The sequence below is a fragment of the Lissotriton vulgaris genome, chromosome 4_1 (assembly GCF_964263255.1).
Source record: "Lissotriton vulgaris chromosome 4_1, aLisVul1.2, whole genome shotgun sequence".
NCBI classification, from domain to species: domain Eukaryota; kingdom Metazoa; phylum Chordata; class Amphibia; order Caudata; family Salamandridae; genus Lissotriton; species Lissotriton vulgaris.
The window spans coordinates 846471551-846759908 of NC_141691.1; the positions used below are offsets into that span (position 1 = coordinate 846471551).

Genomic DNA, 288358 nt, shown 5'->3' on the forward strand with positions numbered 1-288358 from the left:
AGGGGTCCAAACAAACAGGTAAATTCAGCTTTCTGTTTAATTGAAGGTTTGCCAAACACATTCAAAGGCAGCTGCCTACTTAATCTTCCATACGTCCGACGCGTTTCATGCTAGGCATTTCTTCAGGGACTTCTGGTGAGTGATCTGCATTGCGGCAAACTCGTTTTCAAACACCTTTATTTCAATCAAGTTCCCGCCTTCTTGGGCGTCGCCACTCCCGTGGCATTCTGGAGCTTGTAGTGTTTCCTTCTTACCCCAGTGGGTTGTGAGCCGCCTGCAGTCCATATTCTAAAATTATTACCCCCGTGGGTTGAGGCATACAGTCTCTTGTCAGCGATGGCATCTCGTAACTTTCAATACAGCTCCTGCTCCAAAATCGCCACACCCGATGGTGTAGCAGCTGGTCTGCACTTGCAGCGGGACTCTCTCCGCGGCCCAGGCAAGGCCGCTAAACATCAATTCGAAAAAGCGCCCGCTAAGGAGGGGTCCAAACAAACAGGTAAATTCAGCTTTCTGTTTAATTGAAGGTTTGCCAAACACATTCAAAGGCAGCTGCCTACTTAATCTTCCATACGTCCGACGCGTTTCATGCTAGGCATTTCTTCAGGAACTTCTGGTGAGTGATCTGCATTGCGGCAAACTCGTTTTCAAACACCTTTATTTCAATCAAGTTCCCGCCTTCTTGGGCGTCGCCACTCCCGTGGCATTCTGGAGCTTGTAGTGTTTCCTTCTTACCCCAGTGGGTTGTGAGCCGCCTGCAGTCCATATTCTAAATTTATTACCCCCGTGGGTTGAGGCATACAGTCTCTTGTCAGCGATGGCATCTCGTAACTTTCAATACAGCTCCTGCTCCAAAATCGCCACACCCGATGGTGTAGCAGCTGGTCTGCACTTGCAGCGGGACTCTCTCCGCGGCCCAGAATGCCACGGGAGTGGCGACGCCCAAGAAGGCGGGAACTTGATTGAAATAAAGGTGTTTGAAAACGAGTTTGCCGCAATGCAGATCACTCACCAGAAGTCCCTGAAGAAATGCCTAGCATGAAACGCGTCGGACGTATGGAAGATTAAGTAGGCAGCTGCCTTTGAATGTGTTTGGCAAACCTTCAATTAAACAGAAAGCTGAATTTACCTGTTTGTTTGGACCCCTCCTTAGCGGGCGCTTTTTCGAATTGATCTATATATATATATATATATATATATATATATATATATATATATATATATATATATATATATATATATATATATATATATATATATATATATATATATATATATATATATATATATATATATGTATGTATGTATGTATATATATATATATATATATATATATATATATATAAATATATATATATATATATATATATATATATATATATAACAAACAACGGCCAGAAATGCATCCGCCACTTCTCTCATTAAAAGGCCTCCAACTGTTCCCCTTGGGTCTCTGCTCTTCTTTGTCGGGGAGGAGTTCTTGTGACAATTACTTGTGCGCTAGCCAGAAACGCACTTCAGAGATCCCTGCTTCGTTTGGGCTAAGACTTCACTGGCACGGACTGCGCAAGCTTTCTGCTGTTATTTCCTCAAAGTTATTTGAATGGTCTACGTCCGCCTTGGAGCCGGGGGAGATAAGTTTGCGGTAGAGAGGTCATCCAGACCCCGCGCTGGGCTACCTGCACTGTCAGTGTAGCCCCCGCCATATGGACCCCGCAGCATCTGAGGCTGAGGCAGTACAGGGGAGCTGAGGAGGTCGTTTTTTTGAATTGCAAAGCTGGAGAATTTAAAACATTTCATTTTGTTTTTCTTTCGTTTTGGGCACACTTTTGCTGACGATCCTGCCATATGCACATTGGAGTGTGTTTTCATTCCTTCCCCCAAGCAACACCATCCCGAGGACCTACCACATGGGATTCTGGGACATGTAGTCTCCCTTCAAGCACGGGATGCTGCACAGGTGTGCTGGAACTTCAGAGGGCGGTGCGGACTCACAACAGCGAGTTCTTAAAAGGCAGAACTTACCAGCTAAGTGTATCTCATTTGTGGAGGCTTTGGGCGCTGACGACGGCAAACAACGGCCAGAAATGCATCCGCCACTTCTCTCATTAAAAGGCCTCCAACTGTTCCCCTTGGGTCTCTGCTCTTCTTTGTCGGGGAGGAGTTCTTGTGATATATATATATATATATATATATATATATATATATATATATATATATATATATATATATTACCTACTGGCGGTCGCCAGTAGGTAGTTATAGTTAGGATTTTTTTCAATGTTAAATCTCAAAATTCTATTTGGAATTACTTTGGCACCGGTTGACGAATCTGCCTGAAAATTTCCTGAAAATGGCCTCGTCGAGCTCCGGTCCTTCCTTGAAAGTTTGGGGGGGATACGTCAAGCGGGGGCCGAGATAAAAGGGGGGTCCCAAAACACGTTTTCCCCATGTTAATTTCCATAGGGCGGTCGATTTCACTTTTAGCCCGAACGGCTGAATGGATTTCCAGCAAACTTGGCAAAATTGAAGGGACTGGTAGCCCGATGTGCCTTTGCTATGTCTCAAGATGTGTGCTGCAGTGGATTTTGAGTAATTTACGTTCAAAAAAATATATATATCTATAGGCGCTCTCCGGTGCGCGCACCGGAGTGCGCTCCTGGCGCGACACGCGACTTGTGCGCAGAAAGCTGATTGGCTCTTGGGTGTCTGTAAACATTCTAAACAGTCTGGAGCGGCCGCCATCTTGTGTCGCGGTAAAATCGAGACACAAGGGGTTTGAAAAAAAAAGGGGCAAATGACCATAAGGGGGAAGAGTAGACCCCCTCTGACCCCCTAGGTTTGATGTGGGGGCTAAAATAGGGTCCTGCGGGGCATTACATTTTTTTTTTTTTTTTTCGTTTTGCGCGGGGGAAGCGCATGGTACGCGCACCGGGAAGCGAAGCACGGGGAAAATCCAGGACCATATTTATGAAGGCCTTGCGCTGCCAGTTTTGCGCCGCCTGTGCGTCAATTTTTGTGACGCACCAGCGGTGTAAAAAAATGCGCATTGTTACGCAATATTTAAAAAGTGACGCACCTATCTAGATGCGTCACTTTTTAAATATAGTGCAACGAGGCAAATTTTTTTACACTGCTGGTGCAAGATTTTGACGCAACAGCATCCTAAAAGTGACGCAGAGAAATCTCATAGATTTCAGTACGTCGTTATTACCAAGCTTTTTGCGGGGGAATGCCCCCTCTGCATACATTATACCTGACGCAGATATAATGTGGCGCAGAGTTTTAAAAAGTGACCCATGTACCTAGATGCGTCACTTTTTAAAAATAGCGTCAGGTATAATGCATGCAGAGGGGGTGTTCTCCCGCAAAAAGCTTTGTAATAGCGACGCAGTGAAATCTTTGAGATTTCACTGCGTCACTTTTAGGATGCTGTTGCGTCAAAATCTTGCGCCTGCTTTACAGCAGGTGTTAGACTGACGCAAGACCTTTCACATGGTGCTTTTTCCATGTGAAAGGACACATTACTGGAGTTGCGTCACTTTTGTGACGCACTCCAGCAATGCGTTACTTGGAATGTCATAAGGAGTGCGCACAGAAAAGTGACGCATCGCACCAGTGGTGTAAAATAATGCGCCACGTTGCGTTATATTTAAAAAGTGACGTATCTAGGTAGATGGGTCACTTTTTAAAATCAAGCGCCACATTATATCTGCGTGAGGTATAATGCATGCAGAGGGGGTGTTCCCCCGCAAAAAGCTTTGTAATAGCGACGCAGTGAAATCTTTGAGATTTCACTGCGTCACTTTTAGGATGCTGTTGCGTCCTTTAAATATAGTGCAACGAGGCACATTTTTTTAACACTGTTGGTGCGATGCGTCACTTTTCTGTGCGCACTCCTTATGACATTCCAGATGTGTCATATTTAATGTATGACGAATCATGTTGCAAGGAGTTACAGATACGTCAGTATTTCTGACATATCTGTAAACATGAAAGTGACGCGAGGCAGGCGCAAGATTTTGACGCAACAGCATCCTAAAAGTGACGCAGAGAAATCTCATAGATTTCAGTACGTCGTTATTACCAAGCTTTTTGCGGGGGATTGCCCCCTCTGCATACATTATACCTGACGCAGATATAATGTGGCGCAGAGTTTTAAAAAGTGACCCATGTACCTAGATGCGTCACTTTTTAAAAATAGCGTCAGGTATAATGCATGCAGAGGGGGTTTTCCCCCGCAAAAAGCTTGGTAATAACGACGCAGTGCGTCACTTTTAGGATGCTGTTGCGTCAAAATCTTGCGCCTGCTTCACAGCAGACCTTTCACATGGTGCTTTTTCCATGTGAAAGGACACATTACTGGAGTTGCGTCACTTTTGTGACGCACTCCAGCAATGCGTTACTTGGAATGTCATAAGGAGTGCGCACAGAAAAGTGACGCATCGCACCAGTGGTGTAAAAAAATGCGCCTCATTGCGCTATATTTAAAAAGTGACGTATCTAGGTAGATGGGTCACTTTTTAAAATCAAGCGCCACATTATATCTGAGTGAGGTATAATGCATGCAGAGGGGGTGTTCCCCCGCAAAAAGCTTTGTAATAGCGACGCAGTGAAATCTTTGAGATTTCACTGCGTCACTTTTAGGATGCTGTTGCGTCCTTTAAATATAGTGCAACGAGGCACATTTTTTTAACACTGTTGGTGCGATGCGTCACTTTTCTGTGCGCACTCCTTATGACATTCCAGATGTGTCATATTTAATGTATGACGAATCATGTTGCAAGGAGTTACAGATACGTCAGTATTTCTGACATATCTGTAAACATGAAAGTGACGCGAGGCAGGCGCAAGATTTTGACGCAACAGCATCCTAAAAGTGACGCAGAGAAATCTCATAGATTTCAGTACGTCGTTATTACCAAGCTTTTTGCGAGGGATTGCCCCCTCTGCATACATTATACCTGATGCAGATATAATGTGGCGCAGACTTTTAAAAAGTGACCCATGTACCTAGATGCGTCACTTTTTAAAAATAGCGTCAGGTATAATGCATGCAGAGGGGGTGTTCCCCCGCAAAAAGCTTGGTAATAACGACGCAGTGCGTCACTTTTAGGATGCTGTTGCGTCAAAATCTTGCGCCTGCTTCACAGCAGACCTTTCACATGGTGCTTTTTCCATGTGAAAGGACACATTACTGGAGTTGCGTTACTTTTGTGACGCACTCCAGCAATGCGTTACTTTTGTGTTTACAGATACGTCAGAAATACTGACATATCTGTAACTCCTTGCGAATTGATTAGTCATATATTAAATATGACATATCTGGAATGTCATAAGGAGTGCGTGCAGAAAAGTGACGCATCGCTGTTTTCACGTAGCGATGCGTCACTTTTCAGAAATGAGGCCTCCAGTTTATTCACTGTGTCATAACTTTCTTTTCTAACACTCACCTTCTTTCATTCCTCCTACTTCACTTCCTTTCACCTCTCATACCTTTCTGTTCTTTCTTACTCATTCTCCTTTCAATTATCAATGCACTATATTTCACTTACTCTTCATTTTTTTAAGAATATAGCTCTTTGATGAGAATTGGAGGTAGTTCTGAAAAGAACTTTTGGTTTTCTTCTTTTAACTGAACAGGAACAAAAACAGGGAATGGAAACTGCTCAACAGGAGCAAAAAGAAAACAAAAAAATTAGGGGTGGGAAGGGCAGCGATGGTTCTCCAATGCTCGAACCATGAGCTGGACACTTTGCTCCCCATAGGTGAGGAGTTGATTGCAGTATCTGCATCTGACGACCCCATGGTTAAATGCAGGTTGTATGTTTGGCACCTGCTCCTGCGATTGCTCTCTCCCAGAAGAAGTTGCTCCTCCGGTTGATGTAGAGGCCCCATCTCTGGGAACCTCTTGTGCCAGAGCCCTGACACTTTCCCGGGCAAAATTCTGGGGGTCCACATGTCGGATCATCGTAAAGTTCCCAAAAGAGTACTTTTTTGGGGGGGTTACCCCGTGACAGGACCTGTTTGCAGATCCTGCACTCCACTTTTGGTGCATTCACCTTCTTCTGGTCTGCTGGAAACTTAAAAAATTTCCATATGAAATGTTCCTTCACCTTTGGGGTAGGAGGCTCTTCATTGATGAACTCAGGTTCATCCTCACTGCTGGATTCTCTGGCAGCCATGGTAATTCACAAAAGATCCAGGTGCAAAAAACAGGTCTTTCAGTCACAAAAGTGAAAGAAGAAGTGAAGGAAATGGGTGGGGATTTCATTCATTGTAAAAAAAACTGTTAGCAACCAATGAAAAGTGTTTTTTTAGGGTCACATGACCCGACGCGTTTACGCTGCGCGCTCCGGAGCACTTCCGGGTGCGTTTACGCAGCGCGATCGTAGGCGCTTCCGGGGCGCAAACGTGGCACGATCGTAGGCGCTTTTGCGTGCGTTTACGCGGCGCGAACGTAGGCGCTTCCACTCACTATAACTTGCCCGTGTAATGCACTGCTGATGACATCACATATTACATCACTCATGACATGGTCAGTGACATCACTCATGACATCACTGATGACAGAGAGACTGACCTACTTTCACTCGCTAATATATGTATTCACTAAGATACACTTAATAAGGCAGATATCCAATTATTTTTTTTTAAAAAACATCCATTAAGACAATAATTTAAACAAATATTCTTCCATCGACCTTAACATACATATATAAAACATATTTATTTATCTGAAAGACACACATTCACTGGATGGTGTCATCAGTGCATTACACGTGCAAGTTATAGTGAGTCCAACTAACTATAACGTGGGAATTTCAATGGTTTTATATCAGTAAAATTTCCAGCTAACTATAGCTGGTGTTAAACCTATGGTTTTTTCAGTGAATTTGATAGGTCTTTTAAATGCTAATTCCTAACTATAACTGGTGTGAAACCTATGGTTTTTTCAGTGAATATATATATATATATGTACTAGCGCTCCCGCAGCGCACCGCACAAGTCAGCACTCCCCAGGAGAAATATATATATATATATATATATATATATATATATATATATATATATATATATATATATATATATATATATATATATATATATATATATATATATATATATATATATATATATATATATATATATATATATATATAGACGACCAGAGTTTCCTGCGCGGTGCGGCTCTCCCTCAGGATGCGCAGGAATACAATGCACGGACCAAATTTGCGGTGATAACTTCTTTTATTCGCTTGTCGGCTTCGTATATATATATATATATATATGAACAGTAAAGTCAACACCTTGAGGAGTTGGAAGGACGACAGCGGGCCCAAATTATGAAGGTGCAAATATTTTATTCGTGCAAATAACCCTGCACCTTAGCCATGACACGTTTCGGGCCCCCTTGGCCCTTGATCACATGACACGCTATGGAGTGATGTACATGAATTTAAAGTGACAATGCAGGTTGCAATCGACAACGTCATCATCAACATAGACAAAGTATAATGTTAAGCAGCTCGTCATTTGCTTTAGAAACCAATAAATATTGTTTTAAAAATACAACAACCTATTTATACAAATCAATGGTAAAATCAGGAAAGATAAAAAGTCAACATGGTAACTGCTAAAATAGCAATTTAAAACCATATTTGACACTATCTCATGTGTAAATGACATGCCTTTTGTGTTTGTTTCTGGGAATAATTGTAAAATACAATAGCTGCAGAAGTGTAATATGTTGGAAATTCCTCAAAAACATAGACACTGCTATATACTAAAATTGATAAAATGTAAGATGACGTATCATAGTATATGATAAGTAATGTTTATCAAAGGCAACGTGCCAAAATGTGCAAAAAAATAGTGCAAAGATCCTGTGCAAACCACAATGTGCTAAAATATGTAAGCCATTATTTAAAAACCTATAAATAGTATAATGCTTATATAAAACAATTCAGTGCTGAGTAAAATTGATTATAACTATAAAATCAATTTATCAAAAAGTTGAAAAACTAGAACATTCATTACATATTTCCTAATTTGATAGACAAATACCAAAAACGTAGCTTGCAATTAATTTAAGACAGAGCGATAACAAGGAGACAAGTTTAACATTGGTCTATAAACATGTGTGTAGATCCTCCCATGCATTCAAACCATTAGGATATTTACTATCAAGGTTAAGAATGTAATGGGTTTCTAATTTACGGAGGATACCTTCCCTGTCGCCACCCCTTCTCAGGGGCATGGCTGCATCTACCACATAATATTGTAGTGATTGTAGGTCTCTATTGTGGCAGTCATTGAAGTGTCTTGCGACAGGATAAGCTTTATCACAGTGCGTGATGGCCCTCATGTGCTGTAGTACCCTCTTGTGTACAGGAAGTTTGGTACTTACAATGTACCTAAGTCCACATGGGCACTCCAAAACGTAAATTGCAAATTCAGTCTTGCAAGTTAAATATTTTGAAATGGGAATCTGTCTATCTGAAAAAGGGTAAGTATAAAAAATTTTGTTTACCCCATGTTTACAGGCTTCGCACGTCATGCATTTAAAGAAGCCTGTGCGGCTACTTAGACAGTCGGTCTTGACCAAGACCTCAGGGCTGCTACTAACCAAGCTATTATGCATTGATCCTGCCTTTCTGTAAGTGATGGATTTACAAAAGGGGGGTGGTGATGAACAGAGTGTCTGAATTGAGCAGACCACTCTTACCCAGTCCAAAGATCAGGGCTTGATCCATCACCGTTATTTATCTCACTGCCCCATCCCAGCTCAGAACCTGGCTATATGCAAATCAGTCTGTCCCTGGCCCAGTGCATCATGGGAACAGGGCAGACTGAACTACCAAGCCAATTCTTTACCAGAAAGGAGACAAGCTACCAGGGACCGGTTTCTGGCATTTCAGCCTCTTCGGCCCGGCTTGCTTGAATCCTGATGGAGCAGTGAGAAAGGGACTCATGTCTGAGTATACCCTGCCACACCTATAGTGGCCAAAATCGATTTACAAAAGGGGGGTGGTGATGAACAGAGTGTCTGAATTGAGCAGACCACTCTTACCCAGTCCAAAGATCAGGGCTTGATCCATCACCGTTATTTATCTCACTGCCCCATCCCAGCTCAGAACCTGGCTATATGCAAATCAGTCTGTCCCTGGCCCAGTGCATCATGGGAACAGGGCAGACTGAACTACCAAGCCAATTCTTTACCAGAAAGGAGACAAGCTACCAGGGACCGGTTTCTGGCATTTCAGCCTCTTCGGCCCGGCTTGCTTGAATCCTGATGGAGCAGTGAGAAAGGGACTCATGTCTGAGTATACCCTGCCACACCTATAGTGGCCAAAATCGATTTACAAAAGGGGGGTGGTGATGAACAGAGTGTCTGAATTGAGCAGACCACTCTTACCCAGTCCAAAGATCAGGGCTTGATCCATCACCGTTATTTATCTCACTGCCCCATCCCAGCTCAGAACCTGGCTATATGCAAATCAGTCTGTCCCTGGCCCAGTGCATCATGGGAACAGGGCAGACTGAACTACCAAGCCAATTCTTTACCAGAAAGGAGACAAGCTACCAGGGACCGGTTTCTGGCATTTCAGCCTCTTCGGCCCGGCTTGCTTGAATCCTGATGGAGCAGTGAGAAAGGGACTCATGTCTGAGTATACCCTGCCACACCTATAGTGGCCAAAATCGATTTACAAAAGGGGGGTGGTGATGAACAGAGTGTCTGAATTGAGCAGACCACTCTTACCCAGTCCAAAGATCAGGGCTTGATCCATCACCGTTATTTATCTCACTGCCCCATCCCAGCTCAGAACCTGGCTATATGCAAATCAGTCTGTCCCTGGCCCAGTGCATCATGGGAACAGGGCAGACTGAACTACCAAGCCAATTCTTTACCAGAAAGGAGACAAGCTACCAGGGACCGGTTTCTGGCATTTCAGCCTCTTCGGCCCGGCTTGCTTGAATCCTGATGGAGCAGTGAGAAAGGGACTCATGTCTGAGTATACCCTGCCACACCTATAGTGGCCAAAATCGATTTACAAAAGGGGGGTGGTGATGAACAGAGTGTCTGAATTGAGCAGACCACTCTTACCCAGTCCAAAGATCAGGGCTTGATCCATCACCGTTATTTATCTCACTGCCCCACCCCAGCTCAGAACCTGGCTATATGCAAATCAGTCTGTCCCTGGCCCAGTGCATCATGGGAACAGGGCAGACTGAACTACCAAGCCAATTCTTTACCAGAAAGGAGACAAGCTACCAGGGACCGGTTTCTGGCATTTCAGCCTCTTCGGCCCGGCTTGCTTGAATCCTGATGGAGCAGTGAGAAAGGGACTCATGTCTGAGTATACCCTGCCACACCTATAGTGGCCAAAATCGATTTACAAAAGGGGGGTGGTGATGAACAGAGTGTCTGAATTGAGCAGACCACTCTTACCCAGTCCAAAGATCAGGGCTTGATCCATCACCGTTATTTATCTCACTGCCCCATCCCAGCTCAGAACCTGGCTATATGCAAATCAGTCTGTCCCTGGCCCAGTGCATCATGGGAACAGGGCAGACTGAACTACCAAGCCAATTCTTTACCAGAAAGGAGACAAGCTACCAGGGACCGGTTTCTGGCATTTCAGCCTCTTCGGCCCGGCTTGCTTGAATCCTGATGGAGCAGTGAGAAAGGGACTCATGTCTGAGTATACCCTGCCACACCTATAGTGGCCAAAATCGATTTACAAAAGGGGGGTGAGTCCCTTGCTCATTGCACCATCAGGATTCAAGCAAGCCGGGCCGAAGAGGCTGAAATGCCAGAAACCGGTCCCCGGTAGCTTGTTTCCTTCCCAGTGTAAGAATTGGCTTTTGTAGTTTGGTTTGCCCTGTTCCCATCATGCACTGGGACAGGAACAGACTAATTTGCATACAGCCAGGTTCTGAAACTGGGATGGTGCAGTGAGCTAAAAAACGGTGTTGGATCTAGCCCTGATCTCTTGACTGGGTGAGAGTATTCTGTTTAATTCAGAGACTCTGTCCCTCACCACCCCTTGTTTCAAATATTTCTGTAAGTGATGGTCGGTGACTTAAAGGACCCCATCTTTAATACTGGATCATTCTGAATGAGTGCCCAATGTTTACCCATGATATTCCTAATCGCCTGATGTTGTTTGCTATAGGTAACTATTAGACGAATAGTATTGTCTTCGGACACTGGCTGATTTCTTTGTTTCATGGCTTTTGTAATCAAGGCTTCATTTCTGGGTAGGGCCCGTGTGCGCTTGATAGTCTTGTCACTCTAACCCCTCGCTAGAAAGTGCAATCGGCAAGCTGATTGTGCTTCCACCACATCTTGTAATCGGCTGCAAATGCGTTTGATAAGCAGCATCTCCCTGTAGGGGATGCTGTGGATCAAATGGCGAGGTGGTGGCTGGTCGCATGCAGCAGTGTGTTGCCTGCCGTGGCCTTGCGATGCAATCTAGTTTGTATTGTTTGTTGGTCAATAAAAACTTCAATATCCTGAAAGTTCACTGTGGACATACTAACATTGGAGGTACATTTAAGATTTAAAGAGTTGACATTCAAATTATCAATAAATACATTGGCCAAACTCTCCTCCCCTCTCCAAATCAAAAACAGGTTGTCTATGTATCTGTATATGCATACAACGTTGTTGTGCATAGTTTCAGCAAACTGGACTCCGAGAACCTGCTTCTCCCACAGCCCCATATGCAAACAAGCATAGCTGGGGGAGAAGCAGGAACCCATCACCACCCCTCTAGTCTGCTGAAAGCACATTTGCTGAAACATAAAGAAACTGTTATACAGACACATTTCAATCATGTTTACAATCATATTGCTGTGGGCATGGCAATGTAATGGCCGATTGTCCAAGAAGTGTTTTTCAGCTTTGAGGCCATCAACATGATTGATGCTAGTATATAGCGCAGTCACTTCTAACGTGATGAGTAAGTAGTCCTTCTGCCATGTTAAGTCTTTTAATTTCCTAAGGAAATCTCAAGTGTCTTGAATAAAAGTGGATAAACTGTTCATGTGTTCCTGAAGGAAAAAGTCAATATACTTGGAAGTATTCGCTAGAAGGCTCCCGCAGGCAGAAATGATAGGCCTGCCCGGAGGGTTTGATGGATGTTTGTGTATTTTGGGTATGAAATATATACAAGGTATAACTGGGTAATCGTTCTTCAAAAACTTAAACTCATCAGAGCACAGCAATCCCAAACCTTTCCAGGCCACTAGTTTCATATAAAAACTGTTCCAAAATACCTTAATTGTGGCTACATCCACCCTTTTGTAGCAGTCTTTGTCATTAAGGTGACGCCATGCCTCCTCCATGTATTTCTCTCTCGGCCAGATGATCACATTAACGCCTTTATCCGCCTGGCGAAAAATCACAGATTTGTTTGCTTGTAATTTCTTGACAAGGTCATGGTATTGTTGGTCACATTTAGAATGTTTAAATGTGCTTCCTGCCACCTTGTGCTGTAGCTTTTTAATGTCTGTAGTCACCAAATCATGATAATAGTCTATGTTATCCTTGACCATTACCGGACAAAAAGTAGAATATGCCTTAAAATCCGTTAAATCGGCCCCCCTTGAGGCCTGGTTCATGTCACTTGCTGACAATTGAGTACTCTCACCCTGTAAACGGACCAGGTCAATTCTAAGACTCATGTCCCCTGCTGTTAAGGCCGCCAGGGTATCGACTGCTGCCGCAGTTGCACCCGGTATTCTTTCCCTTGTTGGTTTTGAAGTAAAGAGCTTTCATCTTACGCACAAACCGAAACAGATCAACCCTGGTTGGTGCGTACCTGAAGTTGCTTACAGGGCTATACGACAGACCTAGAGATAAAATGTGTGTCTCTGTCATGCTCAGTTCAATGTCAGACAAGTTTACTACAGACATCGCATCAGTTGCTGACATTATATCAGTGTTTGCTTGCGCTTCCAATAATTGTTGGTTCTTTTGTTTCTTCCCCCCGCATTTGAGCTTCCTACGTTGGTGGCGTTTGTAGTTTTGGAATTTTAGGGCTTTGTTACCCTGGGCCTTAGAGTATCGAGGCGGTCCTGCCTCATACAATCTATCTCTTGGGCCAAGGTAAGTCAACGAAACCCCAACTCTCCACTAGGGCCTGCTTGTACATTTTCGGACCTGCTTTCTCCCACAGAGCTATAGTCCGAGAGCGATGTTGTCAATTCCGCCCTGCTGGTTAGAATTCCCTGTTGCTGTGGAGGTACTGAGACTGACGGAGGCTTTTTAGGAATGTATATATATTGTACTCCCTCCTGGCTTGCTATCTCCGGACCCCCGGCGCTCTCTGTTCGGTGCAGGTTTCAAGGTAGAGCCTCGCCGTATTATATTTCTCCAAATTAATGTTTCTAGATTACAGAAACCGCACTCACAGGGTATCTTTTCCTCCAGTTAGTTGTATGTATATATATTCACTGAAAACCATAGGTTTCAGGAATGTTATGGTTGGTTGGACTCCTACAAAACCATTGAAATGCTGCTGTTATAGTTAGTTGAGCTAACTATAACTCGCGCTTCGCAATGCACTGCTGATGACGTCGCATATTACATCACTCATGACATGGTCAGTGACATCACTGATGACATCTCAAATTACATCACTGATGACATCACTGATGACAAATCAATAGCAGTTACTATATAGTTTGCTCAACTAAATATCACAGCGGAATTTCAATGGTTTTGTATGAGTGAAATGTCCAACTAACTATAACGTCCCTGAAACCTATGGTTTTTTCAGGGATTTTCAAAGTTTTTTTTAAATGCTAATTTGTAACTATACCGTCCCTGAAACCTATGGTTTTTTCAGTGGATATCAATGTTTTTTTAAATGCTAACTTCTAATTATTATCTTCTTTAAACCTATAGTTTTTCAGTTAATTATCACTCCATTCTCAACCTAGTGAAAACAGCTGATATCCCCAGTTTTCCAAAAATAACACAAAAACACCACTTCCCTATATTTTCAATGACCAGCCAAATCTGATGTGCGATCCAAAAACAGGCAATAAACCGCGTTAGCAGTAGGAATCTAGCATTTGCCTTTTACTGGTGTAAACCAGGACGACTACTGGAGCCCAGCCATAATCACATCTGAAAACCAATATATGTCATAGAGTTACTGAGCATGCAGCTCAGACACCCATGAAGGCCACAACACCCACTGCCACCAGCCTCAGGACGTCCCCGGACCACCCCCTCCCTACTAACACGGAGGCAGCTCAGAACAGGACAGCGGACCTACCAAAAACAGCATGGTCCCTCAGCCACACAATACTTGAATGTTGGCAGATATGGCAACCAATTATGTGTGAAGGACGCAATTCACCCATCAATAATAATAATGCACACAATACCAAGTGTAGCAGTGATGTGATGGACAGACCTCACTATGCAGAGCACAGATCTCTCCATGTGTACATACACTGTGTGTGCTTGTAGTGTTGTGGACAATAGACGCAACCATGTTACCTCAGGCAGTGGGGAAGATCTCGATCATGTCGCTCTGTTGTCTTCCACTGAAACGGGAAGCGCAGTGGGCTGGTCCAACATACACCACTCCAGCGTAGGAGTATGAATAAATAGGCCCGGGCTCTGGGCGTGGTTCACTTGTGTGAAGGCCAACGAGTCTGCCAGAGTGGCAGGCCTCACCCTGCCATGTGGCTGCTGCCATGACCACGGGTCTCCTCGACATAGGCCCCCTGCAAACCCAGCCGCACAGCTCCACAGACTTATGTCTGTACAGACTACTGCCTTCGATGAACACATTCGGACAGCAGGGCTCACAATTCAAATGCAGTGGCAATTGCAAATGACGCAGTCCAGTACGCAAGACACATTGCTCCAAGTTTGGCCCCCCGGGGCCGCATCATCGCAGGGTGCACACACGTTGAGTGCTTCAGGTGCCACTAACTCCCTGCACCATAAGTCATCACCACGTGGCCTTATTAAGGCAGAATTTAATAGACAAAAGACATTGCTCAGAGTGCGACCCCCCAGACCACGCATCATCGCAGGGTACGTACACGCTGAAAATGCGAAAGTTAGTTAGAAGATTATACTACGTGAAAACTCCTGCATTATGTCTAAATGAAATTACCACAGCTCTTTTGCATGGTTCAGTGCTGGATGTAAAACAAGTTTCTGATGATATAAAGTTACGTTTCTTTGCTAGTCAAGAGGAGTGAAGAGGAAATAAGAGTTTGATAAGTGTACGTGTTGAAGAAGAGATGTAGGATAGTATTGATGTGAAGTTTGAAAAAAGAAATAACAAAGTTTAAAGTATTTTCTGGTGAAAATCCCAACTATGTTTGCATTTGTTCTCGACATACTCATTATAAAATTCAAACCATGAATGTAGATGTTTTTAAAAAGTGAAAAGGATAACAATGATAAATAGAAAGAATTTGTTGCTCATCTTTTTGTGGAAGATCGGGGAGACTGTCACACGAAGCCCTGACTTTTGCTGCTTGCCCCTGGTGAATCTGCACATCGCACTTTATTGTGAGTCCCTGGAGGGGCTTCTAAAGCTTTGCGGCTGCTCCGCAGCGTGGGAGACCATCACACAAAGCCCTACCCTTTGCTGCTGGCCCTTGGCTGAATCTGCACTTCGCACTTTGTTGTGAGTTCCTGGAGGGGCTTCTAAAGCTTTACTGTGGTCCCACAGCATGGGAGACCGCCACACAAAGCCCTACCCTTTGCTGCTAGCCCTTGGCTGAATCTGCACTTCGCACTGTGTTGTGAGTTCCTGGAGGGGCTTCTAAAGCTTTACTGTGGTCCCAGAGCATGGGAGACCGCCACACAAAGCCCTTACCTTTGCTGCTGGCCCCTGGCTGAATTTGCACATCGCACTTGGTTGTGAGTCCCTGGAGGGGCTTCTAAAGCTTCACGGTGGTCCTGCAGCATGGGAGACCGTCACACGAAGCCCTGACCTTTGCTGCTGGCCCCTGGCTGAATCTGCAAGTCGCACTTTGTTGTGAGTCCCTGGAGGGGCTTCTAAAGCTTTGCTGTGGTCCCACAGCACGGAAGACCATCACACAAAGCCCTGACCTTTGCTGCTGGCCCCTGGCTGAATCTGCACATTGCACTTTGTTGTGAGTCCCTGGAGGGGCTTCTAAAGCTTTGCGGCGGTCCTGCAGCACAGGAGGCTGTCACACAAAGCCCTGACCTTTGCTGCTGGCCACTCGCTGAATCTGCACATCACACTTTGTTGTGAGTCCCTGGAGGGGCCTCTAACGCTTTGTGGCAGTCCCTTCAGCGCAGGATGTGCGCGGGGCGTGCGCGGGGCGTGCCCGGGCTCAGATCGGGCAAAGACAGGCCCGTCTTAGCCCGTCATGAACCGTCAGAGGCTAGGCTGCGCCAACCCTCCAAGGTGAGTCGGACAGTTTTATTTCTTCATTAGTCTGTGCTTGGGTTCCCTGATTCTCTTTTTGACTGTTAAGTTACTGCAAATGTATGGGAAAAAGGAAGTCGGGACACACAGCTACTTCAGTCCCAAAAAAGGATGGACAAAAGTCACTAATGACCTATCAGACTGGGGCTATGGGGGCCATTGAGGAGCAAATTAATACTGTAGAATAGACTCTTACTCAAGGGAGTAGGGGCCCGTTAACAGGAGGTAATGCAGGTGCTAGCTCGCCTAGCAAATCTGTCACTACAGTATGTGAGGGGCAAATTGCTCAGGGTGCTCACAATGGATGTATTAAGGAGACATCAGATCTCTTACATGTAAGTGACCCAGAGGACAATCCTCAGCCACCCTCGAAACATTGCAAGAATCTGGATGCCACGGTGGGCACACAAGCAGTAAATCTTGTTGGGAAGAGCACGGTGAGTGCAAGTAAAAAGATGTTAACTAAGAAAAGGATCAATGTGGGTAAACAATTAAAAACAGCTGTATGTAGAAGCTCTGTTAGTGCAGCGAGACCCACTGTGAACATGCAAATTGAGGGCCAAACTCTTGTCATAGAAAATATTTTGAGGAAAATTGATGACTTGTATAGCTATGTGGCTGAAGCTTTAGGGAAATATATAGATAGAGTGGCAAATATAGAGGGGTGTCTAAGAGGAGATAACAGAGTGATTGTAGTGGGGTGAATACACTATGTAGTGACAACCTCCCTCGTAGTTCACTCTCAATCCCACTCTCAATCCCACAGGTAGGGACACATTCCACAAGGACCAGGCCCGCAGAAACTTTAAGCTCAGACATCTGGTATGATGCAACCTAATTGCCTACTCAAAGATCTAGTCCCCCGGCAAAAAATTGCAATGTCCATAATAAGCCTTTAATTGAGAAGAAAGGTTATACTATTAGACCAGCACGACACCGAACTGTGACAAGGGTACCCCTAGAGGACCTAGAAAATAACCGTCTTGATTTAATGCCAGCTGCCACACCATAAATTATAATTCTAGCCAATGTCCTCTCATTGCTTATATCAGTGATTGAAACATGGCAGGGTCTTCGCAATAAATCTCTTTATTGGTTAGGAAAAAAAACGGTCTTACTGATGCACTATTCAAACATTTTTAAATGATCCGACGGGTTACTTGGCTGAGAAAGGGCCAGAAAATCCTACAGGGAGATTGTATTGTTTTGACTTTTAGCGGCCCTACGTTAGTCCATGCAGTTCTCACACGGGCAGGGAATGCACTTTTTAATTATACTGAAATTAACGTCTTACCTTCAGGTACTTTTTATCCACCTTCCAGCCGCGGCCGGCACTGGGAGTACCTGCAGGGCGGTGATGTGGGGAGGGGGAGGGGCAGGGTGGGGGGTAGTAATGTATGGATTACGGAGCTTCCCAGGTAAGTAAACATTGAAATAAATAAAACAAATTTCATTGAGTGCACTGCATCCCTAAATGTGATGCAGTGCGCGCAACAAAATTCATTTTATTTATTTAAATGTTTACTTACCTGTAAAACTCTGTAATCCATACATAGAATACTACCCCCCACCCTGCCCCTCCCCCTCCCCACGTCACCACCCTGCAGGTACTCCTACTGCCGGCCGTGGCTTCCACCCTCAGATGTGAATTCTGTTAAAAGCCAAGAAAGGGACCTCAATGCGGACTCAATGAGACCAGGTTATGTCCTGCTTTACAATTGTTTTGATCTGTTAACTACTTTGGAAGGCACGGATTGACCAAGAACACAGCATTTGAGGGGAGATGGTCATAGGAGGCTGGAATATTTACCGCTTCAGGGTGATACCTCACACAAGCAGGAGCATCGTCAAGATATTTTGTGAGAGAATGGGGTAGACTGTAATTTCCATTTAGATAACATACGCGACGGTATGGTCATGGATGTAAACTTTATTAATTCTCAAGGCAATCCTAAAATAAGTTCTATCAATGTAGTAATACCAACTATGGATGGGGACAATCCCTTTGGAGATGTGATTACTAACTTATCAGGAGGGGGACAGGTAAAGGAAGACACAGTGAAGGTAAAATACTCTTTTGGAATATTGCGAGTTTAACTGCTAAAGTAAGAGACCCACAATGGGCAACCTTTGTAGAAGAATATTTCATAATCTATCTACAAGAAACATAGGAAGCTCACGAAAAACACATAAATGGTTTTCCAACTTTTTATACACCGGCAATCATCAGTGAGCAGGGGCGTAACAAAGGGGGACTATGTATTCATGTCTCTAATACGGCAGCGTTGTTTGATATGAAACTCTCAATTGAGACTGATTATTACCAGATCATACTAGTGAATATGGAAGGAGGAAATGGTACAGCGTAAATCAACTTTTATAATAATATCCCCAAAGAGCAGACTACGAGTGTGTTAACAAATTTATGCCAAACTTTGAGTAATCTGAAAGACAAAATGTCCGGTGATATGTGTATTATTTAGGGTGGTGATTTTAATTGCTTCTTGTGCCAACATAGTCATCGGGTATCTGTGGCCTAGGTAAAGATAAGGAAGATATGCAGGCCCTTTTTTCACACTTAACACCGGGGGACTTGTTAAATGAAATTCTTTTTCAGTTTGCTCTGGGATATGCCAACAAACTGTGTACTCCCCTAGTACCTTTTGAGCCTACCTTTAATTGGAGGGGTTGCAATTCAATTAATGACTATGTCTTAGTGTCAAATAGGTACTCACGCAATGTACACAATTTTGAAACTCACAGTATTATAATGAGCGATCATTATCCAATCAACATGGTCTTCACTGTAGAGAGGTCGGATAGAATTAAAAATAAGGATGTACACTATACTTTTACCATTAATCTTACTAGCATAAACGGGTATTCCCTAAACTGGGCAAAAGGGGATCCCTTGGCTTTTATTAAGCAAGTAGTAAATATGTCCAGTGGCGATTTTGAAGCCTGTCTTTCCGATGAAAGGGTTGATGAAGAAGTTCTAATTGCCTTCCTCAATATAATAGGAGAGATTCCGAAATTATTAACAAGGGAGTAGAAACAGGGAATGCATGGGTCACAGGGCTGGTTTGACAGAGAATACAGTAAGGCCCATACCCACCCGAAGAAAGCACTGCACAGCAAAACTATATCCAGGGAGGATATTAGTCAGGCTGTAAAAAAGAGCAAGGCTCAATTTAGACTAGAGGTGTGGCAAACGTTACACCAGGCATGCCTAATGAAGGCTAATAATGGAATCTGGAAAGTGGTTAATGCTCCTTTTTTTGCTAATAGGGATACTGATATTATAGATATTGCCATTACTGATGACAAGTGGGTCGAATTCTTTTCGGGTCACTACAATGATGAGAGCACTGGTCATAACGAGGCATCCTCAGTAGTTAAGGGGACTGATGATACTGCACAGACTATAGCACTCCCTATAGATATTGTTTTTTCTCTTGAGGAAGTTAGCAGGGCCATAACTGAGAGTGCATCTGGTAAAGCACCAGGGGCGGACGGCATCCCTGTGGACATATATAAAAGTAATATTGAGTTGTGTGCCCCACTAATTTCTTAATTAGCTGCAGCCAACATGGTTTTATCCCTACATGGTCGGGCACAATAGTGATCCCCATTTTTAAAAAGGGGAATAGAAATGAACCAAGGTGCTATTGTCCAATCTCCCTGTTAGATTCTCTCTTGAAAGTAGTAGGGAGGATAATTTTAAACAAATAACAAACATGGGCTGCAGAGACTGTTGTGAATAATTGAATGAAATTGAAATGAGCCTAGGCTACTGGATTGGCAATGATTAATTTTATATCTCATTTTATATATTGTTGTGATGTGATTGTATTGTACTTTTATGGTTACCTATGAATCATAACCGAATAAAGTTATTGATTGATTGATTGATTGACTGGTGTGTTATTCAACCTGCAATATGGGTTTCAACCAGGGCTTGGTACGATCGAGCAAGGACTTAAGTTAATGTTGATTATAAGCAAATATACGTTAGCAAAGGAGGGTAAACTGTTTTTTTTACATTTGTTGACCTCAGTTCAGCGTTTGACTGTGTTAAACATGAAGAGCTGTGGAGTGTCCTCAAAGATTTGGAAGTTGATCCACCCTTGCTTTTATTTATTAAGGAATTGTATAGGGAGGCAGCGGCAAGGGTTCGTTATGGGAGACAGGGGGAGTATTCAGCTAAGTTTCATATAAAAAAGGGAGTGAGGCAAGGCTGCATACTTGACCCTTTCCTCTTTTCTCTGTATATTAACAGCCTTGGTCAATACTTGATTGAACACGGCCAGGACTATCCGATCATCAGAAAATACTCCTGTCCCGATCCTACTTAATGCTGATGATGCGGTGATCATGGCATGGACGCAAATTGGGCTATGAAGAACTGTCACTAATTTTGTCAATTATATGCAAGATAGGGGACTACAAGTAAATATCAGCAAGACATGCACAATGAGCTGCGGAAAAAAATGAGGAAAAAGTGTGACATTTATAATAACAATAACAAAATCAAAAATACTGATAAGTTTTCCTATCTGGGGATTAATTTTGATCGGATGAGGTCTTGGAATCCGGCTATGCAGGCTGAAAAGCTTATGTTTTCAAGAGCAATAGACATAGTTATCAACTTCTCAAGGAAACTATGCTGTAGGACTGTCTCTGAGTTATTATCTATTTATAAATCTAAATGCATTCCAACAGCAACATACGGGGGAGGTATTTTGTGATTTGCAGATGTTCAACAGATTCAACGCTGTGAAAATGTTTTTACCTGACATCTGTTGGCAGTGCCTAGCTCCACTGCCACTTTAAATTGCCACATGGAACTTGGTCTCCCATTTATTGCTGATATTTGTTAGAATTATTCCTATCTTACTGTGGCATAAGGTCTGGGCATCAACGGAGACTGGTTTTATCCGTGATGTAATTATGGATTGTCTAAAACTGGATAGAGTGGCTATTATACCATGGCTCAGTTATATTAAAAAAATGGCAAATTAATTAGGCCACCCTGAATATTTTGATACTCCGGAGATTATGGAAATAATCTCATGAAAAATCTAAAAAACAGATTGCCTGACCCATCTTGAGAAAAAGCGATGGCTCTTTGAGAGAGACAAGAAAACCGTCATGGATAACCACTTGATGACAATAGGCCCAGGTATACAACCTTATTTGGTACAGGTCGAGGGAGGATTTGGTCGCATGCTTTTAACCCGTTTTCATTTTGGGTCTTTCCACAGAATAATTACCTTCCCAGGAGTTAATGACTGGTCGAGAAAGTTACTCCCTTGCCTGTGTGATGATATTTCACCCCAAACCACGTTGCACTGTATATTATTCTGTAAATGTTTTGTTTTACCTAGAAAAGGGTTTTAAGTACCCATTTGGAGGAGATTGGGCCTAAAATAATGCAGAATAGCTCTTCTGAGGTTACAATTGTTAGAAAATCAACTGACCATTATGGCTATCTCCTTATTTTTAAAGTGTGTTATTAGATTCATGAACACAATGTGACAATTGGAAGCTATGACACTCCTGCTTCTCTGGATATATATTGATTGTTTTTTACTGTGCTAAATATTGTGAAATATTTCTTTTTAACTGTGCTTTTATGATTGTTCTTGTATGAAAAATCTAATAAAGCTGAATTTCAATTTGAATTTGGAAGGTAGTTTTGAGTTACATACTGTACAATGTATTTGTAAATATTGTTACAATAAGTTAGAAGAAAACAAAATTCCAGATAGAGCTGTCCATTATGACTTAGAATTAGTTGCTATACCTCCCAAACTTACAGATTTAAATACATATGAGACCATCCTTATACAATCTGTACACCCTTTTCAGGCTATAATTAGTAGGCAGCCTAACACAGGTTAGCTGCCTCCAACAGATCTACAAAGAGGTTTAAAAGGAAGAGTTGTGTATTTCTTTAGATTTAAAGAAAAATTTTGAAACTGTTGGTGTAGAACGAGAGGATACTGAACCTGTAGTCATTCTTGTTAATGGTGTACCCACAAAGAGTCGGAATATATGGCAAGAGTTAGTACATGTCACGAAGGATCCAAAAGGCTACATTATATCTGGTGCAAAACAATATTTACTATAAAATTGTAAATGTAGAAGAAAAAGAAATGACTTTAGAAAAGGAAACATATATTTTATGTGGACAAATAGAAAAAGTGGACAATTCAAGAAAAGATTAAATTTGTGATATTATACTATACATCATCTACATTCAAAATAACTAATAGGAGATACCATTGAATTGTTCCAGATGAAAAATGCAAAAGGAAATCCAATGAGTGTGTGGGAAACAAGTTTGGAAGCTCGTTGTTTTCCACAGCTAACGGTGGCCGATATGATGAACGACCAGTTCAGATTCAACTTCAGAATACCGTACTTTACAACTGTACTCAGAAGAACCAAGATTTCCTTAGTGTATTCCATAAATGTTTCATCTTTTGTTCCATACACCTACACTGCTGTCAGCAGAGCTCACAAATTTAAATTGAGACATCATGTATTTATTACAGAGAGAATTGTACTCTAAGTCCTCAAACTTTGTCAAGAGGAACTGACTAAAAACATTCCTCAATGCCTGTGCTTACTACTGCCTTTGATGTACAATGTGAATAGCAAAGCTCACAATTTACATCGAGTCGCGAATGCAGATAACGCAGTCTAGTAGGCAAAATGGCATTCCTTCTAGTGTGGCTCGCCCACACCACGCATCATCGCTGGTCGCGCAGATGTAAATGCTTCTGATGCCCCTATCTCAGTGCAGCACAACTCATGGACCCTTTATGATACAATACTTTGTGTATAATTTCACATCTGCTGTCCTACCTTAGTGAACCACCAGTCATGAACCCTTTACAATAGAATCTTTTCTGTATTTTTTCACATCTGGCACAAATCATTGACCCTTTATGATTGAATCTCTGTGTCTGATGTTGTAGTTGTTACCAGCACCAACCATTGCCAGAGGAACGGCTTACAATCACCCTACACACACACAGCACAGACGTCACTGGACATGTGATCCTGATAATAAAAAGGAGTCAAGCGCACGTGCCGGTACCCAGTTTCACTATATATCTGTGTCCGTGTGTTCATTATGTATGCAACATGCTTCCCCTGGGCCCTATCACAGTACATAGTGCTCTGGACAGCGTATGCAACCATATTACCTTTGACAGTGGGGGAAAACTTTAGTTATGTAACTTTGTCTTGGTCATTGTACAAGTACGTACGTAGAGACTGGATCATAAGAGTACTGTAAGGAGAGTGTATAGTGAATTTATAAGTGCGTGGGGATTGATGGAGTGATTGTATAAATACATATGTTGGCGTAGCTTAACTCCGACAATGAGCTTGTCTCTAATTGGCTGCCCTCCATGTGCCAAAAACGGAAACTTCAACTTTCCATATCTCAATATTGCTTCAGCTGCAACACTCCACTGAATGTGCAATAAACATTCAACTCCACACAGATGTCTCATGTCCACCATCTTTCTTGTGTGGAAGTATGGATGAATGTAGGGTCAGTGATTCCCCGCACCTTCCATGTTAGCCATGTTGTGAGACTTGGCTCACAGAGGGACACTTTGACATTTGCAACCCAGGTGATGTCACTACTCCAACAGGAACAACCGCATCCAGTGTTGTCAGATTTTTTAAGCTTTCTATAGTCCAAATCTAACCAAAAAGTAGCCCAAAGTAGCAGAATATTGCTACTTTAAGGAAGGAGGGGCAGGGACAGCATCAAGCAGGCTGCAAATGCATTGGAATTGATGTTGCAGAAGTAAATATTTGTCTAATAAAGCGCGTTAACATACTACTTTGCTGGAGCGCTGTATATATATATATAATCATAATCTTGCAACTAGCACAAACCAAAATTTTACCTCACAACTGGAAAAAATATAGCCCAATTGTGTGTGAGGTAGCCCAATCTGGAAACACTGATGCCACAGCCACTCCCTCACAGTTGGTTTACATCCACACCACACCCATCCAGCACAGGCATCACAGGACACATGATCCTACTAATAAAAAAGGCTGGGCGCACTTGCTCTATGCCATTTTAGAGCTGCTCCCACTGGGGCCAGCACAGTTACACCACCACAGTGATGGCCCGTCCCGGTGGTATGGACACCTCATCATTTGTGTGCTCTGCTACACCGCAGTGCAGGCCTGAGCCCAACAGCGAGGGCCTACTGACACATGCTTGGCCTCACATGTCACTGAGTTAGTAGCACCGCAAGCACTGAGCGGGTATACAACCTGCGATGATGATAGGTGCACTAGTATGTCCTCTGACATGGCGATATCAAGACTCAGTACCAAATGTGAGACCTGTTACCTTGCAGAGCGGAGCTGCATGATGTCGAGGGTACCCTATCAGTGAAAAGGTGAGGAGTGAGGCCTGGCTGCACAGATACCTCTGGCTGGCGGAAGTGGATGGGGTATAGCAGCCTGGATGCCGAAAGACAGCTCAGCGATGTAGGCGTACGCAGTCGTATTTACTCTCCCATTACTAATTCTGTCCTATGTTTTAGATGTGGGAGATTGAGGTCTCCACTAGGTCCCGACACATGGTTGGAGACACAGTGGTGGCGTAAAGGTGAGCTGTGATGGTTTTGTCCACAGTGTGGGCACTCAGTGTCCCTCCTCATCTCTTCCTTTCTCTCCCTCACACTCTTTCTCATTCCCTCTTCCTCTTACACTGTTTGTCTCTTCCTCTCTCTCTTCCTCTCTCTCTCTTTCTCTTTCTCTCTCACTCTTCCTCTGTTTCTCTGTTCCTCTTTCTCACACTCTTTTCCTCTTTCTCTCTCTTCCTCTCTCTCACTGTTTCTCTCTCTCTTCCTCTTCCTCACTCCTTCTCTCTGTCTTCCTCTCACTTTCTTTCCTTTTCTCTATCTCTTCCTCTCACTCTCCCTGTTTCTCTCTGTCTTCTGCTCTCTCTTTCTTTCTCTCTCCCTTCCTCTCTCCTTTGATGGACACATGACTCACAATCTTATCTGCTTTTTATATAACAGGCTGTGATTCTCAAATCAATGTTCCCCTCCCAACACCACCAGAGCTGAACGCACTTACAATCTGCTATGATGCGTGGCCATCCTCAATGCCTCTGGGCAGTGGGAGTGGACAGTGTGCACCAGCCTGGGCGCACAAGAGCGCATAGACACCTGTGAGCAGTGGGAGTGGTTGGGTGCAGCAGCCTGATTTCGCTTTGGCGAAAAAGAAAATGACTAATTCTATAATATCTTTCAGATCCCTAAACTTGAGTTTCACAAGGTCCCAGCACGTGATTGGAGACACACCGGTGACACAAAGGTGAGCTGGGAAGATTTTCTCCAGGGTCAAAACTCCCTCTCCATCTTTTCCTTTTTCTCTCTCTCACTTTCTCTCTTTGTCTGTCTCTTCCTCTCTCTCATTCTTTCTTTCTCTCTTCTTCTATCTCACTCTTTCTCTTTCTTTCTCTCCTCTCTCACACTTTCTCTCGCTCTCTTCCTCTCTCTCACACTGTTTTCCACTTTCTCTCTTCCTTGTATCTTACTCTTTCTCTCTTTCTCTCTTACTCGTTCTCTCTGTCTTCCTTTTTCTCTCACTCTTTCTCTGTCTCTCTCACTCTTTCTCTCTCTTTCCTCCTCTCTCTCACAATGTTTCTGTCTTTCTCTCTTCCTTGTATCTCTCTCTTTCTCTGTCTTCCTCTCTCTCTCACTCTCTCTTTCTTTCTCCCTCTCTGTCACTCTTTATTTTTTCCTCTTTCTCCTTTGCTGGACGCATAACGCACCATCTTATCTTTCTTTTTGTCTTGCAGGCTGTGATTCACAAATGCTCCAGCGATTACATGGCTGTAAGTAGTTGTATTTGTTGTTGTTTTGTTTTAATAAAATGTTTTATATGTAAATCCATACATGACTAAGACTGTGTCCAACCTCAAAAGCATCTTCTTATTAATGGTTCGCAGAGGGACCTTGCGGGCCAAAGAAGGTTGTTGGGGGTACGCTGGTGATGTGGGAAGAGGGTGCGTTACCTGCTAATGTGGGGAGATGCATCCTGAAAGGGGTATCTTCACAGATAGACCTCCGGTAGGTTTTCAGAAATGCCTCGGACAGATGCCAGCAGACGGACTGAATCACAAAATGGCTTTTCAATGCTTATATAGTGTGACTTATAAATAGTTTGCACTCAAGCTCACAGAGGCACAACTGCGGCGTGTCCGCTAGACTCACAGTAGCAGAACTACAGGCCATCCGCTCCCAAAGGTACAGCAGTGTAGTAGCTCACAGAGGTAGAGGCACAGCAGCATACTAGCTCGCAAAGGTAGAGAGCTGCGTACCGACAGACTGGCTTCTAAAGGCATTGCTGCAAAGTAGTGATGTTGGGCAGAGGGAGCCTGAAAGGGTTATCTTCCTACTGTTGTCCTGGAGGGGAAGTAGTGCTGCCTGGCGCAAATCTGTTTCTCCTTTATTGTTAATAGATCTTAAACCTTCACTGCATCTATATCATCATTACACAGAGCTCCGGTACAGTAAATTGCCCCCGGGACCTTTCTTTCATATTTTCACTGGATGCAAGGCAAAAAATGGCTGCTAACAGTTCCTCATTTGAAGTGTTAGCAGCTAATCAGAGGAGACTTCCAGCTTTGAAGTGTTAGTAGCCAATCAGAGGCAAGCTTGTGCTCGGGAGTTAGGCACCAACCAGATATATATATATATATATATATATATATATATATATATATATATATATATATATATATATATATATATATATATATATATATATATATATATATATATATATATATATATATATATATATATATATTCACTGAAAAAACCATAGGTTATAGACCATATATAGTTAGGAATTAGCATTTACAAAACCTTATTTTACTCACACAAAACCATTGAAATTCGCATATATAGTTAGTTGCACTAACTATATATCGCGCGCCCGCAATCCACTGCTGATCATGTCACATATTACATCATTCATGACATGGTCAGTGACATCACTGATGACATCACTGATGACATCTCAAATGACATCACTGATGACATCACTGATGATATCTCAAATGACATCACTGATTACATCACTGATGACATCTCATTTGACATTACTGATCACATCACTGATGACATCATTCATGTGATAATACGATGAACCTCTTCAGACTCTAATATAACCTTAGATACACTCAGTGTAAACAGACACTCACAGACTGTCACTCATCCATGGAGTTACTCACACACCTAGTCAGTCATGCAAAGAATCAATCACACCTCCATTTCCTCAACTATACTGTTATACACACCTTACTTATTTAAACATATACTAACACATATTTACTCTCTTATACAATCCCTGATACAAGTTCACAATGATCCATACAGCCACTCACACATTCACTGGCTCTTATGCACAGTTATTTATATATGTCAACTCTCACATGTACTGTGTTTTACATATGTACTTACTTTGACATGTAGCACTGAGAAATCCATTCACTCACCAATACACTCATGCACACAGTTAACCGCCCATACAGCTGTTTCCACATGCACTTTAAACCCATACATCTAGTGAATCAACTGCTCACACATCTATGCACAGAGTCATACACCTCCCAGCCACCCACACACACACTCAGTCTCCCATACAAATACTTGGGCAACCAATCAATAACCCATATAGTTACTCATATAGCTACTGATCAACACATGCAGCAGTTTACACAACAACAGACATAATGATGCACAAATTTAGACAGTTTAGTCACTAACCCATGCACTCAGTGAGACACATTTAATCACTCACTCATACAGTCAGTCATGCACCTACTAAATCCTTCATCCAGACACTTATACATCCACTCATTCTTCAATATGTAAGACATATTTTAACTTTACAGAAACATACAGTCACTGGATGTTGTCATCAGTGATGTCATCAGTGATGTCATTTGAGATGTCATCAGTGATGTCATCAGTGATGTCACTGACCATGTCATGAATGATGTAATATGTGACATGATCAGCAGTGGATTGCGGGTGCGCGATATATAGTTAGTGCGAGTAAAATAAGGTTTTGTAAATGCTAATACCTAACTATATATGGTCTATAACCTATGGTTTTTTCAGTGAATTTTCAAGGTTTTGTAAATGCTAATTCCTAACTATATATGGTCTATAACCTATGGTTTTTTCAGTGAATTTCAATGGTTTTTTAATAGCAAATATCAAAAGCTGTAAAATGTATTCTTCTTTTAAAGGAAAAATATATTTTATATGTATTTAATATAATTTTTTTATGTATATACATTTTTGAGGGAACAAATTTATCAACTATCATGCTGAAGAAGAGTGTGGGGAAAAAAAAACAAAGAGGAGGACTAAGAGGAAAGAACAATCAGTTCAAAAATACAATTGCTTTAAAGCATGAAGTGCTTTTCCACACATTTACATTTAAATAACCCATATTAGAACATACAAAATATCTACAGAGGAGACGGTGTACATTGAATTTTAGACTCTTCATTGGTACCTACAAGTTGGTACTTACATCACCCACACAACACAACAGCTCTATTCAGAGCTACCCTACCTCAAAGCACTCTAAAATATTATTTTACTATTTCCCTTGGTTTTCCCCTTGTTACGCTTTCCGGAACGCTACCTGGTGCGCGGACCGGCACTAACCGTGCAAAAATTTGAAAAAAAAAAGGTGTTTTTTTTACATATGTGGGCCTCCTCAGCCACCCTCAGAAAACCTAGGGGGTCAGGATTTGTCTCCCGTGCCCCCTTATGCCCATTCCCAACATTGTTTATCCTCCATCTTGTGACTAAATTCGTCCGAAACACAAGATGGCGGACTCCCGTTAGGCTACCGGTGAGCTACCCGGTTCGCGTACCGGGTAGCGCTTCCACCGCGGAAAATCGAAAATAAATGCCCTTTAATAGCCCCACATCAATCCTAGGGGGTCAGGAGGGGTCTACCTTGCCCCTTTCATTCATTTCCCCCTTCGTTTATTTCCACCTCTTGTCTCTCGATCCTACTGAGAGACAAGATGGCGGCCGCTCCGGACTGTTTAGAATGTTGAGAGTCACCGGAGAGCCAATCCGCTTCTCCTCGCGAAGTTCCGTTACGCGTCTGGTACGCGAACCGGGGCGCTAACCAGGACGCTGTCACAGATATATATATTTTTTTGAAAGTTAATTTCTCAAAATCCACTGGAGCACACATCTTGAGACATAGCAAAGGCACATCGGGCAAACAGTCTCTACAATGTTGCCAAGTTTCATAGAAATCCATTCAGCCGTTCAAGCTAAAAGTGAGTCCAACCGCCCTATGGAAAACTCAATGTTAAAAACACGTTTTGGGACCCCCTTTTTTCTCAGCCCCCGCTTGACGAAACCACCCCAAACTTTCAGGGGACGCTCAGAAACAAAATGTGCCATTTTCCTGGAAATTTCAGCCAATTCCGTCCATCAACGCCAAAGTTATTCAACATAGAATTTTCAGAAATCCCTATTAAAAAAAATCCTAACTATATATACCTACTGGCGACCGCCAGTAGGTAATATATATATATATATATATATATATATATATATATATATATATATATATATATATATATATATATATATATATATATATATATAACATTTCTATGGCAAAATGAAACCCTTCATTTTGTTCCTTTGCAAATTAAATGTTTTAAGTGTTAAAACTTTATTCCAATCAAGATGACTTTAGGTGTGCCATACTTTTGTCATAAGTAAGACTGTTAGCGCTCTAGTTGTTCTTTAGAACACTCTGGGACATTCTGTCACTGGGCTATAGTTGGGCTACATCTGGCTGATATTTGGGCTACATTTGTTTTTTTTTGTCTCTGGTGGCCATCTTTGGGTTACATTGGGCAACATTGGGCTACATTGGGCTACATTGGGCTACATTTGGGCTCTAACATAAATATAGCCCAATGTAGCCCAATATATATTTTTCAAAGTTAATTTTCGTAAAAACCACTGGAGCATATATCTTGAGACATAGCAAAGGCACATCGGGCTACCAGTCCCTACAATTTTGCCAAGTTTTGTGGAAATCCATTCAGCCGTTCGAGCTAAAAATGAGTCCAACCGCCCTATGGAAAACTCAATGTTAAAAACACGTTTTGGGACCCCCCTTTTTTCTCGGCCCCCGCTTGACGAACCCCCCCCCAAACTTTAAGGGGACGCTCAGAAACAAAATGTGCCTTTTGCCTGAAAATTTCAGCCAATTCCGTCCATCAACGCCAAAGTTATTCAACATAGAATTTTCAGAAATCCCACTTCAAAAAAATCCTAACTATATATACATACTGGCGACTGCCAGTAGGTAATATATATATAAATAAATAAATATATATATAAATCTTAAATACAAACAAAGAGAAGCCATTAAATCATTAATGGAAGATGAAGCTATCGTCATCCGCCCTGCTGATAAGGGAGGGAATATTGTTGTCCTCGACAGGGAAATGTACTTGGAGGAAGCAAACAGACAATTATCTGATAGGAAGTTCTATGAATGTATTGAAATGGAAATTTATGAAAAAAGTATTTGTGTTTTGTGGGACCTCTTGTTTGAATGGAAAGAGAGGGGTATTTTGACATGGGAGGAATATGAATATTTGAAATGTGATTTTCCTGTTTTGCCGGTACTGTATCTGCTACCCAAAGTACACAAAAATGCCACTTTGCCACCAGGGAGGCCCATTGTGTCTTCGCGTGGCAGTGTGTCTGAAAGAATCTCTAAGTATATAGATCCTTTTCTGAGAGACCATGTCATGGAACTAGAGAGCTATGTTCGTGACACTAAAGATTTTCTGAATAAGATTGAGAAATTCAACTGGGAGGCAGGCTCTGTACTCATAACACTTGATGTACAGAGTCTATACACCATTATTGATCACGAGCAAGGTGTGGAAGCCTGTGAAGAATTTCTTAAAAGCAGGCATATTAAATTCAGAGAACACACCCGTATGTTACTCAACATGGTGAGATACTGTCTGGAGAATAACATCTTCCTATTTAACGGAGAACTGTTTAGACAGGTCAGTGGTTCAGCCATGGGCTCGTGTTTTTCGCCCAGCTTTGCCAACTTGTTTATGGGTAAATGGGAAATTGATATCCGATCTGACCCCATCCTACAACAGGATTTCAAAAAGGTATCGATGTGGCTGAGGTACATCGATGACCTTTTTATTGTTTGGAAAGGCACCATGGAGGAAGCAGATAATTTCATTACGAAATTAAACTGCAATTCCCGGAACATTGTTCTCAGTGGCTGTAAAAGTCATACAGACATTGAATATCTTGATGTCAAAATCAAGATTGTGAACAGTGAAATCCACACTTCACTCTTTCGCAAGGCGACTGCTGGCAACAGTGTGCTTCATGCCCTCAGCAGTCATCCAGACAATCTAAAATGGAGTATTCCTTTTGGAGAACTGCTGAGGGCCAAACGCAACTGTAACACTGAGACAGCATACTTGGAGGAAAGTGCTATCATTCTTGACAGATTCAGGGAGCGTGGTTATCCTAATTGGGTCCTCAAAAGAGCCAAGGATAGAGCCAACAACATCAAAAGACCTGATACCCTCTTAGAGAACACTGAGCATGAGGAGGAAGGGGGTGATATTAGCAGACTGATCCTCACCTATAGCACTGACTCCCAAGACATCAAGAGAATTGTAACTAAGAACTGGGACATTCTCAAAGCAGACAGTGTTATAGGGAAAGAACTACCTCCCAGACCTAGCATAACGTACAGAAGGGGTAGGAGTATCCGGGATATGCTAGTTCACAGTGATATCACAGTGTACCCACCCAGCACCATACAGGGCTTAGATGGTTTCTTTCCATGTGGGCACTGTAAAGCCTGTGCCAACAGCAAATCTGTGAAAGAAGTGATTTACAATGGTGTCCAGAAAAAGATCACACCTTTCCTGACATGCAGCTCGACTTTTGTGATATATGCCATTACTTGCACATGCAACAAATGGTATATAGGGAGTACGACATGTATGGCCAAAAAAAGAATATTGGAACATACTAGAGCTATCAGCAACTTTGACCCCAAATACCCTGTGGCGAGACATTTTAGAGAAAAGCATTTCTCTAATGTCAAAGATCTGAGCTTTTTCATCCTGGAACAGATAGCAAAAAATCCCAGAGGGGGTAACAGGGTCCTCAAGTTACGTCAAAGGGAGTCCAAACTTATCATAGACTTCCAAACCAAGTCCCCGGGGGGTCTTAACCAGGATGAGGAGTTAGCCGTACACCTGAAGGAATAATGTTCTTCGTTTTTACCATGTTTGACTGTCTTAAGATTATATTTTTTAGCTTCATGTAACTTTTCAATTTGATGAAACTGATTTTAATTGTCTTTTGTTATTTGTTTTGTTGTAGGACCGGGATATGGGGCCCTATTCACCGGCACTTCACCTCACGGGACCTCTCCCCTTATCCGGTTCTTGTCACATGAGCACCTTTGCGTTATGGATCTGCCATCACTAAGAATTGGATTTTGACTGGACTGACCTTCCTGTGAGAGTAATTTTCAGGCACTTGCCATTAAGATCACCCGTCACCTGTTTCCATGCACAGTCTGAGACTCTCATGCACTAGTGTTATTGTTCTTGTGCGTGGATCTAATTTTTGGAGAGTATGTCTTTGGGCACTTGCCACTTAGGTCTCTCCCCCTGCTCCTCCCACGTGGTATTATTGGTTTTCTTTAGCATTGTCACTAGTACCTTTATTTGTTCTTGTGCGCAGGCGCGTAATACCATTACCGCTTGTGTATTTGAGTGACCCCCTTGCCTCACACGATTCGGTTGTGCAGGCAGAGCGAAACGTTTAGATACCCAGTGGCTCCATTTGCCTTTCTTTTGTTGCACTGCGTAACTTGCCAAGTCTTGGCTGCATTACTTTTTTATGTATCATTTTTTTACATATGTGCGCAATGATTTTGCAATATTTCTAGGATGTAAAAGGTGATTATTGAACATTTTTCATCTTTAGCTTTTGTGAGCATATTTATCAATTGTGTGCAGGGAGTTTGTCAACAGAAAACTTTACTCTGACAATGAATTGCTGATACAGTCCTCTGTTCATTTCCACTGTTTTGTGTTATATGGCACTGATACGGTAACGCTAATTCACGTGATCAAGCCGTTTGTCGGCGAAACGCGTTGTGAATTAAAACAGCACTGGCTTCAATCTGGTGTCTCCGCGTTGTTTCCTGAGAGCGTGGGATATGGACTTTGTTTACTGAGAGCATACTTCTGTCGGTTTCACTCCGCCGACGTCCACGCCACCTTTCATGGGTCAAGGGACCCGGAAGGAGTTCTGTTGAGAAACGAATATATATATATATATATATATATATATATATATATATATATTCACAGAAAAAACCATAGGTTATAGACCATATATAGTTAGGAATTTGCATTTACAAAACCTTGAAAATTCACTGAAAAAACCATAGGTTATAGACCATATATAGTTAGGGATTAGCATTTAAAAAACCTTATTTTATTTGCACAAAACCATTGAAATTCCATATATAGTTAGTTGCACTAACTATATATCGCGGACCCGCAATCCACTGCTAATGATGTCACATATTACATCATTCATGACATGGTCAGTGACATCACTGATGACATCACTGATGACATCTCAAATGACATCACTGATGACATCACTGATGACATCTCAAATGACATCACTGATGACATCACTGACATCTCATTTGACATTACTGATTACATCACTGATGATATCATTTATGTGATAATACATCTTCAGACTCTAATATAACCTTTGATACACTCAGTGTAAACAGGCACTCACAGACTGTCACACATCCATGGAGTTACTCACACACCTATTCAGTCATGCAAAGAGTCAATCACATCTCCATTTCCTTAACTATACAGTTATACACACCTTACTTATTCAAACATATACTAACACATATTTACTCTCTTATACAATCCTTGATACAACTTCACAATGATTCATACAGCCACTCTCACATTCACTGACTCTTATGTTCAGTTATTTATATATGTCAACTCTCACATGGAGTGTGTTTTACATATGTACTTACTTTGACATGTAGAACTGAGATATCCATTCACTCACCAATATACTCATGCACACAGTCAACTGTCCATACAGCTGTTTCTACATGCACTTTGAACCCATACACCTAGGGAATCAACCGCTCACACATCTATGCACAGAGTTATACACCTCCCAGCCACCCACACACACACTCAGTCTCCCATACAAATACTTGGGCAACCATTCAATAACCCATATAGTTACTGATATAGCTACTGATTTAAACATGCAGCAGTTTACAGAAGAACATAAATATTGATTGCCAAATTAAGACACTTTAATCACTAACCCATGCACTCAGTGAGACACATTTAATCATTCTCTCATACAGTCATTCATGCACCTACTAAATCCTTCATCCAGACACTTATACATCCACTCATTCTTCAATATGTAAGACATATTTTAACTTTACAGAAACATACAGTCACTGGGTGTTGTCATCAGTGATGTCATCAGTGATGTCATTTGAGATGTCATCAGTGATGTCATCAGTGATGTCACTGACCATGTCATGAATGATGTAATATGTGACATCATTAGCAGTGGATTGCGGGTCCGCGATATATAGTTAGTGCAACTAACTATATATGGAATTTCAATGGTTTTGTGCAAATAAAATAAGGTTTTTTAAATGCTAATCCCTAACTATATATGGTCTATAACCTATGGTTTTTTCAGTGAATTTTCAAGGTTTTGTAAATGCAAATTCCTAACTATATATGGTCTATAACCTATGGTTTTTTCTGTGAATTTCATTGGTTTTTTAAAAGCTAATATCTATAGCTGTAAAATATATTCTTTATTAAGTGACGTATCACGTAGCCCGTGAGACGCCTCATGATGCATCGCATAACCGTGACGTATCGTCTCTGCAGCGCAAACCAAACCCAAAACGTAAGCGCGCCAGAACACGCTTAAAGATATATATATATTTTTTTAACCTTAATTAGACAAAATCCACACGTGCACATATCACAAACGTTCAAAAAACACAATATGTCGCACTACCGTTACGCTGCCGGTTAGCTGCCCGGTTAACGTACCAGGAAGCACCTTTACCGCGAAAATCGCAATTTTTTTTTTTTCACCCCCCAGGGAACTTTAATAGCCCCCTCATCAATCCTAGGGGTTCAGGAGGGGTCTGCCTTACCCCTTTCATTCATTTACACCTTTTTTTTTTCCACCTCTTGTCTCTCGATCCCACAGAGAGACAAGATGGCGGCCGCTCCAGACTGTTTACAATGATAACAGCCAATCAGCTTCTCCTCAGACTCCCGTTACACTGCCGATTAGCTTCCCGGTAGCTGCCCGGTTAGCTGCCCAGTTCGCGTACCAAGACGCGTCTCTACGGCGTTTGTTTTTTTTTGGCCCCACGTGGCTTTATAATATCCCCCTCATAAATCCTAGGGGGTCAGAAGGGGTCTACCTTGCCCTGTTTCCTTCATTTCCCCCTTTGTTTTGGCCTCCTCTTGTCTCTCGATCCTACCGAGAGACAAGATGGCGGCCGCTCCGGACTGTTTACAATATTGACAGCCAATCAGCTACTCCTCAGACTCCCGTTACACTGCCGGTTAGCTTCCCGGTTAGCTGCCCGGTTAGCTGCCCGGTTCGCGTACCAAGACGCGTCTCTACGGCGAAAAAATCTGATTTTTTTTTTTTTTTTTGGTTACACTGCCGGTTAGCTTCCCGGTTAGCTGCCCGGTTAGCTGCCCGGTTCGCGAACCAAGACGCGTCTCTACGGCGAAAAAATCGGATTTTTTTTTTTTTTTTTTTGGGCCCGGCGTGGCTCTATAATATCCCCCTCATCAATCCTAGGGGGTCAGGAGGGGTCTACCTTGCCCCCTTTCCTTCATTTCCCCCTTTGTTTTGGCCTCCTCTTGTCTCTCGATCCTACCGAGAGACAAGATGGCGGCCGCACCGGACTGTTTAGAATGTTGACAGACACCGGAGAGCCAATCAGCTTCGCTTTGCAAAGTTCCGATACGCGAAAAGTTCGCGAACCGGTTAGCTGCCCGGAGCGCTGTTACAGATATATATCTTGATTTAAACGTTAATTTCTCAAAATCCACTGAAGCACATATATTGAGACCTAGCAAAGGCACATCGGGGTACCAGTCCCTACAATTTTGCCAAGTTTCGTGGAAATCCATTCAGCCGTTCGGGCTAAAAGTGAGTCCAACCGCCCTATGGAAATTAACATGGGAAAAACGCGTTTTGGGACCCCCCTTTTTTCTCGGCCCCCCCTTGACGAACCCCCCCCAAATTTTCAGGAGCTGCTCAGAAACAAAATGTGCCATTTTCCTGAAAATTTCAGCCGATTCCGTCCACAAACGCCAAAGTTATTAGACATAGAATTTTCAAAAGTCCCATAGGAAAAAAATCCTAACTATATATACCTACTGGCTATCGCCAGTAGGTAATATATACATATATATATATATATATATATATATATATATATATATATATATATATATATATATATATATATATATTTATATATATATTACCTACTGGCGTTCGCCAGTAGGTAGTTATAGTTAGGATTGGCTACCATAGGAAATCCGCAACATTCTATTGGGGATAACTCTGGCGCCGGTTGAGGAATTTGTGTGTAATTTTCCAAATTTTTGGCCAGCTCCGCTGCGCTCCTTCCCTGAAAGTTTCGGCGGGATTTGTGAAGTGGGGGCTGAGAAAAAAGGGTGGGTCCCAAAACGTGTTTTCTCCATGTTAATTTCCATAGGACGGTCTGACAGGTCTACAGCCCGAACCGCTGAACGGAATTACGCCAAACTTGGCAAAATTGTAGGGACTGGTACGCAGATGTGCCTTTGCTATGTTTGGTGAAAATTGCTTCAGTAGTTTTTAAGAAAATTAACTTCAAAAACACATATATATCTATATGCGCGCTCCGAGCACTCACAGGTGCGCGTACCGGGGAGCGCACCGGGCGCGCTACGGGAGTGCGCGAGCAGAAAGCTGATTGGCTGTCGGGTGTCTGTCAACATTCTAAACAGTCCGGAGAGTCCTCCATCTTGTGTCTCGGTAGAATCGAGACACAAGTGGTGAAAAAGAAAGGGGGAAATGATTAGAAGGGGGCAGAGTGGACACCCCCTGACCCCCTAGGTTTTCTGAGGGGGGCCTAGAAGGACCTTGAAGGGCAAAAAAACTCTTTTTTTTTTTTTTAAATTTTCGCGGGGTAAGGGCTGGTTGCGCTCCCCGGTACGCGCACCACGGGGAAAAACAGTGTAAAAAAATAGAGTAAAAAAATAATGTAAAGTGTTCAGAGGTAAGTTAGCTCTGAAAAGAGCTGTTGTGTTAAGTGGGTGTTTTTGTACCTACAAGTAGGTACCAATGCAGAGTCTTATATTCAAGAGGAAAACTCTATTCCCCTCATCTGTAAAATGCACACCATCTCTCCTATAGATGTCTTGCATGTTGTAACGCAATTTGTTGTGGAAAATGGAACCCATACCTTAGTCTCTGAGGTAAGCAGAAACAGATTTATTTACATGTTTCCTTGCTTTCTCAATCTGTGGACAAAATTTGTTGGACCAGTTCTATTTTTGCCTTTGGCATATATGAGAAAATACCAAGGCAGTTTTTGGAAAAAGTGACATCAATTGTCCAAAGATGTCCTTTAAAAGCATTTCCACACCTACCCCAGTCAAAGTGCCCAAGTCATTTCCACCACAGTGCACAATTATAAGGTCAGGGTGTGGTAAATGCATAAAGGATTTTACCAATGGTATCAATTGGTGACTCCTCAATCCTCTCTGTCCAATCCATACAATGTCCACTTTTGGTAAATCAAGATTGTAAATACCTCTGTTAGCTGCGTAATTTTGACTCCAGTGGACATAGCCTTGACCCACAAACCAGTCTTTTTTCATTTTGAAGGTGGATGTGCTTCTAGTCAGATGAGTTGTGGAAATGAAATGGCAGTTTGGTTATGAAAAAAAGTGCTTGTGAATCAGTGCAGTTGAATAACCAGAAATGATTGGTGCTTTGTTAAAAATCTCCACTTAAAATTAGGGTGCATGCTTTTTTTTTGTAAGAAGTCATTTCAATGGTTGAGAAAAAGTCATTTAAAGAAACATTGCATTTCATTAGCTAGTAGATTGAGAGGTCAAAGACCCTTGAAGGATTGTTTTGCAACTTAGTACGCTGAACTTGTGAACTGTGTGCTGGTTTAAGAGGGAGTTACCATGGTTACTTGGTGAATGAGTACTGGGGGGATGGGTGAATGTTATGTGAGCTTCAAAGTCTTGAAATGTACAACCAATTAAAAAGTGCAGTTTGGTTTTGAATTTGTGTGGGAACAATTTTTATTGGCTATGTACAAGAATATGGCTCTGGAATGAGAAAGAATCTGTGCCATAATTGAAAGGCTCAAGTGAAGGAAGCATTGTTCAGAGATTCTTGTTAAGAATATATGTTGACTGTGACTGACACTGTTTGACATCTTCCAAAGCATTTTTAAAGGTGAGTAATGATTCTTTAAAAAAAGATAGAGAGCTTAAAGATATTTGACTAGTATCATAGTGAGTGTCTGTGTGAATTAAGGAATTATATTTTTGCCTTTTTCCATAATGTTAGCTGTGTGTTTATAAGGTAGACTTCTTTATAAATTGTTTTTATGCTTGGATTCAATGCTGGTTTCGAAATTGTGTAATGGTTTCATTGGACTTATAAATATGCTCCTTTTTTTGAAGCGATTTGTGCAAACTTTAGCATGGGTGGAAGCAGTCAATGTATGGAGAGGGATAGGAATAGCAGATAGAAAACCATATGAAATGGTGTGGGAGATGCATAAAGTATTTCAGGAATGGTTTCATTGGCATACTTACAAGCCGCGTGTGCAATGCTTGACATTAAAGCTGATACAGAGATTGTGTATTGGTTTCATTGGCATATTTACAAGCTGCGTGTGCAATGTTTGACATTAAAGCTGATACATCCACATCCATTTGAAATCACGCTTCACTCACGGTGTGATCTTAGGCACATGTCAACAATATTACATGTAATCTACCATCTCTGTCTCTGCAAGCAGTATGTGTGTCTCTGTACAAATTATTTCTCTGTATCTACAGGCCCAAAACAGGCCACCTATACATAAACAAGATATAACATTAATTAGTAAATTATATCTAACATTGCGGAAGCGGCTTGTAAGAATGCCAAAGAAACCTTTACACTATCTCTGGACCAGCATTAATGTCAATCATTCAGAATTTATGGGAAATGTGTGACACATCTGAATGCCTTCTTGATGGAACCAAAGTAAACAAGCATTGAAAATGCAATAGATCTTGCCCTTGGTGTCAGACATACTGTTGGCAGTGACAGACATGGTACATTATATCTAAAATCCAAATAATCTGCCTAAGATTACACTGTGACTGAAGCTTGAAGTAATGAGCAACTAGAGTGCTAACATTAAATATGCACCCAGACAAGAATATGAAATGCTGTGAGAGATGTTTAAAGCTTTTTTTTATGGCATAAATTGAGATAGAATGTAGAAAAAAGAGAAGCATATTTACAAGCTGTGTGCGCAATCTTTGACATAGCTGTGTGTTTATAAGGTAGACTTCTTTATAAATAGTTTTTTACGCTTGGATTCAATGCTGGTTTCAAAATTGTGTAATGGTTTCATTGGACTTGTAAATATGCTCCTTTTTTTGAAGCGCCTTGTGCAACCTTTAGCATGGGTGGAAGCAGTCAATGTATGGAGAGGGATAGGAATAGCAGATAGAAAACCATATGAAATGGTGTGGGAGATGCATAAAGTATTTCAGGAATAGTATCAATTGAGATGGAATATAAGATAAAGAGGGACATATTTACAAGACTTTTGTGCACTGTTTGACATTAAAGCTGATACAGAGATAGTGCATTGGTTTCATTGGCATATTTACAAGCCGCGTGTGCAATGTTTGACATTAAAGCTGATACAGAGATTGTGTATTGGTTTCATTGGCATATTTAGAAGCTGCGTGCACAATGTTTGACATTAAAGCTGATACATCCACATCCATTTAAAATCAAGCTTCACTCACAGTGTGATCTTAGGCACATGTCCACGATATTACATTTAATCTACCATCTCTGTCTCTGCAAGCAGTATGTGTGTCTCTGCACAAATTATTTCTCTGTATCTACAGGCCAAAAACAGGCCACCTATATATAAACAAGATATAACATTAATTATTAAATTTATCTAACATTGCGGAAGCGGCTTGTAAGTATGCCAATGAAACCTTTACACTATCTCTGGACCAGCATTAATGTCAATCATTCAGTATTTATGGGAAATGTGTGACACATCTGAATGCCTTCTTGATGGAACCAAAGTAAACAAGCATTGAAAATGCAAAAGATCTTGCCCTTGGTGTCAGACATACTGTTGGCAGTGACAGACATGGTACATTATATCTAAAATCCAATTAATCTGCCTAAGATTACACTGTGAGTGAAAGTTGAAATAATGAGCAACTAGAGTGCTAACATTAAATATGCACGCAGACAATAATATGAAATGCCGTGAGAGATGTTTAAAGCTTTTTTTAAATGGCATAAATTGAGATCGAATGTACAAAAAAAGAGAAGCATATTTACAAGCTGTGTGCACAATCTTTGACATAGCTGTGAGTTTATAAGGTAGACTTCTTTATAAATTGTTTTTTATGCTTGGATTCAATGCTGGTTTCGAAATTGTGTAATGGTTTCATTGGACTTGTAAATATGCTCCTTTTTTGAAGCGCCTTGTGCAACCTTTAGCATGGGTGGAAGCAGTCAATGTATGGAGAGGGATAGGACTAGCAGATAGAAAACCATATAAAATGGTGTGGGAGATGCATAAAGTATTTCAGGAATGGTATCAATTGAGATGGAATATAAGATAAAGAGGGACATATTTACAAGACTTTTGTGCAATGTTTGACATTAAAGCTGATACAGAGATAGTGCGTTGGTTTCATTGGCATATTTACAAGCCGCGTGTGCAATGTTTGACATTAAAGCTGATACAGATATTGTGTATTGGTTTCATTGGCATATTTACAAGCTGCGTGCACAATGTTTGACATTAAAGCTTATACATCCACATCTATTTGAAATCAAGCTTCACTCACAATGTGATCTTAGGCACATGTCCACGATATTACATGTAATCTACCATCTCTGTCTCTGCAAGCAGTATGTGTGTCTCTGCACAAATTATTACTCTGTATCTACAGGCCAAAAACAGGCCACCTATATATAAACAAGATGTAACATTAATTAGTAAATTATATCTAACATTGTGGAAGCAGCTTGTAAGTATGCCAATGAAACCTTTTCACTATCTCGGTAACCAGCATTAATGTCAATCATTCAGAATTTATGGGAAATGTGTGACACATCTGAATGCCTTCTTGATGGAACCAAAGTAAACAAGCATTGAAAATGCAATAGATTTGGTGTGATGTTAGGCACATGTCCACGATATTACATGTAATGTACCATCTCTGTTTCTGCAAGCAGTATGTGTTTCTCTACACAAATTATTTCTCTGTACCTACAGTCTAAAAACAGGCCACCTATATATAAACAAGATATAACATTAATTTGTAAATTATATCTAACATTGTGCAAGAGGCTTGTAAGTATGCCAATGAAACCTTTACACTATCTCTGGACCTGCATTAATGTCAAACAATCAGAATTTATGGCAAATGTGTGACACATCTGAATGCCTTCTTGATGGAGCCAAAGTAAACAAGCATTGAAAATGCAATAGATTTTGTTATTTTTTGTTTTTCCACAGAATATAATCATCTATACAAACAAACAAAAAGATGCCTTCTAAAACAAGAAGAGAAAAAAATTATAAGAGAAAATTAGGGTCTAAGGAAAAAGAAAATCAAGAACCAACCAAAATAAAATCTTCAGAGAAAAATAAAAATGCTCCTGGTAAGCAAAGTATACATTTTCTCAGGAAGTTATTGAAATGTCAAGCAAAAAAAAGTTTTTTAACTAAGAAGAATGAAACACCTGTAATTTAAAAAAAGACAGGATGTCCTTCTAAAAATGTTAGACGTATAGAAGGAGACGATATCTTGCAAAGCAATAGACGAAGCAAACAATTTTCTGACATTTGTAGACGAATGTTTCACAACAGAATTTTATTAAATGTATTAAAAAATGTAAAAAGGTATAAAAAAAGACAGCTTTTTACAAGAAAAAAAAACATAGTTAAGATCGTGGATCACGCATTTAAAGTGAAAAATAAATTGTTTTATTTAGTAATGAATAGAATTCGTACACTTGATAAGATAATCAATGTGTTTAAATCAAAATGTAAGTGAAGGAGAATAATTAATCAAATTAATTTCTGTGATGTTTTTTCTGGAGAATGGAAGCATAGTTCAAGTTCTGAGTCATTTTTTAATGAAGAAAGTTACTTTCAGGATAATGATTTGGTACATGCAGTTGACACCAGTGGTCGAGCATATGAGGTGAAGGACGGTTGTCCGGTTGAAAAAGAAGAGATTGTGCTAAGAAATACAGAAGAGGTATTAGCTGAAGAAGTTTTAGGGAGATGTCCAAAGGCTCCAGTATATACATGGAATTGTAGTAGTATTTGTAGTGTCCTACAGAAATCAATTGATTTGTTTCGCACTTTCTTACGGACATATACTAAGAAAAGTCTGAAACAAAAAATTAAAATGTTACAAGAGTTAGATCCTTGTAGAGTGAGGGAAAAAAACAGGTTTGCATGGTCATTCACTGGCTTTTCTTTCTAGAAAAGTATGTCAGGGTGTTTTTCACCATTTTAGGATGTTAGCAGTGCATCATATTAAAGTGAGGAAATTAGTGAGAAGGTTGTACAATGCAAAAAGTCCAGCACTTAAACTAAAACAGTTAAACACTGCTCTTTTGCATGGAACTGAATTAGATGTCAAAAACATTTGTGATGAAATTGAATTTTGTTACTTTGGTGAAAAAGAGGTTAGTGCAGCAATCGATCCAGTAATGTAAGGTAATGTAGAAGAGAATGTAGACATTTTAAGTACGGAAAAATTTGAAAATGAAATTATAAAGTTTAAAGTCAATTCAAGTGAAAGGCCTAATTTTTCTTGTGTTTGTTGTCAACGGACTCATTATAAGCATCAGACTAGATTAGTTCATTTATATGTAAAAAGCGAAAAGATAAATAATAATGAGTGGAAGGATTTAGCAACTTATTTGTTGGTTGAAAATTGTTTTGATTTGGGCTCTGATCAACGTATTAGTACATATTGCTATAATAAATTAAATGAAAACAAAATGCCTGCTAGAGCTGTTCATAATAATCTGGAGTTGGTAGACATTCCTTCTGAATTGATGGATTTAAATACCTATGAGTCTATTCTGATTCAATGTGTGCATCCTTTTCAGGCTATTGTTCGCATGGAGCCTAAGACAGGGAAATTGCCTCCTTCAGATTTACAGAGAGGATTAAAGGGAAGAGTTGTTTATTTGCCTCTAGATTTTCAGAAAAATATTGATACAATTGGTGTTGAAAACGTAGAAGATTCAGAAAAGAGGGTTGTGATGAACAGAGTATCTGAATTAGGCAAACCACTCTTACCCAGTCCAAAGATCAGGGCTTGATCCATCACCGTTATTTATCTCACTGCACCATCCCAGCTCAGAACCTGGCTATATGCAAATCAGTCTGTCCCTGGCCCAGTGCATCATGGGAACAGGGCAGACTAAACTACCAAGCCAATTCTTCCCCAGAAAGGAGACAAGCTACCGGGGACCGGTTTCTGACATTTCAGCCATCTTCGGCCCGGCTTGCTTGAATCCTGATGGTGCAGTGAGAAAGGGACTCATGTCTGAGTATACCCTGCCACACCTATAGTGGCCAAAATTGATTCAGAAAAGGGGGTGGTGATGAACAGAGTATCTGAATTAAGCAGACCACTCTTACCCAGTCCAAATATCAGGGCTTGATCCATCACCGTTATTTATCTCACTGCACCATCCCAGCTCGGAACCTGGCTATATGCAAATCAGTCTGTCCCTGGCCCAGTGCATCATGGGAACAGGGCAGACTAAACTACCAAGCCAATTCTTCACCAGAAAGGAGACAAGCTACCGGGGACCGGTTTCTGGCATTTCAGCCATCTTCGGCCCGGCTTGCTTGAATCCTGATGGTGCAGTGAGAAAGGGACTCATGTCTGAGTATACCCTGCCACAGGTTCTAAGCTGGGATGGTGCAGTGAGCTAAAAAACGGTGATGGATCAAGCCCTGATCTGTTGACTGGGTAGGAGTGTTCTGCTTAATTCAGATACTCTGTCCATCACCACCCCCTTTTCTGAATCGTTTTGTCCACCATAAGCGTGGAAGGGTATGCTCAGATGTGAGTCCCTTGCTCACTGCACCATCAGGATTCAAGCAAGCCGGGCCGAAGACGGCTGTAATGCCAGAAACCGGTCCCCGGAAGCTTGTTTACTTTCCAGTAAAAGAATTGGCTTGGTAGCTTTGTCTGCCCTGTTCCCATGATGCACTGGGCCAGGGACAGACTAATTTGCATGTAGCCAGGTTCTGAGCTGGGATGGTGCAGTGAGCTAAAAAACGGTGATGGATCAAGCCCTGATCTGTTGACTGGGTAGGAGTGTTCTGCTTAATTCAGATACTCTGTCCATCACCACCCCCTTTTCTGAATCGAAAAAGTAGAAGAGGAACCTCTGGTTATTCTAGTTAATGGTGTTCCGACAAAAAGTAAGAAAATCTGGCAAAAATTAGTGGATGTTAGAAAAGTCAAAAAGGCAACGTTGTATCTGGTAAAAAATAATCAGTACTATAAAAATGTGTATGCGGGAGATGAGAAAACAACTGTACAAGACGACACTGATGTCTCTCCTGGACAAATACAAAAAGTTGATGTCTCTAGAAGTGAAATAATTTACGAACATTATAGTGTTCATCCATTGCATTCCAAAGAAGTAATGGGGAATGCTATTGTCTTGTTTCAGATGAAAAAAGCCGAAGGAAGTCCCATTAGTGTATGGGAAGAAAGTTTAGAAGCTCTTTGTTTTCCACAGTTATTTCCAACAGGTGAAGGTGGACGATATGACGACCGACCTGTTCAAATTCCTGCATCTGAATACCGGACTTCAAGTTATATGCAGAAGATCCAAGGTTTCGTCAATGCATTCCATATTTGTTCCATCTACTGTTTGAGAGTGACTTGTCTGGACTTTCCTATGCAGTAAACCATATACTGAAAAGTGGAACACATCTACAAAATGTTTCAGCAAGGGATTTTATTGATAAAGTGAAACTGCAAGACAGGGTTTTGGAATCTCAGCTAATTAATCTCATGGCATGTCAGCGTGGTACTTATGAGTATTGGTATGAAAGGTATGCTAAGAAACTTAGGAACTCCTACATTGTTCCTCACTCTTAGCTGTGCTGAGTATGATTGGGAAGACTTACTTGAATTTCTACGAGAGGAAAATAAAAACATTGAAAATATTGAATACAAGACACCTGGAGAACTGTGTTCTTTGGATCCAGTTAATGTATGCAGGTATTTCAATCATAGGTTTGAAGCTATGATGTCTTTTATTACAAACAAAAAAAATCCTCCGCTTGGTGAGGTTTTGGATTTCTTTTGGAGAAAGGAGTATCAAGCAAGAGGTGCTCCTCATATACATATGCTACTCTGGATTAAAGATGCACCAAAATTTGGAACAGATTCAGATGAGAAAGTGATGAGTTTCATTGAGCAGTATTCTACATGTGCTGTTCCGAAAAGTACAGACATCAGGTTTTTACGCTTTCAAAGCCATCGTTGTGGGAGATACTCTCATTGAAAATACAACTCCAAAGACAAGTTCTTCACGAAATGTTGTTTGCATTTCCACGTCCTGTAACATTGAAAGGAAGAGTCAACAATTTTATGTCTTCTCTGCGACATACTGTGACAAGGAAATCACCCAAAAATACATACAACCTAAGAAGAAATGAGGAATCCAAATACATAAATGACTACAACCCAGTCATTTTGTCCATGTGGAATGCTAACATGGATATTCAATATGTGGCTGACAACTCTATTGCTGTGGCTCGATATGTGACGTCTTACATCACAAATTCAGAAAAGACGGAGCTGAAGGAAATGTGGGAGGAAATTTCACATGAATAGAGTCTAAGCAAGAAATGATACAGGTACAGTCTGAAGATGTTGTCATCAGCAAGTCTATATGCCAAATCTAGAAACACATTTGGGTGAGTCTAGGTCTTGCTGCAACACGAAACCGAGTTTTGAAATCTGTACAAGAAATTGAATATTTGGTGGAGAAAGAACCAGACAGTACAGATATTTTGAAGACAAACATGTTGCATACATACTATCCAAATAGTAGTACTCACCTTGAGAATGCTTGTCTCTATGAAGTTCAGCAAACCTACATTTTTAAAAAGAACGTAACAGAAGACATCAATAAAGGTGTATATGCTGTAATTGGATGTGAAGGCTGTCTAGTAAAACAAAGAAAAGGCCATTTGATTAATCATCGAAAATTGAGTTGTGATTCTCCCGACAAAAGGGAATTTTATTACTTAGCACTTTTACAACTCTTTAAACCTTGGCGTGGAGAAGAGGAACTACTTGGAGATTTTCTTACTTATGAAGATTCGTTCAATGCAACCAAGGATACCATAGAATGTCCTGTTTTTTCAAATTATCTGGAAATGTTGAATGAGGAAATACAGCAAGAAGCTACAATTGCAGCAGAGATTGCTAGAGACAGTTCTCAAGACAGTCAGAGTTCTGCTTCATTGAGTCAGGATCCACTAGGAGGACCAATTATACAAAATGAAGCTGCCACTGCCATGGATGAAGTTGAAAGAGCCATGGAACAAGCTCAGGAGGATGGAGTTGACTTAAATGATTTGGAAAAAGAACTAAACGTTGAGCAGAGACAAATATATGATCAAGTCACACAACAAATTGAGCATGGTTTATCTCATGAGAAAAAAGAGTGTTCATGTACATCATTTGTACCTATCCGACTGTATGTGAGTGGAGAAGCAGGAACTAGGAAAAGTTTCCTGATTAAAGTGATTGCAACATATTTGAAGAAAACAACAGAATCATCACTCTCTTGTGTTGTTACTGCTCCAACTGGGTTGGCAGCACACAACATTAAAGGGATTACTTTACATCACTTATTGATGCTGCCAGTGGAGCATGATAACAAATTACAATACCACAAGCTATCTGGAGAAGCTTGTTGTGAAGTTTCAAGAGTCTTAAAGAAAATGAAACTTCTTATCATTGACGAAGTAAGCATGGTGTCAAATGTAATGCTTGCTTTTGTGCATTTAAGAATGCAAGAAACTCTTAAAACAGACTATAATGTGTTATTTGGAGGCAAACACATCATTTTTTTTGGAGATCTACTGCAACTAATTCCAGTGAAAGGATGGCCAGTGTTTAAAATGCTTACGCATGAAGATACCAGGAAGTTCTTAGGAAGCATTGGAAATGTTAACATATGGCTAAATTTTAAATATGCAGAACTACTTCAAAATATGCGACAGGCAAAGGATGAAGATTATAAAAATATTCTACAAGATGTAAGAATTGGAAAAGTAAGTGAGCATGGGAAAGCATCTTTACATGCACAATTAATTTCAAATTTGTTTCCAAACGAAAACATTCTCCCAGAGAATATTTTTAAGAAAATTCCTGAAAACAAATCTGTCATATGCTTGATGCCAACTCTGCAAGAATGTTCAATCTTCAACACCAAAATGTTAAAGTTAGAAAATCAAGAAATTGTGAAACTGGAAGCTATTGATAAAATAGAACATGACGGAGCAACTATTATTTTGTCAGAGAAGTTGAAATCAAAATTAGATTCTTTAGAGAAGACAATATCTAAAACTGCTGGTATGGAAAAGACTCTGTATGCATCTTTAATTTGTCGTATAATTTTACGACATAATTTAGATGTGGAAAGAGGTTTAGTAAATGGAGCAATGGGTCATGTTGTGGATTTTGTGAATTACCGAAATAGAGATGGAATTGAAATTATAAAAATTTAATTTGATGGTATTGAAGAAGTACAACAAATCTGTTGTTGTTCTGCTCATTTCTTGCTAGTGAAAGATTTAAATGTACACAGAAAACCGTTTCCTGTTTGTTTGGCATATGCAGTAACTATTCATAAATCTCAAGGTTTAAGTGTTGATAGTGCTTTGGTGAATATTGGAAATTCTGTGTTCAAGGAGGGCATGGCATATGTTGCTTTATCACGAGTCAGAACTTTATCTGGATTGTTCTTGATTGATTTTGATGAGACAAAGATTAATGCAGATCTAAATTGTGTAAAAGAATATAATAGGTTAAGAAGAGAGTATGCTCCAAATTTACCTCAATATCCTCTGTTTGAAAAGCGTGTGGTAGGCCGAAAAAGAATAAATGAGAAAAATTGTAGTGAAGTTGTATCAAAAAGAAAAAAAGTAGATGAAACAGTAATTGTAAGCAGAAACTAAATGGATTCAGTTAAAGATGTTGTTGGATTTCAGTTTGAAAATAGTTCTGGTGTCAACTGCTATGCTAATGTAGTGGTTAAAGTTTTTTTTTTCTCCAAACTGTAAAAGAACAGATTGCTGAAAATCTTGATCAAACACTTTGTTGTTTATTAAATTCTGTATTAAAGAAATGTAGCAGTGATAGAACAAAAATACAAAGTGTTTCAGAAATTCGAAAGGTTTTAGACATAGGTTCTGGTCTAAATCAATTTACACGGAATATTCAGCAAGATTGTCAGGAATTTCTAATGTATATGCTTGTTGTTTTGCAAGGTGAAGGTGTAGATGTAGAAAATCTTTTTGGCCTTTCTTATAAATGGCAACATGACTGACTGTGACAATTGCTCCTTTTCAAGTACTACCACAGTAGACACTGAACGATTTATATATTTAACTTTACCAGACTGCAAATCAGTGTCTTTTAATAATGTAGTTTGAGCAGAAAATCGAAACATGGTATGTGGTCAATGTAAATATGCAATGCTATCAACTTTATTTTTAAGACGATATGGACAGTATGTTATTTTAATGTTCCAACGATGTAGACCTGATGGAACTAAATTGACAACATTAATTAAAAATGTTGTGGCTTCTCAATTATCAATTTCAGGAAGAACCTTTACAACTGCAGCAATTATTTTCCATGATGGTCCTTCAACAACATCAGGGCATTATACATGCTACTTAAAATGTCAATAAGGGTGGAAGCTCTGTAATGATGCTCAATTGAGCTTCAAACAACGTTTGCCTTCAGACTTACTAAATTATTACCTAGTGTTCTAACAACCAAAGCAGCAGTTAATATAAATTAATTTGCTCTTCAAAATTACTTTCTGAATGAGAGTGATGAAGATAATAAAAAACATGTATTTTTCATAGAGATAGTATATTTTTATCATATAGTGTGTGCTGTGAGTATTATACAAATTATTTATAAAAAGTAAGGTAGAGGTGGAAGTAAAATTCTTGTTTCATAATAAAAAAGGTGTTGGAGCTTTTCTAGCAGCGAGTCGGGTAAATGAGACATTAAGAAAACAGTGGACTAATTTACATAGAAAAGGACTTTCCATATACTATTTGGCCTCGTGGAAAAGTGGATGGATCAAAAGTGAGTTTAGATATGGTTTTAAAAATGCTACAATATTAAAAAAATTATTCAATGGGTTTTTTAAACACAATCATTTTTATTGTGTTTATTTTGATGATTTTGTTATATGATGAGTTCTATGGAAGTCACTGTTTTAAGTGAAATTCAATATATTCTGAGAACAGCAAAAGTAAACATTTAACATGATGTTGAAAAATTTTGTAATATCAATTATTAATAAATATATATTATTTTCCCATTCTCTTATGCTCACTCACCTATTTCCACCCTCTATCACTCCTCTTAACTCACCCTCACTGGCTTTTTTTACTCTCCCTCACCTCTCTTCCCATATTCCACTTTCTTCACTTATTCTCATTAACCACTCCTTCACTGCCTTTTCCCTCTCTCCCATTCACTATTTTCGAGCTGTCAGTCAGTCTACTTCACTCCCCTTCCCCTTGTTTTCTTTCTTTGTTTCCTCAATAAATCCCTTTCTCTCACTCACCTTATTACACTTCTCTCACTCCTTCTCTCACTTCCTCTGTCCTCTCACATCCTCACTTCCTTTCTCTCACTTCCTGTCTCTTAGTTTCAGTCTTTCGCTCATGTTATTCTCTCACTCCTCTTTCATCATCCTTACTCGCGAAAACTCACCCACACTCCCTTACTTATCTTTCTTTAATCCCTTACTCAGTTTCTTTCTGCCAGTGTTTCCTTCACTACCTCTATGTTCTCACTCTTTCACTTACTTTGTCTCAAGCTCATTTGCTTCTATTGTAAAATATATATTATAAATATTCTATTTTTTTGTCATTCACAGATATTAAATTTAATGGAAGGTAAGTTTGATGTACAATATTTATTTTTCTCTATACTGTTTTCTATAACCTCACTACTCTTCTTTGATACTCCCACACCTCTGTTCCCTTACTGCGCTTGCCTCACTTATTCTGAGTCCCCACATTTACTCTCTTTTTTCACACTGTTCTCTTACACTCACCTTCTTTGAGGCCTTCTCTTTTACTTTCTTTCCTCTCTCTTCTCGTACTTCTTGTTTTATTTTTTTCCCTTCCTTTACTCTCCTTCCTCCACTTCATTAACTCCTTCTCTTACTCTCTCTGTCCTCTTGTTGCAGGTATAATGTGACATAGGGGTTTACTAAGTGACGCATTTACCTACATGCATCACTTTGTAAATATGACTCAACAAGGTGGAATTTTTACACCACTGGTGCGTCACAACAAGTGACGCACCAGTGGCGTAAAAGTGACGCATGGTCTCATAAATGAAGCCCTCAAACTCACCACAGGGCAAAACAATGTAAAAAATTGAAGTAAAAAAATTATTGCCAGCAATGCATCCTTTCACATGGGGCAAGCCCATGACCTTACCTTATATAATGTGAGAGATGTTAACATTGTGAGAGTCTACCTTATAAACACACAGCTATGTCAAAGATTGTGCACGCAGGTTGTAAATATACCTCTCTTTTTTTGAATATTCTATCTCAATTTATGCCATTTAAAAAAAGCTTTAAACATCTCTCATGGCATTTTATATTCTTGTCTGGGTGCCAATTTTAATATTCTGCATCCTAAACATCACTGCTCTTTTCTTACCCTTCCACACCCCCGTTCCTTTACCACATTTTCTTAAGTTATCCTCATTCCCTTTGTGGGGTCTCCTCTGGAAAGTACAGTATGGCAGATCTTGCACTCCACCTTTGGAGCATTACATTTCACTGTCTTCTGAAAGTACACAAAATGGCGGCAATAGTGTACATTAGAGAGAGACAGTGAGAGAAAGAAGGCATGAGATGAAGAAGAGATGTGAAATGCACATTGGAGAAAATATAGTGGGAGAAGGGAAGTAACTGTGAGTAAACTTACTATGTAACACAGAAATGTTGCACTCTATACTATAAGTCTCACTTTATACCACAATCATTTTGCTACTATCAATACCAGTAACTACATACGCACTCACTGATTTCTAGGTCTACACACACATCCACTCATTCACCCATACAATCACTCATACATACGGTCACTCATCAATAGAACACTATCATATACAGTCATACACCTATACAGACACTTATACACTGACACTCATCCACAGAGTTACTCAAACACCTAGTCAGTTATGCAGAGAATCAATCACCCTCCCATTTCCTCAACTACACAGTTATACACACTAAACATTACTTATTCAAATATATAGTAACACATACTTACTCTCTTTTACAATCACTGAAACAAGTACACATTGATCCATACAGTCACTTATGCAATCACAGGCTCTCATGTATAGTCATTTATATATGGCAACTCTCACATGCACTGTGTTTTACATATGTACCTACTTGGACATAGAGCACTGAGATAGCCATTCACTCACCAACACATCCATGCAGACAGTCAACCCCCATACAGCTCTTTCCACATGCACTCTTGAACCCATATACCAAGTGAATCAACTGCTCACATATATATGCACAGAGTCACACACCTCCCAGCCACACACACACACCCTCACCCTCACATACAAATACTTGAACAACAAATCAATAACCCATATAGCCACTCATATAGCTACTGATCCACACATGCAGCAGCTTACACAACAAAAGACATACTGAAGCACATATTCAGACAGTTTAGTCACTAACCAATGCATTCAGTAAGACACATTTAATCACTCACTTATACAGTCAGTCACGCACCTACTAAATCCTTCTTCCAGACACTCATACATCCACTCATTCTTCAATATGTAAATTATTAACTTTAACTTAATTGTATTTTAACTTTTCAGAAACACAGAGACACTGGATGATGTCATCAGTGATGTCATCAATGATGTCATTTGAGATGTCATCAGTGATGTCATCAGTGATGTCACTGACCATGTCATGAATGATGTAATATGTGACATCATCAGCAGTGGATTGCGTGCGCGCGAGTTATAGTGAGTCCAACTAACTATAACGTAGGAATTTCAATGGTTTAGTATGAGTAAAATGTTCAGCTAACTATAACTGGTGTGAAACCTATGGTTTTTTCAGTGAATTTCAAAGGTTTTTTAAATGCTAATTCCTAACTATAACAAGTGTAAAACCTATATTTTTTTCAGTGAATATATATATATATATATATAATATTTTCCTTTAATATCTCAAAAACGAATGAACAGATTTACACCATTTCTACAGATACGCGCTTTCTGGACCAAGACCGTTCTCCCTGCCAAATTTGGCATAATTCCGTGCAGCAGTTTGACCTGTAGCCTAAAGTTTCCTAAGAAAAATGCATTGAGAAAACACGTTTTGACACCCCCTTTTTTCTCAGTCCCCCCTTGACCAATCACCCCTAATATTTCAAGATAGGAGCTGATCAAAAAAAGAGAAACTTTTTGGAAAATGTAGTGAATACTTGCAACATTTTCTAAACTAGTTCAACGCTCACTTGAGCTGCTGTGTCAAAAGGTTTGTGTTGATCTGTCAAATGGGGCCAGAGAAAAAGGGAGTCCCAAAAAGCATATTCCCCATGTCAATTTTCATATTTACTGAAAAGAATGGTTATCAGGGATGTTATAGTTAGGCTGAGATTACATTCAGATAAAACAATTGAAATACAGCAGTTATAGTAACCTGAGCTAACTATAACTTACGCCAACTGCCCCTCCTGTTGCCTCCTGTAAGTCCCACACAGTGGGATTGCTAAGATTTTTTTGGAAGCCACGTCCCCCCTTTCTCCACCACTCTGCAAAAGCATCTCATGGCACACTACGGGTTGGGGGATGAAGTCCACTTTACTCCTGAGGGACTTTGGGGGTCAAGAAGCCCTCCTTGTACCTCCTGTAAGTCCTACGCAGCAGAATTCCTGACCGCTTGTTGGAGGCCCGACCCCATTTCTCCACCACTCTGCAAACACGACTACCAGTTAAAGAAACATTTATAATGTAGTAGGCCTTGCATTTGCAAGAGTTAGAGCTATTGGTGATGTAAATGTAAAAGTTTTTTACTAACGATTTTTGGAATAGGGTGGATGTACGTTGTGTGTAGTGGAATTATGTGATATGTTGTTGAACAAAATCATGTGGTATTTAGTGTATAGGAATTATGTAGAGTGGGATAATGTGTTATGAGAGTAATTATGTGGTATGGTAGTCTGTGTTGTGGAGTGGTAACCTCAGGTTTAGTCTTCCTTGTTTCCTTAGAAGCTAAACTATGAACTCAATGAGACAAAAAAATTAAGGAATCACTGAGGAGCACTTCTGGACCTAGTCAGAGGTATGAGCAGGGCCACTGGAAATATGCAACTGTTTGGGAGCACCAACTTTCACACAACTATACATTTTACTCATTAGCCACGTAATCCATCATCTGCTGCCTAGTCTGCAGATTTGTACAAAAAAAAACTTCTTTCTAGCGCAAATGGCTCAAACGTTACCAAAGATGCAGCAACAAATGTTACAGAGTGGTGGAAGGTCCTTTGCAAACCTAGAAAGGTCACCTGTTACTTATTGCTAAATGTGGATGTTAAATTGGTATTAAGGATGTGCAAGCCACTCTTGCTTTTTTGTGTGCCTCTCTTGCCTCTTTCTGCATTTCTGTTGCTTCTTTCTGCACCTTTCTTTCTTGTCCTGCACTTCTCTTGCCTATTTCTGCAAATCTCTTCTATTTTCTGCACCTCTTTTGCCTCTTTCTGCACCTCTGTTGCCTCTTTTTGCACCTATCTTGCTTCTTTGTGCACCTTTCTAGCCTCTTTCTGCACCTCTCTTGCCTCTTTCTGTACACCTCTTCCCTCTTTCTGCACCCTTACAGGCTCTTTATGCACCTCTGTTCCTACTTTCTACACTTCTTTTGTTTCTTTCTGCAAATATATTACTTCTTTCTGCACCGCTCTTCCCCCTTTCTGCACATCTTTCTACACTTCTCTTTACTCTTTCTCTATCCCTCTTTGTTCTTTCTATTCCTCTGTTGCCTCTTCCCGCACCACTCTTGCCTCTTTCTGCAGCTCTGTTCCTTCTTTCTCCACTTCTTTTGTTTCATTCTGCACCTCTCACTTATTTCTGCACCCCTTTTGCGTCTTTCTTCACCCCTCTTTCTTCACACCAGTTGCCTCTTCCTGCACCTCTGTTCCTTCTTTCTGTACTTCTTTTTTCTTCCTGCACATCTCTTGCTTTCTTCTGTACCCCTTGTGCCTCTTTATGCACCCCTCTTCCCTCTTTTTGTACCACTCTTGCCTCTTTCTGCACCTCTGTTGCTTCTTTCTGCTCTACACTTGCTTCTTTCTGTACCTCTTTGCTTCTTTGCACACCACTCATGCACCACTCATGCTTCTTTTGGCATCTCTCTTCTCTCTTTCTGTACCCCTCTTTCTGCACCTCTGTTTCTTCCTTCTGCTCTTCTTTTGTTTCTTTCTGCACCTCTCTTGCCTCATTCTGCACAAGTCTTGCTACTCTCTTCACCCCGTTCCCCCTTTTTGCATCTCTGTTTCTTCTTTTTGCACTTCTCTTGCCTCTTTCTCCACCCCTCATCCCTCTTTCTGCACCTCTGTTGCTTCGTTCTGCACTTCTCTTGCTTCTTTCTGCACCTCTGTCCCTTCTTTCTGCAATCCTTGTGTCTCTTTCTGTACCCCTTTCCCTCTTTCTGTACCTTCTTGCCTCTTTCTGCACCTCTGCTCCTTCTTTGTGCACTTCTTTAATTACTTTCTGCAACTCTCTTACTCCCTTCTGCTCCCCTCTAGCCTCTTTCTGCACTTCTGTTCCTCTTTTCAGGACTTCTTTTGTGTCTTTCTGCACCTCTCTTGTTTCTTTCTGTATCCTACTTGCCTCTTTCTCCACCCCGCTTCCCCCTTTCTCCATCTCTATTGCTTCTTTCTGTGCTTTTCTTGCTTCTTTCTGCACCTCTCTTGCTTCTTTCTGCACCCCTTGTGCCTCATTCGGCACCCCTCTTTCTGCACTCCTCTTGCTCTTTCTGCACCTCTGTTCCTTCTTTCTGCACTTCTTTTGTTTCCTTCTACACCTCTCACTTTTTTCTGCATCTCTGTTTACCTCTTTCAGCATCCCTTTTGTCTCTTTCTGCATCTGTTTTCCTTCTTTCTGCACTTCTTTTGTTTCTTTCTGTACATGGCTTGCTTCTTTCTGCCCACTGTGCCTCTTTCTGCACCCCTCTTATCTCTTTTTACACCCGTTTTTGCCTCTGTCTGCACCTCTGTTGCTTCTTTCTGCACTACTCTTGCTTATTTATGTACCACTCTTCCCTCTTTCAGCACCCCTCTTGTCTCTTTCTTTATCTCTATTCCTTATTTCTGCTATTCTTTTGTTTCTTTCTGCAACTCTCTTGCTTCTTTCTGCACCCATTTTGCTACTTTCTGCACTCCTCGTGCTATTTCACATCTCTCTTACCTCTTTCTGCACTTTTCTTGCCTCTTTCTGCACCTTTGTTCCTTCTTTCTGCACTTCTTTTGTTTGTTTCTGCACCTCTCTAGTTTGTTTCTGTATCCCTCTTGCCTCTTTCTTCATCCCACTTCCCCCTTTCTGCATCTGTTGCTTCTTTATGCACGTCTCTTGCTTCTGTCTGCACCTCTCTTACTTTTTTCTGCATCCCTCTTTCTGCACTCTTCGTGCCTCTTTCTGCACCTCTGTTGCTTCTTTCTGCACCTCTTTTGTTTCTTTCTGTATCCCTCTTGCCTCTTTATCCACCCCACTTCCCCATTTCTGCATCTCTGTTGCTTCTTCATGCACATCTCTTGCTTCTTTTTATACCTCTTTGCTTCTTTCTGCATCACGCATGCTTCTTCCTGCTCACCTCCTCCCTCTTTCTGCACCCTTTTGACTCTTTCTGCACCTCTGTTCCTTCTTTCTGCTCTTTTTTCTGTTTCTTTCTGCACCTCTGTCCCTTCTTTCTGCAATCCTTTTGCCTCTTTCGGCTCCCTCTTCCCTCTTTCTGTACCCCTCTTGCCTCTTTCTGAACCTCTGTTCCTTCGTTCTGCACTTCTTTTGTTTCTTTCTAAACCTGTCGTGCATCTTTCTGTATCCCTCATGCCTCTTTCTCCACCCCACTTCCCCCATTACTGCATCCCTGTTGCTTCTATATGCACATCTCTTGCGCCTGTCTGCACCTTTCTTGCTTTTCTCTGCACCCCTTGTGTTTCGTTCTGCATCCCTCTTGCCTCTTTCTGCACTCCTCTTGTCTCTTTCTGCACCTCTGTTGCTTCTTTCTGCACTTCTTTTGTTTCTTTCTGCACCCCTCTTGCTTCTTTCGCACCTCTGTACCTTCTTTCTGCAGTTTTCTTGTTTCTTTCTCCACCTCTTGTTTCTCTTTGTATCACTCTTGCCTTTTTCTCCACCCCACTTCCCCCTTTCTGCATCTCTTGCTTCTTTCTATACCTCTTTGCTTCTTTCTGTACCACTTGTGCTTCTTCCTGCACCCCTCTGCCTGCACCCCTCTTGCCTCTTTCTGCACCTCTGTTCCTTCTTACCGCTCTTCTTTTGCTTCTCTCTGCACCTCCTTGCTTCTTTCTCCATCTCTCTTGCAACTTTCTCCACCCCTATTCCCCCTTTTGCATATCTGTTGCTTCTTTCTGCACTTCTCTTGCCTCTTTCTCCGTCCCTAATCCCTCTTTCTGCACCTATGTTGCTTCTTTCTGCACTTCTCTTGCTTCTTTATGTACCTCTGTACCTTCTTTCTGCAATCGTTGTGCATCTTTCTGTACCCTCTTCCTTCTTTCTGTCCCCCTCTTGCCTCTTTCTGCACCTCTGTTCCTTCTTTCTGCACTTCTTTTGTTTCTTTCTGCACCTCTTTTTCTTATTTATGGACCCCTCTTGCCTCTTTCTCCACCCCATGTCCCCCTTTTTCCATCTCTGTTGCTTCTTTCTGCACTTCTCTTGTATCTTTCTCCACCTCTCTCGTCTCTTTCGGCACCTGGGTTGCTTCATTCTGTACCTATGTTGCTTATTTCTTTACGTCTTTTGCCTCTTTCACACCGCTCCTGCCTCTTTCTGCACCTTTGTTCCTTCTTTCTGTACTTCTTCTGTTTCCTTCTGCATCTCTCCCTTCTTTCTGCACCCCTTTTGACTTTTTCTGTAGCCGTCTTTTCTCTTTATGAATCCCTCTTGCCTCTTTCTGCACCTCTATTCCTTCCTTCTCTACTTCTTCTGCTTTTTTCTGCAGCTCTCTTACCTCTATCTGCACCCCCTTGCCCTCTTTCTCCACCCATCCACCGTCTTTATGCACTCCTGTTGCATCTTTATGCACCTCTGTTCTTTCTTTCTGCACTTCTTTTGTTTCTTTCTGTACATCTCTTGCTTCTTTATGTATCCCATGTGCCTCTTTCTGCACCCCTCTTCCCTTTCTGTGCACCCCTTTTGCTTCTTTCTGCACCTCTGTTGCTTCTTTCTTCACTCCTCTTGCTTCTTTCTGCTCTCCTCGTGCCTCTTTCATACACCTCTTCCCTCTATGTGGGCCCCTCCTGCCTCTTTCTGCACTTCTGTTCCTTTTTTCTGCACTTCATTTTTTCTTTCTGTAGCTCTCTTGCTTTATTTCTGCAACCCCTTGCCGCTTTCTCCAACCCTGTTCCTTCTTTCTTCACCCTGTTGCCTCTTTCAACACCTCTGTTCCTTCTTTCTGTACTTCTTTTGTTTCTTTCTGCAGAACTTGTGCCTCTTTCTGCATCCCTCTTTTTGCACAGCTCTTGCCTCTTTCTGCACCTCTGTTGCTTCTTTCAGTACTACTCTTGCTTCTTTCTGTACCTCTTTCCTTCCTTCTGAACCATTCATGCTTTTTTCTGCACCCTGTTTCTCTCTTTCTGTATCCCTCTTGCTTCTTTCTGCACCTCTGCTCCTTCTTTCGGCTCTTTTTTGTTTCTTTCTGCACCTCTCTTGCTTTTTTTCTGCACCCCACTTGCTAATTTCTCCACCCCTGTTCACATTTCTTGATTCTCTGTTGCTTCTTTCTGCCCTTCTCTTGCCTCTTTTGCCACCCCTTTTCCCTCTTTCTGCACCTCTGCTACTTCTTTCTGCACTTCTCTTGCTTCTTTCTGCACCTCTGTCCCTTCTTTCTACAACCCTTGTACCTTTTCTTCACCACACTTCCCTCCTTATGTACTCCTCTTGTCTCTTACTGCACCTCTGTTCCTTCTTTCTGCAACTCAGTTGCTTCTTTTCTGTACCTCTCTTGCTACTTTCTGCACCCCTTGTGCCTCTTTCACACCCCTCTTTTCTATTTCTGTACCCCTGTTGCCTCTTTCTGCACCTCTGTTCTTTCTTTTGTGCATTTCCTTTGTTTCTTTCTGCACATCTCTTGCTTTATTCGGCACCCTTTGGGTCCCTTGCACACCCCTCTTCCCTCTTTCTGCACTCCTCTTACCTCTTTATGCACCTCTCTTCCTTCTTTCTGCAGTTCTTTTGTTTCGTTCTGCTCCTCTCGCTTCTTTCTGCACACCTTATGCTTCTTTCTCCATCCCTCTTCCCTCTTTCTGCACCCCTCTTGCCTCTTTCTGCACATCTGTTCCTTATTTCTGCACTTCTTTTGTTTCTTTCTGCACCTCTCTTGTTGCTTTCTGTATCCATCTTTCCTCTTGTTTGACCCCACTTCCTCTTTCTGCACCTCTATTCCTTCTTTCTGTACTTCTTTTGTTTCTTTCTGCAGCTCTCTTGCTTCTTTCTACAACCCCTTGCGTCTTTCTCTACCTCTCTTGCCTCTTTATGCACTCCTAATGCCTCTTTCTGCACCTCTGTTGCTTCTTTCTGCTCTTCTTTTGTTTCTTTCATCACCTCTCTGGCTTCTTTTTCCATCCCTCTTACCACATTCTCCAACCTCTTTTCCTTCTTTCTGTAGTTCTTTTGTTTCTTGCGCACCTCTTGTGTCTTTCAGCACACCTTATGCCTCTTTCTGCACCCCTCTTTTCTCTTTCTGTACCCCTCTTGCCTCTGTCTGCACTCTGTTCCTTTTTTCTGCACTTCTTTTGTTTCTTTATGCACCTCTCTTGTTTCTTTCTGTATCCCTCTTGCCTCTTTATTGACGCCACTCCCTCTTTCTGCACCTCTGTTCCTTCTTTCTGCACTTCTTTTGTTTCTTTCTGCAGCTCTCATGCTTCTTTTTAAACCCATGTGCCTCTTTCTCTACCTCTTTTGCCTCTTTCTGCACTCCTATTGCCTCTTTCTGCACCGCTGTTACTTCTTTTTGCTCTACTTTTGTTTCTTTCGCCTCCTCGCTGGCTTCTTTATCCATCCCTCTTACCACTTTCTCCAATCCTGTTCCCCCTTTTTGCATATCTGTTGCTTCTTTCTGCACTTTTTTTGTCTCTTTTTCCATCCCTCATTCCTCTTTCTGCACCTATGTTGCTTCTTTCGGCACTTCTCTTGCTTCTTTCTGCACCTCTGTCCCTTCTTTCTGCAATCCTTGTGCCTCCTTCTGCAACCTCTGACCTCTTTCTGCACCTCTCTTGCCTCTTTCTGCACTCCTGTTGCCTCTTTTTGCAACTCCTTTGCTTCTTTCTGCACTTCTCTTGCTTCTTTCTGTACCTCTGTCCCTTTTTTTGCAATCCTTGTGCCTATTTCTGCACCTCCGTTGCTTCTTTCTGCATTTCTTTTGTTTATTTCTGTACCCCTCTTGCCTCTTTCTGCACTTCTGTTCCTTCTTTCTGTACTTCTTTTGTTTCTTTCTGCAACTCTCTTTCTTCTTTCTGCACCCCACTTGCTACTTTCTGCACCCCTTGTGCCTCTTTCAAACCCCTCTTCCCTCTTTCTGCACCCCTGTTGCCTCTTTTTGCACTTCTGTTCTTTCTTTCTGCACTTCTTTTGTTTATTTCTGCACATCGCTTGCTTCTTTCTGCAACCCTTGTGCCTCTTTCTGCTGTATCCCTCTTCCCTTTTTCTGCACTCCTCTTGCCTCTTTCTGCACCTCTGTCGCTTTTTGCTGCACTTCTTTAGTTTCTTTCTGCACTCCTCTTGCCTCTTTCTGCACCTCTTTTCCTTCTTTCTGCAGTTCTTTGGTTTCTTGCACACCTCTTGTGTCTTTCTGCACACCTTATGCCTCTTTCTGCACCCCTCTTTTCTCTTTCAGTACCCCTCTTGCCTCTGTCTGCACTCTGTTCCTTTTTTCTGCACTTCTTTTGTTTCTTTCTGCACCTCTCTTGTTTCTTTCTGTATCCCTTCTGCCACTTTGTTTACCTGTCCTTGCATTGTAAGACCATTGTTTATAGTCACTCCCAAGTTGCGCACATGCTCAGATGGAGATGGGAGGGGGCCCATTTCAGATGGCCAATGCTTAGAACTCCAAAGGTCTTATTTTTGCCCAAAAACCAGGACCTCAGTCTTCCCTCCATTCAACTTAAGGAGGTTAAGGTTCATCCAATTGGATATTTCCTTGAGACCAGACTGAAGGAGGGAGGAGGAGGCTTGGTCAGATTCTGAAAGGGAAAAGACAATTTGCGAGTCATCGGCATAGGTAAACAGAGTAAGCCCAGCACGGTCCGCGATGAAAGCCAGGAGAGTGACATACAAATTAAAAAGAAGAGGGCTGAGAATCGAGCCTTGGGGCACTCTGTAGGGTGATGGATAAATTTTAGAGGTAGACGAATGAGCGAAAATCTGAAAGGTCGATCAGTCAGAAAAGATGTTAACCATTCAAGAGCTTTGCCAGGGATCTGAGGAGTATGTTGTGAGAGATAGTGTCAAAAGCCGCACTAAGATCGAGTAAGATCAGTACGGCTGTGTCTCATCTATCTAACAGATGCCGAAGGTTCTCAGTGACGCCCAGGAGCGTAGTTTCAGTGGAGAAACCAGGGCGAAAACCCGACTGGGAGAAATGCAGTAGGTTATAGGTAGCAGCAAACCGAGCTAAATGATGATGAATATGTCTCTCCATGACTTTGGAGAAAGCTGGCAGCACCAAAATAGGGCGAAAATTGGAAAGGACCTTGGGATTGGTGGAGGTCTTCTTCAACAGAGGAGTCACAATAACATGCTTCCAGCAAGCTGGAACTATGGCATTATTCAGTGAGAGATTAAGTGTTGTGCAGATCGCGAAGAGCTGCGGAGTGTCTTATAGTCGAAGAATAGTAATGGGAAGAGGATCTGCCTCTTTCTGCACCCCTATTCCCTCTTTTTGCTCTGCTCTTGCCTCTTTCTGCAGCTTTGTTTCTCCTTTCTGCACTACTCTTTCTTCTTTCTTCTTTCTGCATCTCTCTTGCTTCTTTCTGCATCACTCGTCCTTCTTTCTGTACCCTATGTCTCTTTCTGCACCCCTCTACCTCATTCTGCACCTCTGTTCCTTCTTTCTGCACTTCTTTTGTTTCTTTCTGCAGCTCTCTTGCTTCTTTTTACATTCCCTTGCCTCTTTCCCCACCTCTCTTGCCCCTCTCGGCACTCAAATTGCCTCTTTCTGCACCTCTGTTGCTTTTTTCTACACTTTTTTATTTCTTTCTGTACCCCTCCTACCTCTTTTGGCACCTCTGTTCCATCTTTCTGCACTTCTTTCTTTCTTTGTGCACCTCTTTTGCTTCTTTGTGCACCCCATTTGCCTCTTCCTGCACCCCTATTCCTTCTTTTTGCTCTGCTCTTGCCTCTTTCTGCAGCTTTTTTGCTTCTTTCTGCACTACTCTTTCTTCTTTCTGCATCTCTCTTGCTTCTTTCTGCACCACTCGTGCTTCTTTCTGCACTGCTTTTGTTTCTTTCTGCAGCTCTCTGGCTTCTTTTTCCATCCCTCTTACCACATTATCCAACCCTACTCCCCCTTTTTGCACATCTGTTGCTTTTTTCTGCACTTTTCTAGTCTCTTTTTCCATCCCTCTTTCTGTACCTATGTTGCTTCTTTCTGCACTTCTCTTGCTTCTTTCTGAACCTCTGTCCCTTCTTTCTGCAATCCCAGTGCCTCCTTCTGCAAACTCTTCCCTCTTTCTGCACCTCTCTTGCCTCTTCATGCACTCCTATTGCCTCTTTTTGCAACTCCGTTGCTTCTTTCTGCACTTCTCCTGCTTCTTTCTGCATTTCTTTTGTTTATTTCTCTACCCCTCTTGCCTCTTTCTGCACTTCTGTTCCTTCTTTCTGTACTTCTTTTGTTTCTTTTGGTTCTTTCGCCACCTCGCTTGCTTCTTTCTCCATCCCTCTTACCACTTTCTCCAATCCTGTTCCCCCTTTTTGAATATCTGTTGCTTCTTTCTGCACTTTTCTTGTCTCTTTCTCCATCCCTCGTCCCTCTTTCTGTACCGATGTTGCTTCTTTCTGCACTTCTCTTGCTTCTTCCTACACCACTGTCCCTTCTTTTTGCAATCCTTGTGCCTTTTTCTGCACCCTCTTCCCTCTTTCTGCAACTCTCTTGCCTCTTTCTGCACTCCTATTGCCTCTTTCTGCCACTCTGTCTCTTCTTTCTGCACTTCTTTTGTTTCTTTCTGTACCCCTCCTGCCTCTTTCTGCTCCACTGTTCTTTCTTTCTGTACTTCTTTTGTTTCTTTCTGCACCTCTTGCTTCTTTCTGCAGCCCTATGTCTCTTTCTGCACCCCTCGACCTCTTTCTGCACCTCTGTTACTTCTATCTGCACTTCTTTTGCTTCTTTCTGCCGCTCTCTTGCTTCTTTTTACATTCCCTTGCCTCTTTTTCCACCTCTCTTGCCTGTTTCGGCACTCATATTGCCTCTTTCTGCACCTCTTTTGCTTTTTTCTGCACTTTTTTGTACTTTTCTGTACCCCTCCTACCTCTTTCTGCACCTCTGTTCCATCTGTCTGCACTTCTTTTGCATCTTTGTGCACATCTTTTGCTTCTTTGTGCACCCCGTTTGCCTCTTTCTGCACCCCTATTCCCTCTTTTTTCTCTGCTCTTGCCTCTTTCTGCAGCTTTGTTGCTTCTCTCTGCACTACTCTTTCTTCTTTCTGCATCTCTCTTGCTCCTTTCTGCACCACTCGTGCTTCTTTCTGCCCTGCTTTTGTTTCTTTCTGCAGCTCTCTTGCTTCTTTTTACATTCCCTTGCCTCTTTCCCCACCTATCTTGCCTCTTTCTGCACTCCTATTGCCTCTTCATACACCTCTGTTCCCTCTTTCTGCACTTCTCTTGTTTCTTTCTGCAACTCTCTGGCTTCTTTTACCTTCCCTCTTACCTCATTCTCCAACCCTGTTCCCCCTTTTTGCACATCTGTTGCTTCTATCTGCACTTTTCTTTTCTTTTTTTCCTATCCCTCATCCCTCTTTTTGCATCTACGTTGCTTCTTTCTGCACTTCTCTTTCTTCTTTCTGAACCTCTGTCCCTTCTTTCTGCAATCCCTGTGCCTCCTTCTCTAACCTCTTCCCTCTTTCTGCACCTCTCTTGCCTCTTTCTGCACTCCTATTGCCTCTTTTTGCAACTCCGTTGCTTTTTTCTGCACTTCTCCTGCTTCATTCTGTACCTCTGTCCCTTTTTTTGCAATCCTTGTGCCTATTACTGCACCTCAGTTACTTCTTTCTGCATTTCTTTTGTTTATTTCTGTACCCCTCTTGCCTCTTTCTGCACCTATGTTCCTTCTTTCTGTACTTCTTTTGTTTCTTTCTGCAACTCTCTTTCTTCTTTCTGCACCCCACTTGCTCCTTTCTGCACCACTTGTGTCTCTTTCACACCCCTCTTCCCTCTTTCTGCACCCCTGGTGCCTCTTTTTGCACCTCTGTTCTTTCTTTCTGCACTTCTTATGTTTATTTCTGCACATCTCTTGCTTTTTTTCTGCATCCGTTGTGCCTCTTTCTGCTGTATCCCTCTTCCCTTTTTCTGCACTCCTCTTGCCTCTTTCTGCACCTCTGTTGCTTTTTGATGCACTTCCTTAGTTTCTTTCTGCACTCCTCTTGCCTCTTTCTCCACCTCTTTTCCTTCTTTCTGCAGTTCATTTGTTTCTTGCGCACCTCTTGGGTCTTTCTGCACACCTTATACCTCTTTCTGTACCCCTCTTGCCTCTGTCTGCACTCTGTTCCTTATTTCTGCACTTATTTTGTTTCTTTCTGCACCTCTCTTGTTTCTTTCTGTATCCCTCTTGCCTCTTTATTGACTCCACTCCCTCTTTCTGCACCTCTGTTCCTTCTTTCTGTACTTCTTTTGTTTCTTTCTGCAGCTCTCTTACTTCTTTTTACACCCACTTGCCTCTTTCAATACCTCTCTTGCCTCTTTCTGCACTCCTATTGCCTCTTTCTGCACCGCTGTTACTTCTTTTAGCTCTTCTTTTTTTCTTTTTCCACCTCGCTGGCTTCTTTCTCCATCCCTCTTACCACTTTCTCCAATCCTGTTCTCCCTTTTTGAATATCTGTTCCTTCTTTCTGCACTTTTCTTGTCTCTTTCTCCATCCCTCATCCCTCTTTCTGCACTTATGTTGCTTCTTTCTGCACTTCTCTTGCTTCTTTCTGCACCTCTGTCCTTTTTTTTGCAATCCTTGTACCTTTTTCCTGCACCCTCTTCCCTCTTTCTGCAACTCTCTTGCCTCTTTTTGCACTCCCATTGCCTGTTTCTGCAACTCTGTCTCTTCTTTCTACACTACTTTTGTTTCTTTCTGTACCCCTCCTGCGTCTTTCTGCTCCTATGTTCTTTCTTTCTGTACTTCTTTTGTTTCTTTCTGCACCTCTCGCTTCTTTCTGCAGCCCTATGTCTCTTTCTGCACCCCTCTTCCTCTTTCTGCACCTCTGTTCCTTCTTTCTGCACTTCTTTTGTTTCTGTCTGCAGCTCTCTTGCTTCTTTTTACATTCCCTTGCCTTTTTCTCCACCTCTCTTGCCTCTTTCGGCACTCCTATTGCCTCTTTCTGCACCTCTTTTGCTGTTTTCTACACTTTTTTGTTTCTTTCTGTATCCCTCCTACCTCTTTCTGCACCTCTGTTCCATTTTTCTGCACTTCTTTTGTTTCTTTGTGCACATCTTTTGCTTTTTTGTGTATCCCGTTTGCCTCATTCTGCACCCCTATTCCCTCTTTTTGCTCCGCTCTTGCCTCTTTCTGTAGCTTTGTTGCTTCTTTAGCACTACTTTTCCTTCTTTCTGCATCTCTCTTGCTTCTTTCTGCACCACTTGTGCTTTTTTCTGGACTGCTCTTCGCTCTTTCTCTACTCCTATTGCCTCTTCCTGCACTATTGCTTTTTTCTGCATTTCTTTTGTTTATTTCTGCACCCCTCTTGCCTCTTTCTGAACCTCTGCTCCTTTTTTATGTACTTCTTTGTTTCTTTCTGCACCTCTCGATTCTTTCTGCACCCCATGCCTCTTTCTGCATCCCTCTTGCCTCTTTCTGCACCACTGATCCTTCTTTCAGTACTCCCTTTGTTTCTTTCTTTAGCTCCCTTGCTTCTGTCTGCACCCCTTGCCTCTTTCTCCACCCCTCTTCCCTCTTTTTCCACCCCTTTTGCCTCTTTCTGCACTTCTGTTCTTTCTTTCTGCACTTCTTTTATTTCTTGCTGCATATCTTTTGCTTCTTTCTATACCCCTTATGCCTCTCTCCGTACCCCTCTTCCATCTTTTTGTATCCCTCTTGCCTCTTTTTGCTCCTCTGTTGCTTCTTTCTGCACCTCTGTTACTTTTTTCTACAATCCTCTTGTTTTTTCTCTGCACTCCACGTGCCTCTTTTACATCACTCTTCCCTCTTTGTGCACCCCTCTTGCCTCTTTCTGTACCTCCGTTGCTTCTTTCTGTACTTCTTTTGTTTCTTTCTGTACCTCTTGCTTCTTTGTGCACCCCTTTTGCCTCTTACTGCACCCCTCTTACCTTTTTCTGCACTTCTGTTACTCCTTTCTGCACTTATTTTGTTTCTTTCTGCAGCTCTTGCTTCTTTCTGCACCCCTCATGCATCTTTCTGCACCACTCTTGCCTCTTTTTACACTGCTCTTGCTTCTTTCTGCACCTCTGTTCCTTATTTCTGCACCACTCTTGCTTCCTTCTGCACCTCTTTCCTTGTTTCTGCACCACTTGTGCTTCTTTCTGCACCCCTCTTCCCTCTTTCTACATCCTTGTTGCCTCTTTCTGCACCTCTGCTCCTTCTTTCTGCTCCTTTTTTGTTTCTTTCCGTACCCCTCTTGCTTCTTTCTGCACCCCTCTTGCCACTTTCTCCAGCATTTTTCCCTCTTTTTGCTTCTCTGTTGCTTCTTTCAGTATTTCTCTTGCCTCTTTTCTCTACCCCTCAACCGTCTTTCTGTACCTCTGTTGAACCTTTCTGTACTTTTCTTGCTTCTTTATGCACCGCTGTCCCTTCTTACCGCAACCCTTGTGCTTCTTTCTACACCCCTTTTCCCTCTTTCTGCTCCCCTCTTCCTCTTTCTTCCCCTCTGTTACTTCTTTCTGCACTTCTTTTGTTTCTTTCTGCAACTCTTATGCTTTTTCTGTATCCCACTTGCCTCTTTCTCCACCCCACTTCTCCTTTCTGCATCTCTGTTGCTTCTTTGTGCACTTCTTTTGTTTCTTTCTGCACATCTCCGGCTTCTTTTTGTACTTCTCTCTCCTCTTTCTGTACTCTAATAGGAAGTGCAAGCTGTCAAGTTTAAAGGTCTGTGTGCTCTTGTGACTGAGTTATATGTCTACTTGTATATATATTCTCACATGGGTTATGCATCTAAAGATGGTAGGTTAAAAAGTGGGTAGCTTCTTCCATAGGTAGTTATATGTTCTCAGTTCCTGCTCTGTCATTCACTTGCACAGGCAGACATGTCGTGTGTATGTAGGTATTAGAGAACCCCTCAAATATACTATTGAATATCCATTTGCCCTGTATTATGAGCAGAAAAAATGCATACACCTTTTTGTACACATATTAACAGAGTATGCCGTTTTCAAACACAGGTATTGAAGTATTTCTATGCTTATTTTTATGAAACATGTCACTCTGTAAAAGCAGAGACACGCATGCATCCCTTCACAAACTTGGTAAGACTTACAACAGTGATAGGCTTCTGATTGCTGTTTTATATTTGGTAGGTAGGCTTAACATTGTGTGCTGTTGATCAATAGTGAACCTTCAAGGTTTATGACATATTGGGAGAAGGATTTTTCCTGTTTTATATTTGGTAGGTAGGCTTAACATTGTGAGCTGTTGATGGCTTTCTCCAAGTGTGTTAAAAACATGCCACCCTGTAATATCAGGGCACGAGTCTGCAGTATTGCAGTTGTGTGCAGCATGTTACATCTAGGTGCTAGGGACTGAATAGAACAGAATAACAAGGGGCATTGTTTATCGATCTTGCCCAGTGTGTTTAGACTAAACTCCAGGAAAGGCAGAGAACGCAAAAAGCAGCCTGTTCTCATGTGAAAGGCACAAATAGAGTCTTTGTAAATAAATTGTAAAATTGTAAAAAATTGTCATGCAAAAGCAGCATCATGGTAGCAAACCTCATGCTAACTTAGCAATGTTGACAAAGTCCCTAAGGGCCATATAACACCCTCCCCTTGGTAAGGTCATAGGACATAGACAAAGGACCAAAGAGGAGTTCAATAGTCAAGCAGAGTTCAAAGTGTTTGAAAAAAACAAATTGAAAAAAAATCTAAATTTTCAATAAAAAAATAATTCAGTATTGTGATTAGGGCTTATTAAAGTAGTGCTGTGTCCGGGATAATAACGTTAATATGAAGGTTGTGGTGAGTCCATCAAGGTGTGTGAAGCGAGAAATGCAATTCCCTTCAAAAGATCATCCCTATCGTTTGTAAAAAAAAGGAATGCCATCCAAGGAGGTAAGTCAAAGGAACAAATGTGCTCCTTTTAATCAGACGGCTCTAAAAGCATAAGTGGGCAGCTTGCGTTATATTCGATGAAACTCTGATGCAAGACGTTCTGCGCAGCCACTCAGACATCCCATTCAGCCAATACTCCCAAGTACTGCCGCACGTGCAATATGGCCATCCCCAGAACAAGCCTGGTCATGGGCCTCTAAGGGTCCCATCAACTGGTTAAATTCCGGGACAGGACACAACGTGTTGCATGGGCATATATCCATTGCCCAATAGAAAGGCATCGCCGACAGTAGAACAGTGGTTGCACGCAACTAAAATAAGCACATCAAACATTTAATCCATAACTGACGCCAAACATTGCTAATGGCATGCATCCAAAAACCTTTTCGGGAGTTAGATGATAAGAGTATTTTGAAAGGAAACCCTGAGGATAAGCAGTTCCCTCACTCGTAGCAGCCACCGCTGCCAGAATATGGTTATCTATTTTAGTCATGGACCTTGTAACTACTGCTACAGAACACGTGGCTACTGCAGATTTGACCGCTTCATCAGCCAAAGAATTACCAAGAGCATGTGCTCCCACACGCTGATGGGCAAGAGTATGTATAACATGTGTGAGGGGCAGATGTTGTTTAAGGTATGCCACTTGGCCCAAAGCATTTTATGCTTAATTGTGCTGCCTTTAGAGTCTCGATAGACATTTTGAGACAAAAAGAATAAGTTGTCATTAAAAGACTGGAAACAGTAATAGCAATCGCACAAAATAAGAGTATTCACATTTGGATCAGCAAACTCAACAGCAAGAACACGAGCTCGCAGCTCCGCCAATTGTGCCATACAGTCTCCGAGTGCCTGAGTATGCACACTGAAAGATTTAAACTCACCATTACCAATTGAGCCAGGAAACAATTGCGCATGCCGCAGAATAAGTGTGTTTGGAACCGGTGGCCGGTTGAGCCGAACCATCGGTATAAATGATGCATTCGTACTCATGTAGAGGAAGCAGATACAAGGGAGGAGGATGAACGTGTTCATACTGTAAAAACTCCAGAGTCTGTAGACTAGCGTCAAAGAGAAATGAGACCTCAGATGATCTCAAAGAAGGAGCCCATTATATCCAACAGTGTGTAGTACCTTCGAGTTATGTACACTTGCCTTAGTCACTGCTTCCAATGCAGGGAAGGGTGTGACCATAAGAATGTGTTTACACTGCGCCAGTGAATATTCTTTCAGAACCGCCATCTGTACTGCTGTCAAGATTTTTACAACAGGGGGAGGAGCCAAGCAGGCATTCGAAATGGCCGCATAGTGGCTCGGCTCCGTGAGCACTTTCGCCCCACACGTATATCCTGGCGTTTATCTTGAGTCACGAAGGTGGACTTTACTAGGAGAAGGAGAACAAGCGCTTACCGTCTGCTCCTGAGGCTCCTGCGTGCGGCAGTCCCTGAGAACTGGCCCCCAACAGCTCTGCAGCCCACGTGGTGAGGAGACCGGGGCGTTGACCTGGACGTGCATCTGTCCGCGGCTGCAACAACAATGCCCGCTGGTAGCGGTGAGGAGCCGGCCGGAGGGTGCCGTTGACTTGAAGAGCCGCTGATGGCGGTTAAGGCCCGGTCCACTTGGTGGTGACCATTGAGGGACAGTGTGGCGAGACAGGATCTGAGGGAGCGCATGACTCCTGCCCCCTCCCCAAACTTTTTGCCTGGGCATAACCAAGGATTGCCCCCGATATAGGCGGGCGACTCCCGGGGTGAGGCAGGGATTTTAGCCTTGTGGTGACTCTCCTTCGGGGAGCCCGCCTCACAGTTTTGAGCCCCGGTGGTACATCTCGTGACACCTCGCACTGGGGTCTGATCTCTGAGTGAGGTGAAGAGGGACGGGGGCAAATTGACTATGATGGCGGCTGGTGCCCTCCTCTACGGTCCATGTCCACGTTGGACGGCTGTCGCACGAATGGGGCCGAGACGCTTGCAACGTACGCAGGAGCCCACATCCAAGGACGTATTGGCTGCCCTAACGGTCCTGCACGAGACCCTGATTTGTCATGCCCGGGACCTGGGTAGAAGAATGGCCGCCATTGTTGTCTCGCAGTCTCTAGCGGCCACGGTCAGATCCCAAGGAACAGCCGACGAATCTGCAGCTGAGTCCGCGGAGGGAGTCCCGGCCCTGCCTAGGTACCAAGAGCCACTGAAATTCCCGGCTCCCGTGTCCGCTTGGGCCGACATGATTACACGTGTGGATGTCTCTTCGGGACACATGTTCAACTGGCGACGGGGGACAAAACGCTATTTTTCTTATTGGACTGCCCCAACTCTGTTGTGGCGCTTGCTGGACTGTGTGACTCTCCTTTCCTGGTTGGTACTACTGTGTGTGAACTCTGGGGAGTTTCCGGGGTCAGCATCGATATTGCCGGATCTCCGCTGTCGATACTTGGATGGGTTTGGATGGCGGTACTTTCCTATGGCTAAGCTCCGACATGACCCGCCCAGATTGTTTGGACCCCTCGGGCTGTTTTGTCAACCAGTTGACGAGTGGACTTCTGGTGGTATCATTGCCAGACAGGGACAGGGATGATGTGGTTCGCAGCCTACTGGTTCTATTGCTAACAGACGGTGCTGTGGGTATGTTTGATCGGGATCTATCGCTATCATGGCCGGGACTTGATGTTCTTCTGTACGGTACTACTTCATTTCTGAGATTTCCCCAGGTGTAGGCGTGATGGGCGGGGTCGGGCGGCAAGACAGAGGGCCCTCCTCCGCTTATTCTTATTCTTTTTCTCATCTTCTTCTTTCTATATTTCGGGTCTCCATTAGGGCAACAGGCACGCTGCTGGGGGGGTAGGCCATGGCCTTCTGCGGGTGTGCAGGGTGGGGGGATTGGGGGAGGGGCGTTCATTCGGTATTTGTTTTTATGGCCCTTTAGTCTTTCCTCTCTTTTTAGTGTCGTCGACGTTCATGGTCTCTGCAATATGTTTAGTTTTGAGGGGTGGGGTTTAGACTCGCTACGTGCTGGGGTTGTGCCTGCATTTCTCCTGCTTTGTGTATCTCTCCCCCGATAATTCCTTCGTAGTTGCACTGTTTGTAGATATCCTGCTTCGCGCGCAGTATTGTAGGACTGTGTACGACTGGGCGACACCCTTTTAGTTCCCTATTTGAAAATGAATCTCTCAAATCCTGATTTCAAGCCTGTGCACCTGATTACAAGATCTGTTCTGGTATTTTTCGACCCCGGTTTTTCGGAATGCTATTAACCTCGCATATTGATTGCTGTATTCTTGCTTAACTTAGCTGCCAGCCAGGATGGTTGTAGGCCCATACTTGTAATTGCTTATACTACTAATAAAGGTCCAATAAAAAGAAAAAAGAAAAACTTTTTTTACAACAGTTGAAAAACGCTTTTCAGCTGCAGTGTATAAATGTGACTTGTATGCAATAGATATTTTGTCTCCCTCATTGAAGTCAAGTAAGTGAAACCAATGTTCCTGGAACTATACATACCACCAGGCTTGTGGTGTTATCACACGTCAACAAGTAGTTAGTTGCAAGCATGCCAGATTGCAAGGAATGTAGGCTAGAGGTATGTCCCGGAAGCCAGCTGGCAGAAGAATATGTGGGTTGTATCAACGCATAAAGCGGTGTGATACGCTGGGCATAATCTGGAGTGTATGTCCTCCTGAAATTCAAAAATACCAGCAAGGACTGAAGTTTCTTCAGTGTAGAAGGGGGTTGCAATTGTGCAATTTTTTCCAAGAAGTGAGGGGCAAGACCCTTTCCTTCATTATTGAGCTCGTAGCCCAAAAAGAGTACCACCAAATGGCCGATGTGTGATTTGCAAAATTTAATTTGTATCCATAGTCGGTAAAGGATAAAATTATTCAGTCGACTTGGACTCGATGCAGCAGAAGTTTGTCGTCCATTACATAAATGTCATCAGTGTACGAGAATGCATCTGGATCAGGTTTGAGCAACAAAGACACAACACATGCCCCAGGGCTATTCTTATACCCCATAGGCAAAAGCATAAATTGTTTCTAATTTCCGACGATGGTAAATGCTGTCATGGCACGACTCTCAGGTGCGAGTTTATGGCTGTAGAAACCATTGGAAATGTCTAGTGTAGTTTTGTATTTCTTATAGACAAGATTGTTCACTAGTGCAGAGCTGTGTGTATTTTGCACTTCAAAAGTGCAACAATGACTATTCGAATTTTGGTAATCGAATACAATCCGATGTGAACCGTCAGGTTTTGGTACCATAAAGAGAAGATTATTCACCGGTGATGTACATGATTCAATCACTCCCTGATACTCCAACTGTGTTTTAATATCTAAAACGTGAGTCTTTGCTTCATGTCTGATTGGATCTTGCGGTTGTGGCTGTGGCATAGAGAGTAAGGGTATTTCATGAGCCAGTTAATCAACATCCCAACCCACTTGATTACGATACACCGCCGGGGCTATGGCCAAAGCCCACTCAGCTTTGAAAGCCTTTGCATGCTCCTCCGGCACGTAACGCGAAAAACTCAGAAGTAACACGTCCTCCCCTCTAGAAGAGGCTAACACAAAGGGTGGAGGCCAATCTGCCTCCGCTAACAAAATGTCATACAAGGAGGTTAGATTCTCCCAGAAAAACACCTTGATTGGACGATGTATATCACCTTCAATTTGGAAAGTAATTTCATAGAGCCTATCCCGGGGGGCAACCAGGGTATCGACTGTTTCTACTGTAATGAATGTATCAGTTGATGTTGCCTCCAGACAGGGACGCAGAGCCTGAAAACTATGGTAACCCCTGCAACGCTGCCTAACAGAGTCCCTGCCAATGTCTAATCCAGGAGTCATATTGCCACCACCTGAAGCATATCTCGCTGTTAACCTGGCAACTTTTTTCTTTTGAAACAGGGGTCAAAAACGAGGTAGATCCTCTTGTTTTCTTTTAAAGTAAAAACTGTCAAGGCTGATCTCATTCCTGTGGTGCAGGTTGACTTTTTCTACGATCCCGACGGTCTCCTTCACTGCCTGATGTGCCTGTAAAGAACGAGGAGAGCGCTGATCAGGGACCTGCAATCTATCAGGTGTCTTAATTTTTGTGCGGTCACGCAAGTCATCAGTACGCTCAGAAGACTGAACCAGCACGCAAAACTTGCTTCTGTTGATGCTATCCCTGTTTTTTGCTTTTCCAGTTCTTTTTAGGAAAGGAAAGACACCTGTCTATATCAGACAGGGCATTTTGTTGAGGCTTCATTTGCTTTTGAGCAAAAGGCTTAACTCCCAGTCTATTGCGGCTTACGGTCTTATAAGCTTATGCAATAGTCTTTGGCAATTTGCGTGGCTTGTCTGCTCTGGGACAGCCTCCAAGTAGTTTGCCACTAGAAAGCTTACCGCATTACCCTTGACATTGGCAAGGATCATATCAGCAACCACATCCAACACCCCTACCAGTCTCATCGCCAACTCTACAGCCGTGTTGGCCCAGTGTTCATCTTGAACATGTTTTATCAGGGAGGGGAGTACCGTCATGGAGGGAGAGCCAAAACACTTTCAATATACCGCTGCAAACACCTTGCCTCAGGTGTTACAATCAGCTAACTAGGGAAGTAAGTCTTTAGGCAAACTTATAGTTAATATTCTGGTTTCTCCAAAGGATTGGTATTACGGAAAACAGCGTCTAGTTGTCCAAATGTTTCAGCAGGCCAATAAGGGAACTCATCCTTATTCTGTGGATGCTTGCCCATCACTGAATTAACTATAAGGGGACTGATGGTCACACCATCATGTACAGCAGGTTGCACAGCAAAGCCAAGTGGTCCTACCTGGAAGTTGCGTGACATGAACTGTATAACTGCTCTATGCACGTCTATTAGAGACGTAAGTAACACACAGAGTTCTGCAAGCGTCGCTGTTGTCAGACGACGCGGGTGAGGGGTATACCAAGCCAAAACGGGCCACATCCATCGATAAAGAACTTAAACGGACCGGCATTATTGGGTGAGGAAGAGTGCCATCGAACCAAATTTGGTGTTTCCAAGCTGTGAGCAGAACCTAAAGAATACTATAAGGTCGATAAGCTTAAGGAAGGGCAGTGGCAGTGTATTCATTAAAAAAACCATCCGTTCCATCCACCGCTCAAAAGGTGACTCAAGAATTAAACACCTAGAAGTGGTATACTGCATCTGCCTCTACAACAAACATAAGTGTGACACTCACCTCAGGGACTCCATATTCAGTCAAATATGTCCTCAGCGGCGGGCAGCGCTCTTCTATGAGGCGCAATAGCTACCGCCATATTGAAAAAGAACGAACACAAATCTAAAACGCAGCAGCTCAATAATGGTTCATAAAGAGAAAGAAACTTCTAAAACTTCAAGCTTGAAAGAACCTATAAAATATCAATATAGGAGGTTACGCCATCACAGCAGTCTCCAGAAACAGAACTAAGGGTTTTATGGAAAAGCACAACCACTACTCAAGCGTCTCACATATGAGAACCAGACCAAATGTTGGTGGTGCCAAGTTGCAGGGATTTTGCACATCCACAGAACTATGCGCAGGAAAACAGGACCTCAGTGTATTGGGGTGTGACAACCTACAACATTAGTACCCAAAATCCAAAACTAACTAGCTATAGTGTCTCATTTGTTCTCCTTCACAAATCCTGTAGCTACAAATGATTAGACAATCCAGAACACAACACTTCCGACTCTCTCAGGAATCGCGGGAGGAAGACATACTCTTTCACTCACTCACTCGTACTTGTCCACAATAAGAATTGACAGAGTCACTGAAATAGTACAAAATGTTTATTTTAACTATCGTTCTCTACAATACAGGATACAAGCCACTACAGCAGCAAAATGCATAAACTCAAAACAGTTAGCATTATTACAATTCCATAGAGTACAAAGGGGGAAGTCATTATATAAAGACAGTGGAAAAAGGACAATAGGACCTAACCACCCTTCCCTTCACTGGAAGAAGAGTATTTATAAAAAAGGAAGATCTCTAATTTCTGGGCTTTGACAGCAGCCCCCATACCTTAACCCCTGCATGCGTCAGACAGCCCCCGGCCGTCCAATGTCACAGAGGGCGTGTGCATCAGACAGCCAGGGACTGTCCGATTTGCACACGCATGGAATTTGTTTGCACTGCGGGGGATTTCCAGCGGCGCCGAAAGGGTTAAAGCCTGGATGTAACTTTTACATCATAGGAACAGTGGAGCTCTTCTCTATGGAACAGCTTTCTCCAAATGTATTAAAACAACATGCCACCCCGTAATATCAAAGCATGAGTCTTCAGTATTGCAGCTGCGTGTACCATGTTACATCTAGGTGCTAGGGACTGACCAGAACAGAATAACAAGGGGCATTGTTTATCGACCTTGCATATCGTGTTCAGACTAAACTCCAGGAAAAGGAGAGAATGCGTAAAGCAGCCCGTTCTGATGTGAAAGGCACAAATAGAGTCTTGCAAAAACAAAGTCATGTAGTAACGTGCGCAAAAGCAGCATCATGGCAGCAAAGCTCATGCTAACTTAGCAATGTCCACAATGTCTTCAAGGGCCAAAAAAAAAGGATTAGTGATTAGGCTACTTTGTATGTGTCTGTTGTAAGTAACAGACAAAGCACTTCTCTTGCTTATTTCTGTGCCTTTTTTCAACTTGCTTCACATGTCCTACCTATATAGGCATATTAAAAAAATTAGCATTTAAAAAACCTTAAAAATTCACTGAAAAACCAAAGGATTCAGGGACGTTATAGTTAGGAATTAGCATTTAAAAAACCTTTTGAATTCACTGAAAAAAACATAAGTTTTAGGGACATTATAGTTAGAAATTAGCATTTAAAAAACCTTAGAAATTCACTGAGAAAACCACAGGTTTTAGGGACGTCATAGTTAGGTGGACAATTCACTCGTACAAAACCAGAGTAATTTGGCTGTTATAGTTAGTTGCGCTAACTATAAATAGCACCCCTGCAAGGCACTGCTTTTGACCTCACATATTACATCACACATGACAAGTTCTATAACATCACTGATGACATCTCAAATTACATCATGGTTTTGTTTGGTATAAATACAACATCATGAAAATCACAACATTCACCTACCCCAATTTGTTCCAAAATATGTGTGTCACACAACTGCAAAGCATAATCCGAACTCTGCATCCTGTATGTTTCAGCTTCTACCCTCGTCATTCTCTCGAGGTTGTTGCAAGGGACCACCTGATCGACTATTGTTAATTTCCTCTACCTGTGTTAAACTTGCACTACCTTAATCCCCCCCTTTACTCACAGTCGTGCTCCTCCTCCCCATATTTTATCAAATGTCCTTAGGCATCCACTCCCCTAATACTTTTCCTTTACCATCATTTTACAGAATTCCAAACCTAGTTCCCAGTTCTGATATGTATGGTGTATTCAAGATCCCCTCTTATGTGATATGACTCTTTTGGCTACAATATAACCCACGTACACTAAAGTTTTTCTTTTACTGGGAGTGATCTGATGGGGCCCATATTCCCACTAGCTCCAGTCTGGGCTGCAAATCCAAGTGTAGCCCTGTTGCCTCCTCCAAGGAGTTCCCAACTGCTTCCCAGGAAATGTCACATGTAGGGGGTAGCTCAGGAGCCTGTGCAGGAAGGTTCCCTCCAGCCCACACCCCCTCATACAGTCCACATCCCTTGCCCTGTCAATTCTACTTAGTAGGGTGCATGTGTAGTAGGTGCTGTGTATGATCTTAAATTGAATTAGTCAAAAGCTCACTTTTATTGCAACCATTGCAGAGAACTCCCAAGCTTTCCGCCAGTCAGACTCTTCCAAATCCCCTAGGTCCTGCTTCCAGGTACTCTTTCAATAGCTGGGATGCCCCGTAGCGTGGCACCCACTAGGCCGCGATTTAGAATCCAACCCCTTTGCAGTCGTTTCCTGGGTCTGACCGGCCCCAAGGTCCTAGGCTGTGCCACCTGCTCCGAACAGCAATGCAACAGAGGGGAAGATGGGTAGAAACCTGGACCTGGTCGTCCATGCTTCTCTACACACCACACCCCAGCCAATGTATTTGGGCGGTCCCTGGCACCCGTGCAGCTCCCCTAGCCCATGCTCAGTCCCTGGGAAAGTAATATTTTCCTTATCTGGCATAGCAGCAGGCACAGCTCTTTTCCTTGCTGTACACATCTGTAGGGGACTTTCAATTCATGCTCCCAACAACCCTGGGGTCTCCTCCTCTCTGGACCAAGTCAGAATTGTGTAGATCATGTCAAATGTTCTACTGTACATATTTTTTTATATCTTTCCCAGCCCTGAGGAGTCACGAACAATCTGTTCCTAACACGACGAAACACGTGTCGGCTGGTTGTGGAACCATTAAACCTTTGAGAACCACCGAAACATGGTGCCAAGAATCTTGATTAATGTTCTTGTATTTGGCCTTACTATACCATGTTGTTTTAATAGAGACATAAATGTAAATGATTTTGCTAGTGTGTGCATAAGGCATTTTTTACATTGTATGCTGTATGTCTGGTAACTCAGACATACTCTGGAGCGGTTAGAGGGTTTTCCTGCTTGCCAGTTGCACCACATACACTTCTTTAACCTAAACACACTTTGGGGCAGATTCATGTTAACTGGCGCATCCCCAGGGATGTGCCAGTTAACGTGCGCCACAGCTCCGCCACCCATGGTGCGCCGCATTTATAATGCGGTGCACCATGGTGCAAAAACGGCACAGATGCGTGACGCATCTTTGCCGGAAATGTGGCGCATTGCTGGAGTTGCGTCGCAAGCGCGACGCAGCTCCAGCAAGGCTCGGGGGTGCCCCATCTACACAATGCTGCATCAAGACCTACGCCTGCTTCAAGCAGGCGCAGGGTTTTGATGCAGCATTGGCCCGAAAGTGACTGAGTGAAATCTCATAGATTTCACTCAGCCACTTTCAGGAGGCGTTCCTGCGCAGGAACGCCCCCCCCCCCTGCACAGGAACGCCTCCTTATGGCGCAGGGCTTTACAACGTGACGCATCTCCTAGATGGGTCACGTTGTAAATAGGGCGCATTGTTTGCACCGCAGTTGTGTCAAATAAAGTAACGCAATTGCGGCGCAAGGGCATCATAAATCTGCCCCTTTGTGTCTACTGTAGGCAGAGCGCCCAGTTACTATTCTGAAATCTAAATAACCCTGTTGTAGCCGAGCACACCTGTGGTGGGATTGGTTTCGGGAACTCTTGGATGTGAAATATGATTTAAAAAAATCCTGAAATGTATCAAAAAAACAAAGCTTAAAGCAGTGGTGGCAGGACATTTTCCAGGGAGCTGGTGTGCAGGCCCCACACACACATATATACACTCACTCACACCCACCCATACTTTCACAAACATACAGACACACATCCATTCACAAAATGCACTCACAACAAATTCATACATTTGTTGGAAATAGGAGGAGAATTAGGCAGGCAGCAAACATTCAAAAAAACAACAACTTACCTGCCCTGCAGTTCCTGGAGAGGAAAGCCTCGGAGGTCCAGGAGTGTTGGAACTGCTGCCATTTTTCATCGGCTGACCTTAGGCCGATGACAAGAGGCAGCAGTACCTCACTCATCGCAGAGTAGGATGTGTTCAGGGCTTATAACTGAAGCACCCTGGTCTTAGGCAATCAGTGACAATCCCCCTTGTCATGGGGGGGGGGACTCAAAGCACTTTTGCCCGTATGCAGAGGTCGTGCACACAGGTCTATGAAATCCTCAGCCTGTCAAAGTTCAGTTCAAACAGCCAGGTGCTTACACATTTAGTACATGTCTAGTTCCTGACACCTGAACAAGAAGATTATCTGTCAGGTTAAACTTTGGTCAGCCTGACAGACACTCTTCTTTTTGAAAATGTATAAGAGGTACGACCCATTCACCCGTATGGGTGGGCTGAAGTTGGGTTAGAGTGAAGTTATGGTTATCTTTCTTATAACTCTTTAACATATGCTTAAACAACCTCATAATTCAACAACAAATCCACTATTAAAGTGAAGTTATGATTATTAAATACAATTGAATCTGAATATGAATTACTGAAAACACACTGAAATGCGCAAGTTATGATTAGGATCAGAATCCATTGCTTGCACAAAATCTTTAAGTTAGTCCAAAACAAAACTAAAACATTAAAGAAAGGCCTTCAGCCTAAATCAAGTCAACAATTTATCCCTAAGCACCGAACTGGGCAATACACCTGCTCCTATTTTGTAGTTCCTAGCACCCTGAAGATACTTCACAGAACTGGGTGTTCAAACTTCCCTCCCATACACAGGGCCTGAACGACGATATCCCCTGGGCAGAATTGAACCACCACTGACTATGCCCCAACCGGACTTCTATCACCTGAAACTTTTCCACCCCTTATTCCACTGATCCATTGGCCACCAAGATTCGGCTTGACAACCATATGCAATCTTTACACTTACGCCCCAAACTGTATTATGCTGAGTTATCCCTCTCACCACCACACCTATGAGAATGGTCTCCACATATGAAACATGGTAACCACCATCCACCATTGTAACAAACTCTGCCTTATGAGCACCTTATTTGACTATCCCTTCGCTTTGTGGCCCTCATCCAATTTGGCCAGTAACACGTATATATTCCTGGGAAACATTCAATGGAGGCTGGTATTCTTCATAACACCCCCTTTCACGTCCAATAGACTAATTCACTTAACATCTGAATTTTTTTCATCAAAAACAATGCAATTATATTTACCCTGCACCCGTGTGCATACTGACACATTCTGTCAATAACGTTTTACAAACATGCCCCCTTCCCAAGATGGCCACCCGGGTCACCAGTACAGTTCTCTGATGTTTCCTACGTGCATTCATCCTCAAAAGCACCAGACCTGGAAAGATCCAGTACGGGGACAGGAGCAAGGGTAGGACAGACGGTTGTCGTTTTACCACCGATCGTGAGTATTAAACTTTTCTGAATGGTAGGTAAAACAATGCTGCCTTGATAATGGTATGTTGCACATACCTCATGCTGTGTAGTGAAGTTCCTATATTCCCAATAAGCTCTGTGCATTGGAATAATATATCCTATAGATGTGACGTAGGACTTAGGTCGACTAGGTCTCTATCGAATATATTAGACATAATTGTGTGTGCCAGCTAGCTCAGAGGTCACTAGAAACTTTCTCGAATACACAAGAAGGGATTCGTTTCTGACAACCGCATAAACATGACAACTTTGTTTCCTCAAGATAAAACGTATCTTCAGAGTCGTGGAAACAATAGATAGATATTTCACTCAGTCAATCGTGCATGCTTCGTTTCATCAGAGGTGCAGAGAAATAGAGAGACAGGCGTTTTCAATAAAAGTATTTATTGAACAGTCTTCTTTCTCATGCAAAAGAAATGAACTGCTACAATCGTAATACTGGCTGTAAAGTATAATGCGTACAGCAAGAAGAGTATTATAAAATAATACTCTAAAAGCATTGTATGGTTTCTAAGCCATAAAATACAAACATAAATAACAAAGACTAAAAGTTCTCACTGGTACTTCTAAAATATGCCTACCCCATGTACCTAACCTAAGGCTAGTATGAGGGAAGGAGTAAGTGAGGTGTAGCATAGGTTTAGTCTCTCTGCCAAGAATCTATCCAAGATTTCTCTCACGGTCTAATCAGCTTCGTACCTCGGTTTTAGAATGAAGGAGGTCTGGTATCTCTGTCTCAGGACTCGATTTCCCAACACCCTACAAAGGGAGCTTGGAAACACTGGAGCTGGATTCTAAGTGAGAGAAAGGCAGCCTCTCTGTCAGTGCATCAGCTTGAGGGTCGGCTTCCTTCGGCACTTGCTGTAATGAGCTGTCGGGCAAGTAGATAGGGGAACTGCTCCAAACCACCGCGTGTTTGCTAGGGCAAGTGTGGGCATATTTATACCTTGAAGGTGCCTGGTTTGACGTAAAGTCGGACATAACATCGTCACCAAAGAACCCCAAGGGAATGGTAGTTCTTTGAAAATGCCATGATTTCTAGGACAAATCAATATTCAATAAAGGGGATGTCCCTGACTGCCGAAGCCGAGTTTTCCAAGAAATCGTTGTGGCTTTTTGAAACTAGTGGAAGTAGCCATGCCTGTATTTGGACTGGATGGGTTATGTCTTAATATGGTTATGATTTCTATGCCTGTATAAGGGCAAGGTGAATTATACCTATATAAGGGCATGAATCAGTAAATTACACTGGGGTCCTAAAATGCTATACAACAGGTGTTTGAATACTTCACTCTTTTTCATCCTCAGAGCAACAACGTGCTCTGTCCCCCCAGCCATAGACTCTATCACTACGGGGGAGTTTCAATAAATGCTGCAATCTCCGCCAGCACAACTGTGGCTATTTCTGGCCATAGATAGTTTGAGTATGAGCAACCAAGCTATCTTGTATTGTTAAGATCGATGCACATGTACCTTTACTACCTGACAATCATTAGTCACGTTACAAAAGGGATGTTGATGTTTGCATGTTTGTTTTGTTGCCATTGGAAATGACTATATTGTGTACCCAATTTGCTAAATACCATGAGGGGTTACATCGCTACTGTTGGACTTGGCCGTTTTTGCAGGGTCATCCCTGAACTTTTTGCCTTCCTCCTGTATTTTGTCTGACCTGTTTTTGTTGGTTTTATGACTCTGGCCACTTTATCACTGCTGATCAGTACTAAAGTGCATATGCTCTCCCTATTGTAAATTGCTGTATGAATTAGTGATTCCATAATTGGTTTACTTGTCAGACCCTAGTACAGTGCACTGAGTGAGTCCAGGGATTCTGAACCAAATGCTGCTAGTGGGCTTGCAGCACTGGTTGTGCCACCCACAGAAGCAGCCTGTAAAAGTGTGTCTAAGGCCTGCCATTGCAGAGCCTGTGTGCAGGCTGGTACTGCCACCCTGACTGGGCAAGTGCACCCACTTGCCAGTCCCTAAACATTTCCTTTACATCATATCAGTCACCCCTATAGTAGGCCCAAGGGCAGGATGCATTGTAAGTATAAGGTATAAGGTAGGACATGCCCTGGTGTGTGTGTGGCATGTCCTAATAGTGAATTACAGCCGTTTTTGCTTTTCACTATTGCAAGGCTACCTGTTTTCCATAGGCCAGAATGGGCTTTTAGAAATATTACATTTATAATACTAAATGACTCAGAGAACATGGTAGAAATTTGAGTTTAGTATGCCTGGACTCAGAATGATAAAATAGATATTTTAGTGAAGTTGATTTTTACATTCTGTATTTGAAAATACCACTTTTAGAAAGTAGGTATTTTCTTATCTAACCTTTCAAGCCTGCCTCTGCTAGATTGTGTATTCCTTTGTCTGGTTTTGTGAGTGACAGGATGAGTCAGCCCAGTGGTGAATAGCGAGATCTGCATCTAGATGGAAGGGAGGAGTTGCACCTGAACCTTGAATAGGGCTGTGCATGCCTTCCACAATGCTGGCTCCACCTCCTGGGGAGTGGCTGAGGTGTCTCTGCCCTGCACACTGAAAGAAGAGAAGGAGTCCTGTCAACAAAGTGCTCCAGGACTGTACTGACCTTCCACAATGCTGGCTCCACCTCCTGTGGGGCATCTGATATGTCTGCCCTGCACTGTGAAAGGAAAGGAGAAGTCTGGTAAACAGAGTGCTTCAGAACTGGTTTGGACTGGGCACAGGCCCCTCTCCTCTCAGAGAACAAAGGATTTGGGGGTACACATATTGGCACCCTGATCCCATGAAATTAGATTACTTTGGACTACAAGAAGAAACCTTTACTGAGGAGAGGAACCTGAAAAAACTGAGGAGAGACTATTCCCAAGCTGAAGTGCTGCTTGGGAGATTGGCCTGCAGTGGTTACCTTACTGCCAAAGGAAGGAGAAAGGAACTTTGTGTACTTTGCTTTCAACTTGTGAAGGATCTCCAAGGGCTCCTCCTGCTGAAGTCTCAGGGAAAACAGATTTCAACCCTGAGCTCCCCAGAGTTCTTGTGGAAGTGCCTGCTGCTGTTTTGGGCCTTCTGAGGAACAGCGTGTCGCAAGGAGCTGGAAGCGTGACGCAACTCGATCTAAGCGTGTCACCGTCACTGCTGCTGCCGTCGCACTTCTGAACAAGGGTGTCAACGCTGGAGTTGTCGCACTGCACCCTCTCTAGAGAAGCGTGTCGCAACTGATAGGAATAATGTCGCCGTAGCTGCTGCCTGCAGACGCACTTCTGAACAAGGGTGTCGCCGCTGGAGTTGTTGCACAGCACCGCATTGAGAGAAGAGTCTCGCAATGAGGTAGAAGTGTGTCGCCATCGCTGGGCCTGCCGTCGCAATTCTGAACAAGGGTGTCGCTGCTCGAACTGTTGCATCGCACTGCATCGAGGAAAGCGCCTCGCATCTCCGAGAAGCGCGCTGCCGTCGGAGCTGCTGCCATCACATTTCTGAACAAGGATGTTGCCACTGTAGTTGTCGCATTTAGCGTAAGCTTCACACATCGTAGGAGAAGAGTGCCGCAGTTGGAGCTGTTGCCGTCGCACTTCTGAACAAGAGTGTCACTGCTGCAGTCCACGCACCAAACCGAGAACTTCTCGATTCCCCAGGAAAGCGGGCCGCATCTGGAAGAGTTTCACGTCATTATTTCTTTGCACCTGAACTTTGCCACATTTCCTCTCGCTGCGACATTGCTTGTTGTGGAAGCGCATCCCATCGCAAGGTACATTGACGCAAAGTGTTGCATCTTAAGAACTGAACTTAACTAAGCTCAATCTGCCATTTTAAAGTAACAATATTGTGTACTTTTGTCGTTTATGGTCTTGTGGTAAATCTATAAAAAGTATACTTATTTTTTATATAAAACCTTGTGTGGTGTCCATCTGTATTGTTGTCACTGGGTTACTGTATGTAGTCACAAATGCTTTACACACTGCCTCTGATATAAGCCTGTCTGCTTGTGCCAAGCTACCAAGGGGGTGAGCAGGGGTTAATTAGGAGTGTAATCCCCTTATCCTGACTAGAGGCAATGGTCCCTTTTTGTCACAAGTACACTTGGCAGGTACGGCAGTAATTAAGTGCTCACCTCAGTACAAAAATAATCAGTAGGAAGGTCTCGGCAATCTGCCACAACCGTGAATACCTTCTGCAACTGAATCTGAATGAAGTATGGTTGTGTATATATCCTCGATCACCTTCCTAAGCACCCTATCTCCGATTTGACACCAACCTTGGAGATCTGTTCACCTGTATATGTATATACCGGTGACAAGTCATTGCAATAGACATACGTAGCCCACGCTGGTGGATGTGTGCTACCCCAGCTCTTGGTATAATCACAATTACCACCATATTCAAGCCCTGCCTTCTAACTCTGCTACCAAGTGAGTTAAAAATGAATGCTCATGCACACTCACTTTGGCACTTTTTGTCTGTTTAGTATCATGAATTGCCTGTCAGCCTGCCAAAAGGAGCACCATCTTACAGGTGCCTTTTGCTTGTTTTAATTCTCCATTGGTTGTCTCTCCCCCTCTTTTATCTCTCCCCTTAGGTCTCCTACCAGTATAAGTCTACTAGGGGTCACTCTACTGCGCCTGGTCATCGGACACAAATTCAAGAAGCAGACCAGCGGTAGTGCACCACTCTCTGTTTTTATTATGATTGGTCCGAGTGAAGTGCCACCAGCCCCGTTATGGGCTAAGCAGGCACAAAACCTGTTGACCCACTACACCACCTCAGCCCTATAGGAACAGTACATTCTTGTAGGGCTCCCTCATATTTTAATTAAGCCTGAGCTACCACAGGAATAAAACATATGACAGTAGGACAGCTGTAGACTTATTTGATCTCGCTAACCCTGTGCACCACCCTGTCCTCACACCCGCATGCACCCCACCACTTCTTCAAAAGATCTCTGCTAAAGAGCACCGTTTACGGGTGCCCGTCGGGATTTGCAGCGGTGGCCCGATGAGGAGCATGGCCCAATGATGAAGCATGACATCTTTCGGGGTGTGTGAGGGCATCACGAAGAAAGATCTCCCTTTCCCTTCCCCTCTCACTAGCAACTGCACTCCCCTTTGATACATATTTTGCCCTGGAGCTCGTGTTCAGGACCTGCTTAAATATAGCTCCTAGTGCCCCTTGTTTTTGAGATACCTCTAACAGTTGCCATGACACACAAAAATGTTTGTTAGAAGAAAATGTTATTCTAAAGTGACTGTCGAACCTGTACTTGATATTCATGGTTGAGACATTACACCTTTTAAGTTTTCAAGGCCATTCCAGCTAGTACTATACTTATTATTGAATTTATTGACTCATAGTCATACCTGTCAGTATTGGAATGGAGATGATGACTTTATAGATTATATCAGTTGAAGTGCAGCATCTCCACTAGAGGGAGCTGTTTTGTGAACTGTTCATGTTTTAAATCGTAGTGTTTTATCTTTTTATATTGTAGTCTGCATTACCACAACTTTTTATTGAATATGTGAATAAATGTCATTTTATCCCACATTATTTTTAATGTATTCACATAATAGAGAAGATTGCTTTTTCTCAACTCTTCAAATGTGAAAGATGCTACTACATTTTTTGTAAAATCTGCTTGGTCCATCTTTTATTTTGTAAAAAAATTAGTTTATTGATTGAGGGGAGTGGAATCACCGCTTAAGCAACAATCAACATCCTTGTCAGGATGAACCACAAATCTCACTAAATTACCCTGTGTTAAACTCTCTGGTAGCTTGGCACAAAAGCAGTCAGGCTTACAATGTGTATATTATTTTTGCAGCACACAAACAGTAGTAAAGTAAAAGCACACCACAGGAAAAATCCCAAAGAAATTTAGAAAAATAGAGTACATTTTAATTCATAACATTACATGAATTAAATCCAATCAGTAGAGCTGGAGTTGTGAATGTTTAAACTTTTAGTGTGAAATAGTGCCTGAAAGATGAAAGCTCTAATGGTGGGCATCTGGTCACGCACGACCCGAGCAAAGCCAAAAGTTAAGGATGACCTTGATGGAGCGTGGGTTGGAAATATGAGGGGAATTGGGCCAGATCTTGGCTACTTTTTCAGAAGAAAAGTCCAGAAGAAGGTAGAGTTTAGCAGGGCAAGACAGCAGGCTGTGTCCAAGGATGCTTGGTCATTGTCACTCAGAGAGCCACTGAATGAGGTTTTAGTGAAGCCATCCACAATGGCGGGAAAAAGCTCTGAGCAGAAAAGGCAGAATTTCCAGGCTGATGAGGTTATCGTGGTCAATGTCGCCGTGTAGCCTGGTGAAGATTTTTAACTTTGGACTTAGAAAACATTTTGGAAGTCAAAAACCTTCAGGGGGACAAAACTGCAGACTGTAGGAGGAGAGGGCTCGATGAAGTCAGATACCATTGCAGGGAAGTTCGCTGAACAGGATTTGCTACTGCAGAGAACTTAGCGGGAGCTACCTCAAAGTCAGGTCGCCTGACCATGCACCTTGGGTGGATCAGATAGCAAGTAGGTCCCAATCTTCTGTCGGTTCTTCTGGCACTTTTTGGTAACATTTCTTCTAAGTCCCAACTTTTAGGGTATGCAAGAAAAACACCTCTAACACTACTTCCAAGGGTTAAGGACCTGGGAGCACCATTTTGGGGTTTAGGATTCACTCCAGCCGAGGCCAGGTCAAGGGTTCAAGGTCTCTGGAGTTTGGTATGTCCGAATAGCTCACACAGTAAGCCAATAAATTAGCCCTTGGAGTCACTTTTGTTGGTCCTGAGTTCAAAGGGATGGTACAGTTGTCCTTCAAGCAGCAAAGCAGACCCTTAAGCAGCAGGGCAGTCCTGTAGTAGCAGCAGGGCATTCTTCTGGGGTCCACACTGTCCTTCTGAAGTCTTCCACAGGTCCGAGGGTGTACTGAATATGTGTTCTGAGGGTCAAATATTTATATTTGGTGCCAGCATTTGAAATGGGGTACATCCTGGGCCAACCCCACACTGGTTCTGGAACGTTCTTCCCTTACTCTGTCAAGGCTCCAAGACAACTGGGGTCACAAAAGACACGTGCTGGAGGCACGTCCATTTGAAATGTAAGTGGGTAGGAACAGCTCTGTCCTCAGCCAATACTCAGTCCCCTCCATTTCACTGCCTGGAAGGAAAACGCAAACCCCAACAGTAGAGTCATTCAGAGTCATGATACCCAGTACACAGGCTGCAGGTACCAAATGGTTAGAGCTTGAACAAGCCAGCTTACTAAAAGTGCTATTTTCAGAATAGTGACTTAAAATGTGACTTTACCTTTAGAGAGGATTTTAAATACCAGTTAATTTGAGCACAAACATGAACTCTCTACCTGCTCCAACTCAAAAGCTCGCACTTACTAAATATAGTAAGGTAACTCAATGTTATCCAATGGGAACGCTAGGTGTTGCAAAAGTGCAAAACGAATTTTTAAGTTACCAGGACATATAAAACTTATACCCACATTTCTACTTTTTAAATATAATGCACCGTGCCCTATGGGCCTTTAGGGCCTACCTTTGGTGGTAACTTACATGTATAATAAAGGAAGGTCTCAGACTGGCAAAATTCCTTTTTTCCAGGTCAGAATGGGCATTTAAAACTGCACTACATGTTAGAGGTCTGAGGAAAGTTTTAAAGTGCTACTTCAGAAGTTGGCAAAATGAGTGCTGAAGGCCCACTGATACCATTCAATTTAAAGCCTCTATTTACATTTAGTATCTCTTTACCAGGGATGTACAAGTAAATTAATTGAGCACAAGTGCTTTAGCACTGGTTAGCAGTGATGAAGTGCCATGAGTCCGAATGCCAACGGAAACAAATTCAGAAAACTGTAGGGGTGACAGCAAAAAGATGGGGAAAGCCCACAACAATGATGTCAGGTGTAACAATCAATATTGATAGATTTTTTATGTTTCAAATCTGTTTATTAAGCATATGAGTCGAAACAAAAGAACAATACAACCATACAGACAATAAAGGATAGTAAAAGAGAAAGAAAAGTAGTAGAAAAAGGACATAGAGAGAAGAAGAAGAGGGAGAGGAGCACATCAGAAAACATTCCAGAGGATTGGTGAATGAATACATCCAAAGCAAAGCAGTGATGCCTTACAAGGCTATTATAGTTAGAGAACATTCCCTCAATGGAAAAAACCATGATCCAACCCCCTGCAAAGTGGAGTAAGCATATGTGAGGAGTGGTATGATATCTTAGAGGGAGGGCCCCATGCAGTTTGGGCATTAATCAGCGTTTCTGTTGGGCTCCCTAAGACTTTCAGTGTTGACGGGAAGTATTTTGTCTTCAAATAGATGTAGAACCCTAAGCTTCCGAGGCTGGAGATGGGCATGTTCAAGTTTGTTGAAATATTCGATCAATGGTTGCCAAATTTTAGTAAATGTGGTATCACGAAGCTGTATTCGTGCCTTGAGTAACACCGTGGCCAAGATATGCCACAGGCGAGTAAACAAAATAGTCACTGGAGGTGCTTCAGTCTTTTTCCAATATAATACTATGATTTGTTAAGATACCAATACCTGCGTGTCATGGCAAGTAAGTTCACCGGCCTGAAGCCTAAGACAACCGTGGACGGGATCTTGGGCAAAGGGTAGCCAAGTACCTGTTTAATGTGGCTAAGAACTTCTTTCCAGTACGTGGATAAGAGGGGCAGTGCCACCACATATGAAGAAAATCCCCAACAGCACTCTTGCAGGCCCACCAGATAGGGGAGGACCCAGGAAACATGTTATGCAGTTTGTGGGGAGTGTAATATCGTTGCGGCATTACCTTGTATGCAGTTTCCCTCTGAGAAATGCTACAGAAGTCCCTCTGTATATTGCGCCACAAGTGGTCCCACTGTGATGGCGTAATGTCTATGGATGTGTCGCTTGCCATTGTGACTGATAGGTGTGCTGGGTAACCCGGGGGGTGTGCTGGAGCACCTGATATGTGCGAGAAATCAGGCCCCTGGAGTCGTCGAATGAGTGCACCAGCCGTTCAAAGGGGGTAAAAGAACAAGTGGCCGCCTTTATGGATGATAGCAACTGTGCCCAGTGCCAGAGTTGGAGATATTGGAGCCTGGAGTTTGAAGGATTTGAATACACCCCCTGAAAAAGGTCCCTGAGTGTCCGGCATCCCCCCTCTTACCAGGCTGAGAAGGCACATGAGTGCAGGGCAGGTGAGAAGTGTGGGTTGCGAATTATAGGTGTGTGAGGGGAAGGGAAGGAGGTAAGACCCCTGGACAGTGCTAGCTTGTCCCAGATATCCAGTGCAGTTTTTGTTGGGATGGCCGCATAGGCACTGCGAGGCTGAGCCTCCCGTGAGAGCCAGGTGAGGTCCCATATGGGTCTGCATGCCATAGCCCTGTCCATGTGAAACCCAACCTTCTCGCTTTCCCATGCGTCCATTCCGATATAAATCAAAGGTGAGAGGCCCAGTAGTATTCCATCAAATTAGGGCAAGCCAACCCCTCTGTCTCTCAGGAGCATTAGTATTATATTGAAGAAGCGTGGTTGTTGTCCTCCCCATATGAAGGTGGTAAATTCGCGCTGGAGATTCTGGATCTGATGCTGTGGTATAGGCATGGGCAGGGTTTGAAATAAATATAAGATTTTCGGGAGCACCTACATTTTGGCCACGTTCCGATGGACCAGCCATGATAGAGGGAGAGATTTCCACGTTTGCAACTCCTCTAGAACTGCCTTTTTACAATCTTGCGAATTGACTTGCGACCATGTGTTGAGGGTGAGGGTCAGGTTGAGGCCTAGGTACTGAATGGAGTGAGCTGCCCATTGATATGGAACTGGGGATTGACGTGCATGGAGCTCCGAGTCAGGGATCATGAGATTCAAGGCCCAGGGTTTGGCATGCTTGATTTTGAGGCCCGAGATCCGTTCGAAAGATTGATGAAGCCCATGGAGGGCAGGTAAAGAGGAGTGTGTGTTAGAAAGTGTGAGGAGAAGGTCGTCTGCAAACAAAGTGATTTTATGGTGCACACCTCCATGGACTATACCCGTGATGTCAGGAGACTGACGTATCATGGTGGCTAGGGGCTCTACAATAAGGGTAAACAACAGAGGAGATAAAGGATGCCCCCGATGGGTGCCTCTATGAATAGAAAATGGGTCCGTAAGTTGGCCATTGACTCGCACCTGGGCTTGAGGGGGAGATAAGGAGCCATAATCCTAGCATCATTTGGGGTCCCAATCCTATCTTATGCAGGAATGCCCGAAGGAAGGCCCAATCCACCCTGTCAAATGCTTTTTCAGCATCGAGTGATAACAAGCACTCAGGTATGTGCCAGTGGTGGGCCTTTCCAACTAAATGCGCAATATGCCGCATATTATCCGCGCCCTGCCGGTGTTGGATAAAACCAACTTGGTCTGGCTCAGTAAGAGCAGGTAGGTCCAGTTCGAGGCGTTTGGCAGGATCTTGGTACATAATTTGAGATCTGTATTTAGTAGCGTGATGGGACGGAAAGAGGAACACAGCGCATGGTCTTTCTCTTTCCCTGGTAAGGGAATCAGTGCGATCTCAGCCAGAACCATAGAGGTGGAGGGTCCTCCAGTGTCAGTGAATGAGCTAAAAAGGCACAGTAAATGGTCTTGGAGCTGTGGGGTGAAGGTGTGATAGAAGGAGACTGGAAGGCCATCGGGCCCAGGGATTTACCAAGAGGAAGGTCCTTGAGCTCACCCGTAAGTTTTTCCAGCGTGAGCGGGTCCTCGAGGAGTTGCACATGGTATCCACTGATCGGGGACCAGTTGCATTCCCCCAGTGCTGCTTGGATCTGATCCAGATTGGGAGGGTCTCATGCATAAAGAGATGAGTAATAGTTATGAAAGGCCATCAATTTGGCGGCTCATGTGCCGTCATCTAATTTGATCTTGGCGATATGAGCCTTAGTGGCCTGTTTCCGAAGGCGGTGAGCCAGAACCATGCCGACTTTGTCTCTCCCTTCATAGTAATGTTGCTTTAACACCAGGAGTGCTTGTTCCACTTTGTTAGTCCTATGAGCCCGTAATTGGTCGCGGAGCATGGCCAGGCATCGCTTATGGAGAGCAAGAGGATGCTCCTGATCAAGTTTTTCCAGCACTTTTATATCGCGGGACTAGTTATCTTCAAAGTAGCAAGCCTCTGGAGCTCGAGCTATTGCAATGGAGGTAATGTGCCCCAGAATCGTGGCTTTAAAAGTGTCCCAGACCAGGGGTTTCGGGTATATCATCGGTCAAGAAATAGGAAGTGATTGCGTCATGGAGCTCAGACACATCCACGGGGTCCCGAAGAACCCGGGGAGGAAGTCTCCAATGGGGGGATGGCGTGAATGAGATGTATGATCGTGTGCCCCATGGGCGTGGTCCGAGATGGAAATATCGGACATAGATGCTGAAAGGATGTCACGTAGAAGGGGGTGCGATACAAAGAAATAATCTATGCAGGAGTATGATCGGTGAATGTGTGAATACTAAGAATAGTCTTGTGTTTCTGGGGAGTGGTATCGCCAGATGTCTGTTGGGCCTAAGTCTGACATGGCCCCTGCCCCATGGAATGAACCCTAGCTACGGTCCAATCCCTCATACCACACCAGGTTAAAAGCATCCCCCAAGATGAGCCGGTGGTCCTTATGTGTTTGCTGTTCCCTATACGATTTCCAGGATAAAGGAGTCTTGTTCTTGATTGGGGGCATAGATATTGCAAAGTGAGAGTGTCTGAGTTCCCATCCGAACATCTAGCTTAAAGAATCTACCATCCTTACCACGTCCACTTTGGAGTTTCCCTATTAAATGCCACCCTGCAAAAGATGGCCACCCCAGCTGTTTTGGTAGGTGCAGATGTCCAATACTGGAGGGGATATTTTGGGTGAGTCATGCGAAAGGTGTCGCCCTTCAACAAGTTGAGTCTCTTGTAAGAAGGCAACATCCGGGTACTGATGCAATAGGTAACACCAGATTTGGCTACGCTTATTAGGGGAATTAAGGGCTTTTACATTCAGGGAGATACATTTCAGGCAGGGTACTTTAGACATGGTAAGAGCAATCTATACATACATGCTACCACAATTGGAGAAAACAACCTACAGAGCAGCGTCCCCCGCCAGTCCCCATCCAGCCTCCCTGGGAAGCATACACAGTCATAACACTCCACATTGCCTAACACCAACCAGAGGTGGGTTAATTCACCCTCCAATCCCCCTCGATCGGACAAAGACGTATCCTTTGTGTCAAAGCCCCTCTTCTCTCGGGAGAAGAGAAAGAAATAAAAGAAGGAAGGAAAGGCAGAAAAGAAAGAGACAGGCAAAATAACCAAAGTAAACAAATAAACAACTCTGTCTGGAGATCTCAATGTTGCTGAATGAGCTCATGCCGGACATAGACTTCTTGACCGAAACATGGCTCACCCAGGCCTCTGAACTCGACCTGGTCCAAGCACTTATACCAGGCTACCAGATTGCACGCCTTGACCGCGCCCAAGGAAAAGGCTGGGGGCTCGCCATCATCTACAAAGACGCTTACACCTGCCGGTGCACATCAGAGCCCATTGCAGACTGTGAAAGTCTGCATTTTGCCATTAAATTTTCCCCCAACAAAAGTTTCACGGGCATCCTCATCTACCGCCCCCCGGAGCGCTTAAACAGTTCCCCACCGCATTACCTTATACCGTGGCCGAGTTAACCACCTCATCAGCGAACTTCACAGTATTAGGCGACCTTAATATACAGTTCGACAACACACAGGACAATGTTGCCAAAGAACTAATAACTAGTCTAGCGGCAATCGAACTAGAACAACTAGTTCCCTCCAACACCCATATACAAGGCCACTTACTTGACCCTGTGTTCAGCAACTGCCCCCAACTAGCAGTCGGCACCCTTACTCGCCTCCCATGGACTGACCACTTCTTCATTCCACTCACCTGGACCACACGCAAGTGCGCTCCATCCCCCCACTTCCCCCCTAGATCAAGGAATTGGTCCAAACTCTGTCTGGATAAATGGGCTAGCAATCTCAATACAACCAAACCTGTACCCAACGACGACCCCTCAAAGGCAACATCGAGTATAATAGCTGGATCACAAGATCGCTACACTCCATACTACCCCTTGGCACCACCAGATCAAAAAGACACCATAAAACAGCTCCCTGGTACTCGGAAAGACTCAGAGAAAAAAAACGTACCTGTAAGAGGCTAGAAAGGAAGTGGCGTCTAAATTACATGGCCACGGACAAAATTATATACAGAGATGCCATTAGAGCCTATAAGTCAGCAATAAAACTGACTCAATCTGCCTACTATGAGGCCAAAATAATGGCAGCCAAGTGAAAGCCCAAAGAAATGTACCGAACGGTAAAAAGTCTCACCACGCTTCCCCCCCTCAACCGTTAACCCCATTGAACCCCCACGATGTGAAGATCTAGCTGAGCTCTTTTTTCGCAAGATAAATAACATATACACATCCTTTCCGAACACTGGAGCAGAACCCTCTTCCATAAGCTCTCCCTCCGCAAGAGAAACAGAGGTATCACCCCATAACACCGTAGCCTCTCTCCCACAACTAGACTCAGTCACACTAGACTTGCTAATGCACCAAATAAAATCCGGCTCACCCTGTGATCCTGCGCCACCAAACACACTGATCTCGGTTTGACAGGTAATTCTCCCCATATTACTGGAACTGCTGAACCCCTCGATAACAACTAGCACAGTCCCATTAACATGGAAACATGCGAGGGTACAAGCACTCCTAAAAAACAACTAACCTCGACCCTTGCAATCTTAATAATTATCGACCCATCTCACTACTCCCCTGGGCAAGCAAACTCCTCCAAAAGCATGTTAATACTTGTCTAACTACGTTTTTTGAGAGCAACCAACTGCTGGACACTTCCCAGACTGGCTTCCGGCCCAAGCATGGTACGGAGACGGCCCTGGTAGCGATCACAGAGGAGGCAAGGCGGATTTTAGATCAGGGAGGAGCAGTGGCAGCGATCCTCCTTGATCTGAGCGCCGCATTTGACACGGTGAACCATCAAATCCTCCTCCACCGTCTACTAAGTCTGGGAATATCAGGAGAAGCCCTAGCCTGGCTCAAATCCTTCTTAAAAGATCGTACCTTCAGTGTCTTTGAAGGAGCCTCAGTCTCCCCAAGTAGGCCTCTGGGGTGTGGGGTGCCACAAGGCTCCTCAATTAGCCCCACGCTTTTCAATGCATATATGAGACCACTAGCAGAGATTGTTCGTCCGCATGGCATTACCATCGTTACCTATGCGGACGACACTCAGCTAGTGGTCTCCCTTGCACATAAGGACAGCCAGCAATCACAGACCAACCTGATTCCCTGTCTGGAGCAGGTAAAGAACTGGATGACAAGCTCATGCCTAAAGCTTAATGGGGACAAGACCGAGCTGGTGCTCCTCTGCCCTCTGGCCCCCTCCACTCTAGAGCTTCTGTGGCCCGCTAGCCTAGGTGATCCTCCCGCACCCAAAGACAACATAAAGAGTCTTGGAGTATGGCTAGACAAATCCCTGACTTTTAACACACAAGTCACCAAAGTGTCAGCACCTGCTTCGGTCTGATTAGGCAGCTTAAAAAAATCCTACCACTCCTCCCTTTTGAGGCAAAACAGGTAGTTATCCAGGGCCTAATTCAGTCTTGTATAGCCTACAGCAACGCCCTATATTTGGGATCCCCAGAATACTGCCTAAACAAACTTCAACGGATCCAGAACTGCACTGCACGCACCCTCCTAGGAATCCCTCGTAGAAACTCTATAGGGCCTGGTCTGAAGTCCCTGCACTGGCTCCCTGTTAGAGAGAGGATCAAATTCAAGGCCATGTGCATTACCCACCAAGCCTTCTGGAAATCGGGGCCGCTGATCAATCATTCCTTGATCACCCCCTACCATCCCAAAAAAGAACTCCGCTCATCGAAAGCCTTCCTAACTGTTGTCCCACAGATACGAAGAGCCAGAGCAGGAGGTCGCTGTTTTTCCTATAACGCATCAAAGTTATGGAACCCTCTTCCCCTTCACCTAAGATCCAACCCAAACCTGCTCACCTTTCACAAACAACTGAAAACTTTCCTCTTCAACCAAAAAAATATCTAAATAAAATCATTCACCAGTGATCCACCTCAGCAGAAGTTTCCTTTACTTACCAGCGCCTGGATGTCTCAGGGTAACTGTTCGCGCTCTATAAAACTCCTTTTCTTTCTTCTTTCTTCTTTCTTTCCTATTCCAGTCCAGGAGTAAGCTAAGCTCAAAGGCACAAGCCATCCCAGAGATGCCACCCTCCGAGGAATAGGGGAAGGAGCAGGTCTCCGAAATTCAGTACCGCTAACAGGAGGCTCATGCCGGTGCCGTTGCCCCGATGTGTGCCACCGAAGATCGATGGCATATTGAGAAGTGGCTAGTCGATCAGATCTCATTCGGTCGGGAGCTGGGGGGGACCGCCAACTGTCCATGGAGCGAAGGTGTTGGATTATGTCCTGCTTGACCTGAGAGGAGGATCGCTCCTCCCTATTAGATGGATGCCGGGGTGAAGCACTCTAGCCCATTAAGGCTTTTCAGGCTCGCAGGAAGGACTAGATGGTGCAGTGTTGACAGGGAGGTGTAGTAGTTGAGCGGCCTCCTGGAAAGATCGCAGCACCCGGCATTTAAATTCCCAAGGGAAGATGAGTGCGAATGGGTGGCCCCACAGGTAATGGATACCCAACTCCCTCAGTTTGTCCGTAACTAGTTTGAAATCCCTGCGGCGACAAAGTGTTGTTTGAGCAAGGTCCTGGATTAGCTGTATTGGAGAGCCATTGTAGAAGAGCTCCGACTTGGGCTGCCTTAAGGATGGCCTCGTTCTCTGTGAAAAAATTGACCCTGGTCAATATGTCGGGGACGGGGACGGAGCGACCAGGAGGGCCAGATAAACGGTGAGCTCGATCCAGCGCAGTTGGGGAGGCGTTGTCGTCCTCTCTAATTTCCTAGAGCAGGTCTGCAACGAAAGTAATGATATCAGAGCCCTCAACCCTTGCGGGGCACTTCTCAGGCGTATGTTGTTATCGGCTACGATTTTTCAAGTCCCCCTGTTTGCCTTGGAGTTCTACATGTTGTTCTTCCAAACAGGCCATTGGCTGCCAGAGCTGCTCTTGGTCCTCAGTGCGAGCGTCAACCTTTTTCTCGAGGTCGTCAACTCTCTCGCCAAGTTCCACGACATCCCTCCTAAGCTCTTTAACACAGGATTGCACCTCCGTTCGAAGGGAGCCAATTTCAAATTAGAGTTCCTGCATGAAATTGGCCATGAAGGCTTGGGTGACAGGGTTGGAGGTCCCTCCGGTCGAAGAGCCATATCTGTTGCAGGGGTGGGACCCAGTTTGTTCCACAAGGCCATTACAGGATTGTCTTTTGAGGGTGCAGGTGTTTCTTTTCTACCTTTATTATGTGGTATGACCCCTCAGGCACCCATCCGCCGCACATGAGTTCAGAACAGGGAAATGTAACAGGAGGCCAGGTGTCCCACCCCCCACCCCCCAGAAAAATGCAGGGCACCACAATGTGCAGGAGCAGGGCCGTCCGCTGCTTAGGAATAATGAACTAAATACTAAGCATGGGCGAATTTTGCGAATCTGGCATTCGCGAATTTGCGTATTTGCGAACTCGCAATCCGCAAAATCCGCGAATTCTCGCAAATTTGTGGATTTGTTTCTATTTTTTGTGTTCGCTAGGGTTTCTGCCAGTTCGCGAGGGTTTTGTACCAGTTCCCAATTGCGAACTTACTTGTGGGCTCGCAACGGTCCCGACTATGTTGTTTCTACGTCTGGTTCATCATCACAGGTTTACAGCACCCTCTGTTTCAACACTGCCACCCTGTTTCACCTATGCCACCCTCTGGTACATCAATCCCACCCTCTGGTTCATCACTGTAGATTATGGGGGGGAAGAGCAAGCACTCCTGCCCTGCTTCAACTGACATGAATTAATTTGGGGTTGATTTATTAATGTGTCACTGTTTTAAAATTCCAGTCTGGCACCTGCTTCTTTATCTGTAATTTGCTTTCTGTTTCAGTGCAATTTTTTTTTCCAGAACCTTTGTGGCCTACTTGTAACTATTCTATGAGCCTGCTGTGAGGGTCAGAGCAGGGTCATACAATTGTTGCAACTAGCAACTGACCTCTGGAGGGGCCCCAGTCAGGAAGCACTACAGGGAATGGTTACTAATGATGAGTTTGAACTTTTGCACCTGCTGAGTGCTTTCAGTTTTGCAAAACTCGTTTTTCTGCAGAACAGCAACTGTAATGCCCCAAACAAACTTACTTGTGAAAGTTGATTTCTAATCCAAAAGTGATCCAAAGAAAGTCAAAAGGCCTCAAATCCAAAAAAGTGCTTGCAAAATATCGAGAAAAAACAACTTGGCAAACGCTGAATGACGGTAAGTGAACGCCGCACGGCGCAATATTGTATCACCAAGAAAAGAAATCCGCGGCGTGCAAATTTGCAGATTTTCGGTAAATTCGCGAGAATTTGCGGATTGCGAATTTACCGAAAATCCGCAAAATCCGCGAGCGGAACGGATTTTCCGCCCATGCTTACTAAATACCAGCCTTAACAGGTCCATGTCTCTCGAGGCCCCCCCCAGCTGCGTGGCAGAGTCAGAAGCACCGGCAGGATGCAGGGGTGTTCCAAGAGGCGTCATGAATCTCTTCCCCCCCCAGAGGAGCCAGAGTCGGGTTTGTGGCGAAGACTAGGGGACTCCTGTGTGGGCACACCGGGAGGGATAATGCAGGATGATTCAGGGATAGAGCCTGCTCCGGGCAGGACTCCAAGCCTCTCCAACGTGTCCCAGAGAGAAAGTTCTACGGGTTGGCGGCGAAGGGGCCCACAATGTGCGCATTCCAGGCGTATGGAGAAGAAGAGGGACCCCACACACAGGCCTTCAGGAGGTCTTGAAAGAAGATAGCAGTATGGCCATATTAGGGCCCTGTCCGAACCTCTACCAGGAGCTTAAAATGGAGTGGCGCATCAGGGAAGGAGTCAGCAGGCATTGCCACTCATCCTTCGTTCAGGAAGCAGTCCCACAGGCCATCCAGGTGACAGCACTGGGCCAAGTAGGCCACCGAGAGTTCAGTGACCAGCTCTCTAGTGCAGCACAGGCAGGCCCAGAATAAGTACAGCGCAGTCACAGCAGTGGTGTAGCAGCGTGCTCGCCACACGCCCTTGTGAAGGGTCCAAGTCACCAGGCCCCCGCTCTACAGCTTCAGAGTGTCAGCCCAGGCGCTCCCGAGCTTTGCGCGGCTCCCAGGGCAAGCACCTGTCCTCCAAGGCTCTCTGGAGCATAGGGAACACCGAAATGGTGTCCATGGGCATGCAGGGTAGGCTTCCCATCCCAGGCCTCAATGTGCTCCGCTGCCAGTGACCAGATGGCTGCGCCGGGTGAGCAAACTGTTTTTCGAGGCCCCCGGTGCTTCAACACAAGTGTGTTGTCACTAGGGGGCAGCGGGAGACACAGCTTGCCATCCACGACCCACACCCGGGGACAGTGCTAAGAGGCCCAAGTTAGCAGCGGCAGTCGCAGTCGTGGGGCAGCACACCCTCTGTGTGCTAAGGCTGGGGATCCGGGCTTCTATGCCTTTGCTCCGGACCTCAGGGGAGTTCAGTACTGCCTCTGTATGCGGCGCTACAGCGATTGTGCTGGCACACGCTGGCCAGGGTTGCTGCAAGCTCCGGGAGGCACAAGATGGTGGCTGCTCGACCCATGGCCAGAGTTCAGGCCCGGACCTCCAATGATCGCCAACGGGGATTCACACCTGGTGCCAGACAGACAAGAGATGCCCAAGCCCCTCTGCTGTCCAAGCACTCCAAGCAGCGCCGCCAGGGAAGCTCCAATGCCGCTTTAAAGGCTTAATAAATCAGCAGCTGGCAGGAGCTCCCTCAGTGTGCGTCTCACTCCATGCGTAGCGAGACCACGCCCCCCCTTGACAGATTTTTTTTTATAAATCTCTGTGACACATACAACAATGTATTTACAAAAAGGGAATGTCCCACATGAGTAGCTTTGGCTCTATATAGTTGCTAACATTTACTTTGGTGCAAAATGAAAAAAACATTCCTCCAGTGTTTACTCTGGCAAAAATGGGTAGCTTCATTCCATAATACACAAGCTGAAAAGTAGTGCAAAATTCAGCTGCCATATTATTTGAGCCGCTGCATAATTTCTCGAATACAGCTGCATTTTTTCCCTACGATAGTTGAGTAGAAGTGCAAATATCATACACAAGGACAAGAAAAATAAAGCAGCAGATCCTCTCTTTAACCTATTGGTGCCCTCTTTCACTTTGAATTTGCTTTTATGATTTCTTAATGCACTCTGACCCTCATAAGTCACTTTGGAGCTCCAAGAGTAGAAAAGGTTGTGGTCAAAAGGAGTATTAAGGAGGGGTAGTATAGCAAATGGCATTTGCCCATGGTTTTCTTGTTTTTTCACTTTTTAGCCTCTCTGTTTTATTATCTGGTGTGGTATGATGCTTGTTCATCAGGTCTGGATCACTATACTCCTTATCCACAACATTACTTCTTTTCTCTCCCAGTGCGGTCTCTGTTACAGCATACCTGACCTAACATTGTCATTAAATCAATATAACTTTATTGGGTCTGATTGGAGATAGACCCTAAAATACATATAATTATTGCACAAAATCATAAACACACTTAAAATTAAAAAAATATCTTGTGATATAAACAGGTAAAAAGATATATGTACAAAAACAATTTTAAAATTCATCAAGTTCAAGTCATAATCAAATGTTAAAACACAATTGCACTCATACAGAGAATGGCTAAGATTTTAATGTTAAAACTTGGGCTGGAAAGAGAACAAAATATCCTCTTATCGGGTCTACTATACCCACCTACAATCCCCCAAAATTAAGCTAAAACATCTAAGCCACGTTTTGTATATTAAACCATAATTTCAGCGGATTAACCTAACATGGTTTTTCTAGCCCTAATGGCTGCTGTCAAAAAGGCACAGATACTGAAAACAAGTTTCTCCTGCAGGTTCTCGGTCCCTGTGGTGTTCCTCTGTTGCCGCCGTACCTCTGCAAGTCCCCGATCTTGCCTGGTGGGACGAGGGTCCCAGGGGTTACGCCGCAACAGCCGCCATCAGTGCCACTTTAAGTCTTCACATTCTGGGGCGGACTTCAGTCCCCAGAGTGCACCGCTGCTCTTTACACCTGCCGTGAGTGAGGGGGAGGTGGGCCAACGCACTCATAGAGCAGCCTCTCCCCCCGTGGTGCGGGTGCTTTGTCCTGCTGGTTCTCGGTCCCTGTGGTGTTCCTCTGTTGCCGCCGAATCTCTGCAAGCCCCTGGTCTCCCCTGGTAGGACGAGGGTCCCAGGGGTTACGCCGCAACAGCCGCCATCAGCGCCACTTTAAGTCTTCACACTCTGGGAGGGACTTCAGTCCCCAGAGTGCACCACTGCTCTTCACACCTGCCGTGAGTGAGGGGGAGGCAGGGCCAATGAGCTCATAGCGCAGCCTCTCCCACCATGACGCGGGACGCGCGCGGGACGAAGCCCAGACCAAGGGCGGGCCTGTCTTCGCCGATCAAAGACCGGAGGAGGCTAGGCTGGGCCACCCCTCTAACTCTAACTCAGGGCACTTGTTACAGGGGGGTCTGTACAGCTGTACTACTGTTCTATAATGCCTCCTGTTGGGGGCAGCCTCTTGGGGAAATACAAATCGGCTGTAGGGAGGGGAGTAGTTGGAACCCTTGATGCATTTTTAACTAGGGCTGAATCTGTGCTCCTGCATGAAATTCAACTTGTGGAGCATAGCTTATCGCTAGAACCCACACTACCACCAGGACCAACCAACCCAGCTCCCATCTCCATATCAACACATGCCAATGGCCCCGCAGTCGCGCCCATTGGGTTAGCTAGACAGGTCACCTTGGCCTCAATTGCGCACCCCGAGCCCACCCCAGTAAGTCCTGAATCCCGCTACACAGCCTCCCCAGTTACAACCAGGGGCGGGAAAGCCAAACAGTCTAAGCAGGGGGTGGCGGGAGCTGTGGGGGAACCACAAACAAAGAAAAGGAAATTGCGTGTTTTAGCTAAATCTCAACTGCGCCTGACAGGGGGTGCAAATCGGAAGGCCACCACTAAGGGGGCTAGGGGGCAAGAGCAAATCCTTAGTGACTGTTCTATTGTTGATACTATCCCCGACTCATTACCTTGCAGTAAAGAAAACCTTAGTAATCAGCTACTGCAGCAAATGTCCTCCCTACTAGACACAGTGATGCAGAAACGTGTTTCTACTGAAGCTAGGTTTACCAAAATAGAGCAAGGTCTTCCCAGAACCCAACAGTCTATTTGTAATGTTCCAGCAGGGCATAGTGTCGGCCGGGGGGTGAACTCCAACCGGTTGGGGGTGAGCATTGTGAAGGGACTGCTATTTGTATTCCTACTCCTCCTACTCCACCCAGTGTAGCTCCGATTAGTAATCTATAAAACCCCCTTATAGTGGGTGGACCGGGCTCACATGGTGCCCCCTTGGCCACGAGATAGGGTAGTCTGCAACCATTCCAGCAGCCATTCGCCGAGATACTTCACCCAACAACCTCCCTTCACCTTCCACTGGAGGCCACCCCTTATACTGTTGTCTTAGGGAATGTCCCCATGGTAGGACCCCAGGTGCGGGAACACTGGTCTACACTACGTAATAAGGCCCTACATCTCCTAAGTGTGAGAACCGGGCTATCAACTGATTTGTTTACTGAATTTAAAATGGTGCGCAGGGTTTCCTGGGTGGGGAAGTCCCAGAAAACTCTTAGGGGGTATTGTGTGGTGCTGAGCTTTAGGTCACCTAGCATGGTACAATGTATCCTATCAAGGGCAGGGAACCGAGTCGTAAGAGACTCCAATTCTGTATTACCCTTGGTTCCTTTTATCGCCCCATTACTGATCTTAGTGGGACAAACATGAGAGGGTCTTTCCAAAAACATGGGCCTCTAGAACCCCTAGTCCCTGTGAGAAATCGTTTTGATGCACTTTCTACATTGGATTGCAACGACTGACTGGACAGTGATGGTGGGCTGGTATCGACTGCACTAAGCCCAACTGAGGGGTACCGGGGTTCTGCACAAGGCTCCCCAATTATTGACCCATTTGAAAGGCCCGACTTACGGTCCACATAGTCAGTGGCGGTTGCTGGGCTTACACTGGGCTCTTGGAACATTGCGGGGCTTCTGCCCAAAACTGTATCTAGTGACTGGTCCTCATTGGTCGACCAGCATGACATCTGGGCATTTCAGGAGACATGGGCAATAGAACAAGTCCACCATCCTGGGTTTCTTGACTTTTTCAAGCCAGACATAGGGGGGCGGAAGGGGAGACCTTCAGGTGGGTTAACATGCTGGGTGAGACAGCAAGCAAGGTACACTGTTAAGGAAGTTCCCATTGATTGCCCGGACATCCTGGACCTCTGCCTATGCTTGGGAATGGATAAGAACATCTCCTGGCAATTATAGGCCGATCAGCCATATTGATTTTATGCAGGAAACATTTGCTAGACTGGTCCTCAGTCGAATCCAAACGTTGATCGAGGAGAATGAGATTCTGTCACCACTGCAGGCAGGCTTTCGCCCTTTTACAAGCACCATTGATCAAGTTTTCAGGTTTGTTATGGTGTACTGGAAGGTTGTTATTGTAGGAGGAAGGTCGCTATATGCAGCATTTATTGATTTAAAGTCTGCTTTCGAATTGGTGCCACGTATTAAAAATGTGGCACATCTTTTTGGAAGTAGGGATGCCCCAGGAGCTATTAGCGTTGATAATCAAGTTGCACAATTCAAACCACCCTCAGGTGCGGTGGGGCCCCAAATGTGAGACTACAGCCAGTTTCCAAGTGCTAAAGGGTGTGCGCCAAGGATGTGTCCTGGTGCCGACACTGTTCTCCCTGTTTATTAACAGGGTGGTCAAATACTACTCCACATACCACACAGATGCTCCCAGTTTGGGGGGAGCTCAGCATACCACTGCTCATGTTAGCGGATGACACTCTGATTCATCTAAGATGCAGACGGGACTGCAGGCTTCATTGTCCAGGTTTGAGTTGTTTTGCCACGAACATGGGCTTGTGGTTAATGTGGACAAAACAAAATTTATGGTCTTTCACCATCATAAGACCATCTATAGTATTGTCCTTATGAACAATGTCCCTCTGGAGCAGACAGAGGCCTTTGCATACCTGGTGATCACCCTGGGTAGGAAATTTTGCTGGAAACCACACATTGACCTTCTAGCTCTGCGACACACTCAGTTGGCTGGTGCCCTGGTTAAAGAACATAAACTCTCATTCACCAAGCCCATGGCCCCTGCCCTCACGATATATAGAAGTAAGGTTATTAACTCAATTATGTACGGAGCAGAACTATGAGGTTTCGAGAACATCTCCTCTTTGGTACATGCCCAGAATAAATTTGTTAGATCCATTACGGGCCTCCCACAATCCACCCCTTTACTGCCCCTTTTTCTGGATCTGGGTTGCCTTCAAATCGAGGATCTAGCCCGTTATAGGCCAATAGCATTTTGGCGACGACTCTGGGTCACCACTGAGCTCTCCCATTATGCGAAATCTCTTATGGATTCCAGGGGGGTTGGCAGTACGGGGAAGATCAAATGGCTACAGGATGTAGAAAATACACTGTGTGCGATGGGGATGAGAGGGCTGTGGGAGCACCCTGAGGTAAATCTATTTCTATCCAAAAGGGAGTTCAAGACCACCTACTGGGATATGGTCAGGAGTAACTATTTTTCTCCACTACTAGGCCTTCTCTATCCATGGCCTACTTGTCCCTAAAACAGGACTTTGTGTTAGAACCATACTGGGGCATCATTTCCAGACCAGTGGATAGAAAACTTTACCACCAGTTTAGGGTTGGCTCCCTCCCAATCACCATTTTTACTTGTAAATGGCCGTTGAACGGGACCGAGCACTGTCCTCTTTGCCTTGCTCCGTTGGAAACCATACCCCATTTTTTGTTGGCATGCCCGGCTTACAAATCCCCTAGGCATAAGTGACTGAAACCAATTTGAACGAACATGAACACCAGATAAGCTGTGGTGGCACTAAGGATCTTGCAGGCACCCACGGATGTTCCCATAGTTGTAACCATGGCAAAATTCCTGAGCTGGGCATGGCTCATTCTCTGTAAAAAACTACGAGAACTCCAAGACTAGCTACAGTCCCATTAACACCATGTAATGCCAGTGTGGTATAATTAATTATGGAATAACAAATAGTAATGATTGTTTGGTTTTATAATGTATTTATGAATTTATTGTTTTTTAGCGGTCCGCTGTTGTTGAGTCTTTTTACTTGAAATATACATTGTATTGATTATCGACTGCTGCACTATTTCGACTGTATAAATGGCACTGTGCTTTTTATTCAAAACTCTTTTTACTTCTTGTATGTATTGTCTATCATGATTATTTTAATCAAAATAAAGACATAATGAAATAAAATGAAAACAACTTAAGGTAAACTCAGAAATTGTAAATAAAGGAGAGCTGGTCTACAACGTCGAAACTCTAGCATCCATAATAAAGGTGTTAAAAAGTGCTTTCGCGCAAGACTGTGCAAATTGCAGAAACCCATAAAATGCAATCGTGATTGTGCAGAGTTATTGTCACAAGGAAAAGTGCAAAATATATTTCCCTCTAGGTCTAAAACGTTTTGGAAGAATACGTACCAATAAATTGACCCTGCTCTGAAGCGAAAAAGAATTGACTGCTCCCATCTTGACAAGTCCAAAGATAAATATATGGGGGATTTGTCTTTAAGTAAACGACAACAATAATGCAACACTGAGGGTTTAGATAACTTGTTTTTCAGTCTAATGTTTGCACAATATTCCATAAATAATATATTCACCTCCTTCCTGGCATTTTTGGGAATATGACTGGGATCAGTAAGCCAAGAGAATATATAGCGGGATATCCAAAAGGGTCCTGTGTGTAACGGTATGGAATAGGCCTTTTCCAACGTCAGACAATCAAATATAATGTCTTCACAAAGCTTTGCTGTTGGGTTCAACAAAGTATGGACCCGAAAATAAAAGTGGTGCCAGCTGAATCTTGTCTTCTATATGCCCTGGTTAGACTTGAAGTGGGTAATGAGACCGAGGTGGATGGCGGCAAGCTCAGCAACCATCACAAAAAGTGGTTTTCTTCAACCGGTAAAGAACAACATTTAGTAAAACCCCAAACTTCTGCACCATAGGTGGCTGCACTACTGCACTGCAAAGTATATACCTTCAGTGGAGGGAACATACAGGTAGATGCATCAAGCATTTTTGCGAGCGCAAACGGTGCGAATCGCAAAATTCGGCCGTTTGCGCCCGCAAAAATGGCATTTGAGATGCATAAAGGGTTCATGCACTTGCAATTTAAGAATTCGCAAATAATTGTGAGTTCTCAATTTGCAATTGCATTTAAGGAATCGTAATTTGCGATTCATTAAATGCAATGCATGAACCGTTCCAAGATTGCGAATTCACAATCTGGGGTCGCTATTTACCACGAATCCAAACTACGAGGTAAATAGCAAAAACTTAGAAATATGCACTTTATTGCATTTTTCTAAGTTGTATATTACACACTCACATGTCCTTGGGACATGTGTGTGCGCAACACCAGTGAACCTTACCATTTCAGGGGTGCAACACGGTGTCCTTTGGACACCCTGTCACCCATGAAATTGCGGCACATTTGCGATTCGCTAATTGCTAATCGCAAATAAGGAATGGCTTTCCCATTCATTCCTATGGCCCTTTAGGCCCATAGGAATGAACGGGAAAGCCATTCCTTATTTTCGATTAGCAATTGGCGAATCGCAAATAAGGAATCAGTAGGAATCGCAAATAACATTGCGATTCCTACATGCATCCCGTTGTGCGAGTCTTGAATAGCGATTCCTTAAAATTTGCTATTAAGGACTCGCAAAACATAACTTTGATGCATCTGGGGGACAGTCCCCCTAATATCTGGCCTAATAAAATTGCTTTAGTTTAGCGCTGTCCTGAGCAAGATGGGGATTCCAAGACCCTGATCAGCTAAAGGTTAACCCTAGATAACAAAAGTTCTAAATACTCGTCAAATCGTGCCCATTGATACTAATTTTGTTTAACCTTTGTTTGCCCGGACCACAAGATATGATTTGTGACTTAAATATAATTTGTTTTTAAGTTCAGGTTGAGCATAAACCTGTGAACAGGGCATAATGGTATCATTCCTGTTAAAGACTGCTTGGAACATTTTCCCAAGAGTCAAGGATCCCAACTTGTGGGTCGGTTTGCAATGGTTAGACAGTTTTTTTCCTTTGGTTGGGACTGCAGGACCATTATTTTTTGTCAGTTATTTCCACTGGCCAGCATTAAAAAATTGAAGCCCAGTGATTGTGATCTCTGGCATCTTCAGTCCTGGAGGTTGGCTTGTTGTGCCGTTCTAGAGATGTTGGAGTTCTTTCGGAAGCTTTTTGGAACTAATGTAAAAGTCTTGCAGCAATCTAAGTTAAATACCTTTATGATGATGTCTAGGCTCTCCTTGTCGTCGAAGCAAAATTGAAGAGTAAAGTTGATTGAGCACTCAAGATTGAAGGTGATTGCTCTTTGTCATTCAGCTCACTTGTGAAAAAGAAGTCAAGGAAAGAGATATGGGTGAATGAAGGGTTCTTGACTTTGTTTGCTGTTATTTTTTTCAAATGGAAGTGGTTTAGATCTATCTTACTAAACGCTAGAACTTTGAAGGTGCAGTCTCCTTCACTACATCCATTACGGAATATAAGCAATGCCCAAACCCATGTACAAGGCGGAGCATGATCTGTATATTATATAAATATATTTACATGGGCATCTTGTAGCAATAAATCATCCTCTAGTGGCTCTAGCCCAGTGGTTCTTAACCTGTGATCAGAGGACCCATGGGTATCCGCGAGGCCTATTCAGGGGCCTGCAACTGTTTTATAAAATTAAACAATATTGATATATATCAATCAAAGTAAATAAAGTATATACAAATAATGAAGCAACACCGAATATTTTATACGTTTTTCTAAATTTCATTGTGAATTACACAAAGTGTTTCAATATTCGAGCATTTGTTAGGTGCATGCTTTTTTTGTATTATTTTGAAGACCCAATCATAGAAATTGCTTAGGATGGGGGTCCGCGGCTTTCAATAGTAGCTCAGTTGGTATTCCCCAGATTCTAGCAATGATTCAGTGGAGGCCCAGAGAGGTGTTATTGTGACAATTGCATGGTGGACACCAGCGAACATTTCAAGAATTGTTGACATGAACAACACTAGTTTATATCCTCTTGTGTTACCCTATAGGAAGGAAGCTATCCAAGCAAGCTCTTTTTAAGCAAATCCCAGCTATTCTGGTTTTTGCAAACCATCAACAGGAGGTAGCACATTATCCAAAAACCCCATTGGCTGTTCATGAACAATGTACTTTGCATTTGTTTAGCTTTTTTACAGTTTTACGTGCCAATAACATGGAATGAGGTCATTAGAGCTCTCGCTCAAGGTTACCTTTCACAAGGTCAGATTAATTTTTTTAAGCAAGAGGAGATTTAGGGGCATATTTATCATAGGGTGGTTGCATCCCTCTTCCACCACGCAACAGGATGCAATAGTGACGCACCGCTTAAGTTTGATTTATCAAGCCATGCAAGGCCAACTTGTATGGCCTTGAGTGACTTTTATAAATAGAGTGCAAAGCAATACAGTGCAAATCGCTGCATTGCGTCACTCTGCCCTGGGAGGTTGTTCCATCGGGGAGCATGGGTGTTCCCATACATCCACCCGTGGAATCTGAAGCATTCCCAGATTTACCAATACTGGTAGACCTGGGAATGTGTCAGAGTTCTACTACTTCCCAGGGACGGCATAATGAGAAGAAATTTTTGTATTTCTCCACGTTTTTTCCCCTTTCTATGTGTGCTAAATTCTGCAGCACTGAAGAAATGCCTCAGAGGATTGTTTTTGTGGAGGATGGTGTCCCTCCATGCACAAAAGCAATCTTGCTTTCAACTAAACTTTGAACTTGAGCTAGCGGGTGAGAATCACACCCTAAGAAGTTCAATCACGCTGTTGCTGAAACCACCATAGTTAAAAACGAACCTACAATCGTGCCTTCTCCAGTCTTGCTCTGAGAATATGGAACGCTCTCCCGCCAGAAATGAGATCGAATCCCTCGACCTCTGCATTCAAGATAGAAGTCAATTGTTTGCCCCTGAAAAGATACCTGCCACAATAGTCCTGTAGCCATACAAACTATCTGAAATGGGTTTTTCAACCTTGCCCTCCCTTATCTACTGTGCAATGTACCTCCGGGGTGAACTCCTTATATGCATATTTTAGTCTGCAATACGCATCTACTGTATCCACATACTTATATATTATGTTTTCCTGTAGCAGCCTAACTAGCCAACTTTGTTGTACAGCGCTCTGATACCCTGCTGGGTCATGTTCACGTTTTATAAAACTTGTAATATAAATAAACAGGAGTTTGCCGTATTATGTCAAATACGTAGCATTTATGTCCTTTCTGTGTGACAAAGCGCAGCATAGACTTGCTACGCTGCATGAATTTTTGTTCAATAGTGATTTGCCCAGAATCAAGGGGCCTCATTTATGAGAAGTTACGCATCGCTGCGTTAAAGCAGCGATGTGTCACTTCTCAGTGCGCCCTCCTTGCGACATACCTGATGCGTCATATTTACTGTATGACCATCATGTCGCAAGGAGTTACAGATACGTCAGTATTTCGGATGTTTCTGTAAGCACAAAAGTGACGCATTGCTGGAGTGTGTCACAAAAGTGACGCAACTCCAGCAATGCGTCCTTTCACATGGGGCAAGCCCATGTGAAAGGGCCTGCGTCAGTCTTACGCCTGCTGTGACGCAGGCGCAAGATTTTGACTCAATGGCGTCCAAGAAGTGACGCAGTGAAATCTCATAGATTTCACTGCGTCACTTCTACGAGGCTTTTTGTGGGGGAACGCTCCCCCAGCATACATTATACCTGACGCAGGTATAATGTAGCGCAGGAGTTTACAAAGTGACGCATCTGCTTAGATGCGTCACTTTGTAAATAGTGGGCAACAGGAGGCATGTTTTACCCTGCTGATACGTCAAAAAAGTGACGCATTGGAAGCACAAAACTGACGCAAGTCCTCGTAAATGAGGTTGAAGGGATGCTGATCCGTCGCCAGGACTCGCACCCGGTTTACTAGTTCCAAAGTCAGTCGACTTCGGTTAGGCCACATCTCCTCTTGTGCCTTCAATGGGGCACAAGATACTTGTGTTCCCTGTAAAGTATCTTCTTGAACAGAGGAATAAAGAAAAAGAAAAAAGCATATTGTTTTCCAGGACAGGTTTCATTATAGCAGAATGTAACAGCACAATTAACCTAAACCGAGAAGAAGAAATACACATTCTAAAGGAGGATAAGAGCCCTGTTGTTGATCTGAAACCTTTCTTAAGGGCAGTTGTCCTGGTATGACACAATGTCGCATCTGTGGTATCAGTGTGCACCCTAACGGAGTCCATCGCGAGAGTGGAAAAGCCGAAGGCCTGGCACTAGTCATATCTCAGGGTTGCAGCTTTTAATGGACTGGCTGCCGATGATAAGACCATGAAGGAGATGCCTCTGTTCTTGTAAACTCATTATTAGGATGTATCGTGCCATGCGGGATCTACCAAGCTGCAGAACAACACACGCTGCACCAGCACCGAAGTAGAAAGCAATTTAAAATGTCACAGAATACATTTATTGGTGTCCACCGGTATGTTTCTGCTTGCATTCTTTATCAAATGGACGCAAGCATTTGCCAACTGACTTGCAACTTTTTTTTTCTGTTATTCAGTCATCAGGAAACAAGTTTAGAAAGTGTATCTTGCTGTGACAATTATATTTTTGTTATCCTGAAGGAAACTTCTGAGCTGTGCTGACACTCTCCTCTGAAAGACATGCTAATCATTTGCCCGGTAGCACTAGGGAATTCACTCATCAGAAATGTCTACCTAAGACTGTTATTCGAGTGTAAATGTGACATTTCTAAAATTACATACCCAGGGAAAACTAAATAGATTGAACGACCTTTAGCCGTGTATCTGCCTGCAATAAAAATAACAGCTCCTGGTATTTTATAACTGCCTTACATTCAATTTTTTTTATATAATTAAAGCTAAGCAGTTACACAAAATAATTTAGCAGACACATCTGATGGAAGTCTATTTTGACCTGCTTTTACAAGCTACTTCAAACTTTATTTCGTTTTAATTTAAATTTATGGGCAAATTTATAACGCATTCTAAAATTCCACTGTTTATTTTATATCATGGTATAAACTTAATATAGTCTATATGCCCATGGCGGTCAAATGCCCCTTTGCTGGAAGATATTCTTACGATAGTTCTTGTTTTCCAGTCTCGAGGATATTTATTGGTTGTTCTTGTAGTTTCACTTTGTCCTCAATTCATACGGATATACATGTCCAAGCATACACAGTGCTGTAGAATGAAAAAATCCCAGGTGGCTGAATGACAGCCTCTTGCTAGGGGCCAGGTGACAACTGTCAGCGATAATTCATGCTATCATGTTGTCAGTGATCCGTGGTTTAATATAAGCAAGCGTGTGAGTGGGGGCATCGGACAAGCGTGCCTGTCTGTTCTTCTTTACAGATAATTCTCACAAGATAGCCCTCAGAATCTGTAACCAGGTGTCTCAGTCCAGTTGATTAAATGGAAGCAAACTTGGAAGTAAACCAGAACACATTAGGTCGTCAAAAGAAAACAAAAGGCTGGAAAGGGTGCCCTAAGGGCATCGAGCTAGTGGGCGTGGCTATCCCAGATCTCTCTTGCAACCCATTGTCAGTTTCTCAGAGAAATACTATTGCCAGACTTGCTAAATATAGGTCAATGCAATGCTAAGCACAAATCTAAGGTGCAGCATTGCGCCAATGGGAAAAATAAGCAGATTTACTGCGAGGCACCTGATGATGTAATTGGCTGCACTTGCACAAAACAATCTTTACCTTTGAGCCATGGTGCATAGGCAGTACAGCAATGTCTAGTGGGTGATTTGTGCTTGAAGCACTCATTCCAGTGCGAATTCCTACATGCAGACTCCTGCCCAACTTTAACAGTGTAAATGTGCAATTATGCAGGTAGTCATGTGATATTCTTCTTGACCACTTGATAAAGCTATTAGACTTGCCCTCACGTACTGATGTGGTGACCTCTTGACAAAGCCAATAGGCTTCCCTTGTATACTGATGTGTTCACCCCTTGACAAATCCATGAGGCTTGTCTTTCATATACTGAAACAATGACCCATTGATAAAGCCAGTAGACCTCCCTTATTTAAAATGACTCCCCTTTATATTGCGATGCTGCATCAGTGTAAGTTGTGGTGTTGCTATTGTGGTGGCCATGACCCACTAGGGGTCAAATGTGTTTTGAGGGTGTCTCTAAGGGGATTTATATGTACCAGGATGAACATATTTGTAATTTAATGGGAATTATTTTGTAGGGTGTGAGTAAAAAATGTACTTTTCCTTTTTAAAACAAAAAGCTCTAACCGGAAAATGATTTAGTAAGTGTTGGTGTTGTGTGTCAGCAAATGGAGATTACTAGCCAACTCCTCTCCTCTGGTAAAGCATTGAACTGCTCTGCTTCACTACCCTAAGAGAGTCAAGTACTCGCTTGGGGCACTTGGTTCCAAGCAAGGAGAGAATTGTGGACCTATTACTTGTGATAAGATATCAATCAATCAATGAAACGTTATTTCGCCCAGTGGCCATAAACGTGCATGTGCATTACAGTAACATTTCATTAAGACAATTCAAAAGGGCACTTTCCAGACCCCATAGCCTTGCGTTAAAAATTGCCATCACAAAGGCTATGATAAGATATCAGTACATATAAACAAAAATTAATGAAATTCACTGAAAAAAGTAATTACTTACTTTACAATAAAAAACAAACTAGAAACTCACCGAAAGTACCAAAGGTTAAAAGGACTTTATAGTTAGGTCTGATAGTAGTATCTCACTTTAAATTAAACAAAACAACTTTGAAATTCACTGAAAAAAGGTTACATTGACGTTACAGAAAGATAAAAAGGACAGTTGGAAATTACACCTTTAGATTAAAAAAAACACTGACATTTACCAGGTATAGGTCACTGAGCTAAATGTAACTTTTACCCCCACATGCACTGCTTATGGCTTCCCATATTACAGCACTTATCACATGTTCAGTGGCATCATGACAGTGGCGGCTGGTGGCATTTAAATGTGGTGGGGTGTAAGAGGTAGGGATGACTTTTATGTAGCGAGCGAAATCAACTGACAAGAAAAGGGTTTTTTTCTCCGAGCGTTTTGTTATTTCATCCAGATATATAATACAACATCTGACTTACATCAAAAACCAGTCAGGACCTGTGTTCCCTCAGACGTGCACGCTAGGGTGCCTAAGTCATCTTGCCACACACACACAGAATGAGAGTGAGCACACAGAGTCACTGGGACAGAGTCAGTAATTATCACTCCTAAGAAGAGGAATCTGCATTATTGGGGTGTGTCAGCAGGGTACCCCAGAGAGAAAGCAAAGACTAAGAACCTACCTAATCACATTTCTCCTTATTAGTATCTGTGAAGTTGAAAGTAAACATTTAATAATGTGGATCTTGCTCCCAACCTCCAATACACATAAGCTTGGCACTCAAATGAAGAATAAGCAATACTTTTCAAAGTATTAGGAGCTGAACATGGGTAAATATAGTTTGTATACAGCACTTAAGAGTGGCATTTGTTTTGGTACTCTTACGTTTAACTGATAGAGAAGTGAGATGTCGACATTGTTCAGGATCACACCTTTAGTGAAGTCAGAAACAGGGATCAGAAAATAGGTCTCCCATTACAACAACAGCAATAAAGCCACTACATCTCAGATGCTCCATTAAGATTAGCTCATATGGTACAATTGTGTTTAAATTATAAAATACTCCCTGTTTTTATTGGCAGTTTTCCTTCTTTTAACTTTGACATATAAATGTGTTGGGTGCACACAGGCTTTCCTGTCATTATTATGTTCTGCGAGGTAGTCATGAGCATGGCACTCGTGCCAATGCCCGTGGCTTCCTCGCAAACTATGATGTTTATGCTTGAATGTTGTATTGGAAGGGAGATGGGTTAAGGAGGTGGGAGTTGGCATTACAAGCTTGACTTCGGACTGGATGGACATCTTTCACCAATAAATATGGATTCACAAATATCTGCTTCCTGCCTTTTCTTTCGGAAGATTACCACAGCAGGAACTTTTTAACACTAGCGATGAGCTGGAATGGGCTCATCAGTTGGATTATTTAATAACATTTTAAAAAAATCAACAACTATTGTTATTTGAAGTTGGATACTGTCTTTAACAACTATGCAAAAGAATACAATTTGTGGATTTGCTCATAATTGTTTGTGGTGAGTAAGCAGCAGGAAGCTTACTTGTTTTCTACGGTGACTATTGGAGCCGATGGGACCCGTCGATGGGCGCATTTTTCGAGCAGCTGCAACGGTCAGGAGCTTCTGCGAACTACGTCTTTTAGCTGGCTGTGACGGTGCCTGATGTGACATGGAGCATGCTGGAAAACACGGAGTGTGTCACATCATCACATGAGGGGATGTACGTCATGACAACGCGGGCTTTTACACCGCGCTGCCATTACGACGCATCCATTACAGCGTAAGTCGTTACAACGACTTGCGCTGTAGGCGCTGGATTTTGGAATAGTATGATTTACTATTCCAACTCCAGCCTACGCAACAGTAGGGAAGGTGTTGGAATAGTAAATCTACTATTCCTTAGTATCTAGCGCCATCCAGCGCAAGTCGTTGTAACGACTTGCGTTGTGATGGCAGCGTTGTAATGGCAACGCGGTGTCAAGCCCGCGTTGTCATAGCTTTCTCCCACACGAGGTCGCACAGCATGACCTTCTGTGACAGCCATTTTGGCAAAATTCTTCAGTTTCATTGTTAGCCAGCATCTCCAGTGTCGGAAGATTAATGAGCATGTTGTAAGCTCAGAGTTTTGGCTCAGCGGTGGTGCGATAAGGACTATGTATTTTAGCAAGTGCTGATTTGTACTACTACTGCAGATTTGGAACAGGTGAGAAAATATCACGTTCAGCACGCTCTTTGGCGGCCATCTTTACTGGTTGAGAAGATTGCCATTGTTGAACTTGGAAACACAATTTTTTATAAACATCTTTCCAGTTTGCTACTTACACGATACTTTGGGTTTCTTTTAAGCAAGCCAGCAGCTATCTCCGGGGGCACTTTGTTTTGTTGTATCGTGGGAACCAACAAACCGACTGCATACACTGCGTCTTGTGATATGCACACATTTCGTTGATATTGTTAAATGACAACGGTGACTACTTTTATTGTTTTATCTCATTTATTACATACTTTCTGCTTTTGCTAATTTTTTCTATAGCTATATCTGGCATTGGGTTTCATTAGTATATTGTATCAACTATGTCTGGCATTGTTCAACCTCCTTGTTTTCTGGCATCTCCTGGAGTATGGGAACCAGTATTTCTAGCTTATGTTGAAGTACTTGAGGGGGTGAATGTGAACCTAAAATATAATTAGCTTGTTTGAAGCACTGTTTGGGTGGGATAGGTTTTAAAGAATTCAAAAACTTACCTCCATTATTGAATCCTGGAAATAATAATGTTTACCAGTATGCATCCCTGCAACTTACTCAAAGATATGGGAAAAAGAAAAATATTGTCATGGAAAGATACATTTTTTATTCTAGGAAACAACAACCTAACGAGTCGATTGAAAATTTAGTTTCAGCTTTTAGGTCTCTTGCAGTAACATATGATTTCGAGCATTTTTCTTTCAATCAAGCACTCAGGGATCAAATATTAATGAGAACAAACAACAAAAAATTGCAAGAAAGGTTATGGACTATGTCCGATATGTCCTTAAATGCTGCTATTGATATAGCTAAATCCATTGAACTTTCTGAAAAATGTGTTAAAGAGATAAGGCAATGAGAAAAGTGTAGTTTTTAGTGTCCCTAAAGAAATTGAGAAACCAAAGCAATTTTTGGCACAAAAGATCAAGAATAATTAACAAAAATGAAGAAAGGATTAAAGGGTTGAGGAGCAAAAACAAGAAGAGCGTCTTAGTTTGTGACAGATGTGGAAGTAATAGACACTTAACTAATTCTAAAATGTCTAGCTATTATTAAAACCTGTTCAAAGTGTCGCAAGAAGTGTCATTTCAGGAAAGCTTGTAGGTCAATGTATAGAAGGGTAAATATGATACAAGATACAGATGATTGTGATAGCATCTATGAAAATTATGACAATGATATTAACACTGTTATCAATATTTGTGGAAGTGAGGGAGTCAGCAAATTTCCCTCATGTGAGATTTGTGTTGACAACGTCAATTTACAATTTCACGTTGATTCGTGTGCATGGTATACCATTATTGCTTTAGAAGTTGTAAACCACAAATAGCCCAACAAGAGGTTAATTGCTCCTGATGTCACACCAGGAGGTTACACTGGGCACAAAATTGATCTGGTCAGGTATTTTTGGGCCTTTTTTGAATTCCTTGGAAGTCACTCATTCTGCAAAGTGTATGGCGCAAAGTCAGGACAATCTCTTCTAGGGTGGCCACACCAAGAGCAGATGGGGATTAGACTTGATCCTACAGCTAATCCTCCTGTTTATGTTGTAGAACCCTTAAAAAGTCTTGATAATGACAGTTCCAAATTTATTTAAAAATTAAAAACATAATGTCCGATTGTTTTTAGTGGTAAATTGGGAGAATACCAAGGTTTTAAACACACTAGCAAACTTCATGATAATGCTGTACCTGTACGTCACAGGGTGAGAAATGCTCCTCTCTCTTAGAGAAGCAAATTCAAAGACATGCAAAGATATATGTGACAAAAATATCATGGAACCTATAGAATCATAACTGTGGGTTTTTCCAGTTGTGATTTCAGTTAAATCTTCTGGTGAACTCCGGTCATGTGTAGATTTACGCAGTTTAAATAATGTGATTTGGGTAGATGCCCATCCACTACCCAACCTGCATGAGATGGTGTCCATATTAGCTGGAGCTCAAGTGTTTTCCAGTATTGACTTGGCCAGCGCTTACCACTAGGTTGTTTTTTACACCTGAAGGTCTATTCAGGGGGAAGCAAGATCGAGTCAGCGTGATTCCACGCCACTCAGCCGCTCACACCAGGCACATCGGCTATCGGCTATGCGGACTGCTCTGAGATGCCGAATCAGAAAGTGAACGGAACGTTAGTGACCAGTCTCTACTTCCAGACCGCCAGGACTGAACTGGATGCTGAAAGCGAACCCTGGGCGTTCACCTCCGAAAGAGCGCTCCGGGGGTTATTTATCAGTTGGTTGCTTTGCTACATTGTTGCTTCCGTGCTCTCATCAGCCCCCATTAACCTGGTAGCACGGCAGAGAGAAAGAAAGCAGTGGAGATGGAGCCAGATCATGTCGACCAGGGTTGCTAAAACCAGCAAAGGCAGCAAAAGTAAAGCAGTCCAAGCCAGTGCTGTTCTCTTAGACGCTGGACCGACTGAGAACCTACCCAAAGGTAAACAGGAGGTTAGTGTTCCTAGGAAGACAACGGGGAGACTCGGTGGGGGGAAGAGCCCTATAGGAAGGTGTAGGAAGGTGCAGGACTCCAGACTTCTGTAGCAAACTCTTCTCAGGATTTAAGTTGCCACCTTCAGCAATAGACTCCACTCTTGATTCCACACTCTCCCCTAAAGAGCGAGCTTGAATGCTCATTGTTGGACAAACAAGGGGATCCGATTATCCAGCAATTGATAACAACCCCGAAGAAAAACTGTACTTTAGCCCAGCCTATGGAAATGTCGACCCCAAGGGGGCAACGGGACGGCCCAGAAGGACTGTCAGTGTCCACTAATTCTACTCTCACCTCAGTATCCACGGAAGGAAACATCGGGGGTAAAGGGGATTTGGGAAATCCGACACCTTTTGTCTTCACTGTCCCAATGCTAGACTCAGTTCCAACAACTTGCACTCCAGAGGAAGAGCCCAAACTCCCTACAGCCGGTATTGTTAATTATATCCTCAGCTTGGAAGCCAACCCTGGCTCCGAAGCTCCATGGACTCCGGAGCCTAGCGGCGAAATGTTCTACTCATGTGAGATGGTTCTGGGTCCACAACTTATGAGGTTGGATCCAACACAAGTGAAGATAAAAGTATTGATTCTCAGTACCCACAGAAGGAAACATCGGGGGTATAGGGGATTTGGGAAATATGACACCTTTTGTCTTCACTGCCCCAATGATAGACTCAGTTGCAACAATTTGCGCTCCAGAGGAAGGGCCCAAACTCGCTACAGCCGGTATTGTGGATTATATCCTCAGCTTGGAAGCCAACTCTGGCCCCCAAGCTCCATGGACTCTAAAGCCTAGAAGCGAAAATTTCTACTCGGTGTCGGATGGTTCTGGGGCCAAAACTGATGAGGGCGAATCCAACACAAGTGAAGATAATAGCATTTATTCTTCTAAAGACACTGGAACAGTGCAGCACCTGAAGAAGACAAGCAACAAGGCAAAAAGGCGCAGCCAGCTTAAGTGGGACTTTTCAGACTCAAAAGGTTCTGCTGTGGCTTCAGATGTCTTATCCCCTCGATAAGGACGTTGCTCAGACATCACTTTGGGAGAATTTAAAAACTAGATCAGAAGCAACGGCAGAACCCTCTTTAACTTCAATTTTAGCTTCAATCAAGGAATTCCAAGAAGAGGTTTGCTCCGACAGCCATTCAGCTAAAGGGCCCGCCAAAAAATTACAAGGGGGCATGAGAAAACTAAACAAAATATGTACTGACATTAGCGATCGCGTCACCATGGTGGAAGGTCTCACAGACAGCCTGGAAATAGAAGTCTCTTCCTTAAAAGAACAAGGTTCTTCTAACGCTGCATGTCTGATGAACTTAATGACGAAGATGGAAGATACAACAAAGGAATATTCTTTGTCTACTTGGCATTCCAGAAGGAGTGTAGGGGGACAATCCAAGGCGCTATATTGTGAAACTCCTGCAAGAAGCCTTCCCAAACCAATTGAACTGTAACTGGGACCATGCAGTTCAGTGGGCACATCCCTTCCCTTTCAATCTAAAGCAATGATGTGATGGCAGCAGCTTTCCTGGAGGAAAACCAAGGGCTTTCCTGATGTTCTTCGGGAACTTCCTCCTTAGACAGCTGGTCTATGATCAGGCCCGTCCGAACTCTCAGAAGGGCTCTAATAGAGTAATTTTTTTGCCAAATCTGATTTTTGCCTCTCTACAGTAGAGAGGAGGTGGCGCCTGCGTCAAATAATTGCCCCCTTCCAACAGTTGGGAGCCCAAGTGCTTTTAATGAACCCTGCCAGATTAAAAGTTATTCTAAACAGGGCTTCCGGGATCTTTCTGTCTGAGATCAAGTCTAGGGAATTTTTCTGGGAAATTAAAGCAAAAAAGAGATCGAGCTAAAGGGCAGATGATTCTCTCCTGCCTAAGAGAAACTTCTAAATGTAGTATTCTCTTGCTTTATTTTCTTTTTTCTCTCAATCTGTCTAGTTTCCCCCTCTATTATTTGTCTCTTGCAGCTTACTTACAGAAGCATTAGACATATTAGCCCTTGAACTTGAGAGGCTTTCCTCTCTCACTTTTTCTTTCCTTTTTTTTGGTTCCCCTCTTTTTTTGTTTTTTTCAAAGTACCGAAATATGCCAAACTCTCTATGTTTGATCTAAACTGCATGGTCTAGTGGCGGGGACCCATTTCTGATAACCATCACTCAGGGTCTTTCTGAATGCTCTATGTTAGGGGGTGGGAGGGTACTTGCATCGGAGTGGAGGGTCTAAGGGCACTTGTCACTATTGCACTGTCTTTAGCTAAAGCAAAATTATACCTAAAGTTAAACGAATCAAATGGGCTAAAAAATGAAAAAAGTAAACAAAATGTGCGATTGGGCAAGGTGTGGTGAAGGAACATTTTGCTGCATACAGGATTAAATTGAAAGTATTTTTGATTATGTGGGGAACACAATCTGTATATTGTCTAAACTTGACCAATTGACAAAATATTTAAATGAATAAGTTAAGCACCCACAAAATTGTTTCAGTCAACATCTGCGGTCTGAATGATGCCCTGAAGAGACAGAAAGTGGCACAGGGTCTGCTTTCACTGTGGGCTGATATCGTCAGTCTCCTGGAAACGTATATATTGAGGAATCGCAGAAACATTTACTGAAGTCATTGATATATAGAGTAGTAGGGGGTACTCCCCAAGATGCAAAAATAAGAGGTGTAGGGTTCATGGTAGAAAACCGACACCCACTAAGATCTACTCTTGTGAAATCCAACCCTTTGGGAAGATGGGTTATAGCTGAATGTTGCTTACCTTCAAATTTTTCCTTTACCTTATGTTCCATCAATGGGAGTAACACGGAAGACCCAGGGGTCTTTAATTGGATCAAAGGAGAACTCGCCCACTGCCCCCCCAATTGTTATCTGTGGCGACCTTAATATTAATTTACCCTACAACTGGAAAGCTGATGATCAATGGACCTATGTAGGTACGAAGCCCCAAGTATTTCAAGCTATACTAAATTTAATGCAAACTCAAGGGCTTAGTGATGTTTGGGCTAGCTTAAAACCTACCCTGCTGGGATACACCTACTTTTTAGCCCCCACCTCTCCCTAGTAAGGTTGGATTATTTTTTGGTTTCATCTTCTATGCTCCGAGACTGCTCTATAGACATTGCCCCGAGTTTTATGTCAGACCATAACCCACTTATTTTAAACATCGGAGGATTTGGAAACAGTAGGGAGATCCCAAACTGGATTTTTGAAAAATCTTTACTGCATGATACTGGATAACAAATGCACAGGCAGGGGTGGATCCAAGAGTTTATTGAGTTAAGTATAGGGTCAGCCTCAATTATGATGTTATGGGATGCATTAAAGGTGGGCATCCTGGGGCAGACCATTTGGTTTTGTATAAGGAAAAAGAAAAAAGAAAAGATGCATATCTCGGAACTCCAAGACAAGTTAAAATAGGCAGAAGAGAAACTAATTCAGGCAGTTCAAAGAGAAACTAATTGGGGAAGTTAAACCTGGTGCAGAAATTGAAGCTGCTCAACTTGAAGTGGCAGACTTTAAGGCTAAAATTGGGTCCATTTTTGTTGAGAAGGTGGCAGCTAAATGGGCCTCTGCACGTGAGAAAAGTTATGAGTGTAGCAAACTCATTGGCCATCAACTGGCTCTCAGAACCAGACAGCAGGTTTCTGCCAATGAAATACTCTCAATTTAACTTTTAACTGGAGAGATTATCAATGACCCAAATAAAATCCAAAGGGCATTGTGAGAGTTCTATCAGAATCTCTATTCTGAGGAGAACATCAGTCTAGTAGATTTGAGAGAGGATGAGATTGTTAACTATCTAGATACTATCACCCTGTCCCAACTTGGTGCAGAAGATCGCGACCAACTAGAGGAACCTCCGACCTGGGAAGAAATCACCAAAGCCCTAGCAAGTCTGCCAAATGGGAAGGCAGCTGGGGCTGATTGTATCCCGGTTGAATTCTATAAAATCTTCACTCCCCTAATGAAGGCTATCTTCACTTCACTTGTAGTCTCTATTTTCGAAGGGGCTTCTCCACCTGCTTCCTGGTCCAATGCTAAAATCATAATAGTCCCTAAAAAGGACAAGTCACCACTCGAAATGGGCTCTTACAGGCCGATCACTCTCATCAATTGCAATTCTAAGATATATACTGAAAATGTTGCAGCTAGACTATATTTAAGAATCAAACCCCTGGTGTTGGAATGGCAACACAAATTCATCATAAAGAAAGGTACTACTGAACACATCCAATGGACCATCACAATATTTGAGAAAGATCAGGTATCAGGAGACCCAATGTCGCTAATTTTACTTGATGCTGAAAAAGCATTTGACCGGGTCTCCTGGCAGTTTCTCTGGGGCATCATGAGAAGGTTGTGTTTTGGGCCTAAGACAATTCAAGCTATTCAAGCCCTATATATCAACCCCACAGCCAGCGTATCAATCAACGGGAAGTTAACTGAGCAGACTGAAATTTCATGGAGTACCCAACTAGGTTGTCCTTGCTCCCCACTGCTCTTCACTCTATATATAGATCCCCTTATTACAAAAATAGAAAACACACAAGCAATCCGGTCAGTGAGTCGATCTGGCTAGGACACTAAAATCATGGCTTATGCTGATGATCTGGCCGTGGCAACCCCGGATCCTGATAGTGCCATTTTAGCATTGGAACAGGAGGCTCAGGAGTTTGAAAACATTTCAGGATATGCACTTCACAAAAATAAAACTCAGATTATTTTAAATAAAGAAATCAATTGCGTGCCTAGTCGGGTCGTCCAGAAATATCTGGGAGTGACTGTTGTCGCAAATACCAATATGATTGTTGCAGAAAATCTAATCCTGTTGGCAGCAAATACTAAAAGAGCACTTAACCGGATAAATAATATGCATTTGACTATAGGGGACGATGTAATTTCATCAATATAACTTATTTGCCTAAGCTATCTTATGTTTTCAGGGCTATCCCTCTAGAGTTCAGTAAAACTATGCTTCAGAGATTTGAACAACTTTTCTCACAATTTATCTGGCATACTCTCAGCCTAGGCAGGCTTTTAAGCTACTCTCTCTTCCCAGGGAGAGGGGTGGATGGGCACTCCCTAACGTAAGACTATGGGCCATATGTAGGTGGGCAAATACCTATCGGTAAAGCAGAAATTGGTTAAATTTAGGCTTTACCTACCAGTATTTTGCCCTGTGCGATGTACGTATTACCAAATGCCATCGGTAATAACAAATCGGTAAATCATTACCGATTCCTTATTTACCGATCGGTGAACACTGAAACAAACAATAGCGAATCGGTAAATAACGAATCGGTAATAATTCTGAAATGCGATGTAGCAAAATTCGGTAATACCGAATTTGACAAAAATCGGTACTAACAAATCTGATCCTGAGCAGGTGGTAATCAGGTGCAGTGCATAAAACAGCCCCAAAATGCAACAGCTTGAACACAATGTCAGGCCTCTACCTCATAGCAAGGTAGCTACGTTTGAGAGCAGCAGGAGTGAGGTTTTGGAGACGGGCAGAGCGGGTGTACAGACTGCGTGTCACATTGTTCCAACTGACTGAACCAGAAATCCATGAGAGGTACAGGCTGCACCCACACACCATCCTTGACCTCATACGGGACCTGAAACCATATCTTGAGCATCAGACACCAAGGGCCCACGCAATACCCGCCCATGTACAGGTGCTCTGTTGCCTGCACCTCCTGTCCTCAGGAAGTTACCAGGGTGTGATAGGCACAGTAGGTGGTGTTTTACAGTGCAGCCTATCCAGATTTTTCAACACCTTCCTGGACCGAATGCATCATTACATAACCTTCCACAGTACACAGGCGGAGCTGCAGAAGACCAAGCTGGATTTTGACCAAATGGCAAGGTTCCCACACGTACTAGGCTGAGTCGATGGGACCCACATACCAATCTGCCCACCTGCAGCAACAGAATACATTTACTGCAACCGCAAATCCACTCACTCCATAAATGTGCAGGTGATATGTGATGCAAAGTTCATCATAACTGACATTGTGGCAAAATTCCCAGGGAGTTCCCACGACTCGTACATATTCAGGAACAGTGGTATCCATACACGTCTGGCTGCTGGTGAATTTGGAGAAGGATACCTACAAGGTAAATCAATGTGACACACCCTGATGTATACCTTGGCTCAACCTATTGGTGACATAAATTAATGGCACTTTCTTTTGCATATAGGTGACAGCGCATATGCCCTCCGGTCTTACCTACTCACACCATATCTCAACCCATCCACACCAAGGGAGAGGAGATACAATGTGGCACATAAGAGCACACACAACGTGGTGGAGCACACCTTTGGGCTGTTTAAAAGCAGATTCCGTTGCCTCCACAAAAGTGGAGGTGCACGTCAGTACAGCCCCATCAAATGTTGCAAAATAATTGCTACATGTGCAATGCTACATAATCTAGCCACAAAAAAAGGAACAGCAGTGGAACTAACTGACTCTGAGGACAAGGGCAAGGACAATCCCCAGGCTTAGCCCTGCGCAGCTGGTGTTGTAGTAGAACAGGATGGGAGACACAGATGGGCTGAGATAACGTGCAACTATTTCTGAGTGAGCAACGAGACAGAGCCAGTTACTCTATTTGTGTAATGGTGTTTAATCAGCACACCACCAGGATCTAAACCAGTGTCCATACAGATATGGGTTATATCACCCATTAAATGAGTCCCAAATGACAGTAGGATCTATTTTTTCTATTTTTTGCGCCCACGCGCAGCAAGTCCACGTTCTCTGGCCACACTGTCTGTGCTGCCGCTATGTTCCTGCGCAGCCCTGTGGCGTTCGCGGTGCCTCCTGCCCTCGGTGGGAGAGGGCGTAATGCTACCATGCTTGGTAGCCTCCTCACTATCCCCCCCGCTTCCATAGTGGCCGCCTTCACATTCTGCAGCAGTTCCAGTGCAGAGGTCATTGACACCATTTCCCTGGCCACGTCCCTGCTACAATGTGCCATCTCCTCCTGCATGGCAATGGACCTTCTACACATTAGGCAAGTAGCAGTGGCCAGCCGGTTCCCTGCATTGGTATTGGCCTGGAGTCTCTGCCTGTCCCTGTGCCTAAAAATACGGTCCTGCTCCAACTGGCCGCACAGCTTGTCCACAGACGTCGCAATGTCTCCCATGCCCTCAGACATGTTGTCTCCCATTGCACTGATGCCCTTCTCAATTCTGTACATGTGCTTGGTAATGTGAGCCACCCCACTATGCATTGATCACATCTCTCTCCATTGCAGGTGCTGGACCTTTAGCATGTTGCCTTCCAGGCAGCAAAAACACTTTCACCATGTTCCGAGCCTTGAGGACTGGCTGGCCTTGCCCTGCGGCATTTTGATGATGTGTTGGCGCGCTCAGATGGACTCCCAGCCCTCACCATATTGCCCTCCTCATGGACTTGAGACTGTTGGCCCCCTGTACCCTCCTCCACCGACTCCTCAATCTGCTGGAGGGTGGCCACGGCATGCCTCCTGCCTGATTGTGGTGGTGGTGGTGTTGGTGATTGTGGCACTGGGGATTGAGTTTGAGGAGATGGCGGTGTTCTCTGGTGCTGTGGTGATGTTGGGGAAGGAGAAGTTGTTGGTGGTGGTGGTGGTGGTGGTGGGGAGGTTGTGTGCCCTCCAGGCAAACTCTCTTCCTTCTGTTGCCTCCCCTCTGGCCTGGCTGCCTTTGGTCTGCTCCCCTCTGCAGCACTGCGAGATGGCTCGCCTGTAATGACATAATGTACATATTCTCACTTCTGTGGCTGCATTTGCATTGCATTAAACATCATGCCTACAGATCACACTAGCTGTCTTCAGCTTGCTAATTTCTTTTACATGCTGTTGGGTTTGCTAGGCTGACTGTCATATACATCTTTTCCCTAGGACTACATCTCCCACAATGCAAAGCAGGTAATGAGTAACACATGTAGTGGAGTGGGAGCCCCTATGCCTCTATGGGGATTGGGGTTGGGGAGGGGGTAGCACAGCATGCTGGGCATGCATCTTACCTTGTTTCCTGGCAGCTCTGGCAGACTTGTCTGCGTCTCCCACGCCACTTACACTCTCCGGCTGGAGGGTGGACTCTACCATCAGTTCCAGTGATGTTGGTGCAGGTGCTGTGTTCTTCCCTCCACCAGTTTTGCCGGCCTGCCTCTGCCTCTCAGCCTTCCCTGCCTTCGCTATCTTCCTGAGGTCATACCACCTTTTTTTGATGTCCTCCATGGTACGCTGGGTGACGCCAATTGCATTAATTTTACTCTGGATCCCAGTCCAGATCTGTCTCTTCTGAGACTCAGGCACATGGAGGGACTGCTTTCCAAAAAGCTTGTCGTGGTCCTGGCTCACATCTTGTATTTGTACCTCCAGCTCCTTCTCGCTGAACTTCAGCTTCCTTTTCCGATCCCTCCTTCTCTCTCTCCTGGCTTGCCATTTCCAAGGTTTTTTTCTTGAGATTTGTGGATGTGCAGCTCTGTTGCTCCTGGATCCTCTGCTCACCTGCCTGCCTCACAGTCAGTTCCAGGTTGAGTGCAGCTGCCTGGGTGTGGCCACTTCCTGTTTGAGAGGTAATTGGGAGGCACAGGATTGGCTGATTCATCAAAAACCGAATTTTTGAATTACTGAATCGGTATTTACCGATTTGGTAATGGATTCGGTAAGGCCGAATCGGTATTGGTGTTTCGGTATTTTTATTTTACTGATTGCTTCCAAATCGGTATATTTCTACGGATTCGGTATTTTTTACCGATTTTTACTGAATCCGTAGATTTTACCGATTGTTTACGTACATCAGATATACTGATTCCCTAATACCGAATCGGTAAAATTCGGTATTAAGGAATCGGTATTTCACGATTACCTACATATGGCCCTATATTACTTCGGTCCTACAGTATAGTAAGAAACTGCTGCACGATCATTCCTATATCCCAATCACTGGGTTCCCCTCTCCCTTCCAACTATTACTTGGGGAGGATGCCTGTGTCGGCAATTGACTTTTGGGTATTACAAGTGGGTTAGATTTAAGACCTTGATGAGTGGATATAAAGTATTTTTCAACGTACGCAGGATTTATGGGCTGGGCAGACTGAATTATTACTCTCCTATTAATATGAGTACCAACTTGCCAGCTATTTTTAGGAGATCTTATCTCCAAGATTGATATAAAGAGGGAATTTTAAAATTGTGAGATTTAATCACCATCGAAGGAATTAAGCCATTTACTGCCCTTAAAACTCAATATAATCTGAGAGAACTAGAGGCTTTCAAGTATATTGCCATAAGGAATTTCTTGGCCCAAAATGCTGGTGGGTCCGCTGGGTTCACAAAGATAGACCTAACCGATAAACTAAAGGCCTGCTTCCTCAGATTGGACACATTTACTCCGCACTGAATAGTCAAATGCCCGATGACTTGCCCAAGATAGCAAGCAAATGGCAGTCGAAGCTGGAGATCCCATATAATATCTTTTATTGTGCCTTGAGATCCACTGAGAACGATTTGCTCTGCTAAACTGCAGGCACAATTTTTCAAGACCACTTTTTTTTGTATATTACATCCAGCAGAGTTGCTAAATGGGGAACAGGCAAACAGACGTTTTGTCCTAGGTGTTCAGAATTTAGTGTAGACTCAGTACACATGTTCGCTACCTGTCCGAAACTCACTTCATTCCTTGTTAAAATACAGGATTTCTTAAAGAATATCCTCTCTCAGGATATTGAGTTAACCCCCAAGACTATTTTTAGGGACACAAAACAAGGTTAACAGAAAGAGCGGTGGCACACTTATCTTCTTAGTCATGATAATATTGCGGATCTGCATAGCCTCTTCATGGATAGATTCAAATCCTCCATTGATCTCCCAATGGCTGGCTCGACTAGTTACGACATGTCACCCCAGAAGGCAATTTATGCTAAAAAAGGCATCCGGGGGAAAAGGAGGGGCTTAATTGTCTGGGAACCTTTAACGGTATGGCTTAATCAGACACACTACTAGGCCCCCGAAAGCCAAGTTCCCTTCCTTCCTTCTTTTCTTTTTTTTCTTCCAGCCAGCAACATTTTATCAATTTTATTTGTCTTGGTTGCATGCGTTGTTAGTCTATTTAAAGGTTTTCCCTTACTGAATTTTTTAAAGACTTATGTCAGGGACATAGGCATGTTTATGGTGATTACACATCTTATTGTTTATAGCTCATTATGGATGTTAAAAAATCCTCCACTCTTATTTGATTGTACTTGATTCTATAAACTTCATGGATTACGGAAGACAACTATAGAATAGATTTAACAGATTCTGATACCTAGTGTTAAACTTCTTGTTTTGTATATGGGGTAGGGAGGTTGGGGGGAGGGTTGGGGTGGGTAGACATTGTTTTATCTCTGTATCTGTCTTTATATTTTATACATTAAAAAATATTTTTTTTTAAAATGAGGGTGTATTCAGATATTGATGTATGCCATTTGGCCTTGCTAGTGCTGCCTCGGTTTTTCAGAGGTTGATGAAAGAAACACTAGAGGGGTTAACAGGTGCAATAGCTTTTAAGGATGATGTACTTGTTTATGGTAAGAATGTTGACGAACAAGACAGTAATTTAAGAGAAGTGTTTACTGCTTTGTCTAATAAGGGTCTTACCCTGCGTCTTGATAAGTGCAAATTTAAGGCAGCTGAAGTGGAATAAATGGGATATACTATTAGTGGTTTGGGTATTAAACCTAGACGTAATCATGTAAGAAATATTGTTAATGCTGCCATTCCCATTGCAAAGGAACTACTTGTGGCGTTCCATGGTCTTACAGAATTTTATTCCAGGTTATTTCCTAATTACGCATCCAAAGTAGACCCTTTCAAGTGCCTTCTCAAGAAGAATGCGATATTTGTTTGTTCAAATGATATGTCAACTGCGTTCAGCACTTTAAAAAAAATTGTTGTGAATGCTCCTTGTATAAAAGCTTCTGTGTGTGGAAAACAGTGTGAGAAAGTGTGCCACAGAGTTGAAGTGTACAATGAAAAAATTAGATGAGATATGAAAAGGAGACAATGTGTTGCAAATAAATGTGTAGTTAAGATTGGTGATTGGTGGTTCAGATGGGTCTGGAAGGAGTAAAACTGGTGCAAATGTAAAATCTTTCTTTAGTTGTGTGAACGCCTCTTCTGCTTCACTTGTCCAGTGGAATTGAACACCTTTCTTCAATAATGTGGTCAAAGGGATCAATTTCTTAGTAAAAATCTTGAATAAATCTCCTCTAAAAATTTGCAAATCCTATAAAACTCTGGACTTCTTTCACAGTTGAAGGAGATTCCCATTCTGTCACTGCCTTGATTTTGTGTTCATCCATGGTTATTCCACTGGGTGAAAGCACAAACCCCAGAAACTCCACAGAAGTTACATTAAATGGACATTTTTCCAATTTTACAAACAGGTTATTTTCTCACAATTTCTGCAGCACCTTTTTTACATGTTTTCAATGTTCTTCTACTGTATTGGAGTAAATGAGTATATCATACATATACACTATACATTCTGATCAATGAACTCTTTCAACACATCATTTATAAAATGCTGAAAAGCTGCTGGAGCATTGCATAAACCATAAGGCATCACTTGATATTCGAAGAGGCCATGCTTTGTTCTAAATACTGTCTTCCATTCGTCTCCTTCACGAATCCGAACAAGATGGTAAGCCCCTCTCAAATCCAACTTAGTGTAAACTTTTGCTCCTTTCACTTGATCTAGTAGTACTGAGATGAGAGGCAACGGGTATCTATTTTTGACGGTGATTCAATTGATTGCTTTATAATCTATACAAGATCTCAACTCTCCACTCTTCTTTGGGATAAAAAAGTGGGGAAGAAACGGGTGATTGGGACGGCCTGATGAATCCATTTTCAAGATACTTTTGTGTATATTCCTTCAAATGTTCATCTTCTCGTTCCATCAAGGCATAGATTCTGCGACAGGGCCGATTGGATCCTGGTTCCAAGTCTATCTTACAATCAAATTCTCTGTGCGGAGGAGGTTTTTCAGCCTCTGCTTCATTGAAAACATCTTGAAACTCATGATACTCTTTAGGTAACTCAGTAGTTGAGATTACACAGATCGTGGGGGCATATTACCAACAACTAGCGATAATTATCGCTATGTTGGTTTAGCGGCGATATTTTTATAGCCAAGCTGCGGCGATTTTTATCGCTTAGGAACCTTGCTATTATCAAGGTTTAACTCCTAAGCGATAAAAATTGGCCGAAATGCATGAATATCGCTGAAAAGTCAGCGATATTCATGCATTACCGAGCTAATGCTCTTAGCCATGTTATCCACCAACCATTGGATAACATGGCTAAGAAGTGCTCAGGGGCAGGTGTTAGCTTTTGGAGACATTCGTGCTTAGCGCAAATATCTCCCAATGTTGGTGATAGGAGATAGCGATGTTAGCGACTGTTTCCAGTCGCTAACATCTTGGCACGCCCACTTTGCATGTCATTAGTGATAAATATCACTGACATGCAAAGCGGGGCCCAAGATGGTCGCTATCTCCTACTAGCTGTCGCTAACTGGTGTTAGCGACAGCTAGGTAATAGGGAGATAATTTTATCTCCGCTTTCTTGGCTTTTAAAGCCAAAAAAGCGGTGATAAACCCCCTTGATAATATGCCCCGTGGTTCCTTGTTCACGCAGATGAAATGTTGGTGTCTTTTCTGGGTCTATCTTACAACCTCTATGACAATTTTCCTTACAGTACTCGGAATTCAGTGCTATTGTTTGAGCTCCCCAATCTATCATAGGATTGTGCTCTGTGAGCCATGGCAATCCCAGTATTAGTTGAAATTGTGGAGCGTCAATCAAGCTGAATTGCAAGGTTTACAAATGTCCATCTTCCGATTCCAACTCCACTGGTTCGGTATGACTAACTATGGGGCCCGACAACAAATTAGTCCCGTCGACGGCTCAGACTGCTTCACTCTTTTCTTTCTTGATTGCCAGCAAACCTATTTTATCAGCAAACCTTAAGTCACAAAAATTGCCCATTTCTCTGAATTGTAAGGTCATCATCAGAACCAAATAGGGGTGGGACAGAGAAGAGACAGCCACACCGCGTCTGATTCTTTATTCAGCTTCAGACGTCTTCTTCTAAGTCTTCTTCAGATAACACTCATTAATACTCAACTTCTTGCCTAAATCTATTGTGCTGTATGTCCTTTCTCTTGCTCACCTACCCCGTTTAGATGTGACCTATGCCTCTCTTCTTGATGTTCTCTCCTATTTCTTATCTTCAGTCGCTGTAACTAAACATAATATTGAGACTGTTAATTCTCTACTACTCTTCTGCTAACCTCTCTGGTTTCTTTATTATTTCCCAGGTTCCTTACCCTACTTGTACCGCTGACTCCCCTTTTTCTGTGGTTTCTTTCAGTGTAAATATATTCTTTCTTAATTAACCTTGCTTCACCTTCACTTGGTTTTATCTATGCTTGTTTTTATCATATAACCTTAACCCAAAAAACTAGAGTTTAAATTCACTCTATGTAAATACCAACATTGCTTAGCATCTTAATATTTTCGATCTCTCTCCTGCCTGGAGCTTAACTCTCTTATACATACAGTTTTTGGCTCAATGCTGCCTTTCGTTTCTTTTCGAATAATCGTTTTTCTCAGCAGCGTTAATATCCGCGAGAAGCTCGCGTCAGTAAATTCTTGTGACTTGTGTTGCCTCCAGTACCAATAATTCAACAGAGCAGTAGTCCTATGCCATGAATGCTCAATGCCTCCGAAATTGCCTCAATTGCGCATGACACCAACCAGAACTAACTAAATATCTATGCGCATGCTCAAAAATAATGTAAACATCGGAAGAGTCTTACTTCGGTTGCGGGAATTTCTTCAGGAACTGCACTCAATCAAGTAAGGGAACGAGCAACGAAAATCTTGCCCTAAAAACTTTAGACGCATTTTCAACGACGTCCTGTCATCCTCGAAGTTCAGGTGAAGTGCGCCACAGAGCAGGCGCACCACCTGTATCACTCGGATTACTAACAACGACTAGAGCGCTGACTAGCAGCTCCAGTAATCAATCTTTTGGCAGCCATTTTGAGATTACACTTATTTGATGATAGGTTCAGCCTGATAGCTTTTTTACGTACAACACAAGTCATGCTCACAGAATGATTCTTTTTGCTTTTAGGTTTGACAATCCTGACACACATTCAGCTAACCTTTGTTTTTAAACTAGCAGCAAGTTGCATTCTGAGACTTGTGGTTTTGTTTTTAGTATTTAGGTAGGAAATCATAATTCCCACAGCAAATGTGCCATTGGCAAATCACCCAAGATTGGGTGAAGGTGTGATGCACGTTATAGGCCTCTTACAGAAGGGGCTGAACCTACTGCATACATATTAGTGGCAGATTTCTAATAATTTTTACATGTTTCTACCTCATAAACAGCGTGGGTCATAGAATGTGGGTCCCACGATAATACTGGGCTTTAGATTTTTTTATAAATCAAAGTGTAGGGATGGAAATTTCATTTAATTTGAATGGGTGCATCATAATCTCGTGCACAGTACACCCGCATATAATCTTGCCATTATATTAATGTGAGGTGTTAAAGTTGTGAAATGTATTAACATAACTAAGTGACATGTTTTAGTTTATTGATATGTAACATGGAGAATTAATGTAGGAAATGTATGCAAGTAGCTGAAAATGTTTAAAAGAAGAACTTGTGTTGTTAAGTTAATGCCACTCACAAACTGAAGTGTCTAAGAACTATATTTTTATAATTTGATAAATGTGTTCGTTTAACGCAAAAGGGGTATTTCAATCTGTAATGCTTAAAGGGACACAATCCTATGCTAGCTAAAATCGTATGCCTGAAATGCAAGTCCCTGACAACTCTCGCATTAGAATGATTAGTTTAATTGCATGTGCAATGTGGAATCTGTTCTTTCTCACGTTTGTATTGCAGTTGGAGAAGCCTACATAAGGAAAACGTAATTTTAGTAGCTAGGCGATGAGAAAAGAAGTTACAATTACAGGGCTTGAAGGTGATGAAGACGCAGATGAATTCACATGGGAGAAGGCATGAGAACCATGGACAAATTGTTGCAAAGTAGCTATATGGAGAACATTGTAGAAAAGTACTTGCATTCCTGTACTCTTTGTGGACTGTGCACAGGCTGTGCACAATGGGAAAGGTACCTGTGTGAAATACTGATTGTTGGAATTAGGGAAAGTGCCCACTACTTTCTTGCCTTTGGAGAGAGAGCATTTCAGAACAAGCTCTTTCCTTTGCAATTGTGGCTTTATGCTACTAGACCCATTAATGGTGGAGAGACTTCTTCTTGGGAAGACTCCACATTCGGACACCTTTACTTTTCACTGAAAACGCTTATGTAAGGATGTCATCATAACGCTAGAGTAAGGATAGATTTAATGCTTTTCAACCATCAACCCTCGATGCAGGGTAATTTGGACTCATGCTTTTTGATTCTCTGTATGTTACTTCTTGAACTAATAGTCTTGTTTATGCTGCACCATTTAAATTGGATGCGTGCATTTGGCTTCATGCTAATTCCTTTAAATTTCTATACCCTAGTGTTGAGGCGTCTCTATGATCAGTTGTTTTTGGCTTTGTAATAAACTAACTAACCTTAGGCAGTTGTCAGTGGATTATTATGTGTCAATGAGAGTTATTGGCTAATTAACTGTGTATTAACGATTTTCTCCCCTTCACACTTTCATGCTGTGAAAAAGAACCATCGGAGTGTGTCTCTAGAAAAAGTCTAGAACTAATGGGCCTGGCCCTCTCAGTAGTAATTAGATCACAAAAGCAGTATCTCTCGCCCTCCGGTAAACCACTTTTAATCACAAATGATTTCACACTTCCTGTATTAAAAGGTACACCTCATATTTAGCACATCCCAGTTATGTTCTAAAACCTATTTTCAGTTTCAGGTTAACCATGTGTTCATGCTACATGCCCTTTGGAAGCATGCCTTTCAATTAAGAAAAATTCCTGCAATCTGTATAATATGTGATATGTTATGTGCATGCCTCATTAGTTAAGTACTTCAGTGTTAAGATATTGGCCTTTAGGAAGTGATGTTGGGGATTCTTCTCAAATGAGAAAATGCTCTGCAAGTCCACTCCAGGTGTAATTGCCATTCATTGAAAATATGTATTACTATTAATAACAGCGTTAATCATTTGTTTAATTTGCTGAGTTAATACTGAATTGTACTGTGTTCTTTTTGTTTGCGTATTTAACGATTAGTGGGGCGAGGAGAAACCAACCCTTTAATAACTGAACTCATTTAAAGTAACAGAACTCTCCGCACTTCAGCACATAATTGTATTAGTCGCATTGCAGGTAGGCAATAATTGCAAACTTGTTCTGGTTAAGGTAACTTTAGTCAAAATCAGCATCTAACTTATATCACTGGACTGTTAAAATTACCATGGATCTAGGCTTCAGTTTCATACCTCCATATTTCCAAGATCCCTTTGACAGAATGTTTTGCCCACATGATTGCTTATGTAGTGACTTATCTCTACTCACAAATGTGTACATATAAAAAAAGTGTGCCTGCAGACATATTGTTGCTGCACACAGATACAAATTATTAAAGGGAACATTGGTTTGGACTATTGCCTTTGTCAATGGTTGTTAACTGCTTAAAACAAATAAGAAGCAACAATGTTTTTGCTGTAAATAAAATACGTTGCAAATGTTTCAATTCTGAAATTGGGAGACTGTGATTAAATATTACTTAAGCCAACCCAATGTCATGGACAGTACAAAACTTGCACTGCCTTCAGCCTCAGTTCCAGAGCTCTCAGTCGCAGTCTGTTATAAACACACGGTGCAACTCATTCATAGTAGGCACTAAACAAGAGTAATAAAATGCATGAAAGATTTCAGAAACACAAAATCCTGTAATACATGGCTAACAATTTTAGGAAATGCAAGACTATGTAAAACATGTTGTTAGAAATGGGATCTCTGGTTGGCTAATTCTCTAACCAAAGCCAGGCAGAGACCACCACTCTAGTCAGGGCAAGGGAGTTACACGCCAAAGACAGCCCCTGCTCACCCCCTTGGTAGCTTGGCACAAGCAGTCAGGCTTATCCCGGTGGCGATGTGTAAACCATTTGCGCAACACACACAGCAACAACATACTAGGCACACCACAAAAGGAACTCCACACAAGATTATGTATGAAAATAGCCTTTGTATTATCATAAAGCACATTAGAGGGTAATCACACAATATACACTGTGCCAACTGGCACTGGGCAATGTTTACAGGGGATTATTCACACATGACAGGGCCACGTGGGCCACTGTCAGAATCATCACTTGGTAAAAATAGCAAAAGTAAGAACATCTCATAAACGTAGACCACAACCAGTGATTACTGGCAAACACTATACTCCGCATCATCCTGTAACATAAATCATATCATGTTCAGTATCACATCAGGCGAGAAATATATTCTGCGCCAACCTCATAAGCCAAAACGTAGTAGACCATAATCTCCTAAACATAACTCGTATTAGGAAATAAACCTACTAACATAAACCGCAGAAGGGAATTACTCATACCCAAACCACAGTAGGGAATAACTCAAACATAACACAGTATGCAAAACCTCATAATCATCAAAACCACATTTACCGTTATAACGAAGGGTGCGTAAATGATACTACATGCATTACATTTCCTAGCACCACATAACTCACGGTTAGCACATAGTCTCCTAAAAAGACCCTAGTGGAGGCATAAATTACATTAGGGCCTGGCGCCCTATTTGCCTCCCAGTCCCCCTGGCCAACTGCCATCTCAAAGGTGCTCAAAGACTCCCTATGTCCAGAATGTCTGGCTGCTGCCTATGCTGCAAAAGTCAAGGGTGAGCGCTGCGCAAACCTAAATGTTGCAGCTGCCCACTACTTGCTGGGCATTTTCAGAGATAGCGCTCCCAGGCGCTAGATGTAGCCAGAAGTTTTGGAATCAAAAGCAAAGCACTCCCAGGCGCAGGATGTCCCATCAAGTCTTTTAGGAATAAAGGGGCAATGCATACATTCAGCAGACAGGTCCTGTAGAGATTAGGGCCATGCAGGGCCCAGGGAGGCAAGCCCTCCTGGCAGCCCCCCTGGGCCCCAGCAGCAGCATGCCCGGTCAGGAGCAAATACAGCACACTGAACAACTTCATGGGTCAAAGCCCCTATATTTATATTAGCAACTCCCTTTGTGTCACAGCACAGGGTTTTGGGATACCCGTTAGGACTGGTTTAGGGGAGCTTTGGAGCACTTTGTTTTGCTAAGCTCCTCTCTCCTTTGTCAGGTGGGGGCTCAGAGATTAGACGCACCACAGGGGGCAAAGCCGGCATTGTGGAGGGAAGGCACAGTCCTATTCAGGTCCCAGGGGCAACTCCTCCCTCCCATCTACATGCAGATCTCCCTATTCACCACAGGGCAGATTCCCCCTGGCTCCTGGAGTCACCCACACCTTCCAGCTCCTGTCAATCATAAGCCAGACATGCAATTTACATCATGCAGGCAGACACATAGGACACAGAAATGCCAACTTCTAAAAGTAGCATTTCTAAAATAACCACAATAAATCTTCGCACACTATTGCGCAGCATTCATTCACACAATTTCAGACATACCAGAGTTGACCACACAGCTCCTCTTATAAGAAGAATTACTACTAACACACACTGATCAGGGAATCCCAATGCATTCCTATGGGAGGGCAGGCCAACATTCCAAATGTACCACAAAGAGCGCAAGGATTTTACACTGGGCCACAGCGCTAAAGTGCGCAGAGGCCTAAAATCACTACCACCATGTCAGAGCTCACAACACATGTGCGATATGAAATGGAACTAAACAACTGATTTGCATTACCTTAACGTTTTAAAGTTAAAATTAAATGTTAGAAATGTTAACATTTACATGCAGTAATGCAGCAGCATTTGTGACAGTCACACCCTCAGTTTACCATCTATTGTTCTGTCCACAAAGTCAGATTGTGGCACCCAGCACGTGCTCCCAGAGCCAACTGACCTAATCAATAAAGGCACTGATCTCATATGTTTATAATAGTAACCGCATGAGAGACGCACTAGGACTGTTGGAGCAGACTAACCTAGCATTCCTCATGAGACTGGAGGTTTGTGTCTAACACAGCTTCGGTTGGAGAGTTCTGATGGCTGGACAAACCGACTTGTGGACTTCAAACTTTAGGCTTTGTCATCCTTGCTGCCAATCACCACCCTCACACTTTAGCTAGACCGGTGCTGGTGGTATAATGGAATAGTAATAAAATCCTTTTTATTACCATTTTAACTATGTTTGCTGCTCTCGCAGCTGTGGAGCTGACTCTCTTTCACCCTAGAGGAGGAGCTGCCAATGATCATTGATAGCATCACTAATGACATCTCAATCAACATTATTGAAGACATCAGTAATTACATCATTCACTAATATTCTTTTTAATTCCCTCTACGAACCAGTATGGCCATTGAAATTATTAAAATAGTACTAAATACTTGAAGTGTGGAATCCAGTAATATGTACATTACATAAACATATGTGCTATTATTATATAATAATTACCAAGCGCAGCCAGTACAGGTAAGATCGTGGGGCGGTGAAGAGGGTTGTATGGGGACAAGTCAATATACGACGAGGTAGGGAAAATAAATAAATAAATGAAACAACTTACCCTGTGCTCGCCGCTTCACCGACTCGGGGATACGACGAGTGCAAGGTAAGTGGTTTTATTTATTTATTTTCCCTATCCTATTGTTTGTAAACATTCCCCCCTGCCCGGCCCCAAACCCAACCCACCAACCACCACCGCCCTCACCTGCAACGGCCGCACCTGCTAATTACACTGTAGCCCACTCCTTGTAGGCACACTAGCCCCATTAGGTGGTCAATACATTCTTCACCATATGCACAAGTTTTCATGAAGAGTCTCCAACCTCCAGACACTTAAGTCCAATTAGGTGCCAAAGCTTGTACTACACACATCCTTTTCCCTGTGCACAACTCTGTCTGGAGGGCCCAGTCCCTCCAGTCACCCAACCCCAAAATGTGTCCAAGTCCCTTATCTTTCAAATGTGGCAATTGTAGTGTCTGTCCATTTACGACTTATTCTAAGAACTTTACATATAACCATGTCAACATTGTCTTGGAACAACTTTCTTACTGTAACACTTTGAATGTTATATATGCCAATACATGCCACTGTGATTCGATTTATATTGGAAAGACTACCCAAAAAGTATGCATCTCAATCTGTCAACACAGAAGACACATTCGATGCAAAGTGAGCAGTGCTCCATTGGTGGATCACTTTCAACTCAAAGGCCACACTGAGGACAATTTGTATTTGCAGGTGATCACGGTGATCAAGCTCCCACCCAGAGATGCTGACATTACTTCGCTTCAGAACAAAGAAGAATTGAAAATGATATTAAGGACCAACAGCCTACACAATGAGAAGAGGACTGGATGACTCTGTTATAACGACCTTCGCTCTTTGGATAGTGTCATTTGATTTCTGGATATGTCGAGTAACAATATTTCGGGCCTGTTAACTGTACGGTCAACCCACATCTTTATCATACAATTCTAACTAATATTCCGTATTTTATGGAACTCATTGTCTGAATATTGTAAATTACAAATGGCACGTTAGTCAATCATGGATACTGCAGCTTCCATCACATGCTGTCATTACAGCATAGTGGTTCCTTTCCAATTTCCTAATTTTCACCCTCATCATTCTTGCTAGCTTCATTGGACCGTGTATTTCTCTGGACCCTGATTCCCCTGCACCCTTAGCCCACATTACCGACACAATTTCAGGTAAGGATGCCTCATTTCCCATTTCCCAGCTGGAATAGTGCAAACGTAGTAGCTCATTCCCACCTTTCCTCTAACTCTGTTCTTCCTTTGCCTCCTAGTATGATTGATTGAGTATGCTGGATTCCAGTATCCTCACAGCTAACTCTATCAATGGCTGTTTCTACAACGATCACAGCCATTTTTGAGTTCCTGTCCATAACCAGGTTTCTTCACCAATTGGATCGATCCCCTCCACAGGTCAGAAAGCAATTGTCTGCAGCCCTTTGTACAACACTTCATACATACCACATACAGAGTAGGGTGGATTATTGCTTTCTGTATGTGAATGCCCCACGGTTGCAAGAGCAGTTCCATTCACCTTTTTCGCTTTCGTTGCTACTGAGAGCACAGCATCTAACCACGTACGTGCATGGCATGCGAGGCAGTTGTTCTCCATCCTGGTTGGAACTACCATTCATTTTCCTCTCCTTCCTTTTTTCCCCTTTTCTTTTTTTTCCCCTTTTCTTCCACTTCCCATTTCTTTTTTCCTTAAAATACTCTCCCTGAACAGGCATTTCTTGCCTCAGGCACACATTTAAGTCCTGATGATGGTCTCCAGATTAGAAAGAGGTATTTAAATGTTGTCGACATAGAGTACCATGGCTTTTGCAATTGCTATGTATGCTACAAAGACTAGCATAGGTAATATATGTGCCACTAATTGTTTATTTTTTATGCAGTTACTTTGTAAATGTCTGAGCTTTGTTAATTTTAATATTTATTATCCTGCATGTTTCCCACTTGTTATGATTCTGGATTTATCAACATGTATTAAATCCTTGTATTACTTCGTTTGATACGCGTTCCATAAAAATTATTTGACTTCTATGCCCATTGCTGTAAAATACTCTTTTGGAAGGGACTGCTTGTTCCTTTATAGGTAGTGATCTTCAGTGTACCTTATGTATTTTATTTTAATGGAATACATTATTTTTGATTCTCATTATATGACATTTGCCCAACATAATCCTCCATGCTAAACCCCATGTTCCAATAAATGACCTGTCCAGGCCTCCTTTGTCAACACTGTCAGACTGAAGATCTCTGGCACATTAGCTTTTTTGAAAATATGAGAAATGTTCAAAGCCATATGATTAAGTAAACTGACACTACAGCCTTGCACCCGATTTCAAAATTGTTCCAGCAGTAAGAGAGCCCCCTGTTAACAGACCTACTCAAACAATAAATTCTACCATACCGATTGGCACATAAATTGTATTTCAGCATAAATCGAGATCGTTATGAAACTAAGAATTGGGTACCTCATTTTGAGGATTTTGGCATAGGGCAGCACCTTGCTTCGCTGCCCAACGCTAAAGTGAAAGGGCAAGAAAACACCCTATTTATGCAACACAGTACATTCCTGTCCTCTGTCCCTAAGCGTGTGCCATTTCGGCATTCTAGTGTCAATGTAGCCAACCTTGGACCATGGTGCATGGATGCCTCCAGTGCATTCAAGATAATTTTTTGTGCAGGAAGGGAACTATCCTGCAAAGAAACAATCATAAGAGGCATTTTCCTCTTTCTACGTGTCCTGCATTCTATGTGTGCTGCAGAATGCAGCACACATAGAAAGAGGACAAAAAGAGGAGAAGTTATTTATCCTCGTTATGCCTCACCTCAGGAGGCGTATGGATTTAGTGCTTCCCCAGGATTACCTGAGTTAGTGAGTTTGGTGCAGTGTCAAAATCTATGGTTGTTGCATAGGAAAACCCACAGCTCGCCCAAGGAATACTTCCCTGGAGCAGGGTAAGGCGACTTAGCAATTGCACTGCATTGCCTTACTCAAGATTTATGAGGCCAATCAAAGCCATGTAGGGTGGGTTTGTGTGGAATAAACTGAATTGAGAGCCCTGCATCATGCATGTACAACTTTATGAGGTGCAAAAGGGATGCATGGCTCTCATAAATAAGATCCCAGGGCCTTTAGTAGTAATATAGGTACTGCAAATAGGGTTGTGGGCGTACTGTAGGACTTCCAGAAATAATCGTCCTGGAGTTTAGAAGGTAAATGAGCAATACAGATGACTTTATATTATGTGTTTATTTTGTGACATTTGCTGCCCATACAAAGGCAAAGGTCAAATGTCAGGCTATGACATCTGACAAATCGCTGCTTATTGGGAAACAGGTGTGTAATTTTATTTCCCTGACTGCAAAGTGTGAGATTTTTGTAAAAGTGATCTAGGTGACAATCCTGGTAGGGTACAGGAGGTAACACAAAACAATATTTAAATACCGATAAATGAACCATACACATATTTCAAATTATATTAGAAATTAGGAAAGCATAAATGAAGCATAGTTTTTGTACTTCAGAAGTATGTTGAAAAGAAAGAATTTATTAGGAACAAAACAAATCAAGGCACTTTACTCGTGGACTTACAAATGATAAATATTTGCTCCAACATGATTCCTTACTTTATCGTTTTTATGAGGATCTGGGTGTACTATATGATATGGCTCTAGGGCCCTATTGTGAAATACACTCAAATATACCATCCTGGGTCCAGTCAGTATGATTTACTCAACCTTAACTTAGCCCTAGGTTGATATGGGGGTGAGCTATAAGGCTTGATAAAGGAACATATGGGTTTATTTATGAGAGACTTGCGCTGCTGGAGGGTCACTTTTTTTGAGGCTCCTGTTTCACAAGCCTCTCGATCACATCTATGAGGTGACGGAAAGCCAACCCGCATGGCTCTGCATGGTCTTAAAGATATGAAGTAAGACGAAGCCGCGCTAATCCCTGCCTTGCCTTATTCAGCGTAAAAGAGGCATTCCATGGGTGTTACAGTGGGTTTTCCCAAGCAACACCCATGGATTTTGATGCTTCCCCAAATTTTCTTAATCACCTAAAACTAGGGCAACACAAAAACCTTATGCCTCCCCAGGGCAGGTGTAATGAGGAGAACTATTTGTTTTTTTCCTTGTTTTTTCCTCTTTCCATGTGTGTTGCAGCACAAAAACAATCCTGCCTGCAATAGAGGCACACTTGCACTATGGTGCAAGGGTGCCTATGTTGGCACTAGGCAGAAAAGTGTGTGCCAGTGCTGCGGAAAGGGCGGGAATACGTCATATTTCATGAATACGTTGCTTTCCTGCCCTTTCACATCAGTGGTGGGCAGCACAGCAAGAAGACTTGTGGCGCTGCTCCATGCCAATGACTCAGAAATGAGTCCCCAAGTGTAAAGCATATAACACCACCATACAACAGAATAAGAAAATCACACCAATAAAAAGACACAACACCAACTTATAAACATAAAGCATATTTTTAGGAATTTTTTAGAGACCTTGATCATTAAAATCCACCAGAGGATTCCAGAGATTCAAATTTTAGAACTTCTTATTACTTTTAAATGCAATTGCAAAATAAATTGGCATACGTAAAGTTTAAAACCAAGTTAGTTCGAGTATCCCTGCCCATCTTGGGTGATCAAATCTGGCAGGTACAAGGTCTAGGGGGCCAGAAAGGATACTTTGAACAGTCATATGGCCTCCAGAGTACTTTTAAAGTAAGATCCCAGCTTTAAAAACAACTGCCAGAGAAGTCAATGGAGTGTTCCTAATGCTGAATGATGCCAGCAAAAATGCTCAAAAGGATGCTCTGGTTGGGGTGCTGTTAAAAAGGGTTCCAAAGACAACCGGTAACCAAAGACCCTTTTATGTTGCCCGGCGTTATCGCCTCTATGACCCACCAATATTAATCAATGAAGAAGCAGGCGCTGGAGACTGGAAGGCGGGAAACGAGGATTTTATTCTCTCCGGAGGAGAACACATCAATTCAGACAGCAAGTATCGTCACGAGGTGCTCTAACCACATCTCTGAGGCCTGGCCTCTTATACTAGGGTTTACAGCCTTTATTGCACATAACACATTCTCGTAATATTTTAATACTTGAAAGAACATCCTCGGAATCTCCCCTCCAGACCCGTTCCCACATACATTTACAGTTGGATTCCCCACCCCGGTCACAACAGGTGACGGTGGTCGCACAGCAGGGCATTCCGCCGATTCACGGAATGCATGGGGTTTGGTCGGATCTCATGGGGTGGGGGCTTTGATCGGTTCGGGGGTCTTTTGATGGGGAGGGGAAACTTCCTACTGTACGAGGTAATAAACAGTATCCGCAGAGCCAGGTGGCGGCCTGGGAACAGGGAAGACAAACGGGGACACAGGAAAAGGGGTTTGCATCAAAAGGGATTGAGGCCATGAAAGGAATGAGGGGAGGTGTCGCGCTGGGAACAGGATGGGACTCAGTGGTGAAGCTGCGCTGAAGAGGGGTTTATGACCCCGAAGCATGAGAGAGCGGGGGGTTGTCAGCGTGCGGGGGAATGCTTGCGAGGTTAAGAGAGAGAGAGAGACGCGCTGGCTATTAGCGAGGGGCAGGGAGACCATGATGCTCAAAATGGCTGCCGCTTACGCGCACGAATGGGCTCGAAAAGGGGCAAGATGGCGCAGATAATGTTCACCAAGATTGTATTCATTTTTCACAGTCCTCCCTTTAACATTTCCAAGACATCTTGCTGGCCTATTTCCTATCTACACCTATATGCAGCAATCACAAGTAAGGGAGAGGGGATTTAGGCAAAGGACCTGTGCATATACATTATTTTATAAACATCACATTGAAAAATTTCATCATTTAGTAAGCGGGTTCATTGTTAAGTTGGTTGCAGGAAAAATCATCGTAATGCAATATCAGACTAGAATTACGTAGCGAGGGCGTAGGGTACAGATCATAGGCACTTATAGTCATTTAAAAACAGGAGCTGATAAGTTATCATATAAGTAAGTCCTTCTTGTATACAGCGAGTACATAGTCAGTCAAATGGTGATTGGGAGAGAAAGGAGATACAGTAAATATGTCAAAGTTCTCGTTGTCCTTTGTCGTCTTCTGTCAGCGCTGTCGGGCACCTGGATTACCTAGCAACAGAAATGTTCATGTGGATTGAGTCGTTGGAGGTCTGCGGGCAGGGGTACCTTTTGCTTTGATTCACCAGACCCCATAGGAGCAATGCGTTACGGTTTGGAACAGATGCACTTTCTTTTGTAGCGCAGAGCATTGATTTGCAAAATAAAAATGCGATAGTTCCAGAATTGTGAGATCTGTTTGTTTCTTGAGTCTCTGTGGTGGGCATTTCCTGTTGCTTCCATCATCTTCAGGGTGTTTGGCAGCGGGCAGATCCACAGACTTTGTTTATCTTTTCTTCGGGGGCGACCCTTGGTGGAGTTCTAGGTCACCGTTCTGGGGTTTAACATAGTTCGTGGTCTACTTAATCGGAGCTCCCTTCCTTCTGACGCAGGGAGTACTCTTCTCTGGGTAACTCAGTAGGATTTGAAGGAACTTGGGAGTTCGGATGGAAAGGTGCGGGTGTGAACAGTCCTTATGGTAGGTCAGAGGAGGAGGGGATGGAGCAAGGCCAAGTCAGGAACAGATCAGGGGGAGGCGGAGAGTTTTCGACAGGCGAGTCCGTAACCATGTTCAGAGAGCGGGGGCTTTTGGCACACGTTTGATCATAGAGCAGGGGCTTCAGGTCAGCCCTTTCCTTAGCTTTGTTTGAAACAGTGCCCCGTCCGGCGTCTCCTTACTGCGGTGGTCTCGCCTCGGCCTCCGTCGCTGATGTTCCACAATCCGCAGTCAGGCCGCGTGCTCCCACATCCGGTCTCTTTCTCCTCCGACAGTGATATCCTTAAATGAGTGTTGAAAAGACAGTCTTTAGAGATTTTGCAGAAAAAGGTAATTACATAAATCTGTTTCTCTCCCAACACCAAGCAACTGGGGTAAGCACTCGCTACATTTGAGATTCTTGCGGCTAGCGTATAAGCAATTGATGATGGGTTTGCTGGATTCCTTACAACTTCCTTTTGTGGCTAATTCTTTGGCGCTTTGATGGTTATTACGTTTGTTTGTAATAGGTACGAGGTCTGGTACTCATTTATTGCATAAGTCTATTATAGTTGATGTCGGTTCTTCTGGTAGAGACCTATTTCCCTAGTACGAGTCTTGCAAGGCTAGGCTGGTCTTCAGAGCTTTGTATTTTACGAAAAAGTGTAACGTGCTAGTCACCATAGTCTGATAGGCATCCTTCTGAGAGGTGAACATAGGCTAAACAAATCTGCATTACATAAAAACATTTTATCATCAACCAGGCTTACTGCAACAAGTTCTTTCGATTTTCCATCTAATTTTCAACTTTGCATACATCCTTCTAATTTTCTATATAAATCCTCGCGACCTGGTCACTACAAAAACTCGGGAGGGGTGGTTTGAAACAATTATTAAACTTATTCTCGGGGAAGGAGGGATCTTATGGAAAACAATTAGGGACACAGTGAATTAGAGCAGGGGGGCGTTTTTCAAGTTCTCGTTCAGGGTGGCTGATATCGAAACTGGGGACATTTTGGGTAGATGGGGGTGTTCTCGATCATTTCTTACAGCTTGGGGTACGGAGACAATTTTCAATGGGGATGGTCGCATTACCACAGACACATCTTATCATAGAAGCCACAGACAAATAGTTCCCTGAGAGTGGGTCAAATTTAGGGAACCTTAGTCGTCTTACCTGTCCCTTTCCTATCGGCCAATTTAAATTTCATCCATATTTTAGTAGAAAAGGAGAGGTAGTAACGTGGTACCAATACAATTTTATTTAGGACAGATTTGCACAAATACTTGTGGTATTTGGGGCCAATCAGGAGGTGCACCAGGTTCGCCAATTAGGTGCCAGTTGCTAGGAAGAGGGAAAGTGTGGAGGGGTGGAAGAGTGAGTGAGAGAAAGAGAGAGAGAGAGAGAGAGAGAGAGAGAGAGAGAGAGAGAGACAATAGGCCGAACAGTACACGTGTGACATAGAGAATGACCGTGTATTGTTCGGGCTATTCAGTGCGTTACCCAACGTTAGACGTTTCGGGTCTGTGTTAGGAGGTGGGAAGCATGCAGTTTTGGGACAGAAAAGCGTTAGATTTGGTAAAAAGGTCGTGAGAGCGTCCTTGTTGTGCCATTTTGTAGCGCTAGTCCGTCTTCATGCATCGGGCGTGACGTGGTTCCAGATTCCTTATGATACTCTAATCGGGATTCTAATGTAACCTGCAGAGGGAAAAAGGGGAAGAAAAAGGGGAGGTAGGGGGACAGCATTCGAACACATCAAATGTAAGGGCACGAAAATCCTTTACTTACCACATAATCGTACTTGTCTCTTCGGGATATAATCCCTTAGGGTTCTGGCTTCTTAAAGTCATGGGGGCAGGCGATGTGATAGGTGGTTCATGGGGAGGTTTGAGGATGGCGTTAAGGATCGTGTGTAGTGAAAAACGCTAAAAAGAGGAATCAGAGGTGCCTAGCGCGAGGTACCCGGTTTCGTAGATGTATCCGGTCATCGGGGTCTCTAAATCATTCCCAAAGCTGTGATGTTCTTATGGTATACCAGTTTTTTGTTCAACCCTGTACCTTAGTACCTTCGACCACCATATCCTTATAGCAATTTATCAATCACACCATTTTACTTTACCCATTCTCTGAAGTCGAGGTCCTCCTTCATAAGCAGCGTATCATACCTTCGTTTTGGCCATCAACCCAGGGCCGAACAACCATTTCTCGGATAACCTTAAAAAGAGAGCAGAACAGTTGCGCACAGAAAAACCCTCCCACCGATACCCGTATTTACAAAAGTACGCGGAGCCTATCCATAGCTTCTAAGACTTTTATTTGTAGAGTTATTCAGTACGTAAAAGGTGAGAGCGCAATTCATATTTTGGCCTGACATGTCGTCGATGGAAGCACATACAGTAGGGGGTTATTTTGCAGTACAAGAACATGTAAAAAGGTCTAATTAATTATTTGTAAGTAACCAAAAACATTTCATTGCGTGACGAAGGAATCAGGGGCATTTCAGTTCATAGATGGAAACACAGTCAAGCTCATCGTAATCACATTTCCTAGATGTAAACCGCGGGTGTGCATCATAGGCGATGTTATGTATCGGTTACATCAAATATCAAAAAAAAATTTGTTCATTGAAATCAACATTTTTACGGAACCCTTCTTAAATGTTCGCTAAGTGAACCCTCCTCCCTTTAACATCGAGTGCGCAATGGTTTATATATATACATATATATCTTAGTACATCAAGTTTCATTAGCTAAGGAACACCATGAGGCACCCGTAAGTTCCATTGATACCAGCGCCATTTTGGGCGAGGACGGTTTAGTCCGGAAGTAGCATCAGGGGCAAAATATCCCCGACAATTGGCGGTTGGACCAGAGTCCCTTTCGGCAGTTCAAAAGAAAATTGTGCTAACAGAGGGGCTGGTGGTGTGGACCGTCAATCAAGAGAGGGAGGGGGTAGAGTCTCTCTTACCGGGTCATGTTGCTGTTCAGCCGGAACTTGTTCGAGTTCGTTAGCCCATAATGTTCCTGGGTGGTTCAGACGGAAGCTGATGCAGACACGAGAGCACCGCCATCTTGTTGCCGTGCCGCTGTTATTTCATTTGAGATTAATGCAACTGTTCCTCACCGGAAGCCTGAAGGGGCCGAGGGCTCTTGGGACTTTGGTAGAATCTTCAAAGTCGAGGGGATGTTTGTCGATGGTGGGGGCTTGCGCCCAGGTGGGCAAGCGCCCGAGTTGCAATTTCGGACAAAGTTACTCCAGCGGCCTAGACCCGCCTTTTGAGGGCCCAGACGCCATTTTGAGGCCCTGCAGCAACCTTTGCCGTATTCATCAGGAGTGGAGGAAAACTTCTTGTGATGGCGAAAAACAGAGCATCATGCGGTTGGAGCAGGACATTTTGGTTCGGGCGCCAGGGTGCAGCAGTGGAGCCTTCATCTGGGGAGGTGAGGGAGGCTTACCCGTGCCGTCTTCCTCTCCCGGTGCATCCTACGCCGTCTCTTGGAATCAGGGGCGCACATGATGACCACCCTACACCCCTGATTCCGACTCTTGGGGGACCACTGTACATCCGGTGCTCCGCAAATATGTCCGTCGGACATTGTGTGTCCTGTACTATGCAGATATACCAGCCGGGTCTTGTATGTCCTGTACTATGCAAATACACCAGCCGGGTCTTGTATGTCCTGTACTGAGAAAGTATACCAGTCGGACATTATATGTCCTGTGTTACGGAAATATACCAGCCGGACATTATATTTCCTGTGCAGCGTAGGTATATGGCCGTCGCCCGGCTGGAGGGCATCGGCGTCGGGCCAGGGCAGGGAAGCCTCCTACCCGTGGAGGTGGAAGAGGCTCGTCCGCGTCGCCTCTTCCTCCCTGCCCACCCTGCATCCGTTCGATGGAGGAATTCGTGATGGCCGGACCAGAAGATACGAGGGAGGGGGTCATTTGCAGCCGCCCCCTCCCTACCTGTGGCCCGGGGGACGCCATCCCTGGAAGGGCGGTATGGGAAGACCATTTCATTGCCTGCTTGGCGGAGTCTCCAGAACTTTCTCGCCAGCGATCTCCTTTTGGCTCATGGCTGCTGGCAGGCCCCGCCCCACACGTGCTATGTGTTTCGGATGGGCGGGACCATCGAACTGTTACATTGGAGGACTTCCGGAGTGAGCATAACACGTTTTGTATTTTTCCTATCAGTAAAGTTTGTTTTAGAGAGTTCTACTAGTTTATTCTATTTACTGTTGGTTGTGTGTTTTACCGTAATTAAATCCTAAGTTATATAATAGACGCTTGGCTTTCTTGAATCTTTTCTCTAACGGGGGGGGTTGTTTACACTGACCTGCAGTTGTGTTTGTTTTTCAGAGTGGGGGAGCAACAGAGAGCAATCAGTCCCAGAACTCTAACATGTCGTTAAAATTGGCCTGACGAAATCTGTGCCACCGAGCATAATCAAACGGGGTGGTCCTGTCTGTTCTGTCTGCACTAGTCTGATTGGTTTTTATCTCACGTCTTTTTCCTTTCTGTCGGTCCGTCCTTTCTGTCAACCCTCCATTCTTACCTATGCTTTGCAGAGTCGGGCATTGGGCTTTCCAGTGTCCAAGACATTTACAGAAAGCACATTGGTTTTGTTTTAAATCTGTCCGTCCTGTGCGTAATGTCGGGGGATTACCTTCGGGTCGTTGTGTTCCGGGGTTGGCTTGTCGGCACATCCCTTTACACCGTTCGCTTTTCATGTCTACTCCTCGGGGCAGTGCCATCGCTGGCCCTTCCCTTTGCCTACTAGACGTTTGGAGGTTTGTCCGTCGTGTCCCTTCACCTTTTCTAGATTCGTCGTTTTCCCTTCGTTGCGTGGCTTCTTTGCGCCACATACCGAGGCTATCGAGCATAATAGGTGTTGTTTCATTCCTACGAAGGGCTATTTCTACTGTTTCTATTTTGTCGAGATCAAAGGATCCTCTCAGTGGCCACTGTCTTTCTCGATCCCTTTTTGTATAATTATGCCACAGCTCACTATAGGCTATAGCAATTAATCCATGCTTCATGAACATGTCCTTATTAGGGGTGCCTTCCAGTGGAGCCGGATGGTTCATCTCTAATAAGCGGTCCGGGTTAAACAGGCTACTGACCAGCGGGGAGAAGACAGGCATGACGGATCACAATGGGATAATAGTCAGCACTACCTATCTTATCACTGCGCGCAAAGACTAGACAGAATATTTCTATTCTACGTTGTTTGCACGTAGTGAATACCTCATGAACCAATTCTGAGCAATCAATCAATGTTAGGTCGAAAAAATAAAAAATCAATATGGTCAATGGGGAGAATAAGTAGGCTCGCAAAGATTCGCGTCACCTACCCTTTCACTATCTGTAAAGAGGGGACCTAATCTTCCCTGTTTTCAGACAGAGAATCTCCAGAAAACAATCTATAACCGTTAATCAATGGGGCAATGGGGCAATTGTTTAGTGGGGGAGAAAAATAGGTCCGACGGGTGCGTACCTATCCTTCGCTGTTTATAAAGGGAGAGCCTGTTGTTTCTCCGTTTGTAGACAGTGAATCTCCAATAAATTAACAAAGAGTAATACTAGTATTTTCACAACAATTATCAATTTCTTTCAATTATCTATCACTTTCGCAATTCGTCGTGTTTACACGACCTTACCCGGACCGCATGGACAGTTTCTCGTCTTCCGAATCCAGCGCCCGATCGTCCTCTTCTCTTCGTACTTCTCGTGGCACTCCTGATGGTTCCCAGTCAGGACCGCAGATCACTCGAGAGAGGTCTGTTCGGAACCAGTGAAGTTCGGATGATCGGCTGTCAGACGAGGGTCTATCGGACAGGGTACCTTCCGATCGTTGCAGTCGTTCACTCTGTCGTCAGGACCTCTCCCACTGGATCCACGAGTCGCTGATGGGCCCCACGTTTGGGACGCCAATTGTTAAAAAGGGTTCCAAAGACAACCGGTAACCAAAGACCCTTTTATGTTGCCCGGCGTTATCGCCTCTATGACCCACCAATATTAATCAATGAAGAAGCAGGCGCTGGAGACTGGAAGGCGGGAAACGAGGATTTTATTCTCTCCGGAGGAGAACACATCAATTCAGACAGCAAGTATCGTCACGAGGTGCTCTAACCACATCTCTGAGGCCTGGCCTCTTATACTAGGGTTTACAGCCTTTATTGCACATAACACATTCTCGTAATATTTTAATACTTGAAAGAACATCCTCGGAATCTCCCCTCCAGACCCGTTCCCACATACATTTACAGTTGGATTCCCCACCCCGGTCACAACAGGTGACGGTGGTCGCACAGCAGGGCATTCCGCCGATTCACGGAATGCATGGGGTTTGGTCGGATCTCATGGGGTGGGGGCTTTGATCGGTTCGGGGGTCTTTTGATGGGGAGGGGAAACTTCCTACTGTACGAGGTAATAAACAGTATCCGCAGAGCCAGGTGGCGGCCTGGGAACAGGGAAGACAAACGGGGACACAGGAAAAGGGGTTTGCATCAAAAGGGATTGAGGCCATGAAAGGAATGAGGGGAGGTGTCGCGCTGGGAACAGGATGGGACTCAGTGGTGAAGCTGCGCTGAAGAGGGGTTTATGACCCCGAAGCATGAGAGAGCGGGGGGTTGTCAGCGTGCGGGGGAATGCTTGCGAGGTTAAGAGAGAGAGAGAGACGCGCTGGCTATTAGCGAGGGGCAGGGAGACCATGATGCTCAAAATGGCTGCCGCTTACGCGCACGAATGGGCTCGAAAAGGGGCAAGATGGCGCAGATAATGTTCACCAAGATTGTATTCATTTTTCACAGTGCAGTTGACAGGGTTTTTGAGTGGTGGTTTCTTAGATGACAGGTGATGTAAACAGACTTTGACCACGGAGACGGGGTCCCTCAAAGTCCGCTACATTGCAGTACTCGTACAGTTGATGCTGGACTACTGGGCACATTGCACTGGGGTTGGATGCAAAACCTTTGGAGGGGCTAGTGTCTGTTGAGTACGCTGAACCTGACTTTGAACCGCACTCCTGGGTCCACCAGAAGCAGGTTCAGGTTTTGGCTGTCCCTAAATCTCTCTTTGTTATGCCCTGCGAGGGCTACTACTCTGTCTGTTTGGGATCTTTCAGCTCTTGTGCTCCAGGACCTAGCTCCAGAGGATCAGCAACTTGATCCTCGGAGTCTTTGGTCTTGATGAAGGGGGGAAATTCCCTCTTCCAGTGGTCAGGAGCCACAGACAAAGTCCCAATCTCGATAGCTCAAAAGTGCAATAGGTGCAGGCCACTCAATGGTACAGCCAGGCAATGCTTCTTTGGTCCTCTCTTCTTCTCCAATGTGAACTGATGGGTATGATGCTAGAGGTGCCATATTTATCCTAGTCACAAGCCCATAGGGGATCAAGTGGTCACTAGCCAATGGGCTACTGGGTCCCCTACTTTCTAGTTACTTAGTTCCTGTGATGTGTGGCACCTGGCTCTGCTAAACGTAACCTAGTCTTACCCCTTTCAAGATGGCACAACACTTGCTTGGTCGAGAGAAGCAGAGAAGCCCACCTTAGATGTATGGCTGCCAGTGAGCTACACACCCACGAGAAACCCTCTCTTTGCCCTGTCTCCTAATTGTCTGCAGGAACAAAAGTCATCCTGCTAAGGGATATTGTTTCTTGCTGTCCTCCAAAGGTGGCTACGCCTTTGAATCCTGCCTTGTGGGCTAACACTCTGAGCAGCCATTCTTGGGGATGAGGTAACCACTTGCTCTGCGACAGCAGCCTTTATTCGCAGGCGTGGGAGTCATTCACATGTTTCCCCAGATGGTCAGAAATCTGTCTTTGGGTCATGACCTTTGTGAGGCCACAGTACTAGCTGGAGTTTAGGGTACCAACTTTCTAAAGTTGCTTAATTTTGATAGTGACCATAAATAAGACCTGGCCAACAGGTCGTGTTTAATGTCCCAAATATTTTGATACCTTACTTGACTTTCCTTGGTGATACCATTCAGGAGTTAGATTGGTTGGAGTGCCAACCATTTAACCCCGTGTTAGCCAATAGAGTTCCAAACCTTCCCCAGGAGAAAAACAATTTGGAAGTGTATTAAAACATATTAAGACTTACTTAATAACATATTGCTCCCTGCCATAGGACTACATAGGCCTTCTTTAGGGGAGACTTACATATAGTTTTCCCTTTGCTATTAGGTGTAGGGGCGAAGTTGAGTTAGCAGAGTGACACACTGCCCTGTCAGCATGCAGTAGCAGACTGGGGTCCATTTTATCTGGGTCACACGCAGGATGGAACAAACAGTGCTGCAGTCAATTGTGAATACTATGCCTTGCATGCCCTGGGTACAATGGGCACCATATATTAGGGGCTTATGAGTTAGACAGCACTTGCCACTTGAGTGTATCCATTTAACAATAAATGTTGTATAGGGTTAAACACTCGCATTGAGTTCAGGCGGGCAGGCTTCGATGCACTCTCAGAGTGGAATAACCAACAGCATCAGTCCAAAATGTAATGGTGAACATGCAAAAAGGTGTATTTCCTTACAATTTGTGCGCTACATAATTTTAACAGTTAAATTGCAACTTTTTTCAAATGTAGTGCCATTTCAACGGAATATGTGCTGTCTGTAATTCACATTGCAACTTAAGTGTTATGATATTAATAGCAGCTTCCCCACTCTGAAAATTGTTCCAGCCTCACTGGTTGTACAGTTAGCTTAGTGAATCGCGCCCTTTAAGAAGTAGGAGGAACTGGTACTACTGAACACGTACTCCCCTTAAAAGCTGTTTTAAAATGCAAATCTTTTGATTAAAAATGTATTCATAAGGTAGAGTCTGTTGGTCTTTCAAGAACGCTTGGAACTGAAATCTTTGAATTTAATTATTTCCTCTAATCCTCATTGACACAATACTTAATCTTGATTGATATGATTTAGCTCACTGCCTCAGAAATCTATACTATGGTCCAATTTAGAAAACCCTTATTATTTTGGGAATTGATATTCCAAACTGAAATATTTTGTTTAACTCACTTTGTAGCAGTTAATAAAGAATTAGAGAACGCGGGTAGAACACGCAAGGGAGGTTTGTCAGACATCATCACAAATATCACAGAACGCACAATAATATGTAAGACTTTTGTTGCCAATAATTGGAAAACGTCCTAATTATACCCCCCCCCCCCTCCCCAACTGCATAAGATATCTGGCTCACAACCAATCCTAATATCTCTAAATGTGTTGCAAGTGCAAGCAAAACTATGAGAGAAATTACATTTATTTAAGTACAATTATTTAGTGCATTGATTGCCCCTGTGCTAACCACAGCCATGAGCACATATGGATCGCTTCCATTAAGCACACTGACAAATAAATGCCCTAACTCTCCACAGTTCATTACATTGCTCCAAGCTCTGGAAATTAATCACAATTATGTGCTCTTAGTGACTAATTCTACCTTGTTTTACTGTTGACATTAATGTATTAATTTTTTTATGAACCTATTAATGAAGAGCTCCTTGCAATCACAGAGCCTGAAAAGTAGGCAGCAGGCTTATTATTCATTATTAACTCGAGATGATCAGTGAAACCTAACATAAATATTTCATGTTCCAAAGAAAATTGTTTTGTTCATTTTAAAAATGGTCTTTACTTTCCTTCTTATGCGGTGACGAGCTATCGATGTAGACATATAAATAATAACAGCCATGTTCAACAAATTACAATCCGGACAAGCTCTGAATTTAATACTGCCGCTCACAGTGAATTTTATAAACAGAAAGGTTCCTCTATTAGTGCTAATGAACGCCATTTGTGTTCAAAACAAGACAATGTCAATTGAAGCAAGGCATTAAGGGTGGAAGTAAGGACTGCATTTCTTTAGTGCGTGGTACTTATTTTATTTAATGAATATCATAAACTTTTCTAAATGCACAGACTCCATACAACAAGGACAATGAAAATACAGTTTTTCCTACCATCTCACTGCAGATCATTATGGCCAATGTCTCCACTTGGACTTTTCACTCACAAATAAGTGATTTCAGGTCTGTTAGTCGAACTAGTTTAATGGAGCTAAGGCTATAACACCCACAATGCATTGGGCTATCAGGCAACGTGGTACATGCATGACGCAAACCTCAGAGTAATATTTATTAGGCCACTCAAAGTCACTTTGCATGGCTTTGAATGACTTAAAAAAACAGGAATTCTGCAAAGCAGTGCAAATCGCTGTGTTCCATTACTCAGTTAAGTTATTCCATGGGCATTGCAGTGGGTATTCCCACGTAGGTGTAGTGTGGCTCAATGGTTAGAGCGGCAGACACCCTGATGCAGAGGTCTGGCACGGGACCAGAGTTCAATTCCCGCCTCGTCGGTTCTTGGGCTCAATTTCCCCGGACCTGATAATTCTCGCCTCGGTGCCTATTCTAATCATGGGTCCCACTTTGCAACTCTGGGCAATAGCTTGCTTAATCTCCACAGCGGCCCCCACAATGCTAAGGATGCCTGGCCACCACCTTGGGGGTGCCCTGGAGTGGGCACTTCACAGGAAGAGGCTGGGAAGGGTTCCACAGCGGTATGTGCACAGCGCCTTGAGACCCCTTCGGGGGTGATTCGTGCGCTATATAAAAGCACTATATTTACATTTAAATTCCATGGATTTTGACGCATTCCCAGACTTACCAAACCTGGTAAACCTGGGAATGCACCAAAAATGTACGCCTCCCCATGTGAGGCGTAACAAGGAGAAATATCTCTATTTTTTGTTTTTTCCTCTTTCTATGTGTGCTGCATTCTTCAGCACATATAGAAAAAGGGGAATTGTCTCACTGAGATTGTTTTTGTGACCAGGAACGTGCCCTTCCTGCTTAAAAACAATGTTACCTACAACGTGGGCACCCTTGCACCACAGTGCTAGGGTGCCTGCATTGGCGCTAGGATGTCAAAATGGACCCAGCACAGGGGAAAGGCTCGGAATGTGCTGTATTGGATACATACGGAGCATAGCTGCCCCTTCCCAGTGTTGGTTTGGGCTTGAGGGGTTTACAGGGTATTGTTGCATGGGATGATTTTGTTTGAGGGCAGAGGACTTGGACGCCTGCTGCGGGCGTGTTTGTTGGTGCAGAGCGGATGGCGTGAGGGACCAGATAAACATGTTTGCTGGACATTCCTGGGTTAGCTGGACATTCCCGGGTTATTCGGCTTGATGTAGCAGAAGGTACTTGTTCTTGGTATGGATCTTATTTCTTGCTGCTGGGGATGTTCTTTATTCTGTCACACTGATTCTCTATTATGGGAAAATATATTTCCGACATTCTGATGGAATGTCTGAGGTAGAAAATATCCTTATGTTCGCACTTTAGATTATTATGCTTCAAAACTGAAATGCCTGTAGAAAATACAATTGGCACTCTGCAGGATTGAAAGGTTGCAGTCTTAATGTGAACTGTGAATAGTTTCTGGCGCATTCTGAACAGAAGCCCCCACAAATGAAAAGTGGTTTAATAAGGGTCATATTACTTAACCCCTGGGGAAAACTGTGAGAAGGATTGTCAAAAAATAAAAAAAAGATCACAGACAAACATCGAATTAACTAGAACACAGTGCCCTCGCCCTCCTCGTACCACGCAAGTAATCCCTCAAGCACTACCACAATGACATTCTGAATTCCATCAACCCGCAAACGCTCTGCCCAGTCATACCCCCCACCCAGTTACTTGTGGTTACCCCCGACTCCCTCACGTAACCCCTCCCTAGCATCTCTGACACACGTAGGCAGCGAGAGTGCATTCCATGGGAAATTATCCCCCCTCCTGGCAAGCAATCCGAAGTATAGAGCACATACCACAAAACGCTTACCTGTACCCCAGCTTGTCATGTAGTGGATACATCCATTCGCATTCATCCAATTGGTAGCAGCCACGATTGCCACCTGCACACCTTCAGTTTGGGCTGTGCCTTCCAGAACGTGAATATGATAACGGAATGCCACAACATGCGGGGGTGGGGGAGGGCACACACCCCAATGACCAACCCTATTATCACCTGGCTTCAACGTTGCCTTCACGATTTGTTCATAGCATTGACTGTTTACTTTCATAACCACAAAAGCTGATGCCATGTTATTCTAATCTAATGACAGAGTATTGTACTCACTTTCGATAACAGGTACTGTATATGTCAGAGCTGCAGAGTTGTGAAACGTTGTGAACTGTTTTGAAATATTATTTAATGAAAATACAATAAACACATGTAAACAAAAAAACAAATAAAACAAAGATCCAATTTAAAAGAATTAAAAGAATAAAAAGCAATAACAAAAATGTAACAAAAATGAAGAAAAATGGTAAAGGATTAAAATCAAAAGTATTCAAAATTGATAATAAGAGTTCAAACAATGGCAATGTTTAGCCCAAAAAGCAAAAATCAAGGGCTTATTTATGAGAACCCTGCATCATATTTGCACCCCTTAACATGGTATGTGCAAGACACAGGCTCTCATAAAGATTTATGAAGCCACGAAAAGCCACCCTGGGAGGGTTCCATGGGCGATGTGATGGAAAACACCTCATAGGATTGTTTTTGTGCAGGAAGGTACCTCTTCCTGCATGAGGTTTGGCCAGCAAGCCTCAGTTCAAACCTCGGGTTTGCACATCAACACAAAGGTATTAGTGAAGACTCAGGTCAATAACATTGCCAAATCATTTGTTTTGGCAACTTAAAATGCCAAGGACTGTACTACATGTGACATGGTTAATTACGGCAATTCTATCTATATAATGACCATGACAAAGTGATCGTACCAACCTTAACTAGTTCAAAACACAACAGGCCAGATATTTCCAAATATTCCCAAACATTCTCACATTATCCTATCTTGAAACAGCTCCACTGGTTTTTGCTCAAAATCAAAATTATTTTTAAGGTCACATTAAGGATGCATCGCGCTGTCTACCAAAGGTCGCCGGTTTTCTCAAATAGAGTCAAAAAAACATTAGAAAGGTATCAACTCTGCTCTATTAACCCCTTTAGTGCTGCCGTCGGCCAATGGTCGTCACGGGCACTACCTCCCCAGTGCTGCGTGCGACCGTTGGACGTCCATTTCAGCACCGGATAATGGACAGCGCAGCACTGGGGAGGTATGTTTACAAGCTTTAAACGGGTTAACTACTCTGCTCATCAGTACTTGTTGTCTGTTGCTAGACGCTATACTTTGACTTTTGGGCGCATATCAACAAGGGGGCGTTAAAAAATGATCGCTGCTTTTGCGGCCTTTTTCGGCCGAAAAGCTGCGATATGTCTAACGCCCTATTAGCAAGGACACGCTAACGCGTGAATCCATGCTTCTTTGCCCTTTCCCTCAACCCCCAGCTTTGCATTTCTAATGAGATGCAAAGTGGGCGTTCCTCCACAGGATAACGGAGAAATGTCGCTACGCAACATTTCTCCTATTATCAAGCCTCACGCCAAGCAGTATAGCGACAAGAAAAGTAGCTACTTTCCTTACCCTGCTTTGAAACTGACTTAGCCATGATATCCTTTGGAAGGTGGATATCATGCCTGAGTATGTGAGGCCCTATCAGCAAGCTATCGCCAAAAGTTGTGTGATTTTCACTGGATTTCCAGTGATAATCACATAGGTAGGAACTTGCACTCTGAATTTTATCACTGTGGAGATAAGCGTTGTTCATAGCACGATGTCTCCGCAATAAAATTCAGAGATGGGCAGCGATAAGTATCCTAGCGCTAAGTGCGCTTAAAGATGATTATTGCCCCCTCTTGATGATATGCCCCTCGGAGACTAAACATTCCCGATCACTGTAGATAAAACCTGGAGTGCATTACCTCTGTGTCACCAATCAAATCTAACCTTATGACTTTTACAGGACCTTTGAAAACGCTTTATTCTACCCTGGAAAACTATGGTGGTCTTTCTTTAAGCGTTTAATGCAATGCATTACTTTAGTGCCATGGTATACATTTTGAGCGTGAATGCATTCTATAAGAAAAAAATAGCTCCGGATTGCAGATGTGTACAATGTTAGAGTCATTTCAGTTCTTTACTGAGGAGTGTATTAAAACAACTTCGGAAGTATAAGGATCACCCAGGATCACAAAGGACAGCAAGGCAGCAGGAGATTGCTGACTGAAGCGAAACATGGCAACATAAACACCAGAGGAAATGGGCAGATGAAATATGAAAATGCACCTGATGCAAGTTTGATTTTAACGCATATTTGATTTTAACGCATATTTAGTTTGGCAGCTTAAGGACTGGAATAAGTGGGTTAAGACGCTAGAATGTTGGGGACCTCAGAAAACATAGGCCAGCTATCCTGCCCTGATGTGCTTTCATTGAACGCAACTAAGACGAAGGATTAGGTTCACAACAGCCTGTATTATCCATGAGAGAATCCATGGAAAAAGTCTTGATTATGTGTGGAATAGGGTCAGAGAATATCACTGCAGGAAGCATCTGAGGTCTGTTATTGCTTCACACGTCTGTCCAAGCAGGCACATGAAATTAAGACATGCCGAAGGATCCTATACAATTCTGGGTCTCTGACTCTGGAATTACCTTCTGTAGGAGAGTAGGGTCTGCAATCCTATGATCACCCAGATTTTTTGCTTATGTTTCACTGGTTTACGACTTTCTCTGGCTGTGGGCCTGCCAATCAGACCCACAGCCTGGCTGTTCTCTCTCTAAATTATAACATGTACCCTAGGTGCATTTACCAATTGGTACTGGGCCACCTTATCAGACCCTGTAACTCAGGGCATAGGTGTACCCAGGGCCGCCAGGGGCTGCAGCATGTATTATGCCACCCCTGGCTGGCCTTCCAAATTTGACACCACTGGCTGCATGACAGCTGGGGCAAAGTCGTGTAATCACCCTTTGCTTTAGATATAGTAGCCCTATATCTAACCGTACAATGGACACCCGAGTTCCTATCGGTCACTCCTATGGCAGGCCTTGACAATCCTGAAGGCAGAGTGCGCGGGCTCGTGTGAACTGGGTTCTGGCCCGAGCCGAGCCCGGTTGCAGCTTGCGGAATCCAGACCCAATGGCTGTTCCATGATAACGCGTACCATATCGGTAATATCGGTATCGCGTTATCAAGACATGTCGAGTAAGGTGTCATACGAATCGGGATACTGCCCCCTCACCAATTCTGGCGACGAGGTTAGCATTCCGCCCTTCTAGAGGGACACGACATGTACGTAACTGTGAACCCCGGTTAAAGTTAACGAAAGCCTCAGCTCCACAAAATGGATGCTGCCACCACAGACACGAGTCTGACCTCCTGCTGCTGGGAGTCCTTCCAGCGAAGAGCGCTTGGACAAAGGGTTTCCTGTCAAGGGCGGTGTTCGCACCGTCCCAGACAGGGTTTGTGTATTCTGGGTAGGTAGGGCTTTTGCGAGAAGGTGACTGCGGAGTGGCACCCCGGTGCTCACTACGCATCTGCCGGTCAGAACCAGTTCCAGGGGCGCCAGCCCTGGCCTGGGGAAAGTCCGGCAGGGGAGAGGGGTGTAACTACCCCCCTTCCTGGTCCCTCCCTTAGGGCAGGACCTAGTCATGTACCCACCCCTTTCTTTAGGATAAAGACCGGAGCGGGGACCCTTCCAAATTAGATCATCTTTGAATCAAGAATACTTTCTACGAAAGGACTTCGAGACTCTTCTCAAGATTTCTCCCTTGTGACTAAGGAGTAGTCACCCTGCATCCGCAGGCACCATCTAAGAACTCTGCGGTTTGCTGCAAGTCCTTCCTCAAGGATCCGACGGCCCAGCTCGACGAGAACCGGCTTCCCTGGCACCTCTGACCTCTACCCACGTCATCAGCTCAGCTGTGATCTGTGGGTGCGACGAGACCTCGAGGGACCGGCCATCATCAAAACCTGCACGCTTTCTTAACCAGCACGACCATCGAAGCAATTCTCTGGTGAGTGCTCTGGGGTCCGAGAAGCCCCGACCCTGAGCAGCTCCAGCACCGAAGTGCAGTCTCCCAGCATCTCCACGATCTGAGTGGGGCCCTTCTGCTCGCTGCTCAGCACGTTGTCTGGTCACTAGCCGCTGGCTTGTGCCCTTCCTTGATGACATCCGACAACCAACACTGCTGGTCTGGTTGCTCCAGACCGGCCCTTGCTCCCTTTTACGAGAGGAGCACCCCGGACCCTCCTGGTCCATTCAAGATGCCATCTTAGGCCTACCACGTGGCCCTGAGATCTGCCAAGGCTTGTTGCCCCAATCCTGGGCCCAGCGACGCCGACAGCATCATCCTTTGTGGGACAGCTTGCACCTCCATCCTGGTCGCTGACAACGCCTCCTGGTCCGTGAGACTGCAGAGCCTAGCGTCGCCCACTCACCTGGTCGAGGTGACGGCCAACCGGTGCCCTCCTGGTACCCTCTGACTACTGGCTAGTAGTACGAACTTGGTCCCCTCTGCTTTCAGGTATCATCGATCTCTGATCCAGGCTTGGATCTCTACGAACTATTCATCACTGGTCGCCGGCCAGCAACTCCTTTTCTTCCGGCTCCTGGCTCGTCAGCGAAGACCCCGACGCCTGTAAGACTTGTGCAGCCGCAGCCCTCGTGGCTAGGTAACTTCGGCATTTCGGTGCCTGCATAGCCTCTTTACTCTAGGGTCCCGAGTCCCTCGCTTCCGACTTGCCTTATCGGGTCCGCCCGAGACCACTTAACTTTCCGTGTCCTCGGACACTTGTTTATTTGTGCACTTGAAGTATTTTCTAAGAGTTTTGGTTTGTGCTTAGTACCCTGTCCTCATAAAGAGTACAGGGCTGTTGTGATTCTTAATAAATATACTGTTTATTTTCATAACACTTGTGTGGTGTCCTTTCACTTGGTGTTCAAGGGGTATGTGATGGTATTACAGCTGGCTTAACACGCCCTCTAGAGTTTAGCCCGAAGACTGCTCGTATCCACGCTACTAGGATAGCTGGTCTAAGGTTGACTTACAACCAATCACCATAAGGGTCGTTTGGAACGATACATAGTGGTCGCTAGAATAGCGAACGCTGCATATCGGGCCAACTTCTCACATTGGTGGGCAGCGGTTGGGATTTGAGCTTGCTGTTGTTTTACCACGCGTATCCTAAGAATATCTTGTTGAAAGATCACATAAGTACTGTTAGTACATATAACTAAAGCTTAGAATACTCTGAGTTCTACTGAACCAGCTGTTGTAGCTCCTCAAGGCTTAGCACACCTTGGCTGCAACTCTTAGCAAGGGATCAGTAGGTAAACACATAGTGTAGGTAGGTGCATCACTTACACCACACTAGAAGCAGTATGTCGGACAAAGGAGGAAACTCTGAGTCTCCCCTTGTGTCAGTCGACCCTCCACAGGTCATCTCTTCAAGATATACTGCGCTTAACTTCCATGAGTTACGACAAGTATGTACCTCTAGGAAGATTAAGCAAGGGGCTAACCCCACCACCTCCTTTCTGATTGGTCTCCTAGAGACTTATGATGCCAGAAAGGCTGAGAAGCTTCTTAGCCCTTCTAATCCAGAAGGAGACATGCCTCCCCTCGAGGGAACCAGAGGTGACCCTGACCTAATCCTCCTCTCCACCGAGAATGAGAATGGGGAGGAGGATGAGGATGAGGATCCCTCTGGGGATGAGGCAGATAAGGGACAGGTAGAAGTCGGTAGACTAAGCAGGTCCAACTTAAGCAAACATGACAGTAGCACTGGGGGACCCCTGGGGCCACTATCAGGTCAGCTTAACATTGGGAACGGACGAGCCAGATCTCTGTCAAGAGGCTCTGGCAGATCCCTTCAAACCAATGGCTCTCACAACTCTTCTCAAAGAGGGATGACGTCCCCTCAGAGGAGAGTGTACGAAGCTAAAGAAAGGGCAGCTAATCTGAGGATTGAAAGGGAAGAACTTGCCCTGGCCAAAGAAAGGCTTGCCTTTGCTAGAGAGCAACAGTTAAGTGGGGTAGTCCCCACTGGTGGCAGCATTGTACCTAGCAATAGGGAAAGGAGTTTTGATACAAAACACCTTGGTAAGATAGTCCCCCCTTTAAACAAGGGGACGACATCCACAAATGGATTACTGCTTTGGAGAGGGCCTGCACTGTGCAAGGTGTTCCCCAGAGTCAGTGGGCAGCTATCTTGTGGCTCTCCTTTGAAGGTAAAGGTAGAGACAAGCTCCTCACCACAAGGGTAGAGGATGCTAACAATTACCAAGTCTTGAAGAATACACTCGTTGAAGGGTTTGGCCTAACCACTGAACAGTACAGGGCGCTGTTCAGGGATACCCAGAAAACGCAGTCTCAAGATTGGTCTGACTTTGTCGATTGTGCCACTAAGGCTTTTGAGGGCTGGTTGCTGGGCAGTAAGGTTACTGATTACAAAGGATTGTATAATTTGATGATGAGAGAACAAATTTTAAACAATTGTCAGAACCAGTTGTTGCATCAGCATCTTGTCGACTCGGATCTGACCTCTCCCCAAGAATTGGGAAAGAAGGCAGACAGATGGGTTCGAACAAGAGTTAAACAGAACCAGGGCCAGAATCAAGGTGGTCAGAAGAAGGCAGACCAGAAGGGTAAAGATTCTAAGGGGGAACAAACTGACCAGAAGTCTTCGACAGGTCCCCAACAACCCAAAGAGGGGGGGGGTCAGGCTTCCCAGAAAAAGAAGAATCAAGAAGGCCAATCGAAAAGGTGGTGCCAATACTGTAAAAGTAAAACTCACTGGTTTAGTGAGTGCACCAAGAAAGGAGGGCAGACTCCTGCCACTGCAGCCCCTAAGGCACCTGTGCCCCCTAGTACAGCCAGCAGTGGTAGTGCACCTCCCAAGGGTTTAGTAGGGTTAACCCTGGGTTCTGAGGGGCGTGACAACTTAGTTGGTACACTCACTCAGGCTGTCCTTGTCAGTACAGGGGATGTGGATACGCCCCCTGACGTAAGTCCCAATACTTTGGGCAAATACAGACAGACACCTTTCATAAATGGAAGAATGGCTCAGGCCTATAGGGACACTTGTGCCAGTGTCACCATGGTGACACCTAACTTTGTGGACCCTGGACAGATCATGCCAGGTACAGAATTCCTGGTGACCAATGCAAGCAATGTCACTACCAATCACAGTATGGCAATTGTAGCTTTCTCCTGGGGAGGGGTAACTGGCCAAAAGAAGGTTGTAGTTAGTTCAGACCTCCCAGTGGATTGTTTGTTGGGCAATGATTTGGAGTCATCACAATGGTCAGAAGTGGAGCAGAGGACTCACATGGAAATGTTAGGCTTGCCAGCACATGTGTTCGCTGTGACCAGGTCACAGGTCAGGAAATGCCCCACTGAACAGGTGCTGGATCCTGGAACAATGGACAAGACACCTCCCAAGAAAAGGAGCAGTAGGGTTAAGGCTGTGCCTTCTCCCTTGCCCCAGGTCGTGGATCAAGTCTCAGAGGAGGCTGACCTAGAGGAATTGAGGGAAACTGAGCCTAGAAAGTTCGAACTTGATCAAGTTGAATTCTTGGGTTCAGGGGGACCCTCAAGGGAAGACCTGGGGAAGGACCAGTTAGACTGTCCCTCTCTTGAACCCCTCAGACAGCAGGCTGCTGCTGAGGCTGCTGGGAATGCCACAGGTACCCACAAGGTATACTGGGAAGATGGACTCCTGTACACTGAGTCAAGAGACCCCAAGCCTGGCATGACCAGGAGGCTGGTTGTACCCTTGTCTCAGCGAGGTTTCCTACTTACCTTGGCCCACGAGATTCCCTTAGCAGGTCACTTAGGCCAGACAAAGACGTGGGACAGGCTTGTCTCACACTTTCACTGGCCTCATATGAACGAAGATACCAAGGAGTTTTGCCGCTCCTGTGTCACTTGCCAAGCCAGTGGTAAGTCAGGTGGCACGACAAAGGCCCCCCTTATACCAATGCCTGTGGTGGGGGTGCCCTTTGAACGGGTGGGGATCGACATCGTCGGTCCCATGGAACCACCAACAGCATCAGGGCACAAATTTATACTGGTGGTAGTGGATCATGCCACCAGGTATCCTGAAGCTATTCCCCTTAGAACCACTACAGCGCCTGTTGTGGCAAGAGCCCTAGTTGGAGTATTCTCCAGAGTGGGCTTCCCTAAGGAGGTCGTCTCCGACAGAGGTGCAAACTTCATGTCGAGCTACTTAACTGCAATGTGGAAGGAATGTGGTGTCAACTACAAGTTCACTACACCCTATCACCCACAATGCAATGGGCTTGTTGAGAGATTCAACAGGACCCTGAAAGGGATGATTCATGGACTACCTGAAAAGCTTCGGCGTAGATGGGACGTCCTGATCCCCTGCCTTTTGTTCGCCTACAGAGAAGTCCCACAGAAGGGGGTTGGCTACAGCCCTTTTGAACTTTTGTACGGGCATCCTGTAAGAGGACCCCTGTGTTTGGTGAAGGAAGGATGGGAGAGACCTCTCAAAAAGCCTGCAACCAACATAGTGGACTATGTGCTTGGCCTCCGCTCGCGGATGGCTGAATACATGGAGAAGGCGTCCGAAAACCTTAAGGCCAGCCAAGAACTCCAAAAAGCTTGGCATGACCAAAAGGCTGTCTTGACTGTTTACCAGCCCGGACAGAAGGTGTGGGTGTTGGAGCCAGTGGCCCCAGCAGCACTCAAGGACAAATGGTCCGGGCCCTACACCATCCTGGAGAAAAAGGGAGAGGTCACCTACCTGGTCGACCTGGGAACTCCCCGGAGCCCCCACAGGGTGCTTCATGTCAACAGGCTCAAGGCATATGTCGACAGGAAGGACATGAGTTTGCTCATGGCCATAGATGAGGGACAGGAGGAGGAGAGTGACCCTCTCCCCGACCTGCTCACTCAGAATCCTGACGATGGATCGGTAGATGGTGTTGTCTTTTGTGGCAGCCTCTCCGAACATCAACAGGAGGATTGTAAACAGGTTCTTCAATCCTTCCGGCATATGTTCTCTCTAACACCCAGTCAGACCAATTGGTGCACCCATGAGGTTGACACTGGTGACAGCCTGCCCGTCAAGAGTAAAATCTACCGGCAGCCTGATCACGTTAGAGACTGCATCAAGAGTGAAGTGCAGAAGATGTTGGAGCTGGGAGTCATTGAACCCTCGGATAGCCCTTGGACTAGTCCCGTAGTTCTAGTGCCGAAACCTCACACCCCGGGCGGTAAGAAAGAGATGAGGTTCTGCGTAGACTACAGGGGTCTCAATGCAGTCACTAAGACTGACGCCCACCCAATACCAAGGGCAGACGAGCTTATCGATAGATTGGCTTCGGCCAACTACTTAAGTACGTTTGACCTGACAGCTGGGTATTGGCAAATCAGGTTAGCCGAGGACGCCAAGCCTAAGACCGCATTTTCTACCCCTGGTGGGCATTATCAGTTCGTGGTGATGCCCTTTGGTCTGAAAAATGCACCTGCCACCTTCCAAAGGTTGGTGAATCAAGTCCTTACCGGGCTGGATGACTTCTGTGCGGCATATCTAGATGATATTGCTGTCTTTAGCTCCACCTGGGAGGATCACCTGGTCCACCTGAGGAAAGTGTTAGAGGCGCTGCAAGCCGCAGGCCTCACTATCAAGGCCACCAAGTGCCAGATAGGGCAGACACAGGTTGTATACCTGGGCCACCTTGTAGGTGGAGGCCAGGTTCAGCCACTGGAGAGCAAAATACAGTCAATCAGGGACTGGGCTCCTCCAACCACCCAGACTCAGGTTCGAGCTTTCTTGGGCCTGACTGGATAGTACAGAAAGTTTTTCAGGAACTATGGTTCCATTGTGACACCATTAAATGAACTGACAAGTAAGAAAATGCCAAAAAAGGTTCAGTGGACAGCGAGCTGTCAAAAAGCATTCGATGACCTAAAGCAGGCCATGTGCACAGCGCCTATCCTTAAGAGTCCAGACTACTCCAAACCATTCATTGTCCAAACAGATGCTTCTGAGTTGGGTGTGGGAGCTGTTCTTTCTCAACTGAATTTTGATGGTCAAGACCAGCCCATTGCTTTTATAAGCAGAAGGCTGACCCCTAGAGAGAAGAATTGGTCAGCTATTGAGAGGGAGGCCTTTGCTGTGGTTTGGGCCCTGAAGAAGCTGAGGCCATACTTGTTTGGCACTCACTTCAAGATTCAGACCGACCATAAGCCCCTCTTGTGGCTAAATCAGATGAAGGGTGAAAACCCCAAACTGCTAAGGTGGTCCATTTCCCTACAGGGGATGGACTTTACAGTGGAACATAGACCTGGTACTGATCATGGCAATGCCGATGGGCTCTCCAGATATTTCCACTTAGAACAAGAAGACTCACCTGGTCAAGGTTAGTTTATTGTCCCGACGTTTGGGGGGGGGGGTCATGTAGGAGAGTAGGGTCTGCAAACCTATGATCACCCAGATTTTTTGCTTTTGTTTCACTGGTTTACAACTTTCTCTGGCTGTGGGCCTGCCAATCAGACCCACAGCCTGGCTGTTCTCTCTCTAAATTATAACATGTACCCTAGGTGCATTTACCAATTGGTACTGGGCCACCTTATCAGACCCTGTAACTCAGGGCATAGGTGTACCCAGGGCCGCCAGGGGCTGCAGCATGTATTATGCCACCCCTGGCTGGCCTTCCAAATTTGACACCACTGGCTGCATGACAGCTGGGGCAAAGTCGTGTAATCACCCTTTGCTTTAGATATAGTAGCCCTATATCTAACCGTACAATGGACACCCGAGTTCCATCGGTCACTCCTATGGCAGGCCTTGACAATCCTGAAGGCAGAGTGCGTGGGCTCGTGTGAACTGGGTTCTGGCCCGAGCCGAGCCCGGTTGCAGCTTGCGGAATCCAGACCCAATGGCTGTTCCATGATAACGCGTACCATATCGGTAATATCGGTATCGCGTTATCAAGACATGTCGAGTAAGGTGTCATACGAATCGGGATACTGCCCCCTCACCAATTCTGGCGACGAGGTTAGCATTCCGCCCTTCTAGAGGGACACGACATGTACGTAACTGTGAACCCCGGTTAAAGTTAACGAAAGCCTCAGCTCCACAAAATGGATGCTGCCACCACAGACACGAGTCTGACCTCCTGCTGCTGGGAGTCCTTCCAGCGAGGAGCGCTTGGACAAAGGGTTTCCTGTCAAGGGCGGTGTTCGCACCGTCCCAGACAGGGTTTGTGTATTCTGGGTAGGTAGGGCTTTTGCGAGAAGGTGACTGCGGAGTGGCACCCCGGTGCTCACTACGCATCTGCCGGTCAGAACCAGTTCCAGGGGCGCCAGCCCTGGCCTGGGGAAAGTCCGGCAGGGGAGAGGGGTGTAACTACCCCCCTTCCTGGTCCCACCCTTAGGGCAGGACCTAGTCATGTACCCACCCCTTTCTTTAGGATAAAGACCGGAGCGGGGACCCTTCCAAATTAGATCATCTTTGAATCAAGAATACTTTCTACGAAAGGAGTTCGAGACTCTTCTCAAGATTTCTCCCTTGTGACTAAGGAGTAGTCACCCTGCATCCGCAGGCACCATCTAAGAACTCTGCTGTTTGCTGCAAGTCCTTCCTCAAGGATCCGACGGCCCAGCTCGACGAGAACCGGCTTCCCTGGCACCTCTGACCTCTACCCACGTCATCAGCTCAGCTGTGATCTGTGGGTGCGACGAGACCTCGAGGGACCGGCCATCATCAAAAACTGCACGCTTTCTTAACCAGCACGACCATCAAAGCAATTCTCTGGTGAGTGCTCTGGGGTCCGAGAAGCCCCGACCCTGAGCAGCTCCAGCACCGAAGTGCAGTCTCCCAGCATCTCCACGATCTGCGTGGGGCCCTTCTGCTCGCTGCTCAGCACATTGTCTGGTCACTAGCCGCTGGCTTGTGCCCTTCCTTGACGACATCCGACAACCAACACTGCTGGTCTGGTTGCTCCAGACCGGCCCTTGCTCCCTTTTCCGAGAGGAGCACCCCGGACCCTTCTGGTCCATTTAAGACGCCATCTTAGGCCTACCACGTGGCCCTGAGATCTGCCAAGGCTTGTTGCCCCAATCCTGGGCCAGCGACGCCGACAGCATCATCCTTCGTGGGACAGCTCGCACCTCCATCCTGGTCGCCGACAACGCCTCCTGGTCCGTGAGACTGCAGAGCCTAGCGTCGCCCACTCACCTGGTCGAGGTGACGGCCAACCGGTGCCCTCCTGGTACCCTCTGACTACTGGCTAGTAGTACGAACTTGGTCCCCTCTGCTTTCAGGTATCATCGATCTCTGATCCAGGCTTGGATCTCTACGAACTATTCATCACTGGTCGCCGGCCAGCAACTCCTTTTCTTCCGGCTCCTGGCTCGTCAACGAAGACCCCGACACCTGTAAGACTTGTGCAGCCGCAGCCCTCGTGGCTAGGTAACTTCGGCATTTCGGTGCCTGCATAGCCTCTTTACTCTAGGGTCCCGAGTCCCTCGCTTCCGACTTGCCTTATCGGGTCCGCCCGAGACCACTTAACTTTCCGTGTCCTCGGACACTTGTTTATTTGTGCACTTGAAGTATTTTCTAAGAGTTTTGGTTTGTGCTTAGTACCCTGTCCTCATAAAGAGTACAGGGCTGTTGTGATTCTTAATAAATATACTGTTTATTTTCATAACACTTGTGTGGTGTCCTTTCACTTGGTGTTCAAGGGGTATGTGATGGTATTACAGCTGGCTTAACACGCCCTCTAGAGTTTAGCCCGAAGACTGCTCGTATCCACGCTACTAGGATAGCTGGTCTAAGGTTGACTTACAACCAATCACCATAAGGGTCGTTTGGAACGATACATAGTGGTCGCTAGAATAGCGAACGCTGCATATCGGGCCAACTTCTCACACCTTCCACCAGTCTTAAGTGGTCAACTGAGTTACCCCAATGTAGGAAAGGCCTTAAAGGCTACTTTTTTTTCAGGTCCGTTTATTACATCAATGATTTGGTGGCCTCCCTACCAAATTGAATGGACCCTACTGTCCATTAAGGTTGCCTATCCTTCACTTCTCTGACTTTCTTTAGGTTCATTGTTAGCCTCCATCTTGCTGTCCTCCAGACCTCGCTTTGGATTGTGTCACACCGGTTTTTTCTCATCCACCTGAAGTCTGATATTATACCCACCAGACTGTTCCTAGCACCACACAACTTTATGGGCCTCATTTATGAGGTCCCTTACGCCGCTGGAACACCACTTTTATGACGTTCTGTGGTGCAGGAGCCTGTTCCATATTTACGAGGCAGCACTAAGCCACTTTTTTTGGCTTAATGCTGCCTCGAAAATATTGTGTCCTTTAACGCAGTTTTCTGGATTAATGGGGTGTGCAATACGTTTTGCTGGGGTGTTCCCAGCAACATCAATGGCTTTTGACACTGTCCCAGATTTACGAGAAATCGTAAATCAGAGGCAGGACCAAAAACTTACGCCTCCCCAGGGGAGGCATAAGAGAGGCACAACAACGAGAAATATCTTTATTTCTCCTCATTTTCCCTTTTTCTATGTGTCCTGAATTCTGCAGCACACATAGAAAGAGGAAAACGCCTTGTGTGATTGTATTTGTGTAGGAAGATTTCCCTTCCTGCACAGAAATAATCATCCCTGTAACTCAGGAACCCTTGTACCAGGGTGCTCACTCTTTGTGCTCACTCCTTTAAACATGGTAAAATTGACTTATACCCAGTTGGCACACTTAATTCAATATTAGTCCCTAGTGAAGTGCTACTAAATGTATCCAAGGCCTGTAAGTTGAATGCTACTAGTTGTTCTGCATCACTCATTGTGCCACCCACTTAAGTAGCTATTTAAAGCATGTCCCAGCCATTCCATGGCAACCTGAGTGCTGTTTTAAACCACCAATTTGACTTGGCACAATAAACCTTTTACCAGGCCTAAACTCTCCTTTTTAATACATATAAGTCACCCTAAGGTAGGCCTCAAACAGCCCATAGGGCAAGGCGAAGTGTATTGAAAAGGTTTGACATGATCATTAGGTTTTACATGTCCTGATAGTGAAAAACCTTTACATTCGTTATCAACTACTGCAAGGCCTACCTCCTCATAGGATAGTATTGGGGTAAACTATTACATGTAATAAATGCTAACTTTTGATTGGGAGTGGGCAGAAATATAATGTTTGGACTCGTATGAATTATAATTTAAAATCTTCTTTAATGGTAAAGTTGGATTTTTGATTTACATTTTGAAAAGGACTTTTTACAGGATATGGGAGTAGCTGGGAGAGGGCCATCGATTGGAGGGGAGGCGATGCTCCCTGCCCACTTACATTGAAAAGGGCTGCCTCAAGCACACTTACTAAGGAACCTGACACCAGCCTTTTGCCACCCTAGACCTCTTGGAGCCTTGGCTGGGGAAGAAAGTGGAATGAAGAAACTTTCCAGAACCAGTTGTGGGGTTGGACTAAAACTTTTCCCGCCTTCGAAGGGTGTCACCAGGCATAAATATTTGACTTCCTGAGCCACTCATTAGTGAACTCCTGGACCTGTGGCCGTTACAGAGGAGGGACTGCTTTAGTCCCCAGGTGACTGACCTGATGCTTGTGTCCTGCCTTGTTCCTCAGTGGACTACCCTGCTGCCTGAGGCCTGATTTGTTCTTTTGAGCATTGTACTAGTGCTACTAGAGGACTTTCCTACTGCTGTACTCTGTTTGTTCACCTGTGGCCTGTCATGCTGCTTGAGGCATGCCTTGTTCTTCAGAGGACTGCCCTGCTGCTTGAGGCTTCCCTGCATTCTTTGAAGGAAGGCAGGACCTGCTCCCTTTATCTCAGGTTATCATGAGTGACACCGAGGGTCAGTTGTATGACCTCTTGTTTTAAGCTAGAGGGACAAAGCAAGCTCTAGAGTCCTCACTGCAATGTCCAAGCTGACCTACTACTAGTGGCCACGACTGGACCTACAAATGGACCTGCCTGGAATACCTACTGGACCTGCCTGAGACCTGCTGGCCTCTGATGGAATGAGTTCCTGATAGACATTTCATCCTTAGAGTGGTCTTTCCCCAAATGTTTGCATTTTTGCATCCCATTTTTGCTGATTCTTTTTATTGGACTTTGAGCATGTTACCACTGCTAACCAGTTGTGCAGTGCATGTGCTTCTCAACTATAAATGATAACATTGGTGTATACCTGATTGGCATATTTGTTGTACTGGTAAGTCCATTGTAAAGTGGTGTACCATGTACCCAGGGCCTGTACTTCAAATGCTACTGGTGGGCTGCAGTACTGATTGTGCCACCCAAATAAGTAGACTTTCAAACTTGTCCCAGGCCTGCCACTGCAGTACCTGTGTGTGCAGTTTACTGCCACTTCGACTTGGCATTTAAAACTACTTGCCAGGCCATAAACACCCCTTTTATTACATATCAGTCACCCTTAAGGTAGGCCCTAGTTAACCTTATTGGCAGGGTGCTATGTAAGTAAAATGTAGGACATGTACCTTCATGTTTTGCATGTCTTAGTAGTAACAATAAGCCTATTTCCCTTTCCACTACTGTAAGGCCTACCCCTATCATAGGCCTGCATTGGGAATTCTTTAATATGCTTTTAAGCTGCAATTCCTGATCAGAAAGGTGTAGCTTTTTCATGTTTGATGTGCTTGGAATGGTAATGATAAATCCTCCTTATTGGTGAAGTTGAAGTCAGCCTCTCTGTTTTAGAAATGTAACTTTTAGAAAGGGGCCATTTCTCTGTACTTACTGCTTTTTGTGCCTGACAGCCTGTCTCTAATACACTTCTGGGTTGGGGGAAGTTACACTTTGTGCATTCTCTGTAGACAGCCACAAGCTCAGAAAGGTGAGGCTTATCTGCATTCTCAGAACTCATCTGCATTCATCTGAATTCTGAAGGGTCCTCCTTGGCACATTGGATTGGGAGGGGCTGACACGTACACTCCGGTGGGCAGTCAAAATATCAAATTTAAAATATCGGCCGACATTAATATCACGTTTTTAATATCGTAGGGACAGAATATCAAAGTCAAGAATATTGTTGACCAGAATATTGACTCCAAGGTAAGTAATATCGATTTTTTAAATATCGAAGTAAGTAATATCATAAGCAAAAATATCGTTAATGATATCGATTTTCTTTTTAGTGTTATGTATTTTAGTATGCATTTCATATGTATGTTAAACATTTTTTTTATATATTTTTATAAATTTTAAAATAAATGTTTAGAAATTAGTAATTTTGTTAGAGTAAATTTTGCATTTTAGTATCAGGGAGGGTTGTGGGTTTATAGGGGAACAGGGTGGGAAGTAATTTAATTATAATTAAGTAATTATTCATATGTTTTATTGATTAATATTGATGATTAATTATGTCTTAATTATTAATTGGTAATCATTTTTTATTAATTAGTTCATTCTATTAATTAGAATTGAGGTATTAATAATTATTATTTATTGTTATTGTTCATTAATTTATTGTTAATTAATAATTAATTGGTGATTCATTTTAATTAAGTGATAAATTGATAATTACATTAATTATGTGATTTCTGTATGTGTAGTGGGTTGTGGGTTTATAGGGGAATAGGGTGGGTAATAAATAAATTAAATTAATTAATGACATTGATTTTATTTATTGGTATTTGTTAATAATTAATTGTTAATTGCTTATTAATTGGTAATTATTTTTTATTTTTATTAATTAGCTAATTATATTGATTGGAATTAATGTATTAATATTTATTATTTATTGTTATTGTTAATTAATGCATTGCTAATTAATTATACATGTGTGATTAATTATTGATTGGTAATTTTTATTTATGAAGTAATTATTTTATAATTATAATACTTTATTATTAATTGTTATTAATTGATGAATTGATAGTTACATTAATGTTGAGTTTTTTGTATGTGTAGTGTGTTGTGTGTTAAAGGGGGAATAGTGTGGGATGTAATTTAATGTTATTTAAGTAAATATTAATTTTAATTTCTTGGTATTTATTAATAATGTGTCTGTAAATTAATTATTAATATGTTATTTGTTTAATAAAAAAATATGTAATTGATAAGTATGTTAATTTAACCATTACGCTATCCAGCGCTTTACCTACTGTTGCACTCTCTGGAGAGGGAATAGTAATTTTTACCCCCACGCTATCCAACTGTTTCCCTACTGTTGCACTCATTAGAGTGGAAATAGAAATAGAAATGTTTACCCATACACTATCCAGCACTTTCCCTACTGTTGCACTCTCTGGAGTTGGAATAGTAATGTTTACCCCCACGATATCCCGCGCTTTCCCTACTGATGCACTCATTGGAGTGGGAATTGTAATTTTTACCCCTATGCTATCCAGCGCTTTCCCTACTGTTGTACTCTCCGGAGTTGGAATAGAAATGTTTACCCCTAGGATGTCCAGCGCTTTCCCTACTGTTGCACTCTCTGGAGTGGGAATACTAATTTTTACCCTACTCTATGCCACACTTTCTCTACTGTTGCACTCACTGGAGTGGGAATAGTAATTTTTACCCCTACTCTATCCAGTGCTTTCTCTACTGTTGCAATCTCTGGATTTGGAATTGTAATGTTTACCCCTACGCTATCCAATGCTTTCCTAACTGTTGCACTCACTGGAGTGGGAATAGTAATTTTTACCCTTACGCTATGCAACGCTTTCCCTACTGTTGCAATATCTGGTGTAAGTATATACATTAATTTATATGTAGATGTTTAATACATTTTAAAATTATATGTGTTAGTTATTATTTTTTAAATATGTTTTAATGTTGATGTCTATAATTTTGTCAATTATATTCATTTTTTACCTATTTTTACATTATTATTAAAACATTTTAAAAAATGATATTTTTAACATCGATATTTTTTACAACAATATATTTTTTGCACTTTTGTTGTACTTACCTTTATGTAAATAGGACTTCGATATTTTTGACATCGATATTTCTGTGTCGATATTTTTGTAGGTCGATTTTCTGTCTTTCGATATTTTGTCATACAATCGTAGACTCCAACAGGTAGTGTCCTGTCCACACACAATACACTGATTTACCCCCCAGAATTAGCTTGGCAGACAGTACTGGGTTGAAAAGGATCCCTGTGCATTTCAGAAAGTTCCTTTGAATTCACCCCCTACATCAATTGTATTTTTGGGTATAAGTACTGGGTGTCTGACTCCCTAAAATCAGACACTTGTGGATCTTGAACTGAACCTCTGTCAGAGGGACTGCTGTGCTACTAAAAGGACTCAACTGGACTGCTTCTCTGGATCACTGCTTTTCTGCTTGTTGCCCTGCTCCCTGACTCTGCTGCAGGACTCTGCCTTCCCTCCAAGTGATCTCCAAGGCCTTGCTGGGTTGCCTCCTGTTTTCTGAAGTCTCAGGGACACAAAAGACTTCTTAAAATTCTGCTGATGCTGCTGGCCTCAGCCTTCTGTGAGCCCCACCCTTGCCTGATGTGTCACCTCCAAGCACTAGGCCTCAGAAGTCTGTTCTGCTGCTGTTTTCATCGAAACCAGCATATTGCATCGACTGCATGAGAAATTGCACTTCATCTCCCTTTGTTGCTGAAGCTGAGACTGCCCAACAACAGTGTGTACACAGTCTGTGTGGCTCAACTCCGATACTCTGCATGGCTCTATAATGATGCATTTCATTCACTTCAATTGAACCCAACTATGACCCCCATTTGCGCGGCTCAGCGATGACGCTGTAGACTCTTGACGTTGACTAAAGCTCCAAGGTATTTCTTCAGCAGGACCTTTCTGGGTACTGTAGCCGGCCTGCCGGCGATCGCGGTTGGCTCTTAACTTTGGATTTGCACCAGTCCCTCGCGACCTCAAGTAACCTTTTGACCGCTAGTTGCTTTTCAGATTTAATCTTTAAAAAATTATATCTCAACTTTTACTGATTGGAATGTTTTCGTTTTCGTCTTATCTTGCTTTGATAAATATTCTCTAATATCCTAAACCTGTGAGGAAGCTTTTCGTTGTTTATTAATTTAATACTGTGTGTGTGTGTGTTGAACTGAATGCTTTGCACATTACCTTATAGATACACCTGACTGCTCTGGGCCAAGCTACCAGAGGGTGAGCACAGGTTATCTTATTGTGTATATAGCTTACCCTAACAAGAGTGGGGGTCACTGCCTTGCCTGGGTGCATACTTCAGGCAACCAAGAATTCCTTTTCTATCAGTTCCTGATTCCCAAGTCGTGCCTCCCAAGCCCTGGACCCTTTGCTGTCATCGACTGAGCTCTTCCTGTGAAATCCTCAATTCTGAACTCTGCCCATCAGGCTTAGAGAAGGAAACTTTTTCAGTGAGACTAACCTGCTCCCTGTATCCGGCCCATACTGTTGTGAACCATTTTAGGACACTATTGTATATTTCTCGATCCATGCCCTTATATAGGTATAAATCACTATGTCCTTATATAGGCATAAGAATCATAACCATATTTAGACAAAGCTCATGCAGTCCAAATACGGCGGGGCTACTTCCACTAGTTCCGAAAATCTACAACAATTTCTCGGAAAACTCAGCTTCAGCGACTAGGAACTTCCCCTTGCTCGAATACTGACTTGTCCAAGAACTGATGGTGTTTTCAAAGAACTGAAGTCTTTAATGATGTTATTATGTCCACCTTTACGTCAAACTCGGCAACTTCAAGATATAAATATGCCCACACTTGCCATAGCAAACACACGGTGGCTTGGAGCAGTTCCACTATCTACTTGCCCAACACACCCTGCTACTGCAAGTGCCGAAGGAAGCCGACCCTCCAGCAGACGTAATGAGAGAGACGCTGTCTTTTCTCCTGCCGAGAAATCCAGCTCCAGTGTTTCCAAGCTACCCTTTCGGGTTGTTGGGAAATCGAGTCGCGAGCCTGACCTTCTTCATTCCAAATTAAGGTACAAGCTGATTAGAACCTAGGAGAACTCTTGGACAGATTCTTGGCAAAAGAATAATCTATTTATTCTACACCTCACTTCATTCTTCCCTCGTACTAAGATTAGGTTAGGTACACTGGGGTAGGCGTATTTTAGAAGCACCAGTTGAGTACTTTTAGCCTCTGTTATTTATGTATGTATTTATTTATGGTCTAGGAACCATATAATGCTCTTACAGTATTATTTTATTCTACTCTTTTTACTGTATGCATTATATTTTGCAACCAGTATTACAATTGTAGCAGTTCATTTCTTATGCTTGAGAAAGAAGACTGTTCAATAAATCCTTTTATTAAAAACAACCGTCTCTATTTTCTCTGCACCTCTGGTGAAAATAAACATGCCCGATTGACTGAGTGAAATATCTATCTATTGTTTCCACGACTCTGAAGATCAGTTTTATCTTGGAGAAACAAAGTTGTCATGTTTATGCGGTTGTTAGAGACTAATCCCTTCTTGTGAATTAGAGAAAGTTTCTAGTGACCTCTGAGCTAGCTGGCACTCACAATTAAGTCTAATATATTCGATATGGACCTAGTAGACTTAAGTCCTACGTCACATCTATAGGTTATATTATTCCAATGCGCAGATTCTTTTGAGATTATAGGAACTACACTACAATACTCAGTTGGCCTGAACTTGTGACATTGTCCTGGTCTAGTGCTTCCAGATTTGCACAGTTAGCGCTGCTTGCTTCTTGGCTCTATTTGTACATAAACCTTTAACATTGCATATCTTCAGTTCTACTGATTGGATTTTTGTGGTTTTGATCTCATTTTATTTATTACTATTTGGCTGCTGCATAAATGCATAACACAGTGCTCTATCTTATGCCTGACTATTTTTGTGCCATGGTACCACAAAGGTAAGCACAGGATAATTTAGTGGCTTTTTGTGGTGCTCTCTGAAAATTACTGCGGTTGTTTCTTGAGAAGGATTTTCACTCCCCTTAATCAAAATCGCATTTTACTATAGCTAAATGTAGTTTTATTTGTATTTATTGATTGAGGGAGGTTTGTGGTGCAATACAAGCAGCAATATTATCATCTCACCGGTCGGGGGCAATGAGGTAAAGCAAAAGATTGAAACAGAATATGACATGAGACTTGTGCTCTTTTTGCTCCTTCATCTGCCCTCACTCCTTCCAAAACCCACGTGCATGTGTACAGACTAACATTCACAGACACAAACACAAACACACATGTGCACACATACGCACACCACCATAGTAGGCAGCGTCTATCATGAGTGTGCTCGAGCTTATGACATCCTCTTTAACAATTGCCAGGCTCAAGGGAATTTCGATAAATTTTAGAGTGGATTACTATAGACATTAGTATTGTATTAAACTGCACGGAATGGTCACAACTGATAATTGCCAACATACAGTCTAAAGAGAAAACACCAAACAAACTGAGAAATCCCCCCATAAAGTAGGAAAAAGGGGATGAAGAAATCATTTTATCAAAATTTATAAAAAAATGACATGTACCATAATAACGTTCCAACATAGATAGACATATAATTGGCCCCACACTTACTCTCTCCCAATACACACAAACAACCACATACCCAGACAACCTCATGCCCACTGAAAACTCAAAATGAGTTCAAAAATATCAAACATGAACAGACTCAAAAAACATAATAGTTTCAATACTTAGATTCATCAAACTCAGAACACAAGTGCATAGTGAACATTAAATAGTCAATAATCTAATGGGTTGATGTAGTTCATAATCACATATCTTCTTATTAGGGAAGGTGGAAACAAAGGGGAACTTGGTACTGATAATTGTCATATTGTTTGTGCAATACCATAGAGATAAGGAATAAGGGCCATTCTGAACATCACAATTTATTTGAACAGAAGGCCAGGGATAACTAGTTAGCATTACCCACTATCAGTCAAATGCTGGCCTCCAACTTCAAGGCTGAAAGTAGGCCATGTTGGCATTTATCATTAGCCTATTCGTTTCAGTGTTTTAGATTCAGTGGGCATGAGTGACAGACTGCCGTCATTCACAATCTCACCTTGTCTGTGATCAGCAGGATTGCATTTTCAAGGTCTTGGTTAGTGTCCGATTGAATTCTATATCACGTCTTTTAAGTTTCTGCCTGTTACACCTTTAACCATCCTTGACAGAGCAGAGAAGATGAGTGTGCACTGCCATCCTCACTGTTCTTTCCAGTTTGCCTCCTTGATTCGATCTTTACTTGCCATAAATGTGCTACCTCACATGTTTTTCAGTTGATACTGTCTGCGTGTAGAAATACAAACTGTGGCATATCTTTAAGAAAATGCTGGCAGGTTTAGCAAATATTGAAACGTATAAGAAGAAGAGAGGTGAACCGAGGGCATCCATGCTATAGTACTAACAGCCAATCCTGCCTAACCACAGCATAGGTAAAGTCACAGGAAAACACCACAGGCCCAGCTAGACTTTCCATTTCCTCAATCAGTACAGCTATAACAGTCCTTGCTTACTCTACCTAGAGGTACTGAATCTATTAATTACTTTTCTTTTCCACTAACTATTATTTCAGATGTTGCAGTTCTGCACATTCCTTTCACACCGCATGCACAAAGAGAGGCACGTTTACATGTGATGTTCACACAGTACGAGTTAATGTGGTTTCTGGTTGCGCTGGGACGCCTCGTTGCTGGGGCAGCCATGCGCATTATAAAGCTAAAAATAAATAAATAAATAAATAAATATTGCTTCCGGGATGCAGGTAAACTGGAAAAAGTCACAACACTAACACTTCTTCTAAAAATATGCAGTGTTTGTCCTGCACCCACTCAACATGGTGCCTTTAGGAGCGAGAACATAACTACATGAAGGTAACAGTGCTATACACTGAGGAAAATGAAAGAAGCTCGGTCCTGACATCTTCTATATTTATTTTTATATTTATTTTATTAAGCGCGAACAAATCACCGCCAAGAGGGAATCTCAGGGCTAATGCACTCTAAACAGGACCTGTAGTATTAGAAGGGAGTTAAAAGAGCCAGGTTTTGAGTAATTTCTTAAATCGTGTTCAGACAGGATCGTATGTACAAAGGTAGATAGTTTCAGTGATGGTGACGTGTCAGAGACTAGTTAGCAAAAAATCATGCAGCGCAGCTAGCTACCTCACTGCCCAACGTGATAGGGAAAAGGTAGAATGCACGCTATTTAACATAGTTCTTGTCTTTTCTCTGCTCTGCCCCACTAGGGGCTGCATAGCGCTAATGCAGGCACCCTTGCACCTTGGCAGAAAGGCGCCTGCGATATAATCAGAATTATTTTTCAGCAGGAAGTGACACCTTTCGGTACAAAAACAATCCCCTGAGGCATTTTCCTCTATCAATGAGGGCTGCAGAATGCAACACAGCATGCAACACACATTGATGAAAAAACAAGCAGAAATAAAGATTGTTCTCCTCGTTAAGCCTCACCTGGGAAGGCATAGCATTTTTACACATTCTCTGGTCTACCAGTAATGGGAAATCTGGGAATGCACCAAATCCATGGGTGGATGGGTAGGACCACCCGCGCTCTGCCTGTGGTACGCCTCCCTGGTGCAGAGTAAACCAACGCAGTAATTTGCACTGCATTACTCCACATTATTCAAGCCTCTCAGGGTCACACAAGGTGCCATGCATGGCTTGATAAATCTTACTTGGTCGTGTCGCCCTTGTGTCTCATTTCGTGGCTCAAGGGCGATGCATATGCTAGATAAATATTCCCCTTAGAATCTCCTTCAATATTCAATGATCACCAAACCTACCAGAAATCATTCTTCTCCCTAAACCACTATCAGTGTTCATAGGAAAGGTATCACTGACACTTCCATTTTCATTGCTTCCCCGTGCATCCTATTTCAGGTGTGGGTCCTGTATAACACCTCAGGGAACTAAAGCAGCACACGTGTGGATCATGACAATTTTATGGCAAAGACAGCTTCCCACACTTTCATGTTCTCTTCAGTGGAAACTGGTGCCCTAACTATTTACACTCTCCCATCTCTCAATACTTCCTAGGAAGAGATATGGCAAATACTCCCAAAATATCCAAGTGTCATGAATAAAACCTTTTGCATTTACACAAAAGAGCAGCATTAAATGACAGGGAGCTTGAACAGATTGAAAACTAAGATTGATTTACAAACTTGTAACTATGGAATTAGTTCCCCACACTTCAAAACCTGCTTCCATATGTGATCATTGTTAAAGTAGTACAGAACCACTGTCAGGTTCTCGATTTTTTCCACCCAAATATGGGCAAAAACACAGTATAGTTTTTTTTAACTAGGGTGAACGCTAATGGAAATCAGACCTTCAATACACAGTGGTCTGGCTTCAAGTACTACATTTTAATCCTTCTTTCAATATTTCAAAGTTGTATTCTTTCCAAATGTCATTAAACGGATTAGGCAACTTATTGCGTCCCCTGTTCATTGGACGTCTACAGGACTGGAACAAATCCGTTACAAAAAGAAAAAAATACCTACATGTACCTGCACATTGCAGTTACAAAATAGTAGTATAGAAAGGACAAAGAAGGATACAAAAACGTTTTTCAGATGCAATAATAATGCTAAGTATGCCCCAAACTAATGTAGCTCAATATTCCAATAAACTTAAAATTGCACAGAGGAAACACATTAGCTACTACTCATTTGATAGACAAAGAAGTGCCTATACAAACAACAAACAAGGAAGACATAATATATTATAGAACTAAACACATTTCTCAATATTTATGTAATACGTGCCCTCGAATTGTCATTAAATATTTCACATTCATGTAATATTGATATCACTCATGGGCTCATTTTTGTTGAAATAGAAACACCCAAATGAAACCCCACTCACTGACCACCCTAGCTGAATTTCGGGATATCCACTAACCCCCCTTATCCACCTCCCCGCACATCCCCCACCACTTCTTTTCCTTCCCACCTACCTCTCCAGATCTACTACCCACTTCCCTTTCTCTCTCTGGCCCCTTTTTTCTGTAATCTCCTTTTTTCTCTTTCATCGAGTAGTAGATTTCCCCTAAACCAACGGAATACTACAAACAATACTAGGACCCACACCATGTGACAGTCCACAACACCTGAACAGTAGAAGTACTTCTTCTGTCTAACTGACTGAAAAATGAGTCTTTGAACTTACTGTAAAGTATTTTGCTTCTCGCCTGTCCTATTCATTTGTGATTGTATTATTGATTTTATTAAAATGCCTAATAAAATGTTTTTTTTTAAAGAAATAGATACAAATATATTTGTTCGGATAAAAGAATTTAAATAAACATACTATATGTGCTGTGGATTATATAGTATTTGAAGTTAAAAAAACTTATTATGAAGATTGTTCTCACCAACAAGACTTGAATATTTTACACAATCAAATATTCATTGGAATTATTTGGTACAGAAAATAATTCAAATGAATAATATTAGAGAAAGGGCCATAAAGAATATGTTATTAGTAATAGTTCACTATGTTGTCACAACTTTTTTTTTTAAACAGGAGAACAAATGAAGTGATAAAATACTTTTTTAAAAAATTGGTAATATTAGAAATTGGGTTTTGGGTTGGGCGAGGTATGCACCCTGTCCCAGCAGGAACCACAATCCCAGTAAGTAAGTAACACACTTTAAATTAACCGGTGCTAACCCTCTGGTAGCTTGGCACAGACCACTTAGGCGTAATTTAAGAGGTAATGTGAAAAGCAGTTGTGCAACACTTCAAACAATAAACCAATGAAAACACCACAAAAAGACTCTACACTAGTTTGGGACAATAGAGAATACGTGTATGAATAAAACAAGACCAAAATGACGTAGATTCAATCAGTAGAAGTTGAGATATGAATTTTTAAAGATTACATGCAAAATAATACTTAGAAACAAAGGGCGCATTGACAGTAAATTTGTGACACTGGCCCAGGTCTAAGTCAAGAGTTCAAGTTGACCGTGATGGAGCACTGGCCAGATACCGGGCCCATGCAGGGCCCAGTGAGCAAAATAACCTTGATCCTGGACACCACCAATGAGATGTGTTGGTGATCCCCACACAGTTGAAGTGATGCACTGGATTTTTCTGCGCAACGATGATAATGCGACGGTTCCGTGAGCAATGTGCTGGTTCAGAGGTGCGGTGGTTTTGAATGTGATGCACTGGGTTTCTCCACGTCGTAGAGGCAATGCATCAATATTTTCCACACAGTGGTGACGATGCATCTATTCCGATGTGGCAGTTCTAGAGGCGATGCAGCGGTTCCAAGTGTGATGATTCGATCTGGTGCTTGCAACAGCAGGGATATGTTGGTCTTGATCAACGTAATGATATCAATGAGTGTGTTCTGGCAGATGCAGCACTTTGTACTCACTTCCATGGGGCCAGGAATGGATAGGAACCACTTGGCAAAGCAGGACTCACAGCAGACTAGATTGAACGGAGAGGTCATTGATATCCCAGACACTGCAGAAAACAGGGGGCAAGCCAAGAAGACATGGGAGACTCTTAGGTTCTGGGATGTAGAGATGAAGGTTCAGTCCTTCTCACTACCAGCAAGAGGGAAGCAGGCAGCTGGTCAACAAAACAAAGCAGTTCAGCAAAGTGGCAATCTCTCTAGCAGAACAGAAGTCCTTCTTCCTTATAGAAGGTCCTTAGTTCCAGAAGTGCTCTGAATTGGTGGTGTCGGAGGTCCAGTATGTATACTCAATTGGACCTTTCAAGTGGGGGAGACTTCGAAGAGATGCTTTGAGTCCCTTTCTTTCCTGCCTGGCTCTAGGCTCACTACTGGGAGTATGCAACTTTTGAGTGGGGACAGGACACAGCTCTTTCATGTGTGTCAGCTCCTACCTTCCATCCTGCTCAGGAAGACCCATCAGCATGCAGATGGCCATTCAGTTAACCTCCTTTGCATGTGACTGTTTAGAGGAACTGCAGGAAGCCAGCTGTCACCCATCCCAGACGTGCATTCCAGAGACAGGAAGAAGACATCGAATGGTTAGACTAAGAAAATACCACCTTTCTAAAAGTGATATTTTCTGTATTGCAATTTAAAAACCAACTTCACCAGAAATTGTGTTTTTAAATTGTGATTCTAAAGATACCAACTTTGGGGGTCCCATCTTTTCCCAGTTGGAAATTATACTTATAAAATGTGATAAGGCAATCCCAATGTTATCCTACGGAAGAGCTAGGCCTTGCAGTAGTGAACATTGAATTTAACAGTATTTCACTGACTGGACATGCAAAACTTAAAAATACACGTAAAAATTAAAAGTTCATGTTCTACTTTTTAAATACACATCACCCTACCCATTAGTTGCCCGGGACCTACCTTAGGGGTGACCTATATGGAATAAATGGAAGGTTTGGACCTGACAAGTAAGTTAACTTGCCAGGTCGATATGGTAGTTTAAAACTGAACACACAGACTCTGCACTCGCAGGCCTGAGACATGTTTAAAGGTCATGTGGGTTGCACAATCAATGCTGCAAGTCCACTAGTAGCATTTGACTTACAGGCCCGACACATGTAGTGCACTTTACTAAGGACTTATAAGTAAATCTAATATGACAATTGTGGATAAACCAATGTTGCCATGCTTTAAGTCAAGAGCACATGCACTTTAGTAAGCAATGGTAAAGTGCCCAGATTCCTAAAGCCAGCAATAATGAAATCAGAAAAAACAGTCAAACACAGGAGGAACACCCTTTTCTTTTTTACGCTGCCCTAGATTTACGAGGGTGAGGCATCATCAAAAACAGCACCATTCTAACACCATGGATTACCAGGTGTTTGAATGACAGTACAAGGAGAAATTATAAATGTTTCCTCGTATTGTTGCTCTTTCAGCTGTGCTGCATTCTGCAGCACACTTAGAAAGAGCAAATCACCATGAATGATTGTTTACGTGCAGGAAAGTGTCCCTTCCTGCACATTATAAATCTCCCCTACAGTGGAGGCACCCTTTAAATATGGCAGCAGGGTGCCTGCGCTGGCGCTATGTAGCTTTTTTTGTGCCAGCACCAAGGGAAACACAGGGGTGCCACAAATTTCAAGAAACAATAATGGGTACTCATAATTATCAGAAATACCATAGCTGTTGTGTTACCAGATAATAATAACAGCCTTATATCATAGTCACCATGCTGTGAAGTAAGAGCACTCAAAATATTTTACTCTACATTATAAGCCTAAAGCTAGCCATGTACATTTAAAAATGATTAAATCCAAATCACATGCAAATTAGTGGAAAGAACCTAATGCTCATTTAAGAAATAATCAGCCCCTCATAAATTCAAAATCTGGGACTTCACAAAAGTCATCACACTGTCTCAGTGTAAATCAAATCAAATCAAAAAATAGCTTTATTCGATTTCTTGTCAAAATCACAAAAGCACACATAAAAACAATATGTTCAATCTATATTAAACAGTATCCCCACCCTGCAGAATTAATATTGTTTAAAATAACATTTCATATACATTTGGTAGGGAAAAAGCACATATAATACGGCCTATAACACAATAGTATCTCTTGTTCTCATTACATTTTTCAGATAACACGCCATTGAAAACATAACTAACTCATTTTCTAGACCCTGTAACCATAAAAAGACAATTCTACATTGTCTCAGCCCTTGTTTTTTTTTTAAATTGGTAAAAGATAGTGTTTTCTAGTGGGTGCATAAAATTTACAAAAGAAAGTCACATGTAAGTTAGACTGTGTAGAGATACAATCACATGGGCAAGGCTCCAGTATTTGTGACCAGTTGTTTTTTGTTGGAAAAGTAATCCATCGATGTATAATCCCCATACGGAAGCATGACAGTAACATTCTGTCATAGCCACCAGTCACAGAACATAAGTATGGCTGAATACCTATAGAGATTAACATACAGTTATTCTCCTTTACCGATGTTTTAACACATTCGAGATCCCAGCTCTTCTCCCGGAGATAAGCGTCGTATTCTAATTTAAGCCCTTTTTTTGTGACTGTTTGGAGTGAGTCTGGGTTCTCAAAGTATTCACAATGTCCCAAGGTATGGGCTGCATCCCTAATGTGTTTTAGCCATGGGATAATTAGAGCCCTGTCCAGCCCCAAACAGTCCCGAATCACTTTATGGTTAAAAACTGCTTCCTCAGTTTTCCATATTTTAAGCCATAGAAGTAGTGGGCACATTTTAATATAATCCGTAATATATCCCAGACCTATTTCTGAGTGGGATATGTAATGAGATGATGATTAGGAACCCCGAACAAATATCGAAGGAAATCATTTTCACAGACCTGAACAGAAGTCACATCATTATAGCCCCATAAACCCGCACCATAGGTTGCGGTTGGTACGCATTTAGCCTTGTAAATGGCGACCAGCTCTGCAATGGGTTTGCATCCTAATTTATGGGCAAAACCTCTAAATGCCCCTGTCGCCTTGACAAATGCAAATTTCCATGCTGATATAGCCGCTGACCAGGAACCTGAAAACTGATACCCAAATATGCAAATCTTTCTGCAACTTCAATTACTTTATCATTAATTAAGATGTTACATTTCTGTGTTAACTTAGTCCCACATTTCATTCTATAGGTTTTGGAGGTATTTACTTTCAGGCCAGTTTCCTCCATGTAATCAACGAAGAGTGTCACAGCTCTTTGCAGCCTCATCTGTGTCCTTGACATTATGACAGCAAAAGAATGGGTACTTGTTTACTGTTTATACGCGGATCATAATTTGGGTGGTTCGCAAGGTGCCTACCCAGACTATTTATATATAGGGTGAAAAGAAAAGGTGCAAGTATGCACCCTTGTCTTACACCTTTTTGTATGTTAAACCTTTTCGTGCACTCCCCTCCAGCCCCATGTCTAACCATAGCTCCCGCATCTCTGTAAAGTTCTTTGATAAATAATAAAATATTTTTATTGATGCCTATGTCATTTAAAATTACCCATAATTTGCAATGTAAAACACAATCAAATGCCGAGCTTAAATCTATAAATGTTAAAAACAGATTGCCCTGCTTTGCTATAGTATATTTCGAGATAATTAAGTTGAGATTCGGACCCTGTTCAATGGTCCCGAGACCAGCTCGGAACCCATATTGAAATTTGCATAAAACTTTTGTTTCCTCTGCCCAATATTGTAGTTTTTTTAAGATGACATGCCCCACCACTTTCAGGAAAGAATCTAAAAGTGAAATCGGACGGTAGCATTTGGGGTCATTTTAGTCTCTTTTCTTAAATATTGGTATGACCACCGCATCTGGCCAAATATTTATAAGACCCGAGCTACAACATCTGTTAAATTCATTTAATAACAGTGGAGCCCAGAGGTCTATATTACATTTAAAGACATCAGCCAGTATTCCGTCTGGCCCAGGAGCTTTGTTTGAGGGAATTTCTCGAATAGCAGCTTCAATTTCCTTCAATGAGAAGGACACATCAAACGGGAAAGGTCTTCTATATGATTGTCTCAGTGTAGAAACTTGTACTTATATTTTGAGATAATACATTACTAAGGATAACCATGAAGCTGCAAGTAACATTTACATTCTTTAACACATTCATTTTGCAATAATACCAAATCCACTCCTCATCCTTATTAGGGTAGCAGCTATTATCATTCGAAACACAAAATACATCTACATATCTAAGATAAAACTACGCTTGAATAAGATTGGTATTAATCTCAAATGCAGGTAAATGCAGTTTATATATAGAAATATTTAAAGCTCATAATAAAGACTCTAAAGATGAATCAATTCACAATATTACATTAGGTGAAACACTCATAAACAATAATGAGACTTAAGGTCAGTATTATGTCCCAACTCCACACCTGTAAGACAATTGATCCATCCTGCTTCTTATTTGTCTACAGTACTTTTTACAGTCTATGCCTTTAGCTGTGAGTTTAGCATCTGCAATTCCATGAAATTTGATGTTACACAATTCATCATGACATTGTGTTTGATGTACAGAAATTAGATATTTGGGATCATTGTTTATCATAGTTTAAACTTGATCTTGAATCCTTTGCCTCAATTTTCTAGTGGTGTTTCTGGCATAAATTGTATCTAATCATACTCCTATTAATTGATAAATTATTTTAGGCGTATTAGGGACACTTCCTTTTAAGCTAGGTTAAATAACTTTTAGTGTATTTTGATTATTCTATACATGTTGCCTCTTTGCATATTATCTCTTTTGATAAAAGCTGGATGTGGTGTTTGTTTATTCTGTCTTAAAATGTTAAGAACATCACTTGCTGAGCATTGTTTAATCCTAGTTTCTGCTTTTTGTAAGGTATTGTTTTAGTATCCTCTTGCATAAAATCGATGTTTTAGTATTTTTAAATTCAACTCAAATGTATGTTGCACGCTACAATCTCAGTGAACAATCTGTTCATAGGGTATATTGTTTATTACTAATTTGAAATGGGCACTGTGTTCTTGTTGGCTACTATTGCTCTTTCCTTTCTAAAAATCAGGTGTCTGTTTTCTGACTGATCACATTTAATTCTAAATCCAGACAAATAATCCTGTGCTTACTCTATTTAATTATGAGGGTTACTATAATCATACACTTAATCCTTTATTTGCACTTACTTTAAATAATGCTTTATTTGTGTTTCTATTCAAGTTATAACAGCTCTTGTGCATTCACCGTTTTACACTGTATTTATATTTGTGTATGTTGACATTTATAATGGCTCATGTCCAGCATTCCTTCTCCATGGCACCCAGCTACAGTAAAGTCAGTTGCAGCTGGGATTCCTTGGAGGCAGGACATGCTGGATATTGGCTCATGCATCTACAGGAATAAAGCTTACCTTGTTAGCCATTTGGAGTCTCCTGGTCTCTTGATTCACCTCCCAACATATTTAGCGACAAGCAACAATTGCTTCAGGGCCTGCGCACTATTTCTCCATTTTCCAGTGATAGCTGACCAACTTTCTTGTGTCACTGTTGGAAGTTCCACACCTCCTTGGATGTTGTGTGGGAGCTGTCTCGCACATATCAGCTGCCTTCACCTGTGCTTAGTTGTGTGCCGGCCGAATTCTTTTGCCAGGCGTGTTTGACCACAACAGAGTCATTGCTAAAGCGCTGTCATTTGATAGGGGCATTACTGTTGCATATGATGCGTCATCAGGATGTGGTGTCCATATTTGAAAGGGTTCTTATTAATGTGTTTTAAGTGCTATGCCTTAAGGTATTTATGTGACATTTCTACTTGTGTTCAAAGATGATCTGATTGCAGCAGTTATTATGGCAAATATCTAGCAGTTTGTACAGATTCAACCATGTCCCCTAACTCCAGCAAACTTACTCTCCCATGGTTCAAGTTGCATGTTCACGTTTATTTTATTAGCATAGTTACTTAAAACTATTGCTTAAAATGTACAGCATTAAATCTTCTAAACAATTAATAAAATATTGTTTTGATACGTTGTAAACCATTGTAATTGCAAATTATGTTTTTGAGTTCAAATTGTACATCTTTGGAGAAGTGGCCATCAATAAGGAGCCCCTATCCCACTAGGATTTATTTAGTATTGTTATACTGCAGTGCCTTAAAGGGGGCAAGAGTGTGGTATTAGTTCAATGAATTCCTCAAGATTGCTTTAGGTTTGCTGTAGGTTGTTTTGGCTGTGTGTCCCTCTCTCAGTGAGCTGGCTTCTCTTTGGCCAGTAATTTGAAACATTTTACCAATCAGCAGTTCAACTGTGGGTCCTCTGGTGCAAAGAAGGCCAACATGCCTTGCCTCTGTGCCTGCATCACTCTTTGGTTGAAGTAAGGTTTCAGTAGATGTTTCTGTTCCTTCAGAAAATCTTTACTGGTGCATGAAAGGTGCAACAGGTCCTCCGGTGCTGTGTGCACAAGCAGCAAGAGAAGCCTCCTGGATCCCTGAGCCAATGCTGGAGGTGCTGTGTGCAAAGAAGCAGCAACAGACAATTTTTCTGGAATTGGATTTTGACGGCTTTTGTGTATACAAAGTTGAAGTATTTTGGGGGGCCAGCGGCAGTATAGGTACCCAAGGTCATCCAGCCATTAGCCATCTTCAATTTTGCAGCTTTGTCTTAAATCAGTGATAAACGTTTTACTGTTTTCCATATAATTGTTTTTAATGCTATGTTGGTGATGGGTGATTCCCAGAGCTATGACAGCCCTGTGCTGCACAGTAATTTTTTGAGGTAGCTTCTGGCAGGCGATAAGTGGCTCTATTGTAGTTCTAGCCATAAATAGTGGGTGAGGGTTTCTAGTTGGGCTTTTTGGATTATGTTCCAGGTGATACTGTAAGTTCCTTGTCTTGACAGGGTGTCTTTTTGCAGTCCAAACTCCAACCTAATTTGTGCTGGTAAGGTGTGGTTGTGCAAGCCAAAAATAATTCGGATTGAGTTATTTTGGGCAACAAAATGGTCTCCTGTGTCTATGATCACACCTAGGTACTTGTATTCAGTCGCTGGTTCAATGCATGTTTTGCCCCAGGACCAGACCGGTGTCTTCTTTAGGTTTTTTCTTGATCATCACTGTCCTCATTTTCTTCAGGTTGATTAGGCCAGGCTTCGGAGAATTCCTGTGTAGTGATGAGGAGATTCTGCAGGCTCACCTGTGTATGGCTAATCAGGACTATGTTGCCCGCATAAAGAAGACATGGCAGTGCTAGTCCTCCTATTCTTGGGGCACGTGAATTGCAGGCGGTCAGTGCCTGTACTAGATCTACCAAGGGAGGTTAAATATGATCGTAGCCAGGACGCACCACTGTTTAAGCCCCTTATTCCTGCGTGTGCATCTTGACTGAGAGGAGCCATTGCCTAGATTTATTTGGACACATGTGTCTGTGTGGAGATTCATACCAGACTCTTCCGTTGGAAATATGGTTCAACTGCTCTGAAATGTATTTTGTGACTATTGACACAGAAAAGTTTACCCCAAAAAGGAAGAAAGCTTTTCTTTACAGCAATTTAGGCTATGAAAGTCAGCAAATGTAGGACTATTTATCTGATCTATAACCTCCTGTGGATAGTGATGGATGTAATGAATATTTGGAGGTGACTACAAGGCTAAGATATAAATTTACAGAGAAACCATGAGTACTGCTCGAAAGATTTAATTCTAATAACAGGAAGCAGACTCAGGAGCCTGTTTCTGCTCTCAGGATTCTTTCAGCGAAATGTCATTTTAGAGCTACGTTAGACACTTTCATCAGGGATCAGTTTGTTTTTGGTTGCAACTCCATGAAAATCCAAGAGTGCTTACTCAGGTTTTGTGACCCCACATTAATTGAAGTATTGGATACATTCAGCTACTTTTAGGATATATATTGCACCTGAACCTGTTGTGCATGTGTTAAACTCTGTGCAAGCTCCTGAAACCATAAATGTGTTGTCTGGTAAAGATAAATATAGCAAGACTTCCCATAAAAGAAGAGGGACGAATTGCTTTTTTGTTCTAAAACACATCTTATCAATAATGCCTTGCGTCCGCTTTAGATTTTTTTAATAAATACCATAAAGTGGGACATTTCCAAGGGGTTTGCAGGAGTACCAGAGGTGGTTCCTGGGTCAATTTTGTGGATATCGCAACAGTCATGGATGAATGTTTGCAGGATTTAATGAGGGTTGTACTTACACTTGAGGTAGGTTCGATGGAAGCAAAACCTGTTAAAGGCCCACTATGTGCCATGCATGGTCAATCAGACTCAATATTCAGATTCAGTGGAACCCATTATGATTGTTTAAGATACATTCGATCATCAAACTTGGGCTAATTCCAGACCTTTAATTGCTCCTGATGTTTCTCTTAAAGCATATGATGATCAAGATATTAACATGATTGGTTTCTTTTTGGATGATTAGAGTGTCTGGGCAGGCAGACAAGAACCAAAATACATGTGGCTGAAAAAGGGAAACATATTGTGGGATGGCAGGATTTGGCAAAATTGGGTTTAATGCATGTCCCTAGTGCACCCAATCCAGCCACGGTGAATAATATGTTGGTGAGTCAGTTAGTGGCAGTGCTGACAGTGTGCGGTCAGGAGTTTGCAGAACTTTTTACCAATAAGATTAGAAACATCCACAAATGTGAACACAAGATAAAGCTGAAAAAGTATGCCATACCAGTGCCTCATAAAGTTAGGCCAGTCCTGGTATCGATGAGGTCAAAACTTAAAAACCTGCTTGACAAACTGGTTAAGGAAGGAGGCACTGCACACACAGACTCCTCGAAGTGGACAAGTCCATTGTTGTGTGAGTGAGTGAGTGAGTGAGTGAGTGAGTGAGTGAGTGAGTGAGTGAGTGAGTGAGTGAGTGAGTGAGTGATGGTATTTCTAAAGCGCACTTATGCCGAGGCGTCTTGGCGCTTTGCAGGTAACTGAGATTGCACTGTCCAGTGTCCTATCGTGTAAAAAGCCAAGTCTTGACCTCCTTCCTGAACCTCCTGTGTTCAACAATTTGTCTTAGCTGCTGAGGTAAAGTATTCCAGAGCCTCGAGGCTAGATGGGAGAAGCCCTTCCCGCCCCATCATTGTTTTTTGATCTTAGAGACCATAGCCAGCCCTTGCGAAGCAGATCTCAGGGGTCGGGTTGGCAGGTACCTCATGACTAGATGTTGAAGGTCTGAGGCTCCTACACCAGCCAGAGCTTTATGCACCAAACAAAGCGCTTTGAAGTCTATCTGCCTCTGGACGGGGAGCCAATGTAGCTGCCTGATTGCCTGTGAGGTGGAATGGTATTTAGGCAGGTGAAGGAGCATCCTGGCTGCTGCATTCTGGATTGATTGCATCTTGGCCAGTTGAGCACACCCTGCTCCTAAATAGAGGGCATTTCCATAATCTAGTCTGGAAAGAATGGTGACGATGATAACCGGTTTCCTAAGATGGTAAGAAATAAACGGCAGGATCTTTCTCATCCCCTTAAGCATGAAAAAACTGGCAGAAACCACCTGATTCACCTGGGGCTTCCATGATAGATCTTTATCAAAGATAAACCCCAGGTTCCTTACTTTAGTCATTGGGACCGGACAGATTCCTGCCGATGTGGGCCACCAATTTTGATTCCAGATAGACTCTTTCTGTCCGAACTCTAAGACTTCCGTCTTTTCAGTGTTTAATTTTAAGAAGTTTGAGTTCATCCATTGCATGACTTGGGACATACAGCCAGCAAAGTCAGCAGCCATGGATTCCACGGCATGGGACACGGAGACGATCAGCTAAGCGTCATCAGCGTATGACACCAGCTTAAAGCCCAGATTCTTTATTAGCTTGGCCAGGGGGGATACATAGATGTTAAACAGGGTGGGCAATAACACTGAACCTTGGGGGACACCTCCTGTGAGGAAAAATTTGTCTGACTGAGGTCCGTTCCAGAAGATGGTTTGTTCCCTGTTAGACAAGAAGGAAGAGAGGAGATCTAACGCTAGGCCCTTGACACCGATATCCTGCAGCCGTTGGATGAGTACCTCGTGATTTACGGTATCAAAGGCCGCCGTAAGATCCAGCAGAACCAAAGTGACCCTGCCTCCCTCATCCATCCCCTTCCGAATTTCCTCCGCTGCCATCAGTAGAGTGGTTTCCGTGGAATAATTCGCACGGAAGCCATGCTGGGTGCTGTCTAGAATATGCCATGTCTCCAGATAGAGAGATAACTCTCTGTTCATGGCTTTTTCCAGTAGCTTAGCTGGCAGCGGCAGGCAGGAGATGGGATGATAGCTTTTCTCATCAGAGGGGTCTAACTTTGGCTTCTTAAGCAGTGGCCGTATACAGGCCTTTTTCCAGGCTAGTGGGAAGATTCCAGAGTTGAAAACCTGATTCAATACCGGCAGTAGTAAACCGCTTATCTCTGCTGGTGCCAGGTGGGGTCCAAAGGAGAGCCTGACTTAGTAACCAGCAGTAGATCAGTCAGCGCGTTCACATCCAGTGGGGAGAACATTGACAAGACACTTTGTGCTTTACAGGTACCATTGTGCCTGCTCAGCTCGTCCTGTGAACTTTACGCTGCTCTGGCCAGATCATTATAGACGGATTGGACCTTGTTCTGGAAATAGGACGCCATCTTGTCCGTAAATACTTGATCTGGTGTAAAGCTCGCACCGCGGGGACAGCTCAGTAAAGAGTTGACGGTGGAGAATAGTTCTCTGCTGGAGTGAGCGGCATCTTGAATCTTCCTAGAATAATAAGAGGTTTTAGCCTGAATGATTAGCTTCTTGCAGTCCTCTAGTGCCGCACAATAGGTTTTCTTCTGGGCTGGATCGTAGTTTACTCTCCATACCCGCTCTTGCTGTCTGCATTTGATTTTAGCGGTGTTTAGATCGGGTGAATACCACGGGGCAGACACCCGTTTTTGCCTCACTCTAAAAACCTTCTCCGGTGCTACCAGGTTGGCGGTATTTAGAAGGCTGGCTTGGAGAGCCATAGCCGCCTGGTTTGCATCTAGGCAGGCCACTACTCTATCCTCAAGAGCACCCAATAGGTCCGACCTGGTGACTGATTTCCAAGCCCGATATTTCCTAGGGGGGGGACCTAAGTTGCCTTCTATGAGGGGAAGTGATGAGCGAAATGGTAAAGAACAGGGCAAAGTGATTAGACCATGGCACTGGTGTTACCTTGTTTTTTGCAGCATAGGGCATGTTGGTGCAGATGCCGTCCAGAGTGTGGCCAGCCTGGTGGGTAGGTTCATTAACTATTAGTATGAGATCATGACAAGAGAAAATGTAAAGTAGATTGAACGTCTCTGCGTTGTTTGTGTCCTCCAAATGAAAATTAAAATCTCCCAAAATGGTGTGATATTCGTGCTCAAGAGAATTTTCAAGGTAGGTGTGAATTGCCGCTAAAAAGGAGGTTCTCTGGCCAGGGGGCCTGTAGATTAATAGGCCAGAGAATGAGGAGGTATTAGCTAACTTGAGAGCAAAGCTCATTGCCTCTGTGCCCTCAAGGATATGGGGAGAAGCCTGCAGCGTAAGGACAGATCTATAGATTATGGCTAGGCCACCTCCTCTGCCTTCAGCTCGGTTGATGTTTGCAACTGTGTAGCCTAAGGGCTCGGCAATATTCCAATCTGGGTCGCTGCTGTCATTAGCCCAAGTCTCTGTGAGAAATAATACATCCGGGTCTTCTGTCTGTATTAGACACTCAAGTTGGTATTTGTGTCTGACCATCGATCTTACATTAAGTAGCAGGCAGCTGATTGCCCTGTTATTCTCCCTCACTGACTTAGTGTAACCCTTAGGATTGTCCTGAAAGGGAGAATCCCTGCAGTTCCGCAGCATGGTGTTTGGCCTCTGCCAGGGTTCTCCATTCCGAGCAATATCGCTACCAGACCCTGTCAGCTTGTCGCTTACCTGACAGTTACACATCCCTGTGTTAATTTTTATAAGGCAATCTTTGGTGTAGGTTGTTGTAAAGGGGGGACCAGGGGGTATGGCACAAGGTGCAATCCGGGTGCTGACGGGCGCAGACGGGCTTGCCTTTGGCGCGCCTTCGGTGCGCCGCCGGCGCGCCCTCTGCGCGGTCGGTGCATCACTGCTTATGTACAGGCTGGGGGAGGAGCTGCCAGGCGAACCCGAAACTGGAACGCTACTCTTCAGGCGGGTCGGAGAAAGAAGCCGAGCCCTGCGTTAGCGATTCCAGTCCGGTTCAAACCTGGTATGTGAATGAGTGGGGAGCCTTAAAATGCAGCAGTCTGCTAAACGGTAGGCGCAACGAAAGAAAACAAAATTAAGCTTTAAAATCAAAGGGCAATTAAGTCAGCAGCAGCCCCGGTTACCTTACGGCCGTGCTGGGCAGGTGATCTGCTTATGTACAGGCTGGGGGCGGAGCTGCCAAGCGAACCCGGAACTGGAACGCTACTCTTCAGGTGGGTCGGTGAAAGAAGCCGAGCCCCGCGTTTGCGATTCCAGTCCGGTTCGAACCTGGTATGTGAATGAGTGGGGAGCCTTAAAATGCAGCAGTCTGCTAAACGGTAGGCGCAACGAAAGAAAACAAAATTAAGCTTTAAAATCAAAGGGCAATTAAGTCAGCAGCAGCCCCGGTTACCTTACGCCGGGGCTGCTTGTTACGCAAGGAAAATGGGGACATGGGGACATTAGGCTGTGTGGAGACTTGCACACTTTTAATAAGATCTTGAATGTGGACTGTCACCCCTTACCCAAGAAAAATGAGTTTTTGGCCAACATAAATGGTGCAAAATTATTCCCACTGTCAGATTTACGCTACACATATCAAAAGATTCCACTTGCATCAGATTGCACAACACCTCACCTACCTTTATCACTTCCTTAGGGCTTACACATTTTTAAAGTTGTCGTTTGGTCTAGCGTCTGTTGTGAGTGTTAACCAGAAGTTAATGGATTCCATTTTGTCATAGATAGCAGCTACCCAAGCTTACTAGGATGATGTATTGGTGCTCTCCAAAACTGTTGCAGAGCATAAGACCTTATTTAACAAGCTTTTGAAGGTATTTATAGAGGTGTATTTCAAGCTTAAACCAGTGTTGTTTTTTGAGATAGTAGTTAGACTATTTGGGTCACCATATTGGCATAGCACCCAAACTTTCACTAGTACAGACAATGCACGACGTTTCTCCATCAAAATACGAGGACACTCTAAGATAAGTGTGCTGGATGAGAGAGTACTGCTCCAGGTTCATTCAGGGGTATGCTTTATTTGTACAACCACTGCGGAAGCTTGTGCAGAAAGTTTTATAGTTGACTTGGGATAATGCAGCTAACCAAAGCTTTTCTAAAATTAAGTCACTGATTATTATTGCATAATCCTTGTCCTCTTTTAGGCCTGAAAGCAAGTGCGTGCTTACAGTGGATGCAAGATAAATGTTGGAATAGGGGCCATTCTCTCACAATTTTATGATGATAGAGAAAACAGTATAGCCTTTGCCTCTTGCTTATTAAAGAGTCCAAAACCACACTACAGCACAATTGAGAGGGAGGCATTGTCCTGATCATGGGCCATTGAAAAATGTAAAGTATTTATTTAGGGTATGAGTTTTGAATTATATACAGAACGCAAATCCCTGATACATTTGCTTAAGGCAATGGTTCAAGACAGGCTTCGGCAAGGCTTGTCAGACCTATTTCTCGCTTGCAAAAATACTATTTTAAAATCAAAAATATTCCTGGAGGGATGAACTCTAGAGCTGAATTCCTTTCTAGGATGTCACTTTGGATGTTGATCAAATGGAAGAACATGAGGAAGTTGAGTCCGTGGTGGCCACTTTGGATGACATTTTGAGCTCTTCTGGTTTGGTCTCTTGTAAAAGATGGCTGTCTGCTATTAGAGATGACAATGTGTTATCTGCTTTTATGGACTTTTACAAGAAAGGATGGCCCAGGGAAAGATCATTATTGTTCCCCTCAGAGATTTCTCGCAGGTAGAAAGTGAACTTTCCATTATAGATATATCCTCTTCTGCAATGGTGTCACGGTTCCTCCCTCTGCTGTCAGGACACAACTCAATGAGGCAGCTCACCCAGGCCATTTAGGGTTGGGAACCACATCCGAACTATTCGTTTGGTGGTCTTTATTAGATTCACAAGTTGCAAAATGGATATCTGATTCCAGTACTTGTTTACTGTCACATAAGTACTGGATCACTCATCAAACACCCCTTCATACTGTTCCGCCTCCTGATGATGTTTAGTCTAAAGTTGCCTTAGACTTTTCAGGACCTTTTGAAGTTTTACTACAGACAAAAGATTTTTTTGGGTCTTGGTTGATTATTTCTCAAACTGGGGATTTTATATATTTTTTCCAGCCACTAATACCACTATTTTCATAACATTTTTAAACAAGATCTTTGAAGCCGAGGGGCCAGCAAAGGAGTTGGTCACTGAAAACGAAACACATTTGGTTTCTACACAGATGAAGAAATTTGTTCAATGCAAACATATTAGACATTTGAGGGTCCGGTTATTCTCGCCTAGCTCGTATGATCTGGTGGAATAAATAAAAAGTCTTCTAAAGGAAGGAGTACAATCTGCTTTGGTGCACAGGGTTTCAGTGAAAGACTTTTGATTGTCAATGTAATATCTCCTAGATAGTCAGGGAGAGAGTGGCTGCGACCCAGTTAGGTCATACAATTCAATATGACAAAGTGCATGATGTAAAAGTATTGATTTCAAGGTTGCTGATTGAGTGTTGATCAAACGTCCCACTAGAGTTAGAAAGGGTCATTCCTGTTTTTCTGTGCCTGTACAAATTTGTTGAAATTGCTAAAATCTCAATTGTGTTTAATGAGAGAGGTTGGTGGAGCAAGAGAACCCTTGTGAGGTTAACACCCAAGTAACCTTGCCAAATTTCCAAACACAAAGGTCTCATTGGTGGAGAGGAAGGTCAAGACCATGATGATTGGTTTGTATTAAAGAGATAAATCTCTTCTTCAAGTGCTACTCAATAATCTTCCTGTGTTTTGTCTTGCACTCCTGAGGTCGTAATAGAGTCAAACATCTCAGAGCCAACATTAACAGGTAACTTGGAAGAATGTGGTGAATTCAGGATCCCTGGTGGTCCTGAAGCATCTGCCCCTGAAAGTGCTAGTGCAACTGGACCTGTCCATTCCTGTGAAGTACAGAAGTATGCAATGAAGCTTGTTTTTTATGTTTTTTTATTAGTGGTCCTTAGTCCTGTATTTCTGCTTACTTTATGTAGTCCTTCATTTGTGTTTATATTTCAGTTATGGTGGCTCTTGTGCATTCACCATTTTGCGCTGTATTCATATTTGCATATGCTAACATTTGTAATGGCTCATGCTCAGCGTTCCTTCTCCATGGTACCCAGCTGCAGTAAAGGAATTTGCAGCTGGGATTCCTTGGAGGCAGGACATGCATGACATGGGCTCCTGTATTTTCAGGAATAAATATTAACTTGTTTGGCATTTGGAGTCTCCTGGTCTCTTGATTCAACTCCCAACAGTCACATTATAATGATTATGATTATGATACTTGAAATAATCCTAAAAATGTACCTGATACTAATTAAGTCTGGGCGGTGAACTTCACTTCGCCCTCGGAGTTTGCGGAGTTTTCCACTCCCCACGTTACGCTGAGCTTGTGGAGTTCCCAAAAACTCTGTTTCGCAGAGCGGAGTTTTTTTCCTTGCTCGAGTTCATCAACGTCAAGTTGGCGAGCGTGAGGATATACCACCTCCTTGTGAGATTTTTCCTCGTTCGCGATCGGCAACATCGGATTTGCGAGCGCGGGTGTGGAAAATCAACCTCACGGCGAAAGTTCTCAACACGTTCGGTTAGATTTATCATTGGGAGTGGTCAGGTATGCTCGCACCGCTCACATTGAGAAACCGTCCATTTGCGTTGGGAAAGCTGGCGCTCGATTAAAAATCTACTCGAGTGGCAGAAAGTAAGCAGCGCCCGCTTGCACTGTGCATGGTGCTGTTTGCGATGATTGCACTGTGCGGACAAGCACCTGGCACTGTAAATCACTGCGAACAGCATTGATCTAAAGCACTCCACTTCTCGAAGAGCTCCGCATAGCGCCGCTGAAGGTTTTTTGCACTTCGCGGAGTTCTGCGTAAAGGAACTCCACAAACTCTGCCCAGCCTTAATATTAATCCATAGTACCAGTCCAAATTGCTATGGCATCATCTATAAATCTTTCTAAAAAGATCAGATTGATTTATTGTTTGGCACCCTAGCGCTTGTCATGACCACTGAATACATCCCCATAAAGAATCTACCATACCAAGGGGCGTCAGCACAACATGGAGACAAAATTCACAAGGTAAATATTTTGTTCTGAGCTGTGCAAATGTGCATGCATTTGCTTGCATGAAATGCCTTCAAGTATATTTTGACAAGAGTTGAGACCATAACAAAGTACATTTGCAAGTATTTTTAAAAAAAATGCAACATTAAGTGCTCATGCCCCAATTACAAATGCCTGGTCATATTAACAATGTGTGTAAACTCCTGTTTCTAAACATAATTAATTTTCAGGTTAACTGAAATTATGAAGTAGCTAAGGGTTATTTTTAAAGTCGTCTTGCAACAAATGTGTAAAAATAGGATTATGTTTCTTCAAAATTCTAAAAAGTGCATTTCATTAACACACAGAAGGGTTTTAACATACTACTGCATTGAGAGCTATTCTTTTTAAAAATGATAGTTTCCAAACATGAATTTTAGCAACATTCAGGCTTCCCCATCGCACCCTGACAACAATGCCACTAGTTAACTAAGAGCTATACCAGTTGTCATGTGAAACCTCTGAGTGGCCTTGGTTGCTAACATACATGGAGAACATTATAATCAAACACAGGAGGTACTGTACAGCGTGCATTCTGAACTCATCCATTTCAAGGTTTTTGTGTACGTCATAATGAAGAAAAATGAGGCAAAGTGAAAAACAAAATTGCCTAGGATCACACAGTTTGGTCAAGGGGCAAGCCAGGATTAAATCCAGGATTTCTGGTTTCACAATGCGCAATTCAGCCACTCGATATACATGTTCCACTTCTCCTATGATCTCCTTACACAATACTTGTCCCGCCTGGACCCCCAACCACCACCCTGCTGGCATCAATGCGGCCCTCAGTCACACCACATACCATAATTCGTGGTCCCTGGGCAAATGTCTGAGAGCACCCATGCTCTAAGGGAAACTTGACCAGTAAATACCTCACCTTCAGTAATGTATTTCACAGGGTGGGGTAAATACCTCAGCACATTCTGAGACACTCTTCATCAAGGACTCAAGCGTGTCTGATTACATATATAGGAACTTGTCGCAGCCTACCGCTACATGGGCACTGCATGAATTATGTCATGAAGGAAATTGTCTTTCATACCTATTTGTTAAGTAGTAGTTATGTTAAATAAATCCCAATAAACACAGGTATAATTTAATCCTTTCAAAGGTGTACTAATATATTTTCAGGAGCAAGGTAAAGTGCAATTTTTCTCTCCACGACAGCATGGGATGCCAGACTTAAATCCTATTAAAGCAGAAAATAACATCTCACATGAAATTGCATACCGCATTTTTTACATGGGCACATTATATGCACAGTATTATCTAAAGCTTGCAATTTTCCTCCTGGCTTGCAGCTTTCTCTGACTCTGCGAGCTAATAGGAGGCACTCCTTTAAATTGAAGCTTATCTACAATTAGTCGCAGGAACATATGCATATTCTTCATTAAAATCCCCAGGTATCTCGAGATGAAGTTCACTTTATATTTCACACTTAATTAAAGCCTTGTGCTCATTTTGCAGTGCTCCAGCTGGCACTGGAGGGTTTTAAAGCTTCGATTTCCATAATACTGCAGAATAAAGACACGTGCAGGATGTAAATTAGCAATATTATACTCTTTCGTGATCTCCATCCCAGTGTCAGGCCCAGTTAACTGTATCCTTGTTTTTTCCCTGACCCAGTTAACCAGATGGCATGAATCCGGGGCCTCATTTGCGAGGTTTTGGCGCAGGGCAGCACAGCAAGGAATCTTGCTGCGCTACCCTGCATCAAAAGAAAAGGGCAGGAATGCACTGTTTCTATGAGCTATGGTGCATTCCTGTCCTTTCCCCCTGTGCTGGCAAAGAATGGGCTGCCTTGCCCCAATGCAGGCCCACTGGTGCCATGGTGCAAGGGTGTCTGCATTGCAGGGGTGATTGTTTTTCCTGTTTCTGCACAAAAACAAGAGGTGTTTTCTTTTTTCTATATGTGCTGCAAAATGCAGCACATATAGAAAGAGGAAAAACGAGGAGAAATAAGGATATTTCTCCCTGTTAACCCTCCCTAACACCACCCCTGGGTTGGTGTTAGAATCAGAAGCAGTCCCAGGTTTACAATTCCTTGTAAATCTGGGAATGCTTCAGATTCCATGTTTATTGCTTGGGAACACCCACAGCGACACCCATGGAATGCCCCGTTCATGCAGTGCTCTGCGTGAAAGGAGCACATATTTACACAAGGCCATGAAAAGCTACATGAAGTGGCTTTGTGTGGTCTTGTAAATATGCTGCGGCACATTTATCCACCAGAGTGTCAAAAAAGTGATGCTCTGGCAGCACAAATGTGCTGCTAGGGCTCGTAAATGAGGCCCCCGGTTTGGATGCGTGGTTGGATGTCTTGTAGTTTTTTGGATATGCGCTTTTAGTTTATTTGTTTTTCATGTCTACAGTGGCTTGCTATCATCATGGTATGAAATTTGTAGCTGATATCCCGAAGGCCAATAGTTTTTTTTTCATTAAAATTCACACCAGCTTTAATCAAGCCTTCATTTGAATATAACCAACGACTTGAGTGCAGCATTTGAAAGGCTAACTTATTTTTGCAGAATACCAGAATCATGTGATCAGACATATCATTGTTGCCCCTTCTCTTCGAGTCAGCACAAGCAGTGGGGCGACTCTCAGTGATTTCAAGCAGGATCTTGTCTGTGATCACATAGGGGAAAGCTGACGGGGTATTGTGATGCCCACATATGGGCTGTTCCTGCTTCAGATGTTGTCTATTACTACATTTGCCTGATTCTGCTTGAAGGCGTGTTTATTTTTCAATAGCCTACATGTCCCATTCATTTACGTGCCTCTCCCTGAATTTGGTGATATACATATAAACCTGTGCCATGGCGTTATTTTTACTGCAGGTGCAGACTTTTATAATGATTAATAAGCAAGTTGAGCATCCGTGAAAAAGCGTAGTTAATTACTCCTTTATGGAGTAGCAGCTGAAACTTATCGCACCTGATGAATAATGATTTCTCGGAGAACATCAATTATCAGATGCAATAAATAGCACAGATTCTGAGTTTTTGGAAAATAACATGATAATTTTGATGCTTAGTGAATCAAAATCCTCAATGCATGATAAATACAGAGCACTTTTCCCCTGTTAAATTCTGGCAGGTTTGACGAAAGGTGAGGTATTTAATGTTTCTGGTAAATACAAGGGGGCATATTTGCAATAACTGGCGCATCCCTGCATATCAGCAGGGATGCGCCAGTTATTGTGCGCCACAGCTCCGCCATCATGGATGCGCCCCATTTACAATGCGGCGCACCATGGGGCAAAAACGACGCAGCTCCAGCAATGCTCTGGGGGCCCTATCTGGTTAATGCTGCGTCAATCCTTACACCTGCTTCAGGCAGGCGCAGGGTTTTGACGCAGCATGGGCCTAAAAGTGACTGAGTGAAATCTTGTAGATTTCACTCAGCCACTTTTAGGAGGCGTTCCTGTGCCGGAACGACCCCTCCCCCCCCCCGAGCAGGAACGCCTACATGTGGCGCAGGGCTTTACAACGTGAAGCATTTCCCAGATGCGTCACGTTGAAAGTACCCCGCAGCATGGCGCAGGATTTGCGCCGCCGCTGCGTCACAAAAGTGACCCAAGGCGGCGTAAATTTGGCGCAGGGGGCTTGTAAATCTGCCCCAAGGTATGTTAAATGCCACTCACTTGGAATTTCGACAAACAGGGGTTTGTGTAGGAGTCAGAATACTCCAACCGTTTCATAATCAGAGTCTATATATTAATCAGTCTGACAGATGTTAATCAGTCTGACAGATGTTAGATCTTCCAATTAATATAATTGTGTCATTCCTTTTTGCACTCATATTTGTAAGCAATTTGGAAAATTCCTACATGTTGGTTGGTACTGGGCCAAACACCTGTTTTTTTGCGTTTGAGATGTCTAACGTTCAAACACAATTCCCAGAACTTCTCCAAATTAATGCATGAACTTTCAACAGAAGAAGTTGTGAGCAGGGATTGCCTTTCTGTTTTTTTGTGGCTAAACTTCATACATTACATCAGAGAAAGTCCTACTGAAATATTTGAGTTTTGGACACCTTTTTTTTCATTTTATTTTTTTATAACCACGAACAGAAATAAAATTACAACAAGTTACATGGACAGAAAGATTTCTTAAACAATATACCATGATGCCAATAACGATCACAAACAAAAAAGAATGAAAGCAAAAACAGAGACAAAGAAATAAATCGAAGGAAGGGGGGGGACCAAAGAAAATCAGAGCTAGAGAGCATGTACAAACATGCATGGAAAACAGGAACATATCAGCATTCCATTTTACAGATTTTTTTTTTTTTAAACTACTCTCAATCCCATTGAAGGCAAGACCATGTTCTTTCAAATGTGCACCATGACCGAGGGCTTCTAGCTTTTCTTTTCAAAAACTATTGTGAAATATACTCGACAGTAGAGGATTCCCCCATAATACAGTGTATGAATGCAAATCAGGAAATTTGTACACCTTAGAGATGTCGCGCCATATACTACGTATGTCCCTTACTATCTTAAATCGCACCCTCTTGAAATAATTTGGATCAGATGTTTTATAGAGCAAGTACCCAGAGTCAGACCCACAAGCTAGCTGGTATGAAAGCCAGGTGGGACTGATTTCGAGTACTTGGACTAGACTCTGTATTCGCCCCGTAAATGTGGCCCAAAAGTATAACCTAAAATCGGGGATTTTTAAAGGCACCCTGCTTAAATGACACTTTATGTATCGTAAAGTTCTCCTGGCAAGCCGATACCCCGAAACAAAACTACCTACGGCACCATCCAAGCGCTTAAAAACAGTTTGGGGATCCTTCAATGGGATAATGTGAATGAAATACAACATTTTCGGGAGGACATTCATTTTGACGATGTTACATCTCCCATATATACGCGGGGGGAGCCGGTGCCAGCACTGTAAGTTAGCAACTACTTTCCTCAAAATAATAATCCACATTTGTAAAGCGCGAACAGGTTTGTAGTTCAAAGATATGATTTTTCTTACTTGACTACTTAGAGTAACACCCAAGTATACAGCACTTTTTGTGATGCCCGAAAGCCGTTGGAGAGTTAACGAGTTGAAAATTGAGTAAATGATGTGTTTTGTTCAAGTTAAGCTTATACCCAGAAAAAAGCCAAATCGCTGTGCCTCAGTGGTTATGGCAGCCAGAGCATTTATCGTCTGGCTCGAAAATACTGCGATATTGTCCGCGCATGCTGTTAATTTGAGATCTATCCCATTTAAAGTAACTGATTTTATGTCAGCACTGGATAATAGGTGTTTGATAATTGGCTCAATATAGATAGCGAACAGCAATGGGGATAGCGGACAAGCCTGCCGCTTATCCCGGTGTATTGTAAGACGGGGAAGACTGAATATTAAGTTTAATTACAGCAGTAGGGCTCCTATACATTTTTTGTACAGCCGAGATAACCCTTTGACCGAGGCCCATGAAAGTCATTGTTGTCCATAAATCTCCCCAGCTTACTCGGTCAAAGACCTTCTTGGCATCTAACATCAACATCCCCAGCTGCTGACCTAGCTGCCCCGAGATGTCAAATGCCGCAATTGCAGTATGATTATGCTCCGCCATTCCTCTTCCGGGGACAAAGCTGTGTTGTTGGTCGGAGACCAACAGATGAATAATGGGGGTCAGTCGTGTGGCAAGAATTTTGGAAAAAAGTTTTGCATCAGCATTTATCAATGCTATTGGTTGGTAAGAACCCATTTCTTCTATAGGCTTCCCCTTTTTGGGAAAGACAACAATATTCGTGCCCTTCCAAGAGAGGGGGACTTCACCGCCTTCCATAATAGAATTACAAAGCTCTAAGTATAATGGGGCTAATATACTTTTGAAGACTTTATAGAATTCGAGCGGGATCTTATCCTACCTGACTGCCTTACCAGCGGGCAGAGCTGCAATTGCTCCCTCAACATCTGCAACCCCGACATCTTTTTTCAGAAGCTCAGAATAAAGAGAGTCCAAACCGGCATTGCACACTCCTGTATATATGCAGAGGCAACTTGCTGATCAAAGTGACCAGAATCACTATAGAGATTGGCATAAAATAACCTAAATTGTTCTAAAATAGCTGTAGATCTTGTATAGGTCAGACCATCTACCCCTTTAATTGGTTTGACCGATGATTTAGTCCTTCGATCATCAATTTGATTAGCCAATAGTCAACCCACTTTCTTGCCATTTTCGTACTGGTTTGCTCGAAATTTGTGATAACTATGCGCAACTTTGTCCCGTAGCTTTCTCAAAATCGTGGCTCTAGCCGGACAACCTGCTGGTAGATCCCTTGTTCGTCAGGATTTTTAGAAGCTATGGCTGTTGCATGTGAGCGCTCGAGATCTAAACAGCGCTTTTGTTCTTGCTCCAGATAGGAAGAATCCTGTTGATTTTGTTTAATGACATATTGCAGCGTGGCGCCTCTTATGCATGCTTTAAGACAATCCCATACTTTTGCAACAGTAGCCGTACCCCTGTTATTATCTATATACTCCTCTAATATAGTTTTTATTAGTCAAGATTTTCCAAATTGTTGAGGAGATGCCTGGGAAAAGTACATTTCCTAGCAGGTTTGTGGAGATTAGGCTGCAACTGCATTGTTAGCATGACCGGGCTGTGAGCGGATGTAATTTTGGGACATACCATAACATGCTCATTCTCTAAAATAGCCCTGCCAGTAAATATCATATCTATCCTTGAATACTGTTTATGCAGTGAAGAATAGAAAGTAAAGCCCGGTACATTTGGAAATAATCTTCTCCACGTGTCCTCTAACTGGAGCAAATGAAGAAGTTCTAAGACTGCGGTCCTGGTTCTACACATTTTGGAGCATGCAGCATTAGTAGTATCAATTTTCCCAACCAAAATACAATAAAAAACTCCCATAACAATCTTTTCACTAGGCCACTTTAGGTGCTTGGAGGTTAACTAAAGAATGATGTTGGGGCAATCGATATTCAGACCATATACCATGCATATTGTAAACTTACGCCCAGAAATGAACATTTGTGAGATAGCCCATCTCCCACTTAGAGGTAGCCACAGATCAGAGGACAACAGCCCCACATCTCTTAGATTTCAATAAAGCCACCCCCAGAACAGAAATTGTTTGTGATGTGCAGACAACAACATCATACCCTAGCTGCTTTAGCAAAGCTCTATCATTGTAAGCGATATGTGTTTCTGTCAGTCCCAATACATGGGGCTTAAATACGCGTAGCTCTTCTGCAACTAACCGTCGCTTACTAGCTTGATTAAGCCCAGCTACGTTCCGACACATAGATTTAATTTTTGACATAGTATAATACATGTAAACCTGGTCCCATTCTCCTCTCCTCAAATGCTTGCCCTTCCCTCCAGTGCTCTGCCCATGTAAAATCCAATAAAAGGTGGCTTTTTAAATCCCTTCTCCACCACCCCCCTCTCCTCGACCCCCCCCTTCCTCTTTCCTCTCTCCCCTCCCCTCCACCCCGGTACCTAAGAAAAGGAATCGCTCCTTCTTGGCTGTCCCAATTGCACACTCGTCAAACTCTTCATGTGCACATTCAAAGCACTACATAAACTAGGCTCAGCTAACCTGAAAGAGCTACATCAATTTTCACATCCTTGACTGCCTGCCTCCTACTCGCTCATGCCCCCCATATCACAAAAACCAGGGCCAGCAGACAAGCTTCCTCATACATGGCTCCCAAAGCCTGCAACAGCCTCCTCCTGCACATCAGAGCTACTAGCTCAGTGTGTGAATTCCACAGGAATCTGAAAATCTGAATGTTTCAGTAGGTCCCAGCCAGTGCCATATCATCCTTCTTTGGGTGCCAGAATACCTTTCTGAGTGAGATGTGCGCCATATAAAGACATATATTATAACATAACATTCCTATCTTCTCTAGTGAATAATGTAAACATTTAAAAAATATTACTCACAGGGCAACCTCTGATTTCCCAAATAAATATTGATAATACAATCATGTGTCCTCAATTCTTTGAATTTACTCTTTTGAAAAAGTTGCCAACAGAGGCAAGTAATTCCACTTTAAAAATAGGGACTTATTTTTAACTATAAGTGGTACATAATGTAAATAATAAAGGTCATCTACATTGCCTAAGTGATTCATGGGTGTCTGGTTTACTAGCAACCATAACTCAGGTACTAAGGTGTCTATCGTAAAATTACATATCCATTTCCAACTTATTGATATTACACCCCAGTTGCTGAAATCGACAAAAAATACAAAAACCCTTCATGAGATCACCAAACCAGGGGGCATATTTACAATGGAATGACAGAGCGTGGCAATAAGCATTAAATGCTGAAGCCACCCGCCCCTATTACGAAAACGCAGGGATGAGCCATGTTTACAAAGATAAGGCACATCCCTGAATTATCCCCTTGTGCAGGTCCTAAATTAAGCTGCTTAGCCCAATGCAGGCACCCTTGAACCATAGTGCAAGGGTGCCTGCACTGAGGTAGTGATTATTTATGTACAGAAAGTTGTCCCTTCCTGCACATAAGCAATCACAAATGCCAATTTGGAACTTCGATGTGTGCTACATTGTGCAGCACACATTGACGTTGGAAACTGTAATTTTTTTAATGATTGTTTATGTCCAGGAAGGTATACCTTCCTGCACACAAACAATAATTCATGGTGTGCTGCTGTTTATATGTGTGCTTCATAAGGCAGCACCCATAGAAAAAGAGAAAACGGGGAGAAATAAAGCATTTCTCCTCATTTCACCATGTTAAGACCAGGTTTTTCCCTGGTCTTCATTTTGGCGCTGCCTCCTGTTAGGCCACCCTTGTAAATAGGGGGCAGCGTCAAAAGCAATGGGTGTTGAAAGATGGCTGCTTGCTAGTGTTTTTCCGGTACCCGTGACTCTTGTCCCTAATTAATCATGTCTTCTAACTGGCTACAGGGGATAACTCCCTGTGTGGGGGTTCCTAGACGCAGTGGGGAGCGATACTAGCCATTCCGAGCACGAACAGCAGTGGGAGGAGCAGTCGGCATTGTTGCGGCCTGTCAGGGTGCAGCAGCCATGGACTGTTGTAGTCTAATGCTCGGACATGAAGCGGTGGGTTCGGGCACATAATACGTGCACCCGCACTGGTGTCAGAGCGTGCAGGCTTCTGTCAGGGAGGGCCCTGCTCGACTGCCCATACATGTGTGCCCTTCCTGTGGACGCCTGGAGATCGGTGGCACTCACCATCTGTGCTGGCGGTGCTCTGGTTTCACCTTTCCCCTGTGGGCTGCAGGGCTCGATGTGGGCACTACAGGGCGGGGCTGTCCCTCAAATCACTGACTCTGCCCATGGGTCTATGTCCTCCCGTGTTGTGACAGTCCACCCTGCAAGATGTTAGTAAATTTATCCCTGACCTTCAATCAGCACGTTAGTGATAGGGAAACCTTTAACCTCACAGTAGACGGTTCACTAGATTGACTTACCCCATGTGTAGAGATCCTGTCTCTGGGTCTAAACTAGTGGAATGCCTCTTGGCTCTAAGCCTGCTGGACCTTTGGCGACAACCTAACCCCACTACCACACAATTCACCTTCCATTTCGGGAACCACAATAGCCAATCGCGAATAAACTACATGCTCGCACATGCTGAGGACCTGTCCGAATTTAGTGAGGCCCAATGCCTTGCTCGTAGAATATCAGATTACTCTCCTATCTTGACCAAGATGATGGTGGATCCCCAACCTAGGTGCACAACCCTGACTATAAATCCTTGGGCACTCAAAATACCTCACATCAAGACGACGTTAATCAAAGATACCAAATTATATATATTTTAAAATGTTGGCTCGGTCACCTCAGCCCAAATCCTATGGGGCGCATTTGGGGCAGTTATAAAGGGAAGGGCCCTCAGCTTGATGGTAGGCCACAAGATGGAATTGATTAAATGTATAGCCCAACTTGAGGTAGACATCCTACTGGGGGAAAAAATATTGGCACAGTCCCCTGACCATGTCGCACAGCAGTTATTGGTGGTTGAGATACAGCTCCTCTTCCTCACAGAGGTGGCTAGGGCAAAACAAAAGTCAATTTGCCATAGGATCTATGAGCATGGAGAGAGAACAGACAAGCTATTTGCCTGGCTGGAAAAAAGAGCGCAAGCTTCAAGACGGGTACACCAATTACCAGGGCCCACTGGGGAAGAAACCACTGATACCCAACCGATCGCGGACTCATTTGCCACCTATTTTGACTCGCTTTATACGTCTGCTGTAACAGTCTCGCCACTTGCAGCATGGGAGCTTCTCTCCACTATGAAAGTCACATATCTATCTATTGCAGGAGGACAGAGACTCACTTGAGGGGGAACCTACAGAGGAGGAAATCCAGCAAGCCATTTGTAATATCCTTTTGGGTAAGGCCATTGGGACTCAATTGAGTCCCAATTGAGCTCTTTAAGTCAACGAATCCAAGTTCACTCCCTATCTCTGCCAGATGTATCTAGAAAGCTATGAGAGAGGGCTGCTGCCAGAAGTTAGCCACAATTGTAGTTATACACAAACTGGGCAAGCCAACTAATGATTGCAAGACATACAGACCTATTTGTCTTCTTTAGTTGCAGTGTGCACAACGGGAGACACAAGTGGATGGACAGCGATTTGCAGCTAATTTGAAACAAATGCCAGGATTGAAAAGAAGGGGTGTAGCTTTATAAGGGAACACAATCCACCATGCATATGATGAAGCGAGCTTCAGAAAATATTTTATTCTGACTCGTGGATTTAATCTCCTATAACATGAACTAATTTATTAATGAGCTGTTGCATGATTTGTTGTTTTAATCAACTTAGATTAAGTTTGCATCACACACGAACACGCGGGAACTAATAACATGTGCTCTTGTTGCATTTGCAAGTCTGTTTTGTAACACGTGATTAATATTGTTTTGTTTGTCATGTTTGTCCTTTTGTCTTTGTCACTATTAATATGCGGCAGATTATTCATGGCATGTGCTTTTTATATGTGCTTACATGTTTGTCCTATGTTGTGTTTGTCTGTCTGTGTATCATTTAATCATCGTTTTACTCTTTCAGAAATTTAAAGCTGGACTACATGAAGAACGGTAGATATTTTATGTGCTGCTTTATTTGTTTGCTTTTGCTAGATGTCTTTTATTAGTGGGTTAATTAATAATTATCAATGGTCGGGTGGTACAGAAGGGTTTTGCTTTACCTGAATTAATCACTCCTTTTGTGTTTGTTTAAATACTAGCCCGAGAGTGGTTTGAGGCCTAGCCTCTGGTTCTGAAGAAAAGTTGGTCGGCCTGTACGTGAGCAGAGTTGGAGCCAAATGCAGTCATCTTGGAAACTTTCCATGGAATTATGTTTTTGCGCTTCACCTTTGAAAAGACTGTGGCTTTAACAAAAGAGACTTATTCACGAACTGCTCTGGATGTTCTTTTTACAAGGCTGAGGAAGTAACAGGGATGATTTTGCCGAGCTTTGGTGGAAGTCAGAAAAGCAACTTTTTAAAATGTTGCAAAGACGCTCGGAGGTCATGTCACTCTATGTCAATGAACAATAGTATGGTGACGCTCATACCCTGGAAGAGGTGGTTTTGGTGGTCTGACAGCCATCAACCAATCAGAGTGCTGAACTTTTTGAAAGAAATACATTTAGTTAAATTAGTGAGCAAAAATGATATAAAAATTGGGCCTCTTGAAGGGAACGGGGCTGATTGTTTCCTGAGGGCGAAGTGCTGTCCGATTTCCTATGGATCGTAAGCATTCAACTGTTTATTAATTTGTTTCCCTTCCAGGTTAAAAAGCTAACTTAGGGAATAGGGTTTATGTTTTCTTTGATTCATTATTCTGAGCAATGCTGAATTGACAGTTATCTTTGAGCCAATGATTAATGCATTAAACTGAATTAATAAAACTAAATGTTTGATTTTAATAAAGAGAGTTAATAAAGTTTATGCAATTATGAATTTTAAATAAACTTTTAAAATGACAAGCTGGTCTTGTTTATTGTATAGGTTTAATAACAACATATTAGATTCATTCGCCTCATGATTCAGCTGCTCTGTTGTTTCTTATGGGCCTGGTATTAATTGGTAAGTGTGGTAGTAGATTGTGACGTCATTTATAAAGAATTTTAGTAAGAGCGCTGGATCAGTTTTTGGTAGCATTCGTACGGTTATATGTTGTTTTTGACATGCATGTTACATATATGTTGGTATAGTCATAGGATCAATGTTTAACAAATGTTAAGTTTCTGATTTTGTCAGATTGTTATATGTAGTCTTAAGGGTTTTTCCAGCAGTGTGAAAAATTCTTGGTTAAATGCCAGCAAGGTAGTGTGACTAGAAGAGTTACACAGTGCATTTGTCTGTTTCAAAATTGTGGTATAGAATATATCACGTGTTGTGGACGTACAACACAAGTTTAGGGACCTTAGATTATCTGGTTAAATGTATAGTGAGGATTGCCTATGAAATCGTAGCATTAAGCATAGGGACTTGTTGCCTGTTTTAAAACTTTCTGTGAAAAGAGTAGTAGGATTTATCCAAGCTTGTGAGAAGGGTGAGATAGCGTCGTCTATTCTTATCAACATTTGACGATTTCTGTGGTTGGTTCAAGTCCTGCCGAGACTTCGTGTGTGAATGATTAGGGTTTTCATATGTATGTGTGAATAAATGATCGTATAGAAATAGCGTCGTCTATTTTATGCGAAGAGTGAGTTCTGAATGATTGTAAAACTATCACTTTGTTAGCGAAACAGACAGGTGGTTTGTTTATTTGTAGTTACTAATTAAAATTCATTGGAAAGTTTTGCTTAAAATGGCGCTGTGAAAAAGTTTGGTGAAGGAGGGGTGAGTTTACGGAGTAACACACAGAGGAGCTGCAGCGGTAGCATACGTCATTTCGGTTCGTGCTGTGATTGGGTAACATACGTCACAGAAAGCGCACTGATTGGCTCACGTGACTGTGACGAGCTTACACCAGATTGGTCAGTTTTGAGTACTGTATTTCTATTGGAAGAGCAAGGTAGTGACGTAGCTTAACCTGATTGGCTTGTTGGTGTCTTTCGCGCATGGATTGGTTAGAATAGCGGAACACCAGAAAACATTTTGGAAGCTTACGGAACAACGATTTTTTACTTAAAAACATGAGTTATTGGAACGATAATGAGAAAAAGAAGCCTTCATGGTTTCAGAAAGGAAAAAATTATTTTAAACCTGACAAGAAAATTGAAACACGTGGTGGTAAATTACTTCATAAGTACAAAACACCCGCAGCTTATATGGAAGGCGAATATGGCTATCATACTGTAATTTGGTTTGATAATTGGATGCATTATACCAGAAATTATGGCGTATTAGCCTGGCCAGAAGATGGGTCATTTAATCTGAAAGTTTTACAAAACTTAAGAGGAAAAATGATGGATCTTGTGCCGAAGCCAAGACCTACTCAATTTGAGGCATTAGTTGAATGGGAGGTTGAGATGATGGAACTTGAGCGTGAAAGCAAATGCCCGACACCTAGACATTCTAAGTACATTTTAAACAGAGAAACACATGAGGATAAAGTGAGACGCTGGAGAAAGGCAGACATGTATGATGGTCTGTATCCAGTGAGAATAATGATTACTGAAGATTTAGAACAAAAGACAGCTGGTAGGAGAATAGATGAGCAATTAGATGATGCGGTTTTAGAAGATATTTATGCTACTAAACGCAAACCGCCACCTTATCAAGCAGGTTCTCAACCTACTCCGAGAGTTTCTACAGAAACTTCTCCAATTGCACCTCCTAGAGAAGCTGAGGAAGGTTCTCCCAGATTTTTAAAATTACCTGAAAGGGTAGGATCAGTAAATAATTGCAGTACACCCAGAGAAAACAGATTTCCGCAACAAGAAAATAATTTTGTGAGAAATCAAGAGAGAATACCTACTGTCATTCCAGAAATTTCTAGTTACAATAAAGCGAAGGAAGATTTAATTCAACAACTGACAAAAGGCATGGAAGCAGTGACAGTACCAGTTACTATTGGTCCTGTTGTACCGGTTTTTGATCAAGGAGACAATAGACAAACAGCTTTGACAGTTCCATTAAATGCAGAAATTCAAAGGGTTGCTGAAAGATTTTATTCGGAACTTTCAGAGATTCATAGAGAAAAATCTATGATGCCAAATTTAACATTAAATGGAAGTTTGTCAAGTTCGCAAACACCTGCTGTGGCAGATTCAGATTCAGGTTTGTCAGAGAAAAGCTTAAACAGAACAGAATTATCCCAGAATGGAATGTCCCCTGAAGCTCCTGATTATAAAAAGCTTGATGTTGCTAAATTAAAGGCTGATTTGGAAGAATTAATCATTGGCACAATTGGTACTGACAATTTGAATTGTATCAGGATGATGCATTATTTTTTATCTGCAAAAGCATTCAATGGAAAACTAAAAACAGGTATGAACTACTGGAAGAAATGGCTGCTGAGTTAGAAATTGATTTGAGCAAACAGAAACATTTACAGAAACATTACAGGGTGGATTTCTCTGAGAGGGACATTGACAATCTGAATGCTGCTGGAAGAATGACACACATAAGAGAATTAATAAGTTTTCTCAGAAAATTAGGCGAATTAGGTAAATGGAGAATAGAATGGTCAAAGAAAGAACAGGATAAAAGATTAAGAAATGAAATAGTTTCAGAATTTCCAATGAGGGAAATAGCTGGAGGAGGGTATGTACATGTCCCTTGGTCCAGGCAGGATATTCTCCTGTTTACTAATGACTTTCCACGTTTGCGAGAAAAGCCAGTTGAATGGTATCGACAGGTAGATAGATTCATAAAAGTGTCAAAAGTACTGTGGATTGATCTAGATGGTTTCTTTGACATTGTTGTCCCATCAGATCTTTGGACAGAATGCAAAATTTCTGTGGATTGGCCAAAAGAAGAACCTCCCCGAGACCCGGTTACAGGTGCCCCAGCAAAGGATGTCATGGACATTTATAATAAAGTAATTTATTGGCTGAAAGGAAAAATTCCTCAGAAGGAAGTGGACTGGGTTAAAATAGACAGAACAAACCAGGAACCAAAAGAATCAGTTCATTCATTTTATGAAAGGTTGCTGTTTAAACAGTACAGTGGCTACGAAAAATTAAGTGAGAAAGACATGAGCCACTTTATATACAGATTTGTATATGGCCTGAGACCTGAAATTGGTGACATGATTAGAAATGGAATTGTCTGTTGGAAAGCACTTTCAGTTGATGACATCCTGAGAAAAGCAAAATATTGCAGTGATGAGATAGACGCAAAGCAAAAGAATCTCAAGGAGAAGGCGATGTGGGCACAGGTGAAGGTAGCAGAGCATCTATGCAGCAGCAAAATCAAGGAAAGTACAAGAATAATTTCAATAATAATAAGCCAAAATTTAATGTAAATGTTGAAGAACTGAAACAAAAACTCCCATGTTTTAATTGCGGCGAAATTGGACACTGGAAACGAGAGTGTAAAAACCCGTCCAGAAATTTTAAAAATAATTCGTTGAATCCACAGGTGCAGTGTGAGTTAAATCCGCAGCAACAGCTACAGCAACAATTAAATGAATTAAGTCAGCAGCGACGACAGATAGCGAATCAGCAGAGCCAGATTCAGCAAAGCCAGTTTCAGCAGAACCAAGTACAGCAGAGTCAAATTCAGCAGAGTCAGGTACCTCAAGCACCATTCCCTGGTAGTGCTAACACACAGAGATTTTCTCCTGATACAGGTTTCTGTGGAGGTAATTTGGTAAATAATGTGTCAAAGGTTAACATGTCAAATGCTTCTCAATTTTGGTTAAAAGACAAAGAGGAGAGTGATTCATCAGAGGATTACTCATGACGGTGCCTGAGAGAGGAAGAAGAGTGTGTGCTTGGACCCACTCTTGAGGTAGATCAGTCTGGTCCATTTGTGAATGGTAAAGTTAATGATGTAGATGTTACCTTCCTTGTGGATACAGGTGCTACCCGTTCTACTGTTAGATCAGCAGAAATAGAAAATCTTCCTCTCTCTGGGGAGTCTATCCAAGTTGTAGGTGTAGCTAATCAGCAAATTAAAACACAAGTTTAACTGAACCAGTGAAAGTGGAAATAGGTAACTACAAAGATAAGCACAGATTTTTAGTTTGTGACAGCAGTCCTGTGAATCTGTTGGGTCGTGATATACTGTGCAAAATGAATTGCAAAATATATTGCTCACCAGATGGCATTGAAATGCAAACTGCAGAATAAGATGGGCTTTATAAATTGACTATGCTAATGGTTGATGAGGAAAAAACATTACTGTTTCCGGTGTTTGATAAAAATGACTTGCCAGAAGAGCTCAAAAAGCCAGTTAATCCAGCAATCTGGGACCTAACAGGTAATGATATGGGTCTCATGAAAAACATAGATCCAGTAAAAATTACTGTTAAGCAGGGTCACCAGCAAAATTGCAATTTTGTAAACAAGAAGTGAAATATCTTGGTCACAGAATTGCAAAGGGAACGAGAAAAGTGATAGTTGAGAGGATCAAAATGATTCGAGCAATACAACCACCAACAACACAAAGACAGGTGAGAATGTTTCTGGGAATGGTTGGTTACTGTCGACAATGGATTAGTGGGTTTTCAGTAATTGCAAAACCACTTCAGAGATTAACAAAAGCAGACATAAAAGATCCAATTAGTCTGTCGAAAATTGAACTGGAAGCTTTTGAGCAGTTAAAGAAGAGTTTATGTGAAGCTCCTGCTCTGGGTATGCCAGATTATGAGAAAGATTTTGAACTCTACTGCAGTGAAAGAGAAGGTTGTGCATTATCTGTGCTAATTCAGAGGCATGGTAAGTTGAGAAAACCAATTGCATATTTCTCAGCTGTTTTGGATCCTGATGCAAAAGCTTTGCCAGGTTGCTTAAAAGCAGTGGCCGCAACAAGTGTAAGTCTTGAACAAAGTGAGGGTATCATTATGGGATTTCCTGTAAAGGTATATGTACCTCATTCAGTTGAAATTCTTCTTACCAGAAGTAGGACGCAACATCTGACAAGTAGCAGACTGACAAAATACAAAAAAACAATTCTAGGATCAGACAATGTGTCAATTGTGAGGTGTGTGAATTTGAACCCTTCCACACTGTTACCAGATGAAGTTGTTACTGAGGTGAGTAATGAAAATGACATTGATCATGAATGCCTGAATGTTGTAGATTGCTGCACAAAACCAAGACAGGACATAAAAGATGTTCCTTTGCCTGAATCAGACATAGTCTATTTTGTAGACGGATCTTGTTTGAGAAATGATGAAGGGATTCTGAGGGCAGCATACTCAGTGTGCACAGTCTCGGATGTTGTTGAAGGTTCACCTTTGGATGGAATTCGTTCTGCACAAATTGCAGAACTGATTGGCTTAATTCGAGCATGTGAAAGAGCAGCTGGCAAAAGAGTAACCATAGTGACTGATAGTCAATATGGTTATGGTGTTGTTCATGATTATGGACAACTGTGGTCCCAAAGAGGTTATTTAACTTCTGCAGGAACACCAATCAGAAATGCGAAATTGATCAAGAGATTGATTGATGGCATTCAGTTACCAGAGCAAATTGCTGTAGTCAAATGTGCAGCTCATAAAAAGGGTGATGATTACATCACCAAAGGAAACGCATATGCATATGAGATTGCGAAATACTGCACCTAAAACAATTACTCAGTCAATCTGGAAAAAGACGAAAGTCACACAATGAATTCTCTCATGCTAATTTCTGTAGTTGAAACATGGCAGGAAGTAATAGACTTACAAGATGAGGCAAGTGAGGAAGAGAAAAACACATGGTTAAAAAACGAATGCAGGCAAAGAGAGGAAGATGGAATTTGGGTTTACAAAGATGGAAGGCCTGTAATGCCAGACTGCATGATTGCTGACATGGCAAGGATGTACCATGGTCCAGGACATTTAGGGAGAGATTCTATGATTAGATTGTTCAGAGAAACATGGTTTAACACAAAATTCAGAATAATTGCGGAGTCACTTTGCCAAAGATGCTTGACCTGACAACAGATGAATCCCAACAGGAAAACTGTTGTAAGCCTGGGAACCATAGGACGGGGAGGGTGGTCCTTTTACCAGATTACAAATGGATTTCATTGAGATGCCGATGCACAACAGACTAAGATATGTATTGGTATTTGTTTGTCTGTTTTCAAGATGGGTGGAAGCTTTCCCAACACGTCACAATGACTCAGTTACTGTGGCAAAATTGCTCCTTAGGGAGATCATACCTAGGTACAGATTTCCAGTCACCATTGAAAGTGATTGCGGAACTCATTTTGAAAACAGATTGATGAAACTGATTTGTGAAGCTTTGAATATTCAACAGAAGCTGCATTGTGCTAACAGACCAGAAGCATCAGGTGTTGTGGAACAAGTAAATGGAACTATTAAAAATAGAATTTCAAAAATGTGTAATGCCACAGGAGTGAAGTGGACAGATGCACTTCCACTTGTTCTAATGTCAATGAGAAGCACTCCAGAGAAAAAGACAGGTCTTACCCCTCATGATATAGTGATGGGCAGAGTGATGAGGCAAGCATTTGTTCCAGTTGGCAAAATAATGAGTATTAATGATAGTGCAATCATCGAATATTGCCAAAACCTGTCTGATGTAGTCAATTCTGTGTTTCATCAGGTGGGAACAGATGTAATCTCAAAGGAAAAAGTACAAGCTCATGATTTGTTGACTGGGTAAGGACCAAAGTTCATCGAAGAAGAAACTGTTTAGTCCTGAGGTGGCAGAAGGCAAGACAAGTTATTTTAGTTACAACAAATGCAATCAAGTGCAAAGGGCTAAAAAGGTGGATTCATGCAAGCCATGCGATTCGTGTACCACCTCCTGAAAATCCTGATGAAGACAGCGACACAACAGCTGATTCAGATTCAGAAGGAGACCCAGAAGATCCTGAGTCTGATGATCAACAAGAAAATCAACATCAAGAGAATCTAGATGAGAGTCAGAACTTGAATGAAGAAGATCTGAATATCGAAACTGGAGATCGAGGTGTTGATGATGATGATCTGCTTGAAAAAGAGTCTCTGAAAGAAAAGGGGGATTCAGAAGAAGCAGAGGAATCTGAGCGAGACGAAAATCTGAGCCAGAGTATTGAAAGGCGAAAAAGTAGCTCTGTGATTAAAAGCAAAAAGCCTGAGACTGGGAAGCTGAAGGTGATTCCTGAAGAAGAAGAAGAATTACCAAGTACCAGTAAAGGTATTGTTTCTAATGGAGTGAAGCTGCCGAGTAAAGAAGTTCCTAGGTACAGATTTGAAGTCTCAGATACAGACACTGATGAAAGTGATGAAGATTCTGAAATAAGAAAATTCAGAAAAAGAGCCTGGAAAGCTGAATGTAATGAATGTGTGCCAAAAAAAAGGTCTTGAGAAAAGGAGACATTTGGCCTGAAGACAATTTGAAATTCAAACCAGTGAAGAAATCAAAAGAACAAATCAACCAGGTATCTAGTATGGGAAGTGAACTTGAAAAGATAAACGCAAACAAGAAAATTGAGGTAATCACTCGAAAGACAAAAAGAGTAATAACGCCAAATCAGAAATATAAGTCCCAAGAGTGGACCTATATAATTATTCCACCAATTGTTGAGGTGAAAAGTATCAGTCAGGAAGATTTAGAACTCAGTGACAAGGATTGAAATTGTTAGAAATTTTAGATAAGGGTTTTATTTCCTGGCATAAGGCTGAAGAAAATTTGTTAGGTAACTTTTTGTTTCCTGGTATAAGGCTGAAGAAAACTTGTTAGATTACTTTAGGTCGAAGAAATTGTGTTTAGTTGAAGAGCACTTATTAATGTGACACAAGGTCGAAGAAAAGCTGTTAAGGGTTTTATTCTAAAAAAAAAAAAATGTTTAAAGGGGGGATATAGTTTGTAGTTACTTACACTTAAATGTAAAATTTTTGTCTTTGAATTTTAGAATGCCTAGATCAGATACTTCTAGGTGTTTGATTTTTAAGAGGTGCTGTAAAATGACTTCTATTTGTGTGATATTATTAATCTTACTTTGGTTAATTTTAGCTGTGGTCTATCCTTTTGATGTTAATAAGCAAAAAGCTAAGACTAATATAACTAGTAAGGTAGAGCCTAAACATGAGAAACATGCTGGCAAGTCTAACAGAGTTATTAATCATGATCCAGTCTCATCAAGATAGATCTATTGGAGACTTTTCAAGCAATTCATTTTCAAGGCTTCTGTCTGAATATGTCAAAGTAATGAATGTCAAAGATTGTTATGTCTGTGTGAAATTGTCTTCTTCTGTTTCAGAGGGAGTTACATATAACATGTTACCTCTCACTTATGGCATTACTTGCAGTGTAATTGCTAGTCTGAAAAACAGAAAGGGTCAAGGCAGCAGACCGGGTCAAGCACTACAAGTTCTGTGTTTCTAAGTTTTAGGTCGGTGCAGTACTTCTTCCTACACCTGCTACCAGTAGGTGTTTAGGTCAAAAGATCCAAATGCAAAAAATGGAAGGTGCACTCAATGAGAGTCCAAAGGAAAGAAAATATATTGTTTATCTTCTTCTTTATTAGCAGTTTTTTTCAATTACAGGCACAGCCAACGCGTTTCGTTCCATTAACCTTGTGGAACTTCGTCAGGGCGAATTGATTCAGTATTGAAATTGGGATCTATACAGACCCACCTTGTGGATCGCAAAATAGTAGCTTCCAGGTATTCAAAGGCATGTAACCTTCATTTATATAGAGAAGGTATAGTCAACTGGATACAACTTGGTGCGTCCAGTGGTAGTTCTTATGCTATATCTCGCAGTCTTCAGGGTGCCGGTGATCTAGGTAGGAAACTGATTCAAGATGGGGTAGGCATTCACAGGCAATCTAATATTCGCGAAGATGGTATCCTGTTATTCCCCCTAGTGCCAGGCTCCAACGAGACGCTACATGAATTTGGAGCACCCAACTGCAGGTGCACAGTGGTTATCACCGCGAACACCGAGTTTTATTACGGACCGGTGACCTCTTCCTTTTTAAATTGATGCCTACATTGGAGCCTGGCACTAGGGGGAATAACAGGATACCATCTTCGCGAATATTAGATTGCCTGTGAATGCCTACCCCATCTTGAATCAGTTTCCTACCTAGATCACCGGCACCCTGAAGACTGCGAGATATAGCATAAGAACTACCACTGGACGCACCAAGTTGTATCCAGTTGACTATACCTTCTCTATATAAATGAAGGTTACATGCCTTTGAATACCTGGAAGCTACTATTTTGCGATCCACAAGGTGGGTCTGTATAGATCCCAATTTCAATACTGAATCAATTCGCCCTGACGAAGTTCCACAAGGTTAATGGAACGAAACGCGTTGGCTGTGCCTGTAATTGAAAAAAACTGCTAATAAAGAAGAAGATAAACAATATATTTTCTTTCCTTTGGACTCTCATTGAGTGCACCTTCCATTTTTTGCATTTGGATCTAATTGCTAGTCTGTTTTATCAAATTTGTCGTCTGGAATACTATTATTCAGACTTTGATGAGGTTTTTGCAAATCTCAAAGTTGTAAATAGCTTGAATAAAGTGAGACCTGCAAAGCAGATGAGGGAATTCTTTTTAGTTACTAACGAACTCAACTATGAGTATGCCTATAGAAATAATTTAACATGCAAAAGGAGAGCTGAAGAAAATACTTTCCTGAACATGGTTGAGGAGAGAAGGGCTGTATACAAAAGAAATGAAATGCTTAAACATGCTAAATCTAAGTACTGGCAGATGGAGGATGCAAAACTAAATGGTGTTAATACTAATGCTGCTATTCATATTGATGAACCAGTTAGTGGTACATTTTGTATCAGAAGAGATAACACATTATATGATAATTATTTTGTGGGTGCTAGTCAATGTGAGGATACATATCGTATCATAGGGGGATGGGGATTTAAAGGTGGCAAGGATCTAATTTTTCCTGGGATCTACTTTATCTGTGGCAACAAAGCATATTTTAGCCTTCCAGACCACTGGTACGGGACATGTTATCTTGGCCTGGTCTTTCCAAAAAATTTTCATGTTGACAGAAATGAAAAGGGTACTTTTGAATTTGGTGAACATTTGAATCCAAATAGGTACAAAAGAGAAAGTTTCTCAGAAATCCTGGGAGACATTTTTGGTTCTGTCATTCCTATGGTAGGAATTACCATGAATTCAATCAAAATCAGAAAGGTTTCTACAATTGTAGATAGGTTGTCAACTGATACTGCAAGTGGTTTTCAATTAGTTAGCACAGAACTTGTTGCTACCAGAAGTATGGTTATGCAGAATCGTCTTGCATTAGACATTCTGCTTGCAAAAGAGGGAGCAGTCTGTGGGGTCTTACATGTCCAGCATTGCTGTACTTATATACCTGACAAAAGTCGGGATATAGAGTTACTTGTTAAAAACATTACACAATTTCATGAAGAAATAGAACCCATGGAGGAAGAAAGTTTTACCGAGAAAATTGGAAAGAGAATGGAGGCTATCAAAGAATGGTTTTCTGAACTTGGTAGCTCAATCATTGGCAAAGTGCTCTATCCAGTAATTGTCATTATTATAGTAATAATGCTGCTAAAAATTAGTTGCTTGATTCACAAGAGAAGGAAGCATCAAAAAGAAAAGAGAAGGATTTATAAACTCAGAAAGGAACAAGAGGAGGAATATGAGTTAGAGGAAATGCGAAGGGTTCAGTTTGAAAGAGATGATCAGACAGCTGAAACAGGGGTTTAGGGAGACTAATTTCGAGAGAATCCAGTGTGTGTTGTCTCCAAAATGGGTGAAAAATTCTGAAATTTTTGGGTGTTGTTTGGTGATTTTAAAATCACCAGATGAGGGAGTTGATGAAGCGAGCTTCAGAAAATATTTTATACTGACTCGTGGATTTAATCTCCTATAACATGAACTAATTTATTAATGAGCTGTTGCATGATTTGTTGTATTAATCAACTTAGATTAAGTTTGCATCACACACGAACACGCGGGAACTAATAACATGTGCTCTTGTTGCATTTTCAAGTCTGTTTTGTAGCACGTGATTAATATTGTTTTGTTTGTCATGTTTGTCCTTTTGTCTTTGTCACTATTAATATGCGGCAGATTATTCATGGCATGTGCTTTTGATATGTGCTTACATGTTTGTCCTATGTTGTGTTTGTCTGTCTGTGTATCATTTAATCATCTTTTTACTCTTTCAGAAATTTAAAGCTGGACTACATGAAGAATGGTAGATATTTTATGTGCTGCTTTATTTGTTTGCTTTTGTTAGATGTCTTTTATTAGTGGGTTAATTATTAATTAGCAATGGTCGGTGGTACAGAAGGGTTTTGCTTTACCTGAATTAATCACTCCTTTTGTGTTTGTTTAAATACTAGCCCGAGAGTGGTTTGAGGCCTAGCCTCTGGTTCTGAAGAAAAGTTGGTCGGCCTGTACGTGAGCAGAGTTGGAGCCAAATGCAGTCATCTTGGAAACTTTCCATGGAATTATGTTTTTGCGCTTCACCTTTGAAAAGACTGTGGCTTTAACAAAAGAGACTTATTCACAAACTGCTCTGGATGTTCTTTTTACAAGGCCGAGGAAGTAACAGGGATGATTTTGCCAGGCTTTGGTGGAAGTCAGAAAAGCAACTTTTTAAAATGTTGCAAAGACGCTCGTAAGTCATATCACTCTATGTCAATGAACAATAGTATGGTGACGCTCATACCCTGGAAGAGGTGGTTTTGGTGGTCTGACAGCCATCAACCAATCAGAGTGCTGAACCTTTTGAAAGAAATACATTTAGTTAAATTAGTGAGCAAAAATGATATAAAAATTGGGCCTCTTGAAGGGAACAGGGCTGATTGTTTCCTGAGGGAGAAGTGCTGTCCGATTTCCTATGGATCGTAAGCATTTAACTGTTTATTAATTTGTTTCCATTCCAGGTTAGAAAGCTAACTTAGGGAATAGGGTTTATGTTTTCTTTGATTCATTATTCTGAGCAATGCTGAATTGACAGTTATCTTTGAGCCAATGATTAATGCATTAAACTGAATTAATAAAACTAAATGTTTGATTTTAATAAAGAGAGTTAATAAAGTTTATGCAATTATGAATTTTAAATAAACTTTTAAAATGACAAGCTGGTCTTGTTTATTGTATAGGTTTAATAACAACATATTAGATTCATTCGCCTCATGATTCAGCTGCTCTGTTGTTTCTTATGGGCCTGGTATTAATTGGTAAGTGTGGTAGTAAATTGTGACGTCATTTATAAAGAATTTTAGTAAGAGCGCTGGATCACATATTTTAGAATGCTGAGGGTGTGCATACTCACAGGAGTGGATCCCCGTCTAACCCCGAGAGCTGTTGATGCAAATAAGATATTATTGTACCCTTTGTCCTGAGGAGGCAGGAATAAATTGACGGCTGAAACGTGTTGGCGTCTACATTTATAATTGAGGAGTCCAATTAATATAATCATGTTAGAATGTTGTTCATGCACATAATGAAAAAGTGGAGAGGTGTGATACCTCGTGTGCGAGTAGGACTATCTTGTAGCGCATCACTCAGACACCTGAGTGAACACTCGTATTTTAAATTGTTAGAGTATTGGAGAAACTGTATGTTGTATATATATGCATATTTGTATGTCTTTATGTAAGTTTATGTATATATCATTGTGTGTGCTTTTGGTCAATTTAGGTTTAATTAATTGGTGGGCCAGAGACCGGCCCAATGGCATGTGTGTGAAACTGAATCATTGATAATTGTCTGTTGAAAATGTATTGATAACGTTAGAGTAATTAATTGTGCCATACTCGCAAATACATGTGAGATTCATCCCTCCATACTTTCTTGTTCCTCATCTCTATGATATTTCTCTTCTTATGGCAGAAGCTAAGATACTTGTGAAACTAGTGACCAATAGACTCATCCCTCTGATCACTGGGCTGACACACCCGGACCAGTCAGGCTTTATGCCTGGCCGGAACACCGCCATGAATTTATGATGCCTGCATGGGGTGCTGGGTAGCGGAGATGTGGCCCTGTTGTCCCTCGATGCCAAAATGTCCTTTGAAACTTTCGAATGGAATTATACGTTTGTGGTTCTGGAAATAATAGGCCTCAGGTCCAAGTTTATAAAATGGATCAAGCTTGACTGCTCAAGTAGTGGTGAACCGGCATACATACTTCCAGACAATTTCAGTTGGGCAGAGGACCTCGACAGGGGTGCCCCCTTTCGCCCCTAATATTTGCTTTAGAGCTGGTACCAATGGCAAATTGGGTGAGGGAAGAACCTATGATCCGTGGACTCAAATGGACCGAAAATCATAAAGATAGAATTTCGGTTTATGCAGACGGTATACTGTTATATATGGCCTCTTTAGTGTCTACCCTTGATCGTATCCTCCATATTTTCCGTATATTTGGCAATCACTCAGGGTACACAATAAATTCTCAACTATACCAACTTCAGGGCCCGCTGCAGTGTGTACCAAGGGAATATGAGATTCCCTGTAGCACCAGAGAGCTTCTAGTACTTAGGAATCTATAGAACGATAGATCCAACCTGTTTTTATGAAACAAACTTGCAAGGGCCCTTGAAGCACTATTGCACTGATGTAAAACATTAGCGTTCCCATCCTCTGACTCTTCTGTGATGAGCAGCCCTTTTTAAAATGTTGGCATTGCCTCGCTTTCTTGATGTTCTGCAAAACACTCCCAATAGTATCCCTGACTCCTACTTTTCTAGTATTGATGGTGCCATGCGCACCTTGCTGTGGGATGGATGGGCACTGTGAATTGGGATGCAGAATTGGGATGGTATGACGGGGGAATTGCATTACCTGACCTTAGGTCATACTACCAAGCATATCAACTGGTGGTGGTCAACCGCTGAGCTCACAGGGATCAGGGGGACCTGTATTTCCGTACAGACTGGTGGCTCATTGAGGGGCAGATACAACAAAGCACAATACACAAACCCCAGGAAATTGGGCCTAACCGGACCGACAGCACGCACAATTGAAATTTGGCGCACAGTCAATACAAAATTGGGCAGGAATAATAAAATTACACGTGCAACCCCACTCTGGGAACCCGCAAAATTGGGCTATTTGAGTGCTTGCCCCAGATTTGATCAATAGGTCCTGATTGGAATTACAACGTTGGGGGACATGTGGAATTCCAAAGGGGTTGGCCACCTTTGCTGATCTGCAGGAAGACTATGACCTTGCACAACCTGAAACATTTAGATATCTGTAGATCAAAAATGTGCTTAAAACAGCAATACCTGAGGGCAGTCCACTTTCTGAGGCCTCCCCACTTGATGACAGGTTGATATTGACCCCATGGTCAAGATGGTCATATCCCTTACATATAAAAAAATAATAAATAACCTCCCTGATCCTTTAAAGTGCCTGCAGCAGCACTGGGAGGCAGATTTAGGTGAGCTGAAGAAGGATGATTGGCGAGACGCCTTGGCCTTCCCCGGGGAGGTGGCCATCCCCAAAAGACTGTGACTGGTCAAACTCAAAATCCTGCACTGCATCTACCTTTCTGCATGAGTGTTTGTTCAGATGGGCAAGAGCACTGATCCTTATTGCCTCAGATAGTATCATCAGGAGGGGACTTTCTTCCACATTATCTGGGACTGTCCAGTTGCCCAAACACATTGGAAAGTTGTCGCTGAACAAATGGAGAGAGCTGGGTGGAAGAATTTTACGGCTACCCCAAAAAAGTGCCTGCTAAATGTATGGGAGGCCACAGACCTCACCCAGAGCTATAAATCATGAGTTCATTGGGATTGGCCCTTGCAAAATGAAATATCGCACAAAAATGGGGTGTGGGGGAAACGCCAATTATCAGAGATTTAGTTGCTGACATGGATAGAGCCATGATTGCAGAGAAGGATATTTTCAGTCATAGGGGTTGCCCCAAAAAATTGGATCGTAAGTGGGCTGCGTGGAATACACACAGGGGTGAAATATGCCTGTCCCCTACTGCAGAACTATGACACAGTGAAGTTAGATGGTGAGGCTCATTAAATGACATCGGAGGGACACTGGAATGAAGAATCACTGTTGTATTAGCATATATACAATATTCTGTGCAAATTTTGCATCTGATTGTATGTTATTGATGAACTGCATTGCTGTGCTTTTTGTTATCTTGCTTAATAAAAAGAGTTTAAAATAAGAAAGCAGTAAGTGGTGCGGCGGAACACCCACCGCAACACCCATTGCCCACCCCTTTCACGCTAAGTATTGCATGAAAGGATGTCTTATTTACAAGGCAGTGTTAAACCACGTTAAGTGGCTTAGCACCGCCATGTAAATAATGCGAAGCCCCTGTCCCCAAAGGAACGTCCTGAAAAGGGATGTTCCTGTGGCAATAAAGGCTTACAATATGCCCCCAGGTTCTAAAAACAGTGCAGTATCATCTGCGTATACCTTAATTTTAGTCATCCCATTAATTGGAGCCTTAATTATCTTATCTTCTTTTATGATAATGGCAAGTTGCACAATAAATATTGTGAATCAAATTGAGGAAAGTGGACAACCCTGCATTGTTCATAGCCAATCGTACTTTTTCCCCCTTATACAAATTTGAAATTACATTTGTCAGTGCTGCACTAAATCAAAAGTGATCTGGTATGCAGAAAAGGCTCTTCCAGTTGATAAGATTGTAGTACGGCCTGCGGAGATGGTGGTGAGGGTAATTGCTGAGGAGGCTGTGGAGGCAGTGAAAAGGGTGGAACTGGGACCTTGCCATGATCAACGAGGTCCCGGGAAGCTAAATCAAGCCCCCCCAACCCCCGTCCCCCTGGTACACATGGCTCACACAGCTCGTATGTGAAGGCTGCAGTGAAGTATTCTGAGTGGCGGCCATATTGGGAGAATATTTTCGAGCTGACTGGTACAAGATTAGGCCGTGGACCTTTCAGGGCATCTTTGTTTTCATGAGTAATCATAATGCAGTTTGACCGAGCTAAGTACAAAATCATTGTTTGGATCCTTTATGTGCCGCAAGTGAACTGCCTCATTGCTCTAATGGACTAGAACTTTGTGGCACTACGAGCCCAGCAGTTCTCGCAGCATGAGCCGCCTGTCTCACCTGCAAGCACCTGGAGGCGATTTATAGTCCAGCGCAGGTCCCACGTTTAGTATGCATTCCAGCCCCTCGCAGCCCCTCATAGCCGACGAACTTTGGGGCACTACAGACCCCAGCAGTATTCACAGCTGGAGGCGCCTGCATTACCTGTAAGCGCCCGGAGGCACTTTTTAATTCAGCCCAGGCCAAGGGCCCCCCTCTAACGTTGTACGGCTGGTAAAGGCTCCAAAATGGTAAAAAAAAGTACACTGCCAGTTTGGGGAGAAGGAAAACAACACAAAAATTGACTAAGGAGGTAAATTTCACATGTTTGTATAGTTTTTTAGCAAAAGCCTCCTCTGCGATTTCTATAGAAATTGACGGCGTGGAGAGGAGACTGTCCATGGGTACTGACAAAGTATTAAACAAGGATATTCCCACTAGCTCGATTGCTAAGAGCCAGGAGTCAAATGTGTTGGGGCAGGCGCGGCTGTGGTAAGGCCCTCTTTATCCCCACTTATGGCTGAGGCACCACATCCAGCATCAAATTCTTGCATCCCTACACCAGAGGCACTAACTACATTGGAGGCGGCACCTATCTTAAAGAGAAAAAGGGTCCCTTTGAAAAACCCACCACCAAATATCTCAAAAATACCTAGAGAAAGACAAAATACAACAGAAAGGGTAACAGTTATTTGCACAGAAAAAACTCATGAAGAGCCAGTCACCCCATGTATCGCTACAAAAAATGGATGCACTGATGAAAAAACATAAGGAACTTTTAGCACCTATTATTGAGCGCCTAGACTCAATTGAAAAAGTAATAACAGATTTATTGAATCTGAGATTACTCTCTCAGTTCACTCGAACTACTACTTGTACATTCCTGTAGATATATGCAATTTTTTTTAATAATTATCAGTACTGTACTCTCATAATTCTGTGTTTTATATGTATTTGTCATCCTATATTTGCCCTGTAAAGCGTTCTGATACCCGCAAGTGTCTTGTTCGCGCTCTACAAAACCGTCAAAATAACATAACATTAAATAAGGGTGGGACTATGGAAAATGGCCAAAGGCAGTTGCAAAATCATACAGAAGGAGCACATAGTGGAAACACACATGAATTAATCCAACCATCTAAAATCAAGGGTGTGTCTACACCAGTAGTTCAGATGTCGGCGTGGGTCACTGTCGCTCATCCCCCCTCAGCCTCTTCTGAGACTCTCAAAGGCTTGATGAAGGGCCAGGGCTAGATCTCCATCCAGATGCCTGTCCTTATGTAGCAATCTTAGCAAACACTCCAACTCTAATAAAAAGATCAAACAGAAACCACTATTCAATTAATACATAAAGCACAACATTGGATCAATATAACTGAGAACAGACGCGCCGAGGACTATTGGAACATCCTAATGGCTCGTAGAGTATCATGGCTTGGAAATCAACCTAAATCCATCTCAGGGGAATGTGTGGTCTTAACTCTAAATCCCCGCCCATGGCCAAAAATCTACTTAAAATTGCTACCTAATAATCCTTCTGAGCGTTCCCAAATATTTGTTCTTCCCCTTGGTTTCTTTTATAAGCCGTCATTGTGCCACCGCGGCACAAGTGGTCCTAGGGCACAAAATTTCAATCTTAACAGAGCGGGCCCCAGTTACATTCATATCAGGGAGGCGATACCGCCACTTTATTACCAACTTCAAATCGCTTCATGGTGTTGATGGACATGGAGCCATGCGACTGACTGTGTACTAGGGAAAAAGATCAGAATATAGTGGAGGCAGGGCTCCGGGAAAGTTTGGTTGCTGAACTCTCCAGCACTAAGGATATGAACATATTTACAGCCATCACATGGAATATTGTAGGTTTGGGACAGAAACTGCTGAACCAGGATTGTCTAAAATATATTTACACTTTCGACTTAATATGTCTCCAAGAGACTTGGGTGGAGGGCCCTATCAGTTTAGATGGTTACAGGTCATTTCACAGACCAGCGATTGCTTCAACCGCTAGGAGGGCAAAGGGCGGCATTGTGACATTTTAGAAAAATACTTTGAGATTCGAAGTCTTATCTTCCAATAATGAGTGTCAGTTTTTTAATATGTTACATCTCAAAGTTCCTGATTTCAATACTAATTTATTGATCAATTTTTACAATACCTTCTTTGGGAGTGAAATGTTTAAAGTGGTTGCCATAGTGGAGGAAAACATGAATAAGATCATAGGCACAAGTAGGAAAGACCAATTGGTGCTTTGGATAGGAGAATTTAACGTACATCCTTGCCCTGCTGCATTAACTCTAATCTGCGGCCTTGTAGATGACGTTGGGGGACCAAACATTTATTTTACACATAACCCCTATGGAAATGCTCTAAATGAATTAATTTATATAAATATCTTGGAGGTTATGAACCCTTTATCTGAATCTACAGGTCTCCTGCTAGACTCTTTCTGCTCTCCCTCACATAGCTCCTTCCATAGATTTTATAATATCATCAGCCAGACTGGATAAAAATCTCAACAAGAGGCAAGTTGAATTTGTGGGTTTTAGTGACCACACAGCCATAAGCTGGCATATGAACTGGCCAGGTAAGTAAGTAAGTAGTAAGTAACTGAGCTTATAAAGCACCTGGTTACACTTAGCAGTGTGTCCCCGTGCTGTACCGCTGAGGAACCCATCCTGGCCTGTACCTGTGAGGTGCCCACTCCTGGGCACCCCAAGTTGAAGCCAGGCATCCTTAGCAATTAGGGCCGGTGTGGAGAATAAGCAAGCTATTGCCCAGAGTTGCAGAGTGGGACCCATGATTGGAGTAGGCACCGAGGCAAGAATTATCAGGTCCGCGGACATTGAGCCCAAGACCCTGCCGCGACGGGATTTGAACCTTGGTCCCGGGTCAGATCTCTGCATCAGGGTCTGCTGCTTTAACCAGTGAGCCACACTTCTCCACAGGTATTCACATCACTACCTTTTCTCATTCAAATTCCACTATAGGAAGAAAGAACGGGCTAACACTCAAGTGGGGGAGCATTGATAAGGCTGTACTCATTCCCCAATAATCTCAAACACAATGAATGAAATAGAAATATGTCTTGACCCAAACCAGGATCCAGGGTCCAGCATTGAAGCCCTCAAAACTGTCCTGCAAGAGGTAAAAAGGAACCTCTCTAAGAGTAGCCGGCCTCGGAAATCTAGGGGACCGAAATAGTTTGACCATGAGTGCACTAAAACACTTTCTGACTTACACTGTGCACTCAGGTTTGTACCAATAGATCCCCTACTTGTGAAACGGGCCTGTATAAGTTATTTGATGTCAAGGAAAAATAGATTAAAGAATCTGAAAGTAGAGGCCTGGGAGAAATTATTGGCTGCATCTGTCACAAATAATGTAAGGGATTTCTGGTGAAGGATTAACGCCCCATTTTTAAAATCTAATGCTGAGAGTAGTTTTAAGAAGCATGTGGATGGGGACTCTTGGGTGGCACACTTCACCAACATCTTTAATGTACCTAAAGCGAGCCCAGGGCCAATCAATGCAGAGTCTATCCCATCTTCTATTACTACCCTCGCTGTTGATAACTGGGAGGTATGTGTAGCCCTGGATCAAAGTTCCAGCAATAAGGCGCCCAGCTTTGATGCTGCTCCAATAGATTTTTTCACGGACTGCCCTGACCTTTGGAGTCCGCTGCTCACCGACACCTTTCATGCAATAGCAAGAGAGTGACCTCCTGGCTTAGAGACATTTTAGTTCCAATTTTTTAAAAAGGTAACAAGCAAGACCCCAGGAAATACAGACCTATTTTCCTTCTAGATAGCATGGCAAAACTAATGGGCAGAGTGCTATTAAAAAAGATTGAAGACATGGGCATCGACAAATAATATCCTGATCCCTACACAATATGGGTTTCAAAAAGGGAGAGCCACACAAGATCAATGCCTGAATTTGAGTCTTCTTATAGCAAAGTATACGCATGTGAAGAAAGGCAATTTATACCTGTCCTTTATGGAACTCAGTGTAGCCTTTTATTGTGTATCTCACCCACAGCTTTGGAGGATTATGAGAGAAATGGGGGTAGACCAGGCAGTGTTTACCTTTATTAGACAATTGTACTCACAGGCTGAAGCATGTGTTATGTATGGGTCACAGGGAGAATGCACTAGGTGGTTTCCGGGAACGAGAGGAGTTTGCCAAGAGTGCATTCTCGCACCTTTTTTATTTTCGCTGTACACTAATAGGGTGGAATCTAAATTATTAGAAACAGCGATAGATGTGCCCAGAATAAGGAACTTGCACATCCCAAACTTATTATATACAGATGATGCAGTTTTAATTGCGCAAATGGGAAGATCCCTTCAGACAATGTTAAACACTCATGTCAATTTTATTAAAGGTTTGGATCTCTGTACAAATCAATCCAAGTCAACCACCATCCTTTTCTATCCCAAATCGTAAAGTGGCTCAGACGGAGTCTTTCCCATACCTAGGAATCACTTTCTACAATAAGGCATCTTGGAGGAGTATGGTAGAGAGCCGTGAGATTATGTTAGGAAAGAGCACTCATGTGATTGTCTTTTTCTCAAATAGGCTGGGAACAAGAAACCCAAACATTTTAAGAAAGGTTTATGTGGCTAATTCAAGAGCAGTAGCCACGTTTGGTGCAGGGGTGTGGGGCATTGTTGACTCAAAGAGGATCTAAACAATAGAGAATTTGTTTGGGAAATCAATGAAGAGTCTCCCCACTGGTTGTCCCAATTTTAATTTACATGAAGAACTAAGCATCCCTTATATAATTGTTTGGATAAATGTTGCTCCCATCCTCTAATGGCACTCAGTTTGGCATAAATACACAGTGTCATTGTCCCAACATATAATACAGGATTGCCTATCCCTTGAGCATAAGGAGAACATTTTATGGCTAAAATATGTGAAAGATACTTTATACACTCTTGATTTAGGTAGCTTATTTGAATTGCCAGGAAAATGTGTCTCTGTCTCAAAACAAGTACTAAAGAGATGTTTTATGATCGTTGCTAAAGGAGGGAGATTGAATGTACAGCGTAATAAACCTCCAGTTAGAGAATACATTGAAGGGCCATTGCAGGTTGAAGGGATATCCCCCTATCTGGAATTTTGTCATAATCCCACGGCACAGGTTTATTTTGCTTTGGCTCAATTATATCCCTTGCATGTTGAGCCACCCTGCTGGTATCTTTTCTGTGAACGATCTCCTGTTTTGCCCATGTGATGACACTTCACAACAGTCTAATTTGTGCATCTTTTTTCCAGTAAATTTTATTATGACCAACGGAAAACGTTTTTAATGCCGCGTTCACGTAAGCACAATTTTAGACAATTTTGTTTGTCTCTGTATTTTTATGTATGCTGCCTGATCCACTAACCTGTTACAGTGTTGCCTCTTTTTTATGTATGTGTCTCAAATCCAGGAAATCATTTATTGACAGATACTGATGAATTGCTTCTTTTAACTTTTAACATTTTTAACAGTGATGTATACTTACTTTTATGATTAACTTGTATTAATCGAATAAAATAATTTTGATGATGAAGAAAATGATGATGATAAGATTGAAGGGCTGCATCTTATAAAAAATATTTGAGCTGGAATATGTTTTATTAAAAAAAAAAAAAAAAAACAAGATTTCAATTAAAGTTAGTAATATAAGAGATTTTCCTTCCTGCTGTAAAACCACAGTGGACCATATTTATCAGTTGTCCTACTACTTTGTTTAATCTGTTCCCCAGCAATTTAGCTACTATTTTATAATCAGTGTTTAGAAGACTAATTGGTCTATAAGAATTGAGATTTTCCGGATTTTTATCTTGTTTAAGAAAGCTTATAACAACAGATGTGTCAGGCAGTGTTGGGATATTTTCTCCTTGTTGTATATAATTTGCTTGTCTCAAAATGTGTTGGTTTAAAATGCCTTTTATAAAAATCCAGCTGGGATGCTATCTCCACCTCAGGCTTTCCCACTTGCTAAAGACTCTTCCACTTCATCTCCTTCTTTGAACATGAAGGGGGTCAATAGTGCTTGGGATTAAGCATGAGCGGATTTTGCGGATTGGCAATCCGCGAATTTGCGGATTTGCGAACTCGCAATCCGCAAAATCCGCGAATTCCCGCGAATTTGCGGATTTTTTTTTTTTTTTGTGTTCGCCCGTGTTTCTGCCAGTTCGCGAGGGTTTTTACAATTTCGCAATTTGCGAACTTACCTGTCGGGTCGCAAGTTTTGCGAACTTGTTGTTTCTACGTGTCCAACCTGTTTGGGACACTCTTCTTCATCACTGCCACTCTCTGTCACCACTGCCACTCTCTGACTACTCATGCCACCCTCTGGCCCACCCATGCCACCCTCTGTTTCATCACCACACCCTCTGGTTGTCCAGTGTACATTATTTTCGGCAAAGCAAAGCACACCTTCCCTGCCTCAAGTGACCTGAATTAATTTGGGGCTGATTAATGTGTCACAGAATATTTTTTTAGCTGGCACCTGCTTCCTTAGTGCGCCCTGATTAGTGATCTTTTGCACTTGCTAAGTGCTTTCATTGTTGCAAAATTAGTTACAACACCTGCCCTGCCCCAACTGACAATAATGAATTAGGGGCTGATTAATGGATTTTAACTTCCAACCTGGCTCCTGCTTGTCTCCCTTAGCTGTAATTCATGACCTTTGTGGCATATGTGTAACTATTCTGAGGTTCAGAGCAGGGTCACATAATAGTTTCAACTGGCAACTGAACTCTGGAGGGGCCCCTCAGGAAGCACTACAGGAAATGGCTACTAATGATGTGCCTGAACTTTTGAACCTGGTAAGTAGTTACTTTCAGTTTTGCTTAGAACGTATTTCTGCAATTTCGCACTTATTCGCGGGGCGCGAACTCACGCGAACAGTGCGAGCAGTGCGAGCAAAATCCGCTGCTCGCGGATTTGCGGATTTTGCAGGAAATTCGCAAATCTCGCGGATTGCGGATTTCCCGAAAATCCGCAAAATCCGCGAGCGGAACGGATTTTCCGCCCATGCCTACTTGGGATGTTCTCTTGGGTACACAGACAAAATATCGATTTTTAAATATCGATATACAAAAATATCGAAGTTTAAATATCGATGGGACAAAATATCGAAGGTAAGTAATATCGACAGTCTTAATATCGATATTAGTATGATATCAGTAATATCGAAGTTTTAAATATCGATGTCAATAATATCGAAATACATAACTTCGATGTTACTAATATAAATTTTTAAATACATTTAGTGTATATTATATTGTATTTATTATGTTTTATTATTTATTTTTAATGTCATTTAATTAAATATTGTCTTTTACTTCTGTAGCGGGTTGTGGGTTTATAGGGGAATAGGGTGGGAAGTAATTTAATTATGTTAAATTAATTATTAATTAGTAGGAATTATTAATTAATTAATTGAGAAATAATTTTTAATTAATTTTAATTAATTGATTAATTGATAAATATGTTCTGTAGCGGGTTATGGGTTTATAGGGGAATAGGGTGGGAAGTAATTTAATAATAATTAATTAATTAATATATGTTTGTATATATTTTAATTAATAATTAATTGGTTATTAATTTATATTAATTAGTTAATTAATTAATATAATTTTGTACATATTTATAATTATTAATTAGTTGGTAATTAATTAATATTAATTATTTAATTACATTATATATAGTAATTTTTTTATATATAAATTTTTGTTATTCTTAATTAATTAATTGGGAAAAATAATATTAATTATTAAATTAATTTAATTACAGCTAATGTGCTAATATATTTACTTTATTGTTATTGTTAATTAATAATTAATTGGTAATTAAATAATATTAATTAATTTTGGGTAAAGGAGTATTTTTAGGGTTCAGGGTCAGTTTTCAGTTTTTGGGTAAAGGGGTATTTTTAGGGTTCAGGGTCAGTTTTCAGTTTTTGGGTAAAGGGGTATTTTTAGGGTTCAGGGTCAGTTTTCAGTTTTTGGGTAAAGGGGTATTTTTAGGGTTCAGGGTCAGTTTTCAGTTCATGGGTAAAGGGGTATTTTTAGGGTTCAGGGTCAGTTTTCAGTTCATGGGTAAAGGGGTATTTTTAGGGTTCAGGGTCAGTTTTCAGTTTTTGGGTAAAGGGGTATTTTTAGGGTTCAGGGTCAGTTTTCAGTTTTTGGGTAAAGGGGTATTTTTAGGGTTCAGGGTCAGTTTTCAGTTTTTGGGTAAAGGGATATTTTTAGGGTTCAGGGTCAGTTTTGGGTTTTTGGGGTACAGGTGTACAGGGTAAAAACAAAAAATATATTACATTAAATCAATTAAATAACATAAAAAAAATTACATTAAATTATTAAGTGTTTTATTTATTTTAAATGTATACGTATTAGTTTTAATTTTGTTTTAATATTTTTATTTAATGTTTGTAAAATTATATGTATTTTAAAATTATTTTTACATTATTATTAATACATTTAAAAAAACGATATTTTTAATTCCGATATTTTTGTACTACGATATTTATTTTCCGATATTTTTGTACTTACCTTTATGAAGATAGGATTCCGATATTTTTGATGTCGATATTTTTGTTCCGATATTTTTGTAGTTCGATATTTTGTCTGTCGATATTATGTCAGACATTCGTTCTCTTGTATTGGCAATATAGTCTAAAAACTCTCCCAGATCGGTACTATACACGTGTTGTTGAAAGCTGCACAGTGCTTTCTAAACGTACCTTGTACAGTTATTTGATCAGAAATGCGGGTATTAGTCACTTTGTCGTAAAGTGACTTATTAGTATTCTTTGCTTTTTTCCCCATGCCTGTCAAGCTAAAACCTTACCAGAAACCTAACATAATATTTGTTCTCCATATATATTTGCATGCAGACTTTGGTTGACAAATAAGTAACAGTAATAAATCAGGATCTGGTATTTTGCCTGCTGAAGTACTTGCACATTGGTAGCCCATTTTTGATTCAAATAAATGTCATGTGTTGTCTTTAGCTAAAGATCAGGGTCATCCTTTAACCCCTTCTTTTCTGCTATAAAACTAAAAATTAAATTGGCTCTAATACTTCCTTAAAGGCATCCTATACCATTTCCGAACTTATGGTGTCTTCATTAATTTCAGAATATCACAATATTTTTATCTCAAGTTTGAAACCCAAGACTCTTCTTCATCTGTATACAGGGGGAATCTTCAGCATGTATCTCAACTAACGAATGATCTGAACAGCCATTTTCTAAATCCCCAATGGATCAATTCAATTTAAACTATTCTGATATTCCTGAATCATTCAAGTCATTCAAGGCATATTTTGCCTATGAATATCTGTGGAGTAGTGTAGACCAGTGTTTTGGAGAAAATGTAAGTCTCTTTCTAGGATCAGTTTCCTGGGAAAGATCAAGACAGATTGAAATACTTTCACTAATGGTCCTGGGAGATCTTCCACTGGAACATATATCATTGATACTGCCACTCCCTCTCCATCTATCTGTCTATTACCCTATGCCCATGTTCCCTCTTTATCTTTCTAAATGGTGTATATATATATCACCTCTGTTGCTTGCTGACAAATATTGCCCACCACTTAAAACGTAGTATGCTTTGGAGACAATGTGAATAGAAATCTCTTGTAGTGCTAAATTCTACATCAAACACCAGGGTCCTCCTTTATCTCCCTGTGCACAGTTGTTTGCTGCCAGTTGCTTAAAAGTGTGCCACTGTAGAGCAAGAAATGCATTCAACACCTGTCAATTTCTGAAACATAACAAAATCTCGGCTCTTCTCTTGTTTTATGAGTCTCCTGGAGTAGAACTGTATAGAGGAGCAGATTTTTACCCATTCCTTAATGGCCTGTGCATTATATTTATTATTTAGGCAGTTAACATTAAACAATATAATTTTCAATGTGGTAATCTCTATTTTGCAGTTTCTTCATGATTTTGTGATCCAGAACGACTTGAATATCTTGATTTCTATATTTATATCTAATGTCTATATTTAATATGAATCCAAGGTGCAACATCCAAAGTTCAGAGTACGAAAATTGGTAAAGAACTAAAATGACAGAACATATCAGATACAAGGGGCGTATATTCATCATTATGTTGCACAGCGCAGCAAGCCACTTTGCTGCACTATGTGGCAGGGAAAGAGCATGAATCCACTGTATTTATGATAATATGGTGCATTCCTGCCTTTTTCCAGTGCTGGCGCACAATGTGCTGCCTAGCGCCAAAGCAGGCAATTATGCACCATGGTGCAATCGTGCCTGTGTACTAAGCAGGATAGTTTTTTGTGGAGGAAGGGGCACCTTCTTGCACAAAAACAATCCCCTGAGACATTTTCCTCTTTTTATGTGTTCTTTAGTCTGTCACACACAGAGATAGAGTAAACAGGTGAAATAAACATATTTCTCCTTGTTACTCCTCACCTGGGGAGGTATAGCTATTTTGGCCCATTCCCAGGTCTATCACTTATGGTAAATGAAGTAATGCATCGAAATCCATGGGTACTGCTTGGAACATCCACACAACACCCATGGAATACCTCTCTGGGACAGAGGAACACAACACAGTGATTTGCTCTGCATTTCATTATTCTGAATTTTGAAAGCTATTCAGGGCTAGGCAAGATGGCCTTGATCACTTGATAAATCATGCTTAAGGATGGTATCACACTTAAGCCCCATTATATGGTGCAAAAGCAGCACAGCTCTATGATAAATATGGCCCCAACCACATATTAAATACTAACACCTGCTAAAATTTCTCCTGAACCTGCAGGTGTCCCATTTCTCCTCGATAGCAATATAGATATATATATGCAAAATATATAAGCAAATACACAGCATGAGGGAAACACGCATCAATACATGCCCGCTGAGTATGGGGGAAAACCATATCGCTGGAAAGTGCATAGTGTAAGTCAAAGTCCAAAGTACATACTGCATCTAAAGTGCTTTCACGTAAATAAGTCCACCCCCAACAGAAATTATATTAACTCCTCATAATATATACCTTTTTAGGTGCATACAACCAACAACAAAGTAAATTATGCCTATCAATCCCAGCATTGTACCAGAGCACTACTCTAAACTTGATGACTAGGAGAACCAATCAATAATAAATAACCTATATCTTGGTTACCTTGTAATAACGAAGTGAAATCTTTTAATTTTCCAAAAACACTTACCCATCCACAGTGCTTAATTTGTGCAGATGCTTTCAGGTGCTGAGCACCGGCACCTATTTTTCAGGGCCAGGTCTATTGAATTTTTCTCCCATGCACAGCCAGCACTGTGCACAGGCCATTAAAAAGCCCCTCGAGCGAGGCTTGTGCAGCTGTACGTTCAGATTTGGTGCATGCTGCTAGTGTGCTTGCTTTGACGCGCACCAGTACTTGGTCCTCAGGGTGGGGGAAGGGCAGGTGTGTTGTTTCATGCGCAGTATAAACGGCATGTTATAAAAAAATTTAAAGCGCTCTGTTACCCTGAGGTGTCCTGGCATGAACAATGTACTGGGAGCATAATATCAGCTGCGCTACCCAGCAGTCGGCGCTTTCCAGTGTAGCCAAAGCTGCAAGGTTAGGTGAGTTGTGTGTGTGTTATTTTACACACATCTGTTAACCTACAGGTGACAGAATAGTGCTTGGCCGTGGAACACCATCGATAAATTCCTGCCCAGTGGCACCCGCAGGAAACTGCCCAGTAGCTGCCTGCCTCAGGAGCCCAGATAAGGCCTTGCAGCGTAATAACAAAATACGGGAAGCAGCTGAGGGTGGTCCGAAAGTGAAAACATTTCTTCCTGCCAGTCAGTGTATTAATACCATGCTCCTACCTGTCCCAGTAACATCTCGTCTCTGTCAGACCCGTCCTCTCCCTTCTGCAATGGGCACTGTTACAGCCACAAGCACCTTGAAGAACACCTCCCATCCCTGCAACTGTGACTAAACCCCACCGCTACCTCCAACAGTGCTCCTCTCTCCACAGTAGCCTTCTCCCACTATCCCAGGGCCCCTCTCTCCACAGTGACATTCTCACCTGTAGCTCAGTGCCCCTCTGCTTACAGTTCCCTTCCCCTCTTTATCACAATGCCCCTCCCTGCAACAATACTCGCTCACTCCTGTTACAGTACCCCTGGCTCCCTCCCTCACTCTCAGAACACCCTTAGCCACCATCGCTTTGTATTAAATCATGCACTGGGTCCTGAGTATCCATACTTTGAGTTTGCACGTGACATCGCAAAGCACTTCTCAGTGTTTGCCACTCGAACCAGGAGGCTTTCCCAATTACCCTCTAACCATAGAGAGGATACCTAGGGAATTTATCAGTTTTGACCTGGAGAAAAATAGCATTGATTCAAAACGTGCTATCTGAGGGGCTAGGCTGTGTTGTGCGCTCTGTACCTCCGCCAACCCCCACAAGCCTTCTGAGATCTATCGCCCACACCTTCTCTACACCTCCAAAGACCCATGCCCCGTAAACCCCTGCTGCATACTTACAGCCTTATGTCCCGGTTGGAGAGAGATCAGAGTTTTATCTAGTTGAAGTTTTGACTGTAGCACAGAGGGGTAATGTAGAACATGTACCATGCAGATGACAGAACTATATTTTGAGGATAGCTAAGTGGGTTTCTGTTTTTTGTCACAGACATCCTTTTGCTACTCGCTGATCATAAATTACAATCCTAATATATAGCACGGGTGGCAGACTCAGTTGAATTTTGTGCTTTATTAGTTAAAAAGTATGTGTGGAAGCTTGTCTGAATGGAGTTGAATGTCTGACTTCATTTGAAAATAGGTGGCAGTGGGATTTTGCGACTTATAGTCTGATCATGTAATAGAACTATTTGTTTGAAGCATGTGAGTGTGGTTTTCCATCAAGGCGTAATCCCAATGGTATAACTGACACTTTATTATATTTTTTCAGGAATATCTATTGTGACATAACAAAACATCTTTTTATGGCATAAAACTTAACGCAGTTAAAGAATCGCTATTGTGTGTCTTGGACAAAACTGATGTGCATTGATGAGACAGGCCAAGAATGATACACTCCTGTAACCTCTTAACTTTACATAATTAATGACTGTATATTTAATAAAGCAGAGGTGTACTCTTTGCTTGCTCTATCTCAGTATCTGCTTTTCTTCCTCCCCTTCACACCTCACACCTTAACTTCTCTCCAATCTTACTTCACTTTCTGCCCTACATCTGCGTTTTCTCTTAATCGCCACCTTCCCTCATTAAATGCTTTTCATTTTTCGCCTTTCCATCTTTCCCTTCCACTCTACTCTCACACGCTCCCCACTGTTCACTTTTCTTCCCTTGTCTTTCTCCTCCTTTCACTTTTCCTTCTCATCACGTTCCACTCCAATCTTGCAATCCCAAACCCTGCTTGCCACTTTTCTTTTTTTTTTTTTTTTTTTAATTAACTTTATACTTTATTGCATATATAATTGGCACAAAGCTTGTACAGCCTACAACCCTGAGGCCGGCAGCAGACTACTCCATCACAGTACTTCAAACCAGTTAGAGTTTACACAGCCTGTATGCCAGCATCCTGGGGGCCTGGCGGCAACAAGGGCTAAGCACATAAATGCATAGTACCTTAATGTCCAAAGACGGACCACAACAGTCACTCCCAGATGTTATATAGTGTGTCCATGATGTGTGCGCCCTCACCGGCCTCGCCAATATTGGTGCTCAGATACTACAGAACCATCGAGTGTGTAGGCCAGGAGGTAGTGTACCGTAAAGTAAACTGTAGGAAAAACCAAACCCCTCCCCCGATAACTCAACACCCGCTCCCTCCCCAGTAGACCCTCCCGCTCAAGGTGTGCCAGAGTCCTCAGCTTGTGTACAATGGACGAGTCGTCCGTGCGCCTAATGTATCAGTCCTAGTGATCCACTCCACAGAACGAGCCCAGAGTAGTACCAATGCCCCAGTTTACATCACCCCCTCCCAGCATCATACCCCCGCTCACCTGCAGGTCAGGCTCCCCTTGTGTAGCACCGGGCTCCCTGCAGGACAGACCCCCCTTGTATGCCGGCAGCTTCCCTAATCAAGCGCGATATCGCACTCCAGGTGCCCCGTCTCCTCTTCCCGAGCATCACCGTCCTCTGCGTCTTCTGGATCCGTATCTGGGTCAGTGTCATCTTTAGCGTCCAGATAGGCCCTATACAGCCTCCAGAAATCCCTGGGGCGAGTCTTGGGGGGAAGCAGTTCACTATAAGTCATCGACTGCGTATTGCAGTACAGTAGATCGGACTCCCATCTCCTCGTCGTCGGAAGGGGCCCTCTCATCCAGCACATGGCTACCGCTCGTTTGGCAGTCAGTAGGGCAATATCTGCCAATCTACGCATCGCCACCGGGAGAGGTTTGGAATAAACCAGCAATGCCATGGCAGGATCAGGCTGAAGGTCAATGCCTAGAATCAGGCCTAATTCCGCAAATACCTCCGTCCAGAACCTGTGGACGCCAGGGCAAGCCCAAGCCATGTGCATGAAATCCGCGTTTGGAAATCGGCAGCGCTCACAAGCCGCGGAATCCCTCAGGCCATATCTATGCAGCCTCTCCGGGGTGTAGCAGACCCGCTGCAAGTATTTAAAATGTATCAATCTATGTCTATTGTTCAGAGATATTTTCCTGGTGTTAGAGCAGCAATAGCTCCACATCTCATCCGAGATCTGCGTTTGAAGATCAGTCTGCCAGGCCACCCTAGCTGGAGGCTGCAGACAAATCCTATGTTTGTCCCCCATTTTTTTGAGTCTGGACACCAGTTTGCCGGTTGCAGGGTTCTTAATCACATAGGTGAGTTACGGCATCTCCTGAGGTTCTGCCAGTTCCGGGCCAAGGAGTCCCTGCAGGGCGCTGCGCACCCTATGGTATTGAAAGGAGTGTAGGAGCAACTTCCCCTTCTGCGACTGGAGAATCTGTGGGAGCGTCTTCAGAGTACCGTCTAAGAACAGATCCCCTAACCTTGCAATTCCGAGTTCCTGCAATGCCTTCACCACCCCTTTGTCCGCAAGCGGGGGTATCCACACCGCCCACTCCGCCAGCATAAGAGGGGAGTACAGCATAACACCTTCCTGTCTTTTCAGTAATTCATGCCATGCATGATTCGTAACCATGATGGAATCCAAGACCCCCGTCCTGCGGTCCACCGGTTGGCACACCGTGGCCGGGAGAGGTACCGGTTCCGTAAACAGCCTTTCCAGTTTTACGTGTGGTATGTCGGGGGCCCCGTGAATCCACGTGTGAAGATGCGACGCGTGCGCAATCCGATAATACAGTTCCAAGTCCGGCGCTCCCAGGCCCCCCTGTTCGTAGGGAAGTAGGAGTGTCTTCCATTGGACTCTAGACTGTTTGCCACCCCACGCCAGCCTAACAAGGGTCTGCGTGAGTCGCCGAAAGAAGGATTTGGGCAGAACCACAGGTATGTTGGAAAAGAGGAACAGAAACCTAGGTAGCACCACCATTTTCATTATCGCTATTCTCCCCATCAGGGACAGCGGCAATCTATTCCAAGTCTCCACGTCATCTTCGAGTTTGCTGTATGCCCTCCCGTAGTTCTCCCGAACCAATAGTTCGGGGTCAGTATGTAGACGGATTCCCAGATACCGTATGGGATCCGAGGTCCACTGTAGCGGATATTCCATCGTGATCGGGGCAGTGACTGGAGTGAGTGGGAGTGCCACCGATTTGTCCCAGTTCACCCTCAGACCAGAGAGCGCTCCAAATTTCACCACCTCTCGCAAGACATGAGTTTTTTTGCTTTTTTGGTCAAAAACTGTCAGGGGAAAAAAAAAAAAATACGTGAAAATGGGCAAACCTCAAAGGGAAGGTGAGGAGGCTGTGAAGACCAGCAAAGTCGAACTGGCTGCTCGTCAGAAAGCGAGAACGCGCTTAGCCCAAGCTAAAAAGTCCTCCCGCAAGGCAGCTAAGGAGAATGATAGAGGCAAAGGTAAGGCTGGAGGGGAAAGCTCTGCCGGGGATACGCTACCGGAATCTTCGGAGGATGAATTGCCTACTCCTCCTAACCCCAAAGAGATAAAAAAGGCTGGGATAGACTTTCAAGAGAGCAATGACTTAGTGGTACAGTCAGACCCAGAACTTGAGCTAGAGCCAGAGCCAGAGCTGGAAGTAGAATTACTGGCCGGTACTGTAGAAGCAGTTCCCGAAATGTCGCCTCAAGTAAGAGAGGTAAAAAATAAAAATGGTAAAGGAGGAAAAGAGGTTAAAGACTATCCGCTTTTTGCAAAAAAAACCACTCCAAAGTCTCTTTTTGCACATTCCCCCGTTGCCTTAGCTCCAGCCACCTCAGCAACCACAATACCTTTTTCAGCCTCATCAACCACTAACGCACGATCTAATGAACTATCTAATGACTCGTCCAAAGCAATTTGTCATGACAAGATGTCCGTGCCTCTTCTTTTAAGTGCTTTACAACCTTCTAGAAACACACTAGAGACTCTGAATGGGGCGGGCCACACGCAAATCTCTTCCTCGTCTTCCTCATCCTCAGCTAAACAAAGCAAGGTATTGGGAGCCCCAAATACAGAGGGGAATGAAATACAGTTGTGCTCTGGCGAAAACAATTCAGGTGCTACAATAAATCCTTCAGTAGGGGAGGATAATTTTGTGGGTCTGGAAGAGAGTTCAGAGGCAAGATATCAGCTGGGCATCTGCAAAATGTTGAACTTGATTCTAGATGAAATTCGAGAAATTAAACATAACCAGCAAGTGGAGATAGTTGCCCTTCAACTAAGAATGGATACATTTGAGGAATCCATGCTGGGAATCCCAAAAAGACTTCAGGAGGCAAAGACGAGGATCTCTACCCTCGAAGATCAAATGAAACAGGCTGCCGGAGAGGCAAAGGAAGCAGCGAAGAAGAAGAATGCCCTTGAAAACAAGCTAGAGGAGCTCGAAAATCATTCTAGAAGGTCCAATCTAAGGATCGTAGGGGTTCCGGAAGGATTAGAGGGTTCCGATCCCATTCAGTGGGTTGATTCTTTTATTCACCAGACAGTCCTACCTGAATTCGAGGGAGATCTGACAATAACAAGAGCCAATCGGGTCCCGGCTCAGCGCTTCCCTAATTCTCCGTTTCCAAGAACTATTCTTTTGAACTTTGCGGATTATAGGATCAAGGAGAAGATCCTATCAAAAGCTTTCCAACATCGCCAATTTGCAGTATCAGAAACTGTAAAATGTAGGGTCTTCTCTGACATGACTGCAGCAGCGGCAAAAAGAAGAAAAGAATTTGTGAAAATCTTACACTTATTCAAGGCAAATGGCGCTCAAGCCTCAATCGCGCAGCAGTCAAAATTGAAGGTCCTGGTTAAAGGAAAATTCTATTTGTTTACAGACATAGAAGAAGCTCACTCTTTTCTGGAAGAGATTTCTTCAGGAGCTAGGTCGGAAAAAGGGAAAATCTAACTTGGGCCTGATCTTGCTTATTTTCCTTTTTTTTTTTTTTGCATGAATAATGTACAATATCTGCATGGGGCGGTAACAGATCCATGGGTTACTCAGGGTGTAGCACAAGGACACCCAGATCAGAAGGAGTGGGAGGAATGTGGCCAGCGTGGAAGGGAGGGGGACTTCCACATTCCTGGGGAGGGTGGGGGAGGAGGTGGGAGGTAAATGCAGTAAAAAAGAATACGAGCAATGGTTACTTCTTTAGTCTTAGTTTTCCTAATAGGTACGCAGCTGTGATAAAATATTCTTTCAGATGAAAAGTAACACTTGTAATATCCTGTCAATCAATGTATACGGAATGTTGAACAAACAAAAGTATGGGGCGTTGCTGAAATGGATAATTTTTATTAGACCTCAGGTGGTCTTCTTTCAGGAGACTCATTTGAAGTCTAATAGTCCGAAGTTGTTTATTCCTAATTACTTTTCTAAAGTATTTTTCTCATCAGCAGGGGTGGCCCAGAGAGGGGTTGCTATTTACTTCTCAAGGGATCTTGCCTGGGAAATTCTCCAGGTTCATAGAGATGTTAAGGGCAGGTGGATCTGGGTGGCTGCCAAATTGCAAAATAAAATTATAAATTTCGTCAATTATTATGGCCCCATCCAAGACGATATTACTGGTCTGTCAGAAATTTATGAATCTTTGAGGGGCGTTCCAGGACAGATAATTCTAGGAGGAGATTTTAATTTTATTCAAGACCTGTCAAGAGATACTTCTAACAAGAAAAAGAAACAGTTAAAACCCAAAACAAAATGTTTTTTTGGAGCACTTACATGAATATCAATTAAGGGATCCGTGGCGTTATAGAAATGCTGAAATCGAATCTTTCACATGCTATTCCAACTGGTTCCGGACTGCATCCAGAATAGATTTCTTTTTAATATCTAGATCTTTTTTGATCTTAAGAGCTGTGATTGGATGCAATCCATTTTCAGACCACGCTAGAATTGAATTAGAAGTAGAATTGGGAGGAGTGGATGAGGTGCGCCCCAGGTGGCAGCTGGATCGCACCCTCCTACAGAACCAGGACTGGGTTTCACAATTCAGAGATTGGATTACACAATACTTTGTAATAAATGATAATACAGCTGAACCCTTTTCTGTTTGGGGTGGATTTAAAGCTTCAGCACGCGCCCAGATTATTGCATATACTAGCGCTAAGGCAAACAAAAGAAAGTTAAAAATAGCTATGCTTCAATCAGACGTAGAGAGGGAATATGCATTGCAGCTTCAACATCATTCAAGCAAGCTAGAGCAGGCTAAAACTCTTCTTCAGGATTATTTTGTCGCGGAAGAGATTAACAGCTCGAAAGCCTTTCAACAAAAGGTCTATGAAGACAGCCAGTTGGTAGGGAAACTATTAGCTAACTCTACCAGAAAAAAGCAGGAGTCATCACTGATAGTGAAAATTCGCGATCTCCAGAGTGACTTGGAGGAGGAGGATAGAGACAAGATCTCAAAAATCTTCCTGGATCATTTTGAAAAAATCTATTCTACGTAATATCAGGTAGAGGATGTAATGATCCAGGACTATTTTGCAGATATTCAAATCCCCAAAATCTCCGAAAGTCGGATTAATCAAATAAGTCTGGAAATAAATACCACTGAGATACAAAATTGTATAAAGGCAACCTCAGGGGGATAAGCTTCTGACCAGGACGGATTTCCAATAGAATTTTATAAGGTCTTTTTTAGAGAATTAGCAACTCCCTTGAAAAAGTTATATAACTATGTTAGGCTAGGGGGGTACGTCCCTGCTGAGTTTAAGGAATCTACAATTATATGTTTTCTTAAAAAAGATAAAAATCAGAATGATGTCAATTCATACAGACCGATTAGCCTACTAAATTCGGATTACAAAATCCTTATGAAAATATGGGCTGAGAGATTTGTTTTTGCTGCTCGGGAGGTTATTCATCAGGACCAGTCTGGGTTTATTGCAGGTCGCTATATGGCAGCAAACACTGAGTTCCTAATCCAGGCATTGGACTACTTTAATACTAATTTGACCCCAGCCTGTATACTGATGATGGATGCAGAAAAAGCGTTTGACTTAGTGAATTGGGCTGCATTATTCTACTCTCTCGGTCAATTTGGTTTTCCAGCCTCAATTATTAAGATGCTTTATAACATCTACAAGGGAGCATCAGCCCAAGTAATAATCAATATGAAACAGGCTGGTAAGATCAAGGTAAACAGGGGCACAAGGCAGGGCTGCCCGTTGTCCCCGTTGCTTTTTACTTTCTTTATCGAACCTTTATCAATTAAGATTAGGGACAACGTGGCTATTCAGCCCCCATTAGTTGGCATGTCCAAATTAAAGTTGTTTGCTGACGATATTATTTTATATCTATCACCCATAAAAGAAAATATTGAAAATTTGATGAGAGAGTTCAAGAATTATGAAAAGATAGGGGGGTATAAAGTAAATTTTAAAAAAACGGAGGTTCTTGCATTAAACACTGTTCCTCATTTTCTCCCTGAGGATCTGCAGGCCCAAGCTGTAAGAAATGACCCAATTAGATATCTGGGAATTTATGTCACCACCGAATATGATATGCTCTATTCTATGAATTATATCAGGATGAAGAACAAAATCCAGAGCCTTTTAGATCACTGGCTTCATCTCCCACTATCAATTATAGGTAGGGTCTCATTGATCAAGATGTCGGTGTTGCCTTTACTGATCTTTTTGTTCAGTAAAGTGCCCATTAAAATTAATTTAACATTTTTTAAAGAACTCGAAACAATGCTGAGAGGCTTTATATGGGGAAACAAAACTTCAAGAGTTAAACTTCCAGTACTACAACTTCCAGCTGAACAAGGAGGCTTAGCTCTACCCCATTTAAGGACCTACTATGAAGCCGCATTTTTTGATATATTGGCAGGATTATTGAGGAATAATCAAACAAGGGACAATTTTTCTCTTACAAGAATGCTACAAGAGGTAGACTCTCAAATTCCAGTTTTTTTAAAAATCGCAAGGCTCCCAAAGAGGTCCAGATATAAAACTTTAAGAGAATATGCCTCAAGAATGTCGCTCCTTTTCAGAAAACATGGCACTGTTAGCTCTCATTATCTAAGCTTGAAAGAATGTATTCAAATAGGCCTCCCATTAAGCCTGAATCGTATTAAATCTTGGGAACTTTGCGGTTTCCGAGAGCTAAGACATTTTGTAATCCAAAACAGGGTAATTAGTTGGCAGGAGGTAACCACTAGAATAAATGGTTCACTACATCCGACTTTTTTTGAATATATGCAGATTGTTAATTTTATTAGAAAAGAGATAAGTGGCCTGTTTAATTCCCCTAATAGCATACTAACAGCCTTATATGATAGAATGAATGTAGGTATTGGACACTGGTATAAGATGCTTCATTGCTCAAATCAAAATGTTTTAGTAGACAGTCATCTTGAGAAAATAAATCTAGCTACACAATGTAACTTTTCCATAAAGGATTGGGAGGTCATTTGTGAGTTGGGGAATAGATCATTGCGAGCTGCCAACTATAAAAGGATGTGCTTTCTGTCTCGTTGGTTAGCATATTATACACCGAGGCTCTGGACAGGATGTTTCCCGGAGCTGAGAATAAGTGCTTTAGATGTATGGCTAGTAACCAGGGAGGATGGCATCACATTTTTTTTCTTGCCACCAGTTAGAAACTTTCTGGAAGGGAATATTTGCTGATATCGAACAGGCTATTGGGAAATCTCTTCTACCAACAGCAGAGGTAGCCTTGTTCGGTATATGCAAAGATAGGAGCAGGTTTAATAAAGCAGAAGAGGTATTTATATTTATTTCTTGCGCAGTTGCTCGTTCCTTAATTCTTCAAAACTGGAAGTCCAGTGAGATTCCGATACACTTAAAATGGTTCAACAAAATGAGGAGAACATGTTATTTTGAAAAGGCTTATGCAGGTAGAGTGGGAGCTGTTGGGAGATTTGAGAAGAACTGGAAATATTTTGAGGCTCTAGAAGCAATAAAGGAAGGATGATTCGTGAAGAGAATTGTGAGGAGATGTTTCCTCATTTACAGCCTTCTATTTGATTTCCAGGACATGTACATTTACTTGCACTTTTTTCCATATCAGATTGCACTTTGCACTTTTAAAGATAGTACTCTTTTGTACTTTTGGCACTTTTGCATTTGCACTTTATTGCAGCCCTGAACGTTTTTTCGCTGATGCACTTTATAAAATTGCATATTTTGCACTTAATGTCCTGGGGGGGGTGGAAATCTTTTTTTTTTTTGTAGTAGACTGACTTTTGCTATCTCGATGAACCCTCCTTTTATCTTCGCATATCGCTTCGAACTTTTTAACTTTTTTACCTCTTGTTTGCTATTTGAGAAATTTATTGGAAATTTATTGGTAATTTGTGATTATTGAATTCTAAAGTTTGTCATGTTTTGTACCTTTGGTTTACCTTTTGCTCTATTCAAGTTACCTCGAAATACCAGGATTATTGAGGGTCGCTATAAAAAGGTGCATCCCCCACACACCTGTAGCAGTTGCACACCATGTGTCCCTGCCAGTGTACACACTGCCGTGATTGTGCGGAGTGTCTCTATTACATGCTGCACGTCCCAGTGCGGGCACAGAACAGATCCCCAGCAAGGTGTTCTCGGCGTCTGTTACCTTCTCAGTCCCGCAGAGTTAGTAGATGCATCCCCAAGCCAATCACTTCCTCCACAACCGACCGTGACGGTTCAAATCTCCTCTGGGTGAGTAGTCCTGTATTGCAGCCAAGGGCAAGACTGTAGGCTGTGTGAAATGGCCGCCTCCGGGCCAGACCCAGTTTCAAAATGGCGGTCGTCGCTTGTCCTGGAGTACGCCAGCCTTTGAAACCTCAGGGCGCCCCCCAGTACCACGACCAGTAAGGCCGTTGCTCCCTGTGAAGGTCGGGGGGGCGCAGTGTCAAGGAGAAGGATCAGCAGGGGGGGGCAAGGCTTCACCCCCGCTAAGCAGTTCCCACAGGGCGCCCCCGGGTCCAATCTCTGTTCGCCGGCGCCCCGGGTCAGGCACCGGCTCAGCGCAGGCAAGGCGGAGCGCTCAGGGCTCTGAGCCCCCAGCAATTGGCCGCGGCGGTCAAGGGGCTTCCACGGCCAGAGAAAGCGCTAGTAGCGGCGCACTTGTGGGGATCGAGGCAGTGTCACCCGACAGCAGCCCCCCAGGAGCTATGCAGCCGCCACCCGGCTCTCACCAGAAAAAGTCTTGGTCCGCCTCACTGCAGGTCGCCTCCGCCGCTGTGACACTCGGCGGGGTGCGCAGGGGTCTCGGAAAAGCGGAGGCTCCCCTTCCGACTGCGGGTCCTCTCGTCCGAGTCGCACAGGGCCTCTCAATCCGCACGTAGAGCGACGTCGTCGGGGCGCTCCTCACAAGAAAGGTCGCGGCTTCAGGCCCGGTCCGCCACCGCCAGGACCTTCTTCCGCGGCGCTGTTCGCGGCCGCCAAGCCGCCCGAAGTCGGTGTGTCCGGGCGCTCCGAGTGGAGCAGGGAAGTCCTCCTCCACTAATAAGGCAGTTTTGGCACTGTTAGGATAGTTTGTAAGGATTTTGTTGGGGCAACAGCGAGGAGCTCAAAGCTCACACGTCCGGCATGGACGCCAGCAAGCTCCGCCCCCCTGCTTTCCACTTTTCTCTCCACATTGTCTACTGCATCTATCTTTGCCTTTAGACCTCTCCTCCTCCCTCACTCTCCCTTTTAATGTTTTCCTTCTTGCACATATGTTTATATCTACTCCAGGAATCTGTTCTATTTTAGGGTCATACATTGAAATCTTGGTGTGGCCACTTAGTCTTTCATCTTTAGATAAAATTAGTGCAATTGAGCTGGATAACAACATTTTTAATTTGGTGTCAAGGCCCTTCTAGTGAATATATGCTTTACAAACATATATGGAGTGTTTCTCCCTCTATCCCTTCATTTATTCCTTTCACATTCTTTTCTTATTTCCTCCTTCTTTCATCCATTACTTATTTATTTCCTTACTCCAGTGCTTCTCTTCCTGCCTGAATTTGTTACTGCCTTCTTTAATGTATTCATTCCTTCCTTCATTCTTTTATTTCTTTTAAACAGCGCAGTGCAAGCACATTTTCTTTTGTTTGCAAAGCTGCCTCAAGTCCTCAAATGACCTTTCTCTAATTTGAGTTCACTTTTAAGTTTTTGTCATAGGCTTCCAATATGATATATTATGTTATATTGATTTTTATAGCGCACTAATGACCCAGGAGGGTATCCAGGGATTTGGGCAGGTGTATAGGTGTGAGGTGCCTGAGTTGCTTTTGTGAAGAGCCAGCCCTTCATCTTCTTGTGGAACTCAATAAGGGAGGAGGTGACTCCGATGTGTTGAGGCTTGTGGATGTGGGTGGAGCCAATAAAGGGAAGTGGTAGGGCCACTGGAGGGAGTGGGCAGAGCTCGGAAAGTGGGTGTGGCCTTGTTAAAGACTGTGAGCACCTGCACTTCATATTTTACAAATTAATCACTCCCCATCCATCCCCACCATCATCAGCACTCTCAGCCCCTCCACCCACTAAGTGGTCCCCCTTAGCGACCCCGTGATTCTCTCCCTGCACCTACCTACTTAGACTATGTACCTGTTTCAAGCTTCCCTTCCTCCTCCACCCCAACTCCCCCTTTACAATTACAATCATTTGGACATTCCCTCTGAACATAAGTACTGTAATTTCAAGTCTTTATTTTAATATCATATTACACACAGTATAAAATAGGCTGCTGCAAAAAGCTTCAGTGTTCAAAACTAAACAAATGTTGTCAAACTGTATATTGAAATCAGACATTATTTACCCTAGTGCAAAACATTTTTTAAATTTTCTATTAATGGGCAAACACCATAACTTTGCTAGTAAAATTCTTACAGTACATCTAAAAAAGAATAACTCAGCATGGAGCCTCAAATGACTTCATCATTTTAAGCCATACACTGTCTCGTAAGCATCCTTTCGGTATGTTGATTATTTGTACCAAGGCTGAGGAAATACCTTTTCAGAAGCTGGGGAGCACAGAATAAACTGCTGTTATTAGGTCTCGGCGTGCATAGGCTGCACTTGAGCAGTCTCGCCGGCGAGATCTTATGTCTCTTAGTGTGGGGCTTGAACCCGCCCCTCTTCTCCATTGGCTGGATTCCTAAACGGAGGCCAGCCATTGGAGAAGAGGGGCGTCTGTCAGTTTAAACCCTGTCATTTTGGGATTCGGGGGCGTGTTTTTTATGTTCTTTCTCTCCTCTTCCCATTGGCTGGAATTTTACATTCCAGCTAATGCAGTACAGACCTCCCTCCAATCGCCAGTGTAGCAGCTCCTGTACTGGACTTGGCCTAACGGCTAGGGCGCTCGACCTCGGACCTGGGGATCTGGATTCGAGTCTTGGTAACGACTCCAAAGATCCTGTGATTCTGGGCAAATCGCTTAATCTCCCGTGCCTAACAAAAAAAAGTGAATGTGTATCCTCATATAACGTACCTGGTGCTATGTAAAGCGCTCTGATACCCGATTCAGTTCAGGTCAAGTTCGCGCTATATAAAACTCAGCAAAAAAAATCACTATTGCAACATACTGCTCAGTAACAATCTCTGTCCCCATCACTAGCACAGCTCCTTCCGCGGTCACTAGTGCTGTTTCCTAGAGGCATAGTGTCACCAGTCCTGTCCTCTCCCTGATCACTAGTGCAGTTCCCTGGAGGCATGGTATCACCAGTACTGTTTTACCCTGATCACTAGTGAAGCTCCCTCCTTGCTCACTAGTGCGGTCCTGTGTCTGACCAATGAGAGCGGCTCCTTCCGCGGTCACTAGGTTTGCTTCGTTCATTGTCACTAGTATAGCCCTCTCCCCATTCGCTGGTGTAGCTCCTGCCCTGATCACTAGTGCAACAGACTCCTCTGTAACAATCTCTCTCCCCGCTACTAGCGCGCAGCTCCTTCCACGATCACTAGTGCTGGTTCCTGGAGGCATAGTGTCACCAGTACTGTCTTCTCCCTGATCACTAGTGCATCTCCCTTCCCGGTGCCGAGCTCTCTCACCGGTCACTGGTGCACTCTTTCCACAATCACTAGTGCAGTTTCCTATAGTCGCAGGGTCACCAGTGCTATCCTCTCCCTAATATCCTTGCTGAACTCTTCTCTTTCTTCCGGTACGGTGCCCAGCTCCTTCAAGGAGGCCGTGTTGGTGCCTCTTTTGAAGAAACCTGGGGCTGACCCCGCCGCTCCGGCGAACTACCGCCCCATCTCCCTCTTGCCCTTCTTCTCTAAAATCTTGGAAGCCCACGTCACTGCCTGTCTCTCACAGTTTATCGAGAGCTCCAACTTTCTCGAGGCCAACCAGGCCGGCTTTAGACCCGGCCACTCTACGGAGACTGTGATCTTGGCCGTGCTGGATGCCCTGAGAGACGGCGTTGACAAGGGTACCCCCCAGGCCTTGGTATTATTAGATCTGTCAGCCGCTTTCGACACGGTGGACCATAACATCCTCCTCCACCGTGTCGAGCAGGCTGGCATCCAAGGCCTGGCGCTGGCATGGGTCAAATCCTTCCTGACCGGGAGGTCTCAGACCCTCAGCCTGGGCACTTTCAGGGCTCCTAGGGAGTATTCGCCCTGCGGGGTCCCCCAGGGCTCCTCCTTATCCCCTCTTCTCTTTAATCTTTATCTTCGACCCCTTCTTTTCTCTCTGAGGCAGTGGGATGTCACCGTTTTTAACTACCCGGACGACCTGCAACTCATCTTTTCTCTCAACTCCCCCTCTGCTATTCCTAATTTCCAGGCAGCTATGTCCCACATTCTCCAGTGGATGTGCCAAAACCAGCTTAAATTGAACCCCGGAAAGACGGAGCTCCTCCTTCCTGGCAGGAGCTCTACCTACTGGGGGCCGCACTTCTGGCCGGCAGAACTTGGCCCCTCTCCCATCCCCGTGGCCTCGGTAAAGAGTCTCGGGGTCACTATTGACTCCGGTCTATCTCTTGGGCCCCAGGTGGGGACGGTGGTCTCCTCCTGCATGTACCAGCTGCGCAGGATCAGGAAGGTGGCTTACCTCCTTACGCCTGACGCCCTCCTGCAAGTCATCATGGCCCTCGTCCTCTCCCGCTTAGATTTTTCGAACGCTATCTGCCACGGTCTGCCTAAAACATCTCTCTCCAGACTGCAATCTGTTCAAAATCAAGCGGCGAGATTGGCCCTTGGGATTTCGAAATGGCAATCCGCCAAACCCCTCCTCTCCAAACTGCACTGGCTCCCTGTCACTTCGAGGGCAGCCTTTAAGATCGGCTGCCTCACTTTCAAATCTCTAGCTGGTCCCTGTCCCGCCTTTCTGAAATCCCTCATCAGGCCCTACTGTCCGTCACGCAATCTGAGATCTTCCCACCTTCACTTCCTGATCATCCCCCCTTTTAAACTTTGCAGATCTGGAGGCCGGAGATTTGCATACCTGGCCCCTAAACTTTGGAACTCCTTCCCTCTCTCTCTCAAAACCTCCAATTCTCTTATTCTTTTCCGTAAATCCTTAAAAACATGGCTCTTCCCTCAATCTAGCTAAGTCCCCCTGTCCCCTCTGCATCCGACCAGCGCCAGGAAACCCACGGTGTCAGTGCGCTTTACAAGCACCCCTTACAATACAATACAATACAATACAATAGCGAGTGCCGTGTTCTTGATCACTAGTGCAGCCCTGACCATGCCTGATCACTACTGGCGCTCAAGTGATCTGGGAGATCCACTCCTCCCCGTGGAATGCCCAGTGTTGCTTGCTCCCTCCCTCCTCCAGAGCCACCCAGGCTGGCCTCACCTCCCAGTCCCAATCCCTCCTCTCTCTCCTCCTTCCCCTCTGGCTGCAAAAACATGGCGGAGCTGCGGCGAGTGGCAGGGCTGGATTGGGACCCGCTGCTGGTGTGAGGGGGAGCCTCGTCCCTGGTGGGGGGCAGCATGGGAGTCCGCTGGATCCCCACCAAGAGGGATAAGTATGGTGTGGGGGAGTACCGGAGCATGCACTGTGATCATTACCGTCACTTCCTTCTGCACTGTAGAAAGTTTACAAACTCTGCCCTGTCAGCCTGGGAGCGCTGCGTGGGGTGCCCTGTCAAAGGACACAACAATTCACCCTCTGCGCCCTGCACCTATCGTGGGATGCGTGTTATGAGTATGCTCCTCTCCTCAGCCCTGGGACACTTCCTCTAGCCCCCATCCAAGCCTAATGCCCTCTATTAACCCACTGACAGTTGGCGCAAGCTCAGGCTCACACAAGCTCTGGAACCCACCTCATAAGCCTCCCATGAGCTCTGGACACAAGCCTCCTTTAAATGCGCCATCTCCAGGGAATGATGTCACAGTGCATTGCAAAACTCTGCTGACGTCATAAAACAAAGCCACATTCAGCAATGCCTATCGTTAGGTATTGTTAAAGATTTCGGACTTGGAAACGATATATATTTTCTGCACTGGATCTCCCCTTTCAGGCTTGGGAAATGCATGCCTCCCATCTCCCCCTTAGCCCTGCGACCACCGCCTGCTGGGTCCTCGATTAAATCCAATTAAATCATTATCAGAATCCGGCTTGTAATACAATCTACTACTTTAAAAAAAAGAAAGGACAAACTGAGATCTAAAACAGTACAATAGAGGTCTTGACAATCAGTCCCCCCCTCTGGTTGCCCTTAGTCGAACTGCCACTTTAATAAAATTCATAATGCAGCACAAAGTCAATGGGTCAGTTGCTTGTTGTAAGTAAATGAAGGCCTCTCGAGCATGTTTCATTTTAGCTTGTTTTAGAATATTTACCAAGAATCTACGCCTAGGCATTGAATAAAAAGGACACAACAGTACAAAATGAAGGGAATCCTGCAGGGACCTATTGTCGCAACCGCAGGTTCCCTTCTGCTCAATTGTAGTTAAAAACCCTTCTGGTGACGCTAATAAATAGGGTAATAAATTGAGCCTAAAACGACACAATAAAAACCTATCCTGGGCATTATGCCTAAGATATAGGTATGGCTCCATTCCCTCGGTGCTCTTAACAAGACTATGGGCCCTCACAGTCTTTTTTGACCCTTCAGCCTCAGCTCTCTGTGTTGTTTTCTGGGCATTTTATGCTGGGGTACAATTGCTACTGGATCGACAAAGAGATTCTTATAGCCTAGGGCTTCTAAGGTGGCCTTTACATAGTTGAGCCATGGTATTCTCATACATTTCTCTCTTCCTAGGCAATCACTTAGAATTTCTCTACTCAGGGACGCCTCAGGATTAGTCAAAATTTTCAACCAGGCCATTATGGGTCTAAGCTTCACCAAGTCTTAGAGGTATGGCCTCCCTAGTTCCCTGTGTGCTATTAAACCAGAGGTACTTTGTGGGACTTTCAAAATGGATCTTAAATATTTATTTTCTTCCCGCTGAAGTTGCGAGATGTTGGCAAAGCCCCATACCTCCGCCCCGTAGGTGACTTTGGAGCAGCACATGGAACCATAAAGGTTCCTCACCTGTTCGGGACACCATCTACCTACCCTCCTCCCATAGCTTGCGACAGCGCCATTGGGGGCAATCATTTTGCAACAACGCTCCTCTACCAGGTAGGGGTGGGCGGAAAATCCGTTCCGCTCGCGGATTTTGCGGATTTTCGGGAAATCCGCAATCCGCGAGATTTGCGAATCTCCCGCAAAATCCGCAAATCCGCGAGCAGCGGATTTTGCTCGCACTGCTCGCACTGTTCGCGTGAGTTCGCGTGAGTTCGCGCCCCGCGAATAAGTGCAAAATTGCAGAAATACGATCTTAGCAAAACTGAAAGTAACTACTTACCAGGTTCAAAAGTTCAGGCTCATCATTAGTAGCCATTTCCTGTAGTGCTTCCTGAGGGGCCCCTCCAGAGTTCAGTTGCCAGTTGAAACTGTTATGTGACCCTGCTCTGAACCTCAGAATAGTTACACATATGCCACAAAGGTCCTGAATTACAGCTAAGGGAGACAAGCAGGAGCCAGGCTGGAAGTTAAAATCCATTAATCAGCCCCTAATTCATTATTGTCAGTTGGGGCAGGGCAGGTGTTGTAACTAATTTTGCAACAATGAAAGCACTTAGCAAGTGCAAAAGATCACTAATCAGGGCGCACTAAGGAAGCAGGTGCCAGCTAAAAAAATATTCTGTGACACATTATTCAGCCCCAAATTAATTCAGGTCACTTGAGGCAGGGAAGGTGTGCTTTGCTTTGCCGAAAATAATGTACACTGGACAACCAGAGGGTGTGGTGATGAAACAGAGGGTGGCATGGGTGGGCCAGAGGGTGGCATGAGTAGTCAGAGAGTGGCAGTGGTGACAGAGAGTGGCAGTGATGAAGAAGAGTGTCCCAAACAGGCTGGACACGTAGAAACAACAAGTTCGCGAAACTTGCGACCCGACAGGTAAGTTCGCAATTTGCGAAAGTGTACAAAACCCTCGCGAACTGGCAGAAACACGGGCGAACACAAAAAAAAAAAAATCCGCAAATTCGCGGGAATTCGCGGATTTTGCGGATTGCGAATCCGCAAATCCGCAAAATTCGCGAACGCGAGATCCGCAAAATTCGCTCATGCCTACTACCAGGGAATTAAATTGTAAGGACCCATCGAATAGTAAGCCTAAGTAGGAAAATGTTTTAACCTTTTCTATTTTGTGACTTCCTATCATGTAAGTGGATTTGGTGCAAGGTCTATTGCCTGTCAACAGCACATACGATTTGCCCAGGTTGACGGACAGTTCTAAAGAACCCATAAATTTAACAAATCCGTCAATCAAAATCTGTAGACTCTTTGGGGTACATGCGAGTAGGACCGCGTCATCCGCGTAAAGTAAAACAGGAATATGACGCAACCATACTCTTGGACAATCTGTCCTTAAATTTAACAAGAAATGTTCCAAATTATTTATGTAAAGTGAGAATAAAAATGGGGCAAGAATGCAGCCTTGGCGTACCCCGCTCCTACAAGGGAATGATTCAGTCAACCCACCCTCCATATTGTACCGGACTTTTACTGAGGTGTCCCTGTGAAGCTCCCTTAAAATGTTAAATAGGCCAACCTCAATGCCCATGAGAGTCATCATGTCCCAGAGCTTATTCCTATTCACGTGATCAAAAGCAGCTGCCAAATCCATGAACCCCATATAAATGGCGTCATTGCTGGCCTTAGTGTATTTGGCAGTCAGCATGTTGAGGTTCAAGCATTGGTCACTAGTGGACCTCCCCATCCTGAAGCGGTACTGAGTTGCCGAGATGATGTTGTTTTCTTCGGTCCACTCAGACAGTCGGTTAAGGATCCCCCTAGCCAAGAGTTTAGCAGACACGTCAATCAGAGAAATAGGGCTGTAACACCGGGGGTCATCCCTATTGCCCTTTTTAAAGATAGGGACGATTATGGCCATTGACCATGAAGGCGGCAAACCACAGCTGATGGCTGCGTTTATAATCCTAGTCATTATAGGGGCCCAAAGCTCCACACAGCTCAGGAACAAATCAGGCGGGATCCCGTCTGGGCCGGGGGCTTTATTTTTCGTCAAACCTTCAATTCTGGCAGTAATTTCCTTAATGGAGAAAACTGCAGGCTGGCCCTGGTACACCGTCCCTACCTGCGCTTTAGTTATTCCTGCGGGGACATTGTCATCCTGGAAACTTGGTCTGTTAATAATTCTCCAGAACTCAGACATGTCCCTTTTTTCCCCCCGCTTCTCTTAAGTCTGCCCACGCTTCGCCCTGTAGGACTAATTTCCTCCTCTTGGTCTCGCTCCTATATTTTTTCCCGCACAATGCACCTTGTAGGGGATTCCTTGGTCTAATTTTAAGGCTACTATTAAGCTCTCTTAATGCCTGTGAGCAGGCACGGTCTAACCATTGTGGGTGACAGTGTTTCCTTGTAGGCGCCCTTGTTTTTAGCAATCCATCTATCAATTTAGCAATCTGCCCAAATGCCAAGAGTAACTGGGGACCTTCTACTGCCGTTTCTAAGCAATCCTAGAGGACCGATTTCCCAATATCCATCAAGGTTTTATAGAAAGTTTCTCCATCTATTTTAGACCACCGCAGTCGTCTACCCTGGTCCGTTACCTTCTCAATAATTATACCAGGCTGTCTCCTTCTGGGCCGAGCCAAATAGAGCAGCTCCAATACTAGGGGATTGTGATCACTGAAAGAGCTCCATTCTATCCCTACGCTAGTGATTCTGTTTTTTAAAACTCTAGAGGCTAGGATATAATCGATGAATGAGGAGCACCCTCTGCCCTTAAATGTCGGTGGTAGACTGCCATCCCACTGCACAACCATCATATTATTCATATGCTCTAAATCATGGTTGTGTAGGAGTTTACTAAAGGCCAGACCTTCAGGCGTGTGGTCAAAGTGTGGCCCGTTCTCTACGGGGCAATGAGACCATTCCGCGTCTATTGGAACTAGGGCCGGGCATAGGTGGCAATTGAAGTCTCCCGTGACGACTATAGCAGGTGCATGTGCCCCCTTCCTAGCTGTGGTTTCTTGGCTCAATCTGTTATCAATTCCCTTACAAGTGTTTTGTAGCCTCCACCCGCCCCATTGTTGTAAACATTAAACATGGTCAACCTTAACCCCTTGCCCTTAAATCGTACAGCTTGAATGGCATACGAGCACCAGTCCGTATTAGACCATGTGCCCTGGAGATTCAAGTCTACATATATAGATAGTCCTCCCATGGCTCTACCCGATATAGAATTTGTGCCGGGACAAAAAAACATTTATACCCCTGGATATGAAAGGTGTTATTGTTGACCGCCCATGTCTCCTGGATTCTAATTATCTGATAACTACTAATATAGTGGCGCCACTCAGTGTTATTAAATTTGGCTGCCAAACCCGCTATATTCCAAGAGATAACTCTTACTACTTCCTGAGCTTCCCCTGTTCCCCCAAAAGTCCGAATACATTCCGAGGTTTCGGCATGGCCAAAATCCAACCCACTATCCCCTGTAAGGTGTTCAGTAGCTCTGGTCCTGGTCTCTATTATGTCTGCGCCCCTACCCCCAATGGAGGCGGTTAGCTGTACCAATGGACTTTGCAACCCAATTTCCACTGGTAAACACCCTCTATTTGCATCACCTGGACACACCATTCCCTGAGCCCTGATATTATCATCCTCAAGTCAGTCATTAGTGTCCAGCGAACTCAGGACCTCATATCTATTGCTTGTTGTGATTAAGTCAATATGGGGAACTGTTTCCAGGCTAGACTGACCCACACCAATAGCACCAAATTTATTAGGGGGGGGGTAAAAGAACCCGAACGGAAAAAATTTACATAGTCGTGGTGAATAATAGCTGATCCCGCCTGCCTCAAAATGTCATTAACCAATCTAGGGGATCTAAAACTCACCACAACACAATCACCCTCCATACTTTTCTTGGATTTACCCACCCATGTTACCCTTCTCACCATCTTAAAAATACGTCCAAAATTATTCTCCCACATCCTTGGAAACATGCCCAAACCCCACCATTCAACCTTGTGCCACCTCAGATGCCCTGCTTTTCTCTTACCCGGCTGCCGAGGTGCCCCTCCCCCGCACACAATGAGTCTACAGATCCTGAAATGTAACACCAATTCAAAAAGCTTGAGTGGGGGTGCAAAAAAGTACATGATGCATTGTGTTTCTGCCTTTGCAGGAGGGGCTTCTGAAAGGGGCTGTGCTCTCGAATCCCCACTGTTTCCCTTTGCCAACAGTACTTTCTGGACAACACTTTAGTTCTGCGATTCTTCGATCCATTAAGTCTTTCCACCGGTAATACGAATCAGTGAGTTTGTCTTGTTTTGGCAGCACGTCGCGGTGCGCATGCCTCCCGGGCATGCAGCATTGACAGGCGCCCCGGGGATCACGTTTATTGTGTCGGAGTTTTGAATTCTTGTGAGTGACCTCGGGCCCAGTGAGTGTTTGCTGTGGTGTGTAATGCAGCCCTCGGCAGCCCCTGCGGTGCAGGGGCCTCCTTTACCCCAAGACCAGTGAATACCTGTGACAGATGGTAGACTGGGGACCCTCGTTACATTGTGAAGAAGCCCCCCCACTACCCCCCAAACACACTGAAGTTCCCTGTGTTAGATGCTGCTGATCAGCAACACCGTGTTATGGAACTGGTACTGGGAGTGTTTTTGTTGTGTGGAAAATGCTTTGATCCGAAGTTATGTTTTAGAAAGAAAAAGCAGGAAAGAAAGTCAATTTCTAATTACAAAATCGTGTGCCTTCAAAAGTAGAGGCGATTACCAGGGGTATTATATATTTGATTGCAGACAATCATCACCGTGTCGGGAGGAGACAGGCACCTTTTAGGGAACCTCAAGGTTAGAAAAGGAATGAGTATAAAGTAACTTATTAGAGAATGCACTGTTTTGATAAAAAAAGTAAGGTAAAGGAACCTGCCAGCTAAAATGAAGTGAAACTGTTGAACGTTCCACGATAAGCTATCTCCTCGCCTGGGCAAATATTGCATTTTGTGTACATTTCCGTTTTGTGAACCCAACGGTGCATCTGCACCGAAGGTTGAGGCGAGTCTGGATTTATCCAGAAAAGTTTATCTTGAGTTTGCTGCAGAATTGCTTCTTCAAAGTGTCCCTCTGCACCTCACCTTGTTTCTTTACCATTGCAATAGTCGGTAATTTGACCCCTTGAGTAAGCGATGTGCCCGGCATTTAATGTGCCCAGGTTCACACAATGTGATCAAGTCTGTTGGTGTCTCGTGCGCTTGTGGTGATTGTTTGTGGTTTGCACACCAGGCCTTGTTCTGCACCGTGTGCTGGCCGGGGCACTATACAGCATTTAAATATCTGTGTAAAGTGTGCCCCACTTGCGGAAAAGCATGCAGCATGTTGTCTCCCCTGAGCCCCCAGGATTCGGGATCCCCTCATGCCCCAGGGGAAAGTGCTGAGGAGCCGCAGCCGGCGCGCAAGCAGGCTCCTGAAGCCGGAGTCACAGCCCGTGATGAAGACCGCGCGTCCCCGGGGGTCAATGGGGTGCTCCGTCCCGTGCCGGCCGCCCAGCGTCAGCCAAGCCAGAGCGGGCACCGCCAGCACCAACAGAGAAGGAGCAGCAGCAGCTAGAAGCCGGCTGGTATTTTTCACTTTTCTTGCCTCTGTTCCCTGCTTGTGCTTGATTTTTTTGCCTCTGTTCCCTGCTTGTGATCGTTTTTTCTTGCCTCTGTTCCCTGCTTGTGATCGTTTTTTCTTTCCTCTGTTCCCTGCTTGTGTTCGTTTTTTTGCCTCTGTTCCATGGGGCGTTACTGGGCAGAGATGGGCGTATGGCTAACCTAGACTAAGGGAAGCAACGGGTGAGCTCTGGGAGTCTGTGGGGGCCTAGAATAACCCATTTGTAAATAAGGAGGCTCCCCGGGTGAGGGTGTGTGTGGCTCTGTTTGTGTGGCTCTGTGTGTGTGTGTGTCTCTGTGTGTGTGTGTCTCTGTGTGTGTATGGCTCTGTGTGTGTGTGGCTCTGTGTGTGTGTGGCTCTGTGTGTGTGTGTGGCTGTGTGTGTGGGTGTGGCTGTGTGTGTGTGTGTGTGTGGCTGTGTGTGTGTGTGTGTGTGTGTGGCTGTGTGTGTGTGGCTCTGTGTGTGTGGCTCTGTGTGTGGCTCTGTGTTTGTGGCTCTGTGTGTGTGTGTGGCTCGGTGGGTGTGTGTGTGGCTCTGTGTGTGTGGCTCTGTGTGTGTGGCTCTGTTTTTCTGGGGGGTGGGGGTGGGTGCGTGTGGCTCTGTGTGTGGCTCTGTGTGTGGCTCTGTGTGTGTGTGTGGGTGCAAATGCAATAGGTCTCGCATTTGCGAGAGATTGAGCTATTGGCATTGTAATGGCCTGAGCTACGCATACGGTGCGGTGAAGTGAATGGTTTGTACTGGGGTCGGAAACTGAAAGTCTCATATTCAAAAAGGAAATAATCATACAGAGCTTACAGTCCTTGCTTGGGAAAAACATCCAATGTGAAGCAGGCTTGCTGGTGCTGTATTTTCTCTCAAGCTATTGATTTGGACTGCCCTGGAACAGCAGAGTATCTCTCACCTTCGCTCACATTCCCCGAGGGCCGGGAATTATGTTGGCTATTGTAAACTGGCTCCAGACAGCATTGCCCAGTTTAACTGTTTGCTTTGTGCTTTTTTTGTCTCTATATCAGATCAACAAGTGGCAGCTGCTTAAATGCTCTAAACCGATACACGAGGTGCAAATGCAAACTGGTATCATCTGTTCATAGCATGCAGATCGTGACAGGGGCCAGGGCCTCACAGAGCAATGAGTTGAGTCTCTTGACTCTGTGATGTCAGGCCCTATTGCAAAGGCTGAAACATCTCCCTCTTAAAGGGAGAGGTGGTGAGAGGCTGCTTGGATTTAACAGGCAGCACCAGGAAGTACAGGGCTGATATTGTACACGCCCAGGGCTGCTGTCAAAATACAACGCTGCATAACGCCATTACTGGGCAGTCCCCATGGACCCTCAACTATTGAAGGCCTGGGCTGGCACCATGTCAGCCCCTAGGCTGCTGAAATTTCATGGTCATAACTGGGCACATGTTCACCAGCACATGTGTTCAAGAAATGATGCTTGACTGCCTGGCGTCTTTTTTGAGGAGCGTCACTCTAGGCAGGCAACTGCAATGTGGATGTTAATTGCTTTAGCAGTTACCATCAATGGGGCTTCTTAACCTCTGGGGCGCAGCCCCTCTGCCCCTCATCAGAAACCATCACTGCCGGGGAGACTTCCTTTATTTTCTCAGGTAACTTACCTAGCTCAGTTTATCTGATTCACTTGCATTAAAGCACTTTTGGGCAGATTTAGTAATTTATCACGCAACACAGAAGCCAAAAGTCTTATGCTGTTTTGCGTGAGAAGGAGAGAGCAGGAGATTAGCATATCTACAGAGATATGGCTCTCTTCCCCCTCCCCCTAGAGCTGGCACAGAATTTTGCTGCTGAGCACCACACATACACACCTTTTTGCAATAGTGGAAATGTGCAAGAGTATAGCGTAAGTTTTATACTGGAAGAGTACACTTTCAGTACAACTTACTATTGTAAAACATTTCCTACTTCGTATGTGTGTTCTACAGTACAGCAGACATGCAAAGTCAGAAAAGGAAGAAGAAATTAAAACATTTCTCTTTTTAACGCCTGCTTTCAAATGGCAATATTGTTTTATGCAAAACCCGCTCTCAATTTTTTGGTAGATAGGATTTTACATCAAAAAGCATGGGTGGTTGCATGGGGACACCCATTTCTCCCTTTCATTACCCTTTCCATCAGATTTCAGTTCTCTGGCACTGCTTGTGCTACTTGTGTTGTTTATCTCCACTAGCTCTCTGACAAAGCTGTGCATGAGTCTTTTTCCCCCCCTTAGCTTAGTATAGCTTCTCTTGTGTTCTCCATCGTTTTCTCAGTTAGATGAGCCTCCAGATGGGTTTCACTCTCAATTTGATGTGCCACCAAAATTCAACCCTTTTTCCAACTAGGAGTACTCTGCTAATTTAAGCTCCAGCCTTGAGGGCACCTAGAAGGCATTATTCACCTAGGGCCAGATGTAGGTGGCCAAATACCGGTCGGAAACAGCTGATTTCGGCCGTTGCTGACCGTTATTTGAAGTTCCAGATGTAGGGGGCCTTAAAATTACCGATTCGGTAAATTTACCGATTCTGTAAATTTACCGATTCTGTAAGTTACCGAATCTGTAAATTTCCCGAATCGGTAATTTGTGATGTAGGTGGCACTGAAAACAGTGCCACAGACCCTTCAGAATTCGTTATTTACCATCAAATACTATTTAATAGTAAATAACAAATTCCTATACACATGCACATCTGTGCATGTACAACTGTGCCTTGTGGCACACGTACATGCCCTAAGGGCATGTATGTGTGTCACATGAAACACAAGCCTGAATCAGGGGTGCAACAGGGTGTCAAAGTTACACCCTGTCCCCCTTGTCAATTCGGTAATTTTACAGAATCTGTATTTACCGATTCGGTAATTGCCATTGGTTCCTATGGGCCTCAAGGCCCATAGGAATCAATGGCAATTACCGAATCGGTAAATACCGATTCAATAATTACGGAATGTTACAGATTCGTTAAATAATTCGGTAAAAATACCTACATAGCATTAAACGATTTGTAAATACCAAATCGGTAAAATTCGGTATTTACGAATCGGTAAATACTAATTACCTACATCGGGCCCATAGACTTTTGTGGCTAGCTTTATAAAGGGCTTGATAGGGAGCATCATTATTATGGGATTGTAGCCATTACTTATCCACCAGCATTGGGCAGCTCTAAATTACTATCCACCAGCATTGGGCAGCTCTAAATTACCTGAATTTTTACGTATTTGGCTGTGGGCAACAACCCACCTGTCCCAGGAAATAAAGCTCCATAAGTGGACCGACTTGACTTGGTCATCCAAGCTAGGGGCCCTCAACAGCGAGCCGGTCTGCCCTTCAGGTTTGTCCCGGTGAAAAGTTCTAGATGTCTGACTTCCAGTGTTTGACAGGGAGCTCGTCACAAGGCATGCAGGTGAACCCTCAATTAATCCAGACTGGCTGAGAGCTTCGAGGGACCGGGACAAAAACCTCCAGAAAGCTTTCTAAGTCAGAAGGTAAAAACTTTGACCAAGGCCTATCGCGACAGGTAGCTGCGCAGGGTTGCTGTACATACCTGTCTTAGAAGTTAAGCCTGCCTGCTCACAGCCATGCCACCAAAGGTTGAGCATGGGAATAATTTCTTAAGACACATGCTGAGCCTTAGGCCGTGTTAGTGGCCTTATTGCCAGTAGTAAATATATATACTTACTACTACTAATAAGCCACTTTCCAACACATGCAATTAAAAAACACTCAGTAAATATTTGTCCTGTCAGTGCTTTTTTTCACTACTAAACAATACACATTCATTTACAGATGTATGCATAAGGCAAATATAAATATACCTTGTTGACATTTCACAATAACATTTAACCCCTAAAGGATCATGTCCCCAAAATTACAGTACCCACCCCACCATTACAAGATAGCCCATCACATTATATCGGTGTATCACTTAAAGTAAAAGGGCCTATTGACTTGGTCAAAGGGGTTATGACATGCTGAACATCTAATTAATAAAAAATGTGCCAAGTTAATTAAAACCACTACACATTCCTGTAGTTTAAACAGTGAAAAAAATACAACCTTCATTTAAAACAGACAGGTAAAAACGAAAAACTATTTTTTGACAATGCAAGGACTGTTGACAATATGCACTTATTGAACTGAAAGTGACTGAGCATAGCTGTGTTTTCTTTGCTGGCCAGTTAGTGAGTACTGGTGTAGGTGTGCCTATCAAGCACACTCTGCCCCAGCAAGCATTTGAGCACAATTAGTAACACTAAAATGACTAACCATACCAATGTGATTACTTTGCTGTCCGACAAATGTAACTAAAGTGTTAGTAAGTACTAAAGTGATGATTTGTGTCTTTGAAAGTCTTATCCGGCAAACGATAGAGGTGGGAACAAATGTATGTTGGCAAGATAAGCAGCTTGATACAGTCTTGTTACTGTTCGACTACCGTGGACTAAAATAACAGCGCCTATTTCGAATATTTTTCAGCAGGTGAACTTCAATTGACTATGTACTAGTCCCAATTGTTTTTAAGTCGAGTCTAGCGTTGCAGTGCATACGCTGCTCGCTTTGCGAGGCACGCAGTATTCAGTACAGTGTGGAAGCTTTGTGGAAGGTCCCCCCACTCTCTGCCCATCTTTTTGATTGGCTTAGGTCCTAAAAGCTGCCTTTCGATTGGTTTTAGGCTTGTTAGTCCCTCCTTATGACGTCCAGGTCATCATTTGTATCCTTCCAAGGCTAAGGCCCCTTTACTTCCAGTGTTGCACAGCACTATTTTCTTACAGTGGCTTTTTTCAATTTGCTGAATTATAAATGCTTGTTTAATTGTGGTGAAGGGAGCTACAATTGAAGGCCTGAAAAGGTTTGTAAGAGTACTGCGCTTTAACTAAGGCAAGAAAAGCTGTTGGGTAGTGGCTGCTCATATCGTTTGACGAACCTGATCTTGGGGCGACAGTGCTGGTTTTGTGGTTATGATTGCGAAATAACCCTGTTGTGACTATTAACATTTATGTTATGAGTGTATACAACTAGGGCTCCCGAGGGCACCCATAATACAACCTATGGTCGGCGCCAGGAGCATGGTGCGTTGGTGAACGGATCTTTAAACTGTGCAAGGTCTGTTATAATGAGCGTAGGTTTTGTGTTTGGAGGGTTCGATATTTTTTTCATTTCGATCAGAAGGATGTACCCTCTCTAGCGGGGTGCTTATGATTGCTTCATGGACTTTGATTTAATCATTTGCCCATTTTATTTTTTGACTTAAATGCTTGGAATGCATTGTGCACCACGCCTCACTTTTAGCCCATAGCAGATACCTCCTCCCCAGGCTCCTTCCATTGTTGCAGCAGCTTTTCTGATCGATCTGAGCCGGACAAAAGAGACACGCTGAGTCCCATAAGTTTTCAGTGTTTGTTTCTGCCTCTCCAGCACTACTTGCTCGTAGTTGGCATCTATAATAAGGGGATTATAAAATACTGTCCCCCACACACACAATCCCAGTTAAACCTCCACTGTGCTACCCAGTTTATTTAAATGGTTGATGACTTTTATTAATGGGATAGATTGAGGCAGGCATTGAGACGGCTAGTGTGTTGGTAAGGAAGGGGATTGGAGGTTGGCTCTTTCTATGGTTTTGGAATATCGGAGCAAGGTCTGAATCACTTCCTGTGGGGTGACCATCTGCGCAAGCTAATCGGACATTATCCCTCACCAGAAAATTAAATAGTAAAACTGGTTTAACCTATGCTTGCTGTAATATTAACATTAGATATACAAACCCATTTGATCACCGCTGTGTTAATTACCAGTCAGCTTTGTTTCTGCTTGTTGCTGGAAAAAGGCACACCAGTTTGTCTGCAGTGTTTCTTTAAAATGCATCATTTCTACATCTTGAAAGAGTAGCCAGTTTTAAAATCTTCCTCCAGACTTCGCAGTCTCATGTGTATAAGCATACCAGATCAGAACTCAAAGTATGAGAAAGTGTTATTTCCTGTAAGAGCATAAATTATTTTCCATATGATAAATTATAGGTAAGGGGTAAGGGGGGATTTCGAGGGACGATGCAGAGAGAAAATTAAATAAATAATTACTTTGTGCTCTGCATCGTCCCTCGAATATCCCCCCTACCCGGCCCCACCGCCACCCTTCAAATGGGGGCGTTGTGTTTGCAAGTAGAATATGGTTTTAAAAGCACTTGCTGCCTCCTTCCTGGCCTCCAACAAATTTTGGCAACAATAAACATGGCATGATATTTTGCCACACCTCTGACTCTACCCACTGACCCAATCCATGAGTTATTCTTGCCCTCTGTTCCTCTGCCCACAGTTCCCCTACTTCCCCCCCCCTCTTCGATGATAATGGGTTTATTCTGAAAGGTTCAACAATGAACGAACACTCACTGCAAGGCATCTTGAAGCGCCGAGCTCTGGCATTAGGAAAGTGCAGGGATTTGTCATGTTTACAGCAATACAACGCAAATCTGTGCTTTTGCAAAATTGGCTGCGTAGTGCCAACACAGGCAACCGTGCACCACGCAAGGAAGCCTGTTTTTGTGCAGGCAGGGACAACTTCCTGCTAAAAAACAATACTTGATGGCGTATTTCTGCTTTGTGTTGGCTGCAGAATGCAGCACACAGAGAATGAGCAAAAACAAGGAGAAATAAAGGTATTTCTCCTTGTTGCACCACTTTAATGCCTCGCCTGTGGGCATTACAATCTGACACTTTTCCTGGTTATAGAAACCTATTTAATCTGGGAATGCATCAGAATCCATGGGTGTTGCTTGGGAACCCACATAACACCCATGGAACGCCCTATTTATAAGGCCATGAAAAACCATGCATGGTAGCTTTAAGTGGCCTTGTAAATATGGGCTGACACACTGTGCCTCCGGAACATCAAAAAAAGCGATGCTCTGGTAAAATTAAAGGTGCCACGGGGCATTGTAAATATGCCCCCAAGTTTGCAAGGACAGAGGCGAGGGACATGAAAAAGCGGCCATATAGAAACTGTAACTTTCTGTCCGTCAAAGCTGCAGGTTGCCACAATTAGCCTTCACTCTGTGGTCTTATCACACTGCCTCTGGACTCAGACACTAATAAAATATGTTTCAATTTTGCTGAACATTGGTTCAATTGCTCAGAGGAGGTATGCAGGTGTGAACCATCTGTGAAATTCAAAATCAGGTTCCTTCTTTGGTGCTGGGGTAGTTTAGTTAGCCAAAAGCGATGCAGTGGGGTTTGACATTTCAAACTCAAAACTTAATGATTTCATCAATATGTTTCCATATTATCTCTTGTTCGCTATATCAGTAAACTTTAAAGCAGATATCTTGTTATTCTTTAGAATAGAAACTTTTCACATTGTTTGCACCACAATATGATTTTGATCTTTCAAATAAATATTCAACGTTGATCTTTGGTTTCTTAGTCTTATTGAATGTGCTTTTTTGATTATAAAAAAGGGTTTGAGTTCTACTAATTGTGCCTGTGATATCTTATAAGCTTCATTTTTTCCTAAAAGACATCCACTTCATTCAACTGGCTTTCCATCTTTGTTTGGCACATAGACAAAGTCCTTAGTGCCAGGGGTTCTAGAAAGCCTATTTCTGCGCCGTGTTCTGGACAATAATCCACAAAATATTTCAGAGCTAAGGGCCTGGCCAAGGTCTAAACAATAGTTTTAGTAGTTTTAGTAGTTTTAGTAGTTCTGGGGCTTATAGGCATTTCTCTGAGAGGACAAAAAGGGGTGTCCATGGAAAACTAGGGGTTGATTCCCGAAAAGGAGTGCGCAATGTATGAAATTGGGTCATTAGTTGAGAAAGATGGAACCCCACTAAAATATGAAACACAGTCCTTGTAAGGGTGAACAACAACCATCACAAAATTAACATATGCTTAACCCTTTGGAAACCGGGCTCAAAAGCTGTCAGGCCTAACTTAGAGGCAATATGTAAAGGATTTATGTGGCACACAAAGAGTAACAAAGTTAAAACACAATGAAAGAAAAATTCCGAATCAATTTATAAAGATATAGTACACTTTGATGAATAAAATTATACCAAAGCAGGAAAATTCCAATTAGCACAACTGGGGTTGTGAGTTTTTAAAGTTTTGGGTGAAAATATTACAAAGATGCACAAAGCGCCACCTGTGTTTATCTTGTCACGCTAGGCTGGGGAAAAGTCACAAGATCAAGCTAATCGCGATATATCATGGGTCAGGTACAGGTATATGGTTAGTCCTATGAAGAGTTAGCTTCTGTAAGGCCTCCCAAAGAGTTCCCTTCACTTTGGCGGGGGAGCACAAGGAGGATGCTGCAGGCTTGAGGAGCAGGTTGAGAATTTCAGATAGTCAAAGCTATAGTATGAAGAGAAGGCCATCCATGGAGCTTTGCATTGGTGGATAATTACAGATGGTTGCTGTCAGTGAGAAGTACATGGGTTGATGGCCATTGTGGATGGTCATTGTCAGAATAAATAGCAGGTACTTCTGGAGCTTTGCATTGGGGGTCGTCCAAGACAGTCTATTTTCTGTGCAAAGAGGTAACTTCATGTTTTCATGGAGACCAAAACTTCTATAACATCACCTTTTCTTCATAAGCAGTTCTCACTGATGCCAAACAAAGGCCCAGGGCCTGAAGACACCTCTTGGGAATCAGGATTCACTCCAGCAGAGACCAGCAGCAGGGCTCATGCAAGTTCATTTGGTGCAGATCAGCTGGGCCGTTGCCTGGAGGCCTCTGGAAGCTTGTTGTGTCCCTGTAGCTTACACAGGAGGTCGAACAAAAGACCCTTGAACTCACTCTCGGTAGCCTGGGTGCAAAACGAGCAGGTTCAGTCCTTCTTCAGTCAGCATGGAAGTCCTTCTTCTATATCTTCCACATATTAAGGAGTTATCCTATGAGTCATTCTGATGTTCCCACCTTTATACCTGTTGCCAGTCTTTGTATGAGAAATTCCATGACCTAGTCCCCAAAATGTGTTCGGGTCAGTTCTTATTCTTCCCCTGGTCCTGGCTCCAAACTGTCCAGAGTGACAAAGGCAATGGCAGGCCTGGGACATGTTTTACAATGATACCTTGGTAGGTGGAACAATGACTGCTGCTGTCCACTAGTACCATTTACTTTACATGCCCTGGATAGAGTTAGTACAATTTACTAGGGACATACAAGTGAATTAAATGTGTCAATTAGGTGTAAGCCAATTTGATCATGTTTTAAGTAGAGAGCAAGCCAGCCAGACCGCACAGACCCACTAAATGAGCCAGCTTTTATACCCTAGAGCTCAGTGCTTTGAAAAACAGATGCAAACACCTAGAAAGAACATGGTTTACCAGCAGCAGGGACACCAATCAAGCCACCTTCAACTTGGCCTTCAACACCTGCCACCACTAACTCAATATATCTAAATATTAGAGCCATATCAATCTTCACCCCTCGAAAAGCTGCTCTCAATATTCCTGGGGTGGAAAACAGCGCTCATAAAACACAAAAGAAATACATTAAGGCCCAGATTTGTGTGGATTTGCATGACTTTGTAAAAAAAAATGAAACTCAATGCGCAGCTCTGTCTTGCATCACCTTACTTGAGGCAGGTACTACATGGTGGTGCATGGACGTTCCTGTGAATCCACACATGAATTTTGATGCTCACACATTTATAAATTTAAACATGGGTTTGTACCAAAATGGAACACTCTTTTGAGCCGGGTGTAATGAGGAGAAAAATCTTTAGGTTCAGAGAATAGTTTTTGTGCATGAAGGTTTGCCTTGTAAAGGATACATGTGGCACACAAAGAGTAATAAAGTTAAAATACAATGAAAAAAAATCACAAGTCAATTTATAAAAATATAGTACATTTTGATGAATAAAATTACACCAAAGCAGGAAAATTCCAATTAGCACAACTGGGGTTGTGAGTTTCAAAGTTTTGGGTGAAAATAGTACAAAGATGCACAAAGCGCCACCTGTGTTTATCTTGTCATGCTAGGCTGGGGGAAAGTCACAAGATCAAGCTAATCACAATATATCATGGGTCAGGTACATGGTTAGTCCTATGAAGAGTTAGCTTTTGTAAGGCCTCCCAAAGAGTTCCAGTCTCTTTGGCGGGGAGCACAAGGAGGATGCTGCAGGCTTGAGGAGCAGATTGAGCATTTCAGATAGTCAAAGCTATAGTATGAAGAGCAGGCCATCCCTGGAGCTTTGCATTGGGGAATCATTACACATGGTTGCTGTCAGTGAGAAGTACATGGGTTGATGGCCGTTGTGGATGGTCATTGTCAGAGTAAATAGCAGGTCATTCTGGAGCTTTGCATTGGGGGTCGTCCTAGACAGTCGATTCTCTACGCAAAGAGGTCACTTCATGTTTTCATGGAGAACAAAACTTCTGTAACATCGCCTTTTCTTCAGGAGCAGTTCTCACTGATGCCAAACAATGGCCCAGGGCCTGAAGACACCACTTGAGAATCAGGATTCACCCCAGCAGAGACCAGCAGCAGGGCTCATGCAAGCTCATTTGGTGCAGATCAGCTGGGCCGTTGCCTGGAGGCCTCTTGAAGCTTGTTGTGTCCCTGTAGCTTACACAGGAGGTCAAACAAAAGACCCTTGAAGTCACTCTCTGTAGCCTGGGTGCAAGACGAGCAGGTTCAGTACTTCTTCAGTCAGCATGGAAGTCCTTCTTCTTAATCTTCCACATATTAAGGAGTTATCTCATTGGTAATTCTGAGGCTCCCACCTTTATATCTGTTGCCAGTCTTTGTATGAGAAATTCCATGACCCATCCCCAAAATTTGTTCGGGTCAGTTCTTACTCTTCCCCTGGTCCTGGCTCCAAACTGTCCAGAGAGACAAAGGCAATGGCAGGCCTGGGACATGTTTTACAATGATACCTTGGTAGGTGGAACAATGACTGCTGCTGTCCACTAGTAGCATTTACTTTACATGCCCTGGATAGAGTTAGTACCATTTACTAGGGACATACACGTAAATTAAATGTGTCAATTAGGTGTAAGCCAATCTGATCATGTTTTAAGGAGAGAGCACAAGAACTTTAGCACTGGTTAGCAGGGGTAAATAAAAATGTCTGGGCAAACATCATGCCCAGGATGTTAGGTTTAACATGCATGTATGCCAAACCTATTTCGAATGAGAGGAAGTGTAATGTATTCCTGTGCTGTGCTCCTAACTATGAGGTGCATTATTGCTAAATGGTCAGTTCGACATGCAGACAACTGTAGTGTTTTGGATCTAGGAGAAATACTTTTTGCAATGGCTAATTATATGAAGCTAGACGTAGTATTATGTAATGATAATACTAGGAAATACATAGATTAACATACATAAGACTAAAATTTAAAGGCACAGGCCCAAATATTATGCCAATGCATCAAATATAATGCCAATGCTCAAGTACTACAAGTTTGTGTGCTCACAAAGCCAGTACATCATTAATTGTGACTGTAAAATAAATGTTGCCAATATACAAAACCCCTTTATTAAGTCTGAAAAGTCTACACAACCCATAAAAACGGGTTTTGCAATCCTCTCCAAATTGCAAACAGGATGGGGCCTGATAGAGGCAAGTTTCTACTATGTGTAAATCACAATGTTTTTTATCAGTTTAATGTTTGCAGTTTTATACAGTGCAAACCCAGCCAAATGGCATTAGACCACTTTATAAGTTAATCAGATTACATTGCACATTAATTTTGTTTGTTGTTGTGCACAGTAAGATTATTTGATTTACATAGAAATGCAGGGCAATGAGCTGAGGCCACAATATAAATCTTCGTCTCCAGTTATAAAGACAGCAGTTCAAGCCATTAAGTCATAACTATCCCATTACAAGATTTGTGGTTTGTGACCTCCAACCACTGAAACGTTACCACTTTTTGGTGGTGTAGGAAAGTAGGATATGCTTTATTGGTTACACCCACTTTTTGCCTGGTGTCAGTGTGTTTAGGTAGTAGTATGCTGGGATCCTGTTAACCAGGAACCCTGCAACTGTGCTCTCACCCCTAAAATGGCTCTGGTCAGTACTTTGGTACATCCACAATAGGCTACTATTTTACCCTTGTAAGTCGCTGGTATATGGTATTTAGATACCCAGGGCATAGATACAATGGGGGTCTCCCACAGGCTGCAGAATGTATTGTGCCACCCATGGGAGTCCACTCAAACTCTGACTACCGGCCTGCCATTGAAGCCTGTGTGAGATGATGCTTGCACCTCTCACAACAGATATATGTTTCCTAATACCTGAAGTCACTGCATTTAAGACCTTCAAGTTAGCCCTATAGTAGGCCCTTCTAAGTCCTGAGGGCAGGGTGCTTGGTTAATCATATGAGGGTGTCTCTGTAAGACACCCTTACAAACGCAGGACTCAATTCTTCAGCCTTTGTAATTGTGGTCAGCCATTTTAAGATATATAGTGGGTATCAGTCATTCTGAGATGTGTAACTACACAATGGCTGCATAGAACCTGATCATGTTTAGTATCAAACATATTGAAATCATACCCCAACACTGATCTTGGTGCTGGAAGTATGATACCATGTACTGGGGGCTCCTTGAAGGATCCCCCTGTACTCCAGATAACAGCAGTTCAGGGCCTGCCAGCAAGCTAATGCTGTTGTCGACCCTACAGACAATTCTACCCACCTGCTGCTGTACTGAGATTCAGCGGGGGAAAGTAGAACAATAGGTTTCCTGTCACAGGCAGGACTCACTTATTGGGCTGGGCTGGGGTGGGGTTCTTTACAGCACCCTCAGACTGCATTGAAGGGCACATTTGGTGCCCTCCTTGCATACTCCGGTTTGAGCAAGTTCAGGAACCCTTCGTTACAGCTCTGGAGTGAAACTGGCGAAAAGTATGGGAGTATCCCCTCCTACTATCCAGCTCCTCCTTTGGGATGGACCCCTTTTCCTAGGGTACTTAAGGGCTTAATGTGAGACAAGGAAATAAGAATATCTCTCAACTGTTGAGAACAGTAGCTTAAAATGCTTGCTGCCCTTGGCAATATGCAGACCAGTGGAGTGATTTATGCAGTGGTACTCTGTGAACAAGCGGTGGGATAAACATTTACTTGCATAAATGTGTTCATAGTGTATAGGACATTACAGAGCTATGCTCTTATCTACACCACCAAGGCTTCCTGACTTATTGCCCACTACAGATGTGTTAGAGCAGCTATTTTAAACCAACACACAACCCACTGAACCACATCAAAAAATTTCAACAGATGTCTCTATGTGTGCCAGGTTTGGCCTACCTTTCCACTCTTTCTGACAACTCCAATGATTGAAAATGCCCTACACTAGGAATCAATCATCTGCACCAACACTGTAGATGAAACCACGGCCCTCAGGGAACACCTCAATTTCCAACTCCACACCAACGACAATACCACCATAAAAGACTCCCATGCATGCAGACCCCCAGGACCTCGACCTGGCCTCAACAATGCAATATATCTTAACAACAGGAGAGGGAGGATAAACAAAGGATCACTCCTGTATCCCCAATCATAAATGCAACAAACAACTAAGGAGTGACTTGTTGGTCCTGTGGGCAAAGAAATAAAGCCAGGAACACCAAAGGAAAAAACCTCCCACCAATAGTGACAAGACGATATTGGAACCAGAATAGGGACATTTTCCCTATTCTGGTTTTTCCTTTGGTGTTCCTGGCTTTATTTCTTTGCCCTGTTCCCATGATACACTGGGCCAGGGACAGACTAATTTGCATATAGCCAGGTTCTGAGCTGGGATGGTGCAGTGAGCTAAAAAACGGTGTTGGATTAAGCCCTGATCTCTTGACTGGGTGAGAGTTTTCTGCTTAATTCAGAAACTCTGTCCATCACCACCCCCTGTTGTTTAATTATTTATTTCTTTGCCCACAGCACCAACAAGTCGCTCAACAATGCAATCACAGAATTCATCACTCCACTTGCCATCGAATCTCAAAACTACGTCTTCCTGGGAGACCTCAAATTCCACCTGGCCGACCCCACAGAAGCTAACTCGACTGACCTACTGGAACAAATGGACAACATTGGCCTCACACAGCTGGTCTCAGGCCCCAAACACAGAGTGGGATACATGCTAGACCCCATCTCTACCTCCAGCAACAGAGTGAGATACTGTTGCAGCATGAACTCACGTGGTCCGATCATGCCTTCAACAACTTCTCCATCTCCGGACCACCCGCAGTGCCACCAACCACCACAGTGCCCCCTTTCGCAGCTGGGCCAAATTCACTCAGCACCAGTGGGCCGACTCCCTCAGCATCACCCAGCCTGACTTCTCCATAAACCTGACTCAATCAGTAGAAAACTTCAACGACTGAATCCCCTGCGACGCCAACTGACTCGTCCCCACCAAGCCAGCCAAACCGACAGACCCACCAAAGAGCCAGCTGGTATACCCTAGAGCTCAGCGCTTTGAAAAACAGATGCAAACACCTAGAAAGAACATGGTTTACCAGCAGAAGGGACTCCAATCAAGCCACCTTCAAGTTGGCCTTCAACAACTACCACCACCAACTCAGAGACACAAAAATGGAGGTCCTGGCAAATGGCATCGAGGCCAGTGCCAACCAGACCAAGGAACTCTTCACCATCATCAAAGAGATCACCTGCCCATCAGCCACCGAGAACTTGATCCCCACCTCAAAGGAACTCTGCAAAGCTCTAGCAGACTACTTCCACAACAAGATAGCCACCATACAAAGAAAATTTGATTCCAAATCCACTGACCTCCTTAGCCTCCCCACCTCCAAGAAGACCGCCAGCAACCTACTGTTCATCACATGGAAACAGCTCAGCACACCAAACATTACTGCCCTAATGAACTCCATCCAATCAAGAGCACTCTCTGACTCATGCCCCTACCGACTCTTCAGCCTTGGAAGCAACAAAATTAGTCACCAGCTCCCCACCATCCTCAAATCTTCCATTGTCACAGCCACTTTTTCTGACACCTGGAAACAATTAGAGGTCTGACACATCCTCACAAAACTCTCCACAGAATCCAGTGATCTCCAGAAGTACCACCCCATCTCGTTGCTCCAGTTTCCCTCCAAAGTCCTCAAAAAAGCCATCATTATCCAACTCCCTGAACACCTCAAGAGAAACAGCATGCCTGATCCCTCCCAATCAGATTCAGATCCAACCACAGCACTGAGACGGCCCTGATCACTGCAACAGACTACATCTGCAACCTACTGGATAGAGGAGAATCTACCACCCTGATCATCTTCGAGCGCTCAACAGCCTTCAATACGGTCTCCCACCATACATTCATTAAATGACGACACCAGATCAGAATCGAAGACGACACCCTTAGGTGGATGGTATCTTTTCTCACAGGAAGCACCCAGAAAATCGGACTACCCCTGCTCCCCTCAACCAAAACGCACAATCTGTGGCGTCCCTCAAGCTTCATCCCTCAGTCATACCCTCTTAAACATTTATATGATGCCCCTAGCAGACGCCACCAGAGCGCAGAACATCAACATCATTTTCCATTCCGATGACATCCAGCTTCGCCTCTTGCGCTCATCAGATCGCACCACCATGAAGTCTATCCTCCACAGCTGCATGGAAAATACCTGGATGAAGGACAATTATCTGCGGCTCAACACAGACACTTACCAAAGTGCTGATTTTTAGCAGCCACACCTCTCCCTTGAATGACACATGGTGGCCATCGGAACTCACAAAAAACAAAAAAGAAGTAGGAGTATGAAAAATTATTCTATAGGCTTCAGTGGCAAATATTATTTGTTTGAACAACTGCACTCACCCACAAATGTGTGGCATACTTCATCATAGAGCTTGCTACAACACCTCTGCGCAGACCAACAGCTAGGGTGGAGCACTAAGGAGGGGTAAGACAATACAAACATATAATAGTAGGGGTCAAACATGCTTCAGCCATATGCTATGCCTTTATGACTTTTGTCAGAACCTAAAGATCCCCCTTAATAACCTTCCTTACCTACCTCACTTTCGCAGGTCGAGGATATGCTCTCTCTAGTCTAAGGGGGCTTTGTTGCACTGCAATAGTAGCTGTGGGTGAAAACGCAATTATTGTAAATTTTATTTCATCCCTCCACTCTATCAGTTGCTCTACCCGATACATGTAGGTGGCTGGTATCAGCAACATTTTTTACCATTGAACTCATGCCACTGAGTCATTCCTTTCATGAGAAGCGTGGATAAAACTCTGGAAATAATTACCCGAGTGACCTATATGCATGTTCTCGTGGTCATCTGTATTATTTAGTTATTTTACAGATAAATCATGCATTTGGTCTTTTTCATGGAGAGAGAGAGAGATTCTCTTAAAAAACCACCTGCAGGTGGGACATTTCCATCAAAGAACAAATGTAGATTCCTTACCGAGTTTCACAGCTGTTGAAGCTCGAAATAACGTGGGAGCGGTGGTGGCCCCCTTTAGTCAAACGCTATATATAATGGGAGATAATGCAAATAATTATAGAAACCACACACTGTGCTCGCCCTTTATATTTTCTTAATTCCACTGAGGGTCCCAATTTTTTGTGAAATCCTGAAAAGCTTCTGTGCATTTGTGATGTTACCATACACATTCCCGGGCCATCTGAACTAATCCTAGGCAGCGCACTCTCCATGAATGACAGGTCAACGTTGTCTCCTTAGCTTGCTTCCACACTCTCTGCATGCTCGGCAGAAACGTCAGTGCCACAGGCCCTCAGCACCTGCCGTCTTCACTACAGCAACACAGTAAGTGCAGGCCCTACCTGCAAAATAATTAGAAGACTCTAAACGATACAGAACACAGCAGCCAGACTGATCCTCAACCTGCCCAAAGGGACAGACATCACCCAGCACCTGAGAGACCTCCAATGGCTTCCCTTCCAGAAAAGATGTCAATTCAAGCTACTGACCCAATGCTAAGAATCCCTCCATTACCAGGGACCGGCATACATGATCCAGCATCTGAACTTAGACCAACCATTCAGAAACCTCCACTCTTCCCACCTTGCCCTCGCACAGACTCCGCACATCCTGTCGTTCCTGAGGATATTCCTTCTCTGACCTCGCCACCAAGTCCTGAAACGCCATCCCCCTCCACCTCCGAGCTTCACTGTCACTAACAGACTACAAGAAGAAATGCTGAATTACTGAATCCGGCATCCCAACACCTGAATACCCTCACTGGTGATTCGTTGTGCTATACAAGTACCGTTGTTATAATTCACAATGTACCCCAATATAGACTTTGGTAGTCTCCTAACCTTTTACCTACATTTACCCTGCCAATGTACTACATCATGGTCTTTGTGCTGATGTTTTACCTTCTTAGGTACAGCATGTGTGGTTTTCCCCCAAAACAAGCCTAATTTATTATGCATGAGGATTCTCAGAATCACAACAGGATTACCATCTGCTGCATAATACCTGTGTATAAGGTTCATCATTATCGTCATCCTCGGATGACATGACTCAGCAAAGTAGAACCCCTGACTCTACCTTATGGGAATATAATGGCCATATCTTTGCTGTGGCAAGCAGAGGAGAAAGACTTTCATGCTGACACACTGACACGAGACGCTGAGGTTCCTGCATGCAGACACTCCAGCACACAGTGGTCTGACATCCCTCCTGGGGTGTCCATCTCAAGATAAAGAAGGGGTCCTTAATCCTCTCACATCAGGTAATGGGGCTGGCTTTATTTTGGGGGATTCTTGGCTGTACACCTACATGTATGCTAGGTACATTTAGGTACATCTAGTTAGGGTTAGCATCGTTGGAATGTGCATTATTACTGTCATGTATTTATATATTTGCATATATCGATTGATTTTAGCACTATGGTTGAATTCTACCATCTATTTACTCTGTTGGTGTTTATAACCGTATACATCTGTTTTTGTCTTATGGTTGATGCATCACACCTATTTTACACTAGAATTACGTTTGTTCAATAAATGCTTATTGAAATTGTTCCCATCATTATTCTGTGTATCTCTCCAAGACAAAGTGAAAATGAGTGACTGAGCAAAAAGTTCTGTACTATTTCCACAATCCCTGAGGGAACAGGATTGTCATGTTCGATAGTTACCAGAACTATTCTCTCCTTGGAACTAGGGGTTCATAGTGGCACTGTGAGCTAGCTTGTATACAGGCAAGCATATATGGTAGGGTGTCTGCAATCAGTCTGGACACCACTCTAACAGTTTATGTTGTCTAAATTGCAGGTCCTGTATAGATTTATAGGAACTAAACAACACTGTACGATTTGACTTGAACGTTCCTACCTTCCCTGTTTGCACAACACTGTTCTCTCATCTACAATCCAGGAGTGACATGCTGGCTGAGGTCAGTTAGTGCCCTCTGTAACTCAGCAAGGTACACTGAGGCCAGAGTGGATGTAAGGAACAACAAGCTTCACACCATCCAATTTCAAATCTTCCTATGTCAGAAGCAATATTACATAGTTGATACATATTAGAGCCATATCGATCTTCACCCCTTGAAAAACTGCTCTCAATATTCCTGGGGAGGAATACAGCGCTCATAAAACACAAAAGAAATACATTAAAGCCCAGATTTGTGTGGATTTGCATGACTTTGTAAAAAAAAGAAACACAATGCACAGCTCTGTCTTGCATCACCTTTCTTGAGGCAGGTACTACATGGTGGTGCATGGACGTTCCCGTGAATCCACCCATGAATATTGATGCTCACACATTTATAAAGACTTTAAACATGGGTTTGTACCAAAATGGTGCACTCTTTTGAGCCTGGTGTAATGAGGAGAAAAATATTTAGGTTCAAAGAATAGTTTTTGTGCAGGACGGTAAGCCTTCTTGCACAAATACTATCCTGACCACAATGTAGGCACCTTTTTAATATGATAAAAGGGTGCCTCCATTGGGGCTAGGCAGTCATAAGTGCACCAGTGATAGAAGAGAGCGGAACTGTACCATATATTTGATATTATGGTGCAAACCTACTTTCACAAAAATCCTACTTTCTCCCTTTCAAGCAACACAGATAAGCAATTTCATTTTCTGCACTGAGATGCGTTAAACAGGGGTGCCAGGAACCTCCCCCACCCCTTTAGCAGCATAAGATCGAGTTGGATGCCACTGGGAGTGTGTGTAGCATAAAACCTTCAAAAAACGTTTTACTGCTCCTTTGACTTTGACTGTACCACCTTTCAAATAATTGTTCAGAAAAAACATTGCAAGAGCCTTCTCCAGTGGGGCTATGGAATAGGGAAACACATGAAACACATGCAGCAAACAACAAAAAACATAATACAAATAGATGGATAGAAAAAAAAGAAGGATGGATGGAAGGATGAATATATGGATAGATGATAGATTGATGGATCAATGGGTATATTGATCGATCAAAGGAGAAATGTAAGAATGGATTCAAATAATGATGAAATTCAAGGAGGACAGATAAATGAGCGAAGAATGCTAGGATAGATTGCAAACGTAAGTTTGGATGGAGAGAAGAATGGACGGATGGAGTAAGAAAGTACGGATGAAATGAAGGAATGGGTGGTTGGAAGGAAAGATAGCCAAATCCGTTGAGGACTAATGTCTAAAACATAACATGTGTATTTGCAAAGCGCATGTTGACCCTAGGGTATCTTTTCACTTAAAACAGATGTTGATTGTTACTCAACTTACTTGTACTCATTCTATCAACCTCAGAAAGATGAAAGACTGATTGGACCGGCCGGGAATTGAACCTGTGGCTATGCGGTCTAACATAAGTCCCTACAGTGACGGCATTAGACCACTTAGGCACCACACTACACTGAAAGGCACTATGGACCGGATTCACAAAACTAACTTAAGACAAAATCCTAAACGTACTACCATTTTGGTATTCACAGAAGGCACTAACTCATTTTGGTATTCACAGAAGGCACTTACTCATTTCGGTATTCACAGAAGTTAGTAGTCCTAACTGTAGGACTCCTAAATGCCTTCTTTGAATACCGAAATTCTTAAAATGTGGATTTTTCTCTGTTTAGTAGTAGTAAAGTTGGGACTCCTAACTTTAGGACTCCTAAATTCCTCCTGTGAATACCGAAAGTCTTAAAATAAATTAGGATCTTTCTCAGTTTAGTAGTAGTAAAGTTAGGACTCCTAAATTTAGGACTCCTAAATGCCTTCTGTGAATACCGAAATTCTTAAAATTAGGATTTTTCTCAGTTTAGGAATAGTAAAGTTAGGAGTCCTAACTTTACTACTCCTAAACTGAGAAAAATCCTAATTTTAAGACTTTCGGTATTCACAGAAGGCATTAGGATTTTTCTCAGTTTAGGAGTAGTAAAGTTAGGAGTCCTAACTTTACTACTCCTAAACTGAGAAACATCCTAATTTTAAGACTTTTGATATTCACAGAAGGCATTTAGGAGTCCTAAAGTTAGGAGTCCTAACTTTACTACTACTAAACTGAGAAAAATACTAGTTTTAAGTCTTTCGGTATTTACAAAAGTAATTTAGGAGTCCTAAAGTTAGGACTCCTAACGTCTGTGAATACCGAAATGAGTAAGTGCCTTCTGTGAATACCAAAATGAGTAAGTGCCTTCTGTGAATACCAAAATGGTAGTACGTTTAGGATTTTGTCTTAAGTTAGTACTGTGAATCGGGCCCTATTTGTTTTCAGAATTCCCTGGAGCAAACAACCTAATGAGTGTTGGACTTGCTCCTCTAATACTCTGACGCAATGCTATTTGGGCTATTGTTCAAAGTGGGGGTATTTTATCTTTTTGGCTAGTCCCTTGACTTGAAATATTATTAAATATTCACCTAAATTTGTAGTAGTTAGAACACAAGGATTCCCAAAAAATAAATGTTTTACTCCACAATGATCGTTCAAAGCAACAAGGGGAATAATACCAGTCTCTGGTAAAAGAAAATACATCACAGAAACACGGTCTGAAGTAAAGAGCTAGTGAATTAAGGCTGACTATAAAATCTGAATCACAAAGGAAAACGTTCTCCAGTTATTAAAAACTTTTAAAATGTAGTTTACCTTCATAAGTTCCCTTGTAGATAAAAAAAACAGTGGTTCAGAAGACGTATTTGAATATATTTGTGCATGCTTGTTTGGTTAACTTTTTTTTTACTGATGAATGAACAATTCTGCACATTAGACTTTCACGGATACTTTTGAGTGCACTTCTAAGTCTTGTAAAGAAATATTAATTCCCTTTCGTAAGCCACATTTCTTTTGATTTTTTTAAATTTTGAACACAGGTGATAGAGCTTAAAACAGGGTAACTGACTATTTCTCTTGTTTCCTCCCAGTTCATAATATTTTCATCTTTACATGGCCAGCATCCTCTTGTACCTGTATGTTTACTCCACGCACTCCTATCTTAATAAACCCTTTTCGAAGTTTTTGGATTTCTACGGAAGTGGGCATCGTTTGTGCTCCATAACTACTCTCCATGCAATTAAATAATCTATTTCCCTGTGCATAGAAGGATTCTTTCTCTTCTTATACTGCATTTTTTTGTGGTGCTGCTGCTTTCTACGCTTCTTGCAGAATGTCCTTAGAGTTTTCAGGACGTTAAACATCTTGCCAGCAATAATGGACTATGTTCCACATTGTAATTTACTTCATTCGCAATCATATTCAATCATGATTTCACATTCAAACAATTCTAATACTATAACTTCTCTCAAATTCAATCATTCGTCTAATTACTTCTGCTATCGTGTTCTCACTCTAAGTGAACATCAAGAAAAATTATATTTTGTTCTGCCAACAGTTCATAAATTTCATTCCTCATGATAAAGACATCGACACGAGTTAGAAGTGCTTTATGACTGGCAGGAATCTTGCCACAAATACAAAATGAGTCAGAAGTGGTATGAATCAAACTCTGCATATGAATGAGCGGGTAAGGTAAAAACTAGGACTTCAAGAAAATTATGTGTTATGCCAGTTATGTTTTTTAAACGCATACTTTGTCCGATTTTCCACAAATTCCCATACATTAACATCCTCTCACACGCAAACATTTACATACATCAACTGGCTATTGCGACCTATAGTTCCCTTTGCCAGGATTCCTAATCGCATGTGATGTTCAGCACAAATTACACACAGATCAGTGTGAAAAGGCATGATGTGTGACTCTTTGGTCGAGGGACGAAAGGAACATGTACACACCTCACTGTGCTTTCTAATTCGCCCGCATATTACAATCTGTATTCGCAGATTCCAATCCTACACCAGAAAAAAAGTTATTTTAATGCACCAGTCAAGTCAAGTCAAGTAAAGTCAAAGAATTTATATAGCGCACTACATACCCAGAGGGTCTCAAGGCGCTTAGGGAGGGGAGGAGGATTACTTGTCAAATATCCACGTTTTAAGTTGCTTTCTGAATGCTAGGTGGTTCTGGGTAAGGCGAAGGTAAGTGGGGAGTGAGTTCCATGTTTTAGCAGCCAGGTGTGAGAAGGATCTGCCTCCCATGGTGGTCTTGTTGATGCGAGGAACAGTGGCGAGGGCTTGGCTGGAAGAACGTAGTTGGCGGGAGGGGGTGTAGAAGGACAGTCGTGAGTTGAGGCATTCTGGTCCGATGTCGTAGAGTGATTTGTGTGCGTGGGTTAGCAGTCGGAAAGTGATTCTCTTATTGACGGGTAGCCAGTGGAGGTCTTTCAGGTGACCAGAGATGTGTTCGTTGCGCGGGATGTCTAATATGATCCTGGCTGAGGCGTTTTGGATTCGTTGTAGTTTCTTCTGGAGTTTAGCGGTAATACCTGCTTAGAGGGTGTTTCCGTAGTCCAGTCGGCTCGTGACCAGAGCATGGGTGACAGTTTTTCTGGTTTCGGTGGGGATCCAGCGAAATGTTTTTTTGAGCATGCGAAGAATGTTGAAGCAGGATGAGGATATGGCGCTGACTTGTCTGTTCATTGAGAGTGAAGAATCCAGGATAACGCCTAGGTTCCGTGCGTGGTCTGTCGGGATGGGTGCTTTTCCAATGGCTTCCGGCCACCAGGAGTCGTCCCATGCAGAGGGGGATGTACCTAAGATGAGGACTTTTGTTTTATCCGAGTTCAGTTTCAGACGGCTGTGTTTCATCCATTCGGCAACTTCTTTCATTCCTTCGTGTAGGTTACTCTTGGCGGTGCTGGGGTCATTGGTGAGAGAAAGGATTAGTTGAGTGTCATCCGCGTAAGAGATGATGTTGAGGTTGTGTTGGCGGGCGATGGCCGCGAGGGGGCTCATGTATACGTTGAAGAGGGTAGGACTGAGTGAGGATCCTTGTGGTACGCCACAGATGACTTCAGTGGCCTCGGACTTGAATGGTGGGAGGGGGACTCTCTGGGTTCTTCCGGTGAGGAACGAGGTGATCCATTCAAGTGCTTTTCCTTGTATTCCGATGTTTCTGAGGCGTTGTAAAAGGGTGCTGTGGCAGACTGTGTCGAATGCTGCAGAGAGGTCGAGGAGGATGAGGGCGACTGTGTCTCCATTGTCCAGTAGAGTTCGAATGTCGTCTGTTGCTGCGATGAGGGCGGTCTCAGTGCTGTGTTTTGCTCGGAAGCCAGATTGAGAGGAGTCGAGGGATTTGTTGGCTTCGAGGAAAGCGGCGAGCTGGTTGTTGACAGCTTTCTCGATTACTTTGGCCGGGAATGGAAGGAGCGAGATGGGGCGGTAGTTTTGAGTTCGGTGGGGTCAGCTGTGGGTTTTTTCAGAAGGGCGGTGAGTTCAGCGTGTTTCCAGTTTTCCGGGAAGGCGGCGGAGTTAAAGGAGCAGTTGATGACGTCTCGGAGGTGCGGTGCTATGACGGAGTCTGCTTTGTTGAAGATGTGGTGAGGACATGGGTCTGTGGGGGATCCTGAGTGGATGGAGTTCATCAGGCGGATGGTGTCCTCAGTGGAGATTGGGTTCCAGCCGTTGAGGGTGTTCAAGGGGGGAGAATGTTCAGCATATGGTCGGGTGGGTTGGTCTCCGGGTTGGTTGTCGAAGCTGTTGTGGATGTCTGCAATTTTGTTGTGGAAGAAGGAAGCTAGGGAGTCGCAGAGGGCTTGAGAGGGGGTGATGTCGTTGGAGTTGGCCGAGGGATTGGTGAATTCCTTGACGATGTTGAAAAGTTCCTTGCTGTTGTGGGAGTTGTTGTCAAGTCGATCCTTGAATGCTGTTTTCTTGGCCTTTCGGATTAGTTGGTGGTGTGTGCGGGTGGCGTTTTTGAAGGCGTCCTTGGTGCTAGTGGTTGGGTCTTTTTTCCAGGCCTTTTCAAGGGAGCAGCAGAGTTTCTTGGACTTCTTAAGATCATCGTTGAACCATGAGGCCTTCTTGCTGCCGGGTTTGCTTTGACGTTTTTTCAGTGGTGCTAAGGTGTCGGCGGTGTTGGATAACTATAGGGTGAAGTTGGCGGCGGCTTGGTCTGGGTTGGAAGAGTGGGCTGGGGTGTTTAGAAGGAGCGATGAGGAGATCTGGTCGATGGTGATTTTGTTCCAGTTTCTTTGCAGAGTTGGTTGGGGGTGGTTGATGTGTTTTGGCTTGTTGTAGGTGAAGTGAACGCAGCTGTGGTCAGTCCAGAGGAGATCCGTAGTGTGGCTGAAGGAGACATGGTTGCTGGAGGTGAAGATGGGGTCGAGTGTGTGACCTGCGATGTGGGTGGGGGAAGTGACCAGTTGTTTAAGTCCGAGGTTGGCGAGGTTGTCCAAGAGGGTGGTGGTGTTGCGGTCGTTGATCTTTTCAAGGTGAAAGTTGAGGTCTCCCAGAAGGATGTAGTCTTTGGAGGGGAGCGCGTGTGGAGTGATGAAGTCCGTGATGTCTTCACTGAATTTTGCGCGGGGTCCTGGTGGTCTGTAGAGGAGGGTGCCTCTGAGTGTGGTCTTGGGGTCGATGTGGATCTGGAAGTGAAGGTGTTCAGAGTTGGCGAGGTTGGCGAGGTTGGCGTCAGAGCTGTTTGAGATGCCGATTGATTTTTTATGGATGATAGCGATTCCTCCTCCTGTGTGGCCGGTACGGTCCTTGCGTGTGATCTTATAATCTTCAGGGATGGCAATGGTGATGTCTGGGGCGGAGGAAGCGTTCATCCATGTTTCCGTTAGGAAGGCGACGTCTGGAGAGATGGTGTCTAGTAGATTCCATAGGTCAATGGCGTGCCTGTGGACCGATCGGGTGTTGAGAAGGATGCATTGTAGGTGATTGGGGTCGTGGATCTGTGGTGTGGTCGTAGCGGAGGTGTTGTCGGTGCCGATGAATTTGCAGGAGTTGCAAGAGAAAGGTCCATGGGTGTGTCCAGGAGCGGCTTGGACGCAGGTGGGGGCGCGACCGGGGTTAAGGGCTAGGAGGGAGGCGGCATCGTAGGTAATGCGGGAGGGCTGGGCAGCGCGAGGGACAGGGGGTCTGGCGCTGGGCGCGGTCCAGGCGCGGACGGGCGTAGACGGGCTTACCTTTGGCGCACCTTTGGCGCGAATGGGGCGCGGTCGCTGCGCGTAAACGCTGCGCGTTAAAGCAGTGGGCATATATGGATGGTGGAGGGGGAGGGGCGAGGGCGGCTCAGCTGGGAGGCGGGCGGGCAACGTAGGAGGACAACAACAACAAAATGGAGGCGGAGGGGTCAGCATGGCAAGAGCGCCTGGGGGAAAACGCGAATGCAGCAATGAATAAACGCTACCAATTTTAAAATGCTAATAAGCAGAGCGCCAGACACAAGCAAACAGCAGGCAATATATTGAGATCGGTTCCGTGAAAATGCGCTGCACAACGATACCATAAACAGCAATAGAGTAGCGCTGGCAGATTAAAAATGCTAATGAGTAAATAAGCAGATCGGCAGTTAAAAGCGCACAGCAGTTTTCACAAGCAGTTTTCAATGCGCTGCACAACGATACCAGGGCCAGAGGGGAGCGACCACTCAGCACAGAAGCGGAGAGCGAGTCACAGCACTACCAGGTAAGGGAGCGCTGTTTGTAGTTTGTGGGAGGGCGAATGGGGCGCGGTCGCTGCGCGTAAACGCTGCGCGTTAAAGCAGTGGGCATATATGGATGGTGGAGGGGGAGGGGCGAGGGCGGCTCAGCTGGGAGGCGGGGCGGGCAACGTAGGAGGACAACAACAACAAAATGGAGGCGGAGGGGTCAGCACGGCAAGAGCTCCTGCGGGAAAACGCGAATGCAGCAATGAATAAACGCTACCAATTTTAAAATGCTAATAAGCAGAGCGCCAGACACAAGCAAACAGCAGGCAATATATTGAGATCGGTTCGCTGCACAACGATACCATAAACAGCAATAGAGTAGCGCTGGCAGATTAAGTCGATTCTGGTGAAGAATTGGCTTGGTAGTTTAGTCTGCCCTGTTCCCATGATGCACTGGGCCAGGGACAGACTGATTTGCATATAGCCAGGTTCTGAACTGGGATGGTGCAGTGAGATAAATAACGGTGATGGATCAAGCCCTGATCTTTGGACTGGGTAAGAGTGGTCTGCTTAATTCAGACACTCTGTTCATCACCACCCCCTGTTCTGAATCGTTAGATTAAGTCGATTGGCAGTCGAAGCAAACAATGTAGGGAGGCCTTTGTTATACTAGCAGATGGGAAGAGTGCCTCTGTCTTTTTTCAGTACAGCTGTTTCATTCATTTTTCAAAAAAAAAGTAAAATCAGACTCTACAAAATCTCTCATTACCTGTGGCGCTGAAAATAGGCCATTGTTTCCGCAGAGAGACATCAGTGTTCTTAGCTCTGGAGCTAGGGAGTATCCAGCCCTTTGCAGATGGGCCCATAAGGCCCACTGAGGAAAGATGAATAACTGGGGAATCGGTCATTACAGGCTGATTCCCACAGTAATTCCTCATTTATTCCAGACTTTCACACACAGATTTTTACAGCTTTCATCAGCCAAAATATTTGAGTGAAAGTAAACAGATGCACAGTT

At 43.2% G+C, this 288358-nt stretch overlaps 1 pseudogene; it reads right to left on the minus strand.

Moving 5' to 3' along the window:
• Window positions 1-282643: 282643 nt before the first annotated feature.
• Window positions 282644-283042, minus strand: LOC147722665 (large ribosomal subunit protein eL42-like; annotated as a pseudogene).
• Between the last annotated feature and the right edge of the window lie 5316 nt (window positions 283043-288358).